This window comes from Brachyistius frenatus, unplaced genomic scaffold (assembly GCF_029030835.1).
Source record: "Brachyistius frenatus isolate BFR_SWC_R1_liver_20210118 unplaced genomic scaffold, ASM2903083v1 Contig_20, whole genome shotgun sequence".
Classification (NCBI taxonomy): Eukaryota; Metazoa; Chordata; class Actinopteri; family Embiotocidae; genus Brachyistius; species Brachyistius frenatus.
In genome coordinates this window covers 4740085-4971019 of record NW_027210619.1, presented here as the reverse complement: position 1 = coordinate 4971019, position 230935 = coordinate 4740085, and the positions used below count along the sequence as shown (strand labels likewise).

The 230935-nt window shown below is 40.7% G+C and overlaps 13 protein-coding genes across 21 annotated transcripts; 8 read left to right on the top strand and 5 right to left on the bottom strand.

Annotated features, from left to right (window-relative positions):
- Nucleotides 1–14745: 14745 nt before the first annotated feature.
- Nucleotides 14746–50570, bottom strand: hdac9b (histone deacetylase 9b). 4 transcript variants are annotated; one of them, XM_069696181.1, is made up of 12 exons: nucleotides 50294–50570; nucleotides 48598–48665; nucleotides 28273–28514; nucleotides 27714–27889; nucleotides 26040–26165; nucleotides 25820–25941; nucleotides 21002–21133; nucleotides 20566–20681; nucleotides 18991–19113; nucleotides 18276–18453; nucleotides 17968–18182; nucleotides 14746–15219 (listed from the first exon to the last, which is right to left on the bottom strand). In XM_069696181.1, coding segments are annotated over exons 2-12 (1761 nt in total). In that variant the 5' UTR covers nucleotides 48599–48665; nucleotides 50294–50570; the 3' UTR covers nucleotides 14746–14889. The 4 variants fall into 4 exon arrangements, with proteins under 4 accessions (XP_069552282.1, XP_069552283.1, XP_069552281.1 ...); XM_069696182.1 differs by having other exon boundaries at nucleotides 48612–48665; nucleotides 50294–50567; XM_069696180.1 differs by lacking the exons at nucleotides 48598–48665; nucleotides 50294–50570 and adding an exon at nucleotides 35646–36061 and having other exon boundaries at nucleotides 26040–26163; nucleotides 27721–27889.
- A 4767-nt stretch (nucleotides 50571–55337) lies between these two features.
- Nucleotides 55338–72329, top strand: ankrd28b (ankyrin repeat domain 28b). The gene is made up of 28 exons (XM_069696178.1): nucleotides 55338–55576; nucleotides 59711–59794; nucleotides 60309–60387; nucleotides 60989–61059; nucleotides 61165–61365; nucleotides 62795–62882; nucleotides 63144–63286; nucleotides 63452–63664; nucleotides 63930–64008; nucleotides 64132–64246; nucleotides 64675–64757; nucleotides 65339–65402; nucleotides 65488–65556; nucleotides 65633–65773; nucleotides 65957–66068; nucleotides 66176–66202; nucleotides 66345–66419; nucleotides 66517–66718; nucleotides 66823–66910; nucleotides 66997–67114; nucleotides 68533–68752; nucleotides 69081–69168; nucleotides 69297–69380; nucleotides 69516–69661; nucleotides 69799–69881; nucleotides 69998–70080; nucleotides 70198–70289; nucleotides 71314–72329. The coding sequence occupies exons 1-28, from the start codon at nucleotides 55550–55552 to the stop codon at nucleotides 71595–71597; spliced, it is 3159 nt and encodes a 1052-aa protein (XP_069552279.1). The 5' UTR covers nucleotides 55338–55549; the 3' UTR covers nucleotides 71598–72329.
- A 1093-nt stretch (nucleotides 72330–73422) lies between these two features.
- hacl1 (2-hydroxyacyl-CoA lyase 1) lies at nucleotides 73423–81588 on the top strand. Its single transcript, XM_069696176.1, has 17 exons — nucleotides 73423–73529; nucleotides 74396–74500; nucleotides 74595–74635; nucleotides 74732–74812; nucleotides 74900–74972; nucleotides 75047–75124; nucleotides 75269–75363; nucleotides 75469–75581; nucleotides 75690–75825; nucleotides 76919–77024; nucleotides 77114–77197; nucleotides 77486–77587; nucleotides 77747–77901; nucleotides 78834–78992; nucleotides 79093–79200; nucleotides 79301–79487; nucleotides 81352–81588. Exons 1-17 carry the CDS (start codon nucleotides 73479–73481, stop codon nucleotides 81382–81384), a joined length of 1707 nt encoding a protein of 568 aa, XP_069552277.1. The 5' UTR covers nucleotides 73423–73478; the 3' UTR covers nucleotides 81385–81588.
- A 1038-nt stretch (nucleotides 81589–82626) lies between these two features.
- colq (collagen-like tail subunit (single strand of homotrimer) of asymmetric acetylcholinesterase) lies at nucleotides 82627–91373 on the top strand. Its single transcript, XM_069696177.1, has 17 exons — nucleotides 82627–82970; nucleotides 83560–83669; nucleotides 84048–84152; nucleotides 85000–85044; nucleotides 85206–85232; nucleotides 86075–86146; nucleotides 86435–86497; nucleotides 86595–86621; nucleotides 86706–86750; nucleotides 86831–86866; nucleotides 86988–87068; nucleotides 87558–87654; nucleotides 88173–88303; nucleotides 88670–88789; nucleotides 88914–89040; nucleotides 89153–89255; nucleotides 89360–91373. Exons 1-17 carry the CDS (start codon nucleotides 82874–82876, stop codon nucleotides 89427–89429), a joined length of 1356 nt encoding a protein of 451 aa, XP_069552278.1. The 5' UTR covers nucleotides 82627–82873; the 3' UTR covers nucleotides 89430–91373.
- A 1341-nt stretch (nucleotides 91374–92714) lies between these two features.
- On the bottom strand, nucleotides 92715–103184 carry plekha8 (pleckstrin homology domain containing, family A (phosphoinositide binding specific) member 8). Of its 2 annotated transcripts, XM_069696172.1 has the most exons (13): nucleotides 103010–103183; nucleotides 102487–102603; nucleotides 102201–102356; nucleotides 101954–102072; nucleotides 101417–101575; nucleotides 101254–101294; nucleotides 100478–100596; nucleotides 98130–98463; nucleotides 97247–97332; nucleotides 95373–95431; nucleotides 94815–95016; nucleotides 94661–94722; nucleotides 92715–94569 (listed from the first exon to the last, which is right to left on the bottom strand). In XM_069696172.1, exons 1-13 carry the CDS (start codon nucleotides 103047–103049, stop codon nucleotides 94372–94374), a joined length of 1692 nt encoding a protein of 563 aa, XP_069552273.1. In that variant the 5' UTR covers nucleotides 103050–103183; the 3' UTR covers nucleotides 92715–94371. The 2 variants fall into 2 exon arrangements, with proteins under 2 accessions (XP_069552273.1, XP_069552274.1); XM_069696173.1 differs by lacking the exon at nucleotides 102487–102603 and having other exon boundaries at nucleotides 103010–103184.
- A 265-nt stretch (nucleotides 103185–103449) lies between these two features.
- Nucleotides 103450–106570, top strand: fkbp14 (FKBP prolyl isomerase 14). The gene is made up of 4 exons (XM_069696174.1): nucleotides 103450–103776; nucleotides 104064–104215; nucleotides 104331–104458; nucleotides 104547–106570. Exons 1-4 carry the CDS (start codon nucleotides 103580–103582, stop codon nucleotides 104703–104705), a joined length of 636 nt encoding a protein of 211 aa, XP_069552275.1. The 5' UTR covers nucleotides 103450–103579; the 3' UTR covers nucleotides 104706–106570.
- Nucleotides 106571–107128: 558 nt separating this feature from the next.
- chn2 (chimerin 2) lies at nucleotides 107129–129112 on the bottom strand. The gene is made up of 13 exons (XM_069696171.1): nucleotides 128520–129112; nucleotides 122383–122421; nucleotides 120662–120717; nucleotides 118757–118788; nucleotides 118360–118473; nucleotides 117944–118214; nucleotides 112636–112719; nucleotides 111473–111557; nucleotides 109944–110117; nucleotides 109598–109675; nucleotides 109307–109444; nucleotides 109111–109216; nucleotides 107129–108497 (listed from the first exon to the last, which is right to left on the bottom strand). The coding sequence occupies exons 1-13, from the start codon at nucleotides 128566–128568 to the stop codon at nucleotides 108326–108328; spliced, it is 1398 nt and encodes a 465-aa protein (XP_069552272.1). The 5' UTR covers nucleotides 128569–129112; the 3' UTR covers nucleotides 107129–108325.
- A 2305-nt stretch (nucleotides 129113–131417) lies between these two features.
- Nucleotides 131418–136956, top strand: cpvl (carboxypeptidase vitellogenic like). The gene is made up of 13 exons (XM_069696168.1): nucleotides 131418–131704; nucleotides 131890–132068; nucleotides 132543–132664; nucleotides 133809–133923; nucleotides 134047–134105; nucleotides 134214–134293; nucleotides 134402–134468; nucleotides 134732–134854; nucleotides 135226–135357; nucleotides 135501–135599; nucleotides 135730–135903; nucleotides 136133–136315; nucleotides 136397–136956. The coding sequence occupies exons 1-13, from the start codon at nucleotides 131700–131702 to the stop codon at nucleotides 136493–136495; spliced, it is 1437 nt and encodes a 478-aa protein (XP_069552269.1). The 5' UTR covers nucleotides 131418–131699; the 3' UTR covers nucleotides 136496–136956.
- A 676-nt stretch (nucleotides 136957–137632) lies between these two features.
- creb5b (cAMP responsive element binding protein 5b) lies at nucleotides 137633–177541 on the bottom strand. 3 transcript variants are annotated; one of them, XR_011310822.1, is made up of 12 exons: nucleotides 177441–177541; nucleotides 171673–171750; nucleotides 171234–171327; nucleotides 169268–169389; nucleotides 167629–167786; nucleotides 157198–157324; nucleotides 155604–155714; nucleotides 144357–144686; nucleotides 142847–143074; nucleotides 141459–141567; nucleotides 140905–141078; nucleotides 140365–140455 (listed from the first exon to the last, which is right to left on the bottom strand). XR_011310822.1 is itself a non-coding variant. In XM_069696169.1 (11 exons), exons 2-11 carry the CDS (start codon nucleotides 171724–171726, stop codon nucleotides 140301–140303), a joined length of 1488 nt encoding a protein of 495 aa, XP_069552270.1. In that variant the 5' UTR covers nucleotides 171727–171750; nucleotides 177441–177540; the 3' UTR covers nucleotides 137633–140300. The 3 variants fall into 3 exon arrangements, 2 of the variants coding, with proteins under 2 accessions (XP_069552270.1, XP_069552271.1); XM_069696169.1 differs by lacking the exon at nucleotides 140905–141078 and having other exon boundaries at nucleotides 137633–140455; nucleotides 177441–177540; XM_069696170.1 differs by lacking the exons at nucleotides 140905–141078; nucleotides 171673–171750; nucleotides 177441–177541 and having other exon boundaries at nucleotides 137633–140455; nucleotides 169268–170895; nucleotides 171234–171324.
- Nucleotides 177542–183127: 5586 nt separating this feature from the next.
- On the top strand, nucleotides 183128–196138 carry jazf1b (JAZF zinc finger 1b). Its single transcript, XM_069696166.1, has 5 exons — nucleotides 183128–183340; nucleotides 191654–191726; nucleotides 193311–193501; nucleotides 194754–194923; nucleotides 195810–196138. Exons 1-5 carry the CDS (start codon nucleotides 183226–183228, stop codon nucleotides 195984–195986), a joined length of 726 nt encoding a protein of 241 aa, XP_069552267.1. The 5' UTR covers nucleotides 183128–183225; the 3' UTR covers nucleotides 195987–196138.
- A 1643-nt stretch (nucleotides 196139–197781) lies between these two features.
- On the bottom strand, nucleotides 197782–214698 carry tax1bp1b (Tax1 (human T-cell leukemia virus type I) binding protein 1b). Of its 3 annotated transcripts, XM_069696163.1 has the most exons (18): nucleotides 214590–214698; nucleotides 211755–211948; nucleotides 207485–207587; nucleotides 206893–207083; nucleotides 205851–206009; nucleotides 204906–205054; nucleotides 204691–204781; nucleotides 203718–203903; nucleotides 203267–203518; nucleotides 202339–202509; nucleotides 201870–201942; nucleotides 201431–201549; nucleotides 201169–201294; nucleotides 200525–200611; nucleotides 199545–199740; nucleotides 199313–199467; nucleotides 199118–199203; nucleotides 197782–198810 (listed from the first exon to the last, which is right to left on the bottom strand). In XM_069696163.1, exons 2-18 carry the CDS (start codon nucleotides 211929–211931, stop codon nucleotides 198612–198614), a joined length of 2520 nt encoding a protein of 839 aa, XP_069552264.1. In that variant the 5' UTR covers nucleotides 211932–211948; nucleotides 214590–214698; the 3' UTR covers nucleotides 197782–198611. The 3 variants fall into 3 exon arrangements, with proteins under 3 accessions (XP_069552264.1, XP_069552265.1, XP_069552266.1); XM_069696164.1 differs by lacking the exon at nucleotides 200525–200611; XM_069696165.1 differs by lacking the exon at nucleotides 201169–201294.
- Nucleotides 214699–216121: 1423 nt separating this feature from the next.
- hibadhb (3-hydroxyisobutyrate dehydrogenase b) lies at nucleotides 216122–225569 on the top strand. Its single transcript, XM_069696162.1, has 8 exons — nucleotides 216122–216222; nucleotides 217464–217624; nucleotides 217720–217829; nucleotides 217915–218036; nucleotides 223871–224004; nucleotides 224156–224232; nucleotides 224376–224532; nucleotides 224920–225569. Exons 1-8 carry the CDS (start codon nucleotides 216153–216155, stop codon nucleotides 225076–225078), a joined length of 990 nt encoding a protein of 329 aa, XP_069552263.1. The 5' UTR covers nucleotides 216122–216152; the 3' UTR covers nucleotides 225079–225569.
- Nucleotides 225570–229180: 3611 nt separating this feature from the next.
- On the top strand, nucleotides 229181–230242 carry hoxa13b (homeobox A13b). Its single transcript, XM_069695539.1, has 2 exons — nucleotides 229181–229814; nucleotides 230004–230242. Exons 1-2 carry the CDS (start codon nucleotides 229181–229183, stop codon nucleotides 230240–230242), a joined length of 873 nt encoding a protein of 290 aa, XP_069551640.1.
- Nucleotides 230243–230935: the final 693 nt, after the last annotated feature.

The window sequence follows — 230935 nt, the reverse complement described above, 5'->3', positions numbered from 1 at the left end:
AAACATGGGATTGACGTCAATCTTTTCATCTAACTTTAAGCCAATAAGTGAATCGGCATACTTCCCATTATGTCAAATTATTTCTTTAAGATGGCTCAGGTTCTGACGACCGGCATTTGTTCTCTTTGACAGGGAAAAGGAACAGTTTAGGGGATCTGCCACAGTTTGGCTCAGAAATAGGTGTGTATTTTAGGATGCCATGCCCTTTGTGGGGGTGGGATGGTGGTGGTGAAGGAGCAGAGAGGGCTACGAGGCCCATGCAGGACCTGGAGCTGAAATGGAGAACCCTCCTCATCAGGGGTTAGGGATCATTGGCAAAGACTTCCCTTCATCACAGCCAAGCAGGGAAATGCAAGGGACATCATGGGTCAGCTCAACTAGCCCGCTGTGTGCTGTTACCATGGCAAACATCCCAAGGGCCAAAGAAAATAGATGACAAGTACAATAATATAAGGTGTAATCACGAAGGTCAGCTGCCTCCAATGCTCTGCCTCCATTCTAAAAGGTCCCTACAGTATATTCTCCAAAAGTGAAAGAGAAGTCGGCGCACTTTAAGGGAAAATTACTCAGTAATGTGGTCATTTTTTTCTCCGTGCCTCTAGGAATCAGGAAACCTTGAGGGACATACTCAAGAGACTCTCCATGACCAGCCATTGAGAGATTCCAGTCCATTTCCAGTGCGAGATATTTACTTTCCGCTTCTTTGTACTGGGTGCCCTGCAGATGGAATCTAACATCCTCTTTGAGGGGAAATTATATGACTTATTAACTGTCAACAGTTCATAACCTCCAAGGAGCTATTAAACTTTCTCCTGTGGCCACACCAGAAATGCCCGTGTTTGATTTGGACTGGAAAGATATTTGAATGTTTTTGCTCTTCTCCACCCTGTGCAGCAAAATACTCACATCAGATCAATGTGTCAAGATACGGATAATAATGTGTTTGCTTTGTTTTGAAATGACCAAAGGCATAATGTGGATTTATTGTCTACGAATGCTGTTTATCACAGTGAAAATAACACAATCATGATGAAACAACCCTACAAATACTTGTAGGCTTGTATCATCATTAAAAATCAACAGGACAAAAATATTTTTATAACTCAATAGTTCTCACAGGAGCAGGTGAATAACTGCAACATTTGCCTCTTCTAAGGACCAGAATTGCTTTTCTTTTAGACTTTTTTTTTTAACATTAAGCTACATCATCGTTACATTTGTACTTGAGAAATGGTGTCAGCGGTGTGACTAAATCATTTATCACCAGCCAAAAACAACGAGGATGAATAATTGAGTCCAGATGGAGCTGATTCAAGCTAGATACCAGGGTTCATTTCCTGTCTGTGCTTTGTAAGACAACCTATTACACCTCCCAGGCAGCTGCCGGGTACACCGGCCCAGCCTGAATGTCAACACTCCTCAGGTGTCAGTGTAAGAATCACACAACACACAAGAATGCTGGTCTCCTCTTTTAAAGTCATATACTCCAACACTGATGAATACGGAGGGATTATGCTGCATGTTCATCAAACTGTATGTCCCTATTTATTCTTTTTAAAGGCCTGACGTTAATACATAAAATGGAGAGGAGGAATATACTGTAACTACGTACATGTACTTAAGTCCTTAGTTCACTTGAGTATTTCCATTTTACCTCTACTCCATGACATTTTAGAGGAACTTGTACTTTTTACTCCACAGTATTATATTGACCAACTAAACATCACAACAAAACATGGCCAGCTGATAAGAGATGGCACATTTATAGATTAAACTACCCAGCAATGTATAAAGCAGCTCAAGAAAGCTACACCTCAGCCAGCAAAAACATCTAAATGCTGCTTACACCTTAACGCATGAGTAATAATAAGTCTGTCATATAACACCAAAGATTCCCGATCTGTTATTTAATCATAACACTTTTGTGCCTCTTCTAGACGTTAGCTTGTCACTTCAGTGTTTTTATGCCAGTATTTATCTCAAGGAACAGATCCGCACCACTGTTGTAACCAAAGTCTGCATCAGTAAACCTCGTTCACTTTATTTGACCAAAAACGTGTCTTCATACAGCAGCAGGTTCGGGTCCAGGCATAATAAAATGAAAAATAGAATACAAAAGCATGCAAACAGTGACTTACGTGTACACACACGTACACACACACGTACACGTACACACACACACGACACACACACACACACACACACACACACACACACACACACACACACACACACACACACACACACACACACACACACACACACACACACACACACGTACACACACGTACACACCAACACACACACACACACACACGCACGCCTGCAGTAGCAGTTCCCTTGTTTGTTTTATATACTGAAAGATCTGGAGGCAGTAACTCTCTCTGCCTTAAAAGCATTCTCTTCCGGCCCTTTGGACCCATGTGGTAATAATTGAGGTCTCTGGCTCTGCCGTGCAGGTGACTGACACGGAGTGACCACTCCTCAATACCCACGCATGTGCTAATGAAGCAGAGTTTCCTGGTTATCGTTTTTATAAGTAGTGAGCTTTTCCATTTGTCTCACTTTAGTATCGGAGTGCTCTGACAGTTACCAGTTATATAATGTAGTGTATCTGCTGAATGTTTTGCCAATTTGAATGCTGGTATTTTTTTTTCTGTTCTCTTTTTTTTTTCTTCTGGAAAATCTGGTTAAACTCAGCTGGAGAGTGAAATGAAGTTGCATTTTGCAGGTGGGACCAAATCTGCCATCTTTCAAACTGAGGTCTGTTACTCATGCTCTCACTGAAATCTGTATCCATCTATTTCAGCATGAATTGCATGCGAGTTTCAAAACAAATAAACACCAGCAGAGGAGGTTTCTATGGACAAAATCAATCTGTTGGGGGATGTCAGGATTGTTTGGAAGAAAAGGTAAATAGTGAAGTGGAGTGGCCTACAGACTTTAATGCAGTGTTTACACTGTAATTAGTCTTTGCAGAATGAGATTCCTGACAGAGGGTCTGAGGTGGCGTGGCATGATAAAATAAACTCTAAACAGTGCTGTTTCAAAACGTCCTCCATGGACCATAAACCAAGACAGCCTCTGCAAACTACAACCACCACTCTCTAATTTTCAAAATGGGTGGTCTGATTTTTTTTTTCCTTCTCCTCACCGTTATTGTCTGTTCTCCCTCCTTTAATGCTTCTCTTTTCTTTGCATTTTCTTTCTATGTTTTTGTTGTTGTTGTTGTTGTTTTGTCCTACAAGTGTTTGTCCCTCGACTTCCTGCTCCCTACTGTCAAGAGTGAACCTGGGTTGGAACTTCAACTTCCACCTCTCACCTCTCTGCAGGTCCCTCCGGACTCTGAGCCGATGACACAGTCTACAGCGATGCGTGCAGAAGGGGGGACGACTGGGGCTCATTCAGAACTGTGTCACTGTCCACCTGAGCAAACAGAGTTTCAAAGAAGCAGAGAGAGAGAGAGAGAGAGAGAGAGAGAGAGAGAGAGAGAGAGAGAGAGAGAGGAGAAACTGGTAGGGAGACCAGGAACCAATTGGTGAGGGAGGGCTGGCAGAGTGACAGCCAATGAACAATAACATTAGTCTTCCGCTTTGGCCCAAGTGAACGCTCCTTCTGGACACATCTCTGCCTCTTCTTATTATTTCTTTTTTCTTCTCTTTTTTTTTTTGCGTGAAGTTCGTTCCAATGGAAACACATTCCTGTCATGCCTCACTGCTGTTCCCTGTTTAGATTTCTCATTACAAACAGCATTACACGCATGGGCTGGAGCTGGCCAGAGCACAAGCCAGGGAGAGAGGCCAGGGACCTCGGTCCTTCACAGCCTCCAGGAGACAAATGAAGGATCTGGGTCTACCGTGGAACAAAACCCCAAATCACAGGTATTAACTTTTTACATCCACTCCATCTAAGGGACAGAGAACAGAGCTGTAACATGCGCCCATCACAAGAAGAAAATGCGTTTTGAAAACTCAAACTAACATTGACCTCCAAACCTTCTGTAGCTGCCTTCTTGTTGCAAAACTTCAAATGAAGCTGAACAGAAACCTTGGGAAATCTCCAAAAATGTTCCTTTGATATTAAACTGTCACGAGAACCGCCAGTCCATCTTTGGATTTTGAAACTTCCCTGTTATGTTGGGTTATGACGAACCCCCAATTTCCATCAAGACGATTTATGATTATGAAGTGGAGCTGCCTCACAGGATACCAGAAAGTTATGGAAAGCAGATCTCCTTCTTTCTCCCCGCAACTCTCTCATCTTAATCCAAGCGCAGCACCAGAGGACTTTGGCTGCCGTGACTCCCTAGGCTGTCTGGGAATTGTTGACTGACACCTGACTGTGTCTATTAGTGTGAAAACTAGGGTTGCACCACATAGTACTGCAGCTACCTATACACAAACCATGTTGATAGAGTAGAGTGTATGGCTGTTTTTGTATTTCTGATTGATAAAGGTTTTTTTTTTTTTTCATGGAGCAGCCAATCAAATACGTTGTGACGTGCACATGTAAATCACAAGTGAGATTCCTGATTTTTGACCACTTTGTAGAGGAAACTGTCAGTGGTGATGTGTTGTGACACATCCGCCAATACCGGACTTGCAGACATCTCTGTTATCAATTTCTTCAAATGATAACAGTGACTACTGTCTTTTGAAGCAACGATGTGAACATTCTTTCAAAACAGACTGTCTGTTGTCTTTCATGTGAATATGGCTTGATTTAATCATTTTATGATATTTATGTTCTCCTTTTATCTCAGGTATAGTTCCATAAGTTTTATTTATGGAGATGCTGAAGATGTGTTGAAATGATAAAAAACTGCAATCGAGCATCCTTTTCTCATGACGACTTAGTCAGTTTGACAAAGAGACAACTTGTTAGGGCCCGAGCACCGAATGCGGCCACAAAACATCAAGCCACAAGTATTCCCTCCCAAGAGTGTAATATGTTTAATATCTATAATAATTTGTTTTCAACTCTGTTAAAGTAGTCAAATAGCCAAGTTCAATATACACCTGAGATTTGCCACAATGGAAATATGTTTAAATTTTTTTCAAAGAATAGTTTGATCGTTTTTTAGAAAGGTGCTTATTTGTGTTTTTGCAGCAATTTAGATGAAAAGATTTTTACTCTCATGTCTGTGGGCAAAATATGCCAGCTAAATATGAAGCTGCTACCTGTCCATTAGGGAAACAGGGACAAAGAACCAGCCTGGCTCTGACAAAGACAACAAAACCCCACTACCAGCACCTCTAAACAGACCGAGATAGAACAAACTAATTATGAATTATCAAGCTTTACAGGTGCTCGCGGTTTCAAATTGTAAACATGTACAACTTGGGTCATTGCCAAGCCCTTGCTAAACAAAATTTTCCAGTTGTGGCAGGAGGTGTATTTTTTTTTTTTTTTTTTTTAGATTCTTTACACATACATAGACCTCTAAATGTACTCTGTATCTGGAGTATATGATATGACTTAAAATCCTGTAGTGTGAAAGGAACAGCAGGGGGTCATGAGCAGAAACCTGCAATAGCACTGGAGAGCTTCATAAACACAACTCAAGCTCAGAGAACAGTAAGATTGATATATGATTATATCTCCGTGGTAGCGGGAGGTCAGATAATGTATAAAAATGACTACTAATTATCACAGGTGCCACTCCCCTACACCTCGCTGCAAACAACACAAGCTGTAGCTTGCTCTAGCCCTATTTTAGACAAACAACAAAACGTTTTCTCCAGCTCACCTCCAGCTTGCACAGTATCATGTACAAGCCATGTTGATTCCATCTTCTCAGCACTACTTTATCCAAAGTTGCCTCTCTTATGTTGTTTTTCGGTGCAAAATAAAGCGCACACACGGGTGAAAATAACTAGCGATCCGCTTTCCAGTTTGTTTCGCTCTGAGGTCACGTTAGATCTCGCGAGACTCAGTGAGACATAAAATTTCAGGAATCGCCTCTTGGAAACCGCCCGGGCATCTGTTGCAAAGGCATTATCAACATTGCGTATAGAAAAGGCTTGAAAGTAATGCACAATAAATTAACTAAAAGTCCCGCACTATAGCTTTAAAGCACATGCGGGCGACCATTCATACACATGGCTGTTAGTTTGGTAACAGCTTTTGCAATATTGGGCATTAGAGCATATCCCCTGGATGCACTAATGTAGCCTACCATTGTAAACTCCATCCCCATCAAACCTTTAAAAGAATTAGCTGCAACCACTCGATTAATCATTTTGGGCCTGCACCAACTTTATTTAGGCTACCACAAGACAGATATGAGAGCATGTAGTAATTTTATCATCTTAGTCTCAGTTTATTTCCCAAAATACTAAAGTTTTCCTTGAAGCCAAGTCACTAAAACAAAATTCATAATATACACATATACGCATTGCATAAATGCGTGTATGTAAACACTTGAGTAATATTTGAGGTTTATTTTCACTTACTAATAAAATGGATTGTGAGGAAATTCCCCAAAAGACTGAGCTGTCCAACTTTGTATCCAGAAGCCAGTGCTCGAACCAGGAATTAGAGAAAGTCGAGGCCACCTGTTTCCCACTCACTTCTACTCCACTTTTGGCATAATCCAGCCTTGTTCATGGCAGATTAACACCAGGCCGTATGAGGTGGCAGTGCCAGCTGAGCTTCAAAACATGAGGGGAACTGCCATAAACTTTAGTGTACCACAATTTGTGGCATCCAATGCATTTAAATCACATGATCCCCTCGTGTATACGGCGATTTCCCAGTTTGTCAAAAGAAATGCTCTGTCACGACTCTTAGCACCAGCGTGGGCACACATTCCCGTCTGGTTGGGTAACACATTCTTACATTGCATTAGTGGTGCGTTATGTTCAGTCAACAACATGCCTACACTGTGCTGTTCTGTTAAAACTGTGATGTAGCACTGTGGAGCTGTCACAGTGCTGTTTCATTCTGGCCTCTACCCAAAACAGTCACACAACATCAAATCGTGGAGCTCATTTCTTATTATAAATCATGCGAATTATACAGTGACTCTCCGGCTCACTTATTGTTCAGAAATGTTTACTTTAAACTGTTCATGGTCCCTGAGGATATGGTTTCACACAGCAAAGACAAACAACTTTTGACAGACATGGGTCTAATTTAAATACGAGGCTGCTTAACTGGATTTGTTGTATGGAAAAGACGTCTAAAATGAATTCCATACATCAAGCTATAAGCTTTCAGTTACAAAAGTTATCTTAAAACTATGATGAGAAGCTGGTATATTAGATAATAATTAAATACTTCAACACAAGATCCAATTAGCTTCTAGCTAATAAGCTTCTGCAGTTTTTATCACACTTTATGACTTTTGCTTATTATAGTTATCACTGATGAAGGCCATAAAATGTGGTTGAAAACTGTGGACAACAGAAATAAGTTTGACTTTGCATTGAGCTCCATTGTTGAATACCATGAATACTGACTTACATCAGTGTGTTGTCATTAAATAACTTGTAGAGCAGCACTTTTCATGTTCAAAAGTATTTACAGACTGATTAATAAAACATGAAAATGGATTTTTGACAATTTACTGCAATTTCAATGGAGAAACTACTGCTAGTACAAATACATTTTGCTATACAAAATTATATGAATAAAAAAAAAGGTTTTCCTGAAATTGATATTTTGAAAAAAAGCTAAATTTAAGTAAACTGTTCAGGCAAAATAAACCTAAAAGTATAAATTTCAGCCTACCAGCAGTATATTCACAGGACGGTACATAGCATGTCCTCTTTTCAGTGTGTTTTGAGTGATGACGTTATTTGGAAATTGCACAGACGAGCGAACATGGCAGCAGCGACGTTAATGGGGCTTGAGGCCCTGCTTTTCCCAGTGTCTGCGACCTGCTACTCAGTTGCACCAACACGTGCCTCCATCCACACGCAGATGTTTCCCTCAGAGATCAGCCTGTGATATAGTGTGTAGCATGAAGGACAATCAACTCCCTTGCATGCAGATGCCCCAGGGACCTTTTCAGGGGCCCTCATTTTATTCTCTCAATATATAGTGATAATGAAAGAGCCCTTAAAGCCCCCTTGAAAACTATTTCCCCAGAGCAGGTCTGCTCTAGGCTGCATTCCTCATACCATGCTATGGTATCAAATCTCCTAGAATATTGTAAATTATAGAAAGGAACCACAGGATGACAGATTGGTAATGCCATACATAATACACACAAAGTGTTGAATGTATATACATTGAATGATAGTTTATTTGAATTATTATATAATTGTTATTTAGTTAATTTGATGTTGATGTGAATATTTTTCAACAAAAAAAATTCTTTGAGGAATGAGGTTATAATAAAGTATTGTGTTTCACTCAGAACATTATTACGGCCTCTCTGTGTCTCCCTTATGATTGTATCCCTTGCTAATACATGCATTTGAAACGCCATGTAGACCATAAGGTAAATCTCAGTGGTTCATAGACACAAGCCACAAATGGCAACATTTTAGAAGATGTGAGTTGGAACTCAAAAGGGTCTTTTGGCGTGGGTTTGGAGAAGAAATCACAAGTCTTACGAGCCTTCGGGGTGTCATTTTGCCTGACGGTGCATTCAGGCAACACTTACAAACACGTCCTGTCCAACTAGTTGGAGAGTGGCAGACTTTCTTTATGGGCTCTGGGCTGGACGGTGTGAGGGAGGAAGGCACGTAAAAGTGCCTGGTCGCAGGAATCAAAGGGAAGAGACGGCGTCCCAGGGACACCGGGGCCGCACTGATGGGATTCTTACAGACAGGGGAGCCCAGGTTTGCCAGTCTTCATCCCCTCAGTGGAGAGGCCACTTCCCGAGGCCACTGTGGTTCCTCAGTATCACCTATCAGTGAGGTCAATCAGTGGCTGAGATAGAGCAGTTACTAAAGCCGGACGGTCTTTGAACACAGCAGGGGAAGAACTCCCCCAGGTCTCTTATCTCATTAAACTTGAAAAGGATATTAATCCTTGAAAGGCTAAGATAACAGTATGGATGACACCAGGCAGGGAGACTGACAGTGATATAAATGCTATCTGTGTTGGGTTATCAATGTTTCATCTCAGGAGACAAGAGGGGAAGATGTGGAATTCTTGAAAGGGTGTTTTTGAAAATGTTGTCAGGTTGTTTTACAAAGAGATTGTTATAAGGTGTTATTTTCAGAGAAAGCAACACATAGTTTTAGAATTGATAAAAATGATTACTGAACAAATAAAGCTTTACATTTGAAATGCAGTTTTATATGTATTAAAGTGTGAATTAATGCTAAATGACAAGGCATACATGCCATCAAAGAAAGAAATCTTGGCCTCAAAGACATTACAAGCCACAAAGAATCCAACAGAAATGAGTCTACTGCACACCCATCTGACATCACACTTTTGTCTCTTTTCTTTCTGAGGCGCACTTTTTCACACCAGCGCACAAAACGGTCTACTCGCTTGCTGCCAGTGCTGCAGTGCCCCACACCTCGAGCATGGTTAACAACACACGGAAAGAAAAACACCACGTTGTACTACGAGATGCCAGAATCATAACAAATCTTGACAGGCACAAAAGAAAGCTGGAAAATGTCCTTTATGTGATGTTCAAGTCATCATTTTTTAACTTTGGTGGGCAATGCTTGATGATGGCAGTTTAAACCAAATAGATTTGGTCACAGCTAACATCAAACAAACCCTTCATAGGAGCTCTCTGGGATATTATATAATTTAGCTCCTTCCAAATGAATGGGGACATAATTGGGGAAACAAGCACATGAAATGTCCTGTTGTACTAAACAAATAAATGTACAAATAAATAATATTCGTTAGCTGAGAGGTCGTTCTCAGAAGAGGCAAAAGGCGTGTATAATGATGCCAAATATACTTCACTGTAGCTGGCAGCAGCCCTATAGTATCATCAGTGCTGTTCATTCACTGATCCATTGTTTTTGTTATATATTTGTTGGTTTTAGACGCCAGAAATACCCATGAAATGAGCAAAAACAGATCTCAAATACTGCAGCTAATCAAGTGTTTTCGATTTGTTAACACTAAAAATAAACCAAAACCGCCCACTTCAACAGTCGGATTTAGAAGTTTCTAGGCATCGTATGGCGCTATGTCAGTCATGAAATTGTGCAATCATGGTGAAAGTATCAGATGGTTTTAGTGCCTGTTAGCTTCCAGCAGCATAACGGGGTTTTATTTTAAGATTTGTGACCTGATGAAATTGCTCAAGAACAACTGGCGGGAGAAAACACAAATGCAGGTCGTCCCAGTTTTTCTCTTTCTCCAGCTGAGCAAGGCCATCAACAGAGTTGCATGTCTGCTAAACTCACCACCTGATTGAACGAAGCCACAAAAAGTAAAGTTTCCACAGCTGTTCTGTGTTAGCTGGGAAACTTTGGCTTTGCGGGGTCAGGATGGCCGGGGTTGCCAGGTGAATGCAAGGCCTCTACTTTAGCAATTTCCCTCCATTATCATTTGCGATTTCATCTGCAGGTTTACTCTGACCATTCTCCTTGCAATTCCTGCCATTACTCTAAAAATGTAAACCCAAAATGTGCAAATATTACTATTACTGAGGTGAGCTAATCTATTTTAAGTTGCTTAACCAAGTTAGCCTTAACCTGCATGTTTACTCTGCATGCGTGTAGACTGTAGCCTAAATCAGTAATGGGGGGAGTGTAAAATTAGAAACCAGTTACTTAAAGCCATGGGTGAGATGCCCCCTAATCTGCAACACGCTTCGATTAGCTCAGTGCCACATAACTGGTAGACATATTTTCTCATCATGACTCATTGCAGCTAAAATAAAAACAGATTAAAATCAGACGTGTATGTTCATTCTCTTCTTTTCACTTCCTTCAGGTATGTGTTTTATAACAACACTCACTGACACCCATAGCTGATCTGATTAGGAAGTCCATCTCATCTCAGTGTCTCTCCGTGCACTGCAACAATGCCAAAACTTGTTTTTATATCCTTTCAAAACATTATGTACACCATGAAGGCAAAATAATCCAACTGGAGTCAGATAGAGGCTGTTGTAAGAGTGAGTCAGCAGATGTCTTCTCAGGTCGCAGGTTGGTGTTTGATGGTCTCTCAGGATCTTGCAGGTTGTGCAAGTCGATGTTATTGTATTCCAATTTCAAATTTAGAAAGATGCACTTGAAATACATGCTCAGGTCAATCTGGGTTCCTTGTATCAGAGCTTTACAACAGACTATGATTGTAGATTGTGAAAAGAATGGGAAAAACAGTTTTTCCAAAGTATGCTCCTCTCTGACTTGGTCTCTGGAAGCTGCTAATATTTTCACATTTGCTGACATGACAGCCATTGTGGTCAGGTAAGTAGCAACCGAGAAGTTTGACGACTCAGATGCAAAGCTCTGTTTACAAATGATGATCACTTGAGCTGTGATTTTATTGTAGAGTTCACCTGCTTTGGGATGGTGATGTTCATAATAAAAAAAAAAAAAAGAACTGAGAATGGTTTTATCTTCACAATTGAGACACTGATCACATCAATGCCGTCACGTTGAATAAGCGACTGCAGCTTAACTGCATTCACTTTGGAACTCTGGTGTAAATCAGATGGGTACAATAGGATGAACATCGGAAGGAGGCCATGGTATGATAGTTGCAGTAAAGCTCATTTCCAATGGTTAAAGCCACTCTAAAATGTGATGTTTTATCGGCAAAGATTCGCTTTTTAATTTTCCCTGTTATGAAACTTAATCTTACAAAGGCTCCTGATGCGTCATGAATAGAAAGTCGACAGAACAAATTTGGTTTTAGTTATAGGGTCCAGTTCATGTGGTATGAATACACTATATATAAAGCCCGGTTTTTAGGTGTTGACAGCAGCACAGTTCTTAGAGTGCATTTTACTCTGACTGTGCCATTTTCACTCAAGTGTCTTTGCACATTACTTCATGATCTGGCAGACTTTTCGAGGGTAAAAATGTGTTTTCTTGTTCATTCACATTGGAGCTGCAGCCTTGAAATTTATGACTCCACAAAGTCATCATTACCACCATCTATCACACATTCTTATGTATGAACACTGCATCCAAACATTTATTTTATAGCACTGTAGGTGATAAACTTCAGGCCTCACTTATAGAGTCCATTCCATTTGGAGGAAATAGGTAGGCTCATGTCTTTCTCACTTCCTCACACCTTTAAAAATGCTTGTTTGCTTTTACAACGGCCTCAGTGGGCAGCTGGGGAGAGGCAGCGCAGATGGATTCGGGCTCCGTTATTTTTTTCTCCCTTTGTAACAGCTCATTTAAAATCACAAGGGCCTGAAGCCCAAGACGGATGGAATCTACTTAAGAAAGAGTCAGTGTCTAATTTACCTCAAATACTTCAGAATGTGAAGTAACTCTACACCTTTGTGAAAATGCTTTAGGAGCTCTCTGTCATGAAAGTGTGTGCATGTTTGGATAAAAGGTATAGTTCTATATAATTTTTAATCTTTCAAAGGCCACTCTAACTTGAACGTTTTTGTACGAGAGCAAGATTTCTAACTTACTAAATGGTTTTAAAGCTCTCTGATTGGTGGTTTGCAGCAATATTAGACTATGTGAGAACTTTCTTAGTCTCATCATTGCGTGTATAGCATATCAGGTCAGTCCCGTGAACTGAGCCTGCTGTGAAATTGCTTAAGCTTGGTTTGAAAGTATTCATGCAAGTCATATATCACCCGCTCGCAGTTCACCTTATCTTGACTGCTCTAATACTGCCACAAGAAGCCTAGCTTGCTCACATCAAAGAAATGTTTTGAAAGTCCTATAAGCACCCTTTAAAGGGTTACATAGATCTCCTGAAAATACAGAGCTGAGTTAAGAGACCTATCGTGGGAATAACAACCCGGGCTGATGATTTAGGCACTTCAGTCGAGATGTTGATGTTCAAATTATCAAGAATGTCCAAAATTTATTTACAAGAAAATGTTTTGAAAGGTTTTTTTTAATGTGTATTTTTATGTGTTGTGTTTACTTCCTTTCCTCTCCATGCAACCTCATAACAAGATGGAAAAACAATCAAAAATGCAAGAGCCTCAGAGGTAAATTAACTTTATTTAAAAAAAAAAAAAAAAAGTTTATCACGCAAGGCAACAAAGAGAAGAAATGCAAACTGCTATGAACAGACCACAGGATCCCCACCCCCCCACCCCCACCCCCCACTGGCAGCAAAGGGGTTCTCATTACAACCAAATCAAAGGATTCAACAGAACAAGACTCACATTGTTCTGATTGTGTTTACTTACACTAAAAACATTAAAACTGGACAATCTGAATGTACAGTAGAAGACAGACAATTCTGATTCTCACATGAATCCAAACACAGAACCTTATACTAACTTTTTTTTTTTTTTTTTTTACATTTAGTCGACGGTACAAATGAAACAGGAAGGTTTACGGCTATGCAATACATTTGATTGATCACTTTAAGACAGACTATACATGTCGCAATGGGCACTTTCTGGGGAAAATGGGTTTACCAAAAAAAAAAAAAAAAAAGAAGAAGCAAGGTCCCGTCCAGGGTTCTTTATTGAAGTAACATCAAACCTGCATGTTGAGGTAAGCATGCCACTGGGGAATAGGAAGGAAGCGATTCCCTTTAGAAAGGACTCCCTTAACCATATCCCCACTCACTTTGTAATTCGCTTTGACAGTAAATCAATTCTCAAGCCTGGCCCCTTGGACTCCTCCAACCCTAGGTCCTCCTCTCTCAACATTCCTGCACACATGAATCACTCCAACTCCTGGCTTCTAGAAGGCATTTCCTGCCCGGCCCTCTCTCTCTTTCTCTCTGTCTGACTCCTCTGCTGAAAGCTGGGCAGGAACTCGGCCGAGCTTTGATTTGGACCCAGAGGGAGAGAGGGCGGAGAGCTCAGCTTAACACTGGGCCCTGGCTCTGGGACTGCTCAGAGAGAGAGAGAGAGAGAGAGAGAGAGAGAGAGAGAGAGAGAGAGAGAGAGAGGGAGAGACATGGAGACCTGGGATGTGTTGGGAGATGCCTGCACACCCAAGCAGGGATTTAGTGTTTTACCTTTCAAATTGCAAATAGGAGCAGAAGAGCATATTCCAACAGTAAAATCATCCCAGCACAACTGTCCTCATGCGTCCTCTCTTAGGATTTAAGTCTACATTCTCTCAAAGAAAGATGTTCATTATTTCAGGTCTGAGACCGCTTAACATGAAACATCATCACAGATTTTCCAGAACAACGGAGTGTGTAGTGTTTTAAATTCCTTAACACACTGTAAGAACTTACTGTTACTTCTCAATGAAGTGAATAGAGGAGCATTCAAATAGTTTATGGAAAAAATGTACACAATGGGAACATAAAGTGGCTCTTCAAAGCTGTACACCTGCTCAAGCTTCACTCAAGAAATCATCTTTGATGCTAAATCCACACTATATGTACATATAACTTTTTGTCAGTTGAGCAGACTCGAGATGACCAAAGCAGCTCTTAAAAAGAACGGTCTAAATATTTACACAAGTAAAACGTCCAGTACGTATTTTACAGAGATCACGACATAAAGATCACAAACAGATAGTCTTAAGAGTGTGGGACGTGTGAAGCTGCAGCTGAGTGACAAGGGGTCATACTGTATGCAGCTAGCGCTGGCCTACAGTGCAATGGCTGCTCGGTGTATGTATGTGTTAGTGTGTTAGTGTGTGTGTGTGTGTGTGTGTGTGTGTGTGTGTGTGTGTGTGTGTGTGTGTGTGTGTGTGTGTGTGTGTGTGTGTGTGTGTGTGTGTGTGTGTGTGTGTGTGTACATGTGTAAACTGCAGCAATCGTAGATGCACATGTTTGTAGACTTGTTTTTTTGCGAATGTTGCAAGTGTGTGATCTCATCCTCTTCCATACTCAGATCATGGCTCTTATCACCAGTCTTCCTTTGACCTGGTGAAGATAGTTGATCTGCTCTGACTCCAAGCTCTGATTGGTCAGAGCCTCATCCTCACTATCAGCGGGCTCCTCCTTGACCTTGATGACCCCGTAGTGAGCGTCTGGGAACTCGCTGCTCGAGCCACTGCTGCAACTGCTGAACGTGTGCTTCCGGATGACTCCTCCAGGGGGCAGCCTGTCCTCCTGCATACTCTCTGTCTCCTCTCTGTGCTGCTCCTCCTGCTCTTCCTCTGACTCCTGCAGGTGTGCACTGGGCTGACGTAACTGCTCAATGGACTTGGACAGCAGCTGCAAAACACATTGGCTCCGTATTAATGATGATATCCTGCAGCCAGCAATCTTTAACAATCAAACTTTAATAGGAGCAAAGAAAAAACAATGTCAATTTAAGGCTTCAGCCACTAGTTTTAATCATACAAATACAGCCAAAGAGTAGCTGAAAGATTTTACTTTTAAAAAACAAAAGGTACCATCCTCATCTGTCAGTTAATTGCCACGTAATAATACTTTCCTATTTTCAGAAAATGTTCATCCTCTTGCAAATCAAAATCAACAAAATCAAACTCTTCACAGTCTCTGTAACTAAATAAATGACCTACAAATGTTGCATGTCTATATTAACTAATATTTGCTTATATTTAACTATTATTGTCATGCTAATTATAAAACCTTAAATTAAGAACAATAAAAACTGCAGTAATTATAAAACAGAAAAAAGGACATAAAATATATGTCACGTTGGACATTTTTAAAACACACACCACAAGTGTGAACATTTTTGTGTGACACTGACACTGACACTGACACGGTTAGGGGCGGCTGTGGCTCAGGTGTTGCCCACTAACCGCAATCTCCTCCTGTCCACATGCTGAAGTGTCCTTGGGCAAGACACTGAAGTTGCTCTCGATGCTACGCGAGCCTATTAGTGTGTGAGCGTGTTATAAGTGCAGCCCATCAAACATGACTGTGTTCTGAAAAATAGAGTGTTTTTCTTACATTGGAAAAAAACAGAGGGGACTTTTAGACTTAGAAAAGAGGCAGTTATATTATGCAGAATATTAGTGAATTAAATGTCACATTTACACATACAATTGTAAACAGCTGTATTTATGGAAGCTATTGTAACTTTAATGATGTGGCTGGTGGCTTTGGTAAACAACATGTTAGGAGGGTTAAGAGTAGAGACAGATTAGCCATTGTGCCTACCTTTTGTATGAGTTAATAAACATTCAGTAATGGTTACGGCCACTTAAGGGGATTAGTGTCACCCACGTACATTATAAAATACAGATCCGAATGTACGAGGTCTGGCCTATGGTGAATCATGTATTTTCCTAAAAAACTGAGATTATATTCTGCTATTACTGGAGCCACGCTTCTGGTGTAGGGAGAATGGCATTACATTGGCTTGCCAAAGAGGATATCAACAGAGCATATGGCATTCTGCTCCATCAAACTGAGCCAACGTCCTCTCTACTGGCACCATTCATGAGCCCATCATATTACACTCTAAACCTAGGAAATTTACATGCATATTCTTACTTAATCTGTGTTTGTTTTTTACTCCCATCAAAAATGTTTACATCTATCAGTGTCAATTCTCTATTTTTATTAACATTTAGCACCCGGACATCAGCACGTCTTAAAGCACAGGTTTGCATTTAAGGAAAAAGGATACGAACTGTAAAAACTACATTTTAATTAAGTAACAGTTCAATATTTGTTTAACAGAGGCATATGAGAGGGATACTTCAGTGACTTGCAGAACTAATGGTGCCGTGATATGATTATTTAACCACCAGAGGGCTCCAAGAACAGGCAGAGAAGTATCTTCCCTTTGACAGCTGGTAACCACAACATTACTGTCTGCAGAATCTAGTCCTTATATAAATATCCTTTCAGCTATAAGAATTAGCCTCCTTAGTTTGGTATTAGTAAACACTGTTCAAACCTCTTCCTAAAATCCATAAGCTCTTGTAAATTTCCATTAGTGCCCCCTACTGTTGCTGGCACTGAAGGAAGTTTAAAAACAACCGTAGACAAGCCACTGCTTGGAAATTAATTAGGGCAATGTTTTGGAGATCCCTCTTCACAAACACTGAGGGCTCATCCCTGATTAGTGGCCATTTATAACCTCCACTTAAAGAAGCTTTACTTGCGATCTCATTGGGCCGAGTGATCAGAGCAGGCCCTGTTCACGTATTTCAGACAAGATGTCGTCATTATTCCAAAGCTCTTTTCAAATCGAATCAGCTTCAGAGTACTTTTCAGTAATTACAGCTGATATTAAGACTAATTTCCGCTGCCCGGCTATACCACATGTTAGTTATTTTTAGAGTTACAGAGGAATTTAACCGGAAACTGTTAAAGTTGTACACCTGTACTGTTCAGCTCAATAAGTGCTTGTCGTGGGTTGTGCTTTTTCAATACTCCTAGGTATGAGTTGCTCTATGGTTCCCATGGTTTCATGGCCCAGCGTTGGGACACATCGCTACGTGAACTCACACAATACAGCCTTTCACAGTTTCTGCCACCTCACACACGTCCCTCACCAGAATAATTACAGTCTGTGTATAGCGAGGTCACCTCGGCCAACTTACAGAAACACAAATATTGCCACAGAGGAACAAAATGCATTCGGGGCACTTTTTTCTTCATTTGAACTTAGATGAATTGAATTTCACAGAGTTAGCATGTGAACAGCACTGATGCCTTAAGCTATGATAACAGAATTAGTGCAGGGGAAGGATTTCTTCCCCATTTGAAGTCAGGCAGAAGTTCTTTGCTTTGCAGAAATAACACCAGGATTCAGGGAAGAACAGTCTACGGCCCAGGTCTGTAAACTTGAGCTGCCACAGATGCTTTTACAAAAGACTAAAAATAGATCAGCATTTGTGTGCTTAAAGTGATTAAATCAGACTCCCTGCAGTAAAATAAGACCTCATGAGACCTAAAAAGGAATACAGAATGCTGCGAAAAGCAATTTGAAAGTCAAAACCCTCCACTGTGAATGAATATTGATGACCAGCACAATACCTTATTTATATGGACCTGCTGCTGGTACTGTTTCTGTTTTTCCAGGAAGTGCTGGTGTTGCTGCTGGATGACAAGTTGGGCCAGTGTGTTCTGAGGCAGCGGCGCCGACTGGGTTCTGTTCAAAGGTCGGTGTTTTGGTAGTTTGGGCCGACTGCTGGAGGGGCGATCCTTCATTGCCAGAGGGGACTGCGGGTGGGACGACATGGAGCCTTGGCCTTGGCCAAAAAATATGAAAACTCTTGTTAGATTTTTCTGTAATCATACTTTAAAAGTAGTTGAATTTTCAGTATAAGAATATGCAGTCTTACCACAGGAGAGCATCTTCTGCTGCCTCATTTGCTCCTTCTGGAGGAGGTGTTGGAGGAGAGCCTGGTGGCTGGGGCTCACCTTTGACTCCAGGCCAGTCTGAAGGGGCACAGGGCCCAGCAGGTGCCCAGGCAGCCCATGTTTGATTTCTGTTGATCTGTCTTTCAACCCCATAGCAGCCTAAGAGAGGAGAAAAGACAGTAAAGTCATGATTAATCTTGAATACGCGCTACACATGCAGTGCGTTAGGCCCGATGGTCAGGTATAGTAATTTCTTTAACAATAATTTAATAATATCAACTGTTTTTTATGAATGAAAATGGGTCGCATAGTTACAAATTCAAGATAAGGCATCATCCCTGAAATCAGAGACCGTCAGTGGTTAGCATCTGATGAACAGGCCTCTGTGGAATGTGCCAGAGCTAAAAGATGATATATCATGTGCTAGGTTATCAGGAGTTGCACTTGAGTGGATTTGGACTTCTTAAAAGCTGTGATAAATGAGGTAATAGGGGAGGATAAGAGCATGCCTGACACAAGACACTGCAGAACAATATTTATCTAAGGTCGATAAAATCATTTGGGGCCACAGGTCAGCGACCTGACGGCAGGTTTCGTAACTTCCAGACTGAGCCGAGAAGCTTTCATTCACTGAACGACTACACAGGTGTCTGCGATGGGATTTCATGAAAGAATGTCTGCAAAATTCATACTCACATTAATGGGTGAGGACGCAGTTGAAAGTCCCAAGGAGATGTTGGGTAAGGAGGGAGATGTATATAAACTCAGCATGGACACAGAGCCCTCAGGTCGAAATAATCTCGGCTGGGAAGGCCATCTCTACATCAAACATGCAGGAGAGACCAAGAGAGAGAGAGCGATTTAGGAGGAGGGGGCAGATTTAGAAATCCCACTATGGACAATTTCAAAAGACAACATGAGCAGTAGCATAAAGGTTAATGCATGAACAACAGCCCACCTTGCTGCAAACAGAAAGGTACAAGGTTTTATGATGGATAAAGGCAGCAAAAGTTTCTTAGCCCCTCACAGAATGGCACCTGTGAGGATGATGTGCTATTATAAAGCACTGCAAACCTCTAAATCTCCCGCTCCATCCTCAGTTCTTCAGTCCCCAGTTATCCTACAGCCTGTTTCTGCTCCCCGGTCCCAACCCTCAGGCTACTCTCTCAGAGAACATCAGCACTGGGGCATACTTCCTGCACCCAGCCGAGCAGTGGACCAGCATGTGGTTTTGGAACAGCAATGTTTATCCTTCCAACCCCTACCAGTACTCAGTGACCTGTATGTGGATATCCGGCCCATATTTGACCCGAGGGACCAGTTCCCTCTGAAAAAGGATACCTAATGTAACGGTGCACAAACACGCCTTGCTTTTGCAACAGGCATGAGGTCCACAAGCAGCCCCACAGTCCACCAGTGACTTTTATGAGAGCCTCAGCTTGGGCCGCAACAATAGCAATCCTGTGTGTTTATGTTGTTAGCATGTGGGTGTCTTTGGCTACCAGTGCCTGGGATATCAATTAAAATCCACAGTTCGCCTGTCTCCCTAAGCCCCAACCTTCAGCCCCATGTCAGGGCGTCTCTCCCTTCCCTGTGTCACTGGAGGTCCCTGGGAGAATAAACAGTGATGGTTAAGGAAAACACAGCTGTTCTGGTGAGATTGTTTCAGAGATGTGTCATATCTGCCACACTCTATAATAGTCTGCTTTGTGAGCTGAGTCTGAGGGGAGCTCTGGTCAGTAACTCAGCCATGAATCTGTTGGGAAACGCCTCAGAACAACTCAGTACAGGCAGGCAGCCAGGCCAATGACAGAAATACAATGACAAGCCAACAGCAACCTTACAGCCAAACTGCATATTTTTCTTCTTGCTTTGGAAATAAAAGAAAACATAAAACTGATTGTAGAGCACATCTGGAAGAAATAATTATGTATAATAGAAAAAAAATATTTAAATTTCTGCTGTTATATTCAGCATTGTAAAACAAACTCAATTTATTTTCCTGCAGAGTGTCATCTTTATAAAAGCAAACTGGGGGTAATCAGACATGTGGGTCAACTTGTACGCCTTTAATGTCAGTGTGGGAAGTAACAGAAAGAGGACAAGTGGCTGTTTTTATAGCTGCAAGCAGAAGGGCAGATAAAGCATTGCTCTGCCATACGATTACTGTTTGATATTCAAATCATTTCCAAGCAGAAAAGCATCAGAAATTAGTTTATTGCTTTATTCTTTTGACAAATCAGTTGCAGTTCTCATGATTTATAAACATACCTCAGTTTTTGTGGTAGTTGGCAGAGAGGAGGGTCCATTTTCAGCCCCCAAGGCACTGGAGGCCCCTATGGGAGAGCTGGGGCCAGAGCCAGGGGCACTGTTAGTGGACGTAGAGTCTACGAAACATCAAGGAGTTAGACACAGTATGCGTGCTCACACTCTACACACAACTCACATGCACAGAGTTTTGGCATAACAGCTGCAGCCTCACTACAGTTTTATGTGCATGGTCATGGCTGCCTGATTACAATGGTGGTGAAAGTACAATGACCATTATATGCTACTGCATCCAAAAACGACTTATTAGTATGCAGCTCTATAATAATGCCACTAAGATTCAGGTTTATGCTGTTTTGCGAGAATATTTCAAGATGTAGACAAAAACAGACACAGAAAAAAAAAAAAAGGAATTTCAACATATAGTTATGTAGCATACCCATCAGCTCTAGAGCCCTCTTCTTGTATGGAGTCATGATGTTTCCATCTCTTCTCTTTAGCATTGGGCTGCTTCTCCTCTCTGCCACCTTCTGCTTCAGCCTGGATCGTACCTTTAGGTTGGGCTCAGAGGCTACAAAATAAAGAACAAATACTCTAAGTCTCAGATCATATTGTTCAAATGATAAAGATGCCCCATAATGTGGATATTCAGTTGTATGATAATGTAAGTGTACTGTCACTATTTTCATAGTCAAACAGCATGCTTTTAAACAACACTACAGTAATGAACATTTTAAAGAAAACAGTAATTCCATAAAATAAGAGGAAACTCAAAGAAAAACAAATAGACTATAAATCCATTAGAAAACAAGCAATGTTGTCACGTTTTGACATGTCACATTTTCAGTTACAGAGAAATTCAGAGCAGGTTTCAGATAAATTAAATGAGTCAGGGTTGGACCCATTTCCACCTCATCTGGACTAAATTAGGTTGAGCAACACACAGGCTCTAAGTGAAACAGTCCGCTACCTGCCGCCCTGGTGACCACAGTCTGATACAGTAGCAACAGTTAAACTAACACAAAAACATGGCAGATGTTTCAGGCTCGCCCCACATCCCCTCCTCCTAATGCAAACCAGAGATACAAAAACACACGGTCCGAACACACACTCACACGCAGCCTGGCCTGAAACGATCCAGACTTACAAATCCAGTCCCTCTCTGATGACCACAATGCTGACGCAATATCTTTCACAATAGACTTATTACATTCAAGCTTTTCTGATGGTGTTAATGATGGTTTTAAATACTGAAATTGTGTTTCCCTTAACATTATGTAATGAATTTTAAACCTCTACTTAATTGGGGTGAATTTGCTCAGTATAAATGCTCCATTTAATGACCACCAACAGAAAGTATTACACAACTATTACACCTAATAGTATTACACTATTAGGCCAAGACTCCCACATCAGAGAGATTATTATATTCTTTATTTAAATTTTAACTTTAACTTGATGATAACATTTGATAACTGTGATTGTATTGTATTTCAACACTTATAGATTAGATTTGAATCTTTGAAAATATTACAGTCTCTAGCAAATAAATGGTCACTTTAGAATGAAACAAAAAAGACGATATCACAGATTAGTGAACTAGTCCATGAAAATGTATGCGTGGTATGACATATGTGACAATGGAAAAATTATATGGTGCAAAGAATTGAAAAATGTCTGGTTGAATCAAAGCAAAGAATGCATTTTTAATGATGTAACCATCATTTATATGAATGGAAGAAAATGCTTTTGTATCTGTCTGTTGAACCACACTCCTGTCTAGTCACAGTGACAGTGACTCACTCGGTCATGTCTCATATAGGCTTCCCATCAACCCTTGAGACATGGAATCCCACAGCTCGCTTTACACACTCAAATAAACAAGCAGAATAGATAAGCTGGTCTTTTGACTGAAAGCCAGGGCACAAAGCTGTATTGAAGTTATGTAAACCCTCAGTTACACAATAGCCAACCTGTTTCAATTATTTAGTTCTGATCAATAATTAAATGGGCCCTTTTGTGAGGTGTACAACATACAGCTATACATAGGGAAGTGCGGCTGTGATGTGGGAGCAATGCAGGGGGGAGGAAAGGGAGCAGTGATGGGGGCACAGCTCGGAGAGTGGGCCAGATGTTGCTATTTCTGGATTTTATCAAAAGCAGCAAAACCCTCTTCCCTAATACGTGGCACAGACCTCTAATCCTGTGGGTGTGAGGTAGAATGAAAGAGAACGAGGGAGGAAGAAAGGAGGCAGGAGAGATAAATGGAGAGAAAACGCTGTTGGGAGTCGTATGAATCTGCTTCACGCCCTGCTGCCTTGATTGCTTTCTATTTTTACACGCTGCTGCCACCAAGCTACGCATCCCAATTGGTCGCCACGGGAACGCCAGACAGCAGCACGGGAACAAACACTTTCTCACTGGTCTCCATGGAAAAAATGCCCTGATGCACGGCGGCGCAACAGGAGGCAGTGATGGCAGCGGCAAGGCATATTCTCTGAACACCTGGGTCACTTCTGCACCCAAGTTTCAGTTCATGAAAACATACACAAATGCCTGCAATATACCGCAGCCATAAATCAATCTCCTCATGTGTTATGCTTCATTAGAATTTTAACTCTGCTGTCACTGTGAGTGCCTGTGTCCATTAGAGCCTGAACCTGGACAGATGGCTGTGTGGAAAGCTGAGGTGTGTGTTCTGTACATACGGACACCTGCTATGCATTTTGCTGCTGCTTAAACTAATGCTAAACAGGAGAAATGAACGCTTATTATTTTGACCGCACAAAGTTTTTAAGCAGAGCTAAAGTCCCTTACAGTTTAGATACTGAATCTCATAAGATCAGCACCTTTATGTCTTTCATTACTGCTCCTGCTTCTATTCTAGATCTATTCTTAGCAGAAGGAGTTTCCACACAAACTTCACTTTGATATGATTTGGGCTTTACAGTTTTACCTTTGCAGGATTATTTTTGAAAATCTTTCCTGCACCTGCTGAATGCACACATTTGGTAACTGGGTCAAGACCAGAGAGGGTGTTGCACTTCTTACTGCTAAGCTGCAACCATTCTTGCCACAGACTATCGCGTGCCCTCGGTCCAGTCTATTCTAATTGCAGGAATTGAAACAAAGAGGATATATACCGAGTAAACAAGTTAATCACGTGAAATTCTTTGAGCTACTTTTTGAATGAAATAAAGACAAGGGCATCACAGCTGTTCTGTCTTTCAAGGGGTGATATAAGTAATAAAAGAACACTTAATGGAAGAGATGAAAGCAGAGATTGTTTCTCTAGCAGGGTATTTTGAGGACTTATTGCTACATAGCTAAAACTACAACTACATATTGTGTCTTTGCATTTTTTTGTAGACCACCAGGTGTTTGTACACTAAAAAGTGTACAAAAGTTTGTTTGTCTCAAAGGCTTTTCAAAGCAAATTACTTTGACAGGGAAAAGTAGTTAGTTCCTGTTTCTGGGGGGGGGGGGGATAAATGCACAAACTTTACTTGATTAAGATGCTAATTTCATATTTTCAGGTTATAAAAACATTTATTGACCACCATGTGATGAAGTCTGCAAATGTAAATGTAAATGTTACATGAGCATCATCAACCTCATTGTGACCCTCAACCAGAAAAAGATGGTGCTCAGCCCTCTGGGCACACAAGGCAGTGGGGAGTCTAACATGGAGGGTTCAAGTCATCTCCACTTTGTTTTGAGAGAGCTATCTTTGCTTAAACAAACAGTGCTGTCGAGGTTCATCCTGCCCGTGCAGTTCTAAGTCAGCAACAACTGCCAATCAGCTATCAGTGACAAGCAGTGGCCCAGGGAACAACACTACCTTTGTGCTTCCCCCTCGCGTGCCAGGCTCTCTGAGGATTTTAATGAAGACAGACAGGAAGTGGGGGAGGAAGGCCTGAGCAGGAAATGACCACATATAGATTCAGGAATCCAAAGAGTTAGAAATAGTTTTATCAGTGCAAGAGAGTCAGGCGCAGAAATGGGGCGATGATTTAACCAAAAACAAAAGCATGAATGTGTTCTGTTTCATCAGCAGAGGGACTGAAATGCTATCCTTTCAGTTTTTTGTTTAAACCTGCCTTTTTGTATTCACACTGAAGGGTAAACAACGCTACCATAAACAGCCTCTCTGTTATTTTAGAAAATGGTCCTCAACTTATACACTCCTTACCCTGTGGGTCTAAAAGTATGTCCCAAAGATGGAAATATATATCAAGAGAAGATATTCCTCTGTTCTGAAGATGTCATAGTTCAAGACAATAAACAATAAACAACTAAAGTCTCCTAAAGCTTTCATTTACCTTTCTAATATTTGTTCTTGCCATGCCATGCCATGACTTTATTTCACAAGCTATAATTCTTCTGCCTGATCTCTAAATTGTGTATATACGCAACATGACTTGCCTGTAGTTAAACAGCTCAACAAGTATAATTTTTTTTTGAATGTAATTAAAAGAGACACAGAGGGGAAAAGAGCATGAAATAATTTGGTGACCTCATTGCAGAAATATTAAGTTTTTAGCTTGGCGAGCTCTTATGCTCGTGCAAACCAAGAGAGGCAGGAATTATTCTTATTTACATAGCCATCCCCAAAGGCTTCCTCAAACTTTAAACCAACAAACCTGAGCTGCTTTTTGGTGGGAACCTGTGTCTTTTAAAAATACTTTTTAAAGTACATAACTCAGGAGAAATGAATCTGCCTTAATTCTCCCATTTAACCCTAAACAGTTTTAAAGAGGACTTGTAACTTGGTATATTATTATAACATCGGGACAAATGGGGTTCCTTTTAAATAATGGCAGGATAATTTTAGTACAAATAATAGTAATTAAAATTTGAACTTGTGAAGTGAAAACATGCAATTAAACATTGTAGTTGCCTGTGTTTAGCTGCTATGTTTCAGAATAAACCAAATAAGAAAAAGGAGGGTTTAAGTTAACTTTCTGGCGTGTGCCACATCTTTGGAAAGTTGCGTGTTGAGCCCTGGAGGAAGAAGGAGGGGGGCAGGGGTCATAATGAGCCTGACTGATGTTATTAAGAGGTCATTCGGAAATACTCCATGGGTATACCCACCAATTGACTGACAAGGGTCAAAAAGACACTCATTGTATTAATAACATTACTTCACACGGAAATCTTACAAACTAGCTGAATGTCTCTGTCAATTTATACATACATGTACAGTATGTATATGTATTTGCATTTTTGTGCCCGTGCTGTGTGCCAATTAACAGACCTGTCTTCCTCAAGGGGAAGTCATCCTTGCTCTCTATGGGTGATGGTAGAGTATAATGGCAGGTAGGGGATGTGCCACCCAGAGGTGGAGAGCTTTGGTCCAGGGATGTGTGGTGAGAGGACCTGGAAAAAAACAAGAATAAATAATTTTGTAATGAATACATTTTGCAATGTATATTTTCCTTAAACTCCTTCAGGCTAAAGCAACACAGAGTACTTACGTATACCAGAGTTTTGGGTGGTGGATGAAAGAATGATTGGCTCCGTTGTTGGCAGGGTCCTTTGCTGATTTGCTTAACAGAAACTCTTGGAGTTTCTGCTTCACTTCGGTACTAGCCACCGCACCTGTGAGACCAAAAGACAGAACCAAAGGGATTGGGGTTACCCTACAGCTATGACTCACAATGTGTGAATGCCTTAGATAACAAACAAACTTTAACTCTATTGTAACCTGCAGATTTCCTCAACTGTTTTCCTGTATCACATTTAACTAACAACTGTCCTAGAGTTTCTACATTAATCTTTTTTTTCTCTATAATCTCCTGTGATTGAGTTTACTTTAGTTTCCTGAGCAGCTAAACCTATGTGGAAGATCTCCCCCTAGTGGTCTGAGAACAATGTATTCGTTTCTGCTAAAGTGATACTGCAGAGACCTTTTTTCCCCATCAGATGGTTTCAGTTGCAGGGCACAGTTTCAAATGACCTGACCTGACAAAGTCATGACTCTTGTCTATTATTAGCTATAAGGTAAAAACAGAAGTGGAATACTATATCTGCCGCTACTTTCATCTTGCTTTTGAAAGACCTTTTCTCAAAAATTCGAAGTTTAAATGTCATGAGTCAACTTTACATCATCAGTTGCATGTACTACTTAAGTATCATCATCATTAATCGTTGTAAATTTCTCTTTATCTGATGTCTAAAGCAAGGTCCAGCCTTGTAATTTGCTTGTTCCCAGGCATCCTCCAGGACAGTTGAATCTAATATTGAGAAATCTTTTCTCTGATAGAGACATGAAATCACAACAGTTTGTCCTCCTTATTAACAGCACTTGTCCTATGCAGTGAGAACAACAAACTATTCATGAATTTTTAACCTCACTGTTATAGTGCCAAATGTGATCCGACTGAGAACAACATTAGTCGTGGTAAGTAAGTCGTGGTGTGGTCTTAAAGAACACAAACAAAACATATTTTCTCGCTTACTTGCAGAGGGTTTTGGTTTCATATGCACAGCTTTTGAGATATCTGCATTTTGTGTCACTCCAAAATGAAACAATAGTTTTCCTCTCCTGCTAACTTTGTGCTTAGTTTTGTCCAAAATTATTGTATTTTATTGTATTGTATTTTTAGACCTTGTATAGACCACTTTCATTAAAGTATAGCAAACTACATTAATGTGTACCCCAGGATGAGTAGTTACCAGTGCTATAATAGACAAGGGAAATCTAAACAAAACAATTTAACATCAAGCTCAATTAGTCTTCGCAGCCCAACAGCAAATATATTTTTATAGCAATTAAAAACAGGCCTTTTATTACAATAAAATGTAATTCATGGATGAATTATCCATGTCTATAAAGACAATTCTCCCACATGACTTGAAGGCGGTTATCCTAATAATAATGATGATGACAGAACATGTGCATTGCCAAAGGGGAATACTGAGTAGTTTCTCAGTCAGTGGAACTGCAGTACAGCTTTCCTATTCAGCTGTTATATGCATATTTTGCTCTGGCCCCTCTGTTAAGGTAATGCATGTTAAAAAAAAAAAAAAATGATTGAAAAGGTTAAGGGTTAGAATTTGTGGCCCCATGCTTGCTTTTGCCTGGGGCCCTCAAAAATGTTTAATTCATCTCCTGATAGTAAGGAGGTGGTGATGATGACGGTGTCGAGCTCTTACTCTCTCGGGAGCGCTCCTTGCCCCGGAGGCTCAGGCTGGAAACATGCTGCTCTCGCCGATGCCTCTCCTGCTCCTTCTCCTGCTGGTTCTGCTGCTGCTGCTGCTCTAAACGACGTTCCTTCTCCGCAAGCTCCTGCTGCTGTTTCATGGCCTGAAGCTCTTGCTGGAGCTGAAAAACATGCAGGCCTCACATCAGCATGAATAGAGCACACTGATAAACAGATTTTTTTTTAAATGGCAGTGGCTTCTGTGAAATTCTGCACTTTCTATTTTGCTGTGATGGACAATTCTGTGCTCGGCTGTAAAAAAAAAAAAAAAAAAAAAAAAAAGAACTCATGCTGAGCTGTAATGTATCGCTCAACACTCTGGCTTGCTGTGCTCAGTTGTTTCTCCTTTTCTGCACTTTGTAATGTTGTCCTGAGCTATACAGTTTTCTACTGATCTGCCCTATGCCATGCTGTGTTGTGTTCTGTTGTGTTCTGTTGTGCTGGGCTATGCCACTGCGTACGCTGCTGTGCTGTCCTCCATACCACTGTTCAGCGCAATGCTAACCTTGAGATGCTCCTGGAGCTGAGCCTGGTGCTGACGGGTCAACTTCTCATGCTGCTTCTGGAACTCGCTGATTAGTAACTGCTTTTGGATCTGCTGCTGTTTCTGAATGAGAAGTAGTTCCTGCTGCAGCTGCCTCTCCCACAGTCCCGGGTCCGAGCCTGGCCCCAGCATCCTCAGATCTGTGCGCAGGTCCAAAGGAGATAAGGGATCCACAGCCAATGGCACGTCTGGCTTGATATCCACTGTGGCCCAGAAATGGGAAAGAAAAGAGGATAAAGAGATTAACAGATCTGTCAGTGCCTAATTGCACCTTTACCAATACAAACCAAAACAATCAGAGATGGCTGTATGTGGTGTTAAAGTTGTTAAAGGACTGTTAAAACTTGAAAAAAAAAAAAAAAAAAAAAAAAAGATTGAGGGGCAGAGAAACACATCTTTCTCTCCCAGGACACTTGGAAACCTGCAATTATAATAGTTTCTACAAACAAACACAGGATTACATCCGTCAGAGTCTACTGGGAGCAGCAGTATAAGAGACTCAATGGACATTTGGCACGAAATGTTGAAGTGGTCATTTCAAGTATTTACATAAATCCGTGTCTTCCCGCTGTTTGATAAATAAATAAAGGGAGTCCTTCTCCCTGTCTGCACCAGAACATCATGCAGATATCCTCTCTTAACATAAATAATTCAAGGGAAAGTAGATTGTGAACCTGCATGTGTTTGTGAATTCATGTTCCTACGATCTTTCTATTCTTGATGCTGCAATGTGCGCATTGGGAAGAACTGCCTCTATTATAAGTAATTGCCAGATACAAAGTGAGAGGGCATCCCTTTGGTCTCCAAGCTCTATATATAGCCCGTTCCACAGAGAAAATCGATTGCCAGTTAAGAACATAGGAGACAGGGATACTTCATCTCTCTATTCCATAGAGGATGATTAGTGATTGTACAGTATTTTCTTTATCCTCTCAATGATTCTGTTTTAATCCACACTACTATATCTAGCTGAATTCATCAGCTTCATTCAGTGAGCAAGTTTTTTTTGTTTTTTTTTAAATCACATCTTTGAGTCAATTTTAAATATTAAAAAAAGGTATTTGTGCGTATATTTGACCAGTGATAAAATCAAAATGTCCAATCCTTGGAAAAGGAGTCATGTTAGTTATGCTGGTCGTGATGTGACATTCAAGGGATGCATTGTCCAGACTGTGTAATGTCTCCATTTTGAGACCGGAGAAATATTCAAACCTAGTTAAAATTCCAGGGGCTGGAGGAAGATGTATTAAGTGCATTCATTTCCTTAATCTTCTCAAGGGGTCACATCAGAGAGAACAAATACCGGCAGCGTTACTACACTACCTGTTCTTTGAATGCATGAGAAAAAAATCTGATACTTTACACTTTATATTGTTCATGTAAATAATGTTGTCCTATCATGCTTTTACAATTACAAACTATAGTAAAATGCCAATGAAAAGTAGTTTAAACCTGCCAAAATAACAGTGTCTTTCTACAGTAGCCATCAATTAAGAAGCAGTGCCCTCCTGTTCATCGATGCTGTGAAGCTCACTGGCGCCCATTTGTTTTGTCATGTAGCCTGTTTTTCATTGCCACCATTCCATGTGTATGCGGCGGTGATGATTATAAATAGAAACATAAAAGCAAGTGGCGCAATCCTGGTCTGTGACAACCCCCACACCCTAGTATCCACCACCCTAGCTTGCCGCTGCCATGGCAACGCTGGCGACGTAATTATGTCTCCCCATTCTGCAGATATCGAGTCTCACTGCATGTCATCTCCTGCCTACAGTGGCAATGTGACATGTTGACTATTATATCAGCTTTTCAGCTCTTATATAAGAAAGGAGTCCCCAGTAGAGAGAGACAGAGAGAAAGCGTTACAAAACCCTCCAACACACACACACACACACACACACACACTGGAGAGAAACAGCAGCTAAGTGATAAGTTGTCTTAAAACATGTTCAAAAAGTGAAGACAGCTCAAGGGGACTCCTTTGCTGTAATTTTCCTCTCTGTGTTCTAAAAACAGCTCCAATCAAATGACAGAGGAGGGCAACAGCTCGGCAGGCGCAGAGAACAGGCACCTGTAGAACAGACCCTTCTCTCCTGACAGGGAATATTAATCTTAGCTTGTAAGTACTTGACAAAGGACTCTTGTGTAGCGGGCACTGTTCCAGGAGCAGCCGTGAACCTGTGAACCATTGAAGGGCTCAGAGAGTCAGACAGCCTCGGTGCTACTTTTGCCTAATGGACCTAAATATAGCAACAACAAAAAAACACCTGCTGCCTGGAAGATTTCACCACTGTGATATCTAATTAATCTCATATTTCATTCGGTACCCTCACTGTGACTGGCATTAAGGATCTCCACTTTGATCAGCATGTCAAGCTAACGCTCCATCACGAAATCTCAGACAGTGGTTTAACAGGATGGGAAGGGAGAGGAGGAAGAGGAGGAGGAGTGTGAAAGCTTCAGCCACCTTTGATAACCATGGCTGTATGAAATGGCCCTTGAGGAAACCACAACAGCCTCATGTGCCTGTTCTATTCTTGTCTGCTGTCTGTCCACTGTGTCGGCAAGAGTAACACTGAATGGAATGACAATGTAGAGGAAAAATAACAAGGTCCTAAAGGTAGGCATTGTCCCAGCAACACTGAAGCTTCAACCAGCATCATGTATAATGTACACTGACATTATTCTTTGTGTCGTCTGACATACAGAGAAAAAGTAAAAATATTCTGTGTACGTCACTCAGCCACAGAATACATTAGACCTTGGTATTTACAGCCACATACAGTTACAGTTGATGTATTTAAGTAAAACGCACACCGTGAAACTACCCAAACTGAAACCTGACATTTCTTTTTCACAAAAATACTCCTCAGGCAGAGGAGAATACGGAACCACCAGTAACGATGGCTAAATATAAATGCTTTTCTGAGCAGGGTCTTAATATAGACAATGTGCGAAAGACTGTCACAGTTGTGAGGCCGCCTGCTTAATTTAACATCGGCAAAAATAAAAGCTCCATGTCACATTTATGTAACTTTTGGGTCCTTTTTGAAATGATCACTCAAGGGCATGCCACTTCTGGTTCAGTGGTCCTACAGGGCCATTGGTGTTCATGACCCATGATATGAGTACTTCATTTCGAGTGAAAGTGAGGCGACTCCTGATTGGTGGAGAGTGCACTGAAGAGCCTGTAGGCACTGGTAAACAAGAGATTTATGAATGACAGGTCCCAAATTTGTTTTTAGCACAAGGGAGCAACAAGCACCCTGCCCCATGCCCAAATTCCTCCCTGTGGATGGCCTGCCAAGGGGGGATAGGGTGACTCATGGCCTGTGACCACACTCCCACTGCAGCGTCGCACTGCCAGTGTCCCCAAAGTGTTTATTTCTATAACCGATCTGCCTCTCATTAGCCTTGGTCTTGGCTAGAGTGACAATCACAGCCTTAATTTGAGATGTTGGATGGCTGTCTTTTTTTTTGCCTCAGGCCACATTAGCAGACTTCCCATCCCAGACAGAGAAACACATCCCCAGTGACATTCCTATTACATGTGAGAAGTCTGAAATACATTGATACATGCAGTAAAATATTATCCAAAGAATTCACTATGCAGGCTTATGTTGGACTTGGAACTGTTTTAAAGAACACTGTGACATTTCACTATAATCTTTTTTATCCTGATAGCATACAAAGGGATTACTAAAGTGAGAAAGGACTTATCAATATTGTAAACATCACCCTCAGAATATAAACAGCACAGCTATTCTTACACCTTAACAAGTTAGTTTGCCCCTGGAGCTACCTTTTGGTGTCACTGAATAAGACTGAATATTAAGATTTTATTCAACAACAACAAAAAACACTTCAATGCTGCTCTAAAACAGAACAGATTGTGTTTACTCTCCATAAAAAATTATTCATAAAAAATTTACAATTTGACTTATTATGAACAATCATTAATAGAAATGTTTATTAATGCTTTTGTGGTTAGTTTAGCTGCAGCGATGTTCTCCAGTTATAAAAAAAATAGCACATATCACACACGTGCTGTGAAACGTTTGTCAAAAAAAAATACAGTCTTATTTCATTATACTAATACTATTACAATTATGCAATAGTTATATTTGCAAACAGCTATACTTGAATAATGGATATAAAGAACACTAAACCCTGAGGTTCAAATCTTTAGCAGCAAATAAAAAGTAAGAAATGAGCGTAAATACCATGTTACACATTGTTTCTGTTAAGAATCCTGACTGCTGTTTAGCTTGGAAAAATGAAGACCAGTACAACCCCCTAAACATTCCCGCAAGTTCAAGCAAATTCTTTTTCTATGTATTACAGATACGAGACCATCTTAACACTGTAAAACTGGCCAAAGATCTTTAGTGTTTATTTTATTACTGTTTTGCCAGTAAACATAATGAAACCCTTTGTGCTACACTTTAAACATGTATGTTGCGAGCATTCAGTGTGAACCAGAGATGGTTGCTGATCTACATTCCCTGTCTGACAGTATAAATAGAAGCAGAGATACAGAAGATGTTTGAGGGCAAAAATAAGCTGATGCTTGGGACTGCAATGTGGTGCTGGATCTCTCATTAAGTGCCTTGTTATTTTGAGCAGCTGGCACGTCTAAAGCAGGAAACAAGTTTTTATTTTTAAGACTCAGGCTCGTCCTTGCAGCTGAGCCAGAGCTGCGGTTTGCAGAATATCTACTAACAAAGAGAGCTGAGTCGAGCCACCGCCGGTCTTATACTAAAAGGAGCCAGGAGTCCGGTTGTCTCATGTCCTGTCGCCTGTTGTTCCATCTCACAAAACAAAAACACACTAAACAACATATACCAAACCTTCATCCAAGCAAAATATATTAAAAAAAAATTTTTTTAAAAACCAGCAACTGGTAAGTTATAATTGGGAAGTTCTGGCATTAGGACCTTTCACAGATCTCCCACTCTCAATGCAACATTGGCATTAGATCACACAGTCAATAAAATTAGTAATAAATCAATCAGCAAGAGTGTTTAATCTTAATTCCTTGAGGCACAGTAAACCCTCCAACCAGAGGAAAGGCATCTCTTAGCATCACTAAACCACAAGTCATGACCTGTGCTTTTCTACAACATGCACACTGAGAAAAACAAAAAAAATATTCAAAATGTCCTTTTCAGTTCGCACACTTCTTACTATTAATAATAAAATAATAAGTCACTTTATTCTTTCTGTATAATGAGGGATTTTTAAACAGTGCTGACAAAAACCTATATTCTTTGTGCTAGCTTGTGTCATCTCTTTGGCAGTAAGCACTTCAAATACACGGTGAGGCAACTTGAACAGATGCAGGATACAGACAAGTGGACTTGAAAGGTGTGGGCTTGTTATTGTCTGAAAGGTGCCTATTGATATTTTGCATGATATTTTGCGCTTGGGGGAAACTAATTAGATTTTCCTTGTTGGAGAGCCCATGTGAGGACCGTTGTTTATCAGAGCTTTGATGGTGCCAACACTTATCAAAATTAAAATGTGAGATTATACCCTTTATTTTTGCTGAGCCACTTGAAACATAACAGCAGAGAAGTAGAGTATGAAATAAAAGGTCAAGAAGTTTGTTTTAGAAAACAATTCACAAACAACCTATTTATTTGACACAAGGATCACTTCAACGACAATATTCCTGCCAGATGATTTTTATCTTTAAATATTATTTAAAAAATAACAGGAGACAACAACACATCCCTGTGTCTGTCTTAAAGACAATGCATCTGCTCTACTAACAACATGCCACCCAGTAAACTCATAGAAAGGCATCCTGGAGTGGCATTTTCCCACAGATACTGTTAGTCACTGTCAGGCGATTTACTATAAAGTGGAAAGAACAAATTAAACAGGCAAATGACAGAATTCTCTATTAATATCTGTTCCAAACCGCTGTTATATCAGGAGCATGCCGAGATGGAACGATAACGCACAGACGCCTAATCTTAGCAGGCTAATGCCATAAGCTGAAAATAACTCACCTAAGAATAGCTGACCCACAGAATAAGCAAGGAGCACGAATTCAGGCACTTGGTATATCTGTTATTTGGCTCACAAACCGCTAAAACAAAAGAAGAAAGCCGTGCTCCTGTGGCCCGATAGTCAAATAACATGCTCTATTGACAGACATAGAATATGTCATTTCTCTGTCATCCTCCTGTCTTATTTGTAAATCTCTTCACTGCCTCTGTGTGGGTTCAGTTTCTTGTTTTGCTTGCCTGAAGTGACACCTCAGGCAAATTTCAAAATGTATTTTTCTGAGTGTTTTTTTTGTTTGTTTTTTTTCTTACTCATCTTCTATGCCAAGAATACAGAGTGGAAAATCCGTGTTAAAAAAAAAAATCTAAATGCACATGCAACAGTTAGCTAGAATTATTCCACATTGGGTTGTTCTTCATGTTGGCTAATTGTAGATGTAGCGACAGCTCAGAGGTCAAAAAAATCTTTTTAAGTAAATTAAGCACTACTTAATCCACACTTTGTCATTACACACGCTTCCCAGCAACCACATGACAGGGTTCTCACAGAGCACATTGCTTTAACTCTCAACTCATTTCTACAGATAAGGTTTGCTTTTTATCAATAGCCACATGCAAAAAAAAGAAAAGGAAAAAGGTGTGACTCATCTTGAGTCAATACAGTGAATAGTTGTTACTCACAGTGATGTCGGCCATGCACACTTTAATTCAATTCTCAGGTCTAAAATAGAACAGTCGATCTCTGAGGTAAATATCCAGAGAGAAACCTTTCAGATGTCCCCTCAGTATTTCTGTCACAGTTCTTCCTGTTCCCTGAAAAGTGCATGCTGACATGGAAGCTTACAAAACACAACATCCCTGTCATGTTCGCAGTGACTCATTTCAGGCAACTAGAGCATGGGAATAGGTTTAAAGCATTTTCTTTCGTCAAAGTCGAGACTGATAAAGAGCACTTTTTAACTGAAAACATGTAGATCTAAAATTTAAAAAAAGAAGACCTTTACGCGATCCCACTGAGCAAGCACAAATCATAAAGCACAGTGTGTCATCAGAAGAGTAAATACCTTGATTCAGGAAGAAGTGCCTGGTCCTAGCACGTTGCTGTGCTGAGAACCTTTGAGATCTCTTTTCACACAGAATGAGAGAGCGCAAATAGTTGAGAGTATGTGAGAGTGAGAGAGAGGAGCAGAGCGAACGTGTGCACAGAGAGGCACAGAGGATGTGAGATAGTAGGAACAGATTCAGAGATAGAGGAGAGACAGAGATTGGAAGGATAAAAGATTCCTCAAGAGGAGCAGAAACACTGGGCTATGTGATCACCTGAGTTGTTCACGTTGTGCATCTTGCTCTGGTTGGGGAGCTGCTGGTGTCCAACGCGCCCTTCTGTTGTGGAGAAACTTGACTCGCCCTCGTAAATCGTCTGCAGCATACTCCACTCAGCGCTCAGGTCTCATCGCAAGCCTTGCGTTTCCTGTCACCAAGAGCCAACCCTCAGCCACTCAGGGGAGAGACCACGACAACAGGCAACTCTCTCTCGCTCTCTCTCTCTCTTCCTCTGCCTCCTCCTCTGAGAAACTACCCTCACTGTGGAGCAAAAACACAAACTGCACACACTCTCTCTGCAGAGCTGCTACTCTCCCGGGTGCCTCTCTTCAGTCAGGTCCAAACACTAACACGGTGTTTTGGAAAGGATGACAAGTCCTGCTTCTTTTCTTATCTGCCTAGCTCACTATTTATTTTTCTCCTGAGCAAAGTGTCTGAGCGCCGGAGACCGAGAAAAAAAATGTAAAGCTGAGTTGCTAGGAGCTAGGAAAGCCGTGCACTGTGTACTGAGCACCTGAGCAGAGGCAGTAATGCAAACCAGGGAGGGGAGCAAGCTTCATTTGCATGTGAATCAACAACTGCGTGGCCCACAGGTGACAGAAATAGAACAATGGCCAGCCCTGGCTAAAAATAGGTCAGCCAAGGCGCAGGGATTGGAGCAGCATTGATGCGTTTAAAAATACCACACCAAACACAGCTGTCTTCTTCAGCTCCTGCCAGAAGGCATGTCTCCTGACTCCCTCTCTGCAGATGGAGGCTTGAATCCTCTCTCTCGCTCTTCTGATTTGTTGAAGCAGTCTCTCTCACTCACTCTATTTATGTCTTTATTTTGTTCTCTCAGGTACATGGATGGAACGATCCAATTTTGCCTTGATGTTACCGAAAGGAGGCAAATCAACTTTACACCTGGCATGTTGTGCTAAAGGTTTAATAAAACAACTGCTTGGCTTTTATATAATTCACAAAAGCATTGAGTAGTGTGTGAATTTTTGGGGGAAAATAGCAGAAATACTAATGATGATATACACAATACTAGCCAGTAGCATTTGGGCATAATCTGCATGTGTGACAAAAAACCCAACAGGATGTGTTAAGACAAGTGAGACACCGAATGAACACTGCTCCTTTACGATGCAGAGTGTAACCTCCTGCATTAGCTCAGTATATGTGCGGGGTTCAGTGTGTATCCAGGGCAGTGCTGCTACTCAGGAAGCATGCTTTCAGCTAACCAAGGAAGCCAAAGATGTCATAACAGCATGATCATAATTACATAAACCTCTCAAACTGTGTCAACAACACCTCTCCAGGATTACAAATCCTATTTCCTTGACATACCTTTGGTACTGTTTAATGCTGGATTTGAGAAAAAACAAACAAAAAAAACAGTCCACATAAAACTTTAATTTTGAATTTTTGTCACCAAGTAGCTATATATAGCAGGACTTTTTAAATTAATATTACAAGACTAAGATCCATAGTTAATATAATCTGACTCCAGTTCATAAAAGCCAAGTCAAATGTTCTATTTGACCACTGATGCAGGGCTGGGTTTGTGGCCAAGCAGCCTGTGCCTTTAAATTTTTCATCTTCCTTCATAATTTGACCTGTCCCCCAGCCAGGGGCGTGGAGCCAGCACGGCTATTTTTAGGTCCTGAGCTCTGACGACTGGCCTACAGAGACACAGAGAAGGAGTTTTACTGTGTTGTTTCAGCTGGACAAACATTTAACCCCTCAATCCTTTTATCACAGCACAACCAAGAAGCCAAGAAGGAAATGCACAGCTTGCTGGCTTACTCCAGACACAAAACAACTCTGGGGTGAACAACTGATATATGTTGGGTGATTTGTTTATTAATAAACAAACTAACAGGACTGTGCATACATACAATTTTATTCCGTACTAACCTCTTGGTGAGAACAGAACTCAGATAATTAACTGCAATAACTTTTTTCTTTGATCTTAGTTTTAAGTAAGAAAGTTATGTAATAAAAGTAGAATTGATTTTCAATGGCACATGGTGAAAAAGTGTCAACAAATGATGTGATGCGAATAATGTTCGTACACATCACAGATTAAGTAGACTCTCAGTTTGCGTTAATTAGTTTTGCAGTTCTTGTCGGATAAGATGGTGTGAGCGATCACAAGCCTTCACATCCAAGGTAACGATGGCTAAAGACACAGAGCTCCATCTGTCACAGTATCCGTCAGAGCAGGAGGACTCTGACCCTGTAGGCTGGCCTAATTGATCAAAAGAGGAAGTGAAGCTGGCATGAGTCACAATTATCATGACAAAGGAATTTCTATTTCTAATAGCAATTTGTAATTGTCTGAATCTTGACCATATTCTGAACTTAAAAAAGTCTCAACATATTTTGCAATGTTCCTGTGGTTTTCTTCTATTGCACAATAACATTCTGCATGTTGCACACTCACAGACTATTTCTGCTTTTTAATTCTGATGATTCATATCTGGATTAGTGTCATTATTTAGAGGTTTATCTACTCATATTTTGGTACTTTTTTTTTCTAGAATGCTCTGCACAGTATAGATTTGTCCTTCAATTTGTCTTGCAAACATAGAAATATAAAAGTTGTTTCTATGTAGTTTTACAAGGAACAGAAGTTCCTAATTAGTTCCGAGAAGCTGCTTGAAAAACGGTTGGTCAACCTGACCTACTGCTCTTAAAAAAAAAAAACTAAACAGAGACGTTTCACTGGGACACGTTAGCAGCGATTAACCTACACTTTTTATTTGTAACTAACTTCCTGCGGCTGATGAGGGATTGTGGGATTGGAAATAGCTCTGTCCAATAGGCAGGGTCCAGTAAACCTGCAATGTGGCAAGCCCATTATAGCTCCGACTGCGTCACTGGCGGCCTTTGTCTACTTTAGTCCTATTAAAGCATTTAAGTGTGAACGTCAGCGTCCCTGCTGGAGAGCTGCTCTGCTCTGCTCTCTGGGGCCACGGCTTGACTGTCTGTCACCTCCCTCATATCAAACACAAACTGTGTGTGCTAGTGCATGTGTGTATCTTTTGTCACCAGAGTGCTGACATGAAGCAGGGAGTGGGGGGGGGGCATTCGAAATGGAACAAGTGGACTAGATCTGTGGAAGTGCTCTTTGTAAAAGGAATGAAAGGCCGTTGAAGAGCAAGACAGCCACTATACATGCACACATACGCATGCATCCATACACACATCATCATCATGTTGTTGTTTTGAATTGCCTCCAACTTAGTCATTTGAAATGATCTGTTGGGAATAGAGATTTAACAAAGAGATAAGTCCCGCCATGGTGCTTCATCTCCTTCCGTTCTATTTCAAGAAACAGTGGTCACAACCTGGGGATTTGATTTTTTTTCCACCAAATGAGCCTACTCACATTACCACAATTACTGTGCCAGCTCCCGATCAACTCCCAAAGTTCTCTGGCTTAATCACCATCGCACTGCTGCCTTGTGACACATTGTGCATGATGAAACCCAGCAGGGAGGCAAACTGGAGAAGGAGGGGAGCACTACTTAAGTGTTGCAACAGATATGAGAGCTGGACAAACCCCTCTCCTTGGAACTAATTTGATCTGGCTAGAAAATGTTTTGTTCCCCTGAACAGTGGATGACCCTTGTGTGGGAAGGAATGAGTCAGGCATGTTTTGTTGTTTCAAGCTCTCTGAACTTCAAAGCCCTCCTGCATCTCAGAGGGGGGTTATCTACTGTAAAATAAACTGATCAGCCCCTTTACATAATCTTAATTGATAAACTTGTTTATCGGAGTCTGTTTTGATGGAATTCATTTCATCCACTTCTCTGGCTTCCTACATATTGCTCGTCTTCCTGCCTGTAATGATGCAGATTTCATCATGCCACTTTGGGAGGACAGTGGCGGATGTGAACATTGTCAGGTGCTGATTTCTCCATTCAGAGGGGATGTTCATCTCAAGAGAGGAGGTGCATACTCACAGTAACTTCTCTCAAGTTACCATGCACCCCAACCACACCACCATGTCCCCTGACCCTATTCTCTCTCGTGGCCGACTCAGCTCTGCCTGGCACAGGAGGGAAATTATCCACCATCTTACTTACATCAGCCCGTGATGAGTCACCATTGCTAACTGTGGAGGAGATCTTAGATCAATTTATAGTTTAGAGTCTCTGCATGTGGAATGCAGCACACTATGTTGGCAACCAAGCTCAGCCATTCAACCTGCTAAAAGCCACAGTTTAAGTTTTGTCACTTCAAACAGCCCATTACCCTTTTACCTTTTGGTCAGTCTCATAAAAGCACAAAGGCACTTCAACTGTTGATTTGATGCTAAAATCCAATTAGCCTGTACATCTGGGTGAATTATGTGACCATGTTTCCCCACTAATGATTTGGGAGCGTTTGCTTTTATTGGGTTATTCTGTCTGGCATCCTGTGGAATTTCCTGTTGGACTTTCAGGGTGATATAGGTTGCACTTAACAGGTTGGATCAAATAACAAGAAAAGCATTAAAACCCAGTCATGTTTAGCACTTTCTCTTGAAATGTTGCCAACAAAGTTTTGCAATGCAGCTTGTTAGATATAACCCATGCGGCTTTCATGTGATGGTACGATTCAAACAGAGACATGAATCCATGTATACCCTTAAAAGTAAAAATCCTTTCTGAAAAATGTGAACCTTCTGTCTAAGATGTGAGAAACATACTGAACATAACAGGCTTCCAGAAAGGCAAAAACACAGTTTCAAAGCATCCACCTATTGTGAACTGACCTTGAGGTCAGTTTACTTTCTAACTTTGAATGGGTCCTGCCATGCCTTCATCTGCTGCCATAGGCTCTCTAAAAATAGATGTGTAGCACAAAGGCACACTGGAAACAGAGGGCAGCTCTCAGTATTTTTACTGATCAATGTGCTCATCTCTGCTGGAAACCATTGATCCACTGTTTGTATCAAATTGACCGTGTTGTTGTTGAACAACTTCCACCCTACATTGACTCATGACAAGCCCACTTTATGTTCCACTTTGTCCCTGTTGTCCAGCAAGTTCTCTCAAAGCAACACAAACCATTGATCCAGTAAAGATATTAAAACACAATGCTAATCATTGATAAGAGCCCCTGAAAGATCATTCTTAATGTCAGCTGGCATTTTAATGAGCTATTAACAAATAAACATGAAGCAGGACTTTTGTGCCAGAAACCACAGTGAGAAAATCATTGCATCAGAGGCTCAGAGACTTACATACATCACTGAAAAGCCTGCAGAATTCAAATGCGCCATCTGTATCATAAAAACACAAGGCCCAAGTAGACACATTTGACTTTGATGGAATGCAGCCAAGTTTAGCCGACCTTAGAAAATCCCTCAGGGATTAATAAAAACAAAGGTTGTCTGTTCAGAGGCATCCTTCCAATTCACATCCTGCTGGTCAAGCCCAATTATGATTGGATAATCATAGCATTATCCCGCCTGAGTGCCTTGGAGCTATTATCTTAATATGATAACAAAATATATATTTTTGTTATCACCACAGCTTTTGAGAAAACACATTTTATGAGGCTGATTTGTCCTTTGGCAACATATCAATATTGTTATTTTGGTCACAGAAAAAGTACAGACAGTTTACATCCAGTTTCCACTTTGTTATTTAAAGGGACAAATCTCACTTCAGAGACCTGAATATGTTAAGTTTCAAAGAATAACCCGAAAACATAAAAGCCGTAGTTGTTAAATAAAAGGCTATGATTCTTGCTCAAGTAAGTTTGTCAATGACATTTAAAGACTCAAACAGAACTTCATTCATGGATTTTAAAGGTCCACCTTCAAAAGTGCAGCAGGAAATCAAGTTTACTATGGGAAGGGTGGGTTGATGCTTATTGTCCGAGCCACTTCCACCTACGCCATCACTTCTTTACTTGACCACAGTCGAATTACAGTACTCTCCTCCTGTGGTGTCTCAAAGGTCTCAGACTTAACAATACCTCTAAAAAAAATAGCTCTTCCTCTGATTATAAAGGTAGTGCTGTGCATACCAGGAAATGCCCCACAGTGCACCCACCATGTCTGCTACAATGCTAATGTCTGCGCTGCTCCATATGCATAAAGCTGGAGGGGCTCCAGATGTATTTTTAAACGCTTTGCACGGGTGACCTTGAGCTTCTGTATCTTATTACAGCATCATACTCATATAATTTTTTTCCCCACCATATAGTTAGAAATTCATCATGGCGAACTATCATATTTTTATGCAGCTGAAGACACAGGCTTTTATGACACAAACTCAGAGGTGAACTGTACGAACAATGCTGGAGCCTGAAATTCCAATGAGAGTGTTTAAACAAGTCACCCAGGTCCATATTTCCTCTTTCCTCTAAGAGGCAAAGAAATAGTTGAATGGTTATCTCACTGGTTTGATGGTAAAACAATTGTAGTGCCAAAATTGTTTTAATAACAGATCTTCTTGGGTGTTGTGTGGTATAAGTAGTTTTAAATCATCCCTCTTTTCTACATTTGTCAACTCATTTTATAGCACACTGACACAGTTATTCTATATGTTGGTTAGTTTAGTTCCATGGGTTTTAATGGGGAAGATATTACAAGTTCCTTATCACTATCTCTACAATCAGTTGTGCTATTTGTTTTATCAGCTTGGTGGTTGGTGGGAAACGCAGCCGTAGCTAAGGCAGCAGGACTTGTAATTGTGGGACATTGTCCAAGCGGGGTAAAACCCCAGTTGGATCCTTCAGCAACACTGCACCCTGCAGGTTGACTGAGAACAGGAACAACAAAATAAAGAAACCAAGCACAGCTAGAGGTACTGGGTATATTACTTTGAATTTCCCAGAGCAAACTCCAAGGACCAGAAAGACAAATACTCAGACAAACAACAAACTCAGTGCTAAAGCAACAGGACTTAAAGGAGAAAATGTTGCCAATGCTCTGACTGCAGAGGTCCATGACAGAAATACAAATCGCTCTACAAACAAATATTCATGCATAAGCAAACTACAAACCAACACACATATGTATGCACATCCACGCATTCACATGCACACATTTACACATAGAAATGCCATCATGCTGGGAGTGACTGCAGCGTTCCTGACCTCTCCCTTTCATCTCAGATCCAGTAACCAAACTGACTTTTCAACCCAGCCGCTTCAATAACACAGGGCCTAACAAGCTTTGGCAGTCTCTTTTATAAAACATGTGAAAGGACCAGGCCAGCGCAAAAACAAAAACTGTTACAACTACATGACCTCCTTGATGCTGTGTGAAAAATGAAAAGATGGAAACAAGTTGAGCCCAAGGATGTTTCCTTCTGAAGCACAAAGTGTGGAGATTCCAACCGTTAAAAGAGCAAAACAGACCTAATAAGTGAGAGAAAAGGAAAAATTCCAAGCATTCACCTTCATTCATTGTTTTTTTAGTCTGCTTCCTAACACAATGTGCCATTCATTTATGGTATTCTGTGCTTTTCAATACATCTGTGAGTAAAACTCCCTTTTCTAGATGACTGTCACTTTTCTGTTGTGAAGAGACTATAATGTCACTTTCACGCCTTTCTTTTTAGAAACCTTAAATTACGTGAGCAATTTTGCTGAGATAATGCTCCTCAAAGCTAAAAGGCAGGCTTTAGGAGTATGCTCTAAGGTTGTCATCTCAAAAGGGGCACAATTTTCTGTTTTGGAAACAGATGGGCTGGTAACCCTTTCACACCTATCTGACCACCGAGACCTTTACGTAGGCTGTGCTCTTAGATATACAGGAAGTGTGTCCAATCTCTGCGTAATTCCTGGATCCGTTTGTTCTGCACATTTCACGCCAAGTGGGGAGGGGTTGTGGCCGTGACCTCCTGCCGTCCTATAACTCAAAGGATGGGTCGAGTGAAGAGGCAAGCACCCACAGATGAAAGGCAACAACAAAGAGATGTTTAGCATGACGCATGGCAGAGCAGTCTGGGCGCCACAGGATGATGGGATGGCAAGGAGTGACAACTAATGGGCCTGTGAAGTCTGAGCTTGGTCTGTTTCTGCCATCATGGTAAACGGCCACACCCCTGTGACAGTCAAGTGACAGTCTGTCTGTCAGCCTCGGCATTCCAAGAACTCTGAAGCACATCTCATTTATCACTTTTACTGATTTCACCTCACAGATCTGACAGACCTGGATCGAGTTAGGGCAGTGGCTCTCTCCATGGTGCCTGTCAGTGGGCGTACTGACGGACAGACTAGCAGATTAATGTAAGCAAACAAGCTGGACAACACGTTAGGTAAAAATGAACTGCATAAATAGCAAGCCTTGAAAAAAATAATTGACATGAACTAACGGATAAAAATGTATGCACTGACATAAAGCATAGCATTTTAATCCACCTTAAATACTTCAGGCAGGAGCCTTAACTCTCCCCATTTTTCATCCACACAAGAGGCCTCTCAAAGACACAAATGATTCATCTCCTCAACTCCATTTGGACAGGAAGTGAAAACAAATGGAAGTAGGATCCCCCAGAGAGCCCAGGGGTCTACAGTGGGGCTAGATGAACAACACTGAGAACACCAGGCTAAACCCACCCTGCTCTGTGTCTCAGCTGCAACAGGAGCCAGATTCGCCCTCAGGGCCACAGCTCTCCTCTTACTGTCTATAAAGAGAGAAAAATATTCCTCACACATACACCATTACCAACCACATTATTCACCAACAGCTCCGCCCCCAACGCTGCACTGTGAGACTTTTCCACTGCACAGGAGAATTGCATGTTTTCTTTGATTGAACAAGAGTTCGAATTCAGTATATTAGACATATCATCATGTTTGGTTATGGATTGATTCACGTTTCCTGTGTACGCAATACAACTGCCTTGGACAGAGTTGCTGTTAATAACCAGCAACTGCAAAAAGACTGTAAATGGGGAAAAACATATTCAAGCCAAGCATGGATGTGCGGCACCTGGGCCACATTCAGTTTGTCTGCACATCGTCTGCTGCACGGCCACACTCCTGCCTCCACCGCAGCAGCAGCCAAGAGCAGCAAAATAAATTAAGGCGTGAACAAGACTCTCCATTTCATTTTCATGACAACACACTGAGATAAAGCCCATGACCGTCATCCAGATTCTGTTTAGCCTCAAAAGACACACAACTCACACAGAAGAGATCAAAAACAGAACTAATAATGTCATATTACTTGTTTTTTTCAGGTAAAAAAGCATCTGTTATGAGGTTGGCTAGATCAGTGAATGTACAGGCTTCAGGTGGACTAAGAAAACAACATCATGAAGTAGGTCTGCAGCTCCTCAGCATAATTCCTGGGCACATGAACAATTGAATCAATTGTGCCCCTTGCAGATCAACAAGGCTAACAACTCCAAACCACTCCGGGGATTTTCCCTGCATGACACCGAGCTGCTATAGTAAATCCCTGCCATAACATAATTTGTCTTAAGATGGTATCTCAAACATATAATATTTTTAGTTACAGAAAAAAAATTGTTGTGCCTTTGAAAATGCAAGAAATTGAAAATTTAACCTCACCACACTTAAATATATGCATACTATTACTATTTGTCTGTTTTTATGGATACTTTAGGTTGATTACAGTAATATCAGTCTGTTGGCAGAAAGTCCTGACAACCGTTTGTATAATAGAGACTGTGCTGCGTTTCAACAATGAGCCGCTGCAGAATAGAGACCAGCACCTTGCTCTGGGCATCAACAACACCCCGCCTCCTACAAAAACTCACTGACCCAAACCCATTTTTTCCAGTCTAAGAGAAATGTCAAGTCCAGACCTAGAACTCATCTCTTTGATGGGAACATAGCAGCCAAATATAGCCTGGTAGCTTCAACGCCCCCTGACACACATCAGGCTCTACGGGTTCTGCTAGCAGTGGTTAATTTTGGCCGACTGCCATGTAGTCACTTACTATTAAACATCATAACTATACAAAGAAAATGATAACCAAGCAGTGAAGTGTACACTGTTGCCTAGTAACCAAATGCCATGTTGGGGATTCATCTTGTTATGGAACAGAAAACACTTACAGCCAGAACCAATAATAGATCCTGGACCACACAAAAAAATAGTTTCAGGGTGTCAACAAGCATGCCCAACATTAAGTGGAGAAACATGTCATGAGAGATGTATGTTTCAGAAACAAATCTCAATCCTTAGTGTGCCTTTTAGGAATTTTGTAAGTGTTTCTGTAATTGCAGCCACTGGAGAAATGATATAATTATTATTCATCTGTCATTATACAAGTGAAATGATGGATGAATCGAGAGCTTATTTCCAAGTGTGAACTGCAGCTGAAGACATTAAGCTGACTGCCACTGGGTGCTGGGTCCTAATTAAAGTTGTTTTTAAGTTTTTTGGAGCATAGAGAATTACAGAAATTACCCCCTCTCCATAAATACGTCCATCTTAGCAATGCTCCATGCTCATGGCTGGTTTGTACAGTTTGTATGCATTTGACATGAGAACGTAACAAATAGACGAGACATCCTAACTGTATCAGAAGGTCTCATAAGACTATTACACATCATGAGCATTTTACTTGTGTTATGAGTGTTTTGGGAAACATATCTTCACCTGTACAGTAACTAATTTGCTTATGCCAATTATTTCATCATAGCTTTAGGATTCTTATTATTGTCCACGAATGTCAGTATAACCTCCAAGATTTCCAGACTTCAAGCAAATCATAAAATCAATAAACAATAAAACTTCTGTTAAAAAAGAAGAGTCAGCACATAAATTAACATCCATGAGCTGTAAGCTATAAGGGACTGGTTATCTTTCATTCTATCCATCATACACATCATACACAACCTCGTCATAATAATTACTGTATTATTTAATTAATTAAAGACTTGTATTTACTACTTATAATGGCCATAACCTGTCACAAAAAAAACTCACAGTAAGTTATGACTTACACCAAAACATCTTGGTCATGGTTAGGAAAACATCATGGTTTGGGTTAACACAAGTAATATAACGTCCGTCACGAAAGATCATTTATGTACATTATGTAAGTTATATAAGTTACATACTTTAAGTTACGCAAGTAATTTATTTATGTTACTCAAAAAGAAATCCACGCTGACTTATGCTTTCTCACAGACTCGATTACCGCTCTGCCCGGAGAAGGTTTGTTCCATCCAACCACCCTCAACCTCCTCCCTACACAGACTTTGTCAAACGTTCTACTCCGTCACATGACCTTCTTCCTCGACCCAGGTGTCCATGGTGCCGACACCAAAGGGTCGTATCGCTGTGACCCCAAAGCGGATTTGACCAAACAGCAGTATTTGTTGTCCTGCGATTGAGAACAGGCTGAGCTGTTAGGTACTTTTAATGTGTTTGAAACAAACAACTACAGAATGCCTCCAAGTTAAAATCAAACTGTCAATGTGAGATTCATTTTCGTCATTAATGTCGAATCAAATTTAGCCGTATTGTTTCTTTTTAGTGAGGACATCACATCATCAATGAACGTTGTTAATCTCTTGATGAGAACATACCACATTAATTCATTTACGACAATTAATGAAAAGCGAAATGCCGAACATTGCCATTCTGGCTTTATACAAGCAATCAAAGCCGGTGACACCAGTATAATCAAATACCATAATGTAGTGGCCATTGAAACATAGCTTCTTCACGAAGCAAATATCCTACCTCTATTCTATAACCTGTCCTCCAGCCATGTACTGGATGTTTTAATGTATTACACTGGCATAACTGTACACAGATACCCATGTAGTTGAACACACCCACACACACATTCAGTACACACAAGCTTACAATTGTGTGATTTCCAACAATCCCTTTGTGCCCAATTGAGGCAGAAGATTGGCTCAATCACTTTGTCATGTCATACTTTCCTTCACCGAGCACAAAACACCACAGCATTCTTGTTCTCTGTTGGAACGGCAATTTCTGCTGCGTGACATGAAGGCTGCCTTCACACTGTCACGGTCAGTCAAGGATGGCACTCAAACACAGGAAATAAATCTGCAGTGACAAAGCGTAATTCATCACTTTCATCACTTTAGTTGTGAAAAAAGGAGGAAAAAAAGGAAAAAGGCATTGTATTCTCTTCACTTTGACAAACAAGCTCACTCACACCTCTTATGTCATCGCTGCTAGTAGCTGGCAGATTACTCTGTGGTGTCTACAGAATATTTTTACTGATACAAATCTTCCAACTTTGGTACAATAATAATTAAGCCACTATAGTTAACATGCATTTCACAGCGGGGATGTCATGCGACATGCTGCTTCTGTGAATTATTCTTGCCAACAGAATAGCTGAACATGGGAACTTATCAAGTCCAGTGAATAATTCACAGATGCCTGCCAAAATTTGTTCTATCGAAAACATTTTGTCTCATTAACACATTCTTTGGTACTATGAAATTATGTGTTAGGCTAAGTGTAAGGTGTTGTTAAAATGACTTTCTCTCCCTGACACAGCTCAGATGGTACCTGCCCCCTCAAGCCATCTGAGCAGTGCAGACATCTGTGAGCATTAACCTGCCAAGAACAAGTCTAATATAAAAATATCATAAATATTCTGAAATGGAAAGACGACTGAAGGGTCATTTGGACTGGCTGTGAAAGGCACTCATGTCAAGTGTTTTTCTTGTGTCACTGTCTAAGTGAAAATGTCATGTGTACACTGGAGGGCCTGTGGTTCTTGTGTTTTCTTATTACCTTGCTCAGAGTAGATTTAAATGCTGTTACTACATGACACCTGTTGAAAGAGCACTGCTCACCAAAGTCATCATACAAGAGCTGTTTCAAATGTAACACATCTGCTAAAAGTTTTTGTTGGAGTAACAAGGAGTCCAGCGAAACAACTTGGAACCACATAAACATCATAATGTAACCGTCATTGGAACAGCTGCACTGTCATTGGCATCAATGAAGATATTTCAATAAAAAAAAGAAGCTCCTCACTTTTGATTCTATACCTTGATATGCTCACGACTTTATCTGCCCGTGTTGCAGTTCTGGTTCATCAGGATCTGTAAAAATAAAATATGCAGAAAAGAAGCTGTAGCTGTATTGATCACAACATATACACAGCACAGCAAGCAGTTAAATGCTCAGAGACATTACTTACTGCATGTGTAGTAAAACTGAAAATGACATATATTGTCTTTTTTTCAAGATAGAAATATTTTATAAGGCTAATGTAGGCAAAATAAATTAAGAAACACAAAAGTGCAAAAGGCAAAAGCATGTGCAGTGCAGTGAGACTAGAATGTATGAACAGAATAGACATGGGATATGAAATATTCAGCAATATGGGACATCATGTAGAACAAAATGTGATATTAGGGACATCATAAATGATAGAAATACAGAAAAAAGATGAATGATTTACTTGGCGATTTTCACGTTAATGCTACTTTACACCTTTGACCTTGTTTAATAGATTGAACTACAGAACATGTCCAAGTGTTGTCTTTTCCTGGTTTTAAAGGCTGCATTACTGTAAAGTAATGTAATGTTCTGCACTCACGAGACTGCGCTATCATTTGTCTTTGGACACTTAGTCACTATATCCACTTTACTGATGATTACTTATCAATAATCTCATCGTGGAAATATTTTTGTTCAAGCACCAATAGTGATCCCAACATTAACGTTGCAATATCAAGGTATTTAGGCAAAAATATTGTGATATTAGTGTACTGTTTACATGTTATGATCCTGATCTGTGATATACTTATAACAATGAAATGAGTAATGCCATTAATACAGGACATTAACTTGCAATGGAGTATTTACAGTATATTGTACAAACATTCAGAAAACTTTCACCTGTGGTTGTAATGTCATGTAAAGCAGCTATGAGATTGATGTAAATAGAATGTAGTAGTGGGTTGAGATGTTTTCTATGGCTTTAATTAGTAGATTTATAATTAGGTTAGGTTAGGTAGGTTAGGTAGTCACTTTATTAATCCCCAAGGGGAATTTTTTTCGCTACAGCAGCATACAGGAAGCAATAACATAATACATATAAATAATTCCAGCTCAAAATACCAAGAGATTGTTATATCCTACTAACAATGAGTATTCTCTGACAAAAGGTGATGCAGCCTGGTTTATTGTTTTCAATAAGGACTTTAACACCTCGTTTGATGAGGTCACACATTCGCAGGAAAGTCTATTTATAGATGGCAGCCAGCACTACAATACCCCCACATCTTAACTCAACCTAATACTGTCTGCGAAACCAACGATGATGAGGTCAGTCAGCACTTAAAAAAAAATAAAAAAAATAAAAAAATACAAAACATTTCCACTTCTGCGGCTGTGTGAAGAAGAATGCCACGGCTTGGTGTAATATATAGTAATATATACACTTCCGGTCCACTTTTACTGGCGGACTCACAATCTCTTAGAAAGCGACCACCTGTGTGACCGCAGAGCCAAACTGTTAATTCAAGTATTAATGCGCAGCCAACCGCGCCATCTCGCTACCTAGTAACTATTTAGCTTTCTTAAATATTAGTCAACCCTTTGCTTTCACTGCTTCAAAAAGTTCAAAGTTGCGTTTTTTTTTTTTTTTTTTAGACATATTATAGTTCCACATACGTATATATTAAGGATAAACATTAAAAGGTCTAAAGTGGGATCTGTCTACCTTTGAGGGCAGGGTGACGGTTTGACGTGCGGCGAGTAGTCGTTGTCTGCAGCGGTGTGACGCCGGAGCTATAAATAGTCCTGTTTGATCGACAGTGGGGGTTTGATTTTAAAGTCCGAGCCAAGGTAGTGACAGACTGAGCACTCTTGTCTGCTCCGCTGTCCTCCTGATAATTGTCGTGACGGAGGGACGGGGGCAGCTCCGGTTGTCCTCAGCAGGTGCTCCGGTAACTTCATCAGTCGACTCCCCCTTTTTGCAAAAGACAACTGACGCAGCTCCGATTATAAATTGTACTGGTGCCTCCTATTTGAATATTTAAGTGTGTTTTTACTTTGTTCTTAGTATTTTTTTTTTGCATTACCAGTATTTTAGGTTTCTCCTATAATAACGGAGTAATGCATCAGGAGCTGTAATACTAGGTAGAGACATCCGTGCCTGTTGTAAAAAAATTTTTTTTAAATAAATAAATTAAAAAAAGGCTGCTGTTTGCTCGTTATTGCCGAGCCTAAAACTCTAAATGTGCATGTTTCGACAGCTGCATACAGGTTTGCAGTGATGCATCGCCTAAAAATAGCACCTGTAACGTCCACAAGTCCACTAACACGTCATTAAAATGGAAACAGTGCCACCTACTGGCCGTATTCAGTGTCAACAGCTAAGACTGGGACAATGTAAAAGCATCTCTGAAATACAAATAGATTAATAAAATGTCAGCTGTTCAGTTGTCAGGCAGGAGTTTCAATGACAGTTATCTAAAAAAGAAAAAGAAAACAGCAACTGTCCATCACTGTATGTAACTTAAAAGTGAAGAAGAAACAATGAAGCTGTGAACCTACCAACTTTTCCATTTTCTGGTTAAACTTGTTTACCCTCTGGTGAGAATGCTACACCAAAAAAATAAAACAATGAGATGCTTTTATGTCAAGGAGGAACAATGCCTGACTGTTTATGTGATTAGCAGAGATTGTATGCACATTTGTCATCGTCATATATTTACAGTTGGCCATGGACTCACATTTTTATTTTTCACATCAAAGCATTTTTCAGTACCTCTCCTTAGTTGACTGTTAGGTCCAGTGGACAAATGTCTTTCCTTTTAGGAGAAGAACAAAGCACTGATCATCTTACTGCTCAACAAAAGCGTTTAGACGTTTGGACACTTTCAAGTTTTGTCTTAAGATGCTTCTTTAATTAATTTGAACCTCATCTTATTTCATTTTAGGTCTTATTATGCCTTTCTTTTCTAAAGACTTTCAGGCGAGTAAATGACAGGAACTTGTTAATAATGTGATCTCTGGCTCTACATCAGCACTCCAGGAAGAATGGTGGGAAGCAGAGAGATGAAATTCTTTGTCTTCCCACCTTGCCACTGTCCTGCAGCAGCTGGGTCTGACCCAGTGGGCGACACCCCTTTTATCCCAGGATCCCGACTGTCCACCTGTTTGCTATCTCTCATCCTGACATCTGGACAGACAAGGGCACAGCCAAACACCAGCGCATCTGAGGCTCGATCCTGCACGCACGTCACTGCGGCTGTCTCATCCGTGTGCAGGACCCCACAGCTGGCATCTGTTATTTCTCAGCAAGATTTTCAGCCAAGAATGTTGTGAGCTTTGCATGTAGACAATGATTTGTCTTGTGCATTAGGGTACACTTGAGAGCAGCAACTATGTCAAGAAAAACAAGTGTCTTGAAGTGTAAAAATTCATGTTCAATAATAAATCTTTTTTTTTTTTTTTACACCTGTTCAAACTTGGATAAAAACATATTCCAGTGGTTCTCTCATATCCCTAATAGAGATGGCTAATTGAACTTGTTCATAAGTTAACTTTATTGTTGCTTCATTCGGTATTATGGTCTCATTTTGCTGAACTGAAAGTCTGTCTAACCGCCAAAATTGTCTTCCTCACAAATCAAATTGGGCCAAATGAACTACTTCTGGTGTGCAGGTATAACTGGTTCTGTTAAAAAAATATAACTTTCCATCCCCTTTTGTGGGACCTAACTTTTTTATGTAGAGCATAAACAGTGAAAATCATTGGCAAATGTTTAAATATGCCATTCCCTGTGTATTAGAATAAGGTTAGATAACATAAATAAATCAAAATGCTCAACAAAAAAAAACACAGGAGGCGTGTGAATTCTCTCCCTCTTTCTCACTCAAACACCAAAGGGTCCTATAAACAAGGAGGATGTAAACACAGGGTCAGGGTGCAGTGTTAAAAGCAGGGTGGAAACTGGGGAGGTATGTGTGTGTAAGCATCTGTTTTCCTCATTTATGCATTCACTCTTAATTTAATTTGTGGGAACTCCTCTCCATCACAGCCTCCCCAGTGAGAAAGTATTTCTGCTAGGGTTACTTTGGACTTTGGGGGGCTTAGAGACAGATCCAGGAGGATTACCCCCAGCAAAGGTGACCAGTCTATACCCAAAGTCATCCACGTAGTTACCATAGCCTTGCCCCTCTCTCCCCACTCTTTGTAGCCAATGCATTGAAATGTGAGACTTCCCTACAAAGTTGGTGAAAACAACTCACATTCTTTCACAAGAGCCCACTACCTCCCTCACTCCTTAAACTGTACACTTAAGGGTACCACTTGAGTGGATCACTGGGAGTAATCCCCTCTGCACCCCTGAACCAGGTAGCTGCATAGTAAATGAGTTTAGCTTTCTAATCAATAGTAAATGGGGCAATTTTTAGACATGTCATCTGTGTTATTAATGCTGTAGCACATATATGTTTCATCAAAGAGGTTATTGTTTTACATTTACTTAACTGTCAAAGCTAAATGGGCTGCACGACAAACATCAAAAGACAACAACTGCAACAATATGACGTGACTGGATGTGCCGTTGGTATCTCTGGCAGCAGTTCTTCCATTCCTGAATTGCTGTGCACTCTGTGAACTTCTGAATCTAAATGTATTACGCCTACGTCTGTCACAGAGCCATTGTGTCATCGAGGGCACCATAAACGGTTGTTTTTGTGTTGAAGCCTTTTGGCACTCTTCCATAATGTCATTCCTGCCAGTCCAATCTTTATTTTCACTGTACAGAGGAAATTACTGTCCCACATTATCAGCTGTTGTGGCTGTAACGTTCCATGAAGGACTCAAACATTAAAAAACACGTCATTACTTTTGTGTACAAGGAAATTAATTCATAATCTTGTCTTGCTCTCAAATTACTCACATGTTGTCTGACCTATTTATTAGTTTGTTTGTTTGCTTTTCTAATATTTATTAAATTGCTCCAAGTTTGGATTACTTCAGTTATTTGCTTTATTTAGGTTAGATTTGGATAGGATCTTCTTTTGCTTATTATTTGCTTAATTTTGGTTAACTAGTATTTTATTTAGTGTAGGTTTGTTTGGTAAATTGGGTAACGCATATGGGCACCTGAAGTTATTGTTGGCCCAGCATACATTTGGGTGTGTCTATTTTTTTTTTTTTTACCAGAGCAAGTGAGGCAGCAGGAAATATGATCCCTTTGCGGATCTGTTCGCTTGCTTGTTGGGATAAATACTCTTCTTTTTTTTTTTAACACAGTGGTAGCATGTCGACAGTTGCATCAGTGGCCCTTTGGTTTTATGTTTTATTTAAGTTTGTATGAAGACATATAACCACTACTAGTGGTGGAAGAAGTATTCAGGTCCTTTATTTACATAAAAGTACTAATAAAATACACCACTATAAGTCCTACATTCAGAGCCTAACCAAAGTAAAAGTATGCAAGTATTGCCAGGAACGTGTACTTAAAGTATGGAAAGTAAAAGTACCCATTGAGCAGTAAATGCTCCCTGTCAGTGCTCTACTATTATATGATGTTTTTTGATTAATATTACTGTTGAATTATGTGAATTTTAGTGCTGTAGTTATCTAAGATTATTTTAGCCACTTTATGTACTGTTGGTTAATTCAGTCTATAGTAATGCATTATATTGCACAGGATTATCAGACATTTGTATTGTGTATGTTGTGTGAGAACCTTATATTAAAAAATTAACAAGATTTAAATAAAAAAAAATAATTAAAAAAAAAAGCATTTTCCAGGAAATCCAAGTAGGTTTGAAAATAGTTTATTTTGCTTAAGAAGTTTGAGATTTTTCTCAACCTATGAATGAACATCTAATCCTTCAGTTTAACAAGAACATTCTAATTCAAAATCACTAAATTTGGGTATACACTGGATAGAAATGGTTTTGAATTCTTAAAAATAACTAACTAAAGCTGTCAGGCAGATGTAGTGGAGTAAAAACAACAACGTTTGCCTCTGACATTTAGTGGAGTAGAAGTCTAAAGTTGCATAAAGTGGAAATACTACAAGTAGAGTACAAATACCTCGAATTTGTAGCTTGTAGTTGAAGGGTAGGTCGCTAGAGGGCCATATTTTACCACATTTTGGCGTTAAGTTACAGGACCTGAAACATATTCCGCACTTAAAACTCACCAATATTTGAGTTACAGGAAAGTCATTCAGCTTTTATTAACTGCGCAAAATTTCAGAGCGGATGCACAGGCTTTAATTATGTCAATAAATTATATAGCATCGTTTTAAGTGTTTGCATGGTGAACCTTGTTCAAGAAGTCCGTGATCAACCAAGGTGACTGTCCAGGAAACTTGTGTTCTTGGGAGAACAGCTTACTTAAATGACCCAAGTAGCATGTTGAGTTGGTCTGTCAGGGTACAGCGGTATCACGGCTCTCGTACTTGTGCAAGTTCAAGATGAGTCACTTTTTGAAAACAGAATAAGATTCAGCTATTATTAATGTCGACTCAACGGAGACACGCAAGCTCGACACTTTTTTATTGAAAGGAGCGCACTGAGGATACACTGCAGTGTAAATTAATCCCACGTGTGGTAAATGGTTTTAAATGGTTAGTTACGAAATAGCTACGCTTATGACAAGAGCGGAGAACAGCGCTGTAATACTCAACATATAGTGCGTCTATTGTAGAGCGCGTTTAGCGTTAACCAATCACGAACGTCTTTACTACTACGTAGAACGCCTTCGACCAATTGGAGCGCGTCTTATTGGGGGAGGTGAAATACGGTGGCGGCAATGTTATGGAGTTTCCGCTACTCCTCTGCTTTCATGCCATCAGGTTAGGAAGCTAGCGAAGAGCGCTAAGCTAGAGTCACGCTAGGCCTCCAGCAGACCACCGGGAAGAGCTCCCGAGATCAACCAGCGCTGTTCGGAAGGAGACCAATACCACTTTATGAATCTGCATGAGAACAGCTAAAATCCCAGAAATATGGTGGTTCTCAAAATCCGAGACCAGGTAAGTTGATCGTTGTGTCGAAAGCGGCCGTAAGTTTGAGCTAATGTTGGCCGGCTAACGCGAAGCTAGCTGCGCTCCCTCCTCCGGTTTCAACGTTTCGGCCAGCGGGATTGTAATTTAGTCTTCAAGCTAGTTTCTCTGGAGCGGAAACATCCCCTCCTCAAAAAAAAACAAAAAAACTAGAAAATTAAACGATCACTAGTGAGGTGAGAGGAGGAGGAGGAGGGAAGTACTGTCGGGGCGAGCACATTTGTTATCGTGTTACTGGCAGCATAATTACAACGAGACACTCGAGCGGTTGTTGAGTCGTGAAGCAGCTCATGAGAGACTGTTTTTATCTCTCCAGCAATTAGTCCGAGCCGACGTGACATTTTTGTTGAAGTGACGAGTTCTCATATTGTGACAAAACAACACCAAAAGAAAACCTGGGCTTGAATAGCAGCTTACAAGTGATTCTTTGATTTATTAAATCTCTGTAACGTGTCGGATGTTTCTTACTGAGGATCTGTGAGCTACGAGACGAGGGAAGATGTCAACACTTAAATAATGACATCATGCACAGGTTCACACAACTAGATGTTTAAATTGTGTTTAATACCACCAGGGATTATGATAATGAGGGTTATGAGGAACCGGTCGTAGGGATTTGTCAGATTATTTGTGCCGTGTCAATGATTCTCCTCGTATTTTTTTTTTTTTTTTTTTAATGCGGGTTTATAATAGCGTTATAAATAAGTTACGTCCTTGATCACAAGTCTTTATTGCGCATCCTCATGTAAACACTGTAAATACGAACTGCTTCTGTTTACTTCTCAGTAAATAGTCTCGCAAAAGGCGTTTCTAACAACGTGAATGTTGTACGTGCAGTTGAATTGCTGTGTAATGCTTATAATAAATGTATGAGGTGACTGGCTCTGTAGCGGTATCACTAAATTAAACACTTGACACCCACTTGTGAGAACGAGAATAGCGCTCCGATATCGTTTAAGGACTTTGTTTTGCACATGCCTGCTATTCTTGTCACATATGTCCACGCATGTTTCTTTTATTGTCCGTGTGCTTGAATGATCGTGTGCCTGAGCTCCTGTGAGCCGGTGTAGTTGCCAAAGCTGCTGTCTCCATGGTGATGGTATTAACTAGCCTGGCTTGTGTGAGGAGAGGAGGTGCACAGTCGAGCAGCTACAGACGAGCATAGAAAATCTCCTGCACCACTCATGCAAGACTGGAGAACTGAAAACAACAAAATGCAGATCTGTCTGTCCTTTTCATTGTAGGGGATGAGGGGGAGGGGGGGGGAAGTACAGAAATCATTAGTGTCAGAAGGACAAGTGGCTGCTTGTTACCCTGAATTTGTCCCCAGCATCTCTAACCTTCCTTGTGCCCGGCAGACATTCATGGACATTATCATATCTAAATGAGAGACTTGTCTTGTGTTTTTAAAAAGTGACTGTAGGCTTCTTGCTCCCTAGATGGGAATAATAGTTATTGTCTCGCTGGAGCTAAATACTTATTGATCATCAGTCCAACGGCTGAAATGCCTCGTGACTCAAATTTGTACAAGGCTATAAGCTTATCTTGTTCTGACGGTTTCAAAATACTTCAAAGGGAATAATCTCACGCAATGCCGCCTCTGTACTGTATCTTGAATGGCTGTTATTCTTGATAGGTTTTTTAATATATTTAAAAGCAATGCTTATAAAGTTGGCCTTTATGGTTTGTTTAATCCCAAATTTGCATGTAATAAACTCAGTTTTATTTGACACGGGACATTGAGTACAAATTAGTCCTGTCAGCTAAAGGTGAAAGTGTTTGGCTCTGTGTTCAACCTTCATAAACCCTAGTGATGTGCTCATTGAAACATATTGGGAAGTGTTACTGAAAGACCAGTTGGGTCCAGACATGGTTAGTTCTTTTTGACTTTATTTGTGAAAAGTGTGCGGCTCAAGCTACGCTATGTAAACTAAATGTCTTTTGTACACGAAAGCTGACAAAGTACATGTCTGATCATTAGCTAATTGGCTAGCTGGGCAGCCTGGTGGATGAAATGAGGGATGAAGTCTTAGTGAATAAATGTCCCTCTGCATACTGCATCATTGTGACTGTACAAAGGAGGCAATCAGCTCTTGGAAATTATTGTATGCAAAGAGATTGACTGTTTACATTAAAAACTAGGTCAGCATTTTGTTTGCCCTGAAATGTTAAGACTTATGTAAAGTATCCTTAGTTATTACAAGTGGAGATGTATTTAAGGTAGATAAAGGTCAATAAAAGATGAGAGGTTTTAATTCCACCAACATTACAGCAGACAATTTTAACACCTGCTGCCTCTTGGCACTTTTTGTACAAGGACCCTGCTGCTTTATCATCTGATGTTTTGTTTTGGATACACTAGTGCATATTGCTCATTCAAAGGTTAAGAGGAGGAAGAGTTAAGTTTTTATGGAAGCCAGGAATGTTTCATCTGGAAAGGATCCCCCTCCACTCACTGTTGTCCCCAATCATACTAGCCTCTCTCCACAGGCGGTGGAAAACTGGCTGATCAAAGACTCAGTACTGGTGTTATGGTGGATGAAACATGGCAGTGCAGCATGCAGCAGAGCCAAGTTGGCCAACAACAGACACAAAGGTCCATTATTACACTTATGCAGTCATGCCTATTAATAGGGTGTCGGATTCAGCATTGTTTTCAAAAATATTTGATAAGTTGGTTACAGACAACAAAAAGCATAATGGAGACATGTGCCATTTGCTGCTTTCTGAAGGAACTGGCCATTCGACATGAACCGTAAAAATATACTTGATTGTGATTTATACTAGCTGAAATATTTTGCAGTTGCTTTGTGATATTATAGTTCTGGCTTGAGGTTTTCACAAAGCTGACAATTGTTGTGAAGATGCGGGCAACTACTTGGCCTAGATGTCTGTTAAGTTTTTTAGTTTGACTTTGTTGACGCATTGTGGGTCGGGTCCAGTCTGTCACTCTTAAAAGACATTGCAAGTGTTGTGACGGTAACTTGTCTTCCAGGAAGTGTTTATTGAAACGCTCCAACAGCAGAGTCTCGCATTGACTGGAACTTTCATATGGTTTCAGCTAGATGTCTCAAAAACACAGCCACTGTTGGCAATCTTTGATATTTTGGGGTAGTTTAGTTATAAATATGAATACTTGTGAAAAGATTACAAAAAGAATACAATGTTTTGCACCAATAAAGCAGCCCAAAGCTGTGTAAAATGAACAGTAGCACTCCCCCTGTGTGTCCACCCCTCAAAGGGGTGGGGCCAACTTCACTACTTTTTAAGAAGCCAAGGCAGGATTTGCATGATCCATAGGAATCAGACTTCACAAAGAATGTCAACAGTTTGCCCCTTTACTTTAGTTTATTTGGACTTTTATCATCTTTGTCACTTGCTGTCATGTTGTATGTGGTGATCCAGCTCAGCTGAGGATTGTTTTTTCTTCTTCTTTTTTCCATTCTATCTCTGTTGAAGATGCCGTCACTCAAAAGGGACCCATCTTGCTAGAGCTTAAAGTCTGTCTGGAGGCAAAGTGAAGATGAGCAGCACATGTAGGATTTGGAACACACAGCTGGACCTGTACTCTTTGAAAGACTGTGATATTTATCTCCGTACCATGGGATATATGTGGTTTTGCTGGCCTGCTGACAGTAAACAACACAGAACCGAATTAGAAAGTGGCTGTTCAGCGTTTGTCAGTATCAGCCCTGATAGTCCACCGCCATCATCATGCTGTGACATGAGGAGTCAACATTTTGTTAAAATATTCATTTAAATGGCTGCTACAGCCTGCTGTCATATTTTCCTTTTTCCTTCTCTCAAGCTAATCCAGCTTCACTACGCTTCCGTTTGTGCCCTTTTAAATGAGAATATTTGATATGAGCATATGCATCGTGTGTGTATTGTGGTGCTTGACGACGAGGATCTGGAAGTCTGTATACGTTCTGAGGTCTCAGAGGTCTGAATTGTTTTCTCAAATTTGACTGCATGTTTAACACTTACAGTTTATTGGTCTTACATTACAATCAAAATGTAGTTATGAAATCTGTGAAAGTGTTACCAGAAAACTATTGAAATCATGTTGATTATTTTCATTGACACAGTCTTTCTCTTTTACAGCCTGCTTTGCTGAAAGCCATTTTCAATGTGGACCCAGATGAAGTACGTTCGCTCATATTCAAAAAAGAGGACGTGAATGCACAGGTATTCCCAACAGTCACCAATCTCTGCATCCGTTTCCTCATATTCTTGTTGTGTTTTAAAAACATCCCAGCAGCACTGCATTTAAATCCTCCGGTGTGTAGTTGGCCTTGAAAGACTTTGTGCGGCACTTTCAGTCAATAGTCGCTGAGTACAAAACAGCACATGGTTGGGTTTTTACAGTTTCCCCTGCCATGATCTGGCTCTGCTTATTTTATTGCATTCCTCACCGTTACTGCTTCGGTGGGGGGGGGGTTTGTTTCAAAATAAGGCTGGTTTGTACTTGTTTGCTTTTCCTTTGAAGGCTTTTCTGAATTGAACCCACTTTGTGTTGTGTAAGGTGACTGACTGTCAACATATAATGCTTATTTGTCCCTTCTGACATGTTGCAAACAGTAAAGAAAGAGTGTCACAACAGACCATGATTACCCGTGTAAAATAGTAAAAGAAGGTTTGAGTGCAGGTTGTTTTTGTTTCTGTTAAATCACAGCATGGTCTGTCTGTTCACTTATTACAGGACAATGAGAAGAGAACTCCACTTCATGCTGCTGCCTATCTCGGGGATGCAGAAATTATAGAGCTACTGATTCTATCAGGTATGTTTCATCCTCAGTATTGATGTCGGATATCCAGCAATCAGTCTGCATTAAGTAAAAAATACTGGTTCAATGCTGTTCAGACATCAGGAGAGATTATCAAGGAGATGGCCTGAGTTAGCGGTTCATTTGTTCCATCACATGAAAGAGCACAGATTATGTGGTTCCAATTTGGGCTTGTTTAAATGTGAGATGTTACAAATATGACAGAGATGGTCATATTTATCATCGTCATTATGGAAGCAAACTTCTTCATGCTGTTTGCATCAACTTTGAAAATCACTTTAGGCAAAGTCATCATCCCCTTTCGTGCTGTTCATGAGGTTCTGTTAGACTGGTAGCAGTGAATGACCAATGCTAACATGTCTAAAAGCATAATGACACCTTTGAAATGTGAAATTAAATGGAAGGCTTATACTGCCAGACGGTACATCTGCATTCAATAGGGGGAAATGCCTCTAGATAAATCATTTCCAGCTTGTTCCTAATTCCTATGTAGCTGTCCAAAAGGTTTAATTCATTCTTTTCAGAATGTTACACCAGATGTCAGGAAACTGTTTGACTTTAAAAAGTCTGACAGTCATTGTCCTCTGACTTGTAGGTGCAAGAGTAAATGCCAAAGATAACAAGTGGCTCACTCCCCTGCACCGGGCTGTGGCCTCCTGCAGTGAGGTATGTGAACGTTCCCCTGCTTCTCTGTCATGGATACTGCGACACACTATTTTTACATACCAGTCAATGCAGACCTTTTAACTGACATGCTATGTTTTCCTGCAGGAGGCTGTCCAGGTGTTGCTGAAACACTCTGCAGATGTAAATGCCCGAGACAAGAACTGGCAGACGCCGCTTCACATCGCCGCAGCCAATAAGGCGGTCCGCTGTGCCGAAGCCCTCGTCCCACTCCTTAGCAATGTGAATGTGTCGGATAGAGCAGGCCGGACTGCGCTGCACCACGCAGCCTTCAGTGGTCATCTGGAGGTAATATTAATGTACTGTTTGAATCAGTTGGAAGCTGTACTCAAGGAAGTGCTTTAATGGCTGTTGTATTGATTTACTTGTACCTTAAGGATTGGAAATGGCAGAACATCTGAATATCAGTTGCTTCAAGAGGCTAAACGTACATTAACTTAGAGGGTTGATGCAGCATTGTGACTGTATAGCCACTTCAGTACTGCTTATATTGATAGATGTGGTGTTATTCTCTTCTCTAGAGAGTATGTACCACATACACGGTTTTATTGCCAAGCTGTCATACAAACATCTGAGTAAACACACACACAACATCAAGCCTGGGCTAACTTCCTGATCCCCTTCTCTCACTAAAAGGAATAATTTTTGCTTGCCTCATAAATGTGTGAACACAATGGGCATTGTACCATTGCAACACAGAACAACGGCTTTATTTTTGCCCGTTTAAGAAGTGTAAGCTGAAACGATCAACGTCCTCATATTTGTCACCACCACTTCACTTTGGTAACCAAAGCTAATCATGCATTCCTGTGCATCTTGCCACATAGACACATTGTAATAGTTAGGGAAATGTGGACAGTAGGTGTTGTTTGGCTCTTAGTATCTTTGAGTTTAAAATGTTTTTTTGGGGGGTTTTTGTTTTTGTTTTTTTATACAACAAAATACAGTAAAGTATTTGTAACTATATATGTCTATTTCTTAAATTTCATTTTAGACAAGATTACTTGTGGACAGTAGTTGTTTGGTGCTAATATCAACCCTTTGGATTCCGGAGTCCGTCATCCAAATCTAAACATTGATTTGTTAAAAAAAACAAATATATATATATATATATATATATATCATGAAAAAAATACATAGTACATTTTCAGACATGGCTGCAGAGGGACACTGTGGACTGTCAGTCATAAATTGCGTTCACGCTCCAGGGTGCAATACGGACAGACAGTTCTCGCCCAGTCATATACTTGCTTTCACATTTTTTTTACCTTAAAAGTGGAAATCTCTCATCATGTGCATAAAAGCTGTTCAGAGAACCTTTTAGTTTTATTGCAGTAAAACACAACAAATATGGAGGTGATGACTTGCATAGTAACTTGACCCGCTGCAATACAGCCTGTGCTTTACAGGTTACGTGGAAACTGACAGTTTCATGCTGAGTATCTTTTTATTCTATTGGCAAAACTGTATCAAGTGTATGCAAAAGGTCCGACATCTGCTCAGCAGATTAAAAATAATTTACAGCCTTCTGGAGGTCCATCTAATTCATGATATTAGGTTAGATCGAAGGTAGCTGTGTGCGGTGCTGACAAAACGATTGTGTACACAATGCTTATTAGTTACCGTACTGACTGCGCAAGACAGTCAGTAATGTTGAGGTTGCAGCTTCCCCTGATGTTTCTCCTAATTGCTCTCTTTCTTTCCCTGCTGCTGTCAGATGGTGAGGCTCCTGCTTTCCAGAGGAGCCAACATCAATGCTTTTGACAAGAAGGACCGCCGTGCAATCCACTGGGCGGCCTACATGGGTACAAAAAAAAAAAATCTACCACACAGATATTCATGTTTTTATATTCACTTTCCATGTAACTTGAGAACATTCTCTCTGCTTGTGGTTAACTTTGCGGACATTTTTTTTTTTTTTTTTTTTTTCATTATTTTTAAGGAAAATGTTTAAGAAACTTTAAAGGTAAATAGATTACTCATGTTCTGATATGAGCCGATAGAAAACTTGATGATATCTTGATAGTATAATTCCATAATTAAATCATTCTCTTTTTGTGTGTCAGGTCACATAGAAGTGGTGAAGCTGTTGGCATCCCATGGAGCTGAGGTGGCCTGCAAAGATAAGAAATCTTACACCCCGCTACATGCAGCAGCCTCCAGTGGAATGATCAGCGTTGTCAAATACCTCCTGGACTTGGGGGTGGATGTAAGTTCCACCCACAAGCTTATAATCATTACTCTATAGACACTGCTAGATCTTATCATCTGATCAGGAGAGATATGCTTCAATAATTGTGTGCTATAAGAGTAACAGTCCTATATTTGTACCACTTTGTCCTGATGACTACTTCCTGTTTCCCTGGATGTCTAGATCAACGAGCCTAATGCATATGGGAACACACCCCTCCACGTGGCCTGCTACAACGGGCAAGACGTGGTGGTGAATGAGCTCATAGAGTGCGGAGCCAACGTCAACCAGGTGAACGAGAAGGGCTTCGCACCTCTCCATTTCACCGCCGCCTCACGCCATGGGGCGCTCTGTCTGGAGCTCCTGGTGTGCAACGGGGCGGACGTCAACATCAAGGTGAGTGAAAACCACTATTGTTATTATGAGTCTTGTAAATAGTTGAATATTTTTGGTTAAGAGTTAGTGTTCATTCACAGTTGCATGTTTTTGTATAAAAGTGTGTTGAAAAATAATGGCACTAAAACTTAATTGTGCCCTTTTCCTACTGTTGATGTCAGAAATAAAGTTTTATAACCTCTCATAGTTTTGGGGAGCTTTTTTGTGCAATATACTTTATAGCTGGAAGACACCTTGTGATACCACTGTTTTTGTCTGACTTCAGAGTAAAGATGGTAAAACTCCCCTCCACATGACGGCCATTCACGGGAGGTTTTCTAGGTCTCAAGCAATCATTGAGAATGGTGAGGTCTTAAAAAAAAAAAAAAAAAACATTATTGACTTTATTTCTCTTGCTGGACTGTAAAACGAAAAACAGCTTTTTAGGGGAACAACGGTTAAGGTTTTTTTTTTTTTTTTCCCGGAAGGTGCTGAGATTGACTGTGAAGACAAGAACGGAAATACACCACTACACATTGCAGCTCGATACGGACACGAGCTCCTCATCAACACGCTCATCACCAACAGAGCTGACACGGCAAAGTACGTGAGCCTTTTTGCTGTGTTTCAGTAACTCTTCTCACTTTAAACACTGAGAAAAAGCTGCATGTTTAAACTTTCCAAAAGCAGACATGTAATTATATTAGATTAGATTTAGACTTTATTAATCCCACAGTGGGGAAATTTGGTTGTCACAGCAGCATAGAAACCAAAAAAAGGTACACACAATAAGAACAAATGTACAAATACGTATACATAAATAAGATAGAAAAAGAAAAAAAGAGCAATGAATAAATACGCACACACGCAGACTATATACACAAAAACAAATAGAATAAAATAAATGTCTGTTATGTAACTGATACAAATGTTTATGTGCTATTAATAGTAATTCCCCTACCATAGTTTAGCACCAGAGCTATTTGCTATTTGTTTGACGCAGGGGAAGTTAATATGAGTGTCTTTTTCAGACGTGGGATTCACGGCATGTTCCCGCTGCATTTGGCTGCTCTCAGTGGCTTTTCTGACTGCTGCCGCAAGCTTCTGTCATCAGGTGAGCAACTCTTTACTCGTGCCGTGGCAGCCAACAGAACAAAGACACACGTCTTACATTTGAATTGTTCTGATGATGCAGTTTAAGAAGTCAAGATTCCTGACCATGTGTTTTATTTTGAAATCCAACATAATTTTAACTCTGTACAACATCTGTACTGTAAAACCGCATGTACAGGAAGCAGTTTACTCTGGTAGAGGTGGGTGACATGGTCCGAAAATAATATCACAAGATTTCAGGGTGCTTCAGCAGTAACGACATTCTTCACACTATGACCCCAATAGCTGGACAATGTAATCTTCAGCCTTTTGAGTCTTCCACATCTGCATAACAACATAAACTGACAAGAAGTAGTGTGTACAATGACAGTTTCCCTGTATTATGATAAATATCATATCGAGAGATTCTTGCCAAAACACAGTCCCAACTATTTTGCTTTGTAACAGTTTATCACTGTCAACTAGTTGGAATATTGCCATTATCCTGATATGAATAAAAACAAAATCATATTAAAAGTTATACCTATATTATCGTGAATGATGCAATGCAGGATATAATTGATAATTCTTTACCCTAAGCAGGCTTTGATATTGATACTCCTGATGACTTTGGAAGGACCTGTTTACATGCTGCAGCTGCTGGAGGGTGAGTACAGCACAGCTGAGTATTAACTATAAGACCTGTAACGGACGAATATCATTATATTTAATAGTTCCTCTTACGCCCTCAGAAACCTGGAATGTCTCAATCTTCTCCTCAACACTGGGGCAGACTTTAATAGAAAGGACAGCTTTGGCAGGTTTGTGTTATTTCATGGTGGATTTGGATCAAGAGTCAAGTTTGAACAAGGAGACGAGCTGCGTTTGCTTTTCCAGGACCCCTCTGCACTACGCTGCTGCCAACTGTAACTACCAGTGCCTGTTTGCTCTGGTGGGCTCCGGGGCCAGCGTCAACGACCTAGACGAGCGGGGCTGCACTCCTCTCCACTATGCCGCTGCCTCTGACACAGATGGAAAGTTAGTAGTACTTTAAAAATTTCAGTTTCATAAAGAATATGGTTGCTGCGTGGGAGGCGGTTGATGCTTCTGGGTTTTAAGGCATAAAAGATCACTTGCGTTATCAGTTCTTTTATAACGGTTGAAGACTAGAAGCCAGCGTGTTGGTTTCCCTTGACTACAGCTTCTTTGTTGTGTCTACAGGTGCCTGGAATATTTACTGAGAAATGATGCAAATCCAGGGATTCGAGACAATCAGGGCTACAATGCTGTGCACTACGCCTCGGCCTACGGACATCGCCTTTGTCTGGAGCTGGTGAGAACTTCACTCCAGAGGACAGAGCACTTCACAATCAGCATGTCTATATTTGGTTTTTTAAATGGTGTTTAATGCATTGCCTTTTCTCCTGCATTCTCTGACAGATTGCAAGTGAAACGCCCCTAGATGTGGTGAGTTGATTTGTACTTTTCCTTTCTGTATATGTATGTGGTTTTATTATTTATAAAATATGACATATACTGAATATGTGTAGTACTGAGCTTCATGGCTAAGCAAGTCATTATGTCTGACTTGCACATCGTTTTCTTTCAGCTAATGGAAACCTCAGGGACAGATATCCTGAATGACTCCGATGTCAGAGCCCCCGTCAGCCCCCTGCACCTTGCTGTGAGTCATGTGTAACACTTTATATAACCCCCCCAGTGGGTAGAACATGTCAATATCATCAATCTCAACATTTCTTTGTGGTGGATTCACCTTTCAGGCATACCATGGTCACCATCACGCTATGGAGGTTCTGGTACAGTCTCTGCTGGATCTGGATGTGAGAAACAGCCAGGGGAGAACACCCCTCGACCTGGCTGCCTTCAAGGGCCACGTGGAGTGTGTGGACGTCCTCATCAACCAGGGAGCCTCCATCTTAGTCAAAGATTTCACCTTGAAGCGAACCCCCATACACGCTGCAGGCAAGGAGTTGGTGGTGGAGACTCATGAACTCACCTATATATGAAAGTTTAGACCTAAATAGAATGTAATGTTTGTAATACAAATGACCTTTTCTTTCCTGCAGCTACTAACGGTCACTCAGAATGTTTGCGTTTGCTGATTGGAAATGCTGATCTTCAAAGTGCAGTAGACATTCAAGATGGGAATGGACAGTAAGTAAAGATTTATTTGTAAAAATAAAAAAAATCCCATTCATGTTCCGAATTATTTACTGATATTATTATCTGTTATCTCTTAGAACCCCTCTGATGCTGTCAGTCCTGAGTGGACACACAGACTGTGTGTATTCTCTGCTTAATAAGGGAGCCAATGTCGAAGCCAAAGACAAGTGGGGCAGGACGGCCCTGCATAGAGGAGTAAGGAGATGTCACTATTGTCCTATACAATGTACTTTGCACTGAATATTGTAGGACAGTTTCATGTATAGATACTTTGATGTTGCTGCATATATTGCACATCTTTTGTGTAATGCAGTAGCACTAATGTGTCACTGTAACATAGTAGTTGGTCTTGATAATCTAAAAGAAAGAAATTTTATCTTAACTTTTTATTTTGTTCAATATTTGTTTTACTTTTACTTTTTTATTCATCTTTTATCTCCACACCTGCTCATATTTTTGCTGTGTTGTGTGGTACAAAGCAAGTCATAGTCACCTCACTCAAAAGTTACCTTTTGGTGTTGAATATATGTGGTTCAGCCCTACGAAGAAACCATAAAGAAACACTCTGTCTCATTTTGTCTTTAGAAATAATACTCCGCAGAACGTTAACCAGCTTGCATCATTTACATTACAGTGGCATGCAAAGGTTTGGTGACCCCTTGACAAATTACTCGTTTTGTTGATTTTTGAGGTGAAACTTCAATAACTAGTTTTGCCATTGTGGGCTGATGACAGTTCAAGAGCTGATAAAGTCTCTGACTCACCAACAACGATGAGTTCCTCAAAGCAAATGACTGAGGACATGAAAACGAAGTTCATTTATTCCTACATAGCACGGACTGCAAAGGTGCTGCAGGAAGGTTCAGCTAAAAACATTGGATGAATTGGTACGCCAATGCACTGTGCAGCTTTGATACACAAACATGGAAGTCATCAGAAAGAAAAGGTTTACTTGTGACCACATCACAAAAGTCAGTATCTGAAGTATGCGTGGCACCATCGGGATCAGCCGGAGTTCGTTTAGAAACGGTCTGTGAACAGATGAAGTTTAAACTGAGGTCCTTGACCACAATCACCAAAGTTGTTAGGCAGCATATGATGGAAAAAAAAACACCTAGCCAACTGTTAAGCAGAGACATAGCAGAACTATGCTTTCGGGTTTTGTGGCAGCCAGCAGCACAGGAAGCACAAATTGACATAGAAGAATGGATTCCAGTCAATGTCAGCTAGTTCTGGATGCAGAAGTCCTGCAGGCATTCAAAAAACTGAAAGTAAACGGAGGCTGGCCATTAAAACAGGACAATGATCTAAAGCAGACCTCAAAATGCACCATGGACTACAACAAGAAACTCAAGCTGAAGCTTTTGGCGTGGCCCTCACAGACCCCTGACCCCAACATCATTGAAAATCTGTAGGTAGATAGCACTGTGTGAGAGACAGCCTCGAGGGATCTCGGAACTTTAACCAACTCTTATAAGGAAGTGTGTCCTTTGAGTTATTTCTAATGTCTGTTGGGTGTCTTTTTGCTTTCTTTCACTTTCAAAAGTCTAAAAATGTACTTCATTAATCTGGTTGTAAACAAGCATAGGTTAAAAGCTGTTTTCTGTCCACAGGCGGTGACCGGTCACGAGGAATGCGTGGAGGCTTTGCTTCAGCACAGTGCCAATTTCCTGGTGCGAGACTGTAAAGGGCGCACGCCAATCCACCTGGCAGCAGCGTGTGGACACATAGGGGTACTGGGAGGCCTTCTGCATGCTGCCCAATCAGTGGAAACACTCCCTGTCTTAACAGACAACCAAGGCTACACCCCACTGCACTGGGCCTGCTACAATGGTACAGAGAAGAGGGTTTGAAGACCACTTAAAAACAGCAATCAATACAGTTATGGAAATGAACATGTGATTTTTAGTAATATATGCTCTTATAAACAAGCATGCTGCCAACCAGAGTAGATTAGTATAATGGTGCACTTATGCAGATATGGATTTAAAATAGGCATGCGTCTTTTTTCATTTTAATGTTTCATGCTTGTTCTTTATGCATTTCTTTCTGCACCCTAAGGTTATATTTTGACATGTAAAGGGACATGTTTTAATAGAGCCATAATTGTGTTGAAGCCTTGTGTTGAAGGCTCAAATAACGAACGCTTTCTTTCATGCAGGTCACGATACATGTGTGGAGGTTTTGCTGGAACAGGAGGTTTTTCACAAGGCCGAAGGCAATTCTTTCAGCCCCCTCCACTGTGCTGTGTAAGAATCTTGAGCTGTCTTCTGCTTCGATCGATGTGTGTGATGTGGGTGGTGACAGAACCTCTTATGGATTAAACAATTGGCCTCTTTTTTTTTTTTTTTTTTTTTTTTTGTTCCTTCTTCTTTAGGATCCATGACAACGAAGGTGCTGCTGAAATGCTGATAGACACTCTGGGCCCTGCCATCGTAAATGCCAATGACGGCAAAAACAGGTATACACGGTCATATGAAGACAAGTGGAACAGTAAATTTAGCCGCAAGAGTTGTGGTCTTGTTTTGTGATTTTAAAAGACCATATGAAAAGGATCAATTGATTTAACAGCCTTCTGCTGATGTTATTTGTGCAGGACCCCCCTGCACGCAGCAGCCTTCACTGACCATGTGGAGTGTCTCCAGCTGCTGCTGAGCCACAACGCTCAGGTGAACAGTGTCGACGCTGCAGGGAAGACCCCGCTGATGATGGCTGCTGAGAACGGCCAGACCAACGCTGTCGGTAGGAGTACTTCACCTGCCTGGGAAATATCAGTGTAACATAATAATCCTTGCGGTATTGAATTAATAAGCCATGCTGTTATTGAATTAACTTCCGTTTGTTTCTCCTGCATTTGATCATCTCACTCTCGCTGTTAGAGCTGCTAGTGAGCAGCGCAAAAGCTGATCTTACTCTACAGGATGCTGTGAAGAACACTGCACTTCATCTGGCCTGCAGTAAGGTGTGTATGACCATGTGATGGCACTGTTGTGTCACAAATATGAAGTGTGTTTATTTACTGCACATTAACAAGCTACTGTATGCATGTCTTAATGACACTAATTGTGTTGCCTGCAGGGACATGAAACCAGTGCCTTGTTGATATTGGAGAAGATTACAGACAGAAACCTCATAAATGCTACTAATGCCGCCTTACAGACGTATGTATCACTTTTGTCACATTGTTGTTAGATTTCTGCGGCGATATACATTATTTGTGCAGAGATGAACACAAAAAAATTGTCTATCAGCACATAATGGTTTATTTTTCGTTTCAGGCCTCTACACGTGGCTGCAAGAAATGGCCTGACTGTGGTGGTGCAAGAGTTACTTGCAAAGGGAGCCAGTGTCCTTGCGGTCGATGAGAATGGTAAATGCACGGTTGCATTTTTTTCTTTTGCAACATTCTGTCACTTACATATGTTGGGCTCTTACACTACCACTAAAACATGCATTTTAATCAGCAGAATCAGAGATGAATTGTTTTCTCTTGCATAAAAACGCATAGATATTGTTGTTGGGCTACTTTGATTTTTCACTTTACTTTAATTCTCTAAATTCTCTACAGTGTTGAGACAGATGACATACTGCAGATGAATTTGATCAGTTGTTAACAAATCAATTAAGATATGCCTAGTTTATTCATTTATGTATTTAAGGAGTTGCAGGGTCAGTACACATTATTACACATTTAGCCATCTGGGCTAATTTTTTTTACTGCAGTCCCAGGGCAGGTCTAATGACAACTGCAAAGACATGTCAAATACATAAAAACAGGAACAACTGTACCGGACATATAAACATCACACACTTCAGCAGAAAACATAATGTGGATCCTCAGATAAACATGATGACAAATTCCCAGACTCAGTGGGTGAAAGAGAAGGTGTTTTATGGTTTGATTTTACATAATTATATGTGAAAATCCCCAAAGTTGGTTTAGAAATTTTGATGAAATGAGCGAAGATGCGTTATGGGAAAAATATATATTCCTTGTATTTTTTCCCTCCATTTTTTTGTTCTTATTTTTGTTCTATTTAAAAAAAACAACAACACTGAATATTCCCTTGTTTTTTTTCTCAGAAGTAAGGTTTTGGAGCATTTATCTGTCTTCACTGATAGCAAACCCAGTCTTTGGACTGTTGGACCAAATAAGTAATTTGACTGTGTCACCTCAGGCAGTGGGAAATTTTAACTGGCATTTTTCCCGATTTCTGACTTTTAACATGTTAAATGATAATGAATAGAAAAAGTAATCAATAATGTAGAACTAATGCTCAGGCATATTGTCTGCCTGTTTCATTTAACAGATGCCGAATCAATCCTGGAACCTAAAACTGTGCATTCATTTTATAGGATATAAGTATAACACTGGTGCATTGTTACTTCTTCAGGTTACACACCCGCCTTGGCTTGTGCCCCCAACAAAGATGTGGCAGACTGCCTAGCCCTCATCCTGGCCACCATGATGCCTGTGTCCCCCTGCACCCCGGCACCCACCCTTCCTTTCAGTGCCATTAACCACTACACCACCAGCCCCTCCAAGAGCGTCACCTTCGACAGCCTCCCCGTGCTGCGCGGTGAGCACAGCTCCTACTGCAGCTTCAACAACATCAGTCACCACGACGGCTTCTACAAAGACGAGGAGCTCAACGACTCGGATTCTGAGACGTACTGAGGGACGGGAGGAAGTGATAAACACACACACACACACTGTGTCTTAAAAATCACCCACCGCAACCTTGGGAGGGCAGAGTAAGACACAAGACCCCACAGGAGCCTTAAGAGTCCCCCCCCCCAATCAGAGAGCAAGAGAGGGAGGAGGTGCAGCAGGCTGGCCCACACTCATCCCGACCTCATCCAGCACAAGGTGTTCTTCAGCTGATACTGGACCTCCAGTAACCACTGCTTTACCAACACTGACTTCTTGAGTGCTAAAAAAAAAAAGTGTACTTGTTGGCCAGACAGCAACCTTTTTAGGGCAATAACATGCTGAAGACGGGTGGTTGCACTTCGCAGAAAGCAAAACCAACAGGGACCAAAAGACATGGATGCATTTTATCCCAGTTTTTACTGTAAATGAGACTGAGAGTTTTTGGGTTCATGGGTTAGCGGAGGGGGGAGCAGTTTTCATCGGTTGATATCCGCACACTACATCCGTCAGAATGCACTTGTCCTTCAAGTTTGTAAGTCATACAGGGGGAAATCATTTATTTTTTGAGATGAAAATTTTAATATACCCATTTTCATGTCTTAAACTCCTTATCCTCTAGAAAACAAATCAGATTCACTGACCTGAGTAATTTCAAAACATTTGATATGTGCACCAAGTTGATCAACCTTACCTTTGTATATTGACCTGTCCATTGCGGTTTAGTCTTTGAAGAATAAATTATTTGTGTACTTTTGGTTCCTTTTTATGTGTTCATTTTGTGCCTTCGGTTACTGAGGAAATGGGTTTGTAGAGGCAGCTGTGAAAGTACAGTGATGCGCACTAGGTAAGTATTTAAACATTTGTGAGAAGCACTGATCCAATACTGAGGTATCTCGGCTTAGCTTTGTGAGGAGAAACACTGTAAACCAATGATAGGGCAGCATTTGATTTTTCTTTTGACTGAATGATATTTTTGCTCTTATATTAGTCAATGTATATTGACAAGTTTTGCTTGCTTTAACCTAAAAAAAACAACTAAAAAAAACACTCAATCGTACCATGATTAAATAATTCCCGGTTTTGTCTGTTGAAACATTCTTTTAACTGGAAATATGTACAAAACATTGGCTAGCTTCATTAGAATGGAAAAGATTTTTTTTTCCTTTTCCCTGCTATTTCTTGAAGAGGAATGAAACTAGCATGTATATAGAAATTATGACTGTGAATTCATAATTCCAATGAATTCTTTCAGTACTGAGATTGCTGTATATTTTATGAGTAATAAAGAAATGAGTTATTTAATAATGAATATGAGTCTTTTATGGAGTATTGCCTTTAATTCTGTTATACAAGACACTCAGTTCAATGGGTCTTTTCACAAAAGACATTCTCAGGGGATTGATATTGTGCATAATGGCTAGTATACTAATTACATGAATTCTTGGGCTACTTTGTCATTTTAAAAAGGCCAGTCGAACACACTGCTGCTCTTCAAGTTGAATAAATGTTTTTTACAACCCAAGACAAGAGCTGTGCTGATTCTGCTTCATCCATAACACTATTTCTTCTGTCAAGATATAAATTATAAGTAAAATTTAGTAAAAAATGTGAAAAGAATGTTTTATCTAGAGCTAAAGGAATTGTTTTGCACAATTGGTTGGACAAACTGAGGGCCTGCAGCCTAAATTTAACCAATTCATATTAAACAGGCGCTGCGTTTAAACAGTATGTAATGAGCATGCCGCTTGTGTGAGGTCACACACAGTGACTCCCATGATTGGCTCACAAACCGGAAGTGGAGTGACGGAGGCGGATCCGAGCTAATCATTTGTTGACGCAGCGAGCAGGTAGCAGCCAATTTGTTCGCAACAGTTTCATGTAACATTCACGAGTCTCTGCAGAGTCATGGACGAAGTGACAGGAGCTCAGCTGATTGCCGAGTCTCTAAAGACTCAGGTAAGATCGTTTGAAAACATATAACACTGCAAACATGTACGAAATATTGTAAACTGTAGGTTTCTGTCTGTGCTGAAGTGAACCTGTTAGGGTCCGAAAAGTGTGTCAAAGTTCGAGTGCAGCGCTGTCGGGCAGAGTTGAACGAACTAGTCACATCCTTTACTTCAATAAAAGCACCAATGCATCAAATTAACAGTACTCCATTACAAGTAAAAATCCTACATAAAAAAATTAATACTTTTAAAACTAAATAAGTACCACCAGTAAAATATAGTTAGAGTAGTAAAGTAAAAGTACTGCACAGCACTGTAGCCTACATACGGATTAGTAGTAAAATACAATATTGAAATTAAAGCACTGCTTTGTTCCGTCTGACTGACATATTAGTATGTATGACATCATTAGATTATTATTATTATTATTATTACTGAAGCATCAGTGTGTAAGCAGCATGCTACTGTTGTAGCTGCTGCGGGTGAAACTAGTTTGAACTACTTTATATCCAGTTTTATATCCGTGGACAGCAGATAAATCTGAGGGGTCGTCACAGGACTACTGGGACTGGAACTAATCTTTGATTTTTGGTGATATATTGGATCATTTGAAAATGTACTGAAATGAAACCATACGAGAAGTTTATAGAGGGGGGAAAAAAAAAAAATCACTGTTCACAAATCTGGCCCGACTACACACTGCTGTTTGTAAGATAAGCTAAAACGATTAGAAACCTCTGAATGTGTACGTGGTTACTTTCCACCAGAGCTGGCAGGATGAGTCAACTTTTAATGCAGTTCAATTTAGTTAATTTACAATTGCATTTATTCGTAAAACTTGTTAATCTCAGGGACCAATGTGTGTACCTGCAGGAGGTGGAGTACATGTTCGGGATAGTTGGTGTTCCTGTCATTGAAGTGGCCATGGCTGCTCAGGCTGCAGGGATCAAATATGTGGGAATGCGCAACGAACAAGCGGTAAACACTCATACTTGCTTAGCTTCACCAGCACTTAATCCTTAAAACCACTGTGATGTTATTTTAATATCAAATCAATTCTGTCACACCACAGGCGTGCTATGCAGCATCTGCCATTGGATACCTTACAGGGAGGTGAGTGCACTGAGCTACTGAACAGAACAATGTGAGCAGCTGGTGTGGCACTGTGTAACCTACATGTTGCCGTTTCCTGTGGTTGTCCGAATCCAGACCGGGTGCCTGCCTGGTGGTGTCTGGACCAGGTCTCATTCATGCTCTGGGAGGAATGGCCAACGCCAACACGAACTGCTGGTACGGTGACTCTGTAAACAAACTTTTATTCAGCTGGCAGTCTGTAGAGTTTATTTAGTTTATAAAGTGAGTGTTGCCTTTGCTCAGGCCGGTGGTTGTTATCGGAGGGTCCTCAGATCGAAACCAGGAAACAGCAGGAGCCTTTCAGGAGTTCCCTCAGGTGACGCCTGCCTTCATGTGGCTTTTCATTTGACGATGCTTCATTACATTGACACTGTTGTTATTTGTTGCTAGGTGGAGGCATGCCGCCTGTACAGCAAATTTTCTGCAAGACCCAGCAGTCTCGAAGCCATCCCCTCCGTAATAGAGAAGGTAACACAACGATGTGCTCTCGCACTCTCTTTAACTTATTTTTGCTCAGTAATGTATGCAACATACTTACATGAGGTGTTTTGTGTCATCGGATAATATTAACCTAAATGTGACTGAAGTTTAATGATGTTTGGTTGCTCGTAGGCTGTCCGCACAAGCATGTATGGACGTCCAGGTGCTTGTTATGTGGATATTGCAGGGGACATGGTCAACGCTAAAGTGGACAGGAACAAAGTCAGGTGTGTTGTCATTTTTATATTTTGTTTTAAATATTTTTTATGCACAGTGTTACTTGTGAGATTTCCAGGTGAAAAAACATTCAAAGAAGTGTGTCTCTCCTGCAGAGAAGTGTCCTGCTGTCCTCCCCCACCAGTGAGTGTGGCTGATCATGGTGCCATCACAGAAGCCATCTCTGTCTTAAAAGCCGCAAAGGCTCCCTTAGTCATCATTGGCAAAGGTAACGCAAAACAAACATTTGCCATTAACTCTCCTTAACTTTCCATCACTAGTGAATATGTTAGGTGCAGTAGATACACAATAACAGCAATGCAATTGTGTCCAACAGGAGCAGCCTATGGCAGAGCAGGTACTGTGCTGAGGGAGTTTGTAGAACTGAGTGGCTTGCCGTTCCTGCCCACCCCCATGGGTAAAGGGGTCCTCCCCGATGATCACCCCAACTGTGTGGCTGCTGCCCGCTCAAGGTCAGCTTTACTTTCCAAACCAAGCTTTCTAAAGAACCAAACATTTGTTTGCAACATTAGCTCAACTGAGATGTTAGTGATCAATAGTACTATCTGTAACAGTACAGAATGACAATACAGTACAATAGTATAGTAATAAAAGTACAGTATGCACTTTGTATATTTTTCAGAAGCAAATTCAACAAAATATTGTACACTTTTAGAGAAGCAAAGTTCCAAAATGACATTTTCATATTGTATATCATAGAGATCTTGTCTTTTGCAATGATAATAACATAAATCTGTGGTTTTCACTCAGATTATGGAGTCACAATAAATGTTTTCAATTCTCCACACGTAGGATAATATCTGACAAGTTGTATGTTTCATGTCTAAAGAACCTCACATTTACTGTGAACCACCTGACAGAGGGGTGTTTGCCTTCATTACATCATGGAAACAGGAACATACAATCTCACTGGGTCTTATCCTGCTTATATCATGGCCACATGCCAACAAAATGCTGTATGTAATCAAACTTGAACATAAAAAGATAGTATTTGAATTTGTGTGTGTTCTTAGACCAAGTCTAACTAAACAGGAAGGTGTTCACGAGGCAGCTCCTAGTTTTTGTGTTGAAGGTGCAAAAGATCAAATTTACATTTATGTGTTACAATATGATCAAAACTTTCTGCCCAGAAGAGATAAAGCTACATAATGCTCACTCTCTTCCTCATGTGTAGGCTGTCTCTCTCATCCTTCACTCATACCCGAAACTCCTTCATGTCTCTCTATTTGGGCAGTTTTGGTCACGTTTGCTCTCTAGTTGATTCACAGATTCACGCCGTGAGCTCTTTCGCTGAGATTAGAGACTCATTAATTTTGGGATGGCAAACAAACATCTTTTTCATGGCTGTCCAGTTAAATGGTCACCTTCCACCCAATCAGAATCAAAAATTTCCAGTGACCACAGTATGAATACATTAAAGACATGTATTCAGCAAAGTCTTCCAAATACTTATGCAACTGTGCATGCATATTTATTTAGTTTTTGATAGACTAATTCTATCTCAACCCAATATTTTACCGCCTCTCTATTTGTTCTGTTACAAAGAGCTCTTCTCCAGGCTGATGTCGTGCTTCTGCTTGGAGCCAGGCTCAACTGGATTCTACATTTTGGTCTGCCACCCAGATTTAACCCAAATGTTAAGATCATTCAGGTATGCAAGTGACCAAGCCAAGTGTCTGTGTTAGTGTTGCCTTTCAGGTCTTCCAAAGTAATATTGCAATGCCTGTTCTCTGTTGTCAGGTTGACCTTTGTGCTGAGGAGATGGGTAACAATGTGAGGCCGGCTGTTGCCCTCCTGGGAGACATCAATGCTATTGTCACTCAGGTACATTATGGGCATGTCTACCCACAGACTCATCTTCCTCGTTGTGGTCTTTGTCATAAGATCCTGATGTGCTTTAAATATGTATATATAAGAGCAATGTTTCTGTGTTTGAGCTTTTGAATTTTTTTTTTTTTTTTTTTTTTTTATGACTTTGTGGCCGTGAGACATCTGTGTTTTATCAGAATCAACTTTATTGGTCAAATTCCTCCAAAATCATCACTACAGAGTTATACAACTGGTTGGTTGGTCGTAATTTGTTATTACCATTTTTTTTATTTTTTCCTTCAGCTCCTGACGTGTGTCCACAAAGACGGCTGGAAATATCCCTCTAATGCAGAGTGGTGGAACACACTGAAGAAAAAGATTGCTGCTAATGCAAAAATATCAAAGGTGGGTTTAACTCACTTGCAATGTGACACTATGTGGTTACTGAAACTGTGTCACCTGCTGATGATGTTCGTTTAATATAATTATGTATTTAACACATTTTCATATTGTATCTTGTATTATTTTTTTATCCAAGTTTTGTTTTCTTGTTTTATTCAATAGGAACTTGCCCTTGTGGCAACATTGCCCATGAACTACTACACGGTGTTTCACCACATTTCCCAGCTGCTGCCACGAGACTGCATCATTGTCAGCGAGGGTGCAAACACCATGGACATCGGACGCACCATGCTGAATAACTATCTTCCTCGGCACAGGCAAGCCAGTTTCCTTCAAGTAGAGATTAAAGACACACTTCATAGTTGTGTTAAGTGATTGGAAAAACAACTGTCCACGTAAAGCTGCGTGTGCTGCAGGAGGATTGATAAAGATGAGTGAGTCCAGGTGCCTCAGCTAACGGATGCCAAATACAGAGATAATCTGATCCAGTGTTTCTGGATGTAAATTTACGTGTTGTCTTAAAGACTAAATTCACCAGATGCTAACACTCGGTACAGATATAATTATTGTAAGTGAGGAATGTGTCTGGCTTGCTGTGTATATGTTCATGCTTGTCTCATAATGCTTTAAATGAGCTATTTTAGACCAAAATGGTGTTATCTGGAGACCTTAAAGATCCAGTCTTTGGTTATTTTTTGTGTCAGTAAGTGATGCTTTTAAGAACAAATAGGGTGAGAAACTGAAAATATAAAATACTCATTAAATTGATGAACACACCAGGATAAATGGAAAGAAACACTTCCTTGTGTAAAAATGCAGAGGATGTAATACCTGCATCCAATTTGCAAAATAATACTGGGTAAAGTAGCAGAAATATGCACAAGACTGGGAACTAAATTTGGGTTCACTGCAGTCTCCTGCACAAATTGTAATCTTGAAAGATGTACACTCTAAAGCAACAAAGATTTCAGATAGAAACAGGTGATCCACCTAATGTTGCACTCTACCCTGTCACAAACAGACCCCACCCCATGCTCCTCCTCCATGTCTACATGAGAAGTACACATTTTCAGGGAGATGTAAATTTCCCTATGTGACCCCAGGAGCATTTTATTCATAGCAAAGATTTTTTTTTTACCCTAAATTCTCAAACAGAAAGCTAAAACCAACATTTGCTTATTGACAGAAGAAAGTCTTTAAGTCTCTAATAAGTGCATTTTTAGTTGATTATTGTTAACTAATTCTACAGGTTGGATGCAGGCACCTTTGGAACGATGGGAGTGGGCCTTGGTTTTGCTATAGCAGCAGCTGCTGTGGAGAGGAGCGAGAACAAAGGCAAAAGGGTCGTCTGTGTGGAGGGGGACAGTGCCTTTGGATTTTCTGGCATGGAGGTTGAGACCATGTGCAGGTTGATTGGGTTCCACTGTTTCTGTTTATTATATACAGTCCAACCCCTGATATACTTTGATTTTTTTTTTTACATTTGTCTTCTCTTTTTTTTTTATCAGGTATAATCTACCTGTAGTCATCATTGTGGTCAATAATAATGGTATATATAGTGGATTGGATCCTGAGACATGGAAAGAAATGACAAAAATGGGAGATCTCACCTCAGTGTGAGTACACACATCATTGGGCAAAAGCACATTCACAATCAACCATGTAAAAAACTGTGACTTAATGAAAGGTGTCTTATGTCATCGTGTTGCCTTCTAGAGCCCCTCCTGTGGCCCTCCTACCCGAGGCCCGCTATGATGAGGTCATGACGGCGTTCGGAGGTCGAGGGTTCCTGGTGAGGACGGTGGAGGAGCTGCGTAGTGCCTTACAGCTCAGCCTGAGTGACTGGGAGAGACCGAGTCTCCTCAATGTGCTTATTGACCCGGCCTCAGACAGAAAACAGCAGGTAACTATGACCTTTAGGAAAACACACAGAGTGGTACAGGTCAAAATGAAAAAATACACTGGAGTTTTATTTTGTAGTTGGGGAGGTATTTTGCTCATCTGAACAGGTTCTTCGACCGTAATGGCAGGCAGGAAATCTTTAGACTGTCCTGTGAAGATGCCACGCCCCTAGTTGTGAGGAAGTAACTGACTCTGATGACTCTTCTTTTGCTTGAAATGCTGTTGTAATATCACTATCTCTGTTTTGTAGTCAACGACTAAATGCAGGAGGAAGGGGTCTCCATTGCTGATGGCATATTTGAAAAGTTTAATAAGATCCTCATTCACTAAGAAGCATGGCACCTTCACTGAATAAATATTAGATGTTACCTGTCTGTTATTAGAACCAAAAAAAGCCATTGGGATTAATGGCAAGACAAATTTATTTTACAATAGATGTTTATTCTGCCTTCTCTGAATAGTCCCCCTCTAAAGCTAGAGAGGAGAGAACTCATCTGTACACAAAGTGCCAGCCAGGACTTTAAACTTGTAAAACTACAAGATCCAAAAAAAATGGACACATTTGCATGTGCACTATTATGGAGACATATCCAAAAATGAGCAATTGTTAAAGTAATTTCCAATCCACAAATTACCAAAGTCTGCAAAAAAAAATAAACACAGGTGACAGGATATGTAGCAGCGCAGATAGATCACCTAAAGTTAGGTTAGCTGTTGGCCCATCTTATCAAACATTTCCTTTTAAAAGTAGATTTTTGAAATGTACTTGTAAGCGATGCATTAACAAGTGATTACAGCTGATTGGCTGAGATGCATGTCTCCAATAGCAGTGCGCCTGAACATGTGATTGTTAACACTGAACATACAGTACACTTCATGCAGAGAAGCTTAGAGTCACCTCTATAAAAATTACAACAAACCACAGAACTACAACCAGCCAGAACAACATCTATGGCTGAATCCTCTGTGCTTTCAATCGCTTGCCAACTTAATGGGTACACTGATAAAATCAGGAGGCTCTGAGGCTGCTAAACCCACCACATGTTAACACTTTTTAAAGACTTTTAGACAGTCAGGATTAAAGGGTCTTTAAAAAGAACTTGGCACTGGTGATAATAATTTATATCTCAAGTCTCACCTTTGACCACATTTTATCCCTTTTTGGCTCAGTGTCCTGACAGACTTGATGTGAGAACAGACTTGACAGTATATTAAATATATGACCAAAACCTGCCGGACTGATTCGGCACCTTATTTTTAACTGGTGCCCTGCAGGAAGTCAAAAAGAGAGTGAGTGACTTTGACAGTCGCAACAGTAAAGCCAGACGTGATTAAAAGTAACAGCGTTTTCGGTTCGTGATTTGTCTACGGCGACAAACATCTTGGTGTTTACTTGACTCTGGTCTCATCCTTACGGGGCTATGTGACCGACATGCCTTTCTGAGAAGTAATCCGTACACTCCAGGTGCAACGCAGAACTGTTGTATTCCACTCACAATCCCTCCACCTCACACCAACCTGACCTTTCTATTTCAGGGTCCCCATAATTAGAAAGCACGGGCCTCTGTGTTTATGTTGAATGTATCCACGCAACCCTTTACAGACATAGTTGAAGGTTGTGTTGGGGGCAGTATCCATGACGCCAAACTACGTGGCTGCGCACTCTGCAGCCAGTAGAAACACTTTTCCCTTTATTTGAGGTGTGCTCCCTCATAGTTTGTCACCTGGCTAAAAGTCGAGTCGGAATGAAGACAAAACTATTATTTGTTGCGGCACAACAACCAGCATTCATAGGGGTCACAAAAAGCTAAACAGCTCTATCATTCAGGAGGCCTAATGAAATGCTGTGTTGTCTGTATTTGCAGGAGTTTCCTTGGCTCACACGCTCCAACCTGTAGACTTGAAACTCCCTCCTTTGTCCAGAACATTATCCCATGAGCAGTGATGGTTTTCTTCAGGCAACTGGAAAATATGTAGCTGCTTTTGTATTTGTGATTGTTTCCATGAAATAACTGAATATTGTTTTGATTTTTGCAATACTTCAATATTAAAATTAACTAAATAACACTACAATAAAGCATTTTTTACACATTATATAATGAATGCTATTTCTTTGTCAAATTAGTCTTTTTTTTTCCTCAATTGGGCTGCGACTTTCAGTTCCTCTGATGATTATTGTCTTGAATAATTGTTTGGTGTATAAAATGTCAAAAAACAGTGACAATCTGCATTTAAAAAAGCTGAAGCTATGTCTTGTTTTGTGAGAACAGATCAAAAACCTAAAGGAAAGTTATTTTATTTTACAAGAATGTAAAACAACGACAACAACAAATAGAACATCCTCGCACTCAAGTAGTAATTGATCATAGATCATAATAGTTGCAGATTAATTTTGTGTCAGTCAATTTATTGATTAATATTTCAATTCTAATAGATAGCATTATTAGTGTACAGTATGTGGCTTAATAGATGATGTAGTGTAAAGGAGGAAAAAACTAGAAGACTTAAATATGATTTCATATGTCCTCACCTTTCTCCTTATGTACCTTCATTAATTTACACCATTTAATATCACATTTTGTCAGGGAAGTCTTTCAAAAACGAGGAATTCTAGCAGCAGTGACAGCATTTGCAATGTTTACATATTTATATGCAGTCAGAGCTTCAAGCTGGATGACTCAATCACTTAAGTTTCTTGCAGACCTGATGCATTTTGTCACTGGTGCTTTTGTAATCTATGCAAACAATGGAATCAGAATTTTCACGAGTGCTGTTGAGAAGCGATGTAGATTGTATTTTGTAGGGTTTTTTTTTTTTTTTTTTACAGCTCTTACAAGAGCCTCTGTGGAAATGCAGACACTTTATTTTGTGAGACAGACTGTAAAGTAAAACCGATATAGCTTGAACTACATGTATAACACAACGTAGAGTGTGCTGCATAAAAAAGATGCACTAATCAATACAATTATTGGCGGATACAGTTTTGAAAGATATATTGGGACGTACAAATGCACTTAAACACCTTCGTGCTGAATCCTGTTCTTTAAGAAAAGCCCACTGTGAGTTGGTCTCTGATTAAGTCTTCCTAGTGGAGTGGAAACAACAAAAGGCACCCCCTATAGTAGTAGAGATCTAATATTGGCAGCAGGAGCAGCTGGCGGACTGTCTCCTGTAATTTTAGAGCACACTGATGCGGAGGAAAGGTTTAATGGGTATTGGTCAGCGTACCCTCTTCTGAGGGCGTAAAGGAGACAGAGCCGAGCAAGCAGAGAGGGAGGGGAGCAGAGGGAGAGGACGGTGAGGAGAGAGGGAGAGGGGAAAAAAAAAAGGCAGCGCGTAAGGGCTGCTGTGGCTCAGAAATAAAGTCAGGCAACTATCTGGAGCAGCATGACTCTTCTAACATTTGGACTGTATCTGCCACTGTGGTTCTGTTATGGCCTGGCTCAATCCTCTTTACTGGACAGCTTTATTTCATTCCCAGCAGGTAAGAATATTATAATCCCGGGCTCGCATGTGTGTGTCTGTCCTGTACTGTACATACAGTACTGTGCACGCACAGGAGTAGAGGGGGGCTGTAAAAGCACGGATTCTAAATGTTTAAGTTTTAGATTAACGTTGAGCTAATCTTCATACAGTGCAGTTGTTTTTATTTTCTTGTTGCCCATGAGGTAGATTGGAAATGCCTCTATAAATAGCGAGACCAGCTCCAGTCCTCCAGTGAGAGGCACAGGCACTTCATATCTGTGTCCAGCTCAAGGAATCCTGCTGGATGGGTGTCATGATTTGATAGTTTGCACCTGTTTCCCTGTTTGCTTGTGCTGCTCCTGCATGCTGTCGCCTCCTTGATTTGTCCAATATTTGCTCTGTGTGTGGGATTTGTTGACAATTTGTCACATGTTATTCAGTTGCATGTCCATGTGTCATGAAATAAGCATTTCTCATCTCATGCCAATGATCAGTTTTACTGGTGCTGTAGTTAAAAAAAACCTAAAAAAACATAACCGTGTCGTCTTCTGACTGTCTTCTCTTTGACTCCTGGCATCATTTGTGACTGCATGTAACACCATGAATAGCTATGAGATCCCAGGAGCAGCAAAAGAGATTCAACCCATGCTGTTTACTGAGTCCGCCTCCACCTCCCCTGTTTCCTCCACCCCCTTCACTTTGGCGCCGCCATGCTCATGTGAGTCAAAGTCATGTGACTTTCTATTGTGAAATATGTGACTGTTGATATGTCCTTGGGTTACATCTAAACAGCACCATATTTACTGTCTTTTGACCCCTGAATAAGGGTATTGCTTATAGAAGTCTGATGGTAAAACATCCAGGAAAAATGACTTGACAAGCTTTTTTTTGTAGGTTGTGAAGTGTTTGGTCAATAATGGGATCAATTTGAGACTTAGACGTCTTTAACAAACTTTTTCAAGACAGTGGTAGTCAGTGTTGTATTGTCTTCTAATTAGAAATATCATTCTGCTGACTTTTCTACAACAAGCATTTGTCAAAGTTGCAAAAGAAAAAAAACTGTATTTTAATTTTTTTTTTTTTTTTTTTTTAACAGAACGAAGGTATTTCACATGGTGGTGAATCTGGTTTGGGCAATCAGAACAAAGGTTCTGCCTGCGTCCGAGGCCCCCCGGGGCCTTCTGGTCCCCCTGGACCTCAGGTAGGAAACCAGACTCTTCTCAAACATCATGGTTCTCCTAACATTAATAATACACTATAGATGTGGGACCTTGGCATTGTCATTATATTATTCTAAGACATTTTCCATCACAATTTGACTTCACCAACAGTCTGACTAAATCACTGTCTGTTTCATGTTGGGGTCTACATATTTTTAGGGTGTAAAGAATTTGTACTCCAGCAACATAGGGTCCCCCGCCTCCTCCTCAACTTGATAGTTCCTGCAGAGCAGGAGATGGGGATTTCTCTGGTCCATGCAGCACAGCAGCCCATTAACGCTCTACATTTAGCTGGGACACAAATAGCCTTTTTCCACTGCCTGCCAGTGTGCCACACATCATTCTCAGAAACTGTCCGAAGAGCTGTCTGCTTGGAAAGCCGTACCGTGTCGCGTAAATTCCAGGGATTACCAGCACATGCCTGTGTGTGTCCATGTGTTTGTGTTCTCTGGTGATGAAAGATATTAAGACGTTTTGGTTCAATAGCAGCTTGTGACTCAACCTATCCACTGTCAGCTCAGCATTTAAGAAGCGAAAAGCAGATTTACCAAATGATAGATGAAGCTTTTGTCCTGGTAGCTAATCTTAGGGTTCTAAAGCACCAGCTGGATTGCAGCAGCATTTTAATACATCAAAAGAGACCCACGAGGCACTTTTTAAATCAATAGGGGCAACTCAGCCTTTAACTAATTGAAACTGCAGCTGTGGGCTCCCAGAAGCAGACGGGACATTGTGGTGGGATGTTGTGGAGAATAAAACTAATTTAGATGTTTATCTCTGTAATTTATAAGAAGGTACTATATATTTAATGTTCTTTATGTTCATTAGGGTCCGCCTGGAATACCAGGGATCGGAGGGCCTAAAGGAGAAAAGGTATGAAGTTTATTTGGTCGAGCTTCATCAAATTTTTCAGGCTACTTATTATTCTTAGAAGCTAAAGTTCAATTGACCTGTTGCACATGACTGAAAAATGCTCCCTGGAAGTGTATTAAATGACTGCTGTCCTTGTCCCCTCCTCCACATCCTGTTGTCAGGGAGAAATTGGACGACCTGGGCAAAAGGTGAGAGTCTCCATTAATCACTCCATATTCTTTACTAAGTGGATTTGCTCAAAAATGAGATACAATGCCTCCGCCTGCTCGCTAGCTGTAAGTCAGAGCGCTGCCAGTGCCTTGTTGTGTACATCAAGAGATTGTGAGCAAGCACAACCTTGACAGGACACAGAACAGACACATTGACAGGATGCAAGGGTTGCAGGGCTGCTGAGACAGGCTGTTTTTATGGCCCAGGGACTTGCTGTCGGTCTGCTCTCTCACAGAAGGGGGGAACATATTGCATCCATATCGACATCCAGCATCAGGCTTCCCCATCAGATGCCCTCTCCTCCCTCTCTGTTAGAATGACAGGAAGATAGACACAGCTTTATTTAAAGCTTAGGACATAGTTTTGACGTTTGGAGAGAAGTGACCTCCCAAATGATCAGTCGCCGTGGTGGGGCGTAAAATCGGCCCAGTGGGGGAGCTTCACTGGTCGGTGGCCTGACTGAGCAGCTTTGCAGTGCTGCAGTGCAATTTAGCTTAGTGCTTCAGCCAGGTCATTAATCATTTTATTTCCCACAAGCACAGACTCCTGTTCTATATACAGCCCATCATTTAATTAAAGAGAGCAAAGTGACAGGGCTCGTTAAAGCCATTCTCCCCCTACATGTGCAGCAGTGTCTGATGAATACTGTAGCAAACTGGCTGTCAGCTAATGCAGCAAATTCTGCACTTAGATTTCTCTTTTCTTAATCTGCAAACAGGCACATGAGGCTCAGATTTCATAAGCAGCTAACTTCTTCAACTGCGGCAGCAACTGTTTTATTAGTCTTTTATAAGGCATTTCAGGTTGTGTTTCCTGTCAGGGTCGGACAGGGCCTCCTGGACTTCCTGGGAAACCGGGGCCGCCTGGATGGCCAGGACCAAGTGCGGCCAAAGTGAGTAAGTCAGACCTTATAATGTAGATCATATAGAATATGACATTACAATAGACCAGTAAGTGCCAGAGTGCCAGATATGATTTGCATTCAATCCCATACTGTGTGATGTAAGTTGAAGACAACCTTCTCTATGTGGATGCTCGATGCAACAGAATAAAAAGAAGCATCTGAGTTCAAAGTCTGCACTCATAATTTTTTTTCATTGGGTTGTGGTAATATTTGTGGCATGTGTTTTTAATAAATGAAGCCAATCAAAAATCTGTCTGATATTTTCCTATGCGTCAGGGTGAGAAAGGTGACCACGGACTGATGGGTTTGCCTGGAGCCAGAGGACCAATTGGGCCAAGGGTATGACTTACATATGAACTACACTAATCTGGAATGATGTCAACTTTACTTTATTTTGTTTCATCTTATATCATTGTTTAAATATCTTTAATTCTAGGGTTTACCTGGGTATAAAGGAGAAAAGGTACGTGACGGTTTTATTCAGTGGGGCATACCATAAGAGTTATCGATTAACATCCTTATCTCTAACTGTAATCTGCTCCATCAGGGATCGCGAGGTGACCGTGGTGAGAATGGATTAAAAGGAGACAAGGTGAGTAAAGTTTATGAGCAGTACTGTACATCCACTGTTTGAAATCTGAGTTAATATTGTCTACTGTTGTTTACCCACAGGGTACAATGGGTTTCCCAGGAATGCTCGGGCAAAAAGTAAGTAACACATTCATACAAGCAGGGGTTATGACTTTGTGTCCCCCAAAATTACAGCTTTTATCATCTGGACAATTAGGAAAAGTTTTTGAAAAGTGAATTGGTCTGATGTGTTGTGCAGGGTGAAATGGGTCCAAAAGGAGAACCTGGAATCTCAGGAAACAGAGGACCCACTGGCCGACCAGGGAAGAGAGGCAAGCAGGTGAGGAGTTTGCGGACGATCTGGTTGTTCTGCATTACAGCAGTAGCATATGGAGTTATATTTGTGTCTTAGTTTTGGGTGTGCAAGTCTCAACAATTTGCGCACAGAAAAAGATTGATGTAGTTTTATTTACGGTGTTGTAGGTAAATAAAAATGTGTTTTGTGGAGAGGATACAGTGAGTTTGGCAGTGCTCAGAGCAGGGAGAATTAATAGGTCAAATTAATACAACTCAGGGAGAGAGGTTATTATTTTTACGCTTATGCAGATTGTAGCAAACACAGAAATACATTTACTGAAAAGAGTAGATTGTTGCTCAAATTATATTGATAATTTCTTTGAAATAATTTCTCCTATGTGCCTCCTAAAAAAAATTTAAAAAAATTGGACCTAAAAATTTGTGGCTCAGAAGGGAATTTTAACTTTACGACACGTGGTATAAAGAAATGCTTTGAACCTGACCACGTTCTCTTGTTTTGGTTGGGTTTTAGGGAGTAAAAGGAGACACAGGAAGTCTAGGTCCTATGGGACCTGCAGGCCCACAGGGACCTCCGGGCCACCCCGGTCCTCCTGGTTCACCTGCCACAGGTGAAATCCCCTGCAGATATAAAAACTGTCATGTTGTTCTGTCATGATTTAGATTGTGTATGCTCTGCACTTTGTCTGTACTGAGAGTGTGGGAAAAGCTGTGCTACCAATGGGAAGGGAAGCAAACACTCATGTCAGCAAGACCAGTGTAAGAGGTAACACCGGTACTCTTATTTAGAACCAGAGAAATCTAATCTCCTGAGTCGAAACAGGATGCTTTCATCATGACATCATGGGGCTAAAATGGATTCCCAGATGGCAAGCCTTCGTACAGTTTTACTAATATTACATCACCACATAATCTAAGTGACATTTCTTATCTTGATCAGGTTTCTGTAGGAATAAAGCTGATTGTGTTTGCTTCCTGACAGATAAATCAAAGATACTGCCTCAGCAACACTCAAGCCGACAGTGTTCTGTTACTTTGCACTCCACACTCAGCTTCTGCTTGTTGTTTGTGCTGTTTGCCTTGTGTCTTTTCATGTATTTATTTTTTTTTGTTCTCTTTGTATATGTAGGTCTCTACATGCTTGGAGCAAAGGGTGCACGGGGTCCACCGGGGCCTCCTGGAAAGTGCAGCTGCAGATCTCTCAGTAGTTCTCCATACGATGATTATCACTCCACAGGAAACTATCCCAAAGTACCCGCGGTGAGGAATGACTAGTCTTGTTACAGTCAAATGCTTCTATTACAGACACATCACTGAAAAACTTGAATTAAATTTAAATGTTGAATGTTTTTTGTCAAAAGGTATATAAAATTCTCTGATATTTTTTTGATATTGTGTTTTTTAGAAACCCTTGACTAAATGTTTTTTAATAGCTTTTGAGTTAATTATTTTAAGATAATGAGTAAGATATGTATTGAAACATAAAAATATGCCTACCTGGGGTATATATATTGCTTTAAGATACATGCTGCCAGCTGGAATATTACATTTTTATGTTGAATTTTTCAGAATTGCTCTACAACATGACTAAATATTCAAAATGCTCTCATATTGCCTTTCATTTAGATCTTCGTGGTGAGCAATGAGGAGGAACTGGAGCACATTCAGACCGATAATGCTCTTGCATTCCGAAAAGACCACAGATCTCTCTATTTCAAAGACATCGATGGCTGGCTGCCAATCCAGGTATCACCGCACACAGCAAAATTAAACTGTATCTTTTTTCTTTTCTTTTTTTCATGTTTGTTTCAGACAGATCTTCATTTTTGCTTCAGTTTTTTAAACTCTGTAAAAGACCTTTCCATTCCAGATGACACCCTTCCAGTCCATGGAAAATGCACCTGACGATGAAGGCTACTGCGGTGACGGGATAGTGCAGATCCCCAACGGGGAGGAGTGTGATGACGGAAACAGAGTCGTCACTGACGGCTGCGTCAGTAAGTCACTTGTCTGTGTTAGATGGTCTATAAAAGTTCAACAAATACCTTAGTTGTACTTTGCTGTGCACATATAACATCACCCCCACACTCCTGCTGGCTCCCCTTACAGAGTGTAAACATGCCCACTGTGGAGACGGATACCGCTATGAAGGGGCTGAGGAGTGTGATGGAAAGGACTTTGGCTACCAGACATGTAACTCATATCTTCCAGGGTAAGCACAGTAAATACCTTCAGTATTTGTGGACACACAATTTTGCTGCATGAAAAGATAGAGATATAAAACTGTCCTAATGGTGTTTCTCCTGTTATTTGTAGGTCATATGGTCACCTCAAGTGCTCACCATACTGTGTTATTGACTCCACAAACTGCAAGTACTTCACTTGAGGAGGAGTCTGGACGGTGCTGCAGGATCCTCTGTGTGTTCTTTGCTTGACACATAACAGGAATATTTTAATGCAAAAAAAAAAACAGAACAATAATGCTCCAAGCAAGAGACTCCAAAAGAAGAGGCAGCCACTGATTCTATGGTGAAGGAAAGAACAAAACTTATATATAAATACATCCAGTATAACTCATATGTATTGCTGCTGAGATGCCACGTAGCTCCCTGGAGTTATAGAGTCAGTCAGCGAAGGTGAAAATCCACACATAGGAAATGCACAGGACAACTGCACGCCGTCTTAACAAGCAGGATTTTCGACGGGCCTCCTCACCGATGCGTGACTGGACCGGAACCAGAACGCAACAGTTGTGCGACAGCCGTGCAGAAACTTGATTAAGTGCCAGAAGGGAGATGTTGCAGAGAAGCAGTAGCTGCGATGGAGGAGTATTAATCTTGACCCAGTTACTGTTGAGAAAGAGAGGCAGTAGGACATCCAGAGCTGTCGCCCCAGGTATTCTACTGCGGTGTGAGTGACAGTGCACAGCATTTGCATGAGGCTGGGATTACTACAACCATGACAGCAGCTCTCATTCCCCAAGCATGTACCCTATCACTTTAATTATTATTGCCACGACAATTTTGGTACTGTATACTCTCAATATCACATCAAGAATCTCTGATGTTAAGGTAAAACCAGGTATATAGTAAGATCAATATATGTATGAGTAGGGATGTAGATAGAGGTGGTTATAGTGCACTACATATTCTGTATATAGTGAGTTACGCACTTCTAATCTTTGAGTGAGACTGTTAGATCCGGAGGCCGGCCACACTTGAGTTCTACCTGGTCCTGAAACTTCAGAAATTGACTTAGTCTCATTAGCTTTGGTGGATCTGTACTTAACAGCGACACCCAGTCTGGACAAGGTTTCATAAATCCAAAAACTTCTCAGGAACTAACAGGTAATGTAGCTCCATACAGCACCTCTCACACGTACCCTCCACCAACTCTCTTTGTAAATGAAATGGCAGTGACTGTACACTGAGGCACACAGCTAACTCAAGCAAAAGCTTTAAGGCGTCGACCACGTGCGGCCCTGTAGAGTCAAGTTCCTTCCTTGTGCTTCAAAGGGAAATGAAATATACTGCATGTGAAGGCTTGAAACTGTTATGTTCTTAATTTCCTCACTGCACAGGAAAGACCGGACGAGTCTATAGCTGCTAGAGAGGGGGGGAATTCAAATTCCACACTATTATATGGTCATTACTGTATTTACTCTAATACCTCTTTATCCAGTCTTTCTGTCTTATATCCAGCAACAGAGAAACTCAACAGTAAACTTAACAGTGTAGATGTAGTCTGCTGTGTGTTGGGCACCAATGCTGAAAATGACTGTGCCGATATAAGCTGACTGTTTTTCCATAAGCTACCGTTATGAGTCGCTGTGCCAAGGGAGAGCTTTTTTTCAACCATACTTTGATGTAGTCGATTGTTTCTTTGATGAGAGCAATCAAAAGATGAAGACTGTTAATATGTTGTGTCCGCATGCTTGTGAAGATCTGACTTTGTCTTTTGTAAATCATCATTGCATTCATCAGCATAGCAGGTGTCTTAAGAAATGTCAGTCTTGCTCTGCCCAGAGTTGCTACAGTACTGTATGTATGACAAACCTTATAGTGATGAACTGTGCCACGCACAAAGCTCAAGTACCTTCTGGAAACTATGCTGAATGTTGTGTCTGTGGCCTGTGCTGCTGTGCTCTATCCTATAATGTCTATGCACAACAATGCTGAAATATGCATGTGGTAATGTACTGTAAGGCTTTATGAAGTGTAGTATGCACTGTGACAATATTGTTTTTCTTTATTCTGATATGATTTTTATAGTAGTTGTGGACAATTTAAAAAAAAAAAAAAGAATGGAAATAAAACAGGATTTTAAATCATTCACGCAGTCGTACGTACGCAAGTTTAAACTTCGGTCAGGAGCTTCGTCCTGTCTGTTGAGACCAAGTGACTGGGCGCTGTGTGGACAGTGATGGAGATGCTATTGATGTTCTCTCAGAGCACAAACTGTAAAAAATAAAAAATCAACAAGATATCTAGCAGGTGAAAAAAGATGCTGTCAGCAGCTCCTTGTAAAGTGCTGTGTTTAGTCTAAATAGTAAACAGACCACGCACTGAGCTCTTGCTGTTTCTCAGACATGGCAAAGGCTTTTCAGCTTTTTATTCTGTCTTAATGAAGCCACTCAGAGCTGAGTCCGTGCCTGGTAGATGAGGCGCAGCGATACATGATGGGCACGGGCTGCCTGCCAATGTTTGAAACCAAGATGTTTAAGGCTGGATGCAACCACGTAACTGTATTAGCATGCTGTATTCCTTCTCTAAATTACATCAGGACAATTTGTCTGGTGAGGTGCCCGAGTAAAAGCTTACCTGGGCGTATTTGTCCCATCATGTGCATTCCCTTGACCATGCCAATCAGATTTGTCCCACAGATGTCCCAGTATGGCACTAAACGTCACTGAAGTGCAGGGGCCAACATGATTCTACTGAAAGATCCACTGTGCTCTCAGAAGGATCCCCAAAGTGAAGTTTAATGTTTGTGGAGTTTGAAATCTCGAACACTTCACCTAGGAACAAACTAATTTGTGAACTAGTGAGCTATATCCTTCACGTTTAATAACTAACTTTCCCACTGTCTAAAAAAACCAGGTCATTAAGTTGAACTTGTAAATAGCTGGGTCTATTTTGAACTCTCACAGGTATTAAGATGATGAAATGAAATCTAACACTTTTTCCAACAAAAGCAGTTATTTAAGGGTGCAGGCTGGCTGGTGTAGCATTACAGCTGTGGCACAAGAGGCGATGCCAAGGAGGTCACAGGGACAGGAAGCATGCAGGGACCCAACTGTCGGTCCGTGCCAAGTGAAAATCCTCGACCTATAGGCTGGAATCACTGGCATGCAGGGTGCTGCGTTCATTTAACACAGAGAGAGGGGTATGTAGAGGTAGTATTTAAGCTCAGTAAACCTGTTGTTAAGCCAACACCTTTGTATTATTCACTATCTATTGCTTATTCAAGACTCTTAGATAACAAGTGAAATGTAAAGGAGTGAAGCCTAAAGGAAGGCGCTGTTGATTATGTAGCTGACATCATCAGTAAAGTCACAAGTGTTGACTAAAAATGACCTAATAAATAGGAACTAAATTGTCATTCTACCTCTGGGCTCATAACATGTAAAAAAAAATATGTGACAATATATTTGACGACAGCAAGCCAAAAACACAATACAACTTAATTATATTTATTATGTAAAAATCAAATTGTATCTTATATACATCCATAGAAAAAAAACAAAAATCACATATTTGCTGTATTACAATACCTTGTTTTCAAGATTAACATTGAAAGTCATATGCAACAGGAAATCAGCCTATTGCACATCTGTGACGTAAACATACTGCCAATGACTTATTTATTGTACAAGAGTTTTTACTGCATGCATTCCTGAAAACACAAAATAAGAAAAGTTAAAAATACTATGCAGTCAGTCTTTATTTATATTTGTAAAAAAAAAAAAAAAGCCCCACAGACTCACTATGGCTCAGTGAATTTATAGCCAAACTGCAGCCTGGCCTGGAAGTGGAGTCTTACCTCTTATTGTTGTTGAATCGACATCATTAAATATTAAGTGTGTCTGGTAACACAGAACTATATGTAGAACAGGGTGTGGATGAGATAGTGTGGGAAAAAAAAAAAAAAAAGAAATCTGTAAAGCAGATTAGATGTTAAAATTACTGCTCATACCTTTAGGATTATTATTCACTTACTTGGTGAAATGAAAGCCCTTGGCCTCTCCACTGGCACCAATGTCACTTACTAAAGACATATGCAACCAATGAACATGTTCCATGGATACAAATGTCCATACAGTCACACAAAAGTCAGACTGAAATGATCCGCATGTCATTAATGTCAACTTTATAACTTAAGACAAAAATAAATAAGACATTGGGAAAATGCACACAATGCATAGGTTTGTGCAGAAGATGTCCACATAAACAGCAGTCGTCAGTGCTTTAACAGCTGCGCTGTGTTATTTCACTCTTGTGTTCTGTGTTCGTGTAGGCAGCAGAGGCTTAAGCCATTCACATGACAAATCCTTTTTGGTCCCGTGGAAACACTTGAAAGCAACAGCTCAAGAAAGGATGACGGTAAAACAATGCATTGTTAAACTGTAGGATTTAGATGTATTTTTCAGGGAAAGAATATAAATTAATATTCATAACAATGTACACTAAACTTTAACAGCCAGTGCAAGAAAACATGTTGACATAGTACACTAGTAAACAGTTGGCCTTGTATGCATTTCTATAACATACTTCTGTATTTGACACTTTTGTTGTTAAAATGAGTGCTTTGTGCTAGTTGCAAGTCTCACCCCGTTTCATGAAACCAAGGGAGGACAATATTGATTTTTCTTTGCTTTCTGATCAGTTCAAAGAGAATCACAAACAAACTTCCAGTAAAGTTACTGGAATCAAATACCTTGCGGTTATGTACCTTAAAACATGTCGAGTACACAAAAAGCCACAACACAAACAACAAAATGTTGGTTGGAGTCTGCATATTAGGGTTTAAAACCCCGACACTGGCAATGGTCTTCTAAACAAGACCTGCAGTCTCGTTTCTTCAAGCCATAACGTCTTAATTGTAACTACTTGTAAGCTCTGAAATACAGTCCGTCTTCAAACCGAGAGCCTCTATAGCTGCAGAGTTTAAAAACCGCTGAAAACACCTGACAGACATGAGACATGCTCACATTATTTTGTACACAAGATGCACTTGATGCATCTGGCACCTCTCCCTCAGCAGTGAGCCACTACTGGTGGCCTTTCAGCCCTCCTCTGTCCTTCCTCTTATCATCCCTCGCTCGTGTTTCACACCACCTCATCAGACTCCAGGTTGTATTCTTCGTACAGTGCGTCTAGGATGGCCAGCTGCTCCTCCATGGCTGGCAGGTACAACCCCAGGTCCCTGTGCATGCCACTGGCAAAGCCGCTCTTCTGCTCGTCGCCCTGTCTCGACACCAAGGCGGCGCTGAAACTTTGATAAGACGGGGCAGCTCTCAGTGCCAGCTGGAAAACAAAAATGTTGTACATTTGTCACACTCCGTGAACAGATGGACATCAGAGGAGACGGGCGTCGGTGCGAGTAACAAATACCTACAGCAAATACGCCTCGCACAACCCATCCGTGGTACTGCCGAAGAGTTTTTCCGTAAGCATTGTCTGGGCGAGAGAATAGAACATGACAAATCTCGACAGTGAACTCGCTCAATGTGCTTAATGTCAGGCTCCTCGTCGTAGAAATTAAGACTCACTTAGTGCTCCCTGGATGTCTCGATCTCCAGCGTCAACCCCTGACAGAAACTCCTTGAGGAACTTCAGGCCTCGTCTGAGCCACAGCAGAGCCTCGGTTGCCGAGTTGCGCACCTGGGCGACATTTGTCTGCACTTCATGCAGCACAATGGACTGTAGTGTGGGGAAGCTGTCCGGGTCTGACATCAGCTTCTGGTGAATTTTCTACAGGGACAAGAGACACAGTGATGTAGTGACATTAATGTGAAATAGATGCTTAATGTATTCTGCCATCAGTCATGTTCTGATTTTACACAGATCACCGGCTGTGTTAACAATAGATTATTTATACTTTTTGACAGAGCAAGACTAATGCAAAAATTTGTCCGATTTCAAAGATAAACCAAAAGAAATGTCTCCCTATTGACCCACTGTATGGTAGATCAGACTGCTATTAATTGATGCAGTTTGTCGCAATATGTTGTGTACAATATGTTGGGCAACCATATAAAGATTGACTTTAAAGTTATTCATTTGGCTTATCGGTATATGTATTACTTATCAAAAACATGTGCACTCACCTTGATATTTCCAACAAAATCCATTTTAACTGGTGCAAACACTGTCGACCCCAGTTTGTCTGAGAAGAGAGAAGCTATGATCATTTCTTTGTTGCCGTTTCTTTGTTCTAAAGTGCAGACTTTCAGTTTAGTGTCGTATTTTAAAAGAGTGTGTGATGCTGTGATGATGGTGTGACTTATCAGTCTGTGATGAACAAAATCACTTTTTCTTTCTTGAAGTAATAATGTAAGAGGCAGCTATATACCACGTTAAAGAGATTTTTTTTTTTTTTTTTCCCCTCTTACAGCATATACACAGTATAATGGGGAAATGAAGGCTTGTGGCATAATAGAAGAACTAAAATACTTTTTCTTAAAAGCCTGCTGCATGACCAAGATTTCACAGATTTGTTTTGCCTTGCAGCCATCAAAAGCTCACACTAGTCCTAGTTTAGTAAACAGATGTCACTCGTGTCTGGGTCAGTGTCGAGTTTAAATCTGACAAGATGTCATGAATGTGGGCTGTAAATCTTTATACAAAGCCAGAAGGTAAGCAGGCTTTATCACCTAAAGGTCATGTCAGTTCAAATTTAGACATTACTACACTTACAAAATGTTTTTAAAAAGAGAACCATGAAACCATGCTAATTTTATCTTTCAACAGAACACTCACCCCACATTAATTATGTAGGACCTGGACAGATGTTGCTTCACATGAAATATAGGCTGATATTAACCTGGACATCTCACGTGTGGTTTTAATTGAAGATCTTTACACAGCGGGGGCGTTTTTTTAATTTTTTATAACTAATTCGAACGTCAATATATTTCTTCAAACTGTTGTTTTTGATAAGGCATCAATCAATCACCTTGTGTGGAAGTGGAACAGGCATCACACCACAACTCCTAATGACAACGTCAGGTGGTTCTGTCTCCAGCTACCTGATGTTTATGACAAAAGGCGCAAAAATTGCAAAGACAACGATGTCATGGAAAACATACGAGGAGCATCGCTGAGCAACTAGTTGGTGATAAGCAGGCAACAGCAGGTTTGGCTAATGCACCAACATCTCCTCTCCTTTTGTCGATTAAGGAGGAGTAGGACAAGATCGTCATCACTGGATGATGTTGAATCCATTACTTTTTCTGACGCTGGCGCTAATCTATTCAAACCTTTTTTTAAATTTTTTATAACCAACTGTCACAAATTTATATCGCCGTCGGTATGAATAGTTTTGATGCAAAAAATTTGCAGGCGAGGAGCTCTTTTTTTCATTTTGTATAGTCGTCACATCCCCGGAGTGTAAAGATCTTTAAACCATAATTCTTATTAACCAACTATTTTAATCCCACCGCTCATCCTAAAAATTGGGCCAAGTCTGATTTAAAAAAAAAAAAGTCATGATGGACACAAAGCAGATCTGTTTTTTTTTTGTCCATCAAGATTTTGTTATGTCAATGTAAAACAAAGTCTTGTTACTCTAACTGTGAGTGGCCACATTTATCTTTGTGTAATACACGGGAGGTGTGTAATACACAGACAAAAAGCCGATAGTGTGCATGAGCTAATTTTTAGGATGAACCTTGTTATTTGAGAGGTTGTTAATCTACAAAGAACAAATAAAGTCAATGACAGACAATATAAAAGCAGCATGAAATAAAGAGGGCATGGGAGAAAAGGATGATGAAGACAGAAAGATGCCACCTCATTAATTATAGAATGAATGACAGGTCATGCAGAAATAACAAGAAAATTTGAAAGAAAGAAAGAAGTTTTAGTTTTTACTTGATAAAGTTACATGAAATGAAATGATCAGAGATGTAAATAGAAATGATGAGAAATAGGAGGAGGGTAGCAGACAAAGATGAGGAGAGACTGAAAGTAACCGGCCTACCTAATACAGGCACTATTGCATAGCATGAGTCCAAAAACTCTTGTGTAGGGATACCACTGTCGTCATCCAGTCTTATATCACTAAATCTAAAAAAGCAGAACAGATTCAAACAGGAGAATAATATTAGAGTCAAGTATCCCATTTCAATTTTTATTAGATCAAACGGAAAAAGAAAAAGGAGGTACAAATGTCAAAACCAAGCCAGAGAAATGGTTCACACAAAATATCATGCAATTCTCGGCCTGAGAATACCTGAGACTATTCTGCTATTCTGTCTACAGCTTAATGATTTTTTTTTCCCTCTAAAACGGTCCCATCAGTTATAAAAGACCAACTCCAAAATGCACACACTGTATCTCGCAGTTTGAATACTGGTGGAGTGGGACGATGGTTTCCTCTATTATAATGTTTACCTCATAACTAAACATTACAGCAATAATAATTAACACACTGGTCAGCTGTTCAGTAACACTCTTCAGCATCTAAAAGGAAGTTAAATAGAGTTGAAATGCAGAGAGAAATGTTAAGAAAAAAGCTTTACAAACCCAAATATCAGGTGAGGGCCTCTCTGTGTCATGTGATCAAGAGAAAACACACTAATATAAAAACACTTGACATCTTGAAATCGGCTTAGTTCAAATTTGTCATAATTAGTTATTCTGTGCAGTATATATTTAAACATACTAAGTCACTGTGCAGTTTAGTCTAAAGATTCAGCTCAAGTGCAGTGCCCCAATGACAAAAAAAACGACATATCCTACTTATAGCTTAAACTGGTGTATACTAATACTGTAATACTAACAAATCACAATCATACAGTAAGTTCATAGAGTGACTAAAACTGTCTTACGGGATGTGACCTTCCTGAGTAGCAGATTCATACCTGTGACTCATTGTGCTGAAGAAAGTCTCCACCTGCTCTGTGTCTTCGGACTCGGTTGAGTCTTGGGGAGTCTCGCCTTCTTCTCGAGTCTCTCCTTGGTCAGAAACGGCTTCCTCTTCATGCTGAAGCCGGATGGCATTCGCTTCCCTGCTGTTGTTGTCAGGCTCCTGATTTTGGTCCACTTTGTGCTTCTGCTCTTGGTTTGTCTCGGCTTGATTCTCCTCATCCCCCTCTGCTGGTTGGTCGTAGTGTTCAATCTCAGAGGTATTCTGGGGAGTGTGTGGAGTCGGATCAGCTTGTTCCACGTGAACTGAGGTGCTGGCTGCTTCCGTGTCTGCGTGATACAAAGACAAAACAGAACACGTGTACAAAAGGATTGAAAACTAACAAGTGGACGGAACATGATTTAAGAAGACAAGATGTTTATGGCAACAAGACTCAAGCCCACTTTCATTAGACTAGGGGAAGAAAATTGTGAAAGCAGCCTTTTGCTGAATTGCACAACTATTAAGCACACTCATTCTGTTAAACCGCTGAACGGTACTGACAGACCTCATAAGATATCATGCCTCCATTACATATCTTTGTCACAAGTGTTTGATTAGCACATTTCTGTCAATATAGCGGTATCAGAATTTTTTTTCATTCCTTATATCTATAATAATCTATTTTTGGTTGGGCTCTAATAGATAATAATCTAACACACCTACAAAATGGCACAACATATCAGACTTCGTCAGGGCTTATTTAGTCGTTGATCTTTGTGTTTGCCCAGTCGAACAACATGATCACAATGGCAACAGGTTTTCAGTGTCCAACATTACGGTAACAGAATAAACAAGCAGTGATGTGCGGGCCCTCGCATGCTGCACATGCAACAGCCAGCGTGTTGGGAGTGTATGCGGCCATGGAGGTCACCACGCCTGAAGTTTTGGAGCACCCCTCGACCTTAAACATCAACTTCCTGTGTCATGGCGAAATATCAAACTTTGCCGCATCGCCATGGCAACGCCGTTTGACAAAAATGCACAAACTTCTCAATATATCATCAGGCACATGTTTAGGATATTTTGACCCGAATTGAGGTTCATGTGATCAACCAGCTCAAAGTAGCGTGTCAAAGTATGAAAAATGTGATTTCCTGTCGCCAGCAGGTGGCGCTATGACTATGATCAAATATTACCATGCAGACGTGTTCAGGGTGGGACTATTATCATCCATGTAAAGTTTGGAGAAGGTCAGTCCATGTACATAAGATTTACAGCAACTTTAATGTCATGGCGAGGTGCTCAAAATGGCCACCACGAGCACACCGTTCGACGAAAACAAATTATTTTAACAACTTTTCATCTCAAAGGTCTTAAGACTGAACAACACATGCAAATCTCCAAAATGGCCACTAAATTCAAAATGGGGGACTTTCTGTTGAGTTTAGTTTATGGTGCCAAGAGACTCTTTTTTTTTTTTAATATATCTAGGTGTGATACACATGGCCACCGAATTTCGTTAATATCAGTGAAAGCAGTCTTGAGATCTCACATTAGGGGGCGCTAGCGAGCCATTTCAAAACCTATGACCAAAACCTAATGAAATGTTTAAATGTTCACTGGGGCTGATTTTTGTTCAAAGTTTCATGAGTTTTGGAGCATTTTATAGCTGCCAAAAAGACATTCCATTTGCCAGAATGAGAAAAAGAAGAAGTCCTTGCATTACGTTAGGGCTTTCACACCATTTGGTGCTCGGACCCTAAGAAAAGACACAGAATGTCTTTGAATGTCCACATAAATGGGTTTTTTTTTTTAACTCTTGAACATCTAAAGTCTGAAAGTTGTTTCCATATATCTATCTATCAAACAGCTGTGCTATAATCTGTCAACATTTTCTTAAATTTCAGTAAGTGTTAGTTGCCTCTAAAAACCGGTTTCACATATTCCAATAAAATGCTACATTGCATTAAAATGCTCAGATAGGGCACCTCGCCGCTACACTCAGAAATATTGACACTATATCTCTATCTATACCGCACAAATATCTTTGTATTTACAGGGAGTAAGTATATGCATTGCAGATAAACAATACATTAGAACAACCTTATTGTATTTTCCATCATCTGCAGTGGCTTCCTCTGTGGAAAGCCTTTGTTACTGCTGAGGGAAATGCAATAATATAGCTGGACATCCATCACTGTCTGCTCACTAAAAGGCAATAATCTATCCACTTCAGTTGATGCACAAACAAAAACAAGGTTGTCAACTGTGTGGCCTTTTCTTTGCAGAATGGCAGTTAATAGTTTTCAGTTCAGGAAACTCTGCAGCACATAAAGTGAGTGGTTGAGAAACCTGACTTACCTGATGGAGAAGAATGGTATTGTGGTCTGTCTGGTTCATCTGGTCCTTCTGCTCCAGAGTCAAGGCTCTGGTTGTCACGTGCAATGGCATCTCCTGAGGTGTCGGGCAAATCTCTCCACCTTGCATAAATTTCAGAATCAGAATCAGCTGTATTGGCCAAGTATGTTTACACATACAAGGAATTTGACTCTGCTTGTAAATTGCTCTCTCAGTGTACAAAAACAAACATAAATAGATAAATATATATATATATATATATATATACATACATATATATATATATGCATACACATATATATGTACACATACATACATACACACATATACATACATACATACGTACGTATAGCACCTAGTGCAAATGGTGATGATGCAATTGAGTATAGTGCCAATGTTACAGTGTTATTGCACAGGGTTTGATGTTGACATATTAACGGTTTAGCAGAGTGATGGCCTGTGAGTAAAAACTGTTCTTGTTTCTGGTTGTTTTGGTACACAATTTAAGGACAATGTGTCAATTCTAAAACTTGGGAATTACTTTTTACCAGACATATCTAATTAACAACGGTGTTTGGTCCTACAACAGAAATTACACATGAATAGCTGAATATCAAGTATCAACAGAAAACTTTTGATAGGGTATTTTATTTGAGCCTAAAATTGCTCAGTGTTACTTTGTACATCTATGTGACAGTTCAGGATAGATGAAGAAGCTTCGTACGACAAGACAACATGACTACGTAATAACAAAACAAACACACAAAAAAGAAACCTACTTTTCTTCAAGGTTCTGATTGAAATGATTAACAGGTTTAACCTGTTGGAAAAAAACAATATAACGTGATTACACATACTTTTAGTTTTGAACACAATGCCAAGACTGGTTATACAAGCTTGCAATTACGTGCTTTAGTCACAGAGTTGGAGAGGGAAATATACCTTCTGGGGTTTAATGGCTGCTACTGGAGGAGTTCCTGGTGGACTATGTGTTGCCATGTCGGTACTGAAGGTTCGATTCGCTATCTGCATGCATTCCTCTAGAGTCTTAAGAAAAGTGGTGCATGTGGACTTCACCATGTTTCCAGTGTCTATGCCCGTCTGAAAAGGCCACACACACAAACAAACACATTAGCAAAGTCGAAGTTCCTTTAAGTGTCATCCAAAGATCACTGGACTGGACTTTTAAGAAATTTAAGTCCTCTTGTCTTTGGATAACACTTAGATCACCCCAACATTGTTCGAATTGCTCTGACAGTAAGTATAGAGCCTGGTAACAGTATGACAACCAAATCTTCTCATATCTATGCAGCCAAGAGTTTAAAAAAAAATGTCCTTGTGATTAAATGCGTTGCTTTTCCAGTCTATTAGTAAGTATAAGCACACAGTCATTTGAAGGTTAGCCAATTGCAAGTTATGCAGTTTCACATAAACAGGAGCTTCTCTTATTTCGTTGGCTCATCCAAACTTTAACCTTACCTCGACTGTTTCTTGCTCATCATTCTCATTGATCTTGTTTACTTGCTGGAGAAGAAGGTCACAGTACAATCTGAGTTCTGACATCTTAGTTTTCAGGGCCTCTGTGCTCTCCTGAAGCTCTGCAAGCACAATGTGTAAACAGCAGATTTAGTCAAGTCTGAGAAGCTGTGAGCTACGCAACTGTTTAATTATAGCAAACTGTGTCGGATTAAAATGATATGGAATCAAAAAAACAAACAAAAAATACCCTTTTCTCTCTTGGTCCGGTTGTCTGTAAGGCAAGCTTTGGCTGTCCCCAGTGCCACCAGCCATTTCTGCCTCTCTGCTGCATTGATGGCTCTGAGGTAAAAGTACTGCTCTCCTGGTATGGTCAGGTCAACTCGTGTCGAGTCAGAGGAATGAACTAAAAACACAGCAGCAAAAAAAAAAAAGAAAAGAAAGAAGTGTCACTCCTACATTCACGAGACACTATATGTGGACAATGTCTCTCTCTCTCTGTATATATATATATATATATATATATCTGTACCGACCTTGGATTTCACAAACTGAAATTTTAATGCTGCCCTTGCACCCTTTCCAGGCATCTTCTTGAGAGTCGTAGTAAGACAAAGTTCCTCCATCAAGCACAAACCAACGAGGTTGCCAGCCTGAAACATGCATTGGAAAATTGTAGCATTGCTGTTGAATGATATTTATTATTTCAGTATTTTGAAATCACTTGTTATTAAAGCCTTATAAACTCGGGGGAGAGTTGACTCTTAACTTACTTACGTTAGCAGCAACTAATCAGTTAAGTCAGCTTATAACGATAGACGGTGGAAACTACGTAAATTAGCAAGCGCTACCGAGGACTTTATACACGTGGTGAACGTCTAATTCGTTCAATTGCTCACCTGACGAGGTAAACGAAACGCGCTTGGTAATTAAAAGTGTTGAATGACACGGTTAAAAAGCTGAATGAAGCGGACGTTATCGCTAACTCGTTGTCACGCTAGCTAGCTGCCGTAAAACGAGTACAATAACCGAAAACACGTGACGGCGACGTTAACTTACCGCTTATGTAATTGGTCCACTTATAAAGCATTCCTTCCATTGTTTAATTATGTGGGGGTTTTTTTCGGGGGGGGGGTTTTGCCGTTCATTACTTGTTTATCGCAACAAGATGCGACGCACAGCTGATTGCAGCGACTCCATCGGGCCCAGAGTGTGATTTTTGCGGAGTGACGTCCTCGGCTTTGCATTTCAGCCACGCACACAAACGTGCGTAAAGATGTCCGTGAATCCGACTCCAGCCGATGACGAGAGACGCTGTCCACGTTCCTCCCACCTACGTCATCAGGGATTTCAGTACCGTGGGGGAGATTTACGTAATTGACACAATCAGATCGCCAATAGCAGCAGAGAACGCAGATATAGGGCGGGACTTCGGAGTAAATGTATCCAATTGCAGAACGAGGAGGTGCAGACAGCTGAACAGTGGCTGTATTCGTTGAAGAAGTTGTCTGCCACGTATGGCATTCATGTCATGTATTTATTTTAAGCACTGTATATTATTGAAAGAATGACATTAGGTTTTGTTTTTTTTGCAAAGCTGTATGAGTAAGTGAGGTATTGGCTATCAAAATGGGTTTTTTTTCCCTTTGCTCGATATTGCCCTCATTGTTTGTGCTTGTCACTGCGGGGAAACTGCCCGAGCCAGAAGTAAAAATTGAGGTGATACACAAACCCTTCATGTGTTACCGCAAGTCAAAATATGGAGACATGCTTCTTGTTCATTACGACGGATTCCTGGAGAGTAATGGCACCATGTTTTATTCCAGGTAATGAACTCACTCACAAACTAACAATGCTGCATGGCATTAGCTACTGTACAGCTTTGCCACATACCATTTGTAGGAAAAGTCACTGCTTGTTAGCACTGTCTAAACCGTTATATACAAACACTATATTTATTTTGCCATTTTCCATTCAGACCTCAGCATCAATCACATACATATTTTTTTATAGTTAGGTGGCAATCATTAAATCTGTATTGCACACATTTGTAATATCAGTTCTCTGTGAATTTGCACTTAAAACTGTGTTGAATCTCTTTGTCTCTTGCCAGCCGCAAACATGGGGATACAAATCCTGTATGGTTAACTCTTGGGATCAAAGAGGTGATCAAGGGTTGGGATAAGGGTTTGCAGAACATGTGCACAGGAGAGCGCAGGAAGCTGACCATCCCTCCATCACTGGCATACGGCAAGGAAGGAAAAGGTGACACAGACTAACACCAAGAAACATGTTAAAGAAGGTCTAGCTGCATCAAACCACTCCTCCCTATTGAGTTCCACCGTAACGTACTTGCACGGCCGTTTTTGTTTGTTTACAGGCAAGATTCCTCCAAGCAGTACACTCATTTTTGACATTGAGCTTATGGAGATCCGAAATGGTCCCAGGTCACATGAGTCTTTCCGTGATATGGACCTCAATGATGACTGGAAGCTCTCCAGACAGGAGGTGGAAATTTAATTTTAACTGTATGCCTTTATATTAAGATACGCATCAGGAGAGGATGTCATTATTTTTCTTTTTGTTCACACTTCAGGTGAAAGAGTACTTGAAGAAGGAATTTGAGAAACATGGCTACTCACCCAACGACACCCATCATGAAGTGATGGTGGATGACATCTTCAAAAATGAGGATGAGGATAGAGATGGTTTTATATCTGCCAGAGAATTCACCTACCAGCACGATGAGCTCTGACAGACTGATTCTCTCAAGTTTTATTTTTTTTAATGATTGTCTGGTGAATTTCCTTCAAAATACTGACAAACCTGAGGAAATTAGTTACTAGGCTGATTTTTTTTTTACACTCCATATGAACAATATTGTCATAGTTACATATTATGTAAATTTCATCCCTAATATATTTATATTATCCTTATACATATACTGATAATACAACCACAGATGTATTCAGGTAACAATCCTGGATTTTTTTTGTTCAATTTCATGAAATTATGTTTTTGAAATAAACAACTTTGTGTTAATTCATGTTTATTAGCTTTACAAGCTATGTGGTTAATGTGGGCAAGCATTCAGCCTTGGTGATGTGAGTCTGGCTGGTAACAGGTCTTTTCTGTGTATGCCTTTGTGAAACACTAGGGGGCACTCTTGTCCTTGGCGTCTGTATCAAACTGAAATCTTTAGATTAGGTTATATTATATTAGATAATCTTTGATTTTATTAATCCCACAGTGGGGAAATTCGGTCACGGCAGCAAAGAAAACCAAAAAGTGCACACAGTATGAAAATGTTTTTGAAATACGTGTAAAATATAAGAAATAAAATAAATTTTAAAAAAAAGTATTTTAGGAAAAAAAAAAAAAAAGAGCAATTATAAATACACACACACAGACAATATACACACAAAAAAAGAATAAAATAAAAATAAATAAATACAGTTTGGGATGAATGGAAAAAAAGTGTCCGGTGCTATGAAATGAAATGAGATGAACAGTGCAACGATATTATAGGGAGGTGTTGAAAAGTCTGACAGTCGTCGGTACAAACGACCTGCGGTAGCGCTCTTTCCTACACTGAGGGTGCAGCAGTCTGCCACAGTCTCATGGGGGGGGTGAGAGGTGTTGTCCATGATCGATGTCAGTTTGGCTAACGTCGTCCTCTCACCCACCTCCTCTATGGACTGTGCTGGACAGAGCTGGCCCTTTTGACCAGACTTTATTCTCCTCCTGTCCCTCTCTGTTCCTGCACAGCCCCAGCAGACCACTGCATAAAAGATCCCCAAAAGAGCGACAATGCGGTACCACTGGTCCCCCTCAGCTTTTGAATGGCCTCGTGGTATTTAGGTGACCAATTTATCAAAATGAGACTATAGTCACGAATACCATTGCTTGTTATCAAAAGTTAATCATGAGGAAGTTGCAATACCTTATGCATATATTGGTCACATGCACATGGATATTAAAATTCCACTTGTTCTTCAAATCATATTTAATTAATCTACTCGTGCTTAATTCATTTAAATTTGCAGTTTACAGTTAAAAAAAATTCGACGAAGACACCGAGAAAATCAATATAAAACAGTATTTATGTGCACTTTTGTAAAAACTACAGCTAGAGATGCTGATTGAAGCAACAATTATAAAACAACCGTGAAGTATTGATTATATGAGCAATCATGTTATGCTGTATAAGCCATAGGCTAAACAACATGTAGAGCAGAAGTAACTGGTGGCTCCAGGATCAATCAGCAGACTAGTAATGTTAGGATGGAATCAGCTATGCAGCAGCAAGAAGAGGTGCAAAGTCACAGTGGTGTCCCCAGTCTCTTCTTTTCTTTAAACCATGATTAAAGCATAATAACATGGCTGGCCATTCATTACATATATCTTAAGGTAAACTGACCAGAAGTTTTGTGATGCAGTTGAGACAGAAGAGGGAGAAATTTCTGTCCCCCAACAAGCATGTCAACAAGCATGCTTGAAGTTTTTAGTGGCAAAGGTCATATCAGTGTTGCTCCCTTACAAAGAGGAGCATGAAAATGATACCATAATGGAGAAGCACCATAGTGTAGAGATATACTGCTCTGTGCATTTCAGTTTTGTTAATTACTTACCTTAGTCACTTTTACACTAATCTCTTAAATAAATAAAGAGGTATGAGAAACAATGGTGTCATTGTCTTGCAATCTTTTCCTGCTAAAAATGACTTTCTGAAGAGGGCTGGCATGCACCAGTGATATTCTCAACCACAAACAGATCTTAGAGAGGAGAGTTTAAGTAGCAAGACAGGATGTGAAAACTGTGGCGCAACGATTTCCTTTCTCACAAAGAGCACCCCTGTTTTTTTCCCCACCACTGCAGGTCATCTGGTCTCTGGCAAAATTCCTCTCTGCTGACCACATCAACAGGTAAAACTGGACCAGTGAGAGGATTATATGGCCAGAGGGAGGTTGAATATTCCATAAGGCATTCAAGGTAAAACAAGATCCCCCAAAAAAGGCTTGTGCAGTCACATACCTATTATTCAGTGTGCTTCAGGCTGCAGTCATTACTGGCACAGGGCTGGGCCTTCACTCTGCTTTAACCATTTCCACTGCAATGTGATGCACTAATGTTAAAGGGGGACAAATACTATGAAAAATTACAGCAGGACTCCCTATATTAAACTCAAGATTCACATCCTTTAATAAATCATCATTTCATAAATTACATTTTAATGGTCACAAAAATACATTTTGATAAAATGGATTTGTAGAAAGGATTCAATCAATAACATTAAACAAAGTGTGAAAGAAACATGCTTGGTACAGCTTTTGTATGACAAATAGCTTCTATGGCGTTTGAGAAGTGAATGGCACCTCCTGCTGCACCGAGCCATGTTACTGGCATAAAAAAGAAAAAAAACAACAACTGTAATCTTATTTTTCACTTGAAAATATTCCAAATTACAGCATGTACACTGAAACATTGTAACACTGCCAACCAGCATGTGTACAGAAGAGCTTTGCTCATGACATTAATTAATGACCAGTGTTTAATCAACCTGTGTGTTCATCACATTACACTGAATACACTGAGAATGAAAATGATATATCCATAAACCATTACTCTTCTGACCCTTCTTTTGCAAACGGTTTTGCATTTAGACATCAAGTCAACAAACCTCATTCTCAACATCATATATTATTGGGACAAAAGAACAATGCAGAGTAAAAGACAAAAATAAACATCTTTACAAAATACATCTTTACACTTGTTGCAAAAAAGTGCTTCATGAGCATCAAATTGTTTCATTTCATATTATTTTTTTTAGTACACAGTTAAAGTATTGATCATCACATGATCTGATTTGATCTAAAATGAAAGGATCCACATTGTTTCATTCCATTTTTAACCAGCGTTCCCACAAAAATTGAATATGCAATTGTCACGTGGGAACGTTAACTCGGCTGATCTGTGCTGCTCTGTTTAAACAGCACCAGGCCTGCACTGATTGACGATCTGCCCGGAGTAGATTTCACACAGCACTGTCATCATGACTGAGTCTACACCAGGTAGTGACAGTCTTCAAATTAAAGAGAGGCAGGAACAGCACTGCAGGTAGTTAAAAACACAGGATCCTTTCCTAATATAAAAATGATGGTCTCGGCTGAGAAACCCAAAACTTACAGTAACAAGACAATGTCAACACTAAACCAACTTAAACTGAAACTGTCATGCGAGAAAGAAGCGCTTCAAGTTCAATCTGATCACAATCTATTCTGCATCTTCATTGGAGTCAAGGTGGCTTGAATTTCCTCTTTGACAGAATAAATAGTTGTCCTTCTCTTCTGTTACAAGGCTGGCATTTCTCGGTCCTTAGAATAAAACATCTTCATGCTCAATCATAAGCTGCACCACGAGTTTCTGTTGCCTCATGTCATTCAGGGTTATCAAGGCGTTCTGCTCCGGTGGCTGCATGAGAGTCGGACCAAAGACAATCCCGAGGTTCTCAGCGCTCATTAAATTGTCCTTTTCGAACATTGTCACCCTGTAAAACACAAGATAAGAAGCATGTAAGAAGAGCACAATAAGGAAAACTCCAAAAGCGGCTTTTGAGTATTTGAATGTTGAAATCGTTTTGGTTTTTTTTGGTCATGTTTTGATTCGTCCTTAAGAATATTAAATTCAAGGACGAGGCTGACATTATTCTTTAAATCTCTAATTTTCAACAAATCCCATGAAAACACTAAATTAATGAGGCTTTAATCCATCTCTCAGTACTTTCTTTTAAACTCTCTGTTGCAGTCAGCCTGACAGATGAAAATCCTTACAAATGAATTACAAACATAATTTTTGAAATAAGCAAAATAATTTCCTAAAACAGTGGGGCACTGCAGTTTTTAATAAATGGTACTCAAACAGTGATAAACAGTGCATTTTCTGTGGACTCATAGACATTTAAGACTAGCAAGTAGCTTTGTCAGCCAGGTGGTGTATGTGGGACTTATTCAAAATAAGCCACAGTGCTCATGTTCATTGCTGTGAAGTAGCATGTCTCCCATTGCAACTCTGTGAGTCATTGATGTGTTTTAATACTTTCTGGCCAAAAATGTAGCTCTATGGCAGATAGACTATGAATTTGTTTAACTCAGTGCACTAACCTCTTGAGATGAGCCATCAGGTAGCGTAAGGTCTCATAGTGGGCTGGAGGGAGCTGCAGCAAACCTTCATGGATGGCCTCCAGTCGGGACTCAGCATTTAGAATTTCTGAATCATATAAGTAAAAACATTTCATATCAGAGCACTGCAGAGTGGCACTAACACAAGACATTGGATTGTCCAGGGAGGAGCTCTTACTTGCAGCTTGAATAAATTTGGAGTACAAGTCAAACGTAATGACTGGGATTGGGAGGTCTCTTAAGTAGAGCTTCAAAGCACCAGCAATTATGTTGATATCTGCATAGGCACTGGCACTGATGTCAGCCTTATCACCATCTGTTGATACAAAACAGAAAATGTACAAGATGTCATTTTATATTAGTCACAAATAAAAATGTAATGTTCTTGTGAAAAATAAGAGCGAGAACTCGTGAACTAAAACCTCAAACACAGAGGTCCTGGGGCAAAGAACATTCGTCATCAACAAACCTCGGTCAAAAGCGAGCCTCACGTCCTCGATGTGCTCTGAGAAGCCAGACACTCTGTACAGACCTTCAGATTTCATACCTGCAAGAGTGAAATTGGAAGGTTTGTCTCAATTATTTGGTCGCATTTTCCAACCTCCCATTCAGCTCCAAAACAAAAGTGTCACAGAAAATGTTGGCTTCTATTGTAACGAAAGGATCAATGCCATTTCTAAACATTGCAAGCTTGTAATGGCACAATCCTATAAAGGTTGCGTTACAACCATTAACTAATCAAACTTATATCCTACTTTCCTTTCACCGTAATGACTGATGCGGTTTAATGTGATGACTGATTAACTGCGTTCTACCTCTCAGCTCTATCTCTTGAATGCATATGTCCACCACCATGGGTCGCGTCGTGTTATGAGCTTTGACAAGCGTGGTGAGGTCACAGCTGAACACTTTCTTTATCCTGCGCAGGTCTGGCTGGCAGTCGCTGGGAACCAGTTTGGAGCATTGTTTGTGTACATTAAGTCCGCAGTCTAGCAGAGCAAAAGTGAGATAAACAGAGAGAGAGAGAGAGAGAGAGAGAGAGACAGAGAGAGAGATTAGCCTCACTGATGATAACCCAACCATCACGGCAGGCTTAAGACAGTGGACATGGCAGCACTGGCGGGGGTTCTTCTTGTAGTTTTAGTCACATGGAGTGTGTTGGACAGCTGGCAAGAGCAGAGCGTGCGTGCGTGTGTGTGTGTGTGTGTGTGTGTGTGTGTGTGTGTGTGTGTGTGTGTGTGTGTGTGTGTGTGTGTGTGTGTGTGTGTGTGTGTGTGTGTGTGTGTGTGTGTGTGTGTGTGTGCAAGTGTGAGTGTGTGTGAAGTTCGCCTGCTTCTGTGGCAGCACAGCTTGGAGTGAAGGTTTTGAAGGAGACATACTTGTTCGCCTAAAATTGTTCATCACAAAGATGTTTTTACTGCCTGAGCGGTGTTAACGCTGGTCTGCTGATTGTGGTCCTTGTTCTCAGTCAGTGCTGGCAGAGAGAGTGTAGCAGGAGATAAGAAAAAAAAAAAAAAAAAAAAAAAAAAAAAGGGGCTAGACAGAGCAAGTGAGAGAGGACAAAGAAGTCTCTCCTGTTTCCCATAGCACATGAGGTATCTGATGATACCAATGTTTGCCTCGGGCTTATCAGCATGGCAAATGTCTCAGCAACAAACACTCTGTTTAAGGGAGCAAGACTGAGGAAGTCCACCAGTGTGCCAGTTTCAGGGCTGTGTCTGTGCAATGAATGAATCCTGTGGGCGTCTTGAAAATGCCCACAGCACTTATACGCAACCAATCACTTGGTTCTGCTGCTATATTTGGCCAACAATTACAGTACATTTGACCTGTGTATGACATGCGTTTTACCTTAGTTAAAACATTTACATATATTTTTGTTGACAGAACTTACAGTTGGATATAAATGTTGTCAGCACACTGTAAAACATTTCATTTCTTTGCACAGCAGCGCTTGGCTCTAGGGAATTAGAAAACAGCATCTAGTTGCTTTCATTTTGGTGTGACTGTGATTAAATATTCTTGAAGGGAAGAGGATTCAAAAAGAGTATGGTTATATAAATGAATTGGTGCCTCACTGGGTTTGAATGTGTTTTGATGAGTCACTGGCAGGATCTCAACTTGTTTGTCACAGATGTAACAGGAAAATAGAACATAACCATAAAGCTGAAGACAAGCGAACCACCAATTCAAATGGAAGTAAAAAAAAAAAAAAAAACTCTCAAGGATTACACAACTAAAACATGTGCGTGCTGGCATACACTACTTATGTAATCCCTGATTTACATATGAAATCTTTATATATTGCATGACATGCAACTTTGATGCTAGAGTGTGTACTTACCTGAGCAGCGGACACCTTGGGCGATGAGGCCCCACATGAAGTTGGCACAGTACTCGCACCAGTGCGGCCCTCGAAAGGTATGTACCTGTGGTTAGAAACAACATGTTCATCCAAACGTGATAACAAACACCCCACGTTTTGCAAGTCCATGTCCAGATCAAACTGGAGAAGTTCCAATTTGTTCTGCTGGACTATGATTACACTGTGATTCCCTGCTACACTGGATGAAACCCCTCACCAAATGAGAGCATTTGTATATACAAGGCAGATTAAAGGATTTACTACAATGTGTCTGGCTTCTGCTTCTGGGCAAATCAGACACATGCAGGCAAGCACAGAGGCAAGCCTGAAAGTCCAAACAACAGATGTACAGCCATTGTGCATCCTAAAAACAGATAAGATGGCAAATGGAGCCCCAGTTACACACACACACACACACACACACACACACACACACACACACACACACACACACACACACACACACACACACCTTCACTGGTACTTTGAATAGGTAGCAATAGACTACAGAGTGAAAAGGGCATACGGCAGGTGTTGACTGTCATTTTGTTTTTCCTGTTTCAAAGGGGAAGCAAACAAAAAGCTTGGGGTCATTATAATCTGTCTGTTAGCAGAAACCCAAGACACAATTGCAAGAATTTGAGGCGCCCAGAGGCAACATATCCCCAATTTCTCCTCTGTATATTTAAAGAACTTTAAATAACTCTATTCTGCTGTCCAAGGCACTCTAACACAACTCTTTAACAGTTTTTTATAAACTCAGCAGCCTAAAACAAAATGGATCTAAGAGCTTTAAAATCAATACTAATAAATGCATCCTGCTGTTAATGGATGTAGCATAGTGCATCCATTAGTTCCCCTCAGTGCATAAGGGTGTCAGCTGCATGTGTTCTCATCAAAACAGCAACACACACCATCATCTATGATCGCAAACATTTGAGGCAGCAAAACACATCTCTAGGTGCATCTCACTAAAGGATTGCTTAACTATTGCTAGAAAAAGATGCTAAAATAAAAGTTTTGTGTTTGTTCTTCGAGAAGTGTCACCAATGTTGTCAGCAGTTGAGTTAAATTGTGAACAGCGACTCCAAAGCCATCAATCTTTATCTCTGAGTCTTTGTGTTGAATATGAAGCTGCTCACCTTGAAGTTGTGGATCTTTTCATAGGAGCATTGCTTCTCACTTGTGTCTTTCAAGGCACTCCGTCGCACCAGAGGTGAGGAGATCTGTGGACAAGAGGCCAACAGTTTAATAGGCTTCCACAGAAGAGTCCCTTTGCTGCCCAGCTTCACTCCCAGAGCCAAAGCCAGCAGCTCCTGACGCTTCCTGTCTTGTCTTTTATTCTTGTGGGCGATCAGCTCCGCTCCTAGACCTCCACGGTTTTCTTCAGCCTCCATGCTTGACTGGTCGGGCTCCCAAAGACTCTCCAACTCCTCTGGGGAAAGGTGTGGAGGGGAAACGTGGGTGCTGTGCAGCAAACGCTGCCGGCAACAGCCCAGCGCAGAAGCAGCAGCTACACTCCACTCCCCTCTGTCCCAGGAGGGCGACTGATGACAATCAGCACGCGGTTGTCTCTGCATCTGATCTGAATCCAGTGGCAGCAGTGAACAAGAAGAGCAGGAGGAACAGGACCGATAGTGGGCGGCCTGAGGGCAGGAGCGTGTCTCAAACAATGGTCCTCTTTCACACGCTCAGAAAGGAAAGAGAGAACAGGATCTCAGCTAGCCAGGGGCTGGGAGGTTGAGAGTGAGGGCGGTCGGGTGCTTTCAGGACCGCTTCACACAGCTCAACAGCTCTCTAAAGCAGGATCAATAGTGCAGACGCCCTCTTTACAGCACAGAGCGCACTCCCATTAGCACACTGCCTTTCGGACACACTCCACTTCACTTAACTGGAGATAATACTCCACTGCCAGCAGCTCTCAGTCACCACTGGGTCCTTTAAACGGGTCACTCGCCTGCTCAAAGACAGACCCAAGATTGTCCGGCCAGTCAGAGCAGAGGCTGTGTCATCGTAATTCAAACAGATCTTGACCTCCAGTTCTGTCGGTCGGCCGGTGGAATTCCCCACATTGCTGTCCAGACTGGCTGCAGACTACTCCTTCCTATCACAATCAGTTGTCTCAGAAGACCAGCAGAGCCAGACTACTAACTTGGATTGGGAGGGATTACTACCATAATCCTTACACAGGCAATAATCCCGCAGTAGAAAATCCAAGTAAAATCCCATAGGAAGCTCATTTGCAGGTCTGCAGCCATGTACTTTTTTGCCAGTAGGGGGCTGTTTCCATGTTAACGCTGAATTTGTCCCTATTAGATCTGCTTGTAAACAACCAGTAAACAGCACCACAAGGTTTGATGCTCTTCTAATTATCAACGAGCTCTTGAAATGAAGTACGCAACACTGATAGCAGCGACTCAAGTACGACTCATATGACATTCCAAAAAATCTGAACGATTTTCTGTGAAACAGCTCCAGAACAGCTGAGCCAACACATGGAAAGACATCACAAAAAAAAAAAAAAAGGTTGAACTGATTTATTAAGCAGAGAGAAAAGGTCAGACAGCCAGTAAGCATCGGATTTATGATGATAGAGAGCTGGAGAAAACGCAGAGTGGTGAGGCATTGAGCAAAGACCCTGAGGGCAACTGCAAAGCTGAGATAAAATGAGAGGATTGGCAGCTCACAGGCTGATAAACCCAGCAGCAAAGTTAAAAAAAAAAAAAAAAAAAAAAAAAAAAAATTTGCTGTGGGCTTTTTGTGTATCAGCTATGCTATGTCGTTTTGTCTCTGATGTCTGTGAGGGACGAGTTGACTGGCTCATAGCTGAAAGAGGGACAGGACAGGTGAAGATATTTGTCATTGTGGTTGACATTCCTTGAAAAGACCTACACATACCGAACCATGCAGCCCTCGGACTAAGTCTGCAGGGACAGATGAGGAATAGCCCACTCTAAGATATTTTAGCCTTGTGAGGAGGGAGGGAGGAAGAGGAGGGAGACCCTCTTTGTCTGCAGGCAGATGGCTTCTTGTCTCTTAAAGAAAGAGCTTGGAAGAAAGGACACAAAAGGTGGTCACACAACAAGCTCTGCTTTCTTTTCAGGAGCTTGGCTCTTTTATGCCCCCCAGGCTTTGTGAGAACACAGCTGAGTGGACTCAGTTGTGGGTGGGATTATAGGAAATCGGGCACAGTGGACACTGACAGAGTAGGACAACAGAATACATCTACCCACATCCCAAACAAAACAGCTCCAACCACATCGCTAACTGAAAGAAAAATGGACATACTGTGAAGAGTACAACAGTATTGAAAATGGAGGAAATTGCCACTTTTGTGTGCACAGAAAACACGTAAAATTAGTCTATTTTTTTTGTGTCTGCAGCTGAAAATAAATAACCACTTTAAAGAGTCTGGAAAAACAGTTTGGGGAGCATTTTTGCATTTTGCAACTAAAAGATGTAAATAGTTGTTTTTGTATTTTTACAGCGAGAAACCTCGGGAGAGAACAGGTAATTATCCCAACAAACAAACACGACAATTTCTTTCCAGGGCATGTGAGCACGCCGCCATGTCGAGCGTTCCACTGAGATAAAAACCAGTGTGGTGAGTATCAGGAGAAATGCGGCAGAGGGTTTTACCCACTGAGAAAATTCCTGAAGATCTGAAAAAACTCAGGAGGTTGATCTGGGTTGAGTCAAGTACCCCCTTTCACCTTCTGAGTGCATTTTAATTACACAAGCATTCGCAGGCACAGCATTATATAGGTATCAACCCGACGCTGAGCAAATACATGTGAATTTGGACTATACAGTGCTGCCACTGTGGCTGTAAGGCCTCAGGGCGTGGCTCTGTAACTGGTAAACATGAACTTGAAAAAGCAACCACAGATCCGAGACATCGGGCCAGGTCTCTGCTTCTTGGACATGTAAGATTCAAGCAGACAGAAGACAGCTTTCTCTTCTAGAAGAAACTGGCAGGTGGTTTTCAAATGATGTCTGACAACGTCTGCCATCATCACAACTGTCACTGACTAAGATCCTCATGTATAAAACTTGGCAGGAGGAACGCAGAGTCAGTTTTTCAAAAGCGCCTGGATAACTGACAATCTGACATTTAGCTGGAGAAGTGCTCCAGATTTACTTGCCAAAGAGAAGTTATTGGAGAAAGCAGTCCACAAAGTTTCAAACATCAAATCAAGCTGCAAATCAAACACAGAGGAACACTGCTTGATACTGTTCAATAAAGCACTGTGTACAAAGCAAACATAGGCTGGTTTTTATGTCTTAGAGAACGTCTGAGGGCAGCTCTCTGCTCCAGGAGCGTCCTAGAGGCTGGCAGTGGCATCTGTAGCACTAAAACCACAATACGACAAAGGACTACTGACTGATGAATAGCCAATCGGTCAAAAATGCTTCTGTTAATGGTTCATGTATCAAGTTACAGAAACCAAACTGAAGACTGCTGATATTAATACTGCAAATGATGCTCTTGCTGACAGGGCTGTCATCTGTCTGTCGCTGCCTGTCACTGATTGACAAACTGTAGGCTGACACTTTGAAGACAAAGAATCCCCAAAGCTATAAATCAAAGCTGGGGCACACATTACAGATACACCTTAAGAAATGTCAGAAAAAGAAAAAAAACAAGAAAACATGAGTGTGTGTTAATGAAAAAGCCAGAAAGACGGGAGGAAACAAGTTAAGATTGCCCCCTAGTGGAGGGACACTACTTTTATCTCTATTGAGAAACTTCACATTCCTTGTTGCTCCTTGATAAATCATTCACAGTCTTCGATTTGACAACAGCTTGTGAGTGCCTGAATGCAATGTGAAATGTGTCTCAGCCAAGATCAGTGTTTCTGATACAGATGGCAGGCAGAGTAAAGTCCCAGTCCCCTTGGTCATCATTACCTTTCAGTGGAGGCAATGAAGCATGGCAACAGTGAACACACCCAGGGGCTACTGGGATAATGTACGTCTCACTCACAGGATAAAGTGCCCTCTCATTCTGCTGTAAATGTTAAGCAGTGTGGAAGTAGAACAAAATCTTGATATCGTTCAGCATCTGTCAAAGGACCTGGTAAAAAGTAGACTGGGTATACTGAGATTTATTTTTTCTGAATAAGATGTATTGTTTTACAAAAATGAAAACATCTAATCAAAAAATAACTCTTGCTTATGGCTGTTTTTGAAAGATTGTGGGAAACTTAAGTTTTTGGATAATTAAATAAGAGTTGAAGGTCTTTTTTTTATTGAACAAATTGAAAGCAGTGCTGGTTGAGGCTGTTTCTTTCTTTGTCCTTTTTCTGAAAATACTGAACAATAAACTGGTTTAACGTGAGTAATTTAAGTAAGTATACAGGATTCTTTAGCGTAATTATCCTCATTACTGCAATAATATAACGAGGAAGTTTACTTTTTGCAAAATTTCCTTTCCCGAGGATGATGGTAGTGGTATTAAGGGTACATAACAGTTTAACTTGAGCCTATTTAATTGGTTTGTTTTGTCCACTCAACAGAACAAAATGCAAAGATATTAATTTTTTAAAAACAGTTTGACATTTAAGAATAGGCAGCTTTAGATGAGAAGATCGACTCATGGACTCTCTGCTGGTTGCCTGGAAACCTTGTAGTGACAACAACACTCAATTAAATAACTGATCATGGCCTTGTAATAGTCTGGCTCCTAATCTCTTGTGACATGTCACTCTCATATGTTATTTTTTGTGCAGATTAATAAAATGAGATATTATATTTTAATAAGGGAGCTTTAGAGGTGTTGGCAGGTGTATTTTACTGTTGGACAGAGCCAAGCTGATAATTTATTTACACTACAGAAATGAGAGTCTGGATATATTCATCCAATTCAATCCTGAAGAATGTACTGTGCAAATATTTAATGCCACAAATAGTTTTTATGTATCAATTAACTTTGTACACAGCACAGTAAACAGAAAAATGAATCAAATATTTGGTGTGAACAAACATGGCCTTTAAAATGACACAAATTGTCCAAGGTAAACTTGTGGTACGTTTTTCATGGTGCCTGGCAGGTAGGTTTTCAATCTTGGAAACTTGCCACAGTCATTCTGTGGATTCAAGCTGTTTCAGTGTCTTCTGTTTCTGCATGTAATCCCAGACTAACTTTAAGATGCTGAGATCAGGGCTCTGAGGGAGCCATGCCATCTGTTGCAGGACACCTTGTTCTTTATGAGTGTCTTTATGATGCTGGCTGTATGTTTGAGGTCACCGTCAGGTGCTGCAGAAGGAATCTGCGACCCATCAAATGCATCCCCGATTACATTGTGTCATGAATAAGGATTGTAACTTCCAAAGTGCCAAAAACTTCTTCCCACTACAGTATATACAGTACAGTACAGTGTTGTGGGATACGGTCAGAGTACAGTACAGCATTCAACATCTGGTGACACAAGCAGACATAAAACTCACCTTTTCTTCTCTCTGGAAGGTGACCCTGCGTGGTTCTGTGCGTCCACGGCTCAGTCTGTGGACCATTTTGTCCTTCAGCAGCGACGTATAACCAAGATGCTCGTAGATGGGGTTGGTGGTCATTTTGGCGATGTACTGTGCTGCCTTGGTCTCAATGTAAAGAGTGATAAGGGCGTCCGTCACCAGGTCGTGGACTGACTCGAACCTCTTCTCCCCGACAAAGTGCTTACCATCATAAAACAGTCTGTAGTTGAGGGTCTGGTGCCCAAACCTGGAGTGAGATTCATGGACGAGGATGTGAGCAGATGTTTGACAGGTTGAGTAAAAGTGAGCAAGGTGGAGAATAAGCGGGCGGTGAGCTGCTGATAGCGTTGGCCTGTCTGAGTTTCTGTAATGCATACTGATGGTGTTGGTACCTTAGGGCCAAGGTGTGTGTCCCTGGCTGTCTTTGGCTCTCCCTGATGAGGTAAGAACCCTCTGCTCCCGCCAGCAGATCGTCTGCATAATCTCGAGAGATCATGCCATGAAATCTACAAAAAAACACAAAAACATAGGTGCAACTCTTTCTCCAATGCCATTTTATCCTCAAACATCCAAAAATGTACATATTGGTTGTTGAGTTCAGGCTCTTGTTCCAAGCATCTTAGGAAAGTAAAGGGACACGCATTGACATAATATACATATCCACCCACTACAACCCTACCAACAATCTGATGGCAGGCAATAATGACAAATAAAACTATTCTCCGCACAGCAATGTTTGAAAAAAAAAAAAAGGCATAAAAATGATGACAGTAATTAAGTTACACTCACTCTCTGCCATAGTATTTGGGTCTGCTCTCCATCTGCGAACCAGAAGAAGAAATATTGGCTGCAGCAATATGATATGGAAGCTCAATTAAACAGCTTTGAAAATTGTTCTTGTGGCCTGCGTGGAAGATAAAGGACTCAACTCCACAGTACAGATTATCTCCATCTGTGCCCCTGCATCTATTCGCAGCTACCAAACCATAAAGCCTAATCACAGTGTGGAGATGAATAACAGGCAGTGCGGTAAAACAGCTGGTAGAAGATGGCCAGCTGCTACAAATTAATAATAAAGTGTGTTAGTGTGTCACTGCAGTGTGTTTAGTGTGTCTGCATTACAAATCTTGCAAACATATATGATATTTTAAATATAAACAAAACAGATGATTATAAAAATTATCTGTAATAACACAAGGTGCTTTTACTGTCACAGATGTGATCATTTACAACATTTACGTTAATGTGAATCAATCTGAAGGAAAGAATAATGAATTAGGAATTTTATTTTTTTTTACTATCCACACACTTTTACAGATGATAGAGTATAATCTCTCATATATAATTATAATCATAATTCTAGGAGATAATTAATTCTGTACTGAAATGCTGGATAGCTACTAATCTCAAACAACCAGCCAAAAGCTTTCACTTTGCTCATCAAAGTGTGGAAAGTCTCAAAATAGGATGAGACCCTCATCATTTCTAGTGGGTTATACAATAGGAGATTGACAGGACTCTCAGTGAGGACAGTGACAAGTATAATTTGTTCCATCAGCTTTATTAACACAGCTGAGAGAACAACGGTTTTGCTTTCTGTCATAATAAAGTGCTGCTGCTCTTTGCATCCAGCTATGACACTTAAGGGTTCTTGAAGTTTATTGTTAAATGTTTTAGGTTTAAAATGAGCTACTGTAACTCCACAACAGATCATTTGCAACAGAAATCAACACTAACCCTTCATGCACGTGACTGGAAGAACCAACAAACCACCTGCAAGGTCATTACAGGAGTTTGTGTCCAAGCAGGAGAGATATAGTGAGTGTTTTGAAAATATTCTCAAATTTCTCCTGAACTACTCACCAAAATATTTTTCTAAATAAATCTTAATGGAAAAATAAACCATGCAGTTCGAGGATCACGCTCAATTTCCAAATTCTGCCGAGGTCAAACAGTTACTCATGAAGTGCGGAGGAGTTTTAAGAAGCAGTGAGTCGCTCTCCACAGGTTACTGATTGGTCTGGCTTTCAGCTGCCAGACCTATTCATTTCTCAGTAAATCTTTTTTAGGATAAAACCTGAAAGTAAAAACTGAGTTTGCAAAAAGCTGAGTAGCTGTAGACTAGTTTATGAAGGGAAATGCTCTTTAAGAAAAAATAAATGGGGTCAGCAGATGGTTCATTTTGGTCCGGTACATAACCACATGTTCTGTGGTAATATTTGAAATTTGCCAATCATAAACACATAATGAATACAATCGTGGATGGGACTCTTGCATTACTCGTATGTTACAAAAGAATTATGGTTTAGTTTTTCATCCGAACTTATTTTGTCACACAACTTTTAGTGTCTGTGATTTGAGTATTCAGTTTCAAAAAAGAAATACAGTTGTAATGTTGCCAGAATTAGTTCATTAATCAAATAGATTGTTGTTTATTTAGCTAAATATATGTATGTAAAAATATACATGCAATTTGTTTCACATCCTTCATGTGTCTGGAAATTAAGTTATTTCCATATTCTCATTTATGATGTATTTCAGGTATTTATCTGTTTTGAAGTTAACACTTGTATCTGCAATAATGTTTTTCACATTTTACAAACTAAATGGTTAATAAAATATGAAAATCCTAATTTCAGGCCTATACAGTACAGCACCCTACTTTCTATAGCTTCCCAGAAGTACTGTACTGACCTCCTGAGGACATGTGGTCCTCTTTGGTCTTGGGGCTTCCTGCTGTAGCTGGTACACTGTTAGAGAAACATGCATGTTAATGAAGGCCGTCTGCCTCTCGCAGCTGTGCACAGTCATTTTATAGATTTGCTACGAAAAATAAACATGGTTAATACAAAGTTAAGCGGTGCAGCATTTACATACAGGGCTCTACTGGACATAAAACAATACTTCAACTTAATTGAATTTTGTTCAGCCTCTGACCACTTAGCGCAGTGGTAACAAGGGACAAAAGAAGCCATTAGCTTATGCATGCAGGATAAGCAGTGAATGGTTTACATGGCAAGAGCAATATAACTGAGATCCATTTGAGTAAATTAAGACTTGTTGTTTGTTCACCTAATGTGCACTTACAACCACACACATACCTTTCAACTTCATGGTATTTACACCTATACACACAGTGCAAATCCAAGCTTCTATGTATTAGATGTAATAAAAAAGTACTGGGAGAATTGGGAGTAAATCAGTGAAGCAAACTGAAAATGAAAATGAGAGATTTGTGGCAAGCAGAGTAATCACCACAGAAATCTCAGCAGACTCCCAGAATTAGTTCATTTAATTAGCGATCAAAAAGCGAGAAGTCAAAACACTGCTGCTGTTCCTGCTTTTTTCCCATGAACTGGACGTCTCTCAGGACAGAAATATTTCCACAACAGAAGAATCGGCAGAAAAGTGAGGTTTTTCTCTCGGAATCCAATTTTCTAATCCTGAGTGTGTCCTGGACTGCAGTTTCTCTTTTATTTGGCAAACTGCAGCATTGTTAAACCTGACTCAAATATATAATAACTGTAAAAATAACAGAATAACAGTCTTTCCTGTTTGTACTGTGATTAGCTCACTCCCATGTTGGATGAGGGCAGAAGACTACAACAGTGTCCTCGTTACTAACAACCAGTGCAAGAGCAAGGAAATCACTGTGTGAGGCTGAGCTAAATCTTCACCGCAGCAGATTCTCCAGGCGGGGGAAGGAAGACTCCTCACTGTGAATTTTCATATTTTGTCAGGCTGACTTAAGCCAACCAGCAATATCTGGAAATCATCCACTACTATGACATAGAGACCTCTAAAAATACTTCAGCAGAGAATCAGGGGAGTGGAGACTTCAGAAGAGCAGAATTATTGGAAAAGTATGCATATGACACATTTAATTACAGGAAAAGTCATTTTGAAAAAAAAAAAAAGAAGCTGTATGGTTCAACAAAATGTGGAACAAACACATTTCCCAGCTGAAATGATTTGTGCTCTGCTGCAATAAATGTATCACATATTCCGAGGGGTTAAACCATTTCCTCCCATATGGCAAAAACATTGTATAATGAGGTGGCTGTTCTGAGGACCCTGTTTTAGCTGAGCCGCTTTGCAGGTAGAAAATCTAATTTTCTGTGCTGCTGGTAACCCAGTTTACTCTGAGATCAGGACTCAGCTGCTTTGCATTTTATGCATGTATGAATGTGCTTTGTGGGCGGATGTGCCTGAGTGTGTGCGTATCCTTTTGGAACCTGCAGCGTATCTAATTGTACAATATAAACAACTCAAGCTAATTCTTCACAGTATAGCGAACGTGGATGTGTAATTTATAGACCACAAATGAATGGGCAGGTATTTAAAGAAGCCCACTAAAGGACAAAGTCAGGTTAAAATATTACTAACAGGCATAAAATAATGAATTAATTACTCACAGTAGGACTTCCATATGGGCGGTTGATAATCCTCAGGGTCTGTAAAGCACAAAAAAAGGCAGGTTTTTGTTATAAACTCACAGTTGTGTTAATAGACTGCTCTGTTTTCTGTCATTAAAAACTCCACTTCGAACCCCTTTCCCCCATGGGTTGAATGTGACCCCTTTGCTGTTGCTATGTCGCTCTTGTTTATCTCTGTTATAATTATGTATATGGCTTCACACTGTGCCGTTGCCTCATGAGACGCACCAGTGAATACACTTCTAATCAGTTTCTCTGCTTCAAGGACAATCAATAGAGGTGTCCGCTCGTTTTGCTAAGCATTGTGTCAGCACGCAGCTGATCCATATCAACCACCGGCAGGGTCCTGAAAACATAAAGTACAACTACAGCAATCAAAATTAAGAGAGGTAAATACAGCTTGAATCTCACCACCCACAGCAAGACCCCCTCTGGGAAAAGTGGTGGCTGAGTTATGATGATGTGAATACTGACACTGCATGATGGAGTGTGCTGTTATATTAGCTGGAGAAAAGAAGAAGAGGTGATGGAGTCAATGCCCTGCAGCAACTAATAATTTACTGCAACTCCTACTGAGTCAAGTAATGACTTGTAATACTCTTAGTACGTGTCACTATATAAGTTAAAAATCCGCCTTCAGCAGCAGGTAATATTTTGTCTGGCACTCACTACAACATATAATCATCATGACGATGTTGAGAAAAACTTCTACAGGGTCCAAATTATTAGTTGTTTCTGAAATGTTTAACCTCATCTCACAGAGAAGCTCAATGTCCTGTGGAAGGTCAAGAGATGTAGAAGCTTTAAAAATACCAAATAAATGGACCTTATGTTGTAAATTTAGTTTTGTCAAGTTGCTGTTTCAAAAGACAAAAATCCAACTTCAGTTAAACATTTTTTAATAACTTTTCTAATAACTACTAAGAAATAATAATTTCTTAAACAGTTTTAACTAATTAGCAGAATTAATTTTTTCGCATGTTTAAAAGTCGCTGCATGATCAGTATGCCATACTGTGTCATACGGTATCAATCATGTCGGCTCATAACTATGACCTAAGCAAATAATACTCCATGTCAAATGCACGAAATAGCTGCTCTAATAAATGTATCTACCTCTCAGATGTTCCATGTAATATCTCTCCCTGAGCTCATGGTGCCTTTGCTGAAAGGTTCAACTGACTGAACAATGAATCATACTGGTTCAGTAGATACATGTTGTTCATGTAAAACATTCCTTTGTAGTCATCGGCAGATCAGCTGTGGCCAGAGGGAAAGAAATGAAACACACCTCAGAGGTGATGGGAATCAGTTCATGAAAACCAGTGAGCACTTGTTGGATATGGAGCGCTGAGGTACCGGCAACCAAACTGTGAAGCTTGTTCCTCGTGTAAATTGCATCAGAGTTAAGAATTGTATCACTGAAGTATGTGTACTGCCGTTTTCATTTGGTCTGTTTTAACTGACGTCACTTGAAGAGCAGAAGAGAGCGTTTCCTTCATGCTGTTTTCCCCTGCTCACTGCAGCAGGAGTTTGAGTGGAAGTCGGGTGCTACATCATCAAACAAATTTTTTTTTAAAAAAGCTCTTCGCTGCTTCTCATCATAACAGCAGTTACTGTAGAAAGCGCTGGATTTATACCAGAGCAAAGACAACATGTGCATATTCAAAAGCTGAATAAATATGTAAACTATGAAAAGATTCAACTGAGAAGTGGATGATTTAAGGATAAATGTTGTTAGTTAAGCCCCTCCACAGAAAATCTGCCTTCAAATACAACTAAATATCCTTCAGGCTCCATTTGCTGGTGTGTGGCCAGACTGCCTTGAAAAAAGGCATTGTCCTAATGCTGAGCCTTTGTCACTGTGTACTTCACTGGCAACAGCCTGAAAGATTTATTCCACTGCGGCTTATTTCTAGAATGTGATTTCATCTGGTTGGCTGCCAAATATTCCTTTTCAAACTAATTCTTATTAATGACGAATGGTGGTTTCAGTCTGAAAATCTGCAGCAGCCTCGGCTACGAAAATGGAGCTCGGAAGGGTTCCTTCAGATGCTGGCAAACACAAACATACACACGTATACAAATACTTTAAGCTACACTGTACCTACAGACTCTCACTCACACATATACGCAAGCACGCACACACACAGAAATCCAAAGAACATCAAAAAGAATTTCTAAGTAGCTCAGAGTTTGCGTGGTGTCTGATGATCAGGGAGAATTTAAAATTCTGGAGCAGCCGGAGGGTTCTTCCCCTGAAGAAACAGCTATTAATTGTGTTGCCCTCCATTACTCACCAGTCAGAGGCATTCAATAAAATAATTACCGGTGGGTGTTTGCTTCGGTGACAAAGAGAATATGTGATGAATAAAGATCAAGCTAAGACTTTTATCCTCCGAGATAGCGTCTGCTGTACAGTCTGTGCACATGCGAAAACATCCAGCATCAGCACATGAAACGGTCACTCATGTTGAGGTGTACTGAGTACTTGAGCATTTTATGACCTGAGCAGAATCCTTGTATTAGAGACAAAAAGCAGATGTCAACAGACAGGGCATGTCACAAAAAACAACAAAACACGAGCAAAAACAAGACCTCAATATAATGTTCATTATGTAATGTTACACAGCTGGCAATGCAATAATGACTTTTTGCTGCATATGAATAGTGAAACAGCAGATGCAGAAGTAACATGGAGATGTACATCCGTCATTAACCTGTACTTTATGTGCTAGCTGTAAAATACTGGCAATATGTCCATCCTAGTGGCTAACAAGAAGAGGTCTAAAACAAAACACAGACATCTTAAAGTCTAATTATTTTCAATGTCACTTTCTCAGCCTTAAAGATTTACACAACAGTGGAAATGACTCAAGTCTCTGTCTTACTAGATCTACAGTTTTTTCAAATAACAACAGCAATTTTTCCAAAATGTTCTTAATTTTAACACAAGTTCATAATATTGCTAATGAAAGACCTTCAAGATTGCAAGTATGGCTATGCATGGTTTGACTTGGACATTTCGTAAATTTGGCAAAAAATGATTTGATATTGGTCATTTTAAATGATTATTTAATTACCTATTAATTGTAAAAAAAAAAAAAAAAAAAGGTACTTTCCAGTCTCAGTGTATTGCTCATAAGTTTGAAATGTATTCACAAACATAACTGGCATAAAGTGATAATACATCCTGGAGAAGAACTATGTGTGCAATGCTGCAGATACATGCATGCTCATGCTCATGCTCATGCTTATGCTCATGCTTATGCTCACACACACACACACACACACACACACACACACACACACACACACACACACACACACACACACACACACACACACACACACACACACACACACACACACACACACACACACACACACACACACACAGAATCATGTCAGTGGGTTGCGGCAGAGCTACAGCAGGGAGACCATCTGTGTTATACACTCGTCCAACTCAAGAATTTCAACAGCGTCTTAGAGCTGACCAGATATCATGTGACAGGTGAGGGTGCCTCTCTGGTGTGTGTGTGTGTGTGTGTGTGTGTGTGTGCTGTGGGGCTGCACACTAACACACTTTTCCCTTAGGGAAAGGGTGCTGTTAACAAGAATTGGAGGTGAGTTTTGGGGTAAAGTGTAATTTGGTATCCTGATTCTGACATTTCCTCATGCCTGCCACAGAGAGCTTCTGCTGTTGTTGTTATTAATCCTGCATTTCCGACTGGGATGTGTACACACAGATCTGGAATACTTGTGGGACAAACTTGCCCCCCGTTGATGCTATAAAAGATGCAGGAATTTTCTGTTAGGTACGTGACACAGATCCAATCCCCTATGTTTTACCCTGAATAGGACAAGAAACAGAAGCAGTGGAAAGATTTTGAGGCAAACTGCAGCATTTGCCAGAATCATGTACAGGATTGTGTTGAGCAGACAGCCTCTCTGTAATACATGGCTGTAACTCTGAACTCCCTGACCAATTTTTGTCATTCAAGGCCCAGAGCCGGAGACATACTTTCATGCTCTATCCTTCAATTTATTTTCAAAGCTTTATTTCCTGGAGCAGTCTGGCAAATGGTGTGCTGCTGATACAGTACATGCTTCCATGCCTAGCCATGCCAAGAATGTGTAAGAGTCTTCCTGATATAGACAAACAGACAGAAAATATCTTTCCAGGAACAAGAGGAGATTGCAGCATGTATGTTGCAATCACGTTGCAATCTGTTAGGTTTGTCTGTTAAAAACATCTATCGTTTTTCCAGCAGTGTATTAAGGATGAGTGTATATGAAGCAGTCCACACATTAAAAGGTGGTTTGCATACATTACGTTGTTCGTTTTATGTCAATAATTTGCAGGAAGTATGGAAATAAATCATTGTTAGGCTCCATTATGTAATTACCTTTAGGACCGGCATACATCAGAGCTCAGCACAAAAAGCTGCCATCAGTGACACTTTGCTTGATCAAACAGATGATCTGTATGGACATAATTTACACACCGTCCCCCAAATAATGGCCTCAAAAAAAAGAAGTAGATGAAAAAGCGACACCAAGAGCACTTTGTTAGCAGCCAGAACAGACGACCCAATATGGAGCAGAAATTGTGAGAATAATTTTTTAGTCATATGCCTCTTAGACAAGATTATTCAAATGTTGTGTCTGGCTGCCAAAGAGCTCTGGATGGAAATAATAATAATACCCTTGTGACAACCACTCCATCCCTGGCAGCAGCGCAGCTTGTAACCTCTGATAATTATATTGAGAACCCAACAGTAATGACAACCCTCCGATGCCACAGAAAGAAAAGACTTTCCTCTTTAAGCAGCAGTGGTCAAACAGTAAATCCACAGCTTTCTGAAACGCACACATGAGATAATGCTTTGTGAAGCATGTGGTTACCGCAGGCTATATCAGCTTGGAAACGACTTGTCTGTCCCTCCCATTGGGCAGAACCTTGGGAAATGTTACGCTGCTGTGTGGTGTGGTTGGGGTGCAGAGACGGTAAGAAAATCAAACAAACACTGTATACTATGCAATGTCCTCATCCTGTCATAAAACTATTTAATAAAGGTTTTCCATGCAAAATTTAATATAAATTTTTCACCAATGTTTGTAGGTGGAAAAAGTATCTTTGGATGTCGATGTGACTTTAGTAGAAACATAAACCAAAGTGTTGAACCTGGCATTATAACCAGCTTCTCCCTCCCCTTGTCTCACACACCATCTCCCTCACACACATGTCTCTGGTTGTTGGTGGGGCTTCCACATCAAACAGAGCTGTGATAGTGGAGTTTGTACTTTAAACCCTGGCAAACATGAGCAACATGCTTTATCAACACAGAATGGGCTATTTGCAGAGACAAGCATGGTGCTGCTCTTTTACTCAGGGTATATTTGAGCAGCTACAAACACACTTTCTGTTCTCACTTGTGAAAATTGAACCATCAAAATTACATTTCCCCAAAATCTATAATTGATGCTAATCGCGTAGCTGTACCTTTCGCTGTGCAAGGAGGATTTGATTGGAGTTGTGTGCACACTGAACACTATTATGTCACTGGACCAAATCATACTCGAATTTTTCACAATTTCAGAAATCATCCCGGGCTAATGCTACTTTTGGGAAAATGGTAGACTACACAGGCCAAAGATAATCCTTAAAACCAGCCAAATATAAAGTCAATAAGGGAATTATGGAGATGATTGGCACTCTAACGATAACATGACTGCCTCTCACAACCTTATAATCCTTGTGCACACGAAAGGTTTCCTTTGCCTCTAATATTTCAAAACCTGCATCCATTTATAACAGATTGTAATGCTTTCTATTATTATTAATCCTAAATCACAGCATTGACTAGAAGATACTTTCCTGACATGTGTTTTACCAAACACCTGCGAGACAGATGAGGACATATAAAGATTTCACATTTCCTGATGCTTGTGTTTGTGGTGAGGGCATATTTTGATTGGTTTTATAGAACATAATGAAAAAAGTTTGATTCAAGTCAAATGAAAGCAAAAATATGAAAGCAAAATGATGAACTTCTCAAAAAGAAATGTCATTATTCGTATTATGCTGTCCCGCCAAGTTATGTGAACTCTTACCAGAGGATAGAGATGAACCTGAGAGGCTTGAGTTACTGGATGCTGCCATCCCAACCAGTTTCACGACTCGGTTACTCCCGTTTGGCCAAGGTGGGCTCACAGCAGCTCGTCCCCGGCGGTGTCTCCATTTCACTTACGTCCCAGTGCTCTTCACCTTTGACGGCTGACCGGTAACTATTTCATGTCTCGTTTGATCCAGATTTCCGAACCTGCCACCCGTCTGCCCGGGTCTGCTGATCCTTCCCCTCGACTCGCTGTGCGCCTTGGTGAGGAGCTCACGCTGCCGCATAAACTGAGGGTGCTGCCGCCACTGATTAAAAATAAAATAGACCGGCTACAGGAACATGTTCCGTAGATCAATTTCGCCAAGCATTTTCCTTACACTGGTCTGAATCTAAAGGTATAAATTTGTGTGCCATGCAGAAATCAGCCATGGTTTCCATGTGCCACTTTAAGGATTGTAATAAACACACTACACCGCAGCGTAGACGCGCCTTCTTAAAGTGAAAGTTTGGAGCAAGGTTGCTCGATGTAAGTAATGTCCACTGGCAAAATAACATCAAAACAACGACTGTAGTTCTGCTTTCAAAATCCTGAACGGATATTTATTTCTTGCAATACACGGTAATGTACTTCATGCAAAGTGCCGACTGGCTGGACCATATTATTCCAGCTTTGTCATTGCATATTTTCATGTCATGTTTTGTGAAAAGCACAGGAAAAACATCTTTGTGTTGTTTTGCGCCATCTGGTGGGCTTTCCTCTTTGCCAAGAGATCACAGACTAAAGAAAAATATCTAGTGCTGGTGCCATGATCTTAAAGTGAGGTTTTGAAGCCCAGAGTTTTGCTAAGGACACACTCTTAACACAGAGAAATGTACACTGAAAAATCAGTACTCTTCTCCCATAGTTACCAAGTCCAATGTGCCCTTTAGCAAGGGCACGGCTGTACAGGTTCCAGATTTGAGTGTGTGAAACTCTGAGCAAAAAATAATAAAATAAAAAAGAGCTGCGGAAGCAAAGGTCAGCAGCAGAACTCGGTATTATAAGCAAAGAGCAATCACAGAGAACTGCCTAAAAAAAAAAAACTTCATCAAATATCAAATATCAGCCTGCGGCTTCATAAAAGGACAATAATTTTTCAAACTGACAGATTTGACAATAAGACAGTGTTGTAGTCATAGGTTGCAGTCCCGCCACCTCACCTGAGCTGTTGTATCCCTGTCCACATTTTCTCCCCAGCTGTGTACCTTCTTCCTTTACCTGGTGCACTGCATTGCATGCAAAAGTATATGAGCCAAGTCTATCAGCAACTTAAAGCTACTGATGTCAGGCTGACGTGCTTTCCCACATGCTGTGTGTTGTGATAATCTTCAGGCTTTTTTCTTCAATTGTAGAACAACCATCCCTTTTTTGCTGTTTCCACAGTGCATAAAGGGCCACGATTATCGGCACACAGAAACTGTATTTACACATGGTCTTTTAATTAATGGTGTGAAAAAGGCCAATGGTAATACTCATGGAACAGCCAACACAATTTTAGATACAAATAAAGTTATAAATTGCCAACATTAAGATCCAGCAGACATGGACACACATTATTGTCACACTGGAGTTTTACTCTCATGGATCTAAGTAGCCTACATTAGCTCTGGTTTGGTCTCCACCAAATCATTACAAATATATTATTTTTAGGCCTTCTGTGTGGCAAAGGGAAAGGTTGGATTAAATAATGACTCAGCAAAAACAAATCAATAAACTAAACTAGGTTGAAATAGACAATGCAGGTTAGTTTGTTCTAAGCTGTGTCATTATTGAGAATGTGTTATACTGAGGACATTTGATTTTGGGGTTGTATACGTTTGACTGACAGGTGACACAGTCATCCCCTGGTGGTGTGGTCACTTTTACTTTGTATCAACTTAAAACAGATTTCATCTTGACCACATCATTATTGTCCAGTTTCTAGGTGACAGTGAGAATAAAATCCAAACTTGCCATCTCAGTTTATAAACTACCTCAAAGTGCAGTAGGGTACAAATGCTGACAGGCAACTATTTTTGTAGATGATGTAAAGGAAGTAATTTGATCAATTCAATTTGTATAGAAAACAGTCAGTTAATTCAAGGATTTATAACTAGGCTATATTTATTTGTTTTGTGTCTGTTACCTGCACCAGAGCTAATAACATTTACTTCACATTTTATTCAGCTGTGTCTGAAAATGTAAATGGTTTTAGTATTTAGTATCTTGCTATTTTCCCATGTGTGTTACCTTGGCAGGGTAACACACATGAGGTCGTTTCCAGCTCGGCATCAGCGTCATAGACCGCTGGACTATCTTCAGCGCTGGAGGATGCAGACTTTCATCTGGAAAGATTGGTGGTGCAGTGGTTATCACTGTTGCCTCTCAGTTAAAAGGTTGGTCGTTCAATTCCCCCCATTGGTATGACTTATAAAAAAAACACACACACTATAGCATGTCATCCAAATTCCCGAGGAGGAGTTTGTTAAAGTGCAACATGTGTGAATCACCAAAAATAGTGACTAAATTCAAAATGGTGGACTTCCTGTCGAGTTGACGTAATGGTGCAATGTACCTTTTTTGTGCGTCTAGGTGTGATACACATGTCCACCGAATTTGGTGCGTGTAGGTAAATGTAGCCGCCGGGGCATCTCTTTAGGGGGCGCTAGCGAGCCATTTGGCCACGCCCACTCGCGACTCCACTAAAATACGAAACTTTTCGCCGTCAGAGACGGGTGTACCAACTTTCATGAGTTTTGGAATATGATAAAGCCTCCAAAAATGCAGTTGTTTACGGAGAATCGTAATAATCGCTGGATAACAACAGGGCTTTCGCACCATCGGTGCTCGGGCCCTAATAATTTTACGAATAATAAGAGCGCTTTCGCACCTTTGGTGCTCGGGCCCAAATTAAAACGCCATTCTGTTTGTGAGCAAATAAGAACTCCTGAAGTTACCTGCAAGGCAGCGTTCAGGGCACCAACACTAGAGCGCTCCCAACAACGACCACGTGATCCACTGTCGTCACATGACATTCAAAGAGCGGATCATGTGACTCAGCCTGCCTCACTGTCCACACACCTTAATCTCTCCATCTGGCTGTACCTCTGCTGGAAGGGTCCTATTTGTCCTGTTGGCATAGAAACCACCGTGATAATGAGGTGAGTTTTAACCAATCAAATTGAAGTTTTTCTTCGTCTTCTTCTTGCGGTGACCACAGCCGGGAACATGGTGTCTGTCACTGTGATTGGACTGTTTTGAAATCTGAGTGGCCTGCGGTGTTTAAGGCTCAAGCATCGGTGTTCCCGGCCCTGTAGTCTGATATGCATTTTGTAAATGTTGGCAGGCTGTTGCGGGAGACTCTGGGTTTCCTGTTACTGTGGGCCTGTCTGGACTCTGTGACCTCCAGGAGCTGTTCGTCGTTTTTCTGCCGAAAATCTCACCGTGTCAGCGGCTCGAATGGAGTAGACCCCGGCTCCCCTCTCTTCCTCACTCCTTACCTAGAGAAGGGTGCCATAGATGAAGGTACAAACAACAGTCATGTAATATTATAATAACACTGCAATTAGCTTTATTACAATGTAATATTGGTTTGTCAACAAAAGTATAAACACAACACTTGTTTTTGCTCCCATTTTTTTCACGAGTAGAAGTAAAAGATCTATAACTACTTTTAGAAACATGAAAGGTTTATTTCTGCCAAACGTTGTGCACAAATTTGTTAAAATCTGTATTAGCGAGCACTTTACTTTGGATAGGATATTCCATCCACCTGACGGATGTGGTGCTTCAAGATGCTGATTAACCAGAATAATTATTGCACATGTGTGCTTTGGACTGGTCACAATAAAAGGCCTCTCTCACAATGCCACTGGTGTCACACGTTTTGAGAGAGCCTGCACATGGCATGCCGTCTGCAGGAATGTCCAATATTATATTTGTGTTATTATTATTTTTGTTTTGCATTCATGTTGACATGTTGACCTCTTGTTCTTCCAGCCAGGAAACTGAGTGAGGTCGGAGATCTACCAGGTGCCAATGTCAAGAGTTACAGTGGATACCTCACAGTCAACAAAAAATACAACAGCAACCTCTTCTTTTGGTTCTTCCCTGCACTCATGGTAGGCTCAAGCTTTGTCTTTACAACAGAGGCTTTCCAGATAACAGAGTAGCTCAACTTTACTTGCTTTCACTTCAGCCCCTGAGTCAACCTGTGATTGCATTGTGTATTTATTCAGCTGCAATTCAGGAATGCCTGCTGTGGTGTTAGATTCAGTTTTATTTTGTTCAATGTCACGTTTTTTTCTCAAACAAAGTCTTACAGGAGGAGCGGCAGAGAATTTTCCAAGCTTTTTTGGGCAACCCGTTATGTTAAATCTATGAATCAGTAACCCAAGGATCTTATCTATAACCATGCCACAGTGCTGTAAAGTCACATGCCATCTCATGACTCCAAATGATGGGTGGAACTTGTATAATCTTTGTTTTGCAAATCATGAATAGCCTTGCATTACAGTGCATGAAATATTTTACCTTTACACAGGGAGGTTGTAGCTCAGACGGCAGAGTGGGTTGCACACTAATCGGAAGGTTGGTGGTTCGATCCCCAGCTCCTCCTGTCCGCATGCCTAAGTGTCCTTGAGCAAGACACTGAACCCTAAGTTGCTCCCGGTGGTGTACCATCGGTGTGTGAATGTGCTCCTGATCGCAGCACCTTGCATGGTGATCTGTCTCATTAGTGGGTGAATGAATGGGGAAACCATGTTAAAGCGCTTTGAGACCGAAAGGTGATAAAGCGCTATACAAGTACAGACCATTTAGAACATTAACTAATCCTTTTTATTTAATTCTCCCTAATTTACACATTTCCAGAGATATCCATGACACGTCTCCAAAAAGCCAATAACGAAAAACCTTTTTGCTGAAAGTGTTCTTAACAAATTCTGCTTTGCTCAGAGAATTTAGGCTTAAACATACTCACCAATATGGAAAACAATTAGCATCATTATTGAACAACAAGATGATAAGACAGCTTGTACTCTGATTATTTTCAACATCTCTGCAGTCTGATAACCCCAAACACCGGCTCATAGCCTCAAACCTGAAGCCTTTTTATCCTTGTTACTATCACTGGTCAATAAATTGAGGGATAAAGTCAGACTGTCCAAGTAAACTGCAATAAAATCTAATTATTTCCTTTTTGTTAATAAGCCAAAGTCACCACTAGGTGATGCTGAGATCTTCACTTTGTCTCCTGACCAACAGGCAGGCCGAGGGACAGCTCCTGTCCTGCTGTGGCTGCAAGGCGGACCCGGTGGCACCTCCATGTTCGGTCTCTTCGTGGAACACGGACCATACGTAGTGTACAAGAACTTGACTGGTAAGAAGGGATTTGATCCAACAGCAGCAGACAGGAGACATGCTGTGTAATGCCTATCTGACAGACGTGTGTCTTGTGAAGTTTGTGTCAGAGCATCGTTTTCTTTTTTTTCTCACTTTGCAGTCGGTTTCAGGGATTATGCTTGGACATCAAGATATTCAGTTCTGTACATTGACAATCCAGTATGTATTTCTTCTTTTACCGCAGACAAAAAAAGGCACAGTTACTTAAAAAAAAATCTTTCACTCCGTGTTTCCCAAAGGCTGAAGAAGTGTATTTATTTCTTCTAGGTTGGAACTGGTTTCAGCTTCACTGATGATGACAAAGGCTTTGCTCAGAACCAGGATGATGTTGGCAGAGATCTGTACAGGTAAAACACTGCTATCTAACACGGGTAGCATCTTTTCTTTGGGGTCTTTACGCCGGTGTTTGATTGTCACTAACTGTTTTTGTAATCCCCATCTCTTTTCTTTTAAAGTGCTTTAACACAGTTCTTCCAGCTCTTTCCTGAGTATCGGTCCAATGAGTTCTATGCAACTGGAGAGGTGAGTTTCTCCTCTTAATCCTAATGTTGTCGTTACATTTCGCGCAGCAGTATTACAGAGGTGGCTGTTTACACATAGCAAAAAGATGACATTTAATGGGTTATTTAAAAAAAAAAATTTTTTACATTGATACTAATGACTGGTTGCAGTTTATGGCTTGAGTAAGAAGGTCTCCTGTGAGATTGACTGGTTTCTGACAACAAATAGAAATAGCTTATGCAGTTATGATATTGTCCTTATTCTGTCATATTTTCTCTGTGTAGTCATATGCAGGAAAGTACGTTCCTGCTGTCTCTTACTACATCCATAAAAACAACCCCACTGCCAAGGTGAAAATCAACTTTAAGGGAATGGCTATTGGTGATGGACTCTGTGATCCAGAACTGGTGTGTATCCACAGTTTTTTTTTTTGTTTGTTTGTTTGTTTTTTTATTATTATCCTTTACTAATACCTTTCTCCAGATATTATGCGTGGGACTGTGCAGCCCCATAAAAATCATCACATTTTTAGTCTTTCATTCAAAATATTGTATTTCTCATCTCATCCAAAATATCTTACTTTTATTTACTAAAATGGTCACCATGTTGATTCTGTATTAATCTCAGACTTGGTTAACATCTCCCTGGCTCTCATTGTTCATACTGTATGTTTGCACTTATAATTCAGCAGTTTTACAGCTTTCCTTTGTTCAATGGTGTTACATGTTATTGATTTGTGGATATGAACTGAATATATTTCACTTCTTCTCCTCCTCAGATGCTGGGTGGTTATGGTGAGTTTTTGTATCAAACAGGATTGATAGATGAACTCCAAAAACAGTACGTTGACAAGCAGACAGACTTGGGGGTTGAGCTCATTCAACAACAGAAGTGGGTGGAGGCTTTTCAGGTGAGAGATGTTGGGTGCTTTGTGCGTTTCTAATTGTTCAAGGAATGTATGTCGTAGATCCCATTTTCATTATCTGAAACAAACATTAGAAAATATTGTGAATAAAATTAAAACTCCTAATTTGTTTATGTCTCTGACTTAAGGTTTTTGATAGTTTGCTGAACGGCGACCTGGTACCGTATCCCTCCTTCTTCCACAATGCTACAGGCTGCGCCAACTACTTCAACTACATGATGTGTCAGGTACTCGGAGCTGCCTGCGTGACGCCGTAGAGCAAAACCTTATATTTATGTTTATTTCTATAAATAAACCAATGTAGATGTAATTGTATTAGTCTGAATAACCCACTCCTTTTCTTTGTGTGCGCCACAGGAGCCTGAAGACCAGGAGTACTTCTCCCAGTTTGTGACCCTGCCAGAGGTGCGACGCGCCATCCACGTGGGCAACCTGACATTTCATGATGGCTCGGAGGTGGAGAAGCACCTCCTACAGGATGTCATGAAGACCATCAAACCGTGGCTGGGGGTCCTGATGGATAACTATAGGGTGAGGGGAGCAGGATCATCCATCCCTTTAGTAGTTTGTCTGAACTGCACCATGGCAGTATGTTCACTGGCAGATTAGAGTGCATTAAGATTGTGTATGTATGTATGTATTGACATAGTATTGTGTATGAAAACAGATATCATCCTGGATTTTGGTCATGATAATATTTTTAAATGTTGTCTTAAATCCTGCATGACGGCTAACTGATGAAAATTAAATACGTGTGCAGGTCTTAATCTACAGTGGTCAGCTGGATGTGATTGTAGCCGCTCCGCTGACTGAGAGGTTCCTGCCCACTGTCAACTGGACCGGGGCTGCCGAGTACAAAAAAGCCCCTCGCTTCTACTGGAAGGTTCAGCCCAGTGACACAGAGGTGGCCGGTTATGTGCGACAGGTTGGAGAGTTTTACCAGGTGAGCAGATATTCAGGACAGTGGACTGAATGTGAAAATAAATGTCCCAGGATATTTAAATTCTGTTCTCCTGTCACACAGGTCATCATACGAGGAGGAGGACATATTCTGCCTTACGACCAACCAGCGAGGTCCTTTGATATGATTGACAGATTCTTATCAACACAGTCCTTAATATGAAATGCAGTGGTGCTTAAATATAGCCGATTAAAACGCCTTCACTTTAAAGAACATACTGATCATTGACTGCTGATTTTAAAGATTGTTGATTCTCATAACCAGTTTAAATAAAAAAATGTTATATTTACAGCAGATTTTATATATTTTTTTAACAGAGGATTTGTTTTGGGACTTTTGTTGGCTCTCTGATACGCTGCAGATAAAAACTGTAAGTACTCTCAGCCTTGATCCAAACCTCTAAATTGCTGCAAACATCTTGTATTAAAATGAAAACAGAGTGGCAATTCATCCTTAATTATCACGTTAAAATTCTCTACAAATTTTTTGATTCATTTCATGTTTGTTTTTTCTGAGGATCACTGTGAGGAAAATATTGTGTCCAATCATTACATGTTTGATGTTCATGCCACTGAAACCTTAAAAGTGGAGAAATGACTTGAAATAAAGGTACTTTTCTACAACAGATTGTTTTAATGTCCAGAGAGCAGACTGAATTGTGCTGTGTGTCTCAGAGATAGAGGAGCAGATGTTGCCTTAAGACTTACTTAAGTACTTTGTTGGATAACTAAGTACTTACTTAGTTATCCAACAAAATGCCCACCAGGGGTCACTGTACTCCAAAGAAATGTCACTATTTACCCACAAACTCCAAAGTACAATCACTGCTTCCCAAAACAGCTGTCAGTGATTCAATGCACTTTTAAAAAGTTTACATCATTTGCTCTGTGATCATCTGAATACATTTATTCTTCATTATCTGTGAAGAAATTAGAGGTTTCTCTGTATTTCAACAGTAGCGGTCTGAAATTAATTTCTTTCACAATGTCTTTTATTTTATTGCTCGCTTGTGTCATTGTTGTGGCAAAGATTTAACTATCTGTGTCTCTGTAGTGATTTGGCATTTTGACAGGAATACACAAAGACATTTATGCAGTGAAGTTAACTGCCATGTTATTTCATCAGGCATCTATCAAGCTGTCTAGACAGTTCAATAATTAATGAGTATTCTAAACCTTTAAAGCATCTAACTATTTAATGAGCAGTCATTTTTCAAGGACAAGCACCGGGAATGTGCAGTCGATCCTTTGATTCAAACAGTTTCAGAGAGAAATAAATTTCACTAGATTTGGGGAGCGGTGACACCAAATCACACTAATTCATTGTATGTTACAGAACAAGTGCTTTATTTTCATACCGTAATGTAACTGCAGTGATACTTTAACATCTGTACAAATGCAAAATAAAATGTAGGCAATGTAATTACAGACAGAAATAAAAATGTACAAAGTTATGCAGGCAAGAATGGATTTAGCAGTTCATTACATATCAACAATGTATTTAAGCGCTGAAATGAGCCTCGACATACAACGAAAGGCAACAAGTGCTATGTAAACATTATTTACAAACGTACCACACATTTATACTCCCTTCAAAAAGAAAGGTGGTTGCATTACATGTACAGGGTTATAGAAATTAATGATATCTACAATATTTATAGTGTTTAGATTTCAAATAATACAATTACAATGTCATTAATATGTAGGAATTGTTCTCCACCTCTCACACAAACAGACACGCTGCACTTCCATCTGTCCTTTTGGTCTGCCTATACAGTAACACATGTTTCTTTCTTAATCCGAATCCACTGTCAAAAATGAATGAAATATAACTCTTAATGTCCTCTAAATAAATTCCAGTTGAAAATATTTTGAGGTCACTAATATATTTTCACATGCAGAGGTTAATTTGAAATGGTCTGATCTAAACATGGTGTCAAAAACAACTCAAAATAAGGCAAGCTTCAGTTCAGAGGGTCGGTACAACAACAAAGCCCTTTTCACAAGAATTTCTCTGACTCATCACACACTGAACTGTACACGCAGACTCCAAGGTTAAGGAACAACAAAACTAGATGCAACCCGCAATGAGAAAAGAGATTTTCAATTCACATCGAAGTTTCCCTTATCTCTGACAAGACTTATTAAACAGTGCTAGGTCCTTAATTGAGCTTCACAAGTTCCCTTATTCTTTCTATAGGCCAGGCACAGTCTCTCCGCAAAGCCAAACGCAGTTAAGTTTCTCGCTGGTGTATGAAGACTGGGGGGAATCACTGAGAATTACTCTGACCTTAATATGGCTATTCTACCCTCTGGTATGGCAGAAGACAAAGTGCATAGACAGCTCTGCGATCGCTCCACCTGTCAGTGGAATGTATTTCATCTATCCCACTGTAAAACACAGTGCATTATGGTCATCATGCTAATGAGCCGACATTCCTGGTCATAGGGAAGTGAGGAAAGAAAGAGGAGCCGTGGTCAACATGAGAAGGTATTAAGTTTCAGGGCTGGAAGGGAGATAGAAAAGGACAGGCCTAAATCCACAGCCAAACTGACACACAGAGGAGTTTGGGCCTTTACATGCAGCAGACATCTATGAGGAGGCCAATAACAGAGATTCTTTGGGAAAAAAGCAATGATAATTATGGTGGTTAGAAGACGTTGTTGTCTATAGTAAGCCAGCAAAGATTTTAAGAAATATTCAGGCACATTGTGACATCTTGGAAAGCACAGACATGAACTGCTCCTCTTTAGGGATTGCCAGTTTTGGGATGCCAGTCAAAAAAAACAAAAAAAAGACACAAAAAGTTCCTCACTTTCACTTATACACACTATTTTCTTCTTTCTTAAAACAGCTGCTGAACTTTGTTCTGCAGAGGAAAGAAGGAAAACCACACATATACAATATACACATGCAAAACTGTGCAGTCACACCCAATCAAATGTCATTTTCATTTGGAATTCGTATCCAAAACGTGGATCCAAAAAGCATGACACACACACACACACACACACACACACACACACACACACACACACACACACACAGAGGCCTCAATGATTTAAAGCTTCAGTTGGTCCTGGAGAGCGGCGGAGTTGCTCTCAACTCCTGAGCTGCCTCACCGGTATCACAGTGTACAGTTCTGTAGCTGTAACAGCATCGTACGTCCTTGGGACATCGTACGTCCTTGGCCATTCTGATCATAATGTGGGCACACAGCAGAGAAGGTGATCAATACTGTGATGTATTGCTTCCATTTGATCGTATGGTATCTTCACTGTCATGCTGTATATGACAAAGCTCTTTAAGAATACCGCTGACAGGGAGAATGTTTAACAGTCATATAGAAGGAAAAGGATCATTACACCTGCTTGCATATTCCTGTCACAAGACATCGTGGCGACAGTTTCAGAAAACAACCTAAACGCAGCAACAACCCACTCCCTTCTTCAGAGTGTCCTGTATGTTAAACATGCTGCAACGTGCAGTCCACGTGACCCACAGATGATGATCTGACTTGTTATTCAGTCCATTGGACATCTAGAGATGTAGGAACTGTTTATAGAGATGACAGTCTGAGACTTACATTGTCTCTTTCCTGTGGTTCCTCTGGTGACCGCAATTTTGGTCAATTTTGTACCATTACACAACAGAGAAAGTTACTGAAATGGAGCATGAGATTAGCAAAACTGTCTTTCCGCTAAGCACAATAAAAGCAGACTAAAAACAAAAAAAGGGCCAACAAACCATAGAACATTTATGCATTAATAGGGTTGGTCTATAAAAATAGATACTGTAGCTACTGTATAAAGAACAGTCTCACAGGCCTTTGAGGTTTTTCTTGATGGAGGGAGGGGGGGCAGCATGTGCAGCTGGCAACCCTTAGAAAGCAGGGGTAGGGGTAGGGGTGGTGGTGGTGGTGGTGGTGAGTCTGTGGCTGCAGCTGAGCTTATAGTCTCTGGTGTCCCTAGTGGATGGGGTTAATGTCTGTGCGGTGGTTGGCCTGCCCGTGCACGCTGCTGCCCCCTATGGTCGTGGTGGAGGTGGTGATGGTGTTGTGCTGGATGACCTGCTGCTGGGAGCACGCTGGGGCTGGACTGCTTGCCGGACTGCTTTCTGGACCTAAGGACACAGCAGAGACATTATTTAAGATGGACAGGAGTGTAGAGTAGGCGTGTGTCCCTACGTAGGGATATCAAAACACATAGGAATGACAAAATATCAAAATAAACACAGACCAAATGTCTTTATTGTAAAAGAAAACAGCTTTATTATCAGAAAGATATTTATTTTAAACAAAAAACACATAAAATTCACACCTAACTTCTCATCAGTCGTCCCGGAATAGTGAATGACACAAAAATGGAAAAGTGAATCACTCAACTCCGTAAACAGGCCTGATGAATTTTGGACACATTGAAGGTGACATCTATACACAAGCTGGACTCATCAATGAAAGTCCCTCCAGCCCAGTCTGGGAGTTGGCTTTCTCCTATATAAAAGAACCATTCAGCCAAGGGTGATGTGAGCCTTATTTTCCTGTGCTAAAGCCACACAGGGAGGCGCCTTACATTACATGGAAATGTCGCTCGAATCCGTATCAAAGGGTGGGGCTCTGATGTCATACGCTGCTCAGCCGAGGAACAGTCCAAGTATCCTGGGCATCCGTGGGAGTTTGGATGCCAGTGTGCAGCCTGTGATGTCTTTCTCACGTTGAGTCTCGGCTGCCTCTGTGCGCAGAGGTGCTGTCAGATGGAAAAATAAGTCTCAAATGGGATTCAGGCTACCAACTCCCAGTCCGGGCCAGCTACCAGAGTGTGCAACACCCATATGTCAAAGGAGGAGTCCTGAGGTAAGCGTGGGAGCTGGTTGCATGTTGGAGCGAAGAGTCTTGGAAGTCACCATGTGTCCATCAAGACTTGCGTCTGTACAGTTTATACCCTTCCGTTGCAGGGCTAAGGCACACAGATGAAGATGTGTTTTTGTGTGTGTGTGTGTGTGTGTGTGTGTGTGTGTGTGTGTGTGTGTGTGTGTGTGTGTGTGTGTGTGTGTGTGTGTGTGTGTGTGTGTGTGTGTGTGTGTGTGTGTGTGTGTGTGTGTCTATTTTTACATTTGAGCTACTCACTGAGGTAACCTTGGGAATCTTTCTGCAAAGTGGTGATGGGACAGTCCTTGTGTGTGAGGAGAAGCTGCTTGAGCTGGGTCACCTCATTCTTTAGCATAGTCACTTCATTCTGAAATAAAGGAAAAAAAAAACATTTCAAGAATTCACTGAATTCACAATTATAGACAAGCATCCATCTTTGAATACATAATAACTATCATTCGTTTTGGTATGCGGGTACCATATTTGAAATGTAAACTCACTGATGATGTTTTATTAAAATTGTAACTACCACTACCACTTGCATATCCATGAGAACTACTGCATGTTCAAGATAATATTATAACATAATTTTAAACAGTGACACTGCCAACATCAGACTGTTTTCATCTCTGCTGGAACCAAGTGGTAACTCCCAGCAACATCACTCATTGGTTTGTGAACTGATGTTTTGAAGTGAAGTCTGGCATTTAGGCCGTCGTTATCTCTGGTTTTTTGGAGGCAGAATTGACCATATTTGGTTGAGGTTCAATCCCAGACCTGGGGCCTTTCTGTGTGGAGTTAGCATGCTCTCCCTGTGCCTGTGTGGGTTCTCTCCAGGGAAGGCGGCTTCCTCCCACTGTCCAAAGACATGCATGTTAAGTTAATTGGTGATTCTACAAAAAAAATTGCCATTAGGTGTGAATGAGAGCATAAATGGTCTTTGTTTCCATCTGTCTATATGTGTTGGCCCTGTGATGGATTGGCGACCTGTCCAGGGTGTACCCTGCCTTCGCCTTTCGCCCTTTGAGCTGGGATAGGCTCCAGACCCCCGTGACCCTGTTCAAGATAAAGCGCGTATAGATAATGGATGGATGGATGGTCGAGCTGGGGAGGAGCGAGGGATAGATTTGACTGAGAACCCGAGGACAGGAAGCCTGCCCACCTATACTGTAAACCTAATTGCACCCCAGGTATGCTCCCAAAGATACCTCTCTTTGAGGCCTAATATCCGATTAATTATGGAATTATTTTCAGAAGGACCCCCAGAACACTGATCAGAAGAGTGAATTTAGCAAATGACACCTTAATGACGTGTGGAAAACACTAACTGACTTTATATTTTATGAGAAGTTGACGCTTTTTGAATGGTAATTTATGGAGGCAGAGGCTTTTTGGACCCAGCCTCTAGTGGCCCTAAATAGTGTTGCTCTTTCAGACACTTCTCCATTGACTTCACTTTTCAGACTCGGAGTCTACATCCAGTTTTATATGCAGTCTATGATTGGACCTCATTCCAATCAAATCTATTGTCATTATCTCTGTTGCAGAATGAGATCAGCAAATCAAAAACATGCTGACAGCTGTGAGTCGCAGTGGGTACTGTACATAGATTTAGATGCTCAGAGGGTTGTAGGATCATTTTGTACCTGAAGCTGCATGTTGGTCTGAGTTAGCTCTTCTGCTTTCTTCTCTAACGACATCACCCACACTTTTCTCTTTTGTCTGCATCTCGTTGCGGCTGCTCTGTTTCGCTCCAGAAACTTCCGTCGACGTTCATCCGGATCTTCGTCCACCACTCGCCGGCGGCGCCCACCGCTGGACGGCGGAGAATGCAACGTCTGCGTGGGCTGCATCTGCTGGGTTGCGGGAGACATCTGAAAAGCAGGGAAAATGGGATCAGCATTACTGAAACGTTTGATGAGACAACGTCTGTCTACCACCATCTGATCAGATATGTGCCTGTTCAGCCAGTCACCTGTCTGCTGTCACCACTCCTCTGCCCTCAAAGGCTCCTGCCTCTAAACAAGCATCTATACATTACCTCCTGCATCTATTCAATGTCTGGCAATTTCCCCAAAAACAACATCTGGTCGCACCACGTGCTGCGCGAGCCGGGATGTGGACGTCTGGAGTGAATGAGTGAGTGACTGGGCTGATTCACCAGCCTGCCCACCTTGTTAAAGAGGTGTCAGGAGGCAGTTTTCCAACGCCCACTTCCACTCAGACTAACACCACCAGACGCAGTCAAAAGGCCCATTTCTAAAACCGTACATGCACTGACAGATCTTGACATATACTTGGCAAGGTCAAGTGTTTTCAGTCTTTAGATCATTACCATTTTTATGAGAACCATGGAAAATACAAGCTGATTTAATGGCTGCTGTGCATACAGAGAGTGTTGTTTTAATGCTTTAATGGTACATTTGGAACATACAGTGAATTGCATTTCTTGATGTCGGACTGTCCTTCATCCAAAATGCTTGGCATTGCAAAGGACGTTAGACAATGCAAGGACAAAGTGTCTCACGTTATGTTATTCTTAATACTGTGAGCAGTATTGTCAAACTTTCATTTAAAATGAAACCAAATATATTCACAGTGAAGATGTTCCAGGACTATTAGCCAAGGCTGTCTGGTCACCATTGGGAACAGCATTTATAAAACCTCTTCTGCACCTGGAGCACGCTGCTGCTACATAATTGCAGCTCGGTGCTGCAGGCGCACGTGGACCATAGTTTCCAAACGACAGTCTTGAGCATCTTTTATAACTGCCACTTTATGACCTCTTCATCACCCCTTCTCTCCATAGCAGGCGTCCAACACTGACCTATAGCTGACCAACCTCAAAGGAAAAAACACCTTTGAGATGAATGCCAGGAAACTACTTGGCATTATGGCTGCTGCTAGGGAAAATGTGTTTGTCCACTGGCTTACTGTGAATTTTGAGCATCATTTCAGCTACGCTTCAGTGCTAAACCACTAATAGCTGACTTCAAAACTACTCACAGGGCTGCTAAAGAGCTGCTTTGTTTTAGTGATGGTGCATACACAGCGGCTCGTAGCTACAGTATGTGAGAGATTTTAATGTGCAGAGTAGTTCATGTGTTGCTTAACTTGCGGCTTTGTCTTCGACCTGTCTGAATGTGCTTTACTTACCTGTGAGGCAGAGTGCATTGGAGGATGCGGTGAGGTCTGGTGTGGGTGCCCGGGATGCAGGTGGGGATTGTGGGAGTTGTGATGGGGATTGTGCCCCTGCGGGTGGTGGTGTCCACCCTGTCCGTGGCCCTGGCTGTGGTGGTGGTGTCCATGGTGCTGGTACGCGTGGGGAGGGGCTTGCAGGTGCTGGTGCGGGTGTGAGTGTGAGTGCATGTGATGGTGGGAGCTTTGCTCCTGCCGTGACGACATCATCTCCATCATGTGGCCCATGGAGTTCATGTTGCCGTTGGCAATGGCACCAGGGTGGTGTGAAAGTGCAGCCTTCAGCCTCTGAGCGGACAAAATGGACATAGAACACAACATTTAACATCATTTTCATTTTTATGTTTTCAGTGTGCTGATTAAGAGTTTGACAGCAGGTTCATGTGCTGACTATGACATGACAAACTGCTCCATAAATCCACATGTCACAAGAACAAATCAAAGCCACTTAGGCTGTCCTCTGTCTCTCCTTCAGTCCTGTCATTCTTGCTCTTTACCTTTCATGATTGCCATCACACCAGTACCTCCTCTTCATATTCCTAATAGCCTCTCTCTCATCTAAGCGTGTGTGTGTGTGTGTGTGTGTGTGTGTGTGTGTGTGTGTGTGTGTGTGTGTGTGTGTGTGTGTGTGTGTGTGTGTGTGTGTGTGTGTGTGTGTGTGTGTGTGTGTGTGTGTGTGATGTCTGCCAGTGAGATTAGCTTGCTGGTAAGGTGCGAGCCTCAGACTGCTCCTTTACTGTTGACCCAGCAGTACATTTGTTGCTTTAACTGTGTGGTCTACTTATCCCTGACTGAGATGGTGTCTCTGAGCAGTCTGGGAGGGGGACCAGAGAGAGTTTCACCAAAGGTGCACTTGTGTTCCTCATGTTTACCGAATGCACTTCTCCTTGAGAGTCTGTTTTTCTGGGCATCACATAAAGATAACCGCAAGAGCAGCAGCCTCACATAAACCTAGACATAAATAAAAAATGCATGACTTATATTTTAATGGCTTGTTAGAGGTTGCAAGGCAAATCTTTTTTTTTAATTTTTTTTTTTACCAAAAGCACACTCCTGATGTTAATAAACAGTTTAAGACAATAAAAAAGTGATAATTCATCACTTTTAACAAAAATGTACAATCAAAAATGAAAGCAACGACATTCATTCCAGGGCTACTGTTGTGAATTCCTCAAAGTTTTCTATTCTCTTTCCCAGTGCTCTCTTTCCTCTCTCTGCTCCCTTCCCCCTTCTCCCAGCTGCTGTCAGAGAGTCCACGCCGAGTCCAAGGCTCCATATCTTTTAACAACCTTCACATTCATGATTCCCATAGGGAATGGCATCCAGCTGGTCTGGATCACAATGCTAGGACATGGCCAGAGCACAACATCAGTCCTCCACTCCCCTCTCTTTGCTGTCCATGATCCATGAGTGGAAAGCTTTTACAAGTAGGGAGGAGGCACAGTCAAATAAATCATTTTAGAAGATGGGGGAAAGTCAAAAAAAGAGCATGTACTCTCCTGGTTGTATTGTATTAACAAATGACATATGTGTCTCAAAAAAGATTTACTAGTAGTTTAGTTGTCTTTAGTTGGTTTTCCATACACAGAGTGTGATACGGAGAGCTACACATGAAACCGGAACGGTGAAATTATGAGCTTGTCAAGCCTGTTTTGGTTGAGTTTCTGTTTGTCATACCAAAATATGTTTGACATTGAGACACAGGTACATTTCTGGAGCCACATGATTCAGTTTTTTTTTTTTATCTGTTGCACATCAGTATGGATGTTATTTACATTTTCTCTCTTATAATGTCATTGATAACCACATAATTTGACTGCCTTCGCCACAACCTAAGGAGCCCAACTCTCAGGGGCCACAGCCCTTGCTTTTGTGACCAATGAGACAGAGGTTAAAATACCACACTAACACACAGCAGGTGCCCTCAAGCCTACAGCTGTCCGCAGCATCACAGAGACTCACTGAGGGTAACAAGAGGAGCTGAGAAGACTTTCTGTAATATATTGTTACTGTCAACAGTATAGTTTGCAGTCTATCTGGACGAGGTATAAAAATGCAGACATAATAAACAGCTAATTGACATGCAACTAAAACAGAAAATGGATTTAAAGAGCTTACAGATCAATCATAGTCACCCGTGTCGACAAGGACATCTGTGTATCACAGGATGAACGCTGAGGATGACAGCCCTCACTAAACACCTTCCCTTCAGACTTCAGCTTGTCAGTGTGCACGAGAGGGGAGGCCCACCCCTCTCGTGAAAAAGAAAACCAATCAGAATTTGACAAGCTTCGACCTGCCACTCACAGAGCACGCAGTCACCTGAATGAACAGGAGGCAGAAGAGGAGTCTGCTGCCAGCCTGTCTACCTCTGCACTCTATTTTGTGGCCTTAGCAAAGTTGTCTGTCTGACGGTAAGATGCTCATCTGGTGGAGCTCCCTGCCAACCAGGCAGCAGGGGAAAAGGACAGAGAGGGTAAAAGGAGGTGAAGGGGGTCACTGAGAGAGAGACACCAGAGGTGGAAAGAGATTAGATGGATTTTAGTGTCTCTTCCTCACACACCCTCAGCCCAAGACAAGCGATTGCTCATTCATCAGGAGCTGTCCAGCTGGCAGCGCAGCACTATCTGTTTATTAATTGAATTAGCCTGCATCCAAAGAGGCCAGAGTGTGTCAAAGTACAGCGGCAGGTCAAAGAGCTGAGTGGGAGCTGCACAAGCCTCCATGGTGATAAACAGGCAGAAACGAAGCACAACATTAACCAAGTGCAATGCAACACAGGGTAATATTCATATATTTGAACTGAGACAGCATATCTTAAGCAAAACCTATCACACATAACAAACAAATCCAAGAAATAAAGAAACATCTAACAAGCAAAGACAGCAGGCAACTTAAAGGTATCAACACACTAAACTTAAACCACTCCAGACTTAACCCGAGACTGGACCCTTACAGTTATGCCTCAAATACTAAGGAAAATGACTTCCCTTAGACGTTCAGGGCTGCAATCTCCTGTTTCTGAGTTTTAATCACCTTTAAAAACTCACTTTTCTTAAACTGCACATCAGTAAATTATTTTCCTTTTATTGTGTTTTAATACTTCTAATCTTTAAACGTTCCGTGTTCTGCTTCTTTTTTTTTTTTTATTGTAAAGTATTATGCAACTGCAGTTAGAAAAGTGCTATATCAATCAAGGGACATGTAGCTACTTTAACGAGAAGCATGTACAGTATTATATCAACACACTAACAGTAGAGTTGAAAGAAAAAGCCACAGTTCACACTGTGTTGAAAGAGAAAACCCTTACCGTGATTTAAGCCTGTTCCTGAAGCTATCTGTGCACAAGTGTGTGCTTCTGCTCCATGTGGAGTTGAGACACAGCTCAGTTAAACCCAGCTCAGCCAAAACCTAAGTCTTTGTATCCAGAACCACAGTGACGCAACTAAGGGACGTTAGCAGAGCGATGATGAGCAGGCTGTGATTCTCAAACACCTTCATCAGCTCCCTAATGACTCTTTAACACATGGTTGTATTTCCCCAGACTGTGCTGAGCACAAGAACTTAACCACTATGTGCATTTTACTCTAATGACACACACACACACACATACACATACATTTCTCCTGCAGCAACATGGCTGCCATAGAAAACAGTCATTAACACATTGCAGGTGTTAGCCTGTGGCAGCACAGAGCACTCACAGCTGGGATGGCACACAGCCTATCTGTCCACTGTCTGCCCTGTTGGTGGTGAAAATTAGGAAAACACAGGAAAGAGACAACAAGAAGTGGAGGTCTCTGTGAAACCATAGATTATGAAAACTAGCCTAATGAATGAATGCATTTGACACATTTCATGCATTCTGACAGTGGTAGCACTATTGATTTTCTACTGGTAAAGCACCATCCCTGATTCAGCCATCTTTTGCCCAGAGGGAAGCTATCTCCTCTCAGACCTTTGCCCCCTGACCTCTCCACTCCCACTCCTTTTTTTAGGCCTCTCATTAATGTGGTTTCAGGGATACCAGGTGATCATCCATTAATGATATTTATTCACGACTGCTACCTCTCTGACACGAAGGGCTGTGAGTGATGTCTCTGTGAGTGCTCTGGGCACATCCTGAGAACACACTCAGGTTTCTCCTCACCAGATGACTTCATATCTATTAACCCTGGGAGGAGAAAGCAAGAGCACGGAGCAGGTACAAAAGAGAGGAGACCACGCTTGCCTGAGGATGGGTAAATCAAATTCAGTGAGGTCAGGGTGAGCACTTTTATTCCCCTTAAAAGTGGAGCAGTTTACCATCAGGGGACCTGTGGCCCTCTGGCGCCTTACAGCGGGTTAGAAAGATTTAACCAGACTATAGAGTCATAGTTTAACTGCAAAAAGATCAAAGTTTCGAATGGAGATCTTCCGCTTCCCATTAAAGAGTCCACAGAGAAACAATAAAGCTTCTGTCTGTCTCTGAGAAGTACAGTGATCGTGTGTAAGCACAGTATTTCTAATTGCATGATATATCATAGCTGTAACTTTCCTGGCGGTGTTTTATGTAGGCCTAGGCCCCCTAACTCACACTCTAAACCCGACGTGGGTTCACCATTTGCAGTTGAAAGCAGGAGTTCGGCTCTGTTGCTTTGCCAAACATTCAGAGGATCCTGTTCCATCCTCCTCATCTCCATCACCACCATTACCCACCAGTGCCTGCCTGCAAAACCCACTCTCTGTCCCCTAAAACTCCACACCCCCCATTAGTTCAATTTTATTAGATTTCCCACTCGCCCAGAGAGGCAGTAACATCCCCCCCCTTCTTTCTCTTTCTCTCTCTCACACACACACCTCCCTGTTCCTCCACCCCCTCTCCCTCTGCTTGCCAAGAGCTGGGGACTGTTAAACTGATTTCCTCAGGGAACAGTGAGGCAGACAGTCTGATGGGAGCACTGGGCTATAATGTCGCCCCCTCTCTCCTCTCTCAGGTTCGGAGCCAAGCTGATCAGAGCCGAGCTGAACACACAGAGCTGTCCTGTAGTTCCAGACTCAGACGGGAAGATGGACATAGACTGGCTGTTCTGCCAGGGCCAAACGCTCGGGTGGTGCTCGGAGGAACCGTGGCGGCATGGGCGCAGCAAGACACACGCCCACCAAGGAGCATGTTCCAAAGCATGCGCTCATACTCTTGGCAGCTTCTGCACCCTGTCAAGTTAATGGATGGGCTTCTGACTCCAGCCTGCATATCCCCACTGTTCCTTCTCTTGTAAAAGCCCTGCTCGAGTGCAGCCTACATGGTTGTCACTACACCCACTGTCACAATCTTGAATACGGAGAATGCCCCACAGTGAGACAGACAGACCAAGCATGAATACAACAATCAGCATTGACATACTCTTAAGCTGCGGCATCAAACGTGACAGGCAAATTATGGGTCATTGTGTTAATAAATGTAAGATGAAATGTGACGACTTGAATAAAACATAATTTCAAAGAAGCTTAAAATATCAGACCTCTAATGTTTGTGTATTTTGGCGTAAAAAAGGCACTTTAATTCCCTTTCATTGTAATGAATGATCCTCTGTTTGGAGTTATAGTGGAGATGATAAATACTCTTTTTGTATCATCAGCTATTTCTATTAACATTTGGATTACGTTCACACGTTGTTGAGGCACCCACAGGCACGAGATGACTCTTGTGTTCCAACATGTCATAATGTCTAAGAAGCAATCCTTTTTCCTTTCAAAGAGAAAACAAAAGTGCTTCCAGCCTGTAAGAATTAACTTGTTTGAGGGATGAGGAAGTCACCTAACTGGGGCAACAGTGACAAAACTTTATCAGACTGAAAATTTCTGACCCAACAGGCTGTTTTCCAATCACCCCACCAGTGGTTTGAAGGTTATTTTGGAGTCCACTGAGCATCTCGTTCAATGCTCAGGCTCCAGGGGGGCTCATGGTGGCTGGACCAGTCCAGTCTGGCACGCTGTGGGGACGGCAGCTGGTTTACCCAAGCTTGGCTCTGCTCTGAGTCCTGTCCCATTCACGGGCCCTGAACCATGACCAAATGGCTCTTCACATACACCTCCCATCAGCACACCTAAAACAACATGCGGTCAACCAAAGACAAACAGATGCGACGCCCTGCACCACAAGCCTCGTCCCCATACCCCGACGCACACACAGTCACAGAGAAACACACACACATGTAACTACTCAGATATAAAGACAAGTATCCACAGTTCTTAAAAGATGGGAAGACATGACATGTAATTGACCCTGTCCAATAAAAATCCCTTTCAACAGTGGTATAGAAAAGTACTGTGTATCAACAACTGTGACACTGCTTGTTCCTTCTGCTAGGTTGACTCTGTAAATATGTAAAGATCGCCCCAAATGTGTTTTGCAAATATACGTATATTTACAAAGTTTAAAAACTTTGTGTATGGTTTTGTAGTGATATTTCTGGAGCAGAAGATACAGACCCAGCATGTTATGAAAGACATAAATCAATCCTTGAAAGCAGCATGCATTAATTGTGAGAATTGTGGTTTAAAAAGCACATAGTTTGTTATTGCATCAACAATCCTATGGGTGTGACTGTACTGTACAGTTTTGGTTCAAAATAGCCGAGCTCTTCGGCATTGGTGGAAGCAGTGAGAGAGGGGCCCCTTTCTGGTCTATCTCCAGCACTGATAAACTGGCAGACACATTGATCCAGCAGCTCAGTCTGTCACTCCACTCTGCTAAAACCACTCGCCTTCATGGAAATAGAAAGACATCAGTTTATCATCTAAAAAAAGACATTTAACCTTCTCTCAATGTGTCCCTATTTGACTGCACAGCCCCATTCATGTTTATTCAACTAACCACACATATGCATATAACTGATGTGTATCAAAAACCATGTGCGAACTCTGTGTGGGTTTTTGGTAGCCCACGTTGTCCACAGATGTGTTTTGACTCCAAGCACAATGAGTACCACAGCTGGTGCCAATGCACTGGAAAAAAGAGCCACTATCACGAGAATGCATACAAACATGCAGTGCACATACACATATTCTGAGGCTCACTGAAGCGGCCTGCAGATTCAGCTGTGCTCTTAGCTCACCATCCCTGTTCAGTGACATCATACCCTGACAATGCCACCATTCATACAGATGTTGCTTACAAAACCTGGAGTTAGACTCCTATTGTGTGCGCTGCTCCTCCTCACAACAAGAGGTTTAGCCAGAGGTGCTCCCCTACTACAGCGGAGGAAAATGAATGGAACACGTAATAGGGTTACCATGTACGCTAATGATTTAACTGCCTACAAATGACTTCATACTGAGCTAATCTCTCAATCAATCACCACATAGTTGAAAACTGACACATATGTGGCAGCTTCACAATTTGTATTTTCTTAGCATTTTGAACAAATTACACATGTAACTCCTTGTTCTTGTTCGCTGTTTAGGACAAAACGTAATCTTTTTTTAAGTCTATTAATCCCAATGCCATGTTGCAGTTCTGTAACTACACTGAAGCATAAGGTTTGTGTAAAGAAAATATAAAAAGCGACATTAGTGCACGAGAAATACTTTGATTATTGGTTCTCCTGTGTGCTGTGAAATGTTTCTTTAAGAGAAGCACTGTTTTTTTCCCCTCTTCGAGTAAAAAGGAGCATATTTAGAGCATGCCAGGAATTATGTCATCCACCAATCAAGTGCCAGCTCCACAGCCAAGCGTGCTGCAATGAAAGAACATATAGTATTGTTTACCTCATAAAAATCTCAGCACCTAGCCTGATGCTTAGTGACAAATTTATTGTCCTTAGTAACAATGTAAACAATAGATAATTGGGAGATAATAAAGACCACATTTTCATACACCAGCACCGAACTGCTTCCCCTCTGTCTGAAATTAGCAAGCAGGCAGGATGTGTGGAAAGCACGGAGCTCATTTAAAAGACACAAAAACAATGCCAGAATCCGCCACTCTAAAAAGACATGAACTGAGTCATGAGCCGTTGTTGGTATTCGCAGATGTTCTTCAGAAGAAACTTGATAAGAGCTTGTTTGGGCTTTACTTGTTACAGATTAAAAATGATAGTGAATACCTTACATCATACAAACAAAGATGTTAAACAATCTGAGCATGAGAGGAAGGTTTTTAGAGGAGAATACATATTCATGAGTGTTCATACAGTTTGTGAATCTCCACGTATGCATGTTTATTCTGAGCAGACAAGTATGTCTCATTTGTACACTTGTTTTTAAGTACCTGACTCTGTGTGTGTGTGTGTGTGTGTGTGTGTGTGTGTGTGTGTGTGTGTGTGTGTGTGTGTGTGTGTGTGTGTGTGTGTGTGTGTGTGTGTGTGTGTGTGTGTGTGTGTGTGTGTGTGTGTGTGTGTGTGTGTGTGTGGCTATCAAAGTACTGTATGTGTCACTGTGCAACGAAGATGACACTGAGTTGGAGAAGGCAGTGTGTGAGCGTGTGTGTGTGCATGTGTGTGTGCGTGCGTGCGTGTGTGTGTGTGTGTGTGTGTGTGTGTGTGTGTGTGTGTGTGTGTGTGTGTGTGTGTGTGTGTGTGTGTGTGTGTGTGTGTGTGTGTGTGTGTGTGTGTGTGTGTGTGTGTGTGTGTGTGTGTGTGTGTGCGGGCGAGAGTCTTTGCAAGGCCCTGTGGAGAACTGGCTCTGGGCGGTGACGTAATGCTTTGGCCGGCGTGCTGTGGAACTTGGCCTCCTCTCTGCTGCGTTTCCTCCACGCTGCGAGGGTCAACTATCCCATAACCTCCAGCACACAACACTCACCATTCAATTCCCCAGACCACAACAGAGCAGAACTCAACCACACCCGGCACGATGAGCACCCAGTCCTTTGCAAGAGGAGAAAAACATTTGAACCAAAACTAATAAAACATTCCTATCTCAGCAACTCTCCCAGACAACAAACCACAAGCATTAAGGAAGAACCATACATGTCAATTATTCCACCATCAGGATTTGCTGTACCACTTAAATGATGGCACTTAAGGAGAAAATCAGGGGAACAAAGATGGGCACTGATGCAGATACAGTCTTTGGCCCAGAGAGCACAAACACAGAGCATAGAGCGAGATATGGGTCCCCAAGGGGCCACAGCAGTCCTTTGGCTCATTAACTATTTACACCAGAGACAGGCCTCCCTACTGCTCTGGCCCACCACAAAATCAATTAGCCTTCATTAGCCCAGACTCAGAGCATGCGTTCTCTGACAGGAGAGGGAGAATGCTTCTAGTTACCACAAAATACCAAACAATCACAAGCACGCCCATGTGCGCAAACATGCAGGAAACCACAGAAAAAGGTAAATGAAACCAGGCCAAGTTCTCACAAAGAATGTTCCTGTCACTCACAAAGACTTCCTCTAGCTTCTCACTCCCATTCGCTGTTTGGTCTCTCAGAATATCAATACTGTCTCTCGCCTTTCAACTCCCCTGCTCAATGTGCCTGTCTATCTATTTTCTTCATGTCAATCAAAGTCCCACTCAATCCCCCTCTCCACTCTCACAATGTAAACGCTGAGCAGAAAGAGTGCATCCAGGTCCTTCCTCTGAGGTGTGGGGTTACAGTGGGGAGATTTCCCATTGGCGGAAAGTCAACATGGTTGGGGTAATGCGATTAGGGCCGGATTGAGAACGTCGCAGGGGACACATGGGCCTGATCATGGCCCAGTTATCCGATAGCGAGGCCGTATTTATCGACCTGGCCCGGGCGAGGATATTACAGACATTAGAGACCCCGTCTATGCTTATGAAACCCATGCTGGAGATCGCACCCGGATAACACAATTAGTCTCTCACTTTCTGTCCACAATCACGGAATTCCATCAGTTACGTTCAGACATCAGGGAGCAGAATCTCAAATTGATCCACGTTTGGTTGTTGTGCCTTGTGTCTGAATGGCCAACTAACCAGAAAGTTGCATGGTTGAGGGGCCTGCAGCCATTTAGGGACTGCATATGTTTATGGGAGACCTAACAGAGCATTTACAATTCAATTACACAGATAGGAGGAGGGAAAAAAAAGAGTAAGATGTGTCTGGATGACGGCCAGAGGAGAGATAAGCCTAATACACTAATATTGTGTTACCCTAGTGTGTTACCATAGGAACAGTTGAAGAGATTCAAAAGACTACAAAGACAATCAATCTTGAGAGAGCAGGAGGAAGAAGGAGAATTAAATGCCCTGGGACTGCTCCTGCTCTCCTCTATCAGAGCAATAACTCTTCTGATGACCTCTACTACCTCCTCTCTCTCCCTCTCTCTCCCTCTCTCTCCCTCTCTCTCCCTCTCTCTCTCCCTCTCTCTCTCCCTCTCTCTTTCCCTATCTCTCTCCCTCATTCTCTCCCTCTCTCTCTCCCTCTCTCTCTCCCTCTCTCTCTCCCTCTCTCTCTCCCTCATTCTCTCCCTCTCCCTCTCTCTCTCTTTCCCTACAAGCTGCTTCTCTCCAGTAAACTCAGCTATCTCCAAATATTTCAAACACAAAGAGCAGCCAAAGCTTTTCATTATGGGTTGTGATTTTTTTGATATCAAAATAATAACGTTATTATTTATTTTGAAAACAAAGGTTGGCAGTTGATCATGTTGCTACAGTATTAATCAATTTATATCACCTTGAGTGTACCTGTTAGCCATTTTACATTAATCAGAGGTATGCCGTCAGTCACTGGATATAGTGTCCCAGAAGTTTTAGCATGCAACTCGGTCTCTTCTCATTCCCATCGCTCTAACTGCCTGCTTTGTGAAGGATGAGGTCATTTAATTTTTTCCCCGCTGTGTTAAACTAGTGCTAACAAGTTGCAGGACCTACAGAACATGTTCTGTACATTAAGATATACATCAGGCAGTCGGTGGGCAGCGGAACCACAACCACATAAAGGGTCCATTATTCCAGCGAGAGTCTCCAGCACTGCACTGGCAGGTTCAGACACAGCTTTGATTACACACCAAATGATGAAATCCACACAGGACTAAGAGTGCAGCTTTGCTGGCACAGCCCAGTGGAAAAGAAAGTTGCAACACTTTGAGTGTGTGTGTGTGTGTGTGTGTGTGTGTGTGTGTGTGTGTGTGTGTGTGTGTGTGTGTGTGTGTGTGTGTGTGTGTGTGTGTGTGTGTGTGCGCGTGCGTGTGTGTGCACTTGCGTATGTGTGTGAATAAATGTGTACCTATCCATGTGAATACTTGCATATACTCACCAGTTTGGCCTCTGAGTGCATGGAGGGAATGTGAGTGGAGGAACAGGAGCTGCTGTGGGCGGGGCTTTGCATGCCCATCATATTGGAGCCCATGGACATTTGTCTCTCCATCTGTAGATTACAACAACATGGGAACGGTCATACTCACAAGCATAGACATATAATTCCCACACCACAGAACATGTGCATACAACGTGTATTAATAAACTCTAAATGTTAAGCTGTTTCTGATGATTTTTTACATCCCATTGAGATACAATCACTGCTTTGAGAGAAATAAAAAAGCTGTCGCATTTAAAGTGAGACTTATCGTCCTACCCAGCAGGCTATGGGGGACGAGATGAGAGAGCATGAGAGCCTGATTTCACATGACAGGCTGCCCTGTGCACAGTTCTGTGTGATGATAACTGGAGCTGACCCAAAACAGGAAGCCAACACAGAGGGACTTAACACAGGAAGCCGGTGCAACAGGGGTGTGCGTGTTTCTGATAATAGTATGGTGAGTGTCAGAAACCTCGGTCAGAAACCTCAGTCATTCTAGCTACACGATGTGTTAAGGTGATGTGAGTTAGTTCACAAATGCATTTGAACCTGTATTCACGTGTATGTGCTCTCTGCCTGCCTCTGACTGACCCCAGGTCAGTGTGGTCATGTGTCACAGCTGAAATGTGAATGTGAGGAAATCAGCTGGATAAGCTAACAGGGGTGAAAGGTCACCTGCGCGGGGTGATAATGTGAGTAGTGTTCGCTATGCAGTGTATGCAGGAAAGAAGAAACCTTTGTTTGAGTGTCTGTATGTGTGTGTGTGTGTGTGTGTGTGTGTGTGTGTGTGTGTGTGTGTGTGTGTGTGTGTGTGTGTGCTTGTGTGTGTGTGTGTGTGTGTGTGTGTGTGTGTGTGTGTGTGTGTGTGTGTGTGTGTGTGTGTGTGTGTGTGTGTGTGTGTGTGAGCTGCTGTGACCTCCCAGCTGCTGAGCTCTGGGTGGTGTGGTGGTCTCGATGAGGAATGGCCTCTCTCTCTCTCTACCCCTGCTTTGTCAGACCCCCCCCCTCCCTCCCTCCTCGTCCATAGAGACTCAGGTCTAGAACCTGACACACAGCCTTAATTGCAGTAAGTGTGTTTTGTGTAAAAATATCACCCAAACCTGCACCCTTTCCTGAACCGTCAATCTTCCCAAAAATCGCTTAGCTCTTAATTTAATAAACATGGGAGGGATTTTTCAGTATCATAAACACAGTCTGTCTTGTGTTACAATGAGAACATATGTTATATCATTATAATCCTGATACGAGGAGCTTTCTTTGCATCGTTATCATTTCACATTACACATGTGGCTCTTGTAAATGTTTTTGCCTTAATTTCAATACAGTTTCTATTCTACACCCATAGGAAGAATCATACATTTCTACAGGAGATAAGTATTAGCAGTGAGTCATTTTAATGGTGATAGAAAACATCCCAAACTGCAAACCTACATAGTTTAGGAGCAGTGGGAATGTAAACTAGATTGTCATCACATGAGCGAGTGGTTTTTGCTTCTTCATGTGTGAGTGCGCCCATAAGTGAATGTGCTCTGCAGTTCGTTGTTGTACTCACAGGCATCAGCACAGCGGAGGAGCCAGGCATGGTCGGGTCTGGCAGAGTTCCAGGCATGGAGGCTGGCAGAGGCTGTCTCTGTCTGTTTCGTAGGTGCAGTAGTGAGGACAGAGAGCCGGGGACAGGCCTGAAAGGACACAAACACACAATGAAAATCAAGTTTTACACTATTATAGATAATGTAAGAGTATTATTCTTTGCCACATAACAGCATCCAACCCAATATTGACAACCTCTAGAACCCACTGTGGTGCTTATTTTAACTTCCCCTATAAAGGACCTGATGTATAGACGTATAATGAAGAGGTGATCGTGCAGTATGACATACCTTTAATCATTTTAAATTATACATGGTTAAATCCAAAATTGTCAGTGTTACTAAACATTTATTAACTATTTATTCACATGAACTCATTTAAAACTCATGAAAATACATGAATCTTTAAGGCTGATTCTGGTTCTGAGAAATTTGAAAAAAGATATATAAATAAATATTTCCTGATTTCTTCCAGAGTTTTTACTTGCAGTGTTTCAATAAATAAACATAATCAATATATATTTCACATTTATATTATCATGGCAGATTATTGATTAGAAAATTATTAAAACTAAGTCATACTGAATATAGTTGTACACTACAGTGCAGAAAGCAAGGGAAATTAAAAAATGCATGACGGACAAATAAAAACAAATCATGGGAACGGGCTCTGTAATATTTACAACTTCAACGACAGCTTTTTAGAAACTAAGGTTGGAGGTAAAATCGAAGTAGAAATAGAAGTAAGAAAACAGTTTGTGGACGTGTTATGTTTTTGTATCTCGGTGCTTTCCGACCTTCTGGCCTACAGCTCATTCACTCCAACTGTGGATGTAAACTTTAAAAATAGTTCACAAATATATACTTTAATTTTTCAAGTTTACATTATTTCATAAAATAGCTGGGTCCTGCAGTTTTTTTGAGCAAATACTGGTACCACTGTCAGCAGCAGACGAGGCATGCTGATGTGTGTTTACAGCAGTCACCCCGTACAACTGCGTGGCTCACTGATGTGTTTTTAAACAGATGTTGGACAAGAATTGAGGTCTGTGACAGAATAGAATAAACTATATCAGGCTTGTGAAAAATTAAAAAAAAACAATAACAGCAAAAATATCCTTTAAAATAAAAGAAGCAGCTCTGTTAAAGACCTTTGTTAGCTTTAAGGTAAAAGAGAGAAAATGTTCCTGATCATTGCAAATTACTTCTGAATGGACAACAGGTTTCAAAATGTCCAAACACTGCATTAATCTTTGTCTTAACATACAGTACATGTCACAGAGAGGGGACTTGTCGTAAAATGTGCACTTCTTCACAATGACCTCACAAACGTCTGTGCTGGTTTCAGTACCATGTTCGAAGGAGAGGCTTGACAAAGAGCATCACACAGAGAAGAGCAATTGTACTATTGTAATTCTACAGTGTGAGTCTGCTGAAGAAAACTGCTCTTCCATCTTAAAAGTAATTTAACCGATGTTTTTTATTTCACATCTGTGTTGTTTCAGAACAATTTCAGCAGCTACAAACTCAGAATAGAAGAAAAAAAAACAGTGTGTGACTGTGTGTACTCGTGCTGCACTTTAAACCGAGGCATCTTGGGAGTTTTTGGATGCACTTTACACAAGTACAGTTCATGTAGTACAATGAATGAATAATGATGTTGGTGGCGATAAATGAATAATATTTATCGTCACAACCACATAAGATGCGTTTGATGAGAATCAGATTCAGACACTGCTGCAGCGGTTGAAGCCCTGAGGGGAAAATCTCCTTAGGTCAACACAAAAGTGTGTGCAGACCAACGGACCTATCCGCACTCACGGCCACATCAATAAATCATATGTACAGAGGCCCAGGGTAAGCTTAAACTATTGACAGCAATCCTGTCTCAGTCACTGGCTCGGGGCTGCAGCCATCGAGACCACTACATCTGCATGCAGTGACATCATTTATACAACTGCCACCTAATCCCTGCTTGTAAGAACACCAATTCCCAGCTGCAGGGTGCTGCTACACCCGTACACATACAGTAACTTTTCAGTCCCTGCAGCGTAAAAAAACATCACCCCACTACATGATTCTTTAATAAACTGCATCAGAAGAATCAATACAATTTTCTGTTGTCGGTGTCATCAGGATGAATGCTGCCACTCACCAGTCAATAAGGCTCCATTTCCTCAAGCATTTAGAAATTAGGAAAAACAAGAAGCATTTCGGTTAACTGTTTTCAACGAGTTAAAGCAATCAACTGACCACATCATAGCCTGGATTACCGTAATAGTGAGTTCTGAAGGAGTGACAGCCAAAAGTAGGGGGTGCACCAGAGCAAACGGTCCTCCACCTGAATAAATACCTGTATTTTTCCAGGCCTAAATATGTGCATTTACGCTCCAGACATTTTAGATTGCTCCACACACACGCAGGACTATTACCATCCTGACTGTGTGCCATGCCTGTCTAACATCCCAATTCATCACAATCACACTCATTTAACAGCACATATGACATCTGAGCAACACTGCGAATCCAAACATTTCCACATGGGAAAAGTCATGAAAGTACAACGAGGTATGCAATGGAGCTGCGCACCACATCAACACAATTTCCCTCAACATTTACTCTCGAAATAACAGTCACGTGGCAGTGACATGCTACATTTTGTAGATAAAAACGGGTTTGCTGGATTTTATGCATTTTAATGACTACATGAGGAAGGTTTTTTGTATTGTGGGTGTAGAATGAGATTTTATGAGGTGATTTTCTTTTTTGCTCCAAGCTGTGGATAAAAAAAATAAATAAATAAAAAATTCAACAAATCTTTGACACTGCTCACATCTCAAATGCCTGTGAACTGGATCGTTCACATTATTTTGTTTTAAAAGTGTCAATGTTTTTCCTGTCGTTGTGCTCATTTGAACAAATGGTATTTTAAATGAAAAAAATGTGTTTTCATGTATTATTATGTCCAAAAATATCCCATAGAGTGTGTTTCATATATTACATTAATGCATATGATTTTACTCACATTTGATCACACAGATGAAGAGTTACAGTAACATCACAGTCCTGACGGGTAGATAATAAACAAACAACCAAAAAGCTCAAGTGGACTCAGCACACCAATGTTAGACTCTCGCTTTCCAGAGAAGAAAGGCTTCTTTGAAGCCGGCACAGGTTGTACCTCTGCAGCTGTCTGTCAGTAATGCTCACACGAGCGCCGTGTCCGTCGCCACCACACTCACCAAAACACAACCTGCTTGTCCAGTGGGAGGAAAAACAACACTAACATCTGACAGCACTTCCTTTGGGGATTAACTCAGCTTTGTGCTGACTCTGCTGATAAATAAAGACGTTTCAGACTGACTGCAGGCAAAAAGGCACAAGTAGTGAATATAAGAGGATAGAAAGATCCATTTTTTTGTTTTTTTAAATACCCCTTACTTATTGCTGTGGAGATAAACAAATTTTTTTACTGAATATTCTTCGTTGTAGTAATAAATTGATCACTGAGGTTATTTTTAAGCAAAATTCAGGACTTAAAAGTTAAGATTTCCTGCTTCTTATGAAGTCTGAACATATCACAATTGGTTCTGGGTAGTTGTGGTCCCCTATTGTCGAAAGTTTTACAAACCAAATTTTTTTTGTTTCTTCTTTTTCTTTTTCTACCCAAACCTTGTGATGTTGAACCACTATGCTTTATACTAAATAAAAGCTTTTAATTTACCAGGACATAAATGTTTTCTTGGTATCAACATGCTTTATTCAAATGAATCATTTTAGTGTGTTTCCACTATCCACATACAGTATATGAGTTTCTTTTAGTTCTCTTCTGTTCTGTTTGCATCTGTTTGCCTGTTGATACATTATTCACCAGCCTGTACAGTATCTTCAAAGTGTTTGTGTGTGAATAAGTGTGTATGTCAGTGTGCGACTGTTCATTGAGCTGTGTGAACATGTGTGTATGTTCCTGAGTGAATAATGACAGGCTGTGGCTCCACTGGGGGGATTGATAATAGCCTGAGCTCTGGGCCCCGGGGGAGAGCAGGTAGACACTCTGCAGTCCTGACCCTGCACTCTCACATTACTGAGTGCCTTGCTCTCAGCCCAGCTCTCCTCCTACATCCCCGCCCGAGAACCACCACCGCACCAGCCCCCACCCACCTTCACTCCACCATGACATCATTACTAGACCTTCTTCCCTCCCTGAATCCTCAGTCTTTTACTTTTTTTTTTTGTTGCTCTCCTACTCCAAAGACTATTTCACAAACTCGTTCTGATATTTTACTCCAAGATGGAGAAGAACTGACAACCGTTCATTGTTCTGTTAATCCTCTGCATCTCTCTTCTGGACCCGGGGTGTCCACACCTCAACTCGAGCCCCACTGGACTTGCTTCAACCTACAAATCCACACTAAGCTTTTACTGTCCCAATCCCCCACAGTCCAAACTCTACCTCAAGTACTGGGGACTCAAACACTAGGGGCCTGGCTTCCATCCAAGAGCAGCGAGAGGGAGAGGGAGAGAGAGGTGCAGTCAGTACACTGACTCATATCCTTCCCTTTCTGACTCTGCTCCAGCAATGATGTAATGCTCTTGGCTTTTCGCCCTCCCCCCACCCTGTGCCTGCCTACCCCCAGATTTTGTCCCTCCCTCCTCTACTCCTCTCACTTCTTTTCCCTCTCCTTCCCTCCTTGTCCAACATCACTGCGCTTGCTTGCTCTCTCGCTGGGTGAAGTCACTGTGAGCTCTGGGTAGACACAGCAGCTAAAAACTTTTGAACGTAACCAAAACAGCCCAGGGCCAAGTTCCAGACGTTCGGGAGATGGTGGTGCAGTCGCCATGGGAACGGATGTAAACAGAGGGAGAAACAAGGGCCTCAAACAGCTTGCAGCTGCCTTGCTCTCTGAGTAAACACTACACAGGACCTGCCCCTGATTTACTGCCTTTAATCACTGGTGGGAGGAGAGTGCCATGGGGTTTGGACTGAGGAAATAATACGAATCTGATCAAATAAATCAGCCGTAATGGGTTACGACACAGGCTGACTTTTATTAGTGGGATAGAGAAGGGATGGATGCTGGGATGGGGTGTCCTCACAGCTGAGTAAAGCCATGCCAAAGCACAGTTGAGGAATGGTGGTGATTGATACTCTGGAGCAAATTAGCGTGAGTGTTGCAGTATTTATTCACCAAATATGTTGCTGTTTTGATCCGTTAGATGCCGTTGGCTGAGGACAGCAAAAGATGAGTTGTCTTTAATTTTCAACGAAAGCATGTCAGCACATTCATATCAACAGTGAAGCAAAAAAACTCTTCAGCAACAACTGTGTCATCTTGTTACAGGCGAACCTGGCATCTGTTTGAAGCACCTGACTGTGTTGTAACATTTGGCAAGCACGGCCCCTTTCGCTTTCAATGGCATTTAATATTCGTACCTTTCCGTCGACCAAAACTTGTCTATTAGTTTGCCATTCTCCTCCTTAACCAACGTCTCTACCTTTTCATCGTGCCACCTGATTCCTGTCTTCTACCAATGGTCTAATCTGTCTGCCTCTCATTCAGCTCTCCATCTTCACTTTCCTTTCATAATCCCAGCACATTTTCCCCCACACCTTCATTTCTCTGATGCTGTTTTGTCCATGCCTCTATCTTTACCTTTCTTTGTGAAGACAATACTTTTCTCTCTCCTCCACCCAACTCTAGCATCCATCCTGGATATACAACGGATGTCCTCCACATCTGATGCCTCTCTTCTGTCTCTCCTCCACCCTCCTGATCCTTCATTTCCTCTCCTCCATCTACCTCCTAATACCCTCTTCCTCTCCTTCATCCACCTCTGATCCCGTTTTTCCTCCTCTCTGTCCACCTCTGATCCCCCTTTTCCACACTTCCCCACGTTGTGATCCCTGTGCTCCCCAGAGCTGTGAGGCACGTCCCTGTGTGTGAGTTGCTTGTGCAGGAGCCTGCATGTGTGGTGGCCCCGGGGCAGGGATGACACAGACCCGCTGGAATGAGAGGGAACAGAGACTGGGCGTTCCTCTACAAACGCACTATTAAACCCACTGCAGTACACAATGAGCTCATCTTAATTCAGGTCAGATGTACATCCTGCTTTCTCTCTCTTTCTCTCTTTTTTCTATTTTCTAATTAATTACAATACATACCTTTGATTTTTTTTTTTGTACCTTTGCTTACTTGCTTTCTCTTCTGCCAATCTACTACTTCTCTATCTGCATCAGCCCTTCATTTTATACACAGCTGAGAACCCATTTTTGATTGTGGAGAAGAATATTTGATAAGTCGGATCACGAGGGCAACTTAAGCAGGTTGTAGAGGTCCCACAGTACTGAAGTCAGGACAGACACCCCCCCCCTCTCCTTATCACAACTTTCTGAATGCAATCTAATCATAAACAATAATAAAAGATGTTTTGGTTGAATTGTGAAGTTCATGAGGTCAAATTCTGAGCACTGAAAGCCCGTAACGCTCTGCCTTGCTCTGCTCTTGCACAGGCACAATACAGATATGCAATGAATCAAAAATAATAAAAACTATCAGCACCAATGTAGTAACATTAATTAATAACAGTTTCTGCAGAAATGTGATTTGTAAACAGATGAGTGAACTACTGAATATTGTATCAGGTTCAAAACACACTGTATGAGACAGAGCATGCATTGATGCATTTACACATTGTATTTCATTTGTTTTCAAGATGTGACCATTAGTTTTACAGTTTTTACAAAGTGCAACCAATTATCTGGAAATCATATGTGGCAATAATCATAATGTGTGTATTGATCAAAAAGAAATGCAAACAAATTAAATTAGGAGAATGGCAGGTCTTACTAACCTACAGCAAATCTTTTAGCTAGTGGCCCTAAATAACCAATCACCATGTCACCAAATCTCCCTGCTAAAACACAGGAAGCTCACAGCAAATATGTGCTTATCACCCTGCACATTTTGTGCATGAAATGTGCGACACACAATGCATGAAGACCACTATCTATTTATGCTATTTCCCTTAAAGGCAAAAACTAGGACCACAAGTATAGCTGAGGGCCTGAGGTGTGAAAAAACGTTTTGCATCTAAAGCAGCATGGGAAACAAAACCACCACTTCCGTCAAAGCTCTGCATGATGCAGCCAAACTTAAAGTTGCACAAAGTGCACCCAGGGTGGGACATCATCAGCAATGTAGAGATAACTCCTCCATCCAAAAAAGTGAACAAATACTCTGTGCATACAACGGGAAAACCACAAATGAGTATTGTGGACTGCTTTTAAGAAAGTGAAATTGTTAATGTCAAATTCACACAAAACTAAAGTGATTCAAATTTCTAATTTAAAATGGACCTAAGTCCAGGAAAAATTTACAAAATCGGTCTTGCTTAGATAGTTGCAAACCAAAACTACCTAACAGTCAGTGGTTTGGAGGACTGCACCTTTTAGGTTTACACAGTCTTCGAAATTACTCATTAAAGTTATTAAAAAAAAAAGTGTCCATGTTTAATAAAAAGCAGCTGTTTTCATACACAGCCAGAACTGAGCGAGGTATTTAAATACAACATTATCATAAACTGATGATCAGATATTTAACCACATCTGTACTGTAATTGCTCCTCACTTAACCCAGCTGCTTTCAGGTCGATTGTGCAATGTAATGGAAACAATTGGACGGAATTCCTCCATCAAGCCGAAATAGAAGAATGTCTTTTTAATGCCTTGTGCCCACACCCACCCATCAACCTGCAGATCTCCGCTTACAAGTCAAAAGGTTGAGGTTTCCACGAAATGTTGTATCTCAAATGGTTGAGTCGTAACATCCAAAGTATTTAACTCTGACATAACTCAGCAACAGATGTTTATAATTGAAAAGCAGAGCGCATTCAGAACTGTTGGACACCACTTTCTTTTGTATGATAATGATAGCCGTGACATCAAGATCTGCTGGCTGTTTCTTATGCCTGGTTTTAACACTGGTTTGTGTCAGTGCGGCTCCCCAAAGACCTTGTTTAAGGACTCGGAGCAGAGCGAGAGCAAGAAAAAAAGAGGGAGAGAGCGAGAGGTCCTCAGGTTTCACAGCTGCAGGCCCAGCTCAATCCTAAAGTAAATGGACTTGTGGAAAGCCAATCCTAATTGATTCCAAGCCTCAAAGCTCTTTAGTAAACATGGTGGAGCAATGAAAATGACTTGTTATCCTAATTCATTGGATGCTCACGCAGTGCACTGAGCAGAGCGAGGAACAAACCGAGGAAGCAGATGGAGAAGAGATTAAACTGATTTTGTTTGGTGATTTTGTCTCATTTAGAGACATATTCACCACAGAGCTCCACAAAGTGTGTCAACATGAAAAGATTTATAGTCCTACAATGATCACATTCACAAACTTTAACATTCCTGACAAGGATAACTGTTTCTTAATTGTCTCTTCGATTATTATCATTAAAATCAAACATTTACACAGCAAGAACCGATGCTACTAGTTATACACGATACTCTTTTGTTCACAAAGATATGGCAATCAAAATTTATTGAAGACTACAGTTTTGTTAACAGGATGACAGGGTGATTAAAACATGTCACGGTGAACCACTGATCTGACACAGCCTCCCTAACAGGACAGAGCACAACGAGCCTGTGAAGTGTCCAGCATGTTCTCTACGTAGGAAGTTCCTGTGGAGAGACCCGGTGCATAGAGACTTTGGTTAGCCCTATGGCTTCCTGTGGAAGCACTGCTTTTCAGTGGAGGGGTTTCCTCAGCCCATTTTCCTGCTGATGTGAACATTTCCAGCTCAGTTTTCAATCGTGTGAATCTACTTGTCCTATTCATGTGTCAGGATTCCTCCATCCTCGGAAACAAGTGACACCTCTGCAATTCCAGCACACGCAATCGCTGCTCAAAGGTTGCCTCAAACAATGTGTGATTGATAACTGGACTTTGGTGCCATTCTGAGGCAGGCAACCAGCACCAGCACCACATGGCATAACAGATCAGATTTTCAAGTGATCGGATTTCATGGCAGTGAGCAGTAACAACACCACAACTCAACAAATCAGTGAACACTTTGTGATCATAAAGGGCCATGAAGTGAATTGGTGAGTCTGTGCCTTAGTGCGGAAAGCATTTATAATGACAGGTAAACTCAGGTGAAGCAGGCCCAGCAGAGTTTCTGTTACTGGCAGTGATTGCTGCTCCTCCAAGGGGATGAAATTCCATCCCTGCCGTTGACAAAGAGCCTGACGGGGTGTCAGTCAGGCTTAGTGATGGGCCTCCCATCCAATATTCACTAGCTCCTCGAGCTATAAATCTACACAGGACAACCTTGACACAGGGCCGGCCTAACACTGAGCCATCTCCATGTCTGACTAGTTTGCTATAGGCCTGGTTTACAGTAACAAAGCCCTGGCACAAGTTTGAATGGGATTGAGGTTAAGGCATAAGGAATAATTGAGGTCAGCGGAGTGTCCTTATAAGGAGAAAAAGTGTGTATAGATGTTTGCGTGTGGTAATAATTATGTTACTGATATGTAAAGACAAAACCACAGCAGAGAGAAAGACACTCAGAGTTGACAGCCCCATCACAGTTGGCAGAGTTTATCAAATCAATATCCTGCACAGCCTTTACCGCATATAGTATGTAAATATGGGTCATCAGCACAGCGTCTGACTGTGGCTGTGATGAAACTCTTTGAACAAATGCTTAACCACCAAACATTCAAGGTAATGATGAAGCAACACACCACACAGATTGTCTCCATCTGCAAAGGTGTCAGAGAATCTGCTCTCTAAGGTGGCAGACATTCCCATACTGTGAAAAGAACTATTCTAGAGCATGAAATGCTAAACCGTTTTAACAGCAGTCACGACTGAGGCTTCAACAATGATCTCATCTTGTCCTCTGGGACCCTCTTTGGCATGCTACGCTGTGGGACAATACTGAATGAACAGCAAAACATGAATCGCCAGCCCCCCACACACACACACACACACACACACACACACACACACACACACACACACACACACACACACACACACACACACACACACACACACACACACACACACACACACACACACACACATACACACTGCTCCAAATGTAACAAAACACTGACATTACCACAGAGAATACAGAGGGATGACAGCCGGCACGGACACAAAGGGTCCGGGCTTAGCCTAAGGCTGTCTCTGTAACAGGGGCACACTTGAGGTGAGAGGATACACCCTGATCACTGCACTTGTCAGTCTGTCAGCAATTCCCAGCAGTACCTCTTCCCCATGGTAACAAAGCAGAAGTACTCTGCTATTGCAGCAAGTCTAAAAAAAACGATATTCTTTGTGACTTGACCTGATGTTTTGCTAGATTTTCGCATCTATGTCACTCACCCTATCTGTCTATTCGTGGATGGCGCCTGAGTGATGACGGAGCTGGATTGAGGAGAGGGCAGGGCCTGCTGGATCACTATGCTGGTATCATGATTACCCATCCGTGAGTGGGACTGCTGGTGCTGGCCTTGGCCTGCTTGGCCATGCAGTGAGATGTTCTGCGAAGAGGAAGAGAGGGAGAAGAGAAGGCAGCGAAGGTTAGGAATGTGTTAAGAGTGTCTGACTCTCTGCAGAAAGTTGAACTTTCAGCACAGCTCAAGTGTTACAACTGTTTGGCCTTGGGCTCCAAACGCCCAGCTTGAATGGGTAATGAGGAATTAAGTCAACTATCATCTACAGGCTCTTCTGCGTTGTGCTGGTGGAACTTCGAGAGTCTAATGTTGACCAGGTCCCCCTTGTTTTTAATTACCCAGAAAACTTTGTTTGTTTCACCTTTGTCACATGTAATGAATATGCATTCCTAAATATCTCTGTAGGTAAAAATATGCCTCCAAGTTCCACAAACATACAGTGACCTAAATAATTAACAGCAAGCTGAAGTTACTTGCATTAGGTCAAATATGAAATAGCCACCACTGCAGGAGCCATACTGCATAAAAAGAAGAATATAGCTACAAAATTAAAAAAAAAATGGAAAGCATGTCTCACTCTTCTACTTATATTGCAGTGTAGTGTAGTAGGCTATATAAATATGTGACTTTTTTACATTCATACTGGCCCATTGCTGTTTTTCTTAAGTTTCAATGCTTATCTCTGCTCATTGTGCTTTATACTCAGAGTCTTGCTCTGACTCGTCTCCTGCTGACTAAGCAGAGCCTCCCATCATAAACCACACAGGCTGAGCAGGCTAGACATGGCTGACCTGAGCACAGACGAGCTCCAGAGTCAAACCACCCAGACAACAGCTTAGCTGCAGCATGTGCTGCACATCTTCCCAGACGTTAGATAAGCAGTCTGCCTTGTGGTGATTTGACTACTACACATGTTTCAGGTGAAGGTGCCTCGGGGCACTTCTATAATGCATAAATGATCACATCCTTTGTCAGATGTCAAAGCTTTGCGACTCTGCTCACATGCGAGACTGTCTGGCCTGGTCCTTTATTGCTGCCAAAAAGTTGTCTCAGGGGTCTGTCTTTACTTCTGGGAAGAAATAGGACTCCCTCCCTGAGAGATGGCTGGAGAGCTGTTTGAAGTTACAGGTGGAGAACCTGATATCTTTTCCCCTCACCTGTGGTGGGTGACAAATCTCCACCTGCTAGCCCTGTCTGTCATTGTTGACAAGACAGATGGGGATCACGGAGTATGGCGTCTGGGGCACAACAAGGGTTGGATGTGCAACACTTAAATATACTTTGAAAAAAGAAAAATACATGGCCGAAATATCTGTGGTGTTTAAACAGTTGAGGTTGTCAGCTTTTCAACAAGTGAGCAGCGTGTGGTCACATGAGGTCTTAAGTGTTTTTAATCTATAAAAAGTGTGTTTTCAGTTCACAGTGTGTGGGTAGCTGTTAGTGACATGACTGATGATTGCAGCAGATAACAGTTCATAACCACCTGAACTAACCCCAACGGATGACTGTGGCTTTGGGTTCAACAGGTTTTTTTTCAGCCTGAGGCTTTGTTTTCTGCTCTGCTGTACCTGTTTACTGTCCTCTTCTTCCTGGGCTTTGCAAAACTCCTGTTCGATGGAGCAGTCCAACTCGCTGAATAATCCCACTTCCTCACAGTTTTTCAAGAAACGTGTTGGTGTGGGTGTCTGATCTAGAAGTCAAAGAAATCAAGTTTTATCTCTGAAATCAACCACTGTTAACAGTAATTGTTTGTCAGACAGTCTGTAAATCATTATTGTGGACAGCAAAAGTACAAGAAATACAGCAGCATGCAAAATAAGGTCACTGTAATACATTATGTTTGGGACTTTTTATTATTATTTTTAATTGCATATTTATCCACCCTATTGAAAGGGACTGCATACAAGATTAAATTTAAATGTTACTATGTGATTTGTTGTATCCGAATTCATTTCAATACTTTACATACACAATAATGACAACACCACACAAACAAACAGAATGCATAATACAAAATTACACACAACAGTATGTAATACACACCATACCAGCAAGAAGTACAGTATATATTAGCACATATATTTATTGATAGCACCAGATTTTACTCTTAAACTTTAATTTCAGCTTCCTTATTCTTAGTTTTTTTTATGTTTGGTTTATGTTTTGGGTATTTTCTAGTGCTTTTAGTTTACCTATTTCTCTATGTGGACCCCTAGTATACCAGCAAACACTTTAAGTAAACTAATGGTGATCCACCAGAAGAATAATATAATGAACACTGTTGTTTATTACTTTGTTTATCATAATTGTGTTTTGAAGAAAGCATTACTTCCATTTAGTTAGTGAGAGAGAGATACTGCCCTTGACAGCCGCATTTTAGCTGACAAAGTACAGGTCCCACCTACCGAGTGGGGTCTCATCTGTTGAGCTCAGTAAAGCTGCGGTATTCAACTTGGCGTTGTGGGGGGTGCACATAGATCAGGTTTCAGACAGTCGAAAGTGATTTTAGGATCACGATTGTTTCAAAGGCTAAAAGCATACTTCATGGTTTGTTTATCCATTCTGGCTAGACTGGGGATTGACTCAGACTTTCAGCATGACCTATGCACCCAAAATACAGTATTAGTCCAAATATACCTTTTCAGTTTTTAGAGACTTAGAATCACTCAAACTAAACATTTTTAGAAAGTAATGTCAGTTTTTTTTTTGTAGAGGATATGAGTCAGAAAAGGCAAACATAGCAGGAGAGTAATTTTAGGTCAACAACTATAGTCCTAAAATCTTGACAGTAGACAAATTTGGTGTCCAGGTGATGTTACCATGTGTGGCTGAGCTGAAACTTACTTTACAGTATCACCACTTGCTTGTTTTTAACCTGAATTCAAGGTCTCAGTAAGAGAAGTGGTCAGAGTTGTAACTCAGACAACAGGCAATAAAGACACCTGGCCTAGAAAATCTGATCCTGCTGTCCGCTGAGTGTAAATAATAAAGAAGACACAATCTCAGTGGTTTGGCGAGAGCAGCTCACGCTGGACAGGAGCTGGTGTGGCAGGGACATTTCTAGGAATCGAGATCTATACTTATGGATTGGCCTTGAGTTGACACGCAAGTACACGATCTATGATTTGATGTTTCTTTCAACTCTAGATTGATGTGCAGATCAGCTGACTGTTCAACCCGGCATCTCTAAAATTCCCTGTGGAGACAAATGACACATCGAATGATGGGAAAATGCCAATTACACAAAGCAACATGGAAGAGAAATTTAGCATAACATGCTCATTTTTACAGTCAGATGTCAGTGTCTCTGTTTCCTGCTGAAGTGCACACAAGCAGTATGCACTGAATAGACCTGAGCTGCAAGGTGTCATGTGATTTACATTGTTGTAAACAACTTGTATAGACAGGCCATAAAGGTTTCTGATGACAAACAAGTGTCTGTCTATGAGTCACTGAGGCACATAACCACAAACAAACTACTCGTTCATTGTGAGTAGAAGTGAGAGAGTCTGCATTGATGGAGGTGTAACTCACCTGATAACATGTTGTCGTTCTTTATGGAGGGGAACTTAAGGGTCATCTCATGTTTGTGTCGATGTATCATCAGATGGTCCTCAGTGGGGAATCGCTGTCGAAAAAGAAGAGTTGTATATGTGTCATATAACCGATAAGAAAACTGCTAAATAATTTGTTACACTGAAGCCTTACCCTAAAATAACATCAACTGTTGTTTTCCATTTAAAACCCTGGTGCTGACTTCAAACTGTCTTTTTTTCTTTAGGTATTTTTACACCTGATGTGTTATTTACAGTTTGTGTTCCACTCGGTTTCATGCTATTCTGTTTCTCCCTTTCGCACGAAGCAGAAACCTACACCTTGGGCCTCCTCAATGTACACCTCTTCATATTACAGGCAGACATGCATACACACACGCACATGTACGCATTGTGTTGTGTTGTCTCAACACACTCACCTGAGAACAGCCAGGAGCGTTGCACACGAACGGTCTTTCCTGGTCTGAGTTCATCACTCTTGGTAACTTCTCATAAAACTATAAAACCAAATAACGACAAAAGAAGAAAAGAGGGAGGGAAAGTCAAGGATTTGAGTTTCCTTGCCAGTACCCAAAAGGAAAAATGCACTGCTTGTGTCACACTTGACAAATAAATTGCAACTGCACCTGCACACATTTTCTCACAGTACAGTAACCGGGGATCCACAAAAATGACATCAACACTAAAGTTGTGGAAACACTCTCAGCTAAAACTTCCATGTACAGGGAAAACACTGGAATAGTTCAATATAGGCTACTTTGCACATTTAAGATGCAAAAACATATACACTATAATTTACTCTGAAGTTATTCATGACAAAATCAACAGCAAAAATAATGTATTGCTACGGTACTCAAACATTACACAGAAGAACACATGTATATATGTCTGTGTATATATGTCATCCGTGATGGCTTTCAGCTTAAATTTGGGTGGAAATGATGACATAATAAACCATGTTTGAAATTTCTAATCAAACATCAACACAATGTTTAAACCACTGTTCCGACACAGCGTCTTAAAGATCTGGTCTTTCCCATCTGGTGCTGATCTGGCAAGTACAACTCCTTCGTTATGTGAAAAATTCAGTTCCAAAAATGTAGCAATGCATTGAGACGATATTAACTTAAAATTTAAGGCACTTAAATCCAGTCAAATAGCTCCATATGTTTAACTCATGCAGCCATCATTTAAAGATTTAATTAATTTATGGCAGTTGAGATAGCCTACATCTTTTAGTGAGAACAAGAAGAGGAAGTGGTAGCAGAGCAGCAGTGTATGACCGAGAGGTGTCGTTTATTTGGTCTAAAAAACAACTTTAAAAACTTGAGTTTGTTTTAAAGCTGACAAATAAGAGCACAAAAGGTTTGTTTACCTGTGACTACAGCCAAATGTCTACTCTAGAGACTACTCTAGAGACTAGCTCAGTACTGAGAAACATGCATCATTTCATATGTCAGCTATCATTTTAGCTTTAATAACTCAAATAGAAGACAAACATTATAAATAAATGAAAGTGCCTTTTACCTGTTCTCTATTAAAAAAAAGTTTTGAATGAAAGCAGAGAATCATAAAAAATAAAGAATAAAAATTCTGTGAATATTATCGTGTTCCTCTGTTTACTTACGAATCTAAATCATGCAGAACAACGTGAAGAGTCCACTCTGTCAATGTGAAAATATTCTAAACTCGACAACATTTACGGCAATGTGTCAAAGGGAAACAACAGAAGCAACAGGTGCATTTTAACAGCTTCTCCAGATCAAACAAAAACAGTAACTTACTTACTTAAGTTATTTTAAAGCCTTTTGTGTGCACTTATATCGATCGTTGCATTTCATACATACATGATGTCTGACTTTGATTGAAAAGTTGTAAAAGAGATTCCATAATTGCTCCTGTCTTCAATATTCAAAGTTGTTTTATTATTCGTGGCAGAAAAAGTAGACGTATTAGGCAACATTACTTTTTTTAAGGTAAAATTTTTATATTTGGCACTTGTAGACCTTTTAAGGCAGCACATAGGCCATACAGTAAACCAATATGTTTCAAATATAGACTAAGTCCAATACCAAAAGCTGGCACTTAACATTTGCTGACATTCTTATCTTATTGTGATCTGTAATTTCCTGATTTAAATCAATATTTTCAATAATTGTATGCTGCATTTTATTCAAGTAATTCTTGTCAGGATATTTGTCTTTAGACAATATTAAACACAGATGAGAGTTTAGCTCTATTCTGTAAATGAGTGAAAAGGTTTTCATTATATTCAGCAAAGCAAAGTAAGAGAACAGAAAATATTATTACTTGAGTAGTCTTTGTAGTTTATATCATATTTGGGTCGCAGTGCATTTCGCATTTTAAGATCTTATCATTGTCCAGTACTGACAGTGTAAATTATCCTCTTCACATAAAATGACAAACAACCTCTCGTCAAATGCCAGTGCTACAGATGCGCAGCACTTTCATGCAGATGTTGTACCAGATGTTAAGCGAGTCTCATTATTAATCCACACCTGAGCAGCACACAGGGATCATTTTCAGCATCGAGCCAGTGCTGTGATCACGCGGAGCAGGTAGATGTTTTGGTAGGAGACATGCAGACATCATAGGAACATTCAACCCACACACAGGAAGGCCACAGTTGGCTGATGTGTCCATCATCCATGAATCCAAGGCTCACAAAGTACAAGTGGATTTCCAGGGGACCGCACAATATGGGACATTTATTTTGTATATGTGAATGCCTGGACAGCGGTGCCCGGAGGATTTTAGAAAGTGGGTAGGTGTATGAAAACATATTACCTCTCCATTTATGACACCTCAAAATTTAAACTAGACGAAGAAATTTGGGAACAAAGAACGATAAACAGAGCAACATCAAAATTTTTTGATGTTTGCTTGGAGCATAATTCAATCAAATGAAAACAGTCTTCCAATAGAAGAGACTAATAATTGAATCATCAACATTAGATGTGTGGTTTATTTATGATGTGTGCTCTTGGTGGTGACATCTACAGACGCATACAATATCCCATGTTTAATACTTTTATTTTCGTCTTTCTCTGCCACAGCCTACAGTTCTCAGGAACTGCAGTGCATTTGTGATTCAGGTCGGTGCCACATGTAAAGTGTCGAGCATGAGTACCTTCATACAATATGTGCATGTGTTGTCTTTTTCATGGGCACAGACTATTTCCTCAAGCACAGTCAAAACACTCCAATATTACGTTATGCTAACCAGTGCTGTTTTCTTAACAGGCTGTACTTCATGAGCAAGTCTGCAGAACAGGGTCTGGACAGGGTCTCTCTGTCAGAGAGCAATGAGCCCTGGTCTCTCTTTCAGTCACCAGCTCACTCAGTCTCTTCTACATGGGCCCCTAAAAACTCACCTGGTCTCCTTTGACACAACAAACATGACCAGCACTGGTGATCCCAACCCTCAACCCAAACTACAACCAGGATGACAGCAAGTAGAACCAGCGCCTGCAGACACGGCGATAATTATTCATGTCCTGAATGAATATTTGAGGTCACATTTTTTTTATCTCAAATGTTTCACTTTCAGCTGTTTGTACAACTCTTGGTGCCACAGTTGTTCTCAGGCTTTCTTCTTCATCACCCATGACTATGAAGGATTACGTCAAACATTAAACTTCACAAAAACTGATATCACTCGAAAACTTTAATAAAAACAATACGAGAAATAGTTTCCATGACGATTAAAACAGATTCAGAAAATAAACTTTAACCTTCCTGTTCCTGTTTCTAAACTGAGACTTGATCATTTCATCACATTTACCAGGAAATTCAAACCATATGAAGCATAAAACTTTCAACCATTAATTCTGTGAATGCCTCTGTGAATTATCCAATAGTTTTCACACTTCAAATTATCAGTACTCAACGCCCTTTCCTTGGAAAGGGCACTTGGCTCGCATCTAATATAGATGTTTTAGTTTAGCGAAGGAAATTTGGTTACACTTTACATTAACTGTATCCTGATGTGAGCGAGGGGAAGTATTAGGGTCCGGCATTCGATTTCATGAGGAACTGGGGAGGAATTTTCCAGGTAGACCACATATTAGAATTTAAACAATATGCTGAGGAAAAGAGGGGTTGAGTGTGCAAAGGCATACGGGGTTAAAGCAAGCACAAACATGCACAACAATTCGAATCTCTGGCTCCCCATAGCCTGGGCTTTTGACAGCACAAGTTCAAGGCAGGATTACGGCAATCCCTGAGGCAGGGAATATGGTCCTGTCAGACAATGCCTGCCCTGAACTTCAGCTCTTGAGCTGAATACATGACAAAAAGACTGCTGTGATGTAAACCTCTACAGCTTTCAATAACTGCTCCGCTCCACACCATGTAAACAAGCACAAAAAAAATCCCCATGAGAGGGCAACATGGCACTTGTACCACTCACATTATTCTCACTGTACTGATGAAAAGTTTCATACTATTGCTAAAAAAAAGAAGGGGAAAAAGTACTCGGCCGTACTTGTATTAAAAATAATGATAAAACGTGTGCAGCAGTTTTTTATAAGCTGAAATGAGACTTCTGTAGCCAAACTATTGATGGGACTTGTCATTTCACCCCTTTCTACATTAGTACAATCATTACCAGAGGAACCTCGAGGACATGAAACAACTAACAGCAAATAAACTCAATGCAAGTTACATTTCACTTCTGCAATGAACCGCTCGACTGCAATCAGGCTTATTAACGTTGTGTAAAATATGGGAAGAATTATATCCGCATCAAGGTTACAAAATAATACACGTCATCCAGTAAGTTTATTGCAGATTCACAGACTTTATACGTATTGCTATTTTGCATTTGTTTACGTTATTAATAATATCTGGTGTTGTGCATTATTTATTTTCCTCAAACAGTTGGCTTTTCACCTCAGTAGAATTGACTGAGTTAGATACAAATGAAAAGTTGATTAGTTAATTACTTCAAAGGGAATTTCTAAATCACAGTTTACTCCCCTCAATCCCCAAAATAACTGAAAACATATGTTTGGTTAAGGGGTTTTACAATGAGGACAACGTTAAAAAAAAAAAAAAAAAACTTAAAAAAAAAAACTTCCAGCTTTCTCTCAAACTGTTGCACACTAACAATAACAATAGGGCCCTGCTTTCAAAATCATTAAAAAAAAATACAAATTCATCTCTAACGTTATAATAAGACTTAAATAACGCAGGGCCTATTATCAGATGTTATTTATACAGCATTTCAAAAGGGGGACAATAAAACCGGAAGCCTGCATAATAATTGAGAGCGTGCATGAAAAACAAGTGGTTATTGACAGTGCTGTCACATAAACATAATGACATCGGCCAGAGAACAATCAAATAAATAAAACATTTTTCTTTTTGTCCAAGCCGTGCAGCCACAAAGCGCGCCTCGTCAGCACATCTTTACTAGAAGTAACCCTCAACATCTCAGCCCTTAATCAAATATCGACTGGCCTGCAGAATGACGTAATGTTGATTACACTGCTATTCGGGAGGGAAAGGAAGGTAAATGTACTGGAAACAGAAGCATCACTTCTTTCTTTTTAACTGGCATGACAGCAGAACCACCGGACTATCATTTTCCAGACGATCATTGGTGAACCGCAGCACGCAGAAAGCACTGCGTATCCCGAGATGGGACAGGCATGACAATGATGCGGCTCTGGAGCTCCGGAGCGAACACTAAACTTGGAAGACGTGCCAAATTGGCGTGAAGTGCAATGAAACCCATCCTTTGCAACAAGCCAGTCCGAGTTTTTGTTTTTTTTAGATCGCTCGAGATGAATTCCTGCAGACTTGTCTCCGCTGCTGACAGGTCGAGCTGCAGCAGCGGCACTTGACTCCGCGTTCAACTTCAACAACAGTCAACAGATAGGCCAACACACCGGACACCCGAGTGAGATGACAATGCACTTACTCAAACAAAACTCACATGACACTTCGTCTCTTTTAGTTGCAGACATAAATAAGTTGTGACCAAGAAGAAAAGAAGAGAAAAATCTCCACCAGGACTGCTGAAGCGAACAACAACAAAAAAAAAGCTGTTGCATGAAAAAAGGAGGAAAAAAAAAGTAAGGAGAATCGCTTTTAACAAACACAACAAACCTGCAGAGGCGCGTGCACGGTCCTCTGCATGGTGACAGGGCTTTCAACTTACCAAACAAGTGTAGAAAATGTGAAGCGGTCTCGCAGAAGAAACCACGTTGGACTGAGAAAAGATTACAATACGATCTATTTAGAGAAGCATAACGTCACCCCTGGGTGACGTCACGTGGGATTCCTGAACTTCTAAATCATTGCGGTCTGCTTGTAGGCGGCGCGAGCAGGGCGGAGTTTGCAAATGCACGCCCAAGAGGCATGGAGGGGATGGACGATGCTGGACCCGAAGTGGGTGTGGTGCAGCGCTGCATCACCAGCGCTGACCAATTAGACAAATAAGTGCACTGTACAGCATCCTCTAACTGACAACTCTGAGCTGTCTCATAGGCAAAGTGACATCAAATAAGAAACGATGATATTTAATCACAAACTTCATCACTTAAAAATGTTATAAACAGGGTTTAAAACATTGTAACAAACCACAAGCAGTATACACTACAGTAATCACTACAGTAGCCAATTTGACCTACGCTATTAAAAAAAAAATCTAAATTATTCTAACAATTAAAAGGGAGATCAACTGAAACATTCTGATAAATATGCATTTTTAGTGGCTCTTCTTTACTGTAATGTGAAATGTGATTTTATTTAAAAAAAAAAAAAAAAAAAAATAAAAATTAGTGCTGCAATACAACCTGGCTCCAAATTTGCTGTGCAGTAATTTAATTAATTGTATTTGTATTTGTTTTTTGTTTTTTTAAATGGGTTACCTGAGCAAAAATTTAGGAGATAAAATTAGACCACAAAACAGAGCAGAACCCATCATCATGTCAGTTCATGTTGTGCTTTAATTCTCCAGAAACTTTTTCACACCTAGCAAGAACCCGTAAAGTTCTGGGGCTGTGGGGCAGATCTTCTTTGCCCAGATGTCTCGGTGAAAATGTATATATTTTCAACCATTAAAGCTACATATTAGTCAACTATTTGAATTCAGGGCCTGAACAACCTGTTTTTATTTCAATTAGTCGCAAAAAGCATCTTTTACAAAATCATTATAACCTGTTAGAATTCACATGCATCATTGACAGCTTGACTTGCAAATGACATGACAAATGAACTGGGAAACACAGTTCATTTTCGGAAATGTGTGCCATATAGCCACAGCACATTAGGAGAGATTTAAACAGCTTTGGAGTACAAAGCATTTATGTTGGAGCTCTGTGTGACCTGCTGGTGCCAACTGGCTGTGATTTCTTGGGCCACAGACACTGGTATTGAAGCCATCCTCATCTCTAGGGATTAATGACTCCTCGCACATTGAGAAATGTTTACCACTCGTCTGCAACCACTCCACTAGACACACTAAGAGCTCTGTCACTGAAACAATAACGCAGTCTGAAAAGCCCTCATAACTCAGAGCCTCTCCGCCTCTGTCTTTTAACCAGAGCTTTAATCAACGTTTATGACATCCTTTTGTCTCTTTATTGCCAATATATTTCCCAACCAATCCAAACATTATGCTCCCAGAGGAGCAGACTATTAAGGTTGGAAAGAGCCGATACAGTTTGGGTCAGTGACCCATACTAAAGCAGATTTGATCTATATTATACTAAACCTTTTATTATTATGCCTTTGTGCAGTGCTTTTGAGAAAGATCACCTTGGGAAGACAAGAAGCAGCAAGGATGCTTTGTTGCAGCAGGTGCAAAAGGTGAAGGAGGCTAAATAACATGAGTGTCACAGGTTTTTATAATTGTCAAAAAAAATATTTTACTCTTGACTTTGAGGAATTAAGACTTTTAAGTCATAGAATAGATCGCTCATAGCAGGTGACCATCATGTTTGTTTTAAGAAAGAATGCAGGCCAAATTACATTTTAACACAACTATATTTAATTCCTCTGTTTTTCCAGTAAAATGTTTCAGTCAGCATGGAGTGAACCAGCTTTGGCTCATACAATTTCTGAGACCATGAAAGCCGTCACTATTGGGGCAGAGGGAAACATGTTGGACACATTAGACCTAAACCACAGACTTAAATTTGATAAGATGAAGCAGGGTTGGCTCTGCTGACTGATTTCAGATAAAAGCTAGTCCAGGTTCACTGGTTATGTGAAGTTATCTGTTTTTTTAATTTTGAATGGGGCTACTGTGTTATAGATAAATGCATATTATTTTGCAAACTGAAAAAACAACCAACCAACAGTTTCTAGCTGCTAACTTTTGTCTACTTGAGTAGAAATATTGTGCCATGTGGAGGTGTCACTGATTGTTATGATGTAAAACAGCTCTTACTTGTGAGATAGCAAAGGGATAGAGTGGCTTACTTTCATATTTTTTCTATTTCTGTCTGACTTTAATTAAAATATATTAAAAGTAAGCTAATATTAACTTAAATATCTTTACAAAGCCAGAGAAATCAGACTTGTTGCCTGTAAATGTTGATATAATTTGTTTTTGAACTCCAGATTAAGTTGTTCCAAATAATAAATTCCTAGTGTTTTCGTTAAATATCAGAAACCTCAGGACCAAAGTATGACATTTATGACGCTATACGTTAAAGTTTGTGGGTTGCAAAAATAATATTTATGTGTAACTCTTAAAAAGATCATCTTAGCAAGTAAGAAAGCTGCTAGACTCTACTGCATTACAGTCACACAGTAGTCAGACTACTGAGTAGCCTTGTGGGGATGTTTTGGAAAGAAACTTCAACATAACATTGCTTTTGTACAATTCAACATGTGTGTCACCCACTCATCTTCTCAATGTTTCTCTCCATATTAAAGCTTTTTGAAAAAAGAAAAAAAGTCAGAGGACTCATTGTTTGAAGCATCACCGGTGGAGACTGGAAAGACAACTATCACTGCTGAGCTGGCAAAACTTAACACCTCTTGAAAACATATATGCTGGGAGGTTCCCTGTAGATAACCTCAGTGACGTTTTCACACTCATACACTCGACCCTGTAACAGTTACATTAGGTGGCCGGTGAATGGGGCTGCCTGTCTGACAGGTCTGTAGATTTATAGGTGAAGGATGATGTTCTCTGTGCTCTGAACTGAGCCATTGTATGTGCTCAAACTGAATTATTACGAATATTTGTAAAACCGAACATTTATAAATGTTCTCAGGCTAGGCTTTAAAAAGTGTCATATAAATGGACAATAATAAAAAATAACTTTACATCTTTAAAATGTATCTTACAACATTGTCTGAACACAATTTTTGATTAATTTGTAGAGTTGTGCTGCCATGGTCCCTAAAACTGTGATTCATATTGCCCTTCTGTTTTATTGCACAATACTTATTCATAATATACATACTGATGGTTTGAACTTAAAATAACTTTACTGGGGAGGTATTATATCTACATTCTCATTAAGTAGGTTGAAATAAGTCTTTGCTCTGTGTGAAACTGTAGCAGTCAGAAGGATTCAGTTACCTGTTTTTACTGTTGGATGTGAGAGTGAGGAAATCGTGTTTTTGGTGAGGTCAAACTTGTTTGGTCGTTCACAGAGAGCAGAAGGACTTGATCACTTACCAGCAGCTGTTAAACGTAATTTTGGCTGCATGTGTTTCCACACTGAGTTTAAACTACCTATTCAGTAAATCTCCAGTGCAGAAAATCACAAACACATCTATTACCTCATCTGCATTTATGGGCTATGACAAATTGAAGAGTAATGATTAGCTGTAACTCTACCTGTCAAGCAAAACCCTCAATAAGTAACAGAAGATGGGCAATGTCAGCATTTAAAAAAAGAAAACCATCAACTTCCTCTAACAAGAGGATGTGTGATGTACTGATTTCAAAGTAATGTCCCACAATGTTCTCAAGCATGACTGGAAAAATTGTTTTACCAACTGTGGTGCCCGCTCTGAAAATGGGCTTGGTGAGGACCCATTTCACCATCATCAGGCACAGACTCGATGGTACAGCACAATCAGAAAATGGTAAAAAAGAAAGTAAGTGAGAAAGTTGATAAACTATTACTTTAAATTTGCATTTCCAAAATTAATTTCTGGCCAATTTATAGCTCGTTTGCACCTCTAAAAAGAGATTTTATGTTTCCATATAGATGCACACTCTGTCTGAATACTAGTGATCTGTATTCTGACATGTGTATTGTGGAGACATCCATTTGTCTTGGAACTGATTGTCACTCTCTCTGTGCTACTGAAAACAGATGAAAAAAAGAAAACCAATGTCAAAGTTTGGAAATAACGAGACATAAAATCTTTCATATTTGCTGCTCTGGCAAGTAATTGGAGTACAAGTTGAACACACAAGCTGAATGAAAAGTGAAACTTGCAACATGTGTTCTCTTCTGGCCTGTCTCTATTTCAAATTGCTGAATGAATAAAATTACTTTGAGGCACATGATAGGTGAAGTGCTCTGGATGTATTACAAGCTTGGTGAAATAACATCAGAAGGTGGAAGCATTCTCTAATTTAAATATATTTGAATTGCTCTATTTGAGTATTTACTGGCTTTGTATCTGCAACAACAAGCTTGGTTAAGTTTGGGGTAGTTCTTGGATACCTTTAAATTACCCAGCAAAAAGACCTAAAATCACTAATATTCATCTACTGTCCAACACTGCCACTCTGTGGCAAAAGATGTTCACAAGTTAATTGTTACAGGGATTCATGCCACAACTGTATCACTAACATTCACCCACAAAAATAATGTATTATGATTGCATTGTATCAATTATACAATCACTAGATCCAGAGCCATAGTTAGACATGATTCAGATTAACGCATACTTTAGAGTCTATGAGAACGGTACACACCCTTCCAGGTCCTTCATTAAAAGCAAACTGAACAGAGGAAAGAGCAAACAAGTTAGAAGGATTCAGCTTTAGTTTGTAGTGATGATGCCAATTGGCTACTGATATTCCTGCTTTTTCATGCCAGCTGTATTCACTACGTGCAGTAAGTTAGACACAATTTTCGAAAAAGCAACTTCCTCTCAGTATTTTGCAAATAAAATAACTACTTCAGAGCTGGGTTTTATGAGAAAACTGTGCTTTTATTGAAGGCTATATATTCTCTGTCCATTAATAAATCAACTATTTAAGTTGATAATCATACCCGGATGTAGACCTATAGACAATAACTGTATGATAGGCTATCATACATGATTTCAATTAAGAGGGGTTAAGGCCTTAAATGAGAAAAAGTTGAATTTGAGTGTTCCCCTGCTATTTCCTGAAATAATGTCAAGTCCGGCCCCCAAGGGGACCCCCACACGAAACAAAATATTTATCTAATTTATGTGCACCTGTTGCATTTCAGCTCTGTGTGAGATTACACTGCAAGCATATGAGGTGTCAAACGATTCAGGCAATGAACACATAGTAGGTTCACCGTGTACCTGCTACGCTTAAAGTACATTTATACGTGTAAACGTGTACTTTGGCAAGCTGTAGCAACATCCACACTACGCCTTACAGTTTGATCGATAATTAACGCATGCCTAAAGGCCTAACCTAGAATTTAAAGCTATATCAAGAAAGTTTGATTTATTTATTTCTCAATATGATTGAATGTTTAATAAATGAAAATAGAATTATTTTTTTTTATTGCAACTTTAAGACAACTATTAGTTTAGTTTAGTTTAATTTAATAAACCGTGTCTATTTATATACTATTTGTTTGTTTTATGCTTTTGCGGTGAAAACCAAAGCCCAACTTCCGGTCTCGTTGTCTCGCTCGAGTTTATTTGACGCAGCTCGGAGGAGTCGCCGCACCGCTCGTGCCGCTCCAGCTGTTCCTGCCGCTGTCCGCCCCGCCGACTCCCCGCCGCTGCTCGCCCTCGTTTCTAATGCAGGAGCGACCATGACAGGCATCGCCGCTGCTTCTTTCTTTTCCAACGCTTGCACGTTCGTGGGCTGCGGACTTCACTTCGACTCTCTGTCCGAGCTCATCGTGCACATCGAGGACAACCACATCGGTAAGTAACGAGCGCCGCAGCCCGCCGTGGCCGAGGCTCGGAGGGCCGGCAGACGTGGCTACGTTAGCCGGCTAGCAGGTTACTTCCTGCGTCCTGACAACCCCACTCCCCCCTCCCCTCCCCCGTTGCTAGGTGTGGTGGCTGTGGATGTTTCTGTAGTTTCCTGCTCAACTTCAGCAGGAAAAGCTGTATCGCCGCTTATTTGGGTGCGACAACCGACTGAGCGGCGTGGACACGCCGGCAGGAAGTCAGGAGGGAGGGAGGAGGTGTGTGTGTGTGTGTGTGTGTGTGTGTGTGTGTGGGGGGGGGGGGGGTCTTTAAACTGTGGTCGGTCGCTCGTGCAACATTTATTTGTAGCGCGAGGCCTGCGCGCGGAGCTGGAAGTGTCGCGAGTTAACTTGAAGTCTCCAGGATTAGTTGCATCTGCACTGATTAATCGAGCATGTCCGCCGGACAACATAGTTCAGTCATACTTTCTAGAAGTAAGGACACACTCTTACACTAAGTTGCTGAGTTTTACACGTTTAATTATTTATTTATTTTTAGTTCAAGAAGCTGATCATTGGATCAAACTCTGCTTATCTCTGTAAAATGTAGTCATTTTTAGGGTATTTATTTATTTTGTGTTTTATCTGGGGGGGGGGGGGTCCTACGTTTGCGAACATGTATAGTTGCACAGTTCACTTTTTAGACATTTGGTTATGTCAGGGTAGTTTTAAGAGATAAACAATATGTCCACGTGTATATGCCTATAACTTATGTTAGTAACGGCTGAGGTTATTTTACAATTTATATAGATAGATAAAGAGACGGATGCTAAAGGTTCTATCTCAATGTGACTCATGACTCTGTATAGCATTTATTTCAAACCTAATTAAAAGTTATCTCAAAACTTTCTCAATGAGATATCTCGCAATTTAGTAAAATATACTATAAAAAAAATTACAAAAAAATAGTATGTTGTGACATTATCAAAGGTTAGTTCCCCCACAACGAATACAAGTGCCTACAATTATGTTATCAACAGGCACAATTATTTATCACAATTAATCATATTGACCACAATTTTTTTTTTAAACGGACAGACTCTGTTCCAACTCCCCCTTGAAAATGTCTAAAAAAAACCAACATGATTAGCAGCTTCAATTACACCATACTTAAATGTGTAAATGTAAATACAACAGGAAACATCTCTCAAATTAGATCATGCAATAAGGCATGATCACTATCGCTGCATCCTACACTGAGCGTTGCTCAAGATGATTGTGATCGGTTTAAAGAAATACAAACAAGCCAGAGTGTTTTTTTTTTTTCCCCCTTTACCAGAATGATTTGTGGGGGCACCCAGACGATTCTCCAGTGCTGGCACAGTGTGGTGGAGATGTCTGGCTACGTGAAACTGTGGTTCCTCAAAAGAAAAATAACAGTATGGAGTCAATGTTCAGTGTTTGTTGTGTCAGTTTTTTCACTCATGAAAGGAGTTGTGTAATGGGTCGTGGCCAAACATGTTCGTGTTAATTGAAGAAAGAATATTGTTGCAAACGTATTTCACCATTGTTCACTAATCCACATATTGTCAAAACACAACCAATGCATTTATTTTGTATCTTTATATATATATATATATATATATATATATATATATATATATATATATGCTATGATATGATCAATTTAAAAGCAGACATTGAAAAAACTGGATAGATGGATTCATAATTTTGTACATTTTGGGAACGGATTCCGTAGACTGTGTTGCTTAGTGTTACCATGTAAAGATTTGGACTTGATTTAAATTGTATAGAATCCCACATGAGTGTTGGCCCACAGTGCACCTACACTGTTTCATTGCATGCTAAACAATCCCATCCAAGCACACAAGAGCACCAAGTCCCACCACTATCAACAGCGCCTCTCCTTGTTCATGTGGCGCAGGACAATAATAAGAACTTCTGTAGGTGAAGATTGGGAAGTCATTAAAGATCAAGCCATGAAAACATTTGTGTGTTTCAGTCACTGTATGATATTTTTTTATGATTGTTGTTTTACAACCTCAGATGGAGTTGACTGAAGTCCAGTTGGCATCAACTTAATTTGAACATCCGTCTCTGTCTAAGCTGATGTTAAGTTAAATTTGTTGTAGTTTTACGAGACAGGGATACAAATTTAGTTATCTGAGCTGTAGTACAACATGGTCCACGTGTGTTTAAGGGAGCTAAAGCTGTGAACAGGCTCTTTATATTTGCCTCATTCACCTTCATGCACAGGTGAAAGGGCTGTGCGCTATTTTCCTATATCCATGTATTTAACTCAACTTCAAACAAGTTCATTTATTCTTATCGTCATATAATATATTATGAACATTACATTTTGCTAAGTACATTTATGTCTTCGGTCTAGAATGTGAATTACCTTCCTCACAGTTTGACACCGTGTTTGTTCCTACATCTGTTCCCCAATCTAATATGTCAGACTCTTATTATTGAAGCTGACAGGGCTCAGCCGTCCTTGTTGTTCTTGTTTGTTGCTCGACTGGCTTTAATATCCTTTGCTCTCTCTGATTGTGTGCCGTGCATGTGTCCGAGGTGTTAGCCTCAGAAAAAAAAAAAAAAAAAAAAAACGCTTCCAAATGACTTATTGGGGAATAATGAAGCAATTAGTTGGCTCAAAGTGGAAAAACTTTGCCAGCCCCCCCCCTTGTCTGCCGGCCTGTGCTCGCTCTGAGAAGTGCGAAATCTTGCGCTGTGCCAAGTGCCTGTGAAGCATAATTACAGACAGAGTGCTTGATTTGGCATGTCTTCCTCCTCATCTGGTGGCCTGCTGCTAAAAAGCACATTCTCCTTTATAATTAGGCGCCTGGAAAACAAGCACACATTCTTGTGCTTGCATTTTCCCAAACCGGCATGCTGGTCGGGTCTGTGAACAAGAGGTGGCGCTGCTCTGCTGTGGTTTGAGAGCTTCTTTTTTTTTTTTTTTAAATTTAGATGCCCATCTGTACTGGAAAAGCTAATGGTGGATATTGGAGTCCAAAATGTACTTCCCCAACTAATTTTTTTTATTTTTTTACATCCAGTGTACCAGATAAAAAGGGCCAAATTTAAGTTTGAATTAAAACACAGTGAAAAGAATAACGGGTAATTTGTTGAGAGACAGGATTTGTTATCTCACTTAAATCTATCATAATCTCTCAGGAATACTTTTGTACAAATACATCACTCTGCTTGAAGGAGGTGATTACAGCAACTTTGAAATAAAAGATGCATTGATCATAATTGATTATGTAAGATAAAAGATCCATGTAAGGAGATTCTGATCTTAGTCTACACTTGAACATAGACTGTGGAAACTGGTTCTGCTTTTTTCTTAGAAACTTTATATTAAAGTCTCCAAAAAAAGCTAATAAAAATCAATTATAGAATCATTTCGATTCCACATCAATGATAAACTCAAATACGGGGGGGGGGGGGGTTGTTGATCATCTCCCATCGTGACAGCAGTTTTAAGTCGATAATACTGTATTGGGTGGTCCACTTAGACCTTTTGCGAACAAATTCAGCTAACTTTAAAATAGCACATGCTAATGAGGCCCAGAAAACCCCATCAGGACTAGAGGAAAGTTTTAATACCTATTAAGCCTGAAAGATCTCATTAATGGCCTGGTATTTAAAAAAAAACAAAAAGAAAAGAAACTGCACACACTGAAATGTGTTCTTTATCACTGGGTGACCAGGCCACTGTAGACCAGAGGCAAATAGTGATCATGTTATTTAGACCTGTGAGTGCGTGTGTGTTTATGTCGCTGGGGACTGATGGCCTGAAGTGTCCAGGCTCAGTAACAGTGGGTCTGTTTGTTGCCAATCCTCACTGGAGGCTCATTTAGTAGGTTTTTGTGGTGCACCCCCAAAATCTGCGCGGAAGTAATAAATTTGGGAAACAGTAACTAGTTCCCTGATCTGTGCACCTGGTGGGCCTAATTAGATTTCCCCATCCCCCGACACTGCTGCTCCTGTTCCTGTGCGGTGACTGCGACGTGAGGGGCTCCCGTACTCGACAAAACATTTCTTACAGGAGATGATGCACAGCCTCTGTTGACATTTCAGAGCACAGACGTTTAATGTGATCTTGTGTTTTGAAATGTATTATTTGTTCAATGGATAGTGTTAAACATTTCCCATGTCAAATGCTACAGATAAAAGGGTTCCTTCTTGACCACAGCTACATACGTTAGTCTGTGACATTTAAACTGTACCTGACGTTTTCTATTTATTTTGATGCAAACTACTTTGGATTTAAAGGTGTCACTAGACTTCTTCAGCCTTTCAGAAATGCACTCGATTGCGGATGATTTAAAGATAAAAAGGTTTGATTTAATTTTAATTTATTTTGATAATTAGTTAATTGTTTATATTTGGTTTTGTCAAACATTTAGTACATCTACGTCTTCCATTATGATGCTTTGCTGCTGTTTTACATTACTGCAGGCTGAATGTCGTTGGGTTTTGGACCGTTGCCCTGACAAAACAAGCAATTCGAAGAATTTAACAACAAAAAAACTCCTCCTGAGCTCCAAGAAACTCAAAATCTTTGGACATTTTGTGCATGAAATAATTGATTGATCAAGAATATAATCAGCACATGGATAAGAAATTAGTTGCAAAGAGCAGCCATGAATGTATGGCTTTGTGTGTGTTCCTGTGTGTTTATCCATGTCTTTGTACAAACATGTCTTGCCGAGTGTGTATAAGTCGCTGTCTGTGTTAAATGTATTTATAATGGATCATTTTAACCTGCCTGTGTTTTTTCAGTAACCCGCCAAAGCAGCTTACACATGGAGCTTGACTCTGTTTCATTTCCTCCTTAGAGGTCACATTGTAATGAATTACCTGTGCCACCACTCCTGGTAATGTTCCCCGCTGCTCAGAGCCACCATAAACATGTCACCATAATGCTCAGCACTCTGCTCTACCCCACAGTGCATTTGGCCATGAGGGTGGAGAGCCAGACACTGGTGGTGGAAATGAGAGAGGGAGCTCTCTCTCTCTCTCTCTCTGTGTGTGTGTGTGTGTGTGTGTGTGTGTGTGTGTGTGTGTGTGTGTGTGTGTGTGTGTGTGTGTGTGTGTGTGTGTGTGTGTGTGTGTGTGTGTGTGTGTGTGTGTGTGTGTGTGTGTGTGTGTGTGTGTGTGTGTGTGTGTGTGAGAGAGAGAGAGAGAGAGAGTGTGTGTGTGTGTGTGTGTGTGTGTGTGTGTGTGTGTGTGTGTGTGTGTGTGTGTGTGTGTGTGTGTGTGTGTGTGTGTGTGTGTGTGTGTGTGTGTGTGTGTGAGAGAGAGACCTTGTTGTGTTATGAGAGAGAGTGTGTGTGTGTGTGTGTGTGTGTGTGTGTGTGTGTGTGTGTGTGTGTGTGTGTGTGTGTGTGTGTGTGACCTTGTCATGTCATGAGAGAGTGTGTGTGTGTGTGTGTGTGTGTGTGTGTGTGTGTGTGTGTGTGTGTGTGTGTGTGTGCGTGCGTGCGTGTGTGTGTGTGTGTGTGTGTGTGTGTGTGTGTGTGTGAGTGTGCGTGTGCGTGTGTGTGTGTGTGTGTGTGTGTGTGTGTGAGAGAGAGAGACCTTGTTGTGTTATGAGAGGGTAGCAGGCGTCACTTCCCTTGCTGCCTTAGGAAGGTTTGTTGTGCGATCCCCTTGGTTTCCTGTTGCAGAGCATCACAGGGGCCCTTTTTGGAGTGTGCGCTTGCATCATTCTTTCTGCCCTGATACACTGTAACCGCTTACTCAGCATCCATACCCAAGTTTCACTCATTTAGACAAACAATGAGCTTAGTCAGTGCTTCTTAGTGAAACTTATGCTGATGTGTATTGTCATATCCTTGCTAAACATATTGGAGCGTTAAGAAGCACATTGAAAAATCTAACATAAAACCCTGAATGGAACCATGATGTGTTTCCAAGTCTGGGTGTAGTTTCACCAATAACTGATTTTTTTTTTCCCTGATCTGCAGACAATGTGCAGCTTCCTTACATTTGATCCAGATTTTTTTTTTTTTTCCTTCACTTTAAGTGAAAGTGTATTTTGTAAAAACAAAAAAATATTTTTCAGGAAATGGAAGGCTTTTGTTTGTGATTTTTGATTATCAGTGAAAAAAATAGTGTAAGTTAACATACATCTTTGAATGAGATCTACTCTGCTTGTCTATCTGGGCTACCTCTCCTTTATTCCACACCAAGCTCATCACCGTGTACATCAACATTAAGTGGGGGGCTTGTAGGAAGTGATTGTTTGTGTCTAGAAGCAGCGATGGTGAATAAATACCCTTTTTTGTTTCTAATAGTCGGCCACCAAGGTGGACCACCTGTGTAGTTTGATTAGAGGGGTTCCCATCTCTACTCGAGGCGCCTTGGTCCCGGTCCTTGACTGCTGGTGGCCCCGATAGAATAGCAGAGGCTGTGGGGCGCTGGCCCCTGCAGGCCTCCTCCCCAGTCCCCACCTGAGGTGTGTATGATTTACAGTGTGTGGGAACAGACTGATCCACTGCCGTTCGAGCAGTCGGTGAGCAGGCCGCCATTCCACTCCTCAAGACTCATTAGAGATCTTAGGAGGGATTTCTTGTGCACTTACACACATGCATACTATTACTCGGAGCTCAGAATAGTCTCTGCACTGGTCTGTGTACCGCCTTTGGCTTTTGGCAAGGGAATTGTGTCGTAATTAAAGTGTCTGTCCTACTCTGCGTTTCCATGACTTTGGCTGGAGAGTAGAGAGGTGTGCTGTCCTTCTAGCTGGGGATAAATCCACTGTTAATGAAACACTTGCTTACGACTGAGGCCTAGAGAGAAATCCCCCAAGCCTAAGGTGCTGAGATTTTAGCTGTTCTGTCTGCCAGTATCATAACACTCTGCCACTCTTTTCAGCCTTAGCCATCAAATGGATGATGCCCTCTGGTTTTTTTTGACGCCCATGATTTCGTGTTGACTTTCATTTCTGTTAGACCTCTAAAATGGGTTTCATGGATACTTAAACGTGGTTTGTATGAAGTTTTACTGGCCAGTATCACCTTCATGACAGAATTAAGCTTGTAGTTGAAACTCTTAACTAAAATACAGAGTATTGTCTGTGCTTTGAATGTCTGTTTTGAGTGATTATGTGTGCACGTGTGTCTGTACTTTAAATTCATCTCTTTCAAACGGTTTTAGCTTTCGTCACATTCAACATGACACGGACTTCTATTATCTAGTCATAGAGTCTAGTCTTGTAAATAAGGTATAAAATAATTCAGGTTTTCTGATGTATCAGAGTATTTGAAGTTCAAATCAAACCATCTGCACATAAGTAAGAATATGACCAAGCATCTAATGCCAACCTTTGGTACTTCAAAATATTTGAGATATTGAGACTCAACTAGAGGATTTGGAGTTAGGTTTCTATACCCATTATAGTGAAATATGAATAATATTCTCAATGGGAGATCCTGTGTTGGACAGCGCCCACTAAATCTTATCAATTGGCCTCATAGGTCTCGCTATCCAGCAGGATTTCTATTTTTTGTTCTAGTCAAACAAAGAAACAAGCAACAGGAATAAATGCCCAATGCCGTAGTAGCAATAAATGTGTGTGACTCAAGCTTTTATTACAGCCTGACAAAGGTGTTGCTTACCCCTTTAACCAAGAACTTTAATTACACCTTTTCCATGTGGTTTGTATCATTGCCTTGGTCATTTTCAAATTATATAAACCAGAACTGGCCTGTTATAGTTGGTACTAGAAAAAGTTGCGGTATTATTGATATTATTATGTCTTGCAGGATGTACAGAGCTAGTTTAGGTTAAAATTCAATGTTGCAAATAGCCTCAGGTTGGGAGTGTATATAAATGAGCATGTGGATGGAAATGAGCATTAGTTTTAACCACATGGGGGTAGCAGTCTTTCACAGCACTGTCAGAAGTAGACGGGGAGGCTCAGCTGGTAAGAAGCCGTTGGTTTATGGGGCATCTCTGTTCTCCCACATGGACAGCATTGGGAAGTGTTTGAAGTCAGGCCTGCTTCACCTCAGGGTGTGGAGGTTGGCTATTGTTGTGCATTTAGCACTGCTGAGCAACATGAATGTCTGGAGCTCAGCATGGTGAAACACAGTATGTGTCAAATGTGGTCATGAGTCAGCAATGTGGTGTCTGCAAAGTAGCTTTTAAAAAAAGAAAAAAAAAAAAGAAAGTGCGATGGAAATTGACATTGGTATTCATAATATAGTCCTACAAGACAAAATCCAACTTTTTGTAAAATTAGAGAATTATACCATTATGTGCCTAATTCTTCCCCTCTCTGTTTCAGATACAGACCCCTGTCTTTTGGAAAAGCAGGAGCAGCAACAGCCGACATATGTTGCCCTCAGCTACATCAACAGGTAAAGAAATAAGTTACCCCCAGTGGTGCTTAAAAGTTTATGAACCCTTTCGAATTTTGTATATTTCTGCATAAATATGACGTAAAACATCCTAAGATTTTCAGACAAGTCCTAGCGGTAGATAAAGAGAACCTAATTAAACAGGAGGAGAATGATCCCATCTTACATATTTGAAGGGCAAAAGTATGCGAATGTGCTTTCAGTGTCTGGTGTGACCCGCTTGTGCAGCAATAAATACGAGTAAAGGTTTCTGGTAACTGTTCATCAGTTCACATCGGCCTGGAAGAATTTCAGCCCATTCCTCAGTAGAAATGTTGTGAAATGTCCTGAAGCGAGCAGTTGACGTGAGGAAGTCCATCACCATCCCAGAGTTGAAGCTGCTCTGCAGGAGGACTGGGTTGTAATTCCTCCAGGCCGATGTGAACTGACGAACAGTTACCAGAAACCTTCAGTCGTATTTATTGCGTTGCATTTAAACCAAAACAATGTTGATGTTTATCTGTCCACAAAACGTGTTTTGAATAGCCTTCAGAAGCCTCGTCCACGTGATCTTTAACAAACTGCCGACAGGCAGCGATGTTCTTTATGGAGAGCGGTGGCTTTCTCTTTGCGACCCTGCCGCGGACACCGTTGATTTTCAGTGTTCTCCTGATGGTCGACTCGTGCACATTAATGTTAGCCAATGTGAGAAAGGCCTTTAGTTGCTTAGAAGTTACGCTGACTTCTTTTGAGACCTCGCAGACTATTACACGCCTCTCGGAGTGATATTTGTTGGTCGACCACTTTTACTTTTAGGACTTGTGTGAAGATTTGATGATGTTTTAGGTCAGATTTATGCAGAAATCTAGAAAATGATAAAGGGTTTACTAACCCTCAAACTGCATCGTCAATGCATCTCCGCTTAATGTTTACTTATTTGTACAGTAACTCAAATTAAGTGAATTATCTTTATATATTTACCAAAATATGACATGCCATTGTTATAATTGGTGTTTTGCCTGTAAAGATTTAGCGACCGAAGTCCTCTACATCAGTAAGTGTTACCCCCTATGTCATACAGTATAAAGTGTGTGCTCCTGTGAGGTTCTACCAACAGTTTCAGATGTCATCTGGTGGAGTGCTTAAATGAATTGCTGCTGTATTTGGTAGTTGTTGTTTTTTTTTATTGCACCGAGTTCATCCCAGTCGTCTTTGATATGGTGCTTCAATTGTGGTTTTAAAAGCTTTATGCAACAAGCAAATGTACAAGAAGGTCTGCCAACGTCTCCCTGCCTTCACAAACACATCTTCATGTGGCTGCCGCTTAATTTGTTAATTCCACTTTTGCTCTAACGGTGTCTATGTTAACGTTTCAGATTTTTATGACGCACATTTACCGAAGACTTTACTGACTATCATAAATCCCCCCAAGTTGTTGTTTTTTGATGTGAATGTAGTCGGTGGTGTTTTATTGTAGCAAACCTACAACAGCTCAACTGTCTAAGCATCAGGGCAGCAAGTTTCTCATTTTATACAGACTTTTCATTTAAAAAAAAAAAAAAAAAAGAAGTGAACCCTGACCAGTTTTACACCCCGTAACAACAGGTTCATGACCGATGCTGCAAGGCGAGAGCACGAGACCCTGAAGAAGAAGGTGCAGCCCAAGATGTCTCTGACGGGCAATCTGTCGCGCAGCAATGTTTCCACACCAACCCGCCACGCCAGTGGGAACCTCACCCCTCCTGTCACTCCACCAATCACCCCTTCCTCCTCGTTCCGCAGCAGTACGCCCACGGGTAACCACGGCGACACACTCGCATCTCGTTAGATTGCCAGTATTTATCCAGGGGCGGCGAAATACACGCCGCAATGGTTTTAAACTTTAAGAACAATCTGAACACCCTTTTAATCTCTTGATTTGGTTTTTTTTTTTCTTACTTTTTACATACATGTTGAAGGTTTATAAATTAGGGCAGTCTGCTCCTTGATGTGACTTTACTTAAGTGAGACTTCTGAATGAAAGCTATCTGAACGTTCTTCTTCCTCAATGTTTTTTTTTTTTTTGCTATTAGGGCTTTGGATAAGAGCAGAGTGTAATTGTTATTGCCCATAATCAAGTGATGATGAAGTAGAAACATGCCCGAGATATCTCCAGGAATATGGTATTTCGTTAAAATACAGAAAAAGCAAAAATAACTAACACAAAAAACACATGGTAGAGATTCTTCAAGTTATGCATTTTGAACTGGGTAGTGCAGTAAGCAGATTGCTTTTCCACCGTAGAGGTCCAATATCAAGAAACTGTGACAGCAAACAACCACTTGGCTTAAGAACATGAAGCCCTGCCAGATTACCTACATATATTTTCCCTCCTTTACTCGCTTTCCAAAGGACAGGATATACATTTCCAGATGGTTTAACATCCAGGTATTTTGCTAAATGAAAGCGAGGTTATATGAGTGTGTATTGCCTGTGAAAACCTTTTATTCACCTCCTATCTCACTGAGCTGTGTCGATGTTTCACTGTCAAATTGTAGAGGAACTTGTTACAGATATTGTAAACTCAATATGTTGACTTTCAGTTTGCAGAGACGGCCTTCTTAGTCCAGCTCATCTTGTTTAATTATTATAAGACGGGAATCCATTATGTTTCTTCCTGGTAAAGTTTTCCCATGGAATCATGTTCTCGTTTCGTAAAGTATGCATTCTTCCGGTCTGACATCTTTACTTAATCATTAAAACGGCAGCTTCCCGACCCTTGGGTCATCTCAATGAAATGCATAAACTCTTTCCCATGATTTGCATATTTCATTTCTTCCAAATATGTGGGCACTCTTAACACGTGAAGTAAAGATTATGGGAACACTGGCCCAGAACATGTGCTGAGAAAAGGCCCGTGTTTATCAGCCTTAGGGCTCAATGGTCAGGATTTAATCGCCGCAGATGAATCTCAAAGTGTGCATAAATCAAGGATTCTTGGAGACCAAGAACATTCGGGTCGAGATGCCCCGAGTCACTTGCCATTTGATTTTTTTTTTTCCACTGCAGGTAGCGAGTGTGATGAAGAAGAGGTAGAGTTTGAGGAGTCTGACAGTGATGAATCGTGGACCACAGAGAGCGCCATCAGCTCCGAGTCCATCCTCGGCTCCATGTGCATGAACGGAGGGGACGAGAAGCCTTTTGCCTGCCCTGTTCCCGGCTGCAAAAAGAGATATAAGGTAAGTTTCATTCACCGTCTTTCCCATCTTATTAGTGCTTGAAACGGTGTGAAATACTGTTACCATGGGGAGAACCAATTCAAACCGGAGATATTTGCACCGTACAAAGTGTGAGATAGGATTTTATTTGTTTAGATAAATTTATAAGGATCCCGAGCTGTTGAGAATGGAAAACTGGTTTGCAGTTGAGCATTGCAACAACATAAATGCATACATGTAGTCCACTTCAGTGACGTGGAGTTTTTACAGGATTTTCCATCCACATCTGGCGTGTGTGGTCGGAATAAATTATGTGCAGCCTGAGAAAATTGCATTGCTGACGTGAATGACAGGGTTATAGGCAATGACTTAGTCTGAGGTAGCAGGCAGCATGAGGCATCTGTCCGGGGGCAGAACAAGAACACATTTTGTTCCTCCTCTTACAGTCTGATGTCGAGTTGACTGACACCCCTTTTTGTCCATAAATCAAACGAGTGAAATTCTAAATGCGCAAAATCTCCGGATACCCCCAGTCTGTATGCTACATTCTTCTTCTTTTTTCTTTTTCTTTTTTTTTTTTTAAAAGGCGTTATCTCCTAACACTGGTATCTGACTTTATTGATGCATTTGTGGCTAAAATCGGAGCAAATTCCTGCAGCCCGGTCCCAAAATCTTGTTGAAAGCCTCCTCAGAGGAGCGGCGCCTGATTTAGCAGCATCCTAATGGTCATGGGTTTGGAATGACATGCTCTTAGATCACACATGGATGTAGTTTCCATATCCTGTTCTCCATGCAGTGCACTTGTTCTGCTGTTGCTACGTTTTGTTACTTTTACATTCACCGCTTTAGTGGTTTTGTCTGATGTGTGTCTAAAGTGATGTCCGTTTCATTTCCATTTTCACCGTAGAATGTGAACGGAATCAAGTATCACGCCAAGAACGGCCACCGGACCCAGATAAGGGTGCGCAAACCCTTTAAGTGCCGCTGTGGGAAGAGCTACAAAACATCTCAGGGTCTCCGCCACCACACCATCAACTTCCACCCACCCATCTCTGCTGACATCATGCGCAAGATGCAGCAGTAGAGACTGATTGACCAGCGCTCTGCCTCGGTCCTCCCTCAGACAACCGTCGGAACACCACCATCACCAGCAGCGGTGGTTTCTCTGTCCACCTGGTCCTGCTCATCCTTCAACCCCCCCCCCCCCGCCCCTTTTCCTGACTTTTTTTTTTTTTTTATTCCTCCAGTGATGACACTATTTTTTTTAATTTTTTTTTATTGCATGGTAAAAATGTGTTATTCTACCTTGAATTTTACTCAGAATGTTGAATCTTTTATGTAGTTTTGTATTTTGCACATTTTAAGTTTTTATCAATTTGACCTTTTTTTTTCCTTTGACACGTGGTACTTGTTATTAGAGGGCATGTTGTAGACTCTGAGAATGGCCAGGTCACAAGCAGCCTTGCATGTACATGCTTTAAAGGGAATAGAAGGAAAGATTTAGGTGTTTTTACTGAGAAGAGGCACCATTACTTTGCCTCTGTGGTGTCAAACAGTGTCTCATTTGCGCCTAAAATGAAAAAAAAAAATGAATGTGGGTTATAGCATGAGAAGCCAACATGAAAGTATTTGTGCATTTTGAATTCTCTATCAGGTTTAATGTTGATAATCAATTGTTGAACATAACTCGAGTTACATTTTCTTTCATATCACAAGAATTAAAACTTTTTTTTAATCCGTTTTACGGCAAACACGCATGTGTGTGTGTGTGTGTGTGTGTGTGTGTGTGTGTGTGTGTGTGTGTGTGTGAGCACCAAAGGATTATCTCAGGTGATTTTAGCAAGCATTTCAGCACCACAATCCTGCCCAAGTTTTCTGACAGTACTTCTGCTGTTCAGCGGGATCATGGGAACTCCATCACTTTCCTGAAGACCTTAGTAGTTTAACTTCCTACATCCAGTAAGGGATCAAAGCACTTTTTGTAAAAGTTGCCAAACAAATTAGCATTTTTGCCAATACCTTGTTTCTAGTGTGTGTGTGTGTGTGTGTGTGTGTGTGTGTGTGTGTGTGTGTGTGTGTGTGTGTGTGTGTGTGTATATATATACTATAAGTGTACTGTTGCACATTCTCCATTGCTCCATGGAAAGATGGACATCGATCCTCCGGTGCTTTTAGTATTGTGAGATTTCTGTACCAACAGTAGTTGCCTTGAATTGTAAACCATTCCAAAAAAAAAAGTGCAGTAAATGTTTGTATGGCTTCATTTTGACAGTTCATACAAAATTCAGCTGACGGCAGGCGGCCTGTCGGGACTGTTTGCTGCTCACCGACTCTCTGGTCTACTATATGATCATCCATGTCATGGATAATAGGAAAAGATACATTTAGCACATTGATGTTCTCACAGTCCTGCTGTGAGAGAAACACACACACACAGCTCATACTCTGTGCCATAACAATATAATGTCGGTCATCTATGAAGACTTAATAATTATAGTAATGAACCACAGATTAAAAAATACCACAAGATTTATCCACACTGAGCCATTAGGTAAAATCTTCACAGCATGGATGTTCATGTCAAGTAACTACAGCTCAATTGAAAAACTGCAGCAGTATAATACTGTCAGTATGGAGAAAAGTATTTGATATAGTGTACAGTGAATGTATTGTCATGTGTCAAGTGCATTAAATTATATTTTCATATGTTTCTGAAGTTAAAAATACATTACTATGTATGAAAATGTGTATGAAAAGACAAAACGAGAGGTGGTGACGTACTGTATTTTTTCAAAAAGCTGCTTCATGTAAACTTTTGTTACGTTTAGAATAAAGGTCTGTTCCTCGACTCCGGTGTTATTAACTGTGTTCAGACAAAATTCTGTTTCAAACAGACTTTATTAGTTCCTTTCAGGATACATGAAACTCACTGAACTAATGAAACATTTCTATGAATGAAATAACTTAATACGGTAAAAGAGAAGAACAAAAGAAGGAGAATTTAACAGAAGCTCAGCATGCACTGATCAGATATCAAAGTTTTTAAGGATTCAGACACAATCAAATAATCAAAACAAAAGGAAACCTGACAAAAACAAATCTATATCATACACAAAGTATCAAGGCTGTCACAATATCATTGGCTTTAATTATTCTAAAATAGATGATCTGATGATATACTGTATAATTATGTATGGATATAATCACTGAAGATTTCTCCCTGACTGCATATAGTGCACCAAGGCTGCTGTCTATAAAGAATGACCAAATGACTTGAGGAGGGGGGGGAAGCATTTGTTTGCATGTTTTCAATGTGAGTTTGGTAAACACTTATCTCTTTCCCTGATTCGTTACATCCTGTAGTCGAACAGATCTGCGAGAGCCAAGTCCATTTAAAGTCAGTATACATACGTACAACAGTCTAAACCCCCTAAAATCTTCTTCAAATCCAAATGAAGGGAAATTGTCCTCCTATTAAAACAAATAATTTGGGTTTGCAAACAGATTCAGTTGCCCTGCGATATACACTGAATTAAAATGTCATTTTAAAATGTCACGTCACCTCAAAGTGTTTCTCTAAGTAGGAAAGCGAAAGTCAGTATAGTCCTAAAGAGAGGATCGTCACACCATTACATGCAGAAAAGAGTGCAGAGTGATTTATCTCAGTGGTTGACAGGAAGTTGTCAGACTGGATGTGCTGATTTTCTGATTAGTCAAAGTTGAGCGGGTGTGCGTCGAAGTGCGTGAGCACGTGATTCTCAAACACCTTCTGGTCGCAGTCCAGCGGGAATTGCTCGCTGCACATGGGGCAGATTTTCCAGTGGCTCTCCACGTGCTCCTCAAACTTACTCTGGTCGTAGTTGGGTGGGAAGATGACCTCGCATAGCGGACATCGTTTCATGTCCATGCTGCGCACGGGGAGACGACAGTGAAGGAGGAGGAGGAGGAGGAGGAGGGGGGGGAGGAGGGGGGGGGGGCAGGGAGAAGAAGGCTCACGTTAATAAGCAGACAAGCTGTGATGTGGGCAAACCAGGAGCGCAAGCTAATAAAGAGCATCTGTCAGATGCGACGTGGGTGGCCTGCTGTTCAGCTAACACCAACTAAAGGGGGCTGTGCAGCAGAACACGAGCTACAATGCACAGGTTTCGTAAGTGTAGGGTGCAGCAAGCCTTGGACGGCATTTACTCGAGTTTTGGGCATGTGAGGGTGTGTTACCTGGGATCAAAGCAGAAGGCAGTTTGTCCATCATTCACGAATGGGCTGTGCGTTTCAGTTGCCGCGGGCTGTTCGTTGGTATTACCCTGAGAGCGAAGGGGGGGGGAAAACGGCAGATTAATAAATAGACAGTGGACTAAAAAGTTTCCCTTCATACATATTTAATTGCATCCTGCACATGGGAGAGAGGCTTACATTGTTGTTTTGCTTTTCCTCTGACTCCTCGTGGCCTTCTGGCCGGCTGTGGTTGCGGGTGGGTTGGATACACACCACATTGCTGTCCCAGGAGGGCGGGCCCACGGGGGGCAGCCTGAGCGGCTGGTCATCTGAGAACTCCTCGTCTGCCTCGTCTGCAAGGAAAGAATTTGTAAGAGTCCAGCGTTTCTGTAATGGTTGTTGGAGGTCAGTACGTGAAAAGAAAACCAACCTTTGGAGTCTGCGATGGAGTAAGGGTTCCCAAAGTGCAGCTTGCTGGGACTCTGAGAAACCAGAAGAGGAGTCGGGGCGTCCTGGGTGTAAGGGACGGGGTACTGCAGGAATAAAGGCACACTGGACTGGAGGTTCTCCAAACTGGTTTTCTCACTAGAGCCCTGATCTTTACTGCTGCTGCCTTTCTGGAGCTCCTGGGGAACAAAACAGCAGGATTCAAACAGCAAGCAAAGACGACTGGCAAAATTAAATGAAACCCTGGGCATGTACATATTTTGCTAAAAGTTATTTCTCTTTCTTTTCACCTTTATTTGATCAGCATAGTTTCATTGAGTGGAAATCTCTCTTTTACAGGAAAGACCAGATCGCATTCACAGCACAATGCAACCACAGCCTGACCTACTGAGCGTGAAGGGAAAGCACTGCTTTTTCACTTTTCCCACCCAAACCTTCTGGTTTTGGTATGGAACTGACAACCTTCCACACAGACAGGTTGCTTCTCTATAACCTTTAGACCACCACTGCTCCTATATCTGATTCATCTCTCTGTGCCTCCCAGTCTGATAATAAAAGCAACACATCACTGCTCACAGTCAGTTCTTGCTTTTAGACAGTGTAATTAGCGCCTTCGTTAAAAAAGAAACACTTCTCAATTTCAAAGGGAATGGAACTCTGTGTTTTACTGATGTTAGTTGCAGACGCCAAGTTAATTTACAGTCTAAACCTCAAATTGGGTCATTCTAGTCCTCTTAACTACAACAGCATTACCTCCAAGCCGTGTTTAGGTCAGCGAGGACCTTACTGTGGCCCGAAGTAATGGAATGGAAAATAAGAACTCATTTACTTTGCGTCTACAATTAGAGGCATATTAAACACAAACCAGATTGGGAGAGGGAAAATGTCAGGGGTACGGCACATTACAGGGAATTTTTAGAGTGGAAGAAGTCTATAAAAGAGAAAATGAAAGCTGTCACTAACCCCCTCCAGTTTTTCCTTCTCCTTCACAATGAGCGTAAGTGTGTCCTTCAGCCCCTTCAGCTCGCGCCCCTTCTCAGCTACCTGGCTCTGAAGAAGACAAAGGACACAAGAACAGATAACTGAAGAGACATTTTCTATCCTCAAGCTTTTGATGTGCTGCTGATTGAAATATATGTCAGTGAAATGCAGTCAAATCTGAGCGCATTACATTAATTGAGCCCAGCCATAAAAGCCTTCCCTTTGCTGAGGACTGATTTATACACAATACTGCTCGAAGCAAAACAACCTGTTTGAATTCCACAAAGACACTAAGCAAATATCCGCCTGACCTGAGCCAAGCACAGCATTAGCCTGGCAACTAGAGATGACTCCTCCGAGCCAAGCTTTGCTTGTCTCCAGAACCCGACATAAACAGCAGTAAAATGTCGTCTCACAGATAGGCCCGGTCATAAACAACACTGTCAGAGCGACTGTGTTCAAGGGGAGAGATAGCATCAAAGGCTCCATCCTTGAGCTAGACCAGCCATACACAGCGGTAAAAGCACAGGAGAGTTCCAAGACAGGCCTGCTTTGAACACAGCAGAGCATCGCTGGCAGCTGACAGCCCGAGCTGGGCTCAGTCTCTGTACTCTGGCTACACCGACCTTATAACGGTCTTCTTCTGCTGCCAGCTGCAGCTTCAGGTTCTCATTGGTCTTTAGTTGCTCCTTGAATTTCACCTCCATCTTGGCCAGCTCATCAGCAAACATGCAGCTACGCTCCTTCTCCTCCTAAAGAGTGACAAACATAGACCTGCCTGTTTTCATCACACATCATACCTGCGAACTGCATAAGTCCTTCACATGTTTGAACATCAAATCTGGAGAAACATGACCATCAACAGAACACAAAGAATATATGTCTTACCATCAGCATCTGCTTGCATTTTCTGTATTTGTCATTCATGTCAGATGCTTCTCTGCTGATGCCTTTGAGCTTCTCCTGGATGATGGCTTCCAACATGGGCTCAGCAGAACCTGGACTTCCTGCAAAGACAAAGAAGGCCAGTCAGGCAGTGTGCTCAGGCAAAGCAACCACAAGTATGACCCAATTATTCATTCATTACTTAACAAAAATTAAAAAAAAAAAAAAAAAAAAAAATTGGCAACCCACCAATAAGCTTAAGAGTGAAAAATAAAACTGTTGATCGACTGATTTTAAAGGCAAAATAAAAGGAAATGCATGCAATTAACCTAAGAAACCATTCTGGTGGGTAACTTCAGCAATGTTGATCATTAATTACATTTTCTAAACAAGCAATTATTCATTCCATAGTTTAAAACTTGCCAAAATTAGACATGGGTACCTGGCACAGATGTGTCCGGACTCACTGATGCAGGGACTGCAGCAGCCTCTTGTCCTGAGCTTCTCTTCAGCTCCTACAGATACAAAAAAAAAAAAAAAAAAACAAGTGGTGAAAATACACTTAAATACAACGAGACACAAACAACTGAGAAGAGAACAAAACCTAGCAGAGAAAGACATTGTGAATTAACACAGGTATGAGCTGGATACACAGGAGGACCTGGAGACAGCATAAAGAAATATACAAAAAGATAAAAACACAAACAACAGGCATGTAGTCCTGTACAAATATCTTATTAAAGCACACTGATTGCTAATGAAAATAAATGTGTCTGATCTCATCGGCTTGAATCTGAGGGCGTTTAATGTGACAGGCAGGCACAGTGTTAACGAAATCCAATACAAGTTCTGTTCCTTCACTTGTTGGGGCATGGACACAGTATGTCGGCAGGTATCTGGGGGGGACCTACCCCTTGCTGTTCTGAGACTTTAAGCAAATGTTTTTGCAGTCGCTGACATTCCTTGTATTTCTCCTTGTAGTGTTCTGCAGCCATGTGCAGCCGCAGCTTTAGGTCCTCCACCTCTCTCTGTAGCTCTGCTACAACAGCTGGCTCTGCAGCAGCTTCCTCCTCTGCTTTTGCCTGTTATAATAAAACATTACAGCAGAACAGATCAGACACCAGCGACGTCAATGGGCCAACTGCAAAGGCCACTATGACACTGTGGAGATAAAAGGGAAATCCGTACAAAAAGTCTCTTTAGGCTGTAAATCCTCATCTACAATGACTAACACTGTTGTAATGTCAAAGGCGTGCGATCAACTGATTTTTTTTTTTTTATTATTTTTTTTTTTTAGTGCATGACAGGCAAACAGTAAAAAGCAACTATGGAAAAAAATGATGGCCTCCTTTAAAAAGGTAGAAGCAGTTAAACTGCTGCGAGAGAAATGTTTTGTTTCTGTTTCCATTATTTCTTCTATTATTTCTCACTGGATTTAACCAAACATAGCATACCTACAGTACAGTTGGGCAATTATACACAGTGCTATTATGATTTATTATCTTTTAGTTGTGTGACATTCTGTATCTAAATATATGTAGATGAATAGACATTGGCCTCGTACTTCTGTTATCATGAAATTATCATTTTAGATGTTACTTATATTTATGATGCTAATTATTTAACATGTGATTTAACATGTTACCAAATATTATGAAATATTTGTACAACAATTTGAAATTCAGTGCTTTTTGTCTCCGTGCTCCTTACGATTCTGGGTCACACAATACTTACACTTGCTCATCAGGATATCTGACACGTCTAATAATAGAAGTAGTATTTCATACAAAGCTCACTCAAACAACATAGCCTGTCATGCTCTGTGATTTTCATGCTTACTGCTTCCTGCGTGGCCTCGGCCTTCATCTGCTCCACCATTCGCTCCAGGCGCCCGCACTGGGCCTGAGCCTCGGCCTTGGCCTGCCGGAGGGCATCAGCCTCGAGCTTCATGTGGTACAGTTCGGACATGGTGCGGTCACGTGTGCTAGAGGCATCCCTCAACTCAGCAGCCAGCAAGGAGGACTGCTGCTGGTTGGCCTGGAGCTGCTCCTCCTTCTGCCGCAGCTGCTCCTTCAGGGCTTTCATTTCACCCTGCCAGAAACATACACATCTCAAAGCAAATGTTTTCATTTCTGTAAAGTGACTAAAGATGTTTTACTAAGTGCCATTATTGATATTCCTTTTTTTTTTTTCCTTAAATCTTTAAATTATAATGTAATATATTAATCAAGTTAAATAATGTATAATCTATTTGGTGAATTTTTAAGCCTGAAAACAAAATTGTTTATACCAGGGGGGAACCTTTGGCCAGGATCTCTCTGTACTGCTTTTCCTTCTCAGTGACGCATGTCTGCAGGCGTCCCACCTCCTCTTTAAACTGGGCAATGGTGTTTTCCTTGTTCACATCCACAGACTTCAGCATCTGCAGCTCTGCACTCAGTTTAGTGTTCTCCAGCTCCCGGTTTTTCAGATGAATCTAGGGCACACACACACAGATGAAATGAACACACACACACACACACACACACACACACACACACACACACACACACACACACACACACACACACACACACACACACAAGAAGTTATAAAACACATGCAAAGTTATAAAACATGAAGTTGTTGGCTTTTTCCTCATTTATACCAACACCAATCACTATCATGTACCAAAGAGCATATTAAAAAAAGGACTATTAAAATAAATGTTGCATGACTTCAGTTACAAAACAGAGATTGAGATAGGGCCATAAAGTTGTCCTTTTGCAAGAGTCCCAGTGTGATGGTGCAAGTTAAATTAGGTACGGGTTTTTGGCTCTGTTTCTGTGGCGGCACTATAGTACGCGGCACTCCCAGTTCCTGTGCAGTTCCCACCACAACAAAGACACAGAAACACCAGACGGACCAGAAGACAGAGTGAGGCATGCCCTGTTTAGACTAAAATGTTGGGCCAGGGTATACAAAATAATCCCAGTAGTAAAGTGAAAAAACAGGAAAGAAACCTCTAAAGTTGGTGAATCTAAAATAACAAGAATTTGGTAAATTGGATAGATTGTAAAGCCATCACTAATTAAACAGCCACAGTTAAGGCAATTCTTTTTTCAAAAATGACATGAAAGTACTAAATTGTTACTTACCTGAACCCTGACAACCTTATTTTGGATTAACCTTTATATGATAACACAATATTTTTTAAGGATTATAATATACCTTTTAAGGAAATACATATTAGCAATTTACAACAACAAAAAAGGATCCATTACCTTGTAAAGTTCCTTCTCATCTTTCTCATTCTTGAGATGAGATTCAAGAGCCTCCTTCTCTGCTGTGAGTTTCTTCACTCTATCCTTGAGACTAAAGAAAAGGCCGTCACAGATCGAATTACCCATCACAGTGTCTCTTTGCACAAAATAATTTTCTGTTCATATCACCAATACAAGCAATCCCCCGCCCCATTACCTGTGAATTGAGAACTCACCTGTCCAGCTCGGTTTCCTTTTGAAGGCCCTTCTGTGTGACTCCAATCAGATCCTCCTCCAGCTGGATGATTCTGGCTGTGGCTTCCTCCAGTCTCCTCTTCACCTCCTCCTTCTCCTCCAGCACCGCCTGGGAACAATGCTGCACATCCTGGGAAGCAGAAGATGGTAGAGGCTCAGCAATGTGCATAATCTAATGTATCATTATTCTTATTCATTAAATAAATAATATACTTCAATTTGTGTTCTGACATACAGGAATCAAGATAGGTTCAAATCTGACATGACAAAATATAACCTTTCATCGTAACGATTTTATTGTCTTGCGAAATGCAAAATGAACATTAAAGCTCAGCGCAGAGTTTCAAACTTCAAAAAGGAAAAAATATTTTTATTTTTTTTTACAGTTTGTTTATAGGCAGAATTTTGGAATCTTTATATTCACACCACATAAAAAAATCATATAAAAGTATAGTCATAAAATTAACAGCCACAAAATCTGTAATCATGTTTTCATCTGAAAGCTGTTTTAAAAAGCAGCCGATTTATGGCAGAGGACGGCTAAATGAATTATCACTGACAATTCTTTTAAGACTTAATGCTATGCTATAAAAAAGCGGAATTACAACTTTGATAATACAGACATTCATATCTGACATATTCCTTCAGTGTATCATGAGTTTGTAAGGCTCTGCATGTTTGCACTGCTTCACTAGGGGGTGCTAAGAGACTGTTTGGCCAAATGTAAAAAGGTCATTTGAATAAGTACAAGAAAAAGACATTCATCAAATGAATTAATGAAGTCATTTTTTTTCAGCATGTGCCGCTGATTTAAGTTACAACGACAATATATAACAGAAATTGAAGAAGGCGTCTATGTTTCATTCACCAGCCAGAAAAGAAATAAATAGGACTTCACCCGTTCATACTCCTGGTTCTTGCCTTACTTGGTTCTCTCTCCTCAGCTGAGCACAGGTCTCCTTCTGCTGTGCAAACTCCTCCTGCAGGGTCTCCTTCTCTGCATCCAACTGCTCCTTCTCCTGCTGCAGGAGGGCCATGTTTTTAAGCAGCTCCTCTTTCTCTCTCTGGGCTTCTTCCACTTTTTGCTGCACAAAAAAAAAAATGCAAACAAACAAATAAATAGATTGTTCAAGATGTTTAAATGTTTGACATTTAAGGTAAGGTATTTATATAGTGCCTTATCATACACAAGGCAACCCAATGTGCTCCAAAGAAATTCAATGAAGCAGAGCAAGTACAAACATGAGGAGTAAAACAGGAAAACCAAAAGGAGTACAAAAGTCTACAAAGAACAACTAAAAAGCTTAAAAAAAATACTTTTTTTTTTTTTTTTTAAACATGGAAACATCAGCCAATAATAAAGACATTTTGTTGAAAGCAACTCAAAAGAAATGAATCTTAAGCCTAGATGTGAAAATGCTCAGATTCCAGTCTCAGGTCTTCTGCCATCTTGTTCCAACAGCACAGTGGCTAAAAGCAACTTCACCAGTTTTTGTTTTAGTCTCGAGAACAGCTACCCGTCTCGAGCCAGACGACTTGAGGGGTCTGCAGGGTTCGTACTGGATCAGTAGATCAGATAAGTGCTTTGGACGTAAGCCATTTAATGATTTATGGACAAGTAATGGTATTTTGAAGTTGATTCTTTCCAATGAAGGGATCCAATACGTAGAGTTATGTGCTGAGTTTTTTGGGTTCTTGTTACAACTCTGGCAGCGACTGAAACTGTCTGATTGATGTCTTAGACATTAGTCCAGCGTGATAGAGGTGAATGTACAAGTTTCTCTAAACCGGGATTTAATAATTTATTGTATTTGGAAGTGACACCACTCTGGTGAAATTATATTTTTCACTATCCTACACTGTTGCAGTGAGAAAGAATTGAGATTTAATTAGCATTGTTGGTTGTGACAGCAAACAAGCCCGATCAACATTTACGCATTGAGTACTACTGCTTGAGGCTCACTGTACCTCAAGGAAACCAGCCTTGGTGGTGACCACCAGGATGTCGGAGTTGCATTCATCCTCCACAGTCAGCAGCTCGTCATCTGAGGGGCTGTTGGCACGAAACAGGAACGGTGTGCTGGCCCCCCGGATCTCTCCTTTGTGGGTCACATAGCAAAACTGGTAGAACTCCCCGTCGTCATTGGGCACATAATATCCTGGGGAACAATGAGATGACGTGACATTAGTCCTGCACACGTGCATACTTATCCTTAAGTTTCAACAAAGTCACATAAAAAAGTGCCGAAACTGCTGGTGCTGTGGGAGTTTCGTGATCTAGAGCACACATTGCGACGCATGTGGGGAGTTGTTGGCTTGAATCTAAAAAGCAAATCAGACATGTCTTTCTTCCCCTGGTGTCAGTTTCCATTACTTGATGAAGAGTGACATAAAAGGATATAAAAAAAAAAAAACACATAAACTCAAATGTCATTAACACCAGAACAGACGTGTGTGGGGAGAGTTTCTCATTTCACTCTATACAATCCTCCAAACAGCGCTGTGATATGTGGTTATTAAAAAGGTGTCAAAGTGATAGAAAACGTTGGTATGATCTTACCCTGAAAGACCACCGTTCTGTTGACTGCGGTGCCTTCCACATAATTCTCAGGGAGAGGCGACCACAAGAATGTGTAATAGTCCCTCGCTGTGCTCCAACCAACCTGTGAGACATTGTGGGGAATCCATTCAACCAGACGCTCCCACCACATCAGTGCAGGATAATAACAATGGAGAACTAACAGGGAGACTTTTCCGAATCCACAGTGTCACTTCCAAAATATCTAAAACTGGTTTATTACAGTAATCATGGTTTTTGTTTTAATCTATGTTAGGATGACAGTGTAACAACATGCTTACTGTGAAACATTTTTTTTGCTAAGAAGGAAACTTATCATCTGGAAACCACTCCTGGTCACCATGTGCATGTGGCCTGGCCCTTGTCATGAACAAGCCTAACTGTGGAAATGTAGCTACAACTCACTTCTAGCAGGAAGAGGAAAATAGGTGAAAATTTTATACATAGGCAACTTGAAAATGAAAACCAAAATGTAATTATACGTCTGTTATGTGTTGTTAACTGATGGCTGATGAGGGGGAAGTGCAGAAAATACATCCATAACTTCAGACTGGTGCCATAAAACTGTCAAAGAACATCAGTGTCACATTGAGCTGGCTGGTTTGCAGTGTGCACATACACACATAGGGACACACACACATGTATCCACAACAAGCCCAATAAAAACAGCCTCTGCCACAAAACATAGTTTTAGTCATGTGATGTGTCTTAAGCTTTTTTTCTGCGCAGTTTTTTTTAAATATTCATCCAAGCACATAACATTGTAATGCACACTGAACAGACAGCTGTCAGAGATACTGCTTCTGGTGTGGGCAGACTTTTTGTTTTGTTTTGTTTTGTTTTGTTTTAAATGTCTGGCCACTGTATTTTCTCACCTGTGTGCAAACAGCCTACAGCTACAATACTGTGAGTGTTCATCAGAGCCAGAGATAGAAGGCCCGGGTGCTCCAAAACCCCCAATTGTTACCAGCGCTGTTCCAGCCTCCAGCAGTAAAGAACAGGAAGCAATTAAAACATGCACCTAGTTAGTGAGTGTCTTTACTGAAGGCTAGCCCTCACCAGTCCACTCATTAGAGCTGCAGAGGTGGTGGTGGTGGCTGAAAACTCCTCGAGGAACTTAAAACAGACTGGTCTGCAATGTGTATAAATAAAAAGACAGGAGGCAGAGACAGTGTGGGGCTAACATAAAAAAAATAAACAGTAGATTGGTGACTAAGGCACTCGTGCAAAAGTAAAACTGCTAAAGTAAAATTTCCAAAACCTAGAAGAAGTTAAAAAAAAACATACGAGCACAGAGCCTAACAACGCACCAGGTATTTTAGTTTTAACATGACTTTTCACCAACATTCAACAAAGTCACACTTTAGCATGGAAGCTGACAGAGACGTTGGTGGTCACATGACTGCAGGAGGTGATGTATTGTCTATGCGCCAGTCACACTGTACAAACTCATAAGTGAGTTGTTCATGAATCATTACAGAGAGGTTTGCTCAGCGACAGCTTGATTATAAAGCATGGCTTTACTTACTCCGTGGCCAACAACCTGTCCCAACAACATTCCTCCATGAAGCCGAGCACAGCTCACATCTAGCTGTACGGTAAATGTTCCAATAGCAACGGGTAGAAGGCTGCTTTTGTCTGTGTGCTAACAAGAACCTGTCTCTCATTTATTTATCATCAACAGCACACTTAGGTTTTGTTTGATTTACCAATTCAATTTTAGTAGTCAATTTAAACATGTGTAAATTATTTTATGTTCACAGATTTGAACATAAACAAAAAATCTGAAAATATTTGATTTTGAGTTTAATCCTAATCCAGTTTACAGACAGTTGTGCTGTCAACTCAACCGTAAGACATTTTTAGCCTGACCAACAGTACATCACTTAACTAATATCATATCTGGATCATGTAATCAGGTCAAAAATAGATTTAAAAAAACAAAAACCCTGGAGAAAATGGCAGCACTCCAAACCACCTCAGGAGGAATCTGCTCTGATTCACCTTTTGCCAAATGTAACTAAATCTGGTTCATGGAGCTGACACTGACGTATAGCATATCCTGGTATTTTTATCTATGCAAATGAAAGACCTTGGCACCAAACGCCCCATCTGTTAACACTGCCAGGAAGATGTTCATGATTTAAAAGCCTCCACTCAGCCTTTACCAGTTGCAGTTTGGTTGGAAGCTCAAGAAGTTAGTGATTTTAAGATCAATACTGCGGTTTGGTGCGTATCTCAAGCTAATCACAAAGTGATGTGGCATCCAGCTACAATGGAGTGCTGACGCCAGGATTTTAACAGCCTCCAGATAATACCTGATCCACCCCTAATAACTTAACATGACCTAATTTCTCAGTGAGGGCAGGGGAAAAACTTCTGTATATAGCCAGATACAAACCCACACAAAATAACAAATAAAACACAATAAGTAAATGCATTGTGTGACATTGACTTTTCAAAACAGAATAAATATAGTCTTTTCGTCACTGTGACCAATACTTTAACCATTTAAATCTGTTCTATTCAGCAAAACTGAAACAATTTATTTTGGCTATCCTTATTGGATTACACTATGCTATAAAAATAAACGCATGACACAAGCATATTTGTGTCTTCGACTTCATGAGCAAGAACCGGGGTGAAGTTCACTGTGTAATAAACTGTGTACCTCAGACCGAAAGCAATTTACACTCATCTTATTCCTTATAACAAGTCAAATCAGTAAAAGTTACTGGCACACTGATTACAGCCTTAAAGTGAGCAAAATAAAAGCCTGTGCTTAAGATGTTTATTACTAGATCTACCAGTTTATTAAGCACAGTTGTACAATTTGGTGTAATCCAATACGACGTCCCAGCAGTAAACTATACAGTCATGTCAAAGACTGTGGTTAGTGGAGTATTGTACTCCGTTATATTAAAACGAGTCCATATAACTTTTGAAAGAGGAACTAACCCAATATTCATCTACTAGATGAAAAGTTACATTCATTTACACACAATAAAATGCACCCTTATGTAATTCAACACATTCGGGGGTTTTGCCACTACAGCTGTACTTGGTCGGGTACGACAAGGAGCTATGGGTGGCTACAGTTGGTTGCTGTGTAACCAACATTACTCAGTCGGTTTGCTGACTTTATACTTCTCTACTCCTGTGACTTTTATAGTACAATTTTATCATTTCATTTTCATCTCCGTAACTTTGCAACTTTACTTTGAAAACAAAAAAGCTAGGCTTTATCTAATATTTATCCATTCTTCAGTTCCATCAATAAACACTTGACACCAGAAGCACAATCAAGAATAACGCAACAGAAACAGAGAGAGACGTAAAATGGAGGGTTTTTTGTTAATTTTGCTGTGATTTAAAGGTCCCATATTGTAAAAATTCAGATGTCTGCTCTCGGCATGGCCCACTGTCCCACCTTATGTCTGGAAGTAAACACAGAGAACTCGTACCTTTGTGGGGCTAGCAAGCTACAAGACCCGCCTGGGTGTGCGTCACTCCAAAAACAGTCAGCCAATCAAAAGACGCATTAATATCAATGTGCCTTAACGACACAGACACAAAACAGTCTGTTCTTAGTAGAGCTCCAGAGAGATACTTAACACAGGAAATGTTACACTATGCTAAAACAAATATCTTAGGGATATCCAAAGTGCAATTAAAACACTGTAAAAGTGTAAAATATGGGACCTTTAATCTCAGCTTCGATCTTATCTCTGGTCGATAAAAAAACATGATTTTCTGAAAAAGCCTGGCGCAATCTACGATTCTCTACAGATGCAGCTAAAATAAATTACTGCCACTGTAATGGATTTAATGTGCTCCTATAACAAGATCCATGTGGGACACTCAAGCTTGTAGTGGGAGTTAAAATGCTCCACTCCCTCTGCCAAGCTCATTTTTCAAATAAACATGATTAACACTACACTCAAAAGCGCTTTGATTTTCTCACGACTTAATAAATACTGATACCATCTTTTTAGTCAAATCTCAATCATGTCATTTCTTCAAGATTAAATTATGAAGCAAAGCTGTAAAATGTTCACTGGCACAGATATACAGATTTTATGTTAAGGTAAGATCGGCAAGATGTCACGGCTCCATACAAATAGTTATCAGACAACATATATTCAAGATTATATGTTTAAGTCACAAGAATACACACTGAACTGCTTCTGCAACTATGAACTTATAATATGTATTCAAAGGCTTCAATAAAACAGTGAAGTGGATTAATCACCTTGAATATGCCCACCCAGTCCTTTGGATGTGGTTTGATGAACTGCGTCAGGGTATAGTGACACTCCAGTGCAGCGTGGGGCAGGTAGCTCTTCCCCACATTCTGGAAGATGACGTGGGCAAAGTTTGATGTGTCCATGTTGTTGCCTAATAACGTCCCGTCCAGGAACAGTGCCATATATCACTCAAGAGCGGCTACACAGGAGGAGACAAGCAATAAAACATCCATTTTAACATTCAAAGAAAGACAGAAGTCAGACAGCAAATGTGATGCAATCATTATTTAAGGATAAAACATTATAGTTTTATAATCCAGACAAAGAATCTTGTGCTTGTTAATTAATTTGCCATCCCATTGTACTTTAGCTTCTCAGTAAGCCATCCAGTGAGGTCATCAAGAGGACAGGCAAGTCATATGATGTGTGTTTACGTGATATGCTTTCCTCTTGTCAAACTTGAATAAAAGAAAAAAAAAGTGTTGGGTAGTCATTGTCAACATATGAAGTTGAAAAAAAATCAAAGTTTGTCATCAAGAATTTGCTCTCAAATAAACAACAAAATGATACTCTGACAGGGGGAAACCCAGGCAGAGCTGGAGAAACCCAAATTTACTGATCAAGTCATGACGGACAAAACATGCTACTGAAAATGGTACTGTGACTTTATCCATACAACTTTAATTCATCTGTAACACCCTTGGTACCTATCTCAAGCTAGTTATACCTTTCAGTGGGCTCTGAATTGGTCCATTTGGCACTTTGTACTTCCAATCTATTACATTTAAGAGGGACACATTGTACTTTCTACTTCATTACATTTATTTGACAGTGGTTGAGGGTAAGTGTTGTCAGCTGAAGTAACAAATTCCTAGCAAGGAAAAAATACTGGCTAAGCTATCCGGATCAGCAGGTGTCATTTTAGAAGCTGCTTAAAAACAAAACGGACCTTTCAATTTTTGATTGTACCACAACTAGCTATGTTACCGGCAGTAAAAATGTCATGAACCCAAAGTAAGAGTGCAGAGAATGATTCTATGCCTGAAAGTTTTCTCCTCACTTGGACAAAGGTGTGCTGGGGACCTTTGGATACCGATGTTTGATTTGGCCAACAAAGTAGGTTTGGGTGGTGACACATGACAACATCCAACAAGCGTTTTTTTTTTCTCAACACAGTATTGTTCGTTTTACAGCAGCTGCTAAAGTTAATAAATAACAGACTTCTTTCCTGTCTTTGGTCAATTCAAACAATATCACCTGGCTGCTTATAGGTTTTTTTTGTTGAGTGTGTGCTACAAGAGAGGAAATTTGACAAAAAGGAACCAAAGGATTTGGGGGGAAGGCATCAGAAGCTCCTGCATCCTGGTACACGTCGACATTGTCTGCAGGGCTCGACAAGCAGGACAATTTTGGAAAAACTCAGTTTTCTCTTTGTAATATAACAACCACTAAGGAACTGGCCACTGACGTCTTTAAAAAGAAAAATCAGTGTGTAGTCTGGGTCACATTTCACATATATGAGTTGTAAACAGCTCCACCAAAAAGTATTTTTCTCTCTAAATCTCTCATATTAATTAATTTCAATAAACATTCAACGTTTCCAATATCTCACCAAAAATCTAAGATTAGAGAAAAATAAAAACTGATGTGCATCAGAAAATAGTTTTTTCTTCTTTTCTCTCCCAGTAATTACCTGATGACATTTCATATTCATCTGTTGACGCTGTATATAAAACTGTATATAAAGTAGTTCAAACTCACTGCTTACACACTGATGTTTCATTATATTATTGTAATGATGTCCTATATACTAATATGTCAGTCAAAGGGACCAAATCGATACCCTTAATTTAATATTTTAAACAACATTTTGGTGCTAATACTCTTGTACTCAAGTGGGATTTGTCATTCAGGACTTGTAAAACAATATTTTTACAATGCAGGATCTAAATATTTATTTCGCCACTGGGCAGCACACAGTACACTTGGTATATGATCGTCTTTATACATATTACAATGGTTGATATTCTTATTTGAGTTTGCAAGGAAAAGACTAATAACCCACTTTGCATTTAAATTTTGGCCTCTTTTGTTCTATTCAGGTACATTCGTGTTAAATCCCGGCACAGTGACACCTTTAGATATTAATGACAGCAGAGAGACTTGTTGAACAATTCACCTGGATTTAAAGTCCACACTGAAAACAAGGCCACGTGAGTGACGCTGACGTGAGTTCAACGTCAAGAGGATTTTTCCACCTGGGCCTCTGCTGGTCTAATTGTGTCTGACGTAATTAGGCCTGTGACTGTCAAAACATCTCCCCGGCTGATGATCGAAAACTGAACAGAGTTGTCACCCACGGCAAAAAAAAAACAGATGTCTCTCCCCCCCCCCCCCCCACCTCCCCCCTCAACCCGATGGATGACCCTGAATAATAATTTTGCTAAAAGTCAATAGTAATGGCTGAAACTGCACAAGTGGAAACTACAAGTTTCGAGGCGAGGCCCTGACGTGACCACACTGATCACATCTGGCTAGTTAGCTGCGCAGCTAACTGGCCAACATCAGCTACATACTTTGCCAGACGCGATTCAACATTAACGGTGAAGAGACACGTGTCTCCTGAGAAATGTTTAATTACAGAGCAAAAAAAAAATATTCACTTTAGGTCCTTAAACGACAAAGTTAGTTTCGGTGCTGCGAACCGGAGGACAAGGTTAAAGCTAACGTAAACAGTTCGCAGCGGCGTTTCGAGGCAGCCGTTTAAACACGCGTCGATCAGACGGGAAAGTCGACAGCTGTTTTCTTTGTCATGTTTATAAAATAGATCTTGATCATACCTCGTTGCCATGTTGAACAGGAGCTGAAATACCAATATATCACAGAAACAAACGTTGACGCAGTTCAGTACTTTCCCCGTGTCCTCTTCCTGGAATAATAACAACATTGCGTCACTTCCGGTAAAAGGGTCGTTTGAGGAAAAAAAAAAAATATGTAACGACGCAGTCGTCTCGCGTCACTACAAGTATTCAGGTCCTTTACTAAAGTAAAAGTACAAAACCACACAGTGGAAATACTCCAGTACAAGTAATAGTAGCAAAGTATTATCAGCAAAATGCACTTAAAGTATCAAAAGTAAAACTACACACTATGCAGTAAATGCTCACTGTCAGTTTTGCAATTATATATGATGTTTTTCGATTAATATTACTGTTAAATTAGTTAGTAGGGTTATGAACTATTGCTTAGTTCAATCTACAGTCATGCATCATATGTGTGTCGTCTCTGTTCTGTAAGAATCTAGTCTCTCTAAAAAGTCAACAAGCTAAAAAAAAAATAATAATAATAACAATGCAGTGAATCCAGTTTTAAAACAGTTTATTTGGCTTAAAAAGTAGGATATTTTTCTCAATCCATAAATGAACATCTAATCCTTCAGTTTATCAGAACAATTCCAAATGACCAGATTTGGAAAGCATCGTTTTCATTGGACAGGAAGGTTATGAAAGACAGTAATCTTGAAAGTAACTAGTAACTAAAGCTGTCAGACAAATGTCAGGGAGTAAAATGACTATATTTGTTTTTGACATTTAGTAGAGTAGTCTTAAACTGTAAAGATGTAAATGTTCTTAACTACATTCCATTAATGCAAAACTAACAATGAAACATAGACTGTTATAATAAAACAACGACATAAAGCAACACCAGTGCAAAAATATTCTCTCAGTAACATTGTGCAATCAAGGGTTGATAAAAAAAAAAATTAAAAAAAATTGGATGTATTTCTGGGAAACATTTTTAAAACTATCATTATTAACTTAATTTTAAAGATGAACAAAGTAAACCATATTTAGTAGGAATACTGTACATATGACTTCATCACATTTATTTCACAGCTTTAGTTACCAGTTACTTTATATAAAGTGATTTTACATTGCTAAGATCAGGATAAACTATCATTTGTATAACTTAAACAAGCAGTAGTTAAAGTTAGTTCCAGCCAGCGTAACCAACTGTAACAGTCATATAGGCTACTTAACCTATATATTCAAGTATCACAAATAGAGGTTGATCATATGATAAATGGACTAGTTTCTGTATCTTTGACTGAATGCGGGACGTAAAGTTGTATTTATTTTTATTTTTAAACAGTAGTATTGATTCGTTTAATAAAGTAAATGATCTAAACATGACTCCCATCCTTGTACACGCTCCATACTCCCACCACTGTGGAAACGTGGAGCTGTTTGGAGAGCCTGCCGCACATCTCAGCCACTCCCCCTCAGCTCACTGGCTGAAACAGGGAGGCCGTGCTGCGCATGTCTGTCGTCTGATTGGCGGGAACAACCGTCATTGACCTTACGTGCTTGTAACGTCACACGTAAGGTCAAGAGGAAAGAAGCATGGCCGCTGTGTTGAGAGGGTCTCGGTACCTAGTGGGAAGGTGTCGCCAACATGTTGACTTTGCATTTGGTAAGTAGAGCAGACGGAGACCGTGTTCCCGCTGTTCACGTCGCCGGGCTCACTTCAGAGGCTCGAGTTGTTGTTTGAAGGCTCTTCGTGACCTGAAAACATCGGCTTTGCTTGAAATGTTTAGAGAGAACTTTTGAGTTCATTTTCGCTGCACTGGTTTTAGCTGCTGCTGCTGCTGGGGGGGGGAGGTCACGTCACGTCACAAGTAATTGCTGATGGAGCTATTTCTGTTCAAATGACTTCTTGTTTTCGGGCTACACAGCTCCTAATGGGTCCTGACTGCAGTATTTCGGAAACGTGAAAATGTTCAGCATTTGGTCTTGTGTCCTACTGTGTCTTGACTCTTCACTTCAGGCATATTATGTCATGTCTGTCACCTGCTCTTTGTAGAAGGGACGGGCCCTCTTTGCGACATTTATACACGAAGATTAAAGGAGCCTCCGAGGGGAAAATCTAAACATGTAAATGTAATATCCCTTAATTTCCCCACTACAATTGCTCTTTCAGGTTTGCATACAAGGTGTTACTATTCAAACACAGTGTTGTTACTTTAAAGACACATTCTACCGTTTGAAGTTATTTACATGACTTCTGGTTCCAAATACCAAAATAAGTCTGTGTTATTAAAGGTCTTTAATCAAGATATACTGAAGTGAACATTAAAAAATTGTATTTTTTGGGGGGGGGGTATCATTAAATCAGATTAGTCATTCAACTTCAAGCATTGTCGCCTCACAGAGAAAAGGTTCAGAGTTCGAATCCGGTCCTGGGCCCCTCTGTGCGGAGTCTGCATGTTCTCTCCGTGCTTGCGTGGGTTCTCCGGGTGCTCCGGCTTCCTCCCAACATCCAAAAACATGCACCTCCCCAGCTCTTCCTGCCCACATGCCTAAGTGTCCTTGAGCAAGACACTGAACCCTAAATTGCTCCCGATGGTGTACCATCGGTATGTTGTAAGTCGCTTTGGATAAAAGCGTCAGCTAAATGAAATGTAATTGCAATGTAACTTGATTCAAATCAAAATGACATTTAAATGGCAGTCTTTTTGCTACATAAGAATGCCTTTGCGCACTCGTCCTGAACAGCAAACAGCTCTTTGTGTCTGGAACGGATTAAATGTTTCGCCCAACTCACCACTGAGTATTTAATTTCAATCTAAATGTATATTTAGATTATAACACTTCCCTGACTACATGACCGGATTATGTGTTTTATCAATCATCCATTTGCTGATTATGTTGTAGTCTCCACAAGGTCAATGGCCTCGAAGACACAGGTGGGGTTTATCGGTCTGGGAAATATGGGAAACCCAATGGCAAAGAATTTGCTGAAGCATGGATACCCAATCATCGCTACAGATGTCTTCCCAGAGTCCTGCAAGGATTTGCAAGAGCTGGGTGCTCAGGTAGTACAAGTTGAATTAACACATTTTTCTACTTTCAAATGTATTCCTATGTTATCTCTTCTAATGCTGTGATTTTTTATTTTTTATTTTCTCAGATTGTGGACAATCCTGCTGAGGTAGCAGACAAGGCAGACCGTATTATCACCATGCTTCCCTCTAGTCCCAATGTCATAGATGTGTACACTGGACCCAATGGCATTCTCAAGTACGCTTTGTTTTCTCTTCGAATATGTGTATGATGATGTCATGCACTTATGTCGGATGCAACTGAACTATATTTTTCTCTACAGAAAAGTAAAGAAAGGCTCCCTGCTCATCGACTCCAGCACGATTGACCCTGCTGTTTCCAAAGAGATGGCTGCTGCTGCTGAGAAGACGGGGGCAGTTTTCATGGATGCACCTGTATCAGGAGGTAAACGTGACATTTTCGATAAAGTACCAGTTTGCACATGTGGAGGACAAAAACACTTGTAAGCTTATTGACCATCTGAAAAGCACTTCTAATGAAGTAAAATGTTCAATTTTTGCTTTGAGTAATAGGGATCTCGCGGTACATTCAAACTCAGTAGTCTGTACCAACACCACTTAAATTCTTATAATTCTCAATGTCAGTTTTGATAGCAAGGCAAAAAAAATCATCCAATTAAATGAATGTATTTTAACATATACTCTTTCACTTGGGGGGGGGGGGGATTTTTATCCGAGCAGCAAGAATGGGATGGTGCCTTCCCCTCATAAAAATGAAAAGACATTAAATTAAACTATATTGTTCAAAAAAATTACATAACATTACATTTAGCTGACGCTTTAATCCAAAGCAATTTACAACACACCATCGGGAGCCATTTTAGAGTTCAGTGTCTTGCTCAAGGACACTTAGGCATGTGGACAGGAGGAGCTGGGGATCGAACCACCAACCTTCAGATTAGTGTGCAACCCATTCTACCAACTGAGCTACAGCCTCCCAAAAATAAATAAACTCTTTTTTTTTTCTTCTTTTTTTTAATGGTAGCGTAGCATTTCTACAGTGTCCAGTTACCTGAAATATAAAAACAGTAATGCAAAAAAAATAAGTAGCCTAGAGAAAGATAATATTGCCAAAAAATGTGGCAAGCTGCCTTAAAAATACAACACTATCTTTTGAACTCTCATCCAGGTTCCTTCCTTCACGTGTTTTTGTCATATTGTCTGACTCTGAAAGTCTTCAGATGTAGTTGGCTGTGTGTGTTCACACAGGTCGAACCGCTGCATGTTGACAGGCTGAACGGTAACGTCAGCAGAAGCTACCAATTTTACGAGCTATTCGCATAAACAGCTAATGTTAGTATTTGTGAACGTTGTGTGTGTGTGGAGCATCGCTGCAACAGATGCAGCTGTCAGTTCACAAACAGTACTGTGCACCATTTTCACAACATTTTAGGTTGTAAACATTGTGACGTGTTGTTGACATAAAGATAACAACTGAAACTCTCGGTTTGAATTCTGTGTGAAGATCCAGATGTCCTTCTTTGAGCTGCACGGTTATGTCGAAGGTGTTTCCTCCGTTCGTTCCAAATGCTCTGTGGCACCGTTTGCATTCTGGCTTTTGGTCGTCTATAACTTGTCCCTGATCATCAGACTCAAACTCTAAACATTTCCATACATGAATAAGTGTTGTTGTTGTTGTTTTCCTCATGTCACAGTAGACCTGTTGATGCAGCTGCACTTTCCGCTGCCGTTTGACTTGTTTATTATTATTATTGTTGTTGTTGTTGTTGTTGTTGCAGGACCTACAGTATGATCGGTTCTTTTGGAACCATAGACAACCAATAGTCTCGCTTTCAGATTTTTGTTATTGACTTGGTTCTGAAGTATTGGTTCTCGTCACATGACCAGTGTGTAGAAGTATTAAGTGTCATTTATGAGGCTGTAGTACTGAATTCTATTACGTTATCCCGAAAATGTTTTCTAATATTCCTTGCACTCATTGACATAAATGTGTGCAACAAAGACCGAGGGCGTTGATAAACTGTTTAGTGTATATCCTAAAACTCTTTTGAGACCATCACTTATGTTAAAGGTATAGTTCCCGGGTTTTTAAAATGGGGTTGTACGAGGTGCATATCCATTGTTGGGGATTCGACCCCTGAGAGACTGGTGTAAAAATGAATATTGACCACTACAGGGAACACAGACATCTGATTGATCCACACGTTACTGTATGGAGTTTAGCATACAGTATTTTAACTTGGAGACAGATTGACAGATGGATGGGTTGACAGATAGATTTATCGACAGATGGAGTTTCTGAAATAAATACAGAAAGTGAATTACAGAACCGAATTATCACCAATAGTTCACCTTAACTAAGCATCAATACACACATTCACAGGAACACAGGCTCGCTAGCCAGATTAGCCACTTAGCTCAACGTTGGGCTATTATTCGAACGGCTAATTGCATAACAAACACTTACTAACACTAAATGCACTTAAGAATATAAGTACAGCTATAAACAGAACCGCTTTACTACGTAAATCCAAAGTTACAGTACTCTGACTTACCTCATCAATGACTCGATCTGACTAAACTGTCGGTCCTGCGGAGCATATACGATTAGCGCAACCGGAAGCGGAAACAGTTCGCGGCGTCAAAATAAAGTTTCAAAATAAGAGCGTCGTAACCGTATTGTCTCTGTCCGTGAAGAATTCGCAACATCCATAGTCTGGTTATTGTCTGCAGCAGATGGCTCTGAGTAGTCATCGTGCTGCAGTTAAATAAAATGTGCACAATTAGACAAAATACCATATAATCAAGAAAACATCACCAGTATAATAACAAATATGCTGCATTTCGAAACCACAACCAAGTAATGAAATGCGGCAGAGTTAACAGAAGACATCTGGAATGATATGAGAATACGTAAACATATTTAATCAAACTCAGATCTTTTTTTGCTCATTTTGCAACACCGCTTGCAGATGGTCGACTTCAAAAACTTCACAAGTCACAAATCACAACAACTAGTGTTTCTCAGCAGTTTAGAGTTCTATGGAACCAGTTACTTTGAAACATTTCCATTATAGTATCCACTGTTTGCAATATTTTTGTTGTGTTTACTGAATTTGCAGTGCATCTCTGTATTTAGTTATATATTTCTCCATTTGCATCACATTTCTGTATTTGGTTGAATTCTCTCACTTCACAGCATTTTTAGAAACGCTGCGTTTGTTATGAAATTGGTGATGTTTCTCAGTTTGTTGCAAATATTTTGTCTATTTTTACATGTTTTTCTTAAACTGCAGTGCATTGATTTGTCAGGGGAAAGCTCAACTTGTTTTCCTTGAATTTGACATTATTAAAATGTATATTCAACAACATTAATTATACTCACCACCTGACTTAATGTTGCATTCAGTTTAACTTTAAATATACAAAAGTGTTGTTGTTTTTTTTGTTGTTGTTTTTTTTTTTTACTTTATTTAAAAAAAAATTGTGAACGGTGGCAAGTTCAGTATCACTCGTTATATGCTGCTTCTTTCTGAAGCGCTGTTCGATAAACAGCATGGAGCTGAGAAAGGAAAAGAGCAGCAGCTTTTGCCCTCGCACGTGTGTGCGCTCTGATTTTCTTGGGGGTCCGCACAAAAACACAGTTTGTTTGAACTTTGCCTCGTCAATGTCAAGACAGCCACTTTCTTTGAGTTGAAGTTGGTCCATTTTATGGTCTAGCTCTAAAGATTAGCGATGATTTATATGCTTCCGTCTCGCGGTAGTGCACGTGGATTATAGTTGTCCTACTTTCTGCCTTGAACTTCTGCGTGTGGTGGCAGCAGTTTAACCGGCGCAAACTGAACCGCATGCCAATCACCAGACTTTAAGCTGCTAGATGAAACCGTTTGAACATGTCCAGTTGTCAAGACAGAAACCAAATGAAGTACAGTGGCAGTGTGTTTTAAAGACATTAACGCACACGTGGAGAAGAGGATGTAATTGAGTCGGCGTGTGTCTTGTAGTTGTTTCTTTGGATTGAGATCGCTGCAATCTTCCATTTTTCTCAGACTGGAATGTTTACTGAAGCAAAGGCAACAGCGATGGTCGGACATAATAGGCCGAGACTATTGGTAGATCTAAGAAATGTGTGTCAATACCCGATCATCTTCCAGGGAGCTATTTAGTTTGCTTGATCTCTGACGTTGACTGGAAAGCAGATGTCTAGTAGATGTTTCTGAACGTCAAATGGGTTACGTTTCACAGAAATGCCTTTTGGTTGGGTAATTCAAAATATCCTTTGATTGTAAACAACAGGGTTTCTCTCACTTTAGGTGCATCAGTAAGTAAGTAAGTACGTTGTGGCTGAGAGTCCACAAACCGACAGCTCAGGAACTAAATAGGTGTTTCCCACTCATGAGATGAATACCTTTTATTTGCTTTTGAAACATAACTTGATATTTTTGCCCAGGTCTTTGTGTTCTGATGGCATATTGGATTTTGTTTCTGACTTGCTTTTGCAATTTGAGAAAAATTTTACGATACAATTTTTAACTGTTTTCTTTAATAATCAAAATCTATCATTCATCATGTATCCATTTTGACTTGTTCAGAACCCCTCTCCTCCCTCCCCAAATATGTAGTTAATTACCTTAAACTGTGCAATCTCGCGTTTATTTTACATTTATACTGCATCCCTATGTCACAGTAAGTCGTTCAGTTTCCTGTTTAAATTACAGAGTTTTCGTTCTCGTCTTGATTAACTGCTTTCAGGATCTCTGAGGCTGGACGTCTGTGAGCTTGGTCCGAAGTCGTAGTTATCTGTTCCTGCACAGCTTTGTTACATTTTAAAATGTCTTGGGCCTCTTTCACTGTTGTTCCTGTGAATGGCATTAATCTCGGGGTCAATGTTGATAGTTAACTCGGTAGTTAAATCTCACGTTTTACAACTCTGTATTTGTTTATTTATTTTTTGTAAGTAGTGCAGAAGTCCTACGTTTTTGAAGCCGTTGCCCACCTTTTTTTTTATTTTTTTTTATTTAATTCTCAGTTTGACTGTTGTAACTCTAGATCCTGTTAATATAAAATGCTTCAGGCCGACTGCTCTGGAGGATTAGGGAGGGGAAACATTTTACACCCATCTTGGCCATTCACTTCCTGTAAATTTTAGGCTTAATTACAAGACTGTGTTGGTTCATTTCTTGGCACCCATGTGGCTTGCACCTGGTTAATGTATATTGCCAAGCTTTTAACCCCATCTGAACCTGAATGCACCGTCAAATGTACCAACAGGTTCAGAAACAGCTGTTCCTAAATTCAAACTTGTTCCAACAGTGTTAGAGTACACTGTGGAGTTTAGACTTAACTTTGAATGCTGAAATGGCTCCGATTGATTCCCAACTGTTTCTCTGTTGTTTTTCAATTTAATGGGTTTCTTTTTCTTTCTTTTTCTCCACGCTAAGTTTTTACTTTTTATATATTCAAACATTTATATATGTCATGTGCATTATTTTTTTTACTCATTTGTATGACTTATTGGCTTTGGCAAAGTCTGCATGGTATATTTACAAATGATCCTTGTAAATTACAGAAGAAAACAAACCTTTTTTTTCATTTGGAAAGTATTTATTCATGCCAATTAGTCAAGTCTACGAATGTTTATTTAATGTATTTATATTTTCATGGGGGAGGGGATTTTATGGAAGCTGGTGAACAATAAAGCTTGTTAAATATCTTTATAATTAATTCAATTCATTTAGTTTATAATGTCTCTTTATCTAATTAAATGAATCTGGTTGTTCTAACTAAAACCTGGCCTATCAGAGGAGTTGAGGGTTGTCAGAAAGGCAGTAAAAACATTGGACTTCATGGAGAAGTTTTATGGACCATTTTTATGCTGTTTTGTGGCGCTAAAAAGATGCTATGAAGTGACATTGTTCTGATTTACATGAAAGCAAATCTTTCTGCTCTGTGCCAAACCTGTGCCATAAAGAACAGTAGCTACTAATCCAGATACTTTGTAAAGGCTGTTGTGATTTAATATGGACTAATTTTAGATATAATTAATCTGATCCCCTTAGATTTTCATTTTGTTCCTTTCAAGTGATGGAACATTCTGAAAATCTAGCACTATCTAGGCTACCAACAGTGATTTAAAAAAAAAAAAAAAAACATATATATATACATAATAAAAAAAAATATATGTGTGTGTGTGTGTGTGTATATATGCATATATATTTTTATTTTTATTTTTTTTATTTTTTTTTTTTGCCTTCCCAGGTGTGGGTGCTGCCAGCTCGGGGAAACTGACTTTCATGGTCGGAGGAGCAGAGGAGGAATTTACTGCAGCCAAAGAACTGCTCAGCTGCATGGGAGTTAATGTGGTCTACTGCGGTCAAGTTGGAACAGGACAGGTGTGAGCAAATATCCCATATTCAGATTAACTTTCATGTACAGGGAAAGTAGCTGTTCAAGTCTTTATGTGCTTGTCACTTAAAATCGAATCTGAGTGATTGTTCGGGTATTTGGGGTATTAAATGCAAAAATATTGTCATCTTGTTCCAGGCTGCTAAAATCTGTAACAACATGCTTTTAGCTATTGGCATGATTGGGACTTCAGAGGCGATGAACTTGGGAATCAGGTGAAAACACTTTCTTGGTTAGAACAACAGGAAATATATATGTCTTTTTTTTTGCTTCTTTTTTTTTTTTTTTTTTTTTTTAATGATGACGATATGCAGCCGCAGTATAATTTCTGAATCATGGAATTTGTATTCGTTTACAGACTTGGTCTCGAGCCCAAACTTTTGGCCAAAATCCTAAACATGAGTTCAGGCCGGTGTTGGTCTAGTGACACCTACAACCCTGTGCCAGGAGTCATGGAGGGAGTCCCTTCAGGGAATAACTACCAGGGAGGATTTGGCACCCAGCTAATGGCTAAGGTCAGTTTATATACAGATATAAGTGGAAAAGCATGTTTTATGGGTGTAATAGTTATGTTTTCCAATGTAATACAAAATTTTTTATTTTTATTGAAGTGGATTTTCCTCATTCGCATATTTGTGTCGGTACTCATTTCTGTGTCATGTGTTGTGCGTCAGGGATTTCAGAGACAGCGTTTCAAAATACAGTTTCTTTCTGGGTCATAACACTTAAAATAATCCAGTGAACTGTTCAACAGTAGTTTACATCGCTTTAAAAAGGGATCAAGTCTGTATTATTCCAACAGAGCAAAATTCTCTGTGGTGTGTGGACCAGCGGTTTTGGTTTTCAAATTTAATTTTCAGCTCTGTCGGTTTTTCTAATGTATGTTTGCTTTCCTTTTTCAGGACTTGGGCCTCGCACAGAACACAGCCACCAACACGAAGACTTCTGTGCCGCTCGGCTCCTTAGCCCATCAGATATACCGTATGATGTGTGCACGCGGTTACGCTAATAAAGATTTCTCCTCCGTATTCCAGTTCCTCCGCGAGGAGGAGGGTCAGTAATGTCAGCCTCTACCCCGTCCACAGCCTTGCCATTGCCTGGCCCCGCACAGGACTAACATAGTGTAGTTAGGGTGCATTTCACCACAAGAACTTTGTCTTTCTTTTTTTTTCTTTTTCTTTTTTTTCAAAGATGTGAAGCGCAGAGAGCTCCAACACTGTGTGACGGATTATGTGAGCACTTGTATACTATTGGAAATCACGGCTCCTGTGTGACTTAGCCTTTTTTTTATAATAGAACACTCCTTTCAGTTCAAGCAAGTGACTTGTCAGGTATGCAGAGGAGGTTATACTCATTTCTCACTGTTTGTCAAGGCTAAACGACTGCAAATACAGTTCAGCCTCCACATATTTATCTATTGTTTGTGATAATTTCTTTATGCTGCTGTTTTTTTTTTTCTTTTCAGAGGTTATTTCTCTTTATATTGGAATTGTTACTTTGAGTGTTATATCATATCTGGTTAGAGAATAAAGACACATTTTCTTGTCTTAAATTCTGTGAACAATTAATGTACCACCTTCCTTATTATTAGTCCATCCTTTACTCATCTCTTGATTGAGATGTAATTGTGAATTAACTTCAATGATAATATAATGAGTTTCTAAAAAATAATCTCAGTAATTGCTGTAGATTTGTTTCAGCCATAAACTAATATTTTTTTACTATTTTTTTTTTTTTGAACAATTTATATAGATTTGTATCAGCCTGCCACAGTTTAAATAACCAAACAATCAAAATACTTTCATTTAAAAGCAGTCAAACCACCGAGAAAGAAAGATACTTCTTATCATGAGTAAAACGTCCATTTAAACTCTAAATGCATTGTCTGCTTCCGATTTGGACAAGCACTGCACAATTTTCTCTCCATGACTCCGAGCACATTGTAAGTTAAATAGCTCCCAAATGTTAGTTTGCCTCCGTGTTCGAGGGTTCATCGTGACTACTGAATCGGTAAGATAAACATCTACATCTGGGAGCTCGTCTGCAGAGCGGATAGGGTGGCGGGATGCGACGCGCCGGAGAAACATGACGGACCAGGATCGCATGAAGATTAAACATTGTTCCAAACTTAAAGGTCGATAACTAATAAAGATTTTCATATTTTCATACTGCCCTACAGTACAACGCCGTACAACGTAAACCCGCCTAATTAATTCGGAGATCTGTCCCTCTTCTTTTTTTTTTTCTTCTTTTTTGTATTTTTTTTTTTTTGTATCCACACTTAGACCAGACCAGGAGGGCGGCATGTTTCTGATCTAGTTTGCCAAGAACCACTGAGGGGCCAAGGTGCTATAGGTCATGCGATCACAAGACAAACCCATAAAAAGTCCATTAAGCACTGTAGGCCAAGAGCTGTACAGAACAGCACTTTGGTCTCAGGCCTCCAGCAGACTGTGACACTCGCCGTCTGACATCATCTGCTTGCACGCACGTCATCTGCAAGTTTTAATAAACCGTGCACACTGACGCTAAAACGCTGATGACACTATGTGCATTTCTGCATGTGATACACGGCATTATGCCGATTCAATTTAAGCGTCACACAAAAGACGTGCGTACTTTTTCACGCTGCATCTACAAGTTTGACTGAACGGCGAAAAGAACAGAATGTTTTCTCCTATCACTGATGATTTATCGCGTATTTTTGCTGTGCTCTTTTCTTCTTTCAAGTTGTCCTACGTCCACGTGCAGTCTGGTGCAAAAGGACAACGTTTTTACATTTTTGCTATACGACACTAGATCTGTTTTTCTAATCGATTTATTTTAATGATTTTTCACTTTCCAATGTGTTTTATCATTATAAAAAAAAGAAAGAATCCCAAATCATTCTTTTTTATCAACCAGCTCTGCAAAATTATTGACGCTAAACTCACCGTGCATATCAAAACATCAAAATATGCTATCAGCAATCTTTTTTGATTGACTGTTTAAGCGTCTAATGTCAAGAACTTGAAGTCCCTGGTTCAACAGGACAAAATAACTGTCATGTGTATTTCAGACTTTTTATATATTAGTTGTGAATCGATTTCATCAGAGCTTTGACTTTCACTGAAAACGAAGCTTTTTGCATGTGATTGTTGCATACTGTTTTCATTCGTGCATGCCTTCAGCCGCTGGTCATTTCATTTTTAGACAAAACGACACAAAGCACCTTCGTTTTGAATATGAATTACCTTGCGCGCACGGCTGTGTGTAAATTTATGTCGATGTAGCCTACTCAAATTTAAATTAAAAAGTATTCTTTAACTCAAAAACCATTTGCAATTCACACGCTGATCCTCTTTTTTCGTTTTATTGAATTAAGTGCTCATCTAGGCCCAACAAGCAGCTGCTATAGTCAGTATAGAAAGACAGCCGCCCTCTAATGTGTGAACAGCGTGGCTCAGATGATTCCTGTCGAGCCAGCTCTCCCTTATTGTAGCTCGGCCTCATGTGAAATTCAAGAAAGCATGCTTTTTTTTTTTTTTTTTTCTTCCTGTTCAAAATGCAGCGTTGTACGGTGTTAAATAAAAAGCAGATTTTAGGTCGTTTATCATGACAATGCAATAAAAACAAAAAGAAAAAATCAGACACGAACCGATAAAAAAAACATTATGCTTTTTTTTTTTTTTTTTTTTTTTTGTAGACCGGCTATGAACTTGGGCCATAAAGATTTACAGCCTCAAAAGGTGGGAAAAGTCTATTAAAAATGAAAAGGTGCTCACATTTAGTTGGGTTTACATTCTTCTGCGTCTGTGGTCTCAACTTGAAATAGCGACGTGAAACAAAGATGAATTCTGCGAGTTAAAACAGTGTTAACCCCTCACCTCTTTAGTCTATCACAACACTTCCTCGCAGCTCAATGTTAAGTGCCATATATAGGCTAAACTGTAAACAGCATTTTATTTTGAATCGTCCACTGCGGGCTTGTGTACAAGTACTTTTTTTACATGTGGGAAATGTGCCCCGATGCAGTACTGATTTTTAGCTGAGTTTTGCCAAGGAAAACAGGAACTACTTTTGTAAACATGTTGTTTTTCTATAAATCACTTTGAATGATAATATTTCTACTGCGTCCTTTTCTAAAAAAAATTAAAAATTAAAAAAAATTAAAAAAAAATTATGTGCAAAGTCTTGATTAAATAAACGGAACAAATTGAAGTAACTTGTCCTAAAAACGAGCACAATATGTCCATGCAATCTCCTCTTTGGCATTCAGCGCTGTTTTCTCTTCGGGTTTAAAGGGCCTATTTGGCTGAAGGCAACTTTCAACTTGACCTTGGCCTCCAGCCGCGTCTACCTCGAATGAGGAAGAGTGCAACCAAATATGCCAATGTCTACGGTATTTCGTGGAAATTAAACGTATGTTTACATTTACTCGTGGCCGTGCCAAATGTGTACATCATTTCTATATGAATGTTGCCATGACATGCATTTTAAATGGAGCCATAAGAGATTTGCATTTGTACAACTAGACTGTTAAAATTATGCTTTAAAAATTTCCATTCAAATCCAACCAATCGGTTCAGATGATAGAATATTATGGGGGTGGGGGGAGATTTGGTAAAAAATCTGCACTTTTGACTGAAAGCCAGAAACATGTCTAATGTTTACACACAAAACCTAAAACATTTTCAGTCCAGATATCCAAAATCGTTGTTTTGATTTGCCCTTTAAAGTTTACATTTTACTGGCACGCGTCACTGCACATCAATTCCGCTGAAAAAAAAAAAAAAAAAGATCACTAAAGCGTTTTCCTCACGCCATGTGCTATTACACACTCCATCAAAATAGTTGTTTTGCTGGCATCAGACAAATCTGCTTTTAGTTTCACTACAATTTACTCCAAATTCCAAAATCCTATAGATAAAAAGAAATACCTACGGGGCTCCTTGGCATTAATACATTGATATACTGTCTCCACAAGCATCCAGTCTGATCTGCATTATCTGATGTTTAGACGTTTATCATCTCCTTTGCATATCACGTGTTTGGCCCTGGCCAATAACCTTGCGATCTTTATGTACTCAGGCGTGTTGGTATCGTTACTCTGCCCGATTCCCTGTCTCTGCTCAGTCGAGGGGATTTTGAAAAAGAGTTGGTCGTCTCAATGTAGGGCATGCTATGACCGCCTCATTACTCCTCCATTCGCACTGGATTGACCCGGTGATGTTTCTCTACGACAACGCCTTGGATGAAAGAAGCAAGAACATGGAGGGATTTACTGGAGGCAATTTTGCTGCAAATCAGTGCAGGAATTTGTTAGCGCATCCAACCTCGCTGGCTCCCAGCACCACCTACACTGCGAGTGAGGTGCCAGTCTCTGGCATGGGGGAGCCTGGCAAACAATGCAGCCCCTGTTCTGCCACTCAGAGCTCGCCCAATGCATCTTTGCCCTATGGATATTTTGGCAGCAGCTATTACCCATGTAGGATGTCACACGGCAGCGTCAAGGCTTGCGCGCAGCCTTCTGGCTATGGCGATAAATACATGGACTCATCGGTCTCGGGTGAAGAGTTCTCCACTAGGGCGAAAGAATTTGCGTTTTATCAGGGCTATTCGTCGGGCCCGTATCAACCCAGCTACTTGGACGTCCCTGTCGTACCTGCGCTGAGTGCTCCAGCTGAGCCAAGGCATGAGTCTCTGTTGCCCATGGAGCCCTACCAACCGTGGGCCATCACCAATGGTTGGAGTGGTCAAGTTTACTGCACCAAGGAGCAGCCGCAGTCAAATCCTCTGTGGAAATCCTCGTTACAAGGTATTAATGGAGAGAAATATGCAGTGTGCAAAGGGGTGTGGAATTAAACTTACCAATACATGCATGTCTTATGTAATGTTCTTATATTAATTACGCTTGAAAGAAGAAAAAAATAGAGTTACATGTCTGTTTTACTGCCTGCAGATTCAAATGTGAAATTGCATTTTTTTTTTTTTTTTTTCCCCACAGACACTATATCTGGTGGAGACAGCTCTATCCGCCGTGGGAGAAAAAAGCGTGTGCCATACACCAAGGTGCAGCTCAAAGAACTGGAAAGAGAGTATGCCACCAATAAATTCATCACCAAGGACAAAAGGAGGAGGATATCCGCGCAGACAAATCTGACAGAGAGACAAGTGACAATCTGGTTTCAGAACAGGCGCGTAAAGGAGAAAAAGGTCGTCAATAAATTCAAGAGTTCCAGTTAGCTCTGGAGATATTAACAGGAAGTGAAAGGTGGACATGGACGCGCTTTCATCCCCAAAAACTGTGCTATAATTTATTACATTATGAACGGTCTCATCATCGCCACAACGGCTCTGCTTTGACCTCCACATTTCCTTCCTCACGTTTTTAATTGGAACCAGTCGATGCAGCCTGTTGGCAGAAGATCGGAAATGGTTTGGAACATGTTGACCAGGTGATTCTGCGTGGGATGCTTTAATATTCACCAAACGATAAGACATTCAGCCTGAAAGCACAAGACACCGTGTCCACGCGCTTACGCGCTTTTCTTCTGTTTAAACCAATACAGAATTTCAGGCTGAAACGCACGAAAGAACTTACTTTCGTTTTTTTTTTTTAGACAGTGATGCATTGGGAAATAATAAAAAAAAAAAGGTGTTACCTCCTGTCACATTGCAAACATGCAAACCAAATAAATAATGTAGGTCCAAAAATAATCAAATACATAAATTGATCACGAAAATTTAATTATTCAGATCATCTCTATCCCTGTTTGGAGTTTGCTCCCCACATTTCGACGACCTAATCTACCCAAACCCAAAACTCTGGATTTTAGTGGGTTGAATTCAAATGTGTCCACATCACTGTCTTTTTTTCTGAATAGGCTACCGTTTTTTATTTTATTATTATTTTCCTCAGAATAACTTTAGTAACGC

Excerpts from the sequence above, each read along its gene's own strand:
- colq (XM_069696177.1), top strand. The coding sequence starts at position 82,874 with ATGACTCTTCTAACATTTGGACTGTATCTGCCACTGTGGTTCTGTTAT. Across the intron at positions 83,670-84,047 it reads TTTGGCGCCGCCATGCTCAT|AACGAAGGTATTTCACATGG; the intron begins GTGAGTCAAAGT and ends TTTTTTTAACAG. Across the intron at positions 86,622-86,705 it reads CTGGGTATAAAGGAGAAAAG|GGATCGCGAGGTGACCGTGG; the intron begins GTACGTGACGGT and ends CTGCTCCATCAG.
- ankrd28b (XM_069696178.1), top strand. The coding sequence starts at position 55,550 with ATGGTGGTTCTCAAAATCCGAGACCAG. Across the intron at positions 59,795-60,308 it reads AAGAGGACGTGAATGCACAG|GACAATGAGAAGAGAACTCC; the intron begins GTATTCCCAACA and ends CACTTATTACAG. Across the intron at positions 67,115-68,532 it reads GGACGGCCCTGCATAGAGGA|GCGGTGACCGGTCACGAGGA; the intron begins GTAAGGAGATGT and ends TTCTGTCCACAG.
- cpvl (XM_069696168.1), top strand. Across the intron at positions 135,358-135,500 it reads AGTGGGTGGAGGCTTTTCAG|GTTTTTGATAGTTTGCTGAA; the intron begins GTGAGAGATGTT and ends CTCTGACTTAAG. Across the intron at positions 136,316-136,396 it reads AGGTTGGAGAGTTTTACCAG|GTCATCATACGAGGAGGAGG; the intron begins GTGAGCAGATAT and ends CCTGTCACACAG.
- hdac9b (XM_069696179.1), bottom strand. The coding sequence starts at position 35,754 with ATGCTGCAGACGATTTACGAGGGCGAGTCAAGTTTCTCCACAACAGAA. Across the intron at positions 27,890-28,272 it reads AGCTCCAGGAGCATCTCAAG|CTCCAGCAAGAGCTTCAGGC; the intron begins GTTAGCATTGCG and ends CATGTTTTTCAG. Across the intron at positions 25,942-26,039 it reads CACCCAAAACTCTGGTATAC|GTCCTCTCACCACACATCCC; the intron begins GTAAGTACTCTG and ends GTTTTTTTCCAG.
- fkbp14 (XM_069696174.1), top strand. The coding sequence starts at position 103,580 with ATGGGTTTTTTTTCCCTTTGCTCGATATTGCCCTCATTGTTTGTGCTT. Across the intron at positions 104,216-104,330 it reads ATACGGCAAGGAAGGAAAAG|GCAAGATTCCTCCAAGCAGT; the intron begins GTGACACAGACT and ends GTTTGTTTACAG. Across the intron at positions 104,459-104,546 it reads GGAAGCTCTCCAGACAGGAG|GTGAAAGAGTACTTGAAGAA; the intron begins GTGGAAATTTAA and ends TTCACACTTCAG.
- hacl1 (XM_069696176.1), top strand. The coding sequence starts at position 73,479 with ATGGACGAAGTGACAGGAGCTCAGCTGATTGCCGAGTCTCTAAAGACT. Across the intron at positions 77,198-77,485 it reads TCAATGCTATTGTCACTCAG|CTCCTGACGTGTGTCCACAA; the intron begins GTACATTATGGG and ends TTTTTCCTTCAG. Across the intron at positions 79,201-79,300 it reads ATGGGAGATCTCACCTCAGT|AGCCCCTCCTGTGGCCCTCC; the intron begins GTGAGTACACAC and ends GTTGCCTTCTAG.
- plekha8 (XM_069696172.1), bottom strand. The coding sequence starts at position 103,049 with ATGGAAGGAATGCTTTATAAGTGGACCAATTACATAAGCG. Across the intron at positions 102,604-103,009 it reads GTGGACCAATTACATAAGCG|GCTGGCAACCTCGTTGGTTT; the intron begins GTAAGTTAACGT and ends TGCATGTTTCAG. Across the intron at positions 94,723-94,814 it reads AGACATCCAGGGAGCACTAA|ACAATGCTTACGGAAAAACT; the intron begins GTGAGTCTTAAT and ends TCTCTCGCCCAG.
- chn2 (XM_069696171.1), bottom strand. The coding sequence starts at position 128,568 with ATGGCAGCATCCAGTAACTCAAGCCTCTCAGGTTCATCTCTATCCTCT. Across the intron at positions 118,474-118,756 it reads CCCAAATACTATGGCAGAGA|ATTTCATGGCATGATCTCTC; the intron begins GTGAGTGTAACT and ends GTTTTTTTGTAG. Across the intron at positions 109,445-109,597 it reads GAGGCTCGCTTTTGACCGAG|ATGGTGATAAGGCTGACATC; the intron begins GTTTGTTGATGA and ends TTGTATCAACAG.
- hibadhb (XM_069696162.1), top strand. The coding sequence starts at position 216,153 with ATGGCCGCTGTGTTGAGAGGGTCTCGGTACCTAGTGGGAAGGTGTCGC. Across the intron at positions 216,223-217,463 it reads ACATGTTGACTTTGCATTTG|TCTCCACAAGGTCAATGGCC; the intron begins GTAAGTAGAGCA and ends ATTATGTTGTAG. Across the intron at positions 224,233-224,375 it reads GCGATGAACTTGGGAATCAG|ACTTGGTCTCGAGCCCAAAC; the intron begins GTGAAAACACTT and ends ATTCGTTTACAG.
- tax1bp1b (XM_069696163.1), bottom strand. The coding sequence starts at position 211,931 with ATGGCACTGTTCCTGGACGGGACGTTATTAGGCAACAACATGGACACA. Across the intron at positions 201,943-202,338 it reads AAGTCTCAGAACAGCAAGGG|GAGCTGAAGAGAAGCTCAGG; the intron begins GTAGGTCCCCCC and ends TTGTATCTGTAG. Across the intron at positions 200,612-201,168 it reads CAGAAGAAGACCGTTATAAG|AGCCAGGTAGCTGAGAAGGG; the intron begins GTCGGTGTAGCC and ends TGTCTTCTTCAG.
- hoxa13b (XM_069695539.1), top strand. The coding sequence starts at position 229,181 with ATGACCGCCTCATTACTCCTCCATTCGCACTGGATTGACCCGGTGATG. Across the intron at positions 229,815-230,003 it reads GTGGAAATCCTCGTTACAAG|ACACTATATCTGGTGGAGAC; the intron begins GTATTAATGGAG and ends TTTTCCCCACAG.
- jazf1b (XM_069696166.1), top strand. The coding sequence starts at position 183,226 with ATGACAGGCATCGCCGCTGCTTCTTTCTTTTCCAACGCTTGCACGTTC. Across the intron at positions 183,341-191,653 it reads CATCGAGGACAACCACATCG|ATACAGACCCCTGTCTTTTG; the intron begins GTAAGTAACGAG and ends TCTCTGTTTCAG. Across the intron at positions 193,502-194,753 it reads CCGCAGCAGTACGCCCACGG|GTAGCGAGTGTGATGAAGAA; the intron begins GTAACCACGGCG and ends TTTCCACTGCAG.
- creb5b (XM_069696169.1), bottom strand. The coding sequence starts at position 171,726 with ATGAACTCAGACCAGGAAAGACCGTTCGTGTGCAACGCTCCTGGCTGT. Across the intron at positions 144,687-155,603 it reads TGCACTCAGAGGCCAAACTG|AGGCTGAAGGCTGCACTTTC; the intron begins GTGAGTATATGC and ends TTGTCCGCTCAG. Across the intron at positions 141,568-142,846 it reads AGACCAACATGCAGCTTCAG|AATGAAGTGACTATGCTAAA; the intron begins GTACAAAATGAT and ends CCTTTATTTCAG.